This window comes from Parasteatoda tepidariorum, chromosome 12 (assembly GCF_982258835.1).
Source record: "Parasteatoda tepidariorum strain Cologne lab strain chromosome 12, Ptep-v5.0, whole genome shotgun sequence".
Lineage (NCBI taxonomy): Eukaryota > Metazoa > Arthropoda > Arachnida > Araneae > Theridiidae > Parasteatoda > Parasteatoda tepidariorum.
In genome coordinates, this window is record NC_141766.1 from 15,945,379 (window position 1) to 16,233,736 (window position 288,358).

At 29.2% G+C, this 288,358-nt stretch overlaps 2 protein-coding genes across 8 annotated transcripts; one reads left to right on the forward strand and one right to left on the reverse strand.

Moving 5' to 3' along the window:
- Positions 1-3,622: 3,622 nt before the first annotated feature.
- On the forward strand, positions 3,623-133,639 carry LOC107438137 (uncharacterized). The gene is made up of 21 exons (XM_087155939.1): positions 3,623-3,879; positions 22,222-22,332; positions 28,574-28,759; positions 63,546-63,661; positions 73,104-73,263; positions 75,511-75,544; positions 76,438-76,588; positions 80,374-81,132; positions 87,796-87,993; positions 104,651-104,712; positions 110,459-110,561; positions 112,623-112,708; positions 112,901-113,001; positions 114,184-114,254; positions 114,331-114,438; positions 116,593-116,663; positions 118,400-118,520; positions 119,849-120,013; positions 126,495-126,588; positions 126,663-127,116; positions 129,177-133,639. The coding sequence occupies exons 3-21, from the start codon at positions 28,693-28,695 to the stop codon at positions 132,340-132,342; spliced, it is 6,087 nt and encodes a 2,028-aa protein (XP_087012065.1). The 5' UTR covers positions 3,623-3,879; positions 22,222-22,332; positions 28,574-28,692; the 3' UTR covers positions 132,343-133,639.
- Positions 133,640-137,173: 3,534 nt separating this feature from the next.
- Positions 137,174-251,577, reverse strand: LOC107438138 (uncharacterized). Of its 7 annotated transcripts, none has more exons than XM_071188228.2 (20): positions 251,449-251,577; positions 222,194-222,237; positions 166,926-167,369; positions 165,551-165,631; positions 163,992-164,152; positions 162,759-162,939; positions 161,194-161,586; positions 160,996-161,119; positions 158,204-158,365; positions 156,894-158,095; positions 155,993-156,430; positions 153,892-154,050; positions 150,796-150,904; positions 149,575-149,739; positions 146,929-147,017; positions 144,480-144,543; positions 144,265-144,380; positions 142,379-142,766; positions 142,092-142,256; positions 137,174-137,483 (listed from the first exon to the last, which is right to left on the reverse strand). In XM_071188228.2, the coding sequence occupies exons 3-19, from the start codon at positions 167,292-167,294 to the stop codon at positions 142,093-142,095; spliced, it is 4,365 nt and encodes a 1,454-aa protein (XP_071044329.1). In that variant the 5' UTR covers positions 167,295-167,369; positions 222,194-222,237; positions 251,449-251,577; the 3' UTR covers positions 137,174-137,483; position 142,092. The 7 variants fall into 7 exon arrangements, with proteins under 7 accessions (XP_071044329.1, XP_015905824.1, XP_015905827.1 ...); XM_016050338.5 differs by lacking the exon at positions 251,449-251,577 and adding an exon at positions 248,010-248,313 and having other exon boundaries at positions 165,533-165,631; XM_016050341.5 differs by lacking the exon at positions 251,449-251,577 and adding an exon at positions 248,010-248,304.
- Positions 251,578-288,358: the final 36,781 nt, after the last annotated feature.

A 288,358-nucleotide genomic window follows, 5' to 3' on the forward strand; every position in this document is an offset into this window, starting at 1 on the left:
GGGAATGGCTCCCCTGCTTTGGTAGTCCGATGACTTGCTCGCAAAATCGAGCACTTTACGGTAGAACAGTTTAACGAGTGCCGATATCGCGCACCCTCGATCCCTATACAGGCTGATCAAACTGCTCATCCACCTGCTTACTGATCGTAGCCAGAGATGCTTGACTTCGGTGTTCTACTGGGAATCGTGTGTTTACGATCAGTTCACTGCAACACCCATGAAAGCTGCAGTACGGCGAAGGAAGAAGATAATTACTTCACATGTGAATTTTCCTAAATTGTCATTTAAAATAAAATTGTGCTACTTTTTTACTGAAATTTTAGCATTTCCTATAGTGATTACTTATGCACCGGGTCTTATCTCACTAGTAGGGTAAGACAAAGCATCGAGTGTTTGACTTTTTTCAGATAAAAAATCATTTTTTCATTTTTAAAAAAATAAGTCATCTATGACTTTTTAAGAATGATATATTGTACACCATTGAACAATGTATATCTTGATTAAATCTAACAATTTTTGGGTCGAACAGTTAAGCTCCAACAGGTCTTCTAATCTTAACTATTTGGTCTTACCCTACTTTTCTCTAGTTAACTGTTCATATTTATGTGAAATAGTATATTATAGTTATGTGATTTGATTATCAAACAATGTTTGTATTTTAGGTATGATGCATTTACCTCTAAAACTATCAAACTTGATATGTTTTATTTTGTTAACTAGTGATAGCCAATTTATGTTCAAATTCTTACATATTTATGCAAAGCTTTATCATTAAGTGGCAACTACTGTTATAGTATTTATAGGACATTGCGACTATTGATACGTTTCATAATAACTGTGTAAACTTTAATGCATGAAATATTTCTTGTTTTTAAAATTTTGTTTGTTAAATGAAGTTTTATTTTGTTATGCTCCCTGATTTAGTTTGTTTCTTCGTTTATATGTGAATATATCGTTTATTGCCAAAATTAATCTGAATAATCAAGCGAAGACGAACAAGACGAAGTTGAAATTCACGTATAAGGTTTGGTCGAACAGTTTAACTCCAACAGGTCTTTTAATCTTAGCTATCCGGTCTTACCCATACTTTTCCCTAGTTAACTGTTCATATTTATGTGAAATATGATGCTTTGTTTATCAAACAATGTTTGCATTTTAGGCATGATACATTTAGCTACGGATCGATCAAGACAAATTCAAGCCCAAGGCCCACCAAATTTTCGGGCCCCTTACAAAACATTTTGAAATTAAATTTCGGAATAGCAGTCCGAACAGCAAAGAATCTATTGAACTGCATGATTCAAGAGAAACATTTTAAGAAATTTTTAAAAGCAGATAATTGAATATTATATTTCTAAGATAAAGTTTACGCATCAATATATCAAAGCAAAATATAAAACATCAAAACTATGATTGTTCAAATAAAAATAGTTTGGTGATCACTAGAGCCCGGATTTTGATGACCTAAAAAATCTCAACTAATGCCCTTAAAAAGTGCAAAAAATGCCCTTAAAAAGGGCAAAAAATGTCCTTAAAAATGCAAAAATTGCGCAAAAAATGCCTTAAATAAAGTAAAAATATTGAATTAAAAAAATGTTTTGCTCTTTAAAATTATTATGAGTCATTTAAAAGATATAAAGCAATGCAATACTTGTTCTACGCACATTAAAGTTTGAAAAATATGTTTTATATCCTAAAATAACAAAAAAAAGGAAAATATATTGACACCAAAATATTTTTATTTTGTATAGAAACTTTAATGGATATAACAACTTCCATCTCATAATATTACTAAATATCAGAATTACATTGGATTATTAAATGTTTTTTGATAATTTGAAATGTAAATGTGCATCTCTTGTCTGAAAGTAAATTTTCATTCCTGCAAAAGCTTCTTTCAACGTCTACTGATGTTATAGACGGTCTTGAAAAAGACTGTCTTACTTACTGACAATTCTTCTTCAATTTGAAAAGATGTTGCTTCACCTGTTAATATCCTAGAGATTTTCTTTATTGTTTGGAAGCCAGTGCAATAATGAAAATTGATAAAAAATAATAAAAATTGCAAAAAATTAACAGAAAACTTTAAAAAATGCATTAAAATGCAAAATACGCCCCAAAATTTCAAGAAAAATGCCCTATAAATCTAAAAAAATGCTCTAAAAGACAAAAAATGTCCAAAAATGCAAAAAATGCAAAAAAATGCAAATGTCATCAAAATCCGGGCCTTAGTGATCACAAACAATTGCTATCAGTGTTTTTTGCTAAAAGTCTCTGATTAGCTGAATTATTTTTTTAATGTAAGCTGTAATTTAATTTTTATTTAGTACTTAAACCAGCACAAATCTAGACCACCTTTAAATGGATTTAACGATAAGTTCAGCATATATGCTAAGATATTAAGGTTATTAATTATAATTTTTATTTAAAAAATACATTTCAAAACATAAAAAACAGCCAAAAGAGCCAAAACTATATCTACTCATAGTAAATTGAAAACACATTTAAATAATTTATTTAGATATAATTCATTTTGAAAAATTAAAATTCATATTCAATGAAAAAGTTATACTCCAAATATTAATACCCTTGAAAGTATTCAATATAATGGACTTCTAAATTTTTTTTTTAAAATTTAAAAAACAAACATTTTTTTAAATTTTTTTTTAGCAAATAATTTTATGAGAATTTCAAAATTCTGTTCTGTAGTAATATCTGATTCAACTTATTAATTATCATTATCATTGTCAGCTTACATTAGTTAATAGGCTTTTCCTACTTTAAAATTTGACCTTAAATATGACTAAATATACATAAAAGCAGAATTTAAAAAAAAGAAACAATGTTTAAATGAAAATAGTTAAAGACCTTTGGTGACCACAAACAAGAATTATCATGTACTTTTGCTGTGTCATTAAGCTGTAATTATTCAATAGTTAAAAGAACACAAAGTTTACTCACATAACTTTCAAATTTGATTAGTGTAATGTTTACGTGAGTTTGGTTGTATTACGATAACCACGAAAATTGAAATAAAAAAATGAATTTTTCTGAGAAAAAACTGTTTCTTTCAGTATTTAAAAGAAATAATAATATTGAGAACTTCTTACTAATTTTTGAGGCCCCTCAGAAATTGTGGGCCCTAGGCCCATGCCTATTGGGCCTAGGTGTTAATCAGGCACTGCATTTAGCTCTAAAACTATCAAGCTTGATGTGTTTTATTTTGTTAACTAGTGATACTCAATTTATGCTCAACTTCTTACATATTTATGTTAAACTTTTAGCATTAACTGGCAACTATTGTTATAGTATTTATAGAACTATTGATACATTGCGACTATTGATACTTTGTATAATAACTGTGTCTAATTAGAAACGTTTCTTGTTTTTAAAATTTCGTTCGTTAAATTTAGTTTTATTTTGTTATGCTGCCAGATTTAGTTTCTTCGTTTTAATGTGAATATATCGTTTATTGCCAAAATTAATCTGAATAATCAAGAAGTTGAAATTCGCGTATATAAGGTCGAAGGAGTGTCATTGGGGGAAAAAGCAATGAAAAAGGGAAATTGAAGAGCGAAAGGGGGAAAAAACACTTTCTTCGAAATCGTGTAGAGAAACAGGCGACATACTCATTTCAACCGCAATAACGTGTAGGACGCGAAACACTTTCCTTTGTTTTTTTTTTTCTTCCTTTTTTTTGTTTTCGAAAATTGTCGAACTGGTTCGAGTAAAAATCGTAGGAGCCGTCTTTGGTTAAGTTTTTGTTTATATTTTTAATCTTTGTGTAAAAGAATATCTGGAATTAAATTATCTTCGAAGTTTGTGTAGGGTTGTTGTGTTTGGTTTCTGTGCTTAGTTTGAATTACCATTCGTAATGCGGTAAGTTTTATTTATATAATCATTTAACTATTAATTTATTTTAATCTAAAAAAATTGGTATTGTTTGCAGTAAAAAAATATAAATGTAGAAAAATTATTATTTTTAATTTCAAAAAAAAAAAAAAGAAAGAAAGAAAAAGCATAATAAATTACACACAATTGAAAATATTTAGAAAAATTAATATCTGTCTACAATATACCTGAAAAATCAAAAAATAGTGAGGAATTTTTCTTTTTGTCACAGAACAGGAATTTATATGTTTTGTGGATCGCTAATAAATATAATATTGTTTCCATATCTTATAAATTGCTTATCTTAAAGGATCAAATTTTAGATTTTAATTGTGTAATGTATTGTAGCCATATGATTTTATTTTAACCATTTTTCCATTGTTTAATAAGAGTTGTCAAAATTATGAACAAATTTATGAATATCTTTTTTTTAAAACTATCTTTATTTTAAATCTATCTTTCATTTTTAAATTGTCTTCATTTTCAGAATTTTTTTTAAAAAATGTATCTTTCACATTAAAATTATCTTCATTTAAATTTATTTTTCTTTTAACTCTATCCTTGTTTTTGAAATAAAGGTTATTAGCAATGTTGTCATAAAAGGTCTTCAGAAAATATAACCAGTACAGAAAAAAATTTTTACGATCTTTTTTTAAAATTGTGTTTCGTTTCATTCTAAGTAAAAGATAATGGTCTTCGTTGTTTGAATTTTTTTTCAAAAATAGTTAACTACAAGGAGTTTTTCGTTTCAATTTTAAGCGCCATCTTACGGATACATGCTTTATTAACCTATAAAAAGAAGAGTAGATTATTTTATTTTACCAAAGAGAGTGTCTAAATTCCTTCAAACGAGAAAAAATCATTGCATTTTCTGTAATTAAATCAAGTGAAACTTTGAAATGCAGAACAATTGTGTTGAAATTCATAACAATTGTGTTAATGCAATGTTTTGTCAAAATTTAACTCTTCTGAAAAACTTTTCTGAGGTATCAGTAAAAAATAGCTGAATAAATAAATTAAATATATAAAGGAAAAATATAATAAAATAAAACAAACGATACTTAAATATTTTTACTTCTATAATTAATATATAATACGATTTGATTTTTATTTCCAGAATTTCAAATATCAAATATTATTACTTATATTATTTTCATATTATCTAATAATAATATAAAGTCCTAATGCGTCACAATTTTTATCTTTAAAATTTATGTAGTTTCAATAATTTCAGCTACAATTAAAATAGTTTTGATTAATTCAAACATATCTTCCAAATTTTCCGCATTTTACGGATATTTAAAGTGATAAACTTTCTACATTCATATTTGATTCTAATTTTCACAAATTTAATATCAGCTGATTTTAATCGCCATTACATTATTGTGTTGCATTTACATGCACTGATTATATTATTGTGTTGCATTTACATGCACTGATTATATTATTGTGTTGCATTTACATGCACTGATTATATTATTGTGTTGCATTTACATGCACTGATTATATTATTGTGTTGTAAGTGTTGCTTAGATGTGAATTGAATGCCTGCTTACAACGTTACTTCAATTGTCATTTCATTACCAAAAACCTTATTTGAAAAGCGTAAAATTGGCAGGTATTCTATTGTTAAAAGAGATATTTATTATATCTACTAAAGATATTTCTATCTGTACAAAACATGTGGAAGTGGTAAGAATTTTGCAATTGTTTTAATTGAAGTCTAAATTTAAACAGTTATCACTAACCTTGAAAAATCTTTACTACCACTTTTTAGATTTTGCATGTCATGACAGCACTTTTGCTGCCGATCCCACTGATGAAATTCCTCCTAGTAGAAAAAACAGATTAAGTAATAACAAGATCCAACTATTTTCGTAGAAAATATGTTTTCTCCCAAAAATAACATATTGTTTAATGTTTATTATAGCTTACTGTGAAAAACTATATAAAATTGTTGCTAATGAAAGAAAATTATTTTTTTATCGATTACTACTTTTTAATGACAGATATAGCATAAACACCAGTTCTCGGCTGGTAGAGAACGTCTTAATATATATGTTTACGCATTCATCATCAAAGATGCCAACTTGCTCCGCTTTGTAAAATAGTATTTTCTAGTGGTAGTGAATTTTAAGTTACTTTCAGTTTAGTATTTTTCATTTTAAATAATTTTTTCACCACTAAATATCAAAAATTATGAATATGATATGAAATGTTACTTTAAAGCAACAATCAACTGGTTGCTGTATTAAAAAGTAGGCGTAACTATCTTACTTTAACTAATCTTACTAAATAATTTGCTACCACTTTATTAAAACTATTCCAGAAAGCGGAGCAGTTGGCATCTCTGCATCATGAACAACACCAGAAGCATTAAATGGACTGCAACGATATTTTACAATATCCAGGTTTATGGCACAAGGGATAGAGCGTTCGCCTTCCAATGAGGAGAGCAGGGTTCGAATCCCAGCGATGACTGGTCGATACGAATTTCGCATCCGAGTTGCACCGACAATGACGCAAAAAATCCTCAGTGGTAGATGGATCATGGGTTAGAATTCTCTTGTCGTGGGGCTAACCGTAGGAGGTTTTCGTGGTTTTCCTCTCCATGTAACGCAAATGCGGGCTAGTTCCATCAAAAAGTCCTCCATGAAGGCAAATTTCTCCTATTACTTGATCCAGGAGTTCCCTTGTCTTCTGGATTGGATTCAAAATTACAAGGCTATGGAGTTGATCATTAGTAATCCTAAACCTCTCTCACCCCCCCCCCCCCAAATTGGGTTGGCTGTTAAATGACAGTAATAAAATTATAAAATAAAAATATTCGGGTTTACAATATTTCAGAGAAAACTTGGTAGTAAGAGTAGGAATGCATTCTCATTAGTTCGTATTCACCATCGCACTTAATGTATATATAATTATAAAATCGAGTAAAACGAGTTTACAATTTAAAAGTGAAAGCTTATAAAGATTTATAAATAAGTTTTGTATTACAATATTGTCAATATTGTGTATAAACTGAGCAAACCCTTGCAATATTCTTACATTGTTTACTATGTTTGTATTATTTTATTTAATGGACATATGTGAAATACAAGTATGAGATACAATATTTGAAATCTAAGTTGTGTACTAAAGCTATAAATTTTATTGCGTTCTTATGAAGAGCCTAATTTAAAATAATAACCAGGAAAACAAACGAAATCGGAATTAACGAGAGTTTTTTAAAACGCTAAATTTATTTTTATTAATTTTTTTTAATTGATTGATTCAATTAATAACTAGTTTCTCACTAATGTAAACATGTGGAAGCAAGTGGAAGCTATTTTTCTTAACATTTTTATAATGGGGGCATCTTCAGTATTGAAATTTCTGCGTAAATGTGTGAAATGCAACAGGAATTTATTTTATAATTATTTTAACCCTTCAACAGAACATTTATTTCTAGTAAAGGTATATTAAAATATTTTTGGAGTTGAAATGGATATGAGAAAAAAACCATTAGCTTATTAGATAAATTTAATTTAAATTTTAACGCCATTCTTTTTCATGATAAGTATGTTTACCACGGCCTATTACGAGTTATGAAAAGGTAGGGAGCTTACTGCCTTTTATTATTTTTTTATTTATAATATAGTTTTATTAACACTGCAAACCGCAAAGGCATATAACTTTTTATAAGCTTTCGAAAAAATGCATATGGTCACTGATTTTAATTTACTCCGTTCGTTCCTTGTAATGAAACTGGGCGTCTGAGACCTTACGGTTTTAATTTACTTGACTTGATATGTATTGCAGCAGAGTACCTGTCCGCGAAGCGGGCATCTCACTCCTTCTTCTGATGATGTGAAATAACAATTGAGACTATTTGGCTTTGGCAAAGAAAAGGATTCGAGTGTTGGCTGTGAGGCCTTTGTTAAATTACAGTCAAATTTGAGTACTTTAATTTACTTCATCCGAGCTAAGGTTATTAGTAAATGGAAACCCAAATTAAAAGTGGTAAAATAGCTTTATCACGGACTTTTGAAATTAGCGGTAATTATATTTATTACGGATTCAGAAAAGGTTGAGCTGCATAATTTGAATTAAAAAATGTCGTGAATGCTATCTTCTCTCATTTTTCACTCAAGATTTTTTTTATCAAGGAATTCGTTAATGTGATTTTAGTTTTTATGGGTATCTTTCTTACATTTATTTTGAGATTTTTATAATAAATTTCCATCTACCCCCCCCCCCCCCGGAAGTTTAAACATCTCATAATACACTCCAAATGCAAGTACGATTGAATAATAAAAGAAATAATAAATAAATAAAAATTAATTAAGTTTCTACTACTTTTTACATTTCCCTGCTAATGTGCGAATTTTAAATGTAGAAGGGCAGTAAGGCCTCATACGCCCAGTTCCACTACAAATAACGTACAAACGAATTTTAAATGTAGATATTAATAATACGAAATATGATATCTGATACTCTAATTTTTATTCAAAGGAGTAATCGAATTTTAAATTGCTTTCTTATCTAAGTGGTAGATTTAGAATTATATTTTTTATTTTTAATATGATAAATTCGTAATGTGTGCATGTATCATAAATTCGTTTTATGTGTGGTGTGCACTAAGTGAAAGCGAGCGTTTCATTTACCCTAGAAATAATTAAACATATATATAAATAATTGATTATTGCACTTAATACAATAGTACTTTTTTATACTAAAAAATCATAGTTGCCAATTTTTGCGCTCCTCCAGAAAGATATTTTTTATGGTATTAATTCCGACAATACGGCAGAAATTGATTCATTTTTGCAATTTATAAACATAAATACATCAGATTATTTATATGTTTTATTAATTTAAGTATTTTGAAGTACTTTTGTAGCAAAAGTGACAGTCAGTGGCTAGAAAAAGATTTGTTACACAGCTTTCTTAATTCTTTTTTATTTTTATTTATTTATTTATATATTCAATAATTTTTTTGCCTTTAATCTGAAACACTCAAATAAAGCCACTCTGTTTACGAATAAACCGGAATGTTTCAGTAAAAAGTACAATTGTTCCACCTTTTTAACAGATCTCGGTTGTGATACGTAATCCACTAAAATTTAAAAACATTAGCACTACAGTGAGAAAAAACTTTTATTGAATCTGTTATTAGATTACTAAAACACATAATTTATGAGGAGAAGGAAAAATATTAAATTGAAAAGGATTACTTTCTATCTACTTTCTATCGACAAAATTCTTAAAAATACGTGCGTTTCTTAATTTCACTGGTATGAATGATTAAAGAAAGTACTAATTCTTTCACATTTATTGGTTAACTCGTATGAGCCGTAGTGGCTCAGGGGATAAAGCGTTCGCCTTTCAATGAGGTGAACTGGGTTTAAATCTCAGCGATGGCTGGTCGATACGAATTCCGCACCTGGCTCGCACCGACCATAGTGATGACATAAAATATCCTCAGTGGTTGACGGATCATGGGTTAGAGACCCCTTTCCGCCAGTCTAACTGTGGTAGGTTTTCGTGGTTTTTCTCTCCATATAGCGCAAATGAGAGTTAGTTCCATTAAAAAGTCCTCCGCGAAGGCAAACTTTCTCTCAATACTTGAACCCTTGTCTTCTGGATTGAATTCAAAATTACAAGGCTATGGAGTTGAACATTAGTAGTCGTAAATCCAACAAACGTCCAATGTTCAACGACGGTTATAAAATTAAAAAAATACCTCAATTTAGCCATGTAATCTTAAAATAGGGTGTCATTTCAATATAATTCGATAATTTATTTTTGAAATTACTTTTCAAGAATTTTTTACTCATCAAATGACATAAAATTCTATATATAGGTTTTAAAAATAATCTGAAAATTCTTAATCTATAAAATTTTTTAGGAAAATTATTTAATTCACTTAAGTATCCTATTATTACATATTTGTCTTTGTGTCGTGGGCTTATAACTTTTAGTAAGATAATTCTTGTAGTTTAACTAATCATTCAAAGCTATGAAGAGAAACGTGACACATTAAAATAACTATAATTAAATTAATAAAATAATATAAATTGAACTGTTATAGTGGTTAAACTATAAAAGCCTGCTTTTCAAAATTTAGTCTACCTTCTTCCTATTTTTGGGGTGATAAAGCGTGTTTGATGGAGAGAAAAGTATGTTTCTTCAGAAAAAGTGCGTTTTTTGGTTACAGCTAAATTTTATAAATATCTTAAGATATTTTTTGAGATATTATCAGAGCACTTAACAGAATGAAAATTTGACTAAACGTTGAAAGTTATAAGGGCGATACATTAATGAACCTGCAAAAAACGTTATTTTTGAATTTGCACGTTCTGTTTTTATCGTTGACAGGGATTTTCATCTATGTTGTTTAACGTTTACTTCTAAGTTTATGTACCCTGTGTAAGGATAGTCAACTATGTAATATAACTATTATCGATCTTTGGCAAGTATTATATCTGCCGAAGATTTCTAAGCACAAGTTGGATCAAATAACTGTAGTCAAAGTGATTGTTTATCTTCACGACGTTCAAGTGTTTTTCTTTTGAGTTCCATTTATGTTATCAAAACTATATTCTGTAACTTAAATGCGTGTATTTAAGTTTGGTTGTTTGGAGTCTTTACGAGTGTGTTTACTAATAGTGCTGCAGAGCTTCTCAACATATTGTTCTAGATAGAACGCATTGTGCATTTATGATTATATTTATAGTTAAATTATTTCACCACGACCTTTTAGTGCCTGATATTCAATTTTTACAGTTGAATTAGTATAACTTTATGCGCAAAGTATGAAATTAAAAACGCTAGTGATAAGGAAAATGATGACCTCCGTTGCGAGCCCAAATAATAATTTGGTTTCCCTGTTGAGGGGGATATTGTTAGAACAGTTTTAACAGCAAAATGAAATAAATGAAAATAATTTGAAGCAGCTAGAAGACATGAAGAATTGAAAATAAAGAATTGAAAAAAGAGAACAAATATCTTTTAAAAATTAACAAACAAAGTCAAGAACCTGTTACTAACATGATTACTGTAACCTATTCCTGTTCTTCGAACCTAATACAGGATTCGAACCTAATACAGGAAAAAGTGTGAGGAAAAAAAACCGAACAGGAAAAGAAAACAATAATCACCAACTGACTCAGAAAAACACCAACTGCCTTAGTTTAGCCAAACAAAAAAGTTGTTGACCAAAATATGGACTGTCAAAGCACTCTAGTCTAGCACAAAAGAACCAGATCTATTAGTTCTGAAGAGGATAGTTCCATTGTGAAAAAAGTGAATACTACCAACAAAGATCAGTCGATAGATGGCAAAGTGGAACAACCGAGCTGCTAGAAAACTGACCCTGAAGGCGGAGCTTCAGAGTACCAGACCTGAGAGAAACCTCTCAAAAACAAAGACAGCAATGACAAATTTCTATTATGACTAAAATATTGAAGGATATGGGTTTCAATCAAAAATAAATTAAAAAGAAGGCTTGGTCCTAAGGAAGGCCAATTAAAAAGCGTGCCAATTATGAACGACAAGCCTAATCACAATAACAAATCAGATCTGGATCTTGAAAATGAGATGGAATATCAGGATGAATCCCAACAACGCCAACGGCAATTCAAACGCCAATTTTTGAGAAACCATGAATAATTCCTATTATAATAAAAGGCAATAAATTTAATTGTAAGAATATTAAAGAACATTTACTTACAAATTAAATTACAGGATTTGATATGAATTATCAGAGAGACCAAATCAACTTTGCTGTGTCAGCAATCGAAACTAGACGAATTATTGTTGATTTGTTAACCAAACAAGACATCAAGTATCACACTATTCTTCTCCTAGAGAAAAAATCTATAAAAGTTGTAATTAAAAGGATTTCTCCTAAATATGATTACAAGAAATGGCTGATGAACTTGTAGAAGTCCTATTCAGACCAATCTCCGCAAAACAAATGTCTAGGTTCGCTGAAAGTTGAAGGATCAGATTGCCAGTGTACATTGTCACATTGCTGAGGAAGGAGCCAAAATAGGGAGATCTTCAACAACTTATGGGTTTTATTGCTTCTGGTCAAAATTATCAAGGCAGAGGTAGTATAGCACAATGTCACCTATATCAATAATTTAACCATCCCAGGTAGCAAAACGATATTATTTAACATTAGAAAGCCGTTTTGAACCATTAGAAAGCCGTGTTGAACGATTAGAAAGCCGTGCTTATTTAACATACTGCCGTGCTAGAAAATGCTAGACACCTCCTGAATCTAATATTAGAGCTAATACTGCACAAGATTAAATAGTATTCGATCTAATATTCGAACTTTTAAAATTATCATCTATTTCATTACGTTTAGTTCAGTGCCGCTTTTTTTGTGAAAGGGCACCCCATATTATTAATAAATAAACATTTATTTATCAAAGAAAACAATTAATTAAAATATTCCTTAAAATATCATTTTTCACCAAGGCAATTTTATGCTAGAAAATGCACGAAAACATTATTCGAAGTAAATTCGGTTTGCGAAAAATATCGCTCATATGATTTCTTTGTTTTCTTAGATATATCTGATAAATCTCCTTTTAAACAGAGTTCGTAAGGTTTTTAGGATACTGAAATGGTGGCACAAAAACTTAAGAGATAAAATATTGAATTTCATAAACTCAAAATATCTGGTCTCAAAATTTTAATTTTAAACTAAACTTCATAGTTACAATATTGATGCTGCGGTTCACTTCCTTTGTTAAGGACCTCATGAATCCTGTTGAAACATTAAAATGCATATGTTTGCTTTTGCAAACATAAACTTCTTATCAAAATAATGATGAAGACCCAAATGTAAAACATTGCAATTGATGATAAAAAAATTCATTCGCTTCAAAAAATATGAAAAGGTGAATAAAAGTAGATATATTTCGGGCGTTCAAAAATAGGGACATATTCTCAAGATTGGCCTGGCGTGAATGACTTGTCACGTTAGTTATTGGAATCTCAAAATATATCTACTTTTATTATCATCTATTATGTTTTAAATCAATGAAGTCTTTATCTTTTCGATTCAGTTTCATGGTATTATTCATTTAGTAACACAGTATATTAAAATACTTCATGCGATATTAAAATAAGTTTTATGTAAGATAAAGGCATAAGTTCTTAGATTGAAAAAATAATAATTAGGCACTTCTTTCTAAAAAATCAATTCAGTATATTGTTTTTTACTTTTAGTCTTAATAGCACTTTTTAAGGACATAAAAAATTCCGTTTACAATTGAAATTTCTAAAGTTGAATGTGAAAATTAAATGTACCCTAGCACCAGAAATTAAAATGAAATAGTTACAAGGACAGATATTTCAAACAAGTTAACATTTCCGTCCTACTCGAAGTTGTTTGAAAATTTATTTTTTATTCGTCGATTCCAAAGTTTATTCTAGACATATCTTAGGTTATACTTTAGGTGTACTTCGGTCGAGTTTATTTTTACACCCTTATTTGCTCAAAATTATTCAAGCTATATGATTTAAAAAAATTATAGTTTAATAGTAAACGGGGCTTCCATCGCGTATCCTTAACCTTGATACCAGTATCATTAAATTAATGGAATAAGCTTAGATAAATAATAATAGTTAAATTTTTTCTCGCTTTAGCTTTCAACTAATAATATGTTTCGTCCAAACAGATTTCAATTTTGAAAATAGCGAAATTATTGAGTAGGTTCCTTGGAGCAATATCATTCTTTTCCACTTATGACGAAATGTAGAAAAAATTGGTATTCACAGTTTCTGTAAAAAGTATAACCTTCCCGCTGCGTATTTTTTTAAAAATCAAAATAAGTTCTAAAATTGCGTGTTTTTTATTACACTTTTCAAATCAGTTGATGATTCTAAAATTGACACGGCTTCGGAATCTTTTTACCAATTTCAATTTTTAGTATTCGCTGTTTAACAAATAAGACATTTTCCTAATAACAAATTATGCATAATGATATCTTGGGAATTGTGTTAAAGTTGAAAAATAATTTTAGCAACAGTAAATATTTTCATCATCCTTTCTTAAAAAAACTGCTTGTTTAAAGTTAACGCTGTAATATTGTATGCAAGTTTAAAGGCCAAAATAAAATTGCGGTTCGAATTTGTTCATTTAAAAAGCAAAGCTAGCAGTTTTGGTTTTTGAAGTTGCACTTATTTGCATTTACTTTTCCCAAATCAAACAAATAAGAAACAATAAAGTAAATAAATAAATAATTTGTTTGCTCAGAAAAGGGTGCACTTATTTACTATGATCAGTCCGTTTTGCACTGAGCAATTTTAACATAGAAAATGTTCCTAAATGCTTATCAGCTAACTGGCTATTGTACTGAGACTTTAAAAAGAAATTCTGAGACTTTAAGTGAAGAAAAAAACTTAGCAATGACTTAAAATTTTAACTAACAATAAAAATTAAACAAAATAGTTTAGTATATAATTGGGAAAAAATCTACGTGGTAGTATAAAGAAAGAGTAAAAAATATAATGAAATAATTAGTTGAATAGTTCTGTGAATCACACTTGCCAAGAAAATTAAAAATTTAATTTCAGAATTAAGATGTTAGGACGGCATATTAGATACTGAGTAATTTTAAGACGTTTAAAAATTTTGGCTACGTATTCGACAGTTCCTTATGTTCTGTATCTTTATAATAATTGAAGGGACTTATAAAGCATCAACACTAGTTTAGATAATATATGAAGTCACAAGAAACAAAGAAAAGAGACAATAATTTATCATTATTTTTCGAAAAAATAGTATGCTTAGTAAATAGTCAGCTGTTTTCCATCAAACAATTTTAATCAGCAGAATGTTTTAAATTTCTTAACAAAACTTAATTCTTTGCTAACAGGCGATAATTTTAAGTTTTCTTTTAATAAGAACTTCACAATAATTTTAAAAAGGATTTTTACTTTAAAGAAAAACCTGAATTAAAGTACTATAAAAATTGATCAGTATATTAATGAAAAAATAATATACGTGGTAGCGTAAAGAATAAGATTTTTTAAAATGCTGAAATTTAATTAAATAGTTGGTAAAATTGCTCTGCGAAACAAGCGTGGACATGTAATTAAGATATTTATTTTAAGATTAAAGCGACATATAAGATGTTGAGAAATTTTAAGATGCTTAAAAATTTTGACTACGTATTCCTATTAATAATTGTAAAATATATATTGAAGAAATTGATAAATATATATTATTCCAATTCTATGCATATTATTGAAATTGTATCAATTATTGAAAAAACAAACTAAAAAATTTAAATATAATCACAATCTGATGTATAATCACATTCTATCAGAAGCATGCTTTTATAAAACTCGACATTCGTTGAATAAAATGTTTTTTATTCAATGAAACGTTTTATTCAAATTTCTTTACCAAATAACGAATAAATTTTCAGACGTTTAAAAAAAACATTTTATTTTATAATTAAAAAAAAAGATTATCAATCGGTTTTTTGCGAAAAAAATAAGAATGAAATTTTACGCTACGCGTGCTTAAGTCATGTTCCTCGTAAATTAACCACAGTTAAATATTAATCAGCCTATTTAAATCTTTCTTCATTGTCAAATTATTTTTTTAAAAATATTTAATTTTAATTTTTTTAGGCTTCTACTAAATAAAAACAGTTGAAACTTTAGATTTTTAAGATATTTAAATTAGTGTCATAAAAAATTTATGGCTCATAATTCAAACTTTTTTCTCCTCAAATAAATTAAATAATAAGAAACACTAAATAATTAATAAAAATTATTTATTGCATGAAATTATCTTGGAGTAAATGGGTTTTATGAGTGGATGTCATTTTTTTAATTGCCTAATTAGTTTTTTAAAAAATGACTAAAAACGCAAAAAGTGAAATTAACATTAACGGGTCCGAACTTTTGATCGCTCTCCTGACCAACCTATTAGGGCCATCTTTCCCAGATTGCTACTCGATGTATTTCGAAGGTTAAGAATCCAAATATGTAAAAAAAAAAATCTATGTTTATTCAGAGAGAGTACGTTTTTGTGTACGATTTCTTAACTTAATTAATAGTTAGCACTAAATAATTAGCATATTTGAGGTTACCCCCAGGAGCCATTAAGATTGACAACATGAAAATCTGATCATTAGAACGAAAGCTATTTAGGGTGGTATTTTTTCCCCACTATGCATCCGGAACACCAACATACCCAAAGACCACAAAATACCCACTCTTTCAGAATATATTTACAATTTAAACGGTTCCGACACAGCAATTAAATGTACCCAACGAATTTCAATTAAAACTTCCAATATCAAAATTTGACCAAAGATACACAACTTGATCGATTACTACCCACTATTGTTGTGATGCTTCATACCATAACTACCAAAATTGCTAACATCAATTTCACCTTCAGCAACAAAAACACGCAATCGAAGTTAAAGTCATCGGGCGTTACCTCACGTCTATGTCCCACCTGTTCACTGATCATCTCAATTGCTCATCATCTCACCTCTCCATCAGCTTCACAAACTACATTATAGAGTAAAACTGTTCCATTCTTTTCTATTTATTTATTCTTCACCGAGCTTCATACTCAGCAACCTCATTGTAAGATTGCATTCACATGATTGCAACAAAAATCTCAGGATGGAGCTGGGGACTTCAAATCTGAAATTTGTTTTGTTCCAAAAACTACAGATTTTTTTGCAAAATTACATTTTTAGTTTAGTTTTTTTTTTTTACCTGAATGTAGAAGTCTAGGAAAACGTATATATGTATATAAATCCACTTGTCCCTTGAAAATGAAACTTAGACAAATATATGACCTTAAAGTATCGCATCATAAACTGCATTATTGCATTCTTTCTACGCAGCAGAGAAGTGGGAGGCCTTAGTATTCACTAGAGTGAATTATAAAAAAATAAAACCTGTTAAGGAATATATTGCATAATAAGTTCTAAGGAGAAACCGATTGAAATAAGTGTTTCGAAGATATATTCTAAAATCTCAAGCCACAAAAATTGTTTCCCAGTTTAATTCTCAGACAGCACTTCCGCTCAGCATTTGATTTTTGGGAAATAGTTTTTTTTTCAGTGGTAATTGACTGAAGCAGTTAAATTTTTTTTAAAAAAAGCTTAAATTTTACAATCAGAACTGATGAACGAACATGATCAATCTGACCTTTTTGTATATTTGCTTAAATATTTGTGTGTATTGGTGGGACTACTACTTTGAATTAGTTAAACATTTAATATTACATTTACTACCACTACATTTGCTACCACTAATGAAAATATTTTCTAAAACTATTCCGTAGAAGTTGGAGGCTATACAAACGGCCTTCAATGAATATATATATATATATATATATATATATATATATATATATATATATATATATATATATATATATATATATATATATATATATATATATATATATATATATATATATATATATACATAACGTCGTTGCTGAATGGAAGGATTAAAATAGGCCTTAAGTCGGGAAGGAGGGTACAAATTTTTTTTATTAATTATTAGACAAGAGCAGTCATGAGAGTGAGTAAGAGTGAACACGAAAAGTTGTGCTCCTTGGTTATATGTTAGGGAAAATCTTGCAAAGTAAAATCCGTAAATGTCTTAATTTAGGGAAAGAGGGAAATCTTAGTAGTTGTTATTGGTTTATGAAATAGATCGAACGTTTCCCACACAATAGATTCAAGAACAGGATGTGGCTTTTAAAAGTGTGAGAAAGTATTTCGATTAGAATATTAGAATAATTAATTAGGATAACATAAAAAGATTAATTGAAGCTTTTTATGTTACATATATATATATATATATATATATATATATATATATATATATATATATATATATATATATATATATATATATATATATATATATTTATTAAATTAAGAAAAACAATACGTTTTATTTATTGCGCATAGGCTGCAAGTAAATAGAACTCATAAAATAAGTTCAAAATGTAGAGAACGCATGGGAAAAATTACAGAACATTGAAAATAGGGAATAAAAAAGAAAAATAATAATAAAAATAACAAAAACCTGAAGAAAAATTCCGAAAAAAGGGACAGAAAATTTAAAAAAATCTCAAAAAATTCGAAAAATAATTTTCCAGATTTTTTAAAATTTTTTGCCCTTTTTTTGGGAATTTTTTTCCGGTTTCTGTTACTTTTACTTTCACTATTATTTTTCTTTCCCCCCCTTTTTTCATTGTTCTGTAATTTTTCCCTTGTTTTCTCTACATTTTGAATATATATATATATATATATATATATTGTTATTTTATTTTCTAAATGCTGTTGAAGTCATGTGCACAGCGTTGCACTTCAGCACTCCATTTCTAACAATGTTTGAATGTTGCTATTGCCATGCACTGCTAAAAACAAAGTACAAAGCTACCAAAACTTTTCCTAGTGGTAGCAACATTTATGTTTGAATGCTCTTGAATTTAAATTAGAAAAATTATTGTTTTACTGACCATGGCAAATCAATTATTCAAAATTATGCATAAAATATATTAGTAAGGATTTTAATTGTTGGTGGATTAGATTTTATAAGCTCTTATTTGAAGCTACGCATAACCTTGAGTTTTGTCTCAACTTCCTAAATTTATTGTGTGGATGTTATTGATAATTTTTTTTACTTTTGCCACCACTTTTTAATATTTATTGCACCGAACCCTGGTGAAATTACTCCGTAAATTTAAGAAAATTCTTTCTGCCTTGAAAGGGCTGCCAACGCTTTTTTAGGAGAATTTCTTCTAGCTAAGTTTATGTTTAAATGTATGATTCTTTGTTTTATAAATTTGATTTAAAGTTATTTTTCACACCACTACATGTAAATGATTCAAAAGTTTTCATGGAACGTAATTTCTTCCTAGATCTCTCGCAGTGCGGCTTTTAAAATGTTAGTAAAATTACCAAATATTCTGAAAAGCTTTAGTTTTCTCTAAAATATTTTTCAAAAATCGTAGTAGTTTGCTGTCATGCTTTAACTATTGCTTAAATGCCACTATGTAAACTTTTCTTTCTACAGCCGCACAATTTGGTAGCTATGAATATGTAACCTTCAGTATGAATTCGAAACAAATCTGACGTTTCAAGGGCTGGTTCACTCCTTTGAAGTAGCTCTCGCCGCGCCAATCCTCCGATTTTCTCTAGTGACGACACTTTGGCGCAAAGCTCGCACTTTTACTTCAAGAACAGAGCTTTCGGCCTTACTAGCTCTAACTGATATTGGAGCATTTCTTTTTGCGACATATTCTAAGACATTTGTTATTTTCTATAATGACTTTCCTCAGTTTTTGCAGCGAATTTACAAGAATTTAAAACTATTATCGAAATGCCAGTTTGCGCGATTGCAACTTGAAAAAATTTTGATAGAAAAACAAAAGGAAAAAATATAATTTTCCGCGTGTTCCCTAAAGTAAATGAACAACTATGTAAAGAATGGATTCCGAAATGACACAGTTAATATAAAACAGCAATACGTTTATTCGGTCATTAAGAACTTTTATAAAAATTCATTATCTAAATAGAAACCGCCTCGTTACTTCAAAAAGAAAGGCAGGTGAAAAAAATGGATAAAGTCAAAGAAAATTGAAATGTAAGTAAGAAGTATAAATAAAATATATAGTATATAGTTGGAATTCTCCTAATTTCATAACATATTTTTTAATGTAGTTATTCTTAATATTTATGATTTTTTTTTTCAAAATTATACTCTCTCAAATTTAAATATCTATAAATTATACTATCGTAAATTTAAATATCTATAAACAATTGTAAAATTTCTAGTGTCATTATGAACCTGAATTATTATTTTGTTTCAGTAATTATCGTTTAAGGTTGATGTTTCCTAATGATAAGGTATGAACAAATTGCTATTAACGGCATATTTTAAAATCGGGGATTCTAAATTTAACTCAACTTATTGTTATAAAAGAATATGTAGATAAAAAAATGTCGATATATACTTTCATTTTTCTTAATAATTAAAGTTGAAACTGAACTTTTTAAAATAAAGTATTTATAGTGTCATTTTCGCCAACTAGTAAAATATTTTTATTAGTTTAAAATGGTATTTTCTTAATATACTGGCCAAGAAAGTTTTTTTAAACTATGTTTATGAATGGAAATAATGTGTTAATTACGCAAAGTTTGAAAGCTAATAACCAGAAAAAGTCTAACTTATTTTTACAAAGAGAAAGATGCAAAGTTATCATAATATCTTTGCGTGCGATCTTCCGAGATCTGTGGACACAGTGACGTCATGAGGAGGGAAATCGTAACTTCAGTTATAAGAGCGGAGTGAACTAGCCCTTCTATTCTCTTTAGCCCTGACAAAAGGCAGCCATTTTTTTAACCCATTGGGCTATAATGTTCCCATTTTGAAAGCACGTCATTCATTCAAGAAGAAAAAAAAATATCTATTTCATTTCAAACATCTATTTTGTAATATTAAAATGTGTGTGACCGCCATGACATATTATCAGCATAAATATCAATTTAAAAAAATTCATTCAAATCCAATTTTTTTAAACTATAGATGACAACTTGACTTTCTTTAACGGTAAACGAAAATAAAGATTTAAAGGTAGTTTTCTTAGCTTTTAAGATAGTTCTCTTGTCACTTCAAAATCTTGCATCTATGCATGTATGCATTATTTATTTTTCAAAGAAAGTATAAAAATTTTTTTCTCTTTCAAATCAAGTGAAAACCTAAAAAAAAAAAAAAAAAAAAAAACTCCAATGTTCATTTATTACTACTATTAAATTATTTCAAGTCCTTGCGGGAGTTCTGTATGCATTTTGTAGCAATTCTGAACGTTTTATTATCGCAATTATTTTTAATAAAAAATATTTTCAACTAAACATTTCTTTCAATGTTTATTAATACTCTATATGAAGGTTAGTAAAATATATTATTATATATAATTTACATTGTTACTTGTTATAATACATTTACTAATAACAGCATGTTATTATTAGTAACTTAATATCTGTGAAAAAATTGCTGAGATAGGTTAAATTATTATTGTAGGTTAATCGATATAAAAAAGCAACTTTTTAAATCTTTTCTTATCTAAATTTTGGAAAAAACATGGTTTTCCTGCCAATTTAATTTCACAGGATATTCGATGAATTTTATATTTCACCGAGAAAGTACGATTCAGAATGAAACAAATAATAATTATAGATATGTAGATTGATTATAGAAGCAATGCTTAGAAACGAATATTAGCTGTTGAAGTTCATGGTTAATTATAGTTTTGTTTATAAATATAATTAAAATAATAAAGATTTATTGTAGCAAATGGTTCTCATATGGTAGAAAATTGCTTAAGGAAATAATTATCGTATTGAAGGTCATGAATGATTAGTTTCAGGTCTAAGCGATTTAATCAACACATTCGTTCACTTATTGAGGCAAAATAATAAAACTGAACATTTTTAATAGTTTTTTAAATTTATTATCTATATAATTTTGATTGATATTGCTATAAAGTATTGCTAAATTTACGTGAAATGCCAAATTACTTCAAACTTGTTCTTCAAACTTTTTCCAAAATTCCAAACAATACCTTGGAGAAAAATGTTCATTTCCTTTATCGGAGAATTTTCAAAAAAACGCATTTCAAGCTTTGTCTTATTTTTTTGAACTATATCATTCACTACTTATTCTAAGATGCCAACTTGCTTCAGACATCAGATAAATGTTTTCGATAGGTAGTTTTTTGATATATGATTCTTGGTAAACTTTAGTTCTTTAATATACGATTCTTGGTAAGCTTCAGTTTTTTAATATATGATTTTTGGTAAACTTTAGATTTTAAATATATGATTCTTGGTAAACTTTAGTCTTTAAGTCTATGATTCATGGTAAACTTTATTCTTTTAATAAATGATTTTTGGTAAATTTTAGTCTTTTAAAATATGATTCTTGGTAAACTTTAGTCTTTTAATATATGATTATTGGTAAACTTTAATCCTTTAATGCATGATTCTAGGAAGAACTGTAGCTTGTAAAGATAAACCGATTGCGGATTTAAAATCAGCGATGCAAAGATATCTAAGAACCGTTCAAGAATCTTTTGCAACAGAAAAAAAAATTGCTCCACAGTATTTAATTTTTAAAAATCATCTGTCCGAAAATAAGCAAAAAACCAGTCTTTATTTTGAAAATAAAATTTTTTATCTCGTGCCTGAGATATTTATCATTAACAATTTTTGTGATTGGAATTTTGAGTATAAATATCTATGAAAATACAGTGTTATTTTATTTTTCTAGATTTTTGATCATGTGCCACTTTTATTGCGGCACTTGCATTCAGAAACCGCTGCGTGGAGAAACAGGAATATAATTTTCTGCTTATCGAAACGAGAAAGAAACCATTTATAGGTAGGTAACTCAAATTTTTGTTGCTTTCACATTTAAGAAGTGTTTAGTTTATAGGCTTTAAAAGTTTAGAAGTTTTATGTTTTAGTAGTTTATAGGCATAGTATGTTTAAGCTCGTAAGCTAACGGCTTATAATTTATCTGCTTCACATCTGTTTTATAAATTTGTAGGCTTATAATTTTAGTTTATAAGTAAAATTATTGATGATGTAGGTTTCAAGATAAAAGTTTAAAACATTATTTATATCAATATTAAATTTATAAATTATTTAGGTTTAGTTAAGCTTATAAGTTAATTCGTTTAAGTTTAGTTAGTAATTTAATTTGATTAAATTAAGTTTATAATATAATTTGTTTCAGTTAAGTTTATTAGTTCTGTTTTATTTAAGATATTAGGGATTTTACAAATTCCTTATCAGGCTTCAAAATACAATTGTCGCACGTTTGTACTTTCTGTCACAGCAAATTGAAAATTTTAGACTAGCAGGCAACTGCAACCGTAGATTTTAAGAAAAGAGACACACGTGTACTTAAAAATATTGGATGCACTGAGCCGGTTAAACAAGTTTTAATGAGAATGAATATAGTTTTAAGTGTATAAACTTCCAATTATTAGTCCTATTATTAGAATTACACTTTATGAATAATTATGATACATTTTCTGAGGCAATTCAAAATCAAATACTGACATAACAGATTTAACATAACCACAGCTCTTGCGAAAGAAATTATTATTATTACTCATTATAAATAGTATTATTATTAGGCACGCAAGTAGCTATATCGTATGTTTGCCCTTTCTGTCGCGGCAAATTAAAAAATTTAAACGAGCAGGCAATTGCAACCATAGATTCTAAGAAAATAGGTATACGTGAACTTAAAAATATTTGACACACTGCACCGGTTAACCAAGCTTTAATGTGAATAAATAAAATTCTAAGAGTATAAACCTCCTATTAGAATTACAGTTTGTGAATAATTATGAAATATTTTCTGAGGCAATTCAAAATCAAGTATTGATATAACAGATTTAATATAACCACAACTCTTGCGGAAAAAGTTATTATTAATCACTATTATTATTATAAATAGTGTTATTACTAGGCACGCACGTAACTTTTGACAAATTACATGTCATTATCAATGAAAAAAATATGTGCAACGGATTTTCATGCTTTGAATAAATAATTTCACTGACAAAGAATTATCTCAATTTACCACTAAGGGCAGTTTGACTTAAGTAACTAGAATAATAGTTCGGAGGAGATATCAACTTTTGTGGTATTTTATTTATTCGTTTGAGATCTCTTTCGTTCAGACGGCGTCTGTTTAGTAAAAGGAGAACAAAAATAAATAAAATTTTTCATTAATTGAAAAAAATTTTTTTTATTGATTTTCATGAATTGACAAAAGTTGATTCTCATTAATTTTTAATGCTCTTTATTATTTTCATTCAAAAGATAGATTTTTTTCCCTATTTATTTCAGTTTTAAGAAACCAAATATTAAATACTGTAAAGGTCTACATTAATGGGATATGCTTGTCAGATCTTTTTTACATTTATTAAGGTGTTTGTGTGTGAAATATACTATTTATCTTTTAAAAAGCTAAATATTAAATACTATAAAGGTCTACATTAATGGGGTATGTTTGTCAGATCTTTATTTCCTTGATCGAGGAGTGTGTGTGTGTGTGTGAAATTTACTATTTAAGTTTACATTCGGATCTAAAATGGACGCTTTTTTAAAGCCAAAGTGGTAGGCAACGGTTTTTTTCCGTTGGCCATTAATGAATTAAAAGTAAAAGATCGAAAATTTTTTATAGATTGAATTAGGAAAAGAAAACCTTCTGTTTAAACTGGTAGAATACAGAGTCAAAGACAGCTGGCACTAATTTTTTTTAAAATTCAAAGAGTTAAATCAGTTTGAAATTGAATAATTTTGAACTACCAGAGCCTGCTAACTAAATTTTTTTTCACTGCCACTCTCTCTCTTTTGAGAAAAATGTCAAAACTGACAACTTTTCAATGTTTTTCCGTGCTTGCTTGGTACATCTGTACCAGTAGGTTTAATTTTAGTAAAGCAGTGCAGTTTTAATGCATCAATAAAAATTGTAAGAAGTTACATTTTTTCCACAAACATTTGCATGATGATTTCACATCAGAGTTCCTATATAGCTCAGAAAATGTACAATAGATCTCGAAGTAAAAAACATACCAGAGGTATCTAAAAAAAGGAAATTTCTACCATTATTACATTTTCCTAGCCAAAAAAGCACCCTCTTTACATTACATTATCGGGACTCTTACTTCATCTGCCTTCAACTCCGAGACCTTAAAGTTGTATTAAATTCATGTTTTAATCATAGAATAATTTCATAGCATCAGCATACAATAATTTGAATTAATTTGAGAACGTTGCTTTTCCGTTAAAAACATTTGTATTGTATTTTAGTGTTTATTTAACAATAAACAGAATTTATTTTATTTACATTATGTATTTATTTAATTTTTATTTGATGAACTTACTGAATACCTTGATTGGTATTTTTTTGCCCTGAAACATGATCGCTCAAATAACAAATAGAGTTGTTTTATTTACGATTAAAAAAAATTGATACAAAAACTTATGAATGGAAAATTAAAAAAAAAAAAAAAAAACTGAAATAGAAAATTAAAATAGAACGTTTTTAATATGATCTTTGACACAAACAAGAGAAAAAAAAGGACACAAAAAAGTTACTTTCTAAAAAAGAAATTCTCATTATTTTTGGCAATTTATAAAAACAGTCATTTTCTGACAATACCAAGAGTCAAGAAATGTATAAATAACGCTTAACAATCTACATATCGAGATGTCACGCCATTTTAACCATATTCATCAAATTTAGATCCCTGTTAGACTAATCAAATCAGATTAATATATTGCAGTAAAGATGTAACTTAGGAAATTTAGATATTCTTTAAGTAAGAGTGACAAAGATAATTCAGCAATTAAGTGGAAAAATCTGCGACGACTGCAAGAAAATAACTGAATACTATAAATCACTTTTCAAGGCATCCAGTATTTCAACTATTTACAATTTTGTCCCAGCCCAACCTTGACGAAGAAGATTTTTTATTGTTTTACACCATTTTGCATTTTACGATCAATTTTGGTCACAACTTCCTTTTAATAAATTAAATTTCAAAACTGTGTGGTGACAAACATTACCGCTGCTTTCTCATCCTTGGAATCCTTGCTTTTTCTTCCGTCCTTGTATTCAGATTTTTTTTCTAATTCAATTTTTGATTAGAATTTTATATTGGGAATATTTTTATGTATAGAGCTTTTGAGGCCTCTACTTTTTATTTTACTGTTACTTGAAATGGCAAATTTAGTAAAAGGGATGTTTAAATAAACATTTTAATCGAATAGAATTTTTTTTTCTGGCCACCATTCTCTTTTACAAAAAATCTTAATCTACAATTTTAGATCTTAATGTAGACCGCTGCCTCACACGTTTTTCGTCAATGCCTGACAATTTTTAAACCTTTCGAGGTTGATTTTTCCCAGTGGTAGTTAAATTGAATTTAAATTACAATTTTAAACCGAAACATACGTTGTATTTTGAAAAAAACGTAAGCGGACTCTCATGGCATACCTGCCAACTTTCACTCTTTCCGAGAATGGATTTTCAGAGTGGTTGTAATACAATTAGCGAAAAACAATCTGACTCAAAAATATATTTATGTTTTGATCCCGTTGAAATTCGCTTGCGCAAGGATTATTATGCTTTTATATATTTATTGTAATTATTTATATGTAGTGGTGGTCAAACTCATTTATAATTATCATTATTATTCAAAAAGTTAATAGGAATAACATGAGTATTGCTACCACTTTAAATATGAAAATAAAATCTTCCGGAAAATCCGGAAGAGTTGGCAGGTATGCCATGGTACTATTAATTTATATATGCTATTTTTTTAAGAAATAATGGTGCTCAAAAAGATAATAAATTAAGTTTATATGCAAGGAATGTATAGAAAGCATACATTTTTCTACCACTTTAAATACAGATTTTTTTTTACGTCAAATGCATAAAAGTTGGCATGTATGCTTTAGAAAAAGACTTTTGTTTTAATATAAATGAAATGTATGTATACCCTCCAACTGCTACGGAATTTCCGTAGTTTCAGAAATCTTCTTTTCAGACGGTAGCAAAATTAATGTCTTAATATTTAAAAAAAAATAATTTTAGCGTAACTTGTCCACTATTACTAATAAAAGTGCAGGCCATATGGCTAGATTCTTAATTTCTTTTACAAGTTTTATGAGAGATCCATTTGCTTTAAAAATTTCTACTTTGGTTCGCTACCACTAGAAAGAATTATTTTCAAAATCCTCATAAGTTGGAGGGTATGTGTATGTAGAACCGTACGATTGAAAAACTGTTTGCTTAAAAATAGTTAAGATTGAATTCCTTGTAATATTCCTTCAGTCTCAATAAAGAGATCAACAAAATCGATGGTGTAGTTTAATCCACATACGTTAATTGACCAGAGGGGAAAGATTTCATTGAAGCAGAAAAATTTTAAAAATATATTAGTTTGTACAAATGACAGTAAAATACAAATTTTGCGTTAATCTTTCGGACATATATAAATGAATTTCAATAATATCGAAAATTCATGACTCCAATTTGAAATTAAAAAAAAAAGTTTAAATTGTTTTTTTTCTCTTTTGCATCTTTTATCTTTATTTAGAGCACGTGGTTATAAAAAAATTATAGTTTTATAGTTTGCGGCAAATTTTTCGTTACATCCAAGAATCCTAAAAACCGACAATTTAAATTATTTAATTTTTTCACAACTGGTTTTGCACATTTTTAAGCATAAGAGTACGTGACTGCAAAATATTATTAGTTTTAGGTTAACTGAATTACGTGGCATAAAAAGCTAAGGTTTCACTTTTTAACATAAAATAATTGTATGACAGCACCTAAAACATTTTCATATCAAAATATTCTTCTAAACCTTCTCTAAAAAAATTGCACATTTTCACATTATTTCATCTTTTGGGTTTTGATTTATGAGAGTGAGAAGCACTTGCACCGACTTTTTTTATGAATATAGGGGGAAAATTTAAATAAAAGCTCTTTTGAGCAAAAAATATATTCTTTATGGAGTTAATCAGAAGCCTGATGCACTAATTCAATTCCCCCCCCCACCCCCCAAAAAAATTGTGGTTAGAAGATTTTTCATTTGGAATAATAGATGTTTGGAATAATCGAATACTCAGTTATTATTTGCATTACGTGATAAATAACTAAAGAAATAGATTGATTAGCAAGACAGCAAATAATAAATAAAAGCTCCACTTTTTTGCATTAAAATGATTGAAAACATAAAGTCCGTTATGACAAAAGCTGAATAAAAGAGTTAATTGGACGTAATATTATTCCAAGGGCTGTAAACACAGCTTCTTAAATAAATTATTTCTGCGATTAAGAACATTGTTTTAAAGACTTATTATCTAAGTTAACTTTCATAAAAATAATAGCTGAGTTATTTGGTGATGTTCTTCGGACAAATATTTATTTTAAAATAGTTAATTATTTTAGTTGGATGTTATTGGAACAATATAATATCTTTTACTATTTTGATTCAGTTCATAAAATATATGTTAACAGAAGGAACTTTTCCGTTATTTGGAGTTTATAACTTGAAAACAATAATAGGAATTGTATACTAGCGAAATTTTCAAATAAATCTTATTCATTGAAATAAAGTGCCACCACGTTTCAGATTAGAACAATGCAATTCAATTTAAATATTTGTTGTTCATATGTTTGACAACTAAATTGAATAAGTACAGATGGTGAGTGCAACCTCGAAAATTAAAAAAATAGTGGTAGCGAAAAATTGAAAAAACAAATTATTTTTACTTTCGTTCGTTCGTGCGTTCGTTCGTTGTAATGGAACTGGGCATCTGAGGCCTTACGGCCCTTTTCCCATTCATCCTGAAATTAGACTAAGAAAAATACATAACAAAAATAAAGTTTGGATTGCAAAATGGAGTTCATTATTTTTACTTACTTCTTTCTATCAAAGTATATTTGTAAACTAAAGAAATTATACACTGATTATTATCTTTAAAACTTAACCTTTTTTTTTTAAAATTTAATTCTGTTTAATTTTTGATTGCAGATGAAGGCATTTGGTCAAAGTAACTTTTGTTTACAAACAATTTTCTTTTTCTAGGAACCCTTCTGCCCGCAGTTGTATCGATATAAAATTGCGGTTTGAAATTCCGTTTCGACTTCCTCTTAACCCTGGTAAGAAACCCAATTGAGAAATGCGCAGTTAGTAACGATATCGACATGGATTCTCGAATTAGTTTGGATTACATAGTAGAGAACCCCGATTACACCAAGAAATTGGCTACTGGTGAGTAATAAATTCTATCATTATTTCTAGTTATTAATTAGTAACCTGCTGTTTTATGGGCGAAAATGTTCTTTTTCATACAAAAGCCGCCGCATTTGCATTTGATCAACATAATTAGTTTGTGAGATGGCCGAGAAAATTATTCAATAAACCTATGCTTTAAAGGCATGATAAGAATGTCCTTTAAACAAATCACCACTTTGTGCCAAGGCATTCTGTTGAGTAACCAACTAACTAATTTTTTGATTGCAAAAACCAAGTGACTAGTTTCTGGTTTAATCTGGTTTAAATTTTGAAGTTATATAGATATTTTTTTTTGTATGTGATTGTTTTAAATATCTTATCACTTTCCATATTGTTCATAACTGCGTCTTACTTAACTTATTGCATTCTGTTTAAACTAAAATACAGTAAGACAACCGATTTCTTTGTTTCGAAAGATTAAGAAAATAATTTATTAGTTAGAAATTTTATAGAAAATTGGTGTTGAGGATCATGTTTCTTGCTACTTTTTGTTGCATTTTGTCTCTGCCATTGAAAAAAAAAATTCCACCACTACGTATACATAATTAGGGTTCCCACGACCTGGATAAATAAGTGGTAGTTAAGATTTTTCAATAGTTTAGAAAAGTGCTTAAATTTAGCTTTCTTTTGAGAAGTACGAATTTATCCACAAGGTATTTTTTCTCTTTCATATACATTTAGTATAAATTTAAAATTTTTTATCTTAAAACATCTAGATTTATCTCACTTTTGCTATCACTTTAAAGAAATTTCTAGAATGTGGGAGTCCTGCATAATTGAATGAAATATACAAATTGTCTATGTTTTAAAACCTGATAAAATTTAATCAGAAGTTCCTCTTGTTTTAAAAACTTCTGCTCTAGTTTATTACCCGGAGAGAAGATATTTCGCAAGAACCTCAAATGTTTGATAGCGAGTTAGGCAGTAATTATTTTAAGTGTTAGCAAAGTATTTAATTTTTAACAAATTCTTGGTATTTTAATTGCTGTTTTATTACATCTTCGTAAATTTTTTCCAAAGACGTACAAGTTCGTAGCTATATTGAAGTATCAATACAATTATTGTGCAAAACTTAAGATACAAAACTATATTAAAATCAACTATAAAATATAACATAACCATAGCTGCCAACTTGTACGGCTGTTGAGAAAATTTTTTCTTGGTATCAGCATTAAATCTTCAGTTTAAAGGTTAAAAAAAACCGACTGGCCTGTGTAGGGGTTAGGGAACTTCCCTTGCATCAGAAAGGTTCTGGGTTCGAATCCTAGGCAAGACATGGATATTCTTTCCTTCTCTGTACTATCTGTCCTTACTGTGGGAGCAACGTTGGCCCACCTAATATGGTGCCCTGAAAGAGAGGCCAACAAATCTGCCCTGTAAATGCCTGAGTTGACGAAATGTTAACACAGGTGGGCATTGGAAAAAAAAAGTTTCAAAAAAATAATTTCAACCTATCACGATAAATTATTCATTAAAAAATATGTAGATGCTTGTGACCTTACTTGGTTCCTAAAAGTTTAATTAGTTTTATTTGTAGAAAATATTTCCAACTTTAATTGTTGTTTTACTACCTTTTTGTTAAATCTTTTTCAGCGACCGTACAAGTTGGCACGTATGCGCAACGCAGGTTATATTATCAATAATAAGAAAGTTAAACAAGTATTGTTTATGACATACGCTATGCTTGCAACCTCTGTTTTTATTTATAAACTATATTTAAGAGTAAGAACACTTATATTTAGTACATGAGATAAAAAAATTCACTATAAAGACACCAAACATGATGAAAATCTTTTAAATGTTGTTTTTATTTCAACAACTAAATTCAACTCATTAGAAAATATTTGTTATTTTTTTACTTATTATTTTTTATAAAGTTTATACGAAGCGTTTTTTTTAGTTTATAACTTACTTTATCGCATTTGTCTTTGCCTTATTTGGAAATATTTTTCAAAAGGCGTATGTTTATAATGACATGACGACTCATCTTTTAGATACACAAAGATACACAATTGTATTTTTAATTTTATAAATTTGATTCATGCAAATTATTTTGGAATCTCTAAAATTACGGTGGAACTTTCATTACTCTTAGAGGTATTAGACTTCTTAGGCTATCGGACTATATTCTAGCATTTTCAAACTATGCGTTTGCGTACAAACGCTCAAAAATGGGCAAAAGTATAACTGCGCATAGTTGCATTCAAAAGGTATTTCCTTTTAACCGTTAAGAGACTAAATTAGAACTTTCAATTACTGGATTTCTTCTACATAGCAACAATTCGAGAGTAAATTATGATGTTACTTCACAGTTGTAGAGATATTTTAAAGTTGTAGAGAGTTAAATTTCTGTTACTTTTGACAGCATTTTAAGACGCTCACCAGAATTTTTGTTTGAATTATTTACATGTTATAGTGGGAAAAGTAACTAACTTAACTGAACTAGGTAATCGTACACTAAAACAAAGCCCACGATAATAATTTAATTGGTTGTAAATAATATGTTCATGATCATCCTAATAATAGAATTTTGACAATAGAATTTGAACTCAATGATCATTCATTAGTTTTGATTATGATATTTCTGGTGGACTAAAAAAAAATCTGCCTACCGTGGACTGATCATAAGCTTCCAGTAGATCACCGAAGTCAGGCATCACTGGTTGCGATCAGTGAAAGTGTGGGTGACCACTTGGATCATTCTGTAAAGGGACCACGGTACTGGCTGAACTATTCTACTATAAGCTCCCAAAAGCAGGGAGCCATCCCATTCTACAGAGGATTAAAATTATGATAGCATGTCTTCGGATTATCCTCAGGGATGTCTCCCAGACCGTCGCCAACAGCCCACTGTGCAGCTCTAGTGCGACGTAAATAAAGTACTACTACTACATACAAAGATGAACTTTTTTCATCTCTGATGCTGCATATGCACGTGGAATTTTAAAATATCATGGGGATTATGAACATGCTGAATAGTATTCGCATATATGCCACCACTTTTTATTTTTTTAATACTGTAGGAACCCTGTTTACGAAATCATTAGATTAACCATCTAATGTGGAAACTGAAGTAAGTGCATTTTTTTATTATGGTTTCAATAATTCGGTGCATGTTATGGACAAAGGTAAGTATCGTGCAAGAAATAAATAGTTAAATATCGGTATTTCAAAATCGTTGAGCTATAATAATGATGGTATCTTGAATCATACTACTATGTCAGCAAAAATCTATTTAAATGTACCACAATATCGTGTTTAAACTTGGCACAATGTTATACTACATTATGGTTCTGTATTTTATTTTATTTTCATCGAAAGAATTTCTGTTTCTAAAAGATTCGTAAAATATTTTAGATCATCTTTGAAACCACACTTCTGATAGATTTTATTTTAGATTTGAAGAAAATATTTGTTTCTCAACCTTTATATGATTTTACATCATTTATGTTTCGCTGAATATGGGAAGAATTAGATGGTTTTAAAAAGTTAAGACTAAGTTCCAGCCTAGTAGCGAATTAAATTGTAAAAATTATAGAATAAGGATAATTACGCCTGCTATTTTAAGTGTCACTACGAGAATAACTGCGTTAAAGTTGCCTTTCATATGATACTTGGAAGTTTTGATATGTAGTGGTAAAAAAATTACTTAAAATGGAGAATACTGAATTAAAAATAGCTTAAATTTTGTTACTACTAGAAAATACTTTCTACAAAGCGGAGCAAGTTTGCTTACCTGTAAAGCGATTGATATAGCTATCCAGGAAAAGGTTTTGATTGCTAGATAAATAGTTCTATAATTTAAAAAAAAAAACAGTTTGTAGTTCAACAGTTGCAGATCAAATCGAAAGTGTTTTCATTTTTCACAAGAATGATGATTACAAAGCCATCTTTGCAGCAATTTAAGAATTACTATATTTCACCAAATCAATAGCGTGGAAAATAGGTTTTCCTCGAGAGTTATTACACAATGAAGGTGAGCTGAGATGGAAGACAAAAACATTCCTGTCGACAACAAAAGAACGGATTATAATACATATAATGTTTAAGACGACCTTGAAGAGATATTGATTGGGGAGGAATTTAAAGAAAAAACTATTCCTCTTCAACCCGATTTTCAAATTTTGTTTATTCAACATCCAAAATTGTAAATTTTGTTCTAAAATTTTTAGGGAATGTAAAAAAATGCTTGTGGCGGTAGTGTAAATTTTTATTTTTACGATTTCAATCGACTGCTGGCTCCTGGAAATACTAAAATCTTAAAATTCGCTTTTCTCAGAATCAGCTTTCATCGACACGAACCGTTTTCCATCTTCAGTTATATTTCCTTTGTGTACATTTTCTAAGCTCTTCAAATAGCCATTTTTAATGTATTTTCTTTTCAACATTATGTTTTTGTTACAGACATGTTAACAAAATTAAAAAATCTATTTAGAACAATAACTAAACCTCTTCATTTAAAGCTTTCTCGTCGATATAGCCATCAAACACAAAGATAACTATCGTCTTAGAATCTTTATTGCCTTTAAAATTACTAACGTGATCGAAGTAATAAATTCAAGAAACTCCACTTGCTGTAGTTTGCAAGACATTCTAATCGACTTGTGGTTGATAAATAGGGACTGGTTCCGCGTCAGGGTGTAAATTTGTATTGATGTCACATTGATCAGATTAGATCGCAGCTTTTGGTGCTGAATAATTCTTTTTAAAACAAATGATTGTTCTTTATCTGCGATTTAATATGTATCTTTTAGTCAAGAATAGACAGTTTTATCCGTTCTTCATTCGCTTTCATGAAATGAACCGTTGGAATACCACAATGAAGGAGACCATTACATTTATAATTTATTTATTTATTTATGGAGTAGCATCGCCCATGTCATACAACCACAAACCTGTATATAGGGCAGGTTATATTCACACCATTACATAGAAGAAAGGACATAGAACAATAAGAGAGAGTAAAAGTTACATCCATGCCGACTATGGGATTCGAACCAGCACCACTGGCCCCGTAGTTCAGTACAGTAACCACTTGACCAGTGATCAGTATTACATTTATAATAGAACATGAAATATTACTGATGAAATAAATAAATATAAAGGAATAAAATTGCCACATATTTGTTTTGTATTTTTCTGAAATAATTAAATATTTGCCGATTAGACAGTTTTAACGAATGCTAATATGTAACGTTATTAGAAAAAAACATTAAAACCGATTATTACTTTCTTTGAGAGATTATTGCTCTATTTTGTAAACAATTCTTCAAATCACAAAGGCGTCAAAGTTGTGTTGCTTAGAAACGACGCTAGGTAAGAAAGTGCCCAGTTTTTGCTAACTAAAAAGACATCTTCCTCAAATCATAAAAGGATCAAAGTCGCGTGTGTTGCTTAGAAACATCTCTATAATAGAAAGATCTCAGTTTGTGATTAGTAAAAAGTTCAAAGTCGAATTTTTTTTTAATTCATAAAGGGATCAAAGTTTTTATTTTTTTTATTTGAATTGATTGAATTGCTAGATTAGAAAGCGAAGATAATGTTTGCGATCAGTTAAAAAAAATTTTTTAAAAATACGTCTTTTTTAAAATCAGAATTGTGTCGCTTAGAAACAACGCTAAATTAGAAAGTGATTAGTTATAAGTTAAAAAAATGTCTTATGCTGCTTGGAAACGATGCTAGATCAGAAAGTGCTAGATTTATAAAGGGATCAAAGTCGTATTATTTAGAAACAACGCTAGACGATAAATTGCTGCCCACTTTGTGAAAGAATATCAAAACAAATTGATATACATTTCGTTTTGTGTACGATGCTAGATTAGAAAGTGCTAGATTTATAAAGGAATTAAAGTTGTATTGCTTAGAAACACCACCAGACGATAAATTTCCTAATTTGTGAGAGAATAATAAGAAAAATAAATTGATATACATTTCGTTTTTGTGGACGATGTTAGATTAGAAAGTGCTAGATTTATAAAGGGATTAAAGTCGTATCGTTTAGAAGCAACGTTAAACTGTAAATTTCCCACTTTGTGAAAGAATGTTAAAACAAATTGATTTACATTTCGTTCTTGTGTATGATGATAGATTAGAAAGTGTTAGATTTATTAAGGGTGCTAGATTTATAAAGCCATATTGTTTAGAAGCAACGCTGGACGATAAACTTCCCAATTTGTGAAAGAATATTAAAACAAATTGATATACATTTCGTTTTGTGTACGATGCTAGATTAGAAAGTGCTATATTTATAAAGGGATTTAAGTCGTATTACTTAGAAACACCGCCAGACGATAAATTTCCCAATTTGTGAGAGAATAAAAAAAAATTGACGCACATTTCGTTTTTGTGTACGATGCTAAATTAGAAAGTGCTAGATTTATAAAGGGATTAAAGTCGTATCGTTTAGAAGAAACGTTAAACGATAAATTTCCCAATTTGTAAAGGAATATTGAAACAAATTGATTTACATTTCGTTCTTGTGTACGATGCTAGATTAGAAAGTGCCAGATTTATAAAGGGATTAAAACCGTATTGTTTAGAAACAACGCTAGACGATAAAGTTCCCAATTTGTGAAAGAATATTAAAACAAATTGATATACATTTTGATTTTCTGTATGATTTAAGAGCAGACATAAAAATATGTAAGCTTTTGCTGCTTTTAAATGTACAGTTCTTTATCTATTTAGATTTGTGTAGGTGTAAATTGGTAGGCGGTTCATCCACTTATTTTTTTCATATTTTTGATCATGTAAATCATTAGTTTTCTGCAAACGCTCAGTGTAGGCACTATTACGGAATAAAACTTGCCTCATGACGTAAGGTATGACGAAAAGGTTTTAATGTGCCATAAAGCTATCCAGTAAATAAACGTAATTTCCCTGAGTTATTCGATTTTCAGCAGTAGGTGGTAAGAACATTTTTTGAGATTTAACCGAACTTACATTTTGCTGCAAGAAGAAGAGCGTTTATGTAAAAAAAAAGTGCTCGAAGAATTGTGCTTAAATTAAGTAAATATTTTATTTAATTAGCTACTGATCGGGTACAAAAATATTAACGCTGTCCGATTTCAGAATCAAATCCATAATTTGGTATCATTAAAATAAGTTGGTATATATACACTTCTTGATTATTAAGATCAGGCTTGCCAACTTTTTACGCTTTTTGGGGAAATTTCCTACATCACAGGGATGCCACGGGTGATTATAAATTCAAAAAGGATGAAACTAACCCACATGTGCGTTACGTGGTGAAGAAAATCACGAAAAACTCCCAAGGTTAGCCTGGCAGCAAGGGGACTCTAACCCATGATCCGCCTACCATGTGGATATTTTGCGGTGGTCGGTGAACGCCGGATGCGGAATTCGTATCGACCAGCCATCGCTGGGATTCGAACCTGGTTTACCTCATTGAAAGACGAATGCTCTATTTTCTTAGCTATCACGGTTCGTTTTCGAATTAATGAAACGATCAAGAATGTTAACTTTTTACAAACATGCAATCACTATGATAATTTTAAGGGATTTTGCATGAACAGGGTAGTTCTATAGTTAAATTTAATCAAGAGAATTAATCAAGGCACTTCTTGAAGTGATCGAAAAGAAATATCCACTTGGCTCAACCTAAAATTCATTAATTTTGATGAATAACAATTATCACTTATATCATCTCTTTTTGATGGTTCTTGGAGAGCTGCTGTATTTGTTGAGCAACTAAAGTACTGCTATTTTCATGAAAGAATTTTTAAATATAGATTACTTTTTTGGTTGGGAATTAATGGAAGCGCTGTCCTTTTTTAGCTACAAACCTACTGTTGCGTTAACCGTTAAAACGTCAATTCATGGAACGTTTTTTCGCTTTAATAATATTAAATATTGCGCTAAAATCAAGTAATTTTTATGCATTTATGTAGAATAAAATTAATTTTATCAGCTACACTTTGCTTCTCTCATTATTACAAATGGGAGTTGCCCAAAGGGTCACATTTCTTAAAATAGATTTTTAATTCTCCGGATTATTCTGTAACTTTTTAAGAAGCCTTTAAGAAACTTTTTACTATAAAAAAGTGCATTTAGATTTTCCTTCCAGTAGGAGTTTCTTATATCAAGGTCAAAGCTATTGTATTTTAAAATCACACAATTTTCAAAACATTTGATAATGGGAGAGAAAATAATACTATAATTATTAAAGTTGGAAGCGAGAAATCGAAATTGACGTAAAAAAAGTTTGATTGATTGAGACAAAATCTAATCAACACAGCTGAATATTTGTGGTGTAAGAACCACACATAAAGGTCCTAACATAATTTTTATCTAGAAAAGAAAGAATGACCTTCTAAAGTAAAATATTTTCTTCGTATACAACTGTTTTACTATCTTAGCTGTAAAGACAGCACATTAAGTCAATGCAAATATTTGGGATCGGCTTCTTGCAGTTGGTATAATTTTCTCATCAGCAGTGATAATTAGATGATAATGCTTAAAATGATAAATTACGAAAATTTTGCCTGTGTTGATTTTTGGGTTGTGTATTTTAAATAAAAATAATTAATGTATTTTTATGGTTCAAAATTTGAATTAGAGACAACGGTCGCTTTTAAAGAAAGATTTGGTAAATTATTGTTGTTGAGAATAAGGAAACATGTAAAATATTACTCACTCTCTTTTACGTGTTTCCGTATTCTCAACAAATTAGTGGTACTTTTTTCCTAACACAAATTGATAAAACTAGATAGTGATAATATCAGCATTTTAATCTAACAACGATATTTTAAAACTGAAGGGGTGATTACTAAATTTATTTAAATACCCACTAATAATAATTTTTTTTTATGAAGGTATTTCGCAACACTGCCGTGAATTGAAAAAAAAAAAAACGTAAGTGCTTCAAGAAAGATTTTGAGAAAAATGACTTAATAGCTATTTTTCTTGCTATTTCAATATTATCGATTCAAATTTGTAATACACCTACCTTGATATTACATTAATAATATTGTGAAAATTTTTTTATCTGTTTACTCATAAATAGTTTTAAATAAATTAGGAGTTAAGTTGATTTCCTTCAATCGATTATACTTCGGCGCAGATTATTACAAATTAAAAATCAACGTAACTCACACATATTTCACCTCTTTATGAGTTGCGACTGCACTGAAGGTTGTTGCAACGACGGGATAATACATATATTTTTGTGTGTGTGCTTTTCATTTACTTATTTTCGCGATTTTTTTTAATAAGTTTGTGTTAAAAAGTTCTCCACGAAGACAAAATTTCTCCAGGAGTTCCCTTGTCTTCTGGATTGGGTTTAAAATTACTAGGCTACGGGGATGAACATTAGTAGTCGTAAACCCAAAAAAATTGTGTCGGCTGTTCAACGATGGTTGTAAAATAAAATGAAATGCGTTTTTTTTTTTTGTATTTATTTGCATTATTTTTTTTTATTTGCTTTGCTTTTTTATATATATTTCTAAGATTTTTATCCTCAAGTTATTAAAAATAAATAAATAAAAAGATAAATTGGAATTATGGTTAAGAAAATTTCATTTAATTATATCTATAATATTGCGCATATTTACATAAAGTTATTTGATCAGTAATCAATTAAATCTTTGGATGTTTCTGAAGATTTTAAATTGTTCCGAAATAATAACTGCGGTTGAGGAATCATATTTCCAAGATTTTGTATAGAATGTCTTTCCCCCCCCCCCCCATCTTTTTAAGGAGTGTCTCGAGCAGGAAGTTTTACCAGAGATTTCTTCTTTGCCACAGACGATTTTAAGAACTCAACATCTGTCCATTTGTCATCTTTGAAAGAGTTCTTCGAAACTTTCAAACGATCTTTGGAACATTATCTTCACCATGCTATTCAACTTGAATGATAAAATGCGGTTAAAGTGAATAATCTATCAGATTTTATTACATTTACTGATTATTATTTATAATTACATATGAAATTTGGTTAGCGTAATAATTTTCAACGCATTTAGTTAGAGTTTCGAATACTAATGGTAATTTTCCTTGCAACTAGCTAGACAATGTCAGTTTTTTTGTCACTTTCGATGCGGATATTCGCCCCTTGTGAACGCAGATCATAAGTTATATGAATAATTGTGCTAGATGGTTTTAATTCTTTACGATTATTTTTAGTTTTTTTTTCTTTTTAAAGCTAAAACCTAAAAACACTCTTTTTAAACCTAAAAAAAGCATCAGTGTAGGACATATCGTGTCAAAGTATATCGGGTAGTGGCCCTTTACTTTAGAAAGAAAATAAAAACATCTGTGCAGGGATATAACGGGCAGTATCACTTAACATTACAAAGCATCAGTGTAAGGCATACCTGCCAACTCTTCCGGATTTTCAGGAAGATTTTATTTTCATATTTAAAGTGGTAGTAATTATATACTATTTTTTCTTTTATAATCTTAATTTTCACATGATATTGATCACCACTATTCTTACAAAAATTAAGCACATATACTAATATGCGTTACTGTCATGGTTGTCAACTTAAGTTTTCTCAAATACAACGTATTTGTTTGCTTAAAATTGAAGTTTTAATTCCATTTTAATACCACTGGGAAAAATAATAATGGAAGGGATTAAAAGTTGGCAGGTATGGTGTAAGGCATACCTGCCAACTCTTCCGGATTTTCCGGAAGATTTTATTTTCATATTTAAAGCGGTAGTAAATATATACTATTTTTTCTTCTATAAATTTAATTTTTAAATGATTTTGATCACCACTATTCTTACAAAAATTAAGCACATATATAAATATGCGTTACTATCATGTTTGTCAACCTAAGTTTTCTCAAATACAACGTATTTATTTGCTTAAAATTGAAGTTTTAATTCCATTTTAATACCACTGGGAAAAATTATAATGGAAAAGATTAAAAGTTGGCAGGTATGGTGTAAGGTAAACCAGGCAATGGCAACTTTGTCTAATTCGATTGCCAATAACAGCCGTTTTCTATACGCTTATATTTTCATTTATATTTTTTAGCGGTATTTAAATTTAAGAGCTCAAGACTTAAAAAATTATCCATCATCAATAGAAATGATGATAAGATTGAATTTTTAAAGCTATTATTTTAAATTTAAAATTAAGTAAAATTCCGCATTTTGCGTAGTTCTTTTAACTCTACAAGATTAATTATTACAGCACATCAAAAAATTAGGTTTGAGTTGAAGTTTCAACAGATTATGCTTAATTAATTACACTTACCAAGCTTCAAAGGCAATTATTATTATTAATAATAACCACTTAGTGTGATTCATGTGCATAGTTGCAAGACATTTACTAAAAATCTTGTTTATTATTAACAATAGCTGGTAATTATTAATAAACATATTAGTGACATTTATATAAAAAATCGTACGTTTTTCGCCGGAACACATAGTCGAAAACGATGCTCTGTAATCCTGATGAGGTTTTTGCAAAATTCTCTAATACTATGAAATTATTTAATTCGCGATATATCATCACGAATGAAATAATTCGCGATAAAATCATCGCAAGCTCATTTTTCTGCAAGCTCATTTTTCTGTTCAATTATAATTTGAGCCATTGAGATTAAAACATTTTTTTTTCAACATTTAAACCATTATTGAGCCATAATTTTTTTTTAATCATTTGAAATATAATTATTTCCGTTATTTTTTTTTAAGTAATAAAAAATAGTATCCTTTCTTGAGCCTCGAACTATTTGGGCCGATAAAAATCCGTGCAAATACAATTCATTTGGGATAACAGGTTGAAATCGAGATTGAATCATTATTTTCCCGAGGATTAAGTGGTATGGAGACTTAAATATTAATATGCACTTATACATATGTTTAATTAATATCGTGGTATTTTAAATCACTTCAAACTAAATTTATAAAACTAAGAATCAAGAAGAAAGCAATAATTTTGTTACTATTTTAAATATAAATTAAATTCGTTGCTATTCTTGAGGGTTTCTACGAGCCTAAAAAAATTAATGAGTGGTAGCCAAGAGAAAAATGTGTAAATTTCGCACTCGTTTGAGAATTGAAAAATTATTCCACAAGCAATATTTGCACTCATATATATTTCTTTTAACCCTTTACTGAGCACCACTAATTCAACACAAGCTTTTGAACTACAATAAGCTAAAGTATAGTTTGTCTACTGTATGAACTGCCCCCTCCACAAAGTCTGAGGCTGTCTGCTGCTGTGGAAACAAGAAAGGCGCTTTTCAGGGAGGGTAGCTTTTTTCACTCTAGGGCTAGCTGAAAAGAGAAGTTTCCTTTCCTTTCGCCAACCGGAGCCAAAACCTGTCCTAAACAAAGACCCCACACCTCTACTTGAAATAGTTATACCACGTTACCATAGTCACCACCACGGCTCCAAACGAATGCCTAGAGGAGTTCTTTCTTTAGACAAACTGTACGTCTAAGGTGATCCTGCCTGACTAGAATCGATTTTTGCTGCTCTGGAACGTTAAAATTATCTTGGTAGCTTAAACATCTACACCACTTTTGCTACAAATAAAAAAAAAATTTTTTTTGTCCATGGGTTTTTTCAATAATCTACCACTTAGGAAGCATTGGGATCCAAATATAAATATTTATATATTATGGTAGATTAAGCGATGGAAAATAAATCCTAAGAATGAAAGTACTATAACTTTTGTAAAAAATAAACATCTTTTTAAAAGGCTCAGATGGAGTTATTTAAAAGAGATGCTTTGCATCTCCCTGAACGAACAAACAGCTTCCGAACATTTTTACAGTGGTTGTAACTTTACTTATAGTTTTGAAAAATTATTTTTTAATTTTTATGCAAGTAGAATTCTTGAGCTGTACTTGTTTTAACAGAAGCCAGGTAGCCTTCTTAAATTAAAAGAAATCCCTTATTTGTGATAGTTCTTCATATTTATTCCTTACCATCTAATTGTTTCCTTCATTATAAAGTAGATTAATGAAGGAAAAATACACTTTCGAAATTAACAATGTATTGAAATGCATCCATCATTTTTTTCTTCACAATTTCACACATGCAAGGTTTTGAAACACGAAATACATCACCTTCTTAATGAATCATTTATGCCCATATTGAAGAATAGTGTTCACAACCTTTCAAGGACTAACTTCTAAGTTCAAAAAACTGAATAACCTTTGTCTGTTTTAATTCCATAAATTCTTAGATAATGCATAAAGGAGTAGAGAAATCGCGGTCAGTTGCTCTTGACAAGATAGATACTGAATATTTTCTAAGATCTTCAATTCTCACCTTGGCACCTTAGAAAGGATGACCCTTGGTTTGAGTGAGCCAAAAAAGGTATCAAGAAATGACAAGGGCAACTCTTTAATTTGCGCACCCTTGACCACATTTTTTTTCTATAGAGAACCAAAAATGAGGAAATTTCTCACATTGAATGACATAATAAAATAACCTAGATGAAGCTTAATATAAAAGCATTTGGAGATGTTGTTTATATTTCTTTTAATTTTTGATATTTACTATTTTTTCAACCCATTTCTGCCGCTTGGCAGGAAAGTTAGTCATTTTTTTTTCTTAAACCATAGTAAAATAATAATAGCAAAGCATACAGGAGTGCCTCGAACTTATATTTTTGGAGGGTGGAAATTCCCATTTTTCAGAATAAAATATCGATTATTAAGTCACTAATAAGTTTTTATCAATAATAATAACCAAATTATTAATATGTAATTTTCAGTTTTAATGAAAAAAAGTATTTTATTGCTAATATTTTAACTATGTTATTATTCCCACCAATTACTCATTTAATGACTTTATACTTAATTATTTTAATCAATGAGCCGCGATTATTCAATAGGTAAGGTATTGAACTGTCATAAAGAACTGGGGTTCGATTCCCAGAGGCAGCTTGAAGTTCAACCAGCTTCAGATCGATTGGTACCAGTTTGTATAGGAAGTAAAGGCTGCCTGTGCGCAATGGTGATCATATTGCCACCATCAGCTACTTCCACATCCTCCCTGAAAACACACTAAGAGCAAGAATGTCTATTATGATAAATAAATAATGACCTATTTGTTTAAATAAATCGATTTAAGATGAGGATATTATTTCTCACTATCATATGAATTAGATAATTTAGTAATCTCCTCGGATAGAAATGAAATAGGTAGAAAGAGAATCATGCTTCAAAATGAAAATATATTTTCCTAAGTTAAAAGTTTAAAAAAAAAAGAAAGATAGGGAAAAAAATTAATTTCAAATCAAAAGTTTGCTGAACTTATTTAAAATATATTTATTTGCTGTATTTAAAAAATGAGCAATAATAAGGTAGATACGGATATATTAGACACGACTTTATGCTTAATTTTTCCAGTGAAAAGACATAATTAATAATATCAATAAATAAAGCCATCCTATAAACAGATGAAATAAAAATTATTGTTTTTAAAATTACAATTAATAATTCGGAGTTAAGAATTAATTTTTGCCTCATAATATCAAAAGGGCTTTCATAAGAGCCTCTCATCAATTTAATGGACTCGTATATAATTTCTACCGGAGCTAAGTTCTTAATGTTTTCTTTTTTAATCACTAGATGTGTGTGGGTTATAATCACTTGATAGATTTTATAAATCACTCCGCTGCTTGCTCGCTTACGCTCACTAGCCCCCGAAAAACTATTTTCGAGTGAACTTCTCATTCTTTTCTTCTTACTTTTATTTGATACCCCAATTTTTGTGTCTTGATATTTCTTTAAACGTTATTATTATTCTCATGTATTTATTGCTCTCCAATACTCGGAACTTTACAATTTAATTACTGCATAAAAATTAGAAATTTAAAGAAAGTAAGGTACGTTGTCCAGAAACACATAATTTAATTTGTGTTTTTTAAATAAATAAGGGAAAATAAATTTTCTTAAATATGTCGAATGGTCAAGCAAAATTTACCAAATAGTGAAAGTTTAGGAGGTCACAGCAACCTCCAGTGATCTGCTATCCCGGCACCCCCAAACACATATAAGACTTTACCCTACCGCATCATAAAATGAAATGTATTATCCCATTCTTTCTACCACGCCCTATATACCTGAGAAGTGGGGACACTTAGTAGTCATTCGAGTAAATTTAAGAAAAATCCTGGTTCGGACTACAGGTATATTATTAAATTGCATAAAAATTGTAACTTGTCGAGAGAAACCGATTTCAGATTTGAAATCAGTAATGAGAAAGCATCGAAGATATGTCAAAAAATCTCATACAGCAGAGAACAGAAAAAAAAGAGCCCCAATGTTATCTGTAATCAAGGTTTGCACAGTCCTTAAAAAATTAAACAGTGGTGGTAAAATTAAGAAACTAAGGTATAATTTTTGTATCCACTTTATTTTGTATACATAAAGTGTATAGCTTTTTATTGATCAATACTCCCAGTATTTACAAAATAAATATATCTAGTCTCAGAATTTGAGTGTCCCCCTCAATTTATGATTCAATTTTTCGAAATTTTGACGACCCCTCCCCTTATTTTGAGGGTCAGGAATCCAAATATGCAAAAATATATATATTTATTCGGAGAAAATACGTTTTTGTGTCTGACTGCGTAACTGAATTAATAGTTAGCACTTATTAATTAGCATATTTGAATTCACCCCAGGAACCATTAAGATTGACATTTATTGCAAAAAATTGGCAAGATTAACTAATATTCACTAAATTATTGTTTTTCTACCAATTTATAAAGTATTTTGTAAAACGCATGAAATACGTCTAGTTACGTCCCCTGGAAACATTTAAAGTCGGCCTTTAAAGAATTTTTAGGGTAGTAAAAACCAACGAAGATTTTAAAAATTGGCAAGATTAGCTAATATTTACTAAATTATTGTTTTTCTACCAATTTATAAAATATTTTGTAGAAAGCATGAAATACGTCTAGTTATCCTTCTCCTTTGGAAACATTTAAAGTCACCCTTTAAAGAATTTTTTGGGTATTAAAAACCAATGAGGATGTTAAAAATTAACTTTTTACAGCAAAAATTTTATGATCGTGGAATCATACTACTGCTAGAAAGTACCAGAATGAGCAGTATAAAATTAAATAAAATATTTATTCATTTTAAGAAAATCATCCTTAATTTTTCATAATAAAAAGTACTTTTCGAACAGCCCAATATTTTAATAAAATATATGTATAATTAAGTTGTGTTGTGCAAGTTTAATAAAGGTTGTGTTTTAAGTTGTGTAAGTTTAATTAAAGTTGTGTTTTAAGTTCTGTAAGTTTAAGTTAAGTTAAAAGAAAAAAATTATTTCTTTCAAAAGGTGGAAAAATGTGCACAATATCCCCTAATCAAAACTATTTTTTAAATGACTTTCGTGAATTTTGGCAAATTACGGAATAATATATTTCAAGAAATCCTTTGAAAAGGGGAAACAAAGTGCGTAATAATGTACAAGTTGCATCTCAGAAACAAGGTGCATAAAATTAAATAAATAAATTTGTTAAACTTGATGTGACATTAAATATTTGAATTAAAATGTTATAAAACTTTTATATCTCATGAATACTCGAACAAATGCATCAAATTATAAACAAAAGCAAAAACTTTTTAAACAAGTTTAATTTTCATAAAATTTTGAAACACTAGTGCTACAACTCTTTTCTTTTTGTAAAAAAGAACCGTTTTTTTAAAAGGATAAAATGTATAAATTTCAGCATTTATACATTTGTAATTCATTACCTTTGCTATCTCAAACTAATAATATTTTCTGAAACTACGGAAATTCTGTAGTAGTGTAAAGGTATGGATCAGTTGGACTTCGATTTAACGAACTTCCATTTTGCGAATTTCTATGTTTTGCGATTTTTTTCAAAGAACCAAGAATATTTTGGAAATTTCTTCGTAAAATGACTTCCAAATAGCTAGGTGAATTTTCCATTTAACGAACTTATCTTTGAGATTCACTTTCCCTATTTCCCAAAATATTTCAGAACATTTCAAACTTGTTTAAGCATTTTATGGGGGAAACGATTTTGAATTGATTATCGAAGCCAATTAACTTTTAGAGAAAGCAGTAAAATCCCTTTTTGCTTGCATTTTAAATGAAAAACTTTTGAATTAACAAAGTTTTTAAATTAACGACAAAATTAACGGATTTTATCAGCAGCAATTAAACTTAAGATTGCTTATGGCAATGTATGTTTAAAATTACTTTTATAATAAATGCAGCAATAATTTGTTACATAAATTTGGCTTTTTTAGTTAAAAATGTATGTAGCATGATAGTGTAACACTGGACATGTTTTGCTCTATTCTTGCTTTCCATGCAGATTTCTTTTATGGTTAAGATTTATAAAATAAATAGTAGATACTAGTCTAAAAGATAAGGGTGTATCAATTGCTATTTTAATTATATCTAGTGTTTATGACCTGTTTCGTGTTGTTTAAGTATTTCAAACGTTTATTTTCGATTTAACGAATTTTCCCTATAACGAACTTATTAACGGATTTAACGACTTCGTTAAATAGAGATCCGACTGTACTTTAAAACGTTCAAACGCGGAAGAATAAAGTTTTAAACCCCTGGGAAAGTTTTCTACAAAAAACGTTAAAGTTGGCAGCTGCGGGCCATAAGAACCCCGAATAAATTTACAACAATAATAAAAATTAAAATGCAAACGACCTAAAAGTAATAATTAATATCATTCAATAAAAAAGCTTCTGGAATTTTCATGATTTATTTTGACTCTAAGCCCGTTTCGATCGAAAAAAATTGGTAATCTAGTTTATATGCGAAAATATCTCTTTCACACTGCGTGATAAATTGCTTGCACCCGAGAGATGTTTTCACCTTTGTATACCTGACCATATATGGGGTGGAGTATTTTTAATAGAACCTGGGCCAAGGCCGAACTCCTATTAACATGATACATACAGGTAAGGAGTCTGTGTAAGACGGACAACAGCTTACGACCTTGAAAATAACACTAAAAAAACTTCTTAAAACTAACATATCTTTGCTTTTAATAAGATGGCATGATTAAATAGTAGTTCTACGCACTTCTTAAAAGTAGATTGAATAAAGTAAAAATATAAGAACTGTCAAGATAAAATAGTTTTAAAGATCGGCTTTGAAGAAATAGAATCTCGTTGTTGAAGCTGTTAAAAACTTGATGGAGTAGTTTTCAAGGCGTGCAAAAGTTTCGAAGCATCCTGAATGTTTTGAGATCATTTTTTAAGATACATCATTAATATTGATATGATTGAGTACATTATCTATTTAACTGGAAATTGATGTGCTGAAAGTTTTATGTAAAAAAATTGTCATACATTTGATTTATTGTTTGTATTATGTTTTTAATTAACTGACAAATAGATATAGGCTTATTTTTTTATTCTTAGAAAGTTATGTTTAAAGGATAATATTCAAGATATAGTTTTATATAAATTATGCTTTTTCGTTAATGTTTTTAATTAACTGATAAATAGATATTGACTTATTTTTTTATTCTTAGAAAGTTATGTTTTGAGGGAAATATGGTTTTATATAAATTATGCTTTTTCGAAGAGGTCAAAGGTTTGAGTCATATAGTTAGAGTGCCAGCGAAAATTATTTTTTTTATTAAAGTGGTAGAACTCAATTTATTTTTAATTATTATTTTTAATTATTTTTATTAATTTATTTTTATTTATTTTCTTAATTAGTCAATCGTTACTACCACTAGGATTCATGGTTCAAATTATTATTATTTAAACCGAAAAAAAATTATGTATTCACTTTCGAACTGAAAAAAATGTACTACAAAAATTTGCACATTTTAATGTCTTTTAATACAATTTTGGATTTCATTAGTCGCCCGTGGTAATTCTGCTATCAGCTCCTAATGAGTGAAAACTTACACTCATATAGGGTTTCCATGATCGGTAAAAATCAAAAAGTGGTTGCTAAGTTTTTTCAAATCTTCTGAAAAATGTTTATATCTACCTTCCACTTCAGTATAAAAAAATTTCGAAAATTGTTATACCATACATTTCTTTAAAAGTGATTTTTTTAAGATCGATACGTATAATTTAAAACATTTATACTTTTCTTAATTCTGCCTATACTTTAATAGAATTTTTTAGATCGTGACAAACCTGTAATATATGAATATACTTCATCCTAATGAAGCCAACCCAATGTTAAATTTTTCAATGAAAATGTTTCTATTGGTATAATATTTTTTTGATACAGTGGCGTACACAAATTTAGGCGTGCCTTATCTTAAAACCTACAACAAAGAAGTTAAAATTTTAAAAAGAAAGAAAAATAGTATTGCAAAGAGAGATTCAGTTATTAATAATTATTAATTTTAATTTAAGATAACGAAAATCGTAGCTGCAATGAAAAGGCCGAATTTAGAAAACGTACTAAATTGAAACATTGTATGCTCTTATTGACTTATTACGTTGAAATGAAATTTATCTTAATAATAATATGAGAAAATAACTTACTATCTTACAATAAATATACTAAAAAAAATATCTTATAAATAAAAAATTATTTTTATTCTATTCTTATTTTTATTTTTTCTAGAGCATGCTCTCTCAAACCCCTGCATCGCGAGCGTATTTGCGCTACCGGTCTGTTATCGAAATGTTAAAGTAGTTGCATAAACGTTGAAATTCTTGCTGATTTTATTTTAAATGATCAACTACTATAAAATATTTTAAAGATTATTAAGAGCATTGAATGGACTCAGAAACTGCTTTGATCGTTATAAATAAAATTATTAAAAAAAATATTACCAATTATAAAAAATTCTCGCATGCATGAAACTATTTTTCGGTAAACAAATTTTACAAATGGAATATAAATATATTTATAGAAATGAGTAGACAAAATCATTACTCCTAATTCTGCGCAGTTTTTTAAATAGCATTCATTAGGTTAACTAAAAAGCTTGTCAACAATTGTTTTGACATTTAACCATGAAGTTTCATTATTAACTCTTCCGTTGCAATTACCATTTCGTCTGGAAGATCAAGAAACTCATGAAACTTTGTTTCTTATAAGAAAGATTTTGAGCCAGAAGGAAACTGTTGTCAGAAGCATCATATTATTTCAAATCAAAATCAGGCAAAAAAATAAAAAAGAAATGAAGAAAGATATGTGTGTTTCTCAGAAACAATTATTGAAAACAAATGGCAGGGGTTTTATGCCAAATAATACCGGAAGAACTCTCGCTAATTTGCAAGTTTCATAACGTGGTGCAATATTAATTGATAAGTTAAGAGTTAAAGATACCTTATTTCTTCGCCTCTTAAAGAGATTTTTCGCCAAACATTTTTAAACGCTTACTGTCGTTTACTTGATTGTTTCAAGTTTGTTTTAATGTATAAATCAATAGTTATTAAAATTGTTAGAAATTTTAAAACTTATTAAGGAGAAAAAAAACCTGCCTGTTCAGCGTTGATACTTTAATAATGCAAATCATGCAATTTTGGATAAAGGAATTTAATGTAATGTCACTGTTTTGATATTAGTACTTTTTGCATCGTTAAAAGTCTTGCGTTAATCATCTTTAAAAAAATATTTTATTGAATTAATTACACTGCACCCACAAGACGAAAAAGGTTCGTTCGGTGGCTCAGGGCATAGAGCGTTAGCCTTCCAATGAGGTGAACCGGGTTCGAATCCCCGCAGTGTCTGGTCGATACGAATCCCGCACCCAACTAGCACCGATCTCAGTACTGATGTAAAAATATCCTTATGGGTAAACAGATCATGGGTTAGAGTCCCCTTTCCGTCAAGCTAACCATGGGAGATTTTCGTGGTTTTCCTCTCCTTGTAACGCAAATGTGTTTAAATTTTATTAGAAAGCCCTCCACAAAGGCAAAATTTCTCCTAATACTTGATCCAGGAGTTCCCTTGTCTTCTGGATTGGGTTCAAAAAATATTATTAACATATTATAAAAGGCATATTATAAATGGTGATTCAGAAAGGCTAAATTTAAGAAAAAATTTATCGTGGCCGTTAAGCAGGATTAATTTAAAACGCATGACATGAATTGTTTAAACTTTTGATAGGACTCCACTTTAGTATATTTTTTTCTGATTGCAAGCAATTCTGGTATTTTTAATTATAAAAAACAGCATAATAGTTATTAATAAAATCTGTTAGATAATCGGAATTATATTTGTACTAAAATATAAAATCCGAAAATGCCATTCAAAACAAGCGGCGTGGAATGCTTACTATAGATGTTGTGCTCCTCCATGATAATACTCGTCCACATACGGCACGACGCACAGCAGCTGTTTTGACGGAATTTTGACTGGGAGTTGTTTGATCATCCACCTTACTGCCCTGATCTTGCTCCCTGTGATTTTCCCGCTTTCTTGCACCTCAAGAAATTCCTGTTCTCCTGTGAGTGTTTTGAAAACGACGAAGAGCTGAAGACGCTTTTTCCATTCACAGGCGGCAGAGTTCTACGACAGAGGATACAAAAGTTGATCCCACAATACGACAACTGTCTCAATTCTGGTGGTGCCTAAGTTGAAAAATAGCTGAAACATTGCTGTACTTGTTGCCAATAAATAAGTTCCTGAAAGTGTGAGTTCTTTTTTTCTTCAAAAATTCGGGAAACTTACTTTCTGGATGCGCCTCGTAGGAAGGATCATAAACACCAAATTCCTCATAGTTTGATCGTTTTCAAATGAATTAATTGCACAAGCGCGATAGCATTTTTATGACGTATGCAATTTTAAAAAAATTAGCTTTGGTTACTAATTTTTGATAAAACTAAAATGTACTTTAAATTTATTTAGGCTCTTATATCAAAGTCTATTTGTTCCCATTAGTGAGACTAGGGACATCTGAAATTTTTTTTTCACCGATCTAATACTATAAAAGATTTCAACAAATTTTATACGTTTTTTTTTATAAAAAAAAACTAAGTTCATAAACAGTTTATTTGTTATTTAATAGGTTTATTATCTTTCTATTTATCTGCTGTATTTAAATAAAAAAAATAAGTAAAAGAAGACAACAGCAAGAGCCAGATGGTATTACGTAGTGATATGGCTGAAGAATTTCGATAAAAACAACATTGCGAGCTGGCCATCTTAATTTCCCAGACAAAATTGTACAAATCAACGCCTTAAACTAATAAATCCCGGGTCTTGACAGTGTCTTACCCACTTCGCCACCGTGGTACTATAGTAGCTATATTAAAAATATTTTTATTACATTCTTACAATAACACAAAGATATGCAGAGTAATACCAAGCACGTCAATAACCGGCTAAGTATGTAAATACCAAATTCAATATTAAATATATTTTAATAAGCTGACCGGCCTGTGTAGGAGTCAGGGACGTGGCCTTAAATCAGAAAGGTTCTGGTTCGAATCCCGGGAAAGTCATGGTCGTTCTTTCCTTTTCTTTGTTATCTGTCTTTACTGTGGGAGCAACGTTGGTCCCCCTAATATGGCGCCCCTGAAAAAGTGGCTAACAAATCTGCCTTTCAGATGCCTGTATGAGGAAAGGTCATTCTTCAGGTGAGCATTGGAGAAAATATATATGCATATATTCCAATAAAGCCAAATATATTCCAATAAAAAAATATACAACCAAAATCTAAGAATAATTTTATAATATGAAGTTACGAGTTATAAACTTTTTAATGTAGATTGAAGAGGGCCATTAGCTAGGACAGCCAATTTTTTGGACTTTGGGGAAAATTTTTTCGAGTGGTAGCTAAGTTTATGTTTTTATACATTATTCTTTTAAGGCTGCCAACTACTACGTTTCTTGGAAAATATTTTATAAAGTGGCTGACAATTAAAGCTACAGATTTTAAAATTTTCGGTGATTTTGCCGACATTTTAAAAGTCTCATCACCACAGAGCTGGAACAGAGTGGTGTTTCTTTCAAATTTTAAAATCATTTACATCAAATTTTTGCTAAAAATTTTTCATTTACAACAATTTTTAAATAATTACATCAAATTTACAATACAAAGAATAATATACGATGAAACATAGGCTTAGCTATCACGAGAATAAATTTCCCCCGAAATATAGAAAATCGGCAGCCCTGTCTTTTGCTTTGTAAAAGTGATTTAAACAGAGTGCTCACGAACTGGAAAAAATAAATTAGTGATAACTAAGATTTTTCCATGCTGCTAAAAAATGCTTATATTTATGCGAATTACATAATTATTTATGAGTTATTTTTTACACCGTTATATAATTCCATTAAATTAAATGTTTAATTATGACAAGATATAAATAAATATGTATATATCATTTTTGCTAGCACTTGAAGAAGTTTTCCAGACCGTGTTTGAAGTTATTTTTCACACCACTATACGTAAATGATTCAAAAGTTCATGTGAAACGTTACTTTGTACCTCTGGTGGTTAAAGTCATGATAAAATGAGCAGAAAATTTGAAAGCTTTAGTTTTTATTTTATATCCGTCATTGATCAGCAGACCCAATTTTTTGTTTACGACTACTAATGTTCAACCTCGTAGCTTTGTAATTTTGAACCCAAGGTAGAAGACAAGGGAACACCTGGATAAAGTATTGAGAGAAATTTGCCTTCGAGGAGGACTTTTTGATAGAGTTAACTCCATTTGCGTTATATGGAGAGAGGAAAACCACGAACGGTTAGCTTGACGGCAAGGCTACTCTAACTCATGATCCGTCTACCACTGATGATATTTTGCGCCAGCGTAGTGGGCGGTGAAAGTAGGATGCGGAATTCGTGTCTACCAGCGATCGCTGGGATTCGAACCTGGTTCACCTCATTCGAACATGAACGCTCTATCCCCTGAGCCATCACGGCTCCTATAAAATACTTTATTTTATATCCGTCGATGAACAGCTAACCCAATTTTCGGGTTTACGACTACTAATGTTCAATGCCGTAGCCGTGTAATTTTCAACCAATCCAGAAGACAATGCAACTTCTGAATCAGTACCTCCAGAGGTATTGATTTGTTATGGGAACATGGAGCACTTTGCGACTCGATAGATTTAACGTGCATCAGTCACCATTTACTACACGAGGAGTCTTCGGTCGGCGGGGATCGAACTCACGAACTCCTGGACAGGGGCCCAGTGCCCTACCAACCAGGCTATACCGGCCTATAAAATTTTTTTTTTGCTGCTTTGTATGTAATGCGTGTAAAGGAATGACTAAACCGTAATATTACGTCAAAAATAAGTAGCGTGTTAAAGAAATGCTTTTGCTTCCACCATTAAATTTTTAGAAGCATGAAAGTGGTGTATAGTTCAGAGAATGACAGTTATAAGATAAATTTATTCCTAAACAAATAAGATATCAATATTTGTTGCAAACTTTTGTAACTTCATGCATAACTATCATGCAGTTAATCTATAAGAAAACCAGACTAATTATTATTAAGTTATTAAAAAGACAATCATTAAGTTGATAAAAAGTTAGAAGAGCTCTCTTTTAACAATTTCTTTTTCAAAATCATTATCCAATCAACCTATTATGAGTATATTGAGTTTGTGGGCTTACCGTGTTATTGAAATGTATTAGACAACATAAAATATTTTCTGACAAATGACACATTAATTCTTCTAATATTATAACTAGTTTAAATATTATTAAAGATTAATTAATTGTTACAATAAAATTTGATAAATAAATTTTTTAAAGGTAAATTTTATTTTAAGCATAAGAAAAGCCTTTCGAGTTTCACATAATTCAACAAAAACTTATCAGAAAAAATATTTTGTCCCGCAGTGGACTGATCGTTAAGACACGGTTCTCAGCAGATCACCGAAGTCAAGCATCACTGGCTACGGTCAGTGTGCGGGTGGGTGACCACTTGGATCAGTCTGCGTAGGGACCGAGGGTATTGGTCCTCGTTAAACTGTGCTACCGTAAAGTGCTCGACTTCGCGCGCAGGTCGTCGGGCTACCGAAGCAGGGGTGCCATCCCCTCCGCAGAGGATCAAAATTGCGATGGCATGTCTTCGGATCATCCTCCGGGATGTTTCCCAGACCGTCGCCAATAGCCCATTGTGCAGCTCTAGTGCGACGTAAATTAACAACAACAACAACAACAACAGAAAATATTTTATTACTTTAATTTTCAGTATAAATTGATTTACCAGTATATCGAAAAGAAGTATGTTTGAATAAAATTGACCACCGGTAACTTTAAATTAAATTTATACTAGAAAGCGTGTTTCTTATTTGTTAGCTCAGTTAATTCAATTTTCAACCAGTTTGGATCAAGTTCTTTTACCGTCAGGCTAACCGTAGAAGGTTTTCGAGGTTTTTCTTCCGTGTTACGTAAAAAAACATTTTTTTATGAAAGTAAATTTTCCTCTTATGTATGGCTTGATCTAGACGTTACTATATCTTTTGAGGGTTCAAAATTACTGGGATAAGAAAATGGAAAATTAATGGCAGTGAAATGGCTATATGAATCTTCTTTGCTCAATATTGGTCACTCACTCCGTTTGGGGCACGCGAAAAAATCGACTCGCCGTCGCAATAGGCTCCACGGGAGGGGTGGCACAGATCGGGAATCGTATAGATAAGTATAGAAACTACTGGATTCGAAAGAACAAATTGCTATATTTGTTACAAATAATAAAAACATTTATTTATTTAAACTGCTCTTTCGTCCTTCATTTTTCAAATATTAATTACTCTGTGTAATCTTCTAAATTTATTACCTCTCGCATTTCGTTGTTTGAATATGAATTAAATTGCGCTTTTTTCCTACTTTTTTCTCAATGCTAACTAATTTGTCATATCTCATTTTGGCATCGAAAGTTCATTTTCTTTAAATTAAATTATGCTCTCTAACTTATAATGAGTTGGTAAAAATTTTACAAATTCCTCTGATCATTGAAAAAAATTATAACATTATGCAATATTTTTTTTCTCCATTATTTTCATACTGCATTTGAAGAGAGGTATAAGAAAAACTCATGATCACAATTTGTAAAAGTAAAAAACTGGTGAAGATGTTTAAACTAAATCTTACCTTCCGAAAAATATCTGTAACTTATCCCTTTGACTACGAATTTTAAAAAATGATTTTTTTTGCCCCGTTTATTATTAAAAAGGACAAAATAGGTCACAAATAAGGCAAATTTAGTATTTTGGATTTTTCTGACAAGCGGTTATCAATTTAGAGGCTGGGACATATATGTCCCGGTCGTACTTAATGGTGGGATACATATGTCCCACCTGTAGGGATCGACTTACTACAAGCACATCTATCATTCCGGAAAAATTAATTAAATGGACTTTTTTTTTACATGGTATGATACAGGGTGAAGCAATCTTTGCATAACCTGACATTACGCATTGGACAACTCATATTTGTTCTTATTTCTATGTTCATTTGAGAAAATATGAATAAAATATGAATGAACATAACAATCCCAATGAAGAATACGAGTTGGATATATCTGTCCCAATGAAGAATACTAGTGAAATAGATCTGTCCCAGCGCAAAATCACAATGCTATTTCATGCAAGAAACTCTTCAGTGCCATCTAGGGGATATTTGACACATGGAGCACGTATACTTGGTTCGACTCTACGACTGGGACATATTACAATGAGTTTCTAAGTGCTTTTCTCCCCATTAGTAATTTTTAAACATTTGTTGGGACAAATGAGTCCCGTTAGAAGTCAAAGGGTTAAATACGAGTGTTAAAATTAACCAACAGATATGTTACATTAAAACAAACGTCTAATGACTTCTAATAACTTCTTAAAATATTTGTCATCACTTCTTAAATTTCTCCAATGTGTGGCTAACCTGTCATATTTTCCGACTGATGTAATCCTCGTGGAAAATGTTTCTTAACGATAGTAACATTTATGTTCTAATGTAGAAATCTTCGTTTTTAACCCATTAACACTTTGCCGCACACTTTTAATTTGACAATTGTGCTCGAAAACGTTTTTTCCCATTGTTTATGACTGCCATATAAAATTGAACGTCAGTTAAATGCTTGAAAATTGGCTCATTTTGTCACAATTTTTTGATGGCTGTAATTCTCATTTGCTCAGCACGACATTATTTTCTTTTTAGAATATTTTTTAATCTGAAATGCTATATCTTTGTTTCCGATGCATCACTGAATAATTAAAAAAATAAATGTATTAATACACTTTTTACTAATGATGTTCCTTTTTTTTCTTAATTAAAATGCGCAGGACAATGGCAGGGATACCAACTGCAGCTTTATATATCCAAAGTTGTTTGTGATCTCAACGCTGTCAGGTAGATGTTATTATTGAACAAAACTCAGCTTAATCTAACATTCAAATAGCAAATCTCGTAAATATAATGACCTTAAAAGTTATACGTAAAGACGTATGCTATTTAAATTTAATTTATAAAATGATATTAAAAAATTGAATAACTCTTTATATAGTTAAGCCTGTAATCAAGTCGTAGGAAAAAAGATTCTGTACTTTTTGCTCTTTGAGGCATACTCTCAATTTTTTTATTTAGTTTAGAAATGGTTTGAAAAAAAGCAATTCTCCCCTTTATTTCATTTTTAAAATTAAAAATATGAAAACTAATTTGCAGATGATGTAATAACCTGCAAAGTGCTGGAGGATAAATAATGACTGTTACACCTGCCAACTCATCCGGATTTTCCGGAAGGTGTTATTTTCATATTTAAAGTGGTAGCAATACTCAGGTTATTCCAATTAACTTTTTGAATTATAATGATAATTATAAATGAGTTTGACCACCACTACATATAAATAATTACAATAAATATATGAAAACATAATAATCCTTACGTAAGCGAATTTCAACGGGATCAAAATATGAATATATTTTTGAATCAGCTTGTTTTTCGTTTATTGTTTTACAACCACTCTGAAAATCCATTCTCGGAAAAAATGAAAGTTGGCAGGTATGCTGTTAGTAAAAAGAAGCTATGAGAGCAACTTCATACCTTTATTTTCCTTCGTTGTTCTATATAGTATATGTTCTACAGAGTATATACTACAGGTTCTATATAGTATCTATGCACTATATACTCAAGAAGTAGGAAACAGAAAGATTCTGTACTTTTTGTTATTTTCAGTACTCTCTCAATTCAGCTCTTTATTTAGTTTAGAAATGCTTTAAATAAAAGCAATTTTCCCCTTTATTTGATTTTTAAAAATAAAAATATGAAAAATAATCAGCAGATGCTGTAATAAACTGCAGCGTGCTCGAGGGTAACTAATGACTGTTAGTAAAAAGAGGTCAGGTGGTCAGAGGTGGTCAGGGAGCTGACCTCATATCAGAAAGATCCTGGGTTCGACAAGGCATGGATGTTCATTCATTCTCTGTACTATCTGTCCTAACTACAGTTGACCCCCTAATATGGTTCTCCGGAAAGAGTGCAAACAAATCTACACTACTGACACCTGAACGACGAGTATCAATCAGGTGGGCATTGGAACAAAAAATATCGAGTATTATTCCATATTTTGAAAAGTTATCGAATGAGCAGTAAGCTCATCCATCGCGTTAAAACTCGCACCATACTTGCCAATTTCGTCCGCTTTTGGCAGGACATTTTGGCATCTCAAATATATTTTGCCATCATTAGGAAAAATGTTTAGAAAAGAAAGTTGGCAGCTATCGGTTAAGGATTAAATGGAAAGGATGTTTGATTGACTTGCTTTGTTAAATTTTTTCTTATCTAATTTTTTTCTTTTCTACTATCCCAAATCCTGAGCTCCTGATTGCCGCGACACCTACCCCACAAAAATCGTATTTGGAACCCAAAAATTAAAAAAAAGATTTAACCCGTATTTTTTAAATATAAAAATCTGAATATTTTCGAAAAAGAAAAAAAAAATATTTGTAATGGTAATAATCCAACCAAATTTGCCTTCCTTACTACCTCGGAATCTCATTAGTTGTATACTAAATTCCGCCTTTTAATAAGTTGCCTTTAATTTATCACACTTTAGTAATTTTTTTTATTATTTGCTTATTACATTAACAATACTTAGTTATAATATTACTTATTACATTAATTAACGTTAAATTAATAATTTTCTTAACGCAATTTAATATAAAATTAATGCTTTTACGATACTTTTCATTCTATAACGTCCCCTAGATCTTAAAGGTATGTCCTAACGCTTAGAAATTTTCTTCAATCCTTAAAAAAGTAAAAGGCTTTTTTTAAAGCGTCAAAATATATTTGTCTAAATGATCAGCAACAAGATAAAAAAAAATCAATTTTGTTCTTATATTTCAGGAACATTCTCATCTCAATTACTCCTGACTCAATAAATAAAGCTATCAAAGATGTTGTGAAGCAAATCTTAATTAGAATAAGAGAAATGCGAACGCATAAAATTTGTTTATTTTAACATCTGGCAACGCAATAACTGATTACTTAAAGTTGAGTAATATGTGATGGGACTTAAATAGTATTTTTTCATCCTACGAATTAAAGTGGTTTCACTAGGTGAATAATTTTTTTATCTGATATATTCAAAAGAATCGGACAAGAAAAAAAAACGCAGGTAAAAAAAAAATAACTCAACGATAGCGTGTTCATTTCTATGAAAATGTTAAATGCACTTTATCTTCTTAATTAATTCGTCAACGTTTCATTTTCTTTCGATTCCTACCTTTATCAACAAAAACATTTGAGTAATATTTTATGTATAACCACATTTCATGAGCTCCGTGGGAGGCATTTTTGGCGCCAAACTGGCGACTCCTCCAGAACGTGTTATGAATGTCATATGAACGTTTTTTCTACTGGCAAATAGAAACTCATAAGAAACTCATTTTATTATAAAATAAGTGATATGAATGCGTTTAGAATGAATAACGTTTGTTGTGACAATTTTTCTTCTTTACTTTTTAACCTTGTGTAATAAATGGACATTTCATTAGAAAATTTACGAGACCATTAAATTATTACTTTGTTAAAATAGCAACAGAAACCAATAAATGTTTGAAGGACTAGGGAAATGCAGTGATAAGGTATATATTTTAAAGGTAACGTAAAACTGTTCCTCAGAATTGTTTTCAGATAATTGCTTTACAAGTTTCTGAATATTGAATTTTCAATAATATACAATACACAGACACATCACATCATATTGCCTGATATGCAATTCGGGTTTCCCCACTTCTAAAAAAAAAAAAAAAAAAAAAAAAAAAAAAAAAAAACTCCTCCTTTGAACAAATTAAAAATATGCCTCTTATCATTATATTGCTCCAAATCTTTAGCATATTGAACAAACCCTTAACATATAACTTCAAACATAAAAGTTAAAATTTTCATATTAAAAATTAATCTTTAAATTCACGACTAAACATTTAATAGAATGACGCGAAATATTTCCTTTTGAGGAAAAAATGCAGTTTTTGAATTTAGAGAATATTTTTCAGAATTTAATATATATATATATATATATATATATATATATATATATATATATATATATATATATATATATATATATATATATATATATATATATATATATATATATATATATATATATATATATATATATATATGTATATATATATATATATATATATATATATATATATCAGAAAGCACTCTCTTTTGCGGATATAATCGTGTGGGCTGATGAAAAAATTATATCTTTTATTTTCCGGATTTGTTAAAGAAATTTTATCCCTTTTTTTCTCCCCAGTTGTTTGTTATTTTTTTTAATTATTATTTTTCTTCCCCCCCCCCTTTTTTTTTTCTTCATATGTCTGTAATTTTCCTTTGCTTTATCTTCATTTTATCTCCATTTTAATAACGATAATAATATTAAAAAAATTAAAAATTTAATCGAAATATGTGTTTTTAATAATCTTCTTCTCGCCGGTCACCGGTGACCCCCATGGCATGCAACGTATTAAACAATCAATTAAAAATGATTAATATATATATATATATATATATATATATATATATATATATATATATATATATATATATATATATAACAAGTGTTCCATTAGCTACGAAAATGACTTAAATGAAGATATTTTTTGTAACAACTTAATATTGTCTCGAATTTCGAAAGTGCCGCAAGAACTTCCCCTTTTAAATTATTTACTTTAGCTACCGTCGTCACATTCCCTAAAATGCATCCCACCCCCTAAAACTCATGTCGATTGGAAGAAACTTAAAACTAGTTTTCCCTGTCATAAAGATTATCGAAATTCTTCCTCTGCTTTATCAGAAAGCGGTATCTAGATTTTATGTAAGGAAAAAAAAACCCACTTTGGTTACACCTATCAGAGCTGTCAAAATGTTGTTCATATTTGAAAAACGAGCTATGTCAAAACATTTCAGCATTCGTTTTTTTAAAATCAATGTTCTTAATGTCTTAACCGATCACTTATTAAGGTGATAACAGAAGATAAATAGGACTTTTTTAAAAATAAAAATTGCTGCTAAATTAACGAATAAGTAATCTAAAAATCTAGAAATTTAGTTTAGTTCTTGTAACATTACTTTTGGATTCTCTAAAAAAATGAATACTCTTAACTTCGTTCAATTATTATGTTGAAAATGCAAGGTAATTAATATTTTTAGTTGACAAGTTAATGGACAAGGTGCCCACTACGAAGGGTAAACAGCGAAACTAAGCAGCTCGAAGTGCAAAAACGACGTACAGTGCCAGAGAGCACCATCCTGACTAGCTGCAGCGAATTGTTCATATCCACAGCGGGAACACTTGAAGCCACCGGTTCCACAGTCCAAAAGATGAAACACGCAACCACTGGACCGCTCGCGATTGCCTAGGCACCATTTCGCATAGGCCCGACCAGAACGCTGCACATTGAACTATCCTATATTAACACTAGATTGTCTAAGGAAGTCATTTTGACAGCTTTTAATTTCAATTAGAAAAAAAAATGATGTATATGATGACACAATTTCTTAAAATTTTTTCAACATATAATTTTTTATTGTTAATATTTACTAATAACTTGTTATATAACTGTAAATAATATAAAAAAACATTAAAAATTAATTTTAAACAAATTTCTTTACACATTATTTATACTTTTACAATCCAGTCATTTTGACTGCTTTTGGACAATATAGGTATATAGTAAGTTTCAGCCGTTCTAGTGTAAAAACCATTACAATACGAACCAGATAAACATATTCAATTCAATCAATACAGAAAATTAAAATGCTATCAAGCGTTAAAACACAATAAAGAAAATAAACTCTCAAAAGTTAACAAGAATCCCAGTTAAAAATCCGGCTAACAAAACATAGTTTTTTAGCATTAGGTTTAGTTAAAACATTATATGTTTTAAAAACATTAAAAGAGGTAAGTGCCTTAAAAGTATTACAAGGAATTATAGTTAAAGCATCCCATTATCAACATAATCTTGAGCCGTAAGGAATTTGACAATTTTAATTAGTCCCAGTTGGAGTAGAGATTATTCTCTTATTCTCAATTTAAATTCTAAGGTAACATTCTTTGGGTAGTATATCCTTTTGATTTCATTATAAATCTGACTACAGTACATGTACAGTAGTTTCCGGCTCCTTGCAGCTCGGACCGAGTTCGATTTTGGTGAATAGTCTATTCTGGTGAAAGTTTATAATTCAGTGAGAGGCGATAATATGGTTCAAATAGAAGTTAGTACTATTTCCAGATTCGAAAGACATCCAGGAAGAAATACTTCATATGTTCACCATTGATTGCAGTCCTCCAAATCTTGACAGCTCTATTTATCTTAATATTGAATTTGTATTACTTTTAGCTTGGATCCATGTTCTTCTAGATTTTTAACATTGCTGTTGCCTCCATCAGCTTTTTCTTATGCCTACATAGCTTTTTGTCCAATGCAATCATGTGTCAGATCTCTTAATATGACTAATGATCTCGTCCTGGAATTTTGGGTTCTCTAGGGTGGTCACAGTACTTCTAGATCAAGGATTTCCAACTTAAATGAGGCCGGGGACCGCAATTAAAAACACAAATCAAATGGCGGGCCGCAACTTTATCAAAATTTTATATAGGACTCTTTTATGTTTGAAGGAACATTAAATATTACTGTCAGATTTTTATCAAGTTGTACAAAGCAAAAGTATTGAATTACAAATTAAAATAAGAAGTAGATTTTTAAAAATATTTAATTGCATATTAAAAAATTCGATCTACAATAACTTTAATGTGCACCCATGTATTAAACAATTGATGTGCAACTGATATCTGATTGTTAAGATATAAAACTTTAAGAAGGTTAGTATTAAAACTTACATAGTAGCACACAAAATGTTCAATGACAAAATTGAGGTTTGTCAGCTGCAACCACCAAAGAATAGATATTTACATTTTAAATTTACAAATGTGTGTGCAGATATTTTTGTCCAAAATGAGTGGTTTCAAAGAGTTAAATCGGAGAATTTCTTCGAGAAAATTTCTGATACACACATACTAAATTATATTCTCAAAATACAAAAAAAATGAAATAAAAAAGAGCAACATAGACGATTATTTTTGTATTTGAATAAATATTTTCTTGGATGCAAAACCTGAGAAATAACTTTTTTTGCACCGTTGGTATGATAAATTTCACAGAAACAAAGAAATAAGGTTTTTATTAACGGGAAAAATATTTTAAACCCATATAGATTTTTCACGAAAATTGCCCCCCAAAAAAATGACAACTAATATATTTTAGTTCGCGGGCCACAAAAAGAAGGCTTCGGGCCGGATGCGGCCCCCGGGCCGCCAGTTGGAAACCACTGTTCTAGATTCCCTGAAGATAATGATTGTCATTGATCCATTTTATGGCTATTTCGATAGCACTGCTTGGAAGATGGTGGAGTTATCGTCTGTTGAATTCATGATTTCGAAGCTAGGAAGGCGCTAATTTCTCTATCACCCTCAGCAATTCAGATTTGAGTTTTTCTTCCTTTTCATATCTAATTTTTATCTGATCTTTTCCACTAATGGATGTTCCACCTTTTTTTCTCAATGAGTCAACACCGAAAGACACAGCTTGCTCTGGAGAACTTTTTCTCATTAAAATGATGTAGCAAGTTTTCAAACTCACTCAGCTGTTTATATGTGCATTCTGCAAGGGCTGTACTGGATTCTTGAAGAAAAAGCGTGTTTTTTAAAAAATAATAATACTTCTAAATTAGCAATTACTTCAGTTAGCTTTGTAGGGACGATGTATGAATATTTATTTTAATCATATATAGGGGAAAATAGAACTATCTTTTGCGAATAATCCATCACCAGTGCATATTTACTAACTTGTACGACTGTGGAAAAAAATATTTCAAACAAGTAATATATAATAATACTTGAAGAAAAACTTTCTGAGACATATGGTATTTTATTGACACTTATAATCTCGTATGACTTATGGTTTTATGGTATCATTTGGCACTTATGACATTAATTAAGTTCATAGTTGCCTAATTAATATTTAATCTTATATACACAAGTTTAAAGTATTGATTTGTCATGTTAAATAAAAAAAAATTAATATTTCATTTATAAAAGTAAGATTAAGATTTACACGATAAAAGATAAATGTTACTACCATTTAAAGAAATTCCCTAATGTTGGACAACTGAGCTTGCGCAACCTCTTTTTTTTTCTTGAAATTTATTATGTCATTATTATATATCCTCAATCAATATTCCTAGCTAAATGTTAATCACTTCCTTTACAAAGAATTCTAATGTAGGTGTAATGCTCAAAATTTTATTTGTACATTTTTTGATTATACCATTATTTATTCAAATTCTTTATATTTTTAGTATTGGATACAAGTAATGTAAGCGTTAAGAAACAAGTTTTTGAATTGCTTTCTGCACTTTGCGTTTACAATGTAGATGGCTATCAGAGAGCTCTGGAAGCCTTGGAACATTATAAAGTGAGTCTATCTTATAAATATTTTTTTTAATCAAGTGCTTTTTAGAAATATAGTAATATTTTTACACCTATTTATTTGCTATTAGTATAGCTCGTATTCTTTTATTATTGTTATACAATGATATATACACTGAGTGGCCAAATTATTATGACCACCTTAGAGTTTTATGCAAATGAGTTATTACGTCACAGCGCTGCTGCTAGAGGGCAAGATAACTATAACACGGGAATGCTGGACAAGTGAGTCATCAGTTATACTGTGTTGCTTGCTGAGATATGGGAAAGAAAAGTGATTTAACTGAATTTCAACGTCGAATAATTGTGGGTGCGAGATGTGTCGGAACGAGTATCAGCAAAACGGCTGCACTTGTAAAGTGTTCTAGAGCAGCAGTTGTTAATGTGTACAAAGAATGGACAATCAAGCAAAAAACCGGGTCTCAACGTCAGACTTGTGGTCGTCACAGGGTACTGAATTCTCGATCAGAGAGAAGGCTGGCCAGGGTTGTGCAGCGCAACAGGAGAGCAACAGTGCGACAAATTGCAAGTGATCTTAATCAAGAAGCAACTGTGAACGTCTCTGAACGGACTGTTCGACGCACATTGCGCCGTATAGGGTATGGAAGCAGACGACCTGTTCGTAAGCCTCTACTGTCTGCTTTAAATAAGCGCAGACGTCTCCAATTAGCAAAGGAGCACAAACATTGGACAGTAGATGACTGGAAGAGGGTCATGTGGTCCGCTGAATCACGATTTCAAATGCATCGCTCAGATGGCAGGATGAGAATATGGAGAAAACAGCACGAAAGCATGGACCCCAACTGCATTGCTACCTCACTTCAAGCTGGTGGTGGCAACGTTATGGTATGGGGAATGTTCTCTTGGTATTGTATGGATCCTTTAATTCCTGTACCACAACGCCTTAATGCCCAAGGGTATTTATGTATCATCGCAGATCAAGTACATCCGTTCATGTCATTGGTGTACTCTGGCGGGGATGGATTCTTCTAGCAGGACAACTCTCCTTGTCATAAAGCTGGCATTGTCCTCAGGTGGTTCGAAGAGCATGACGAGGAATTTAACTTGCTTCGTTGACCAGCACAATACCCAGATCTCAATCCAATTGAGAATTTAAGGGATGAAATTGAACGGGCGCTAAGACAGATAGATCCAGTACCATCAAATTTGCAGGAAACAAATTTGCAAATTGCATGAAAAGAAGGGAAAAAATTGTCTTCAGGCTAGATCAAACTAAAGTTTGAATATTTTGCAGACTTCGCTGCTGCATTATAAGTGGGCTTGATTACGATTGATATATACATTAAACTGTTTGGAAATTACCAAATTACCAAATGCAGGATAACTACAACCTGAAAAAATTTAACCCTTTCATTGCGGCAATCTGTTCCGTTGAAGGGACGTCACTGAACTGTGCATTGCTCCCCGAATTGTGCACATTGCATATCGGTTAGTAGATGTTCAGATTTTCTTATTGAAGTGTCACATAAAAATAATATATTTGGAGATCTTATAAGCACAATAAAAAATATGCAATCGACTTGCATAGCATATTAAGAGCATTCAAAATATGCTCTTAGTAGTATTAATAGTAGTCAAAGAGAATCACTCTGATGCTGGCTAAATACAGTGCTCGCACATACAAGTCATCACGTGGATACGAGCTAAATATAGCACTCGTTACCATAGGGTTAAGAGTAGTAACGAATTTTTCTCAGGACTGCTTAAAATTTCATAAACTTAATTTCCGATTATTTTTATTAAATCAATTTTGAAGTTTTCACATCATGATAAGCGAAATAAAAATATTTTTCAAAATTTATCTTCCTATTTAAGACAATTACCTGGCCGTTCTTGGCGAGTGCCTTCTCAGGTCTATGGAGGAAAAAAATATGTATAATGTATAATCACTTAAACATGTCATACTAGTCGAAATATTTTGCTTTTATCAGATAATGAGGGAAAATATTGAAAACATTTTTTTAATAGGACGCCTTGAAACATATTTTTTCCAAAAATAATAATTTGGTATTACTTGATCTGTTTTATTGACACAAGCTGTAGAAAAGAATTTTGGCAATAAACGTGTTAAAGCGTGTTGTGCACACAAGTCTTTCATATACGGTTGAAATATATAAATCTGAACATAAATACATATAGCAAATAGTAACGAATGAATAAGGGAAATACATTTGTAGCTATTACATACTTAAAATAAAATTTAACTTTACTGATTCACCTTTTTTTGCCCCCAAATTCATTCATAAACAGTGGAGCATTTGAATTGAAAGTTGGTGTGAGTATTTACACTATTTACTAGTGTGTGGAGGTGAGGATTAATAGGTTAGGATTGTAGGTTAATCTGACCATCAGAAAGCAAGATGCTTGATTCGCATTGCTGATCTAAATCTCTCGATTCACATTACTGATTTGAATAGTTTGATTCGAATCACTGGTCCAAATCACTTATATGAATCATTTGATTTGAATGGTTATTCGAGTTACTTGATTCGAATCACTGATTCGGACCATTGATATAAGTTGTGATTTGAATCATTCAATCGAATCACTTGATTTGAATAATTGATTCACGACACTTGATGCGAATAGTAATTTTAATCACTTAATTCGAATAGTGATTTGAATCGTTGATCCGAATCCCTTAAATCGAATAGAGGGATTCAATTTAATCTTCCTAACAAATAATTTGGATTAGCGTTCGAATCAAGTACTTTGGGTCACTTACGTGAATCAAGTGATTCGGATCACTGTTTTAAATTATGTCATTTCGGTCAATGATCCAAATCAAATGATTCAGATCATTGTTTCGAATGAAGTGCTTTGGATAAAATATTTGAATCACATGATATACTTCGGTGGATTAAAATTATAAGATTCGGATCAGTGATTCAGTATGTAAGGTTTGGATCAGTGATTTGAATCAGTAATTTGAAACAAGTGATTCCAACCAGTGATTTGAATAATATTGCTCAAATTACTTTTCGAATCAAGTAATACGTCGACCTGATTCAAATCTGATTATTCAGATCTCTGATTTAAGATCCGTGTATCTTAAATCGGAGTATTTAAGTTTTAAGATCCGTGATTCTAAACTTGAGATTCGAATCAGTGTATCGACTTAAATGAAACGAAACAATTGATTCGAATCAAGTTATTAGAATAAGTTAATTCGAATTAAGTTATTCTAGTCAAGAGATTCGAATTAGTTACTTGAATCATGTGATTTGAATCAATTGATTCGAATTAAGCTGTTAGAATAAGGTAATTCGAATTAACTTATTCTATTCAAGGGATTCAAATTAAGTTGCTTGAATCATGTGAGGAATCAAGTTATTACTGTTCAAATCCAGTGATTAGAATCACGAAATTGGAATTAGTGATATGATTCAAGTAATTCAAATCTCAGTCGTATCAAAATATCAATGGTTTAAATCAAAAATGGTTTAAATCTGTGATTTGAGTCAAGAGATTCGGATATCTAATTCGAATTAAATGATTCAAATATCTATATGAATCAAGTTATTCAATTCAAGTGATTCGGATAAGCATTTAGATCAGTTTCGGGAATCAAAGGATTCGGCTGAGGGATTTAGCTCACCACTTTCATCGGTGATTCATATCAGTTGTTCCGATTAGCTGTTCGCAAGTGATTCAGGGTTCTCATTCGAAGTAAGTGATTCGGATTAGTGATTTAGTCATGTGATTTGAATCATGTTTCGGACCAGTAATTTGAACGAGTGATTAAAATAATGTGATTTGGATCAATGATTTAAATAAAGTGATTCGAATCAGTACAAATTACTGCAATTTTTTTTATCAAAATTTTTGTTTTAATGCTTTTTATATGTTCGTAACCTATTTTTTGGAAGGGGTTATTCTTTTACATTTTACGAAATATTTATCTGTTTCGATGGGCCTTATTAAACAACCCTAAACGATTATTTTCTGGGGTAGGCTTTTTAAAGAGAAGCATTGCTCTACTCTGTAGTTTTTACCCAATTCAGAAGACAAGAGAACTTGTATATCCACCATTAAGATAAACTAGTCTTTGTGGAGTACTTTCTAAAGGAAATAACCCACACTTGCTTTACACGGAGAGAGAAACCACGAAAGCTAGTCACAAACTGTCCGTGTACAAGAGATTTCTAACTTAGGTCATGATGCGCCCATGATTGATGATATTTCACGTCAGCTTAGAAGTCGGTGTGAGTCAGGAGTAAAATTCGCGTCGAGATCCATGGCCGGGATTCGAATCTGGATCACCTTATAGGGAGGCAAGCGCTTTGACCCGAGCCAACGCGACTTTCTAATCTATTATTGACGACAGGGATTTTTACTCAATAATGGTTACAGGTAAGTAACACACTAAGGCAATAGGTTTTTTCTTATGACACACCGGCAGAAAATAGTACCAAAATGAAGGCTTAGGTTTCAAAGGACATATATGTTTCATATTTTTAGAAATTTATTTAAAAAATTTTTTCACCATTCATACAAATTAAGACTTAAATATGTTAGGATTTAATAAGCGAACTCGGATTGCGAAGCTATTTGACAGGATCAGCGGAAGCATTTTCGGGGGTCGACGAGCGCAGCAAGAAGGGTTTAATCTTAATTTTTGTATTTATCAAGCTAATCTTAATTTTTTTGCCGTGTCAAAAGTAGAATAATTTTGAATCAACTTTTCATTTTAAACGCAAATGCGAGGAATAATTATAATAAGTATGCGTTTTTATGAAAGTCGATTTTTATGAAGTAATCAGTTAATGATTCGAATCACCTCAGTGAATTGATTCTATTGATTCGCTTTCCCCAACTTTAGCGCTGTGCATCAAGTACAATAATTGCGCATCAAAATTCAGTAAAAATAGGCGATGCTAGTCGATCTGGTGATATAGTATGTCAAAAAAGGAAAAAAAAATAATGGATATACTATCTGGGGGACGTGGAATTTATGGATATATTTTTTTGTTTTTTATTACTTCAATATGAAATAACTATAGCCCAAGAATGTTACAGTTGGGTTTTAGATCCAAATATAAATTTTGAAGTTATAAATATTTGATGCTGCTGGTTTCTTAGATAAATACTAATGATCAAATAATTTTCATAAAACTTTTAAAATTTTTTATCTAATTTATTTCGATTAAAAGGAGCTTTGTAGAAAATAAATCAATTATCCTTGCCATGCTCGTCTTCGACCTATGAATGCTAAGGCAAAAAATGTGGTAAATAAACGAAAAAAGCGTCTTCAAGAGATTTTACTTTCTGTTACGACGATATAAAAAGAAAGTTTCATATCAAAATAAAAATAGTATATATTGGAAATATATTAAGATACTATAGTGTTAATGCAAAATAACAAATTTTTTGCTTACCTAATCTTTGCCACTGGTACTTATCTTTTTGAATTGATCTGAATAGTACAAAAAGTGGTAAAAAAAAACTTGTGCACCCTAATTAATTGGTTAATTTACAGTGTTAGTTACCACTTTATTTTTAAAAAATTTGAACTCATATTACTTCAGAGTGCAAATATATATATATACATGTACATACAGAGATGCCAACTGCTCCGGACACGTCAAAATATTTTTAAAAAAAAACGGTAAGTAACTACAAACAGAATTTTGGAAATATTTGACTATCTTTACTTGCATTTTAAAAGGTATAGCATGGCATTACTTCTATAAAGCGGGGAATTATATAAGCCTACGAATTATTTAGAAATAGTGGTGGATAAAAATCTACTAAATTGAATTTATTAAACCAAGAATCACAATTGATAAACTATCACTTTAAAATACATATTTGCTGTCCGGAGCAAGTTGGCATCTCTGTATATGTAGATAGAAATTTATCTTGTTAACACGTTGAATGCCACGCTAATTTTACATGGCTTCGTCAGGCCAAACGGTAAATAACTACAAATTAAATTTGCAAGCATTAGAGATTATCTGTTCGCTCGTTCGTTGTTGTAGAACTGGACACCGGAGGCCTAAATGGCCCTTTGCATGATATATCTGAAATAAGTGCAGAGATGCCAACTGCTCCGGACACGCCAAAATAATTAAAAGAACGGTAAATAACTTCAAAGTAAATTTTTGAAATATTTGACTATTTTTGTTTTTTTCCTAAGAGGTATAGCCTGACATTAGTACTCATACTCATACTCATATGTGTTGGTTATCTTAGCATCAGCCCCGCTAGGGGCTCCAACTAATTCATCTGAGTGGAAATAAATAATAAATCGCCGAAGCGCAACTGAGAGGTGAAAGTTAGGGTTCAGTATCTTTTACTGAGAGAAAATTAAAATGAAGTAGTGAGATTGAACAAACAAGTTTGAGAGAGAGAGAAGAGGTTTTGTGGCAGACTGCCTCGCCTCCCTTCGAGGTATTACCCCGAGCTTCACAGGTGCACAGTAGCCACATAGCCCCAGGGAAAAGGGGAAATACATAATAAATGCGCAAAATTATTTACAAGTATTTACAGCTATTTACAAAATTTACGGGACAAAACTCCGTCGGATAGGAAAAAGACGGTTGCCGGGCTATATTTTATGTTGTCTTTGATGAGCTCAAAATCAAAATTTTTGAAGTAATTGCACGTATGACAAGAGAGTGCATCTCTGAAGAAACTTGCACATAGTTCAGCTATGTGCTCATCTATTTTGTTGATTTTTAACTCTCGTCTTAGATCTTTCATTCTCATGGATCTGGGGGCTCCTGTGATATATCTGAGGAATTTATTTTGAGTGATCTCCAGTTTCTTTTTTTGACTAACAGTGGTTGTGCTCCATGCAGGGGCTGCGTAGCTGATGATCGGTCGAATACATTGGAGGTATAGGGTTCGTTTTGTTTTGAGAGATAGTTTTGAATTATAGTTTAATATTGGTTTCAGAGATCTATAGGCTCCTTGCGCTTTGCTAATAATATATTCAATATGGGTATTCCAGTTTAAAGAACTAGTAAGAGTGACGCCTAGGTAGGTGGCCTTTCGAACTAGTGGTATTTCATCATTGAAAAGAGTAATATTTGGATAAATGACTTTCTTTTTACTTGATTTCCTAATAATTAGTAGTGAAGATTTAGTGGTGTTGATGGCTACCTTCCATTTTGTGCACCAGGCTTCGATATGAGGTATGATATTACTAAGATTAGTAACAGACTTCTTGGGATTTATTGATCTGCTCATAAGTGCTGTATCATCTGCGTAGAAGGCTGAGGTGATGTTTCTCATATTATTAAAATTTGGAAAGTCTGCTGAATAAATTAGGTAGAGCACAGGGCCGAGAATTGAAGACATTAGTACTTCAAAGTGATGAATTATATAAACCTGCGAATTATTTAGAAATAGTGGTGGATAAAAATCTACTAAATTGAATTTATTAAACCAAGAATCACAATTGATAAACTACCACTTTAAAATATATATTTGTTGTCCGGAGCAAGTTGGCATCTCTGTGTATATAAACTGCTGTTTGTAGAAAATGCAACACCATGAAAGAATCATCAGAATCAAATGAAATTTAATGCAGAAACGACTTGTACTGATACAAATAAATGATGAAATTTTCAAAACAAAAGAAACAAATTAAGCGTCCGAAATCAGTATTTGGTGCAGCCACCACGCGCTGCAATAAGTGCTGCTATACGACGTGGCATGGAGTCAAACAGATGTTGAATATCTGCTTGAGGAAGAGAATTCCATATCGCTTGTATGCGCAACCAAAGTTCGTCTTTGGAAACTGCAGGACGCGGATCACGAGTGAGACGCCGACCAACCATATCCCACACGTGCTCAATAGGCGACATATCCGGCGAATAAGCAGGCCAAGGAAGAAGTTGCATGCGTTGTGCTGAACAGAAGTCTCTAACAGTCCGCGCAACATGTGGGCGTGCATTATCCTGCTGAAAGATAGCTCCAGGGATGCCTTGAAGGAAAGGAACGACTTCGGGCTGTAGCACTTCACGGACGTATCTGTTGCTATTGAGATTACCCTCAATTCGTATCAAATTGGATCGTCCATGATACGAAATCGCACCCCAGACCATAACTCCGGGTGTTCGACCACTATGTCGTACAATAATACACTCAGGAAGGCAGCGTTGACCGGCATAACGTCTAACACGAACACGGCCATCATGGATCCACAAATTGAAGCGTGATTCATCTGAAAAGACAACTTGGTGCCAATCAGCTCGCCAGTCTCTGTGCTCAAGAGCCCACTGCCGACGCAGCCGTCGATGATCCGCCGTGAGGGGAATCCTGTATAATGGCACCCTTGCACGCAATCCACGGCGCAGCAGACGACGACGAATTGACGAAGCCGACAATTGTACACCTGTAGCAGTAGACCAATGTGCTGCCAGCTGCCTGGAGGAAGCTGTGCGATCATTCACCGCCATGCGGAGCAGGTGTCGATCATCGCGCTCTGACGTCACCTTCTGTCGTCCAGTGCCTGTTTTTCGAGTTGTTTGGTGCTCGTCGGTCCACTGCTTCCAAACTCGCATCACTGTGGAACTGTTCCGCTGCATACGAGCTGCTATTGCGCGATAGGAAAATCCTCCTTCTCGAAGGCCGATTATCCTCCCTCGTTCAAACTCCGTAAGTTGCTTGAATTTCTTATTCTTCCGTCGTGGAGGCATACTCAAGTCTCACTAAACGTTTGCCACTAACAAATAATCATAGACTATTTTCAACGTCCCGCTACAGCACTTTATTTATACGCTTTCAGCATCAATTCAGAGGGCGCTGCGCGCGCCACGCACGCGCGATGGCTCTGAAACTTTATTAATTTGCATAATATCCTATAATTGACATTTGCTGCGAATTTCATTTGATTCTGATGATTCCTTCATGGTGTTGCATTTTCTACAAACAGCAGTTTAAATAAACTTATTTTTGCGTGTTCTGTATTGCTTTAATTTCTTCAAACCATTTTAGTAACTATAATAATATAAAAAAATTAAAAAACTTTACTCGAATTATGTGTTTCTAATAATCTTGGCATCGCCGGTCACCGGTGACCCCCATGTCATTCAACGTGTTAATAAAAGTATGGTGGACTCTCTGTTTATCTGACATAATTTTAAAGAAATAAATGTTCAAGTTACCAGTCTTTTTCGTTTTGAAGAAGAAAACCCGTCTCAATAGAGAACTTTGTGCTTAATTGGTTTTAAAAAAGCGCTGAGCACAAATGGGCTATAGTTTCGCAACTTCCACATTTTCAATGGTTTTAAGCACTGTGAAAATATTAAAAATAAACATTATCCTTTTGTTATCAATTGAATATTATTAATTAATTATTTTTTGTTTGTTTTTAAGATCATAAGATGTCATCATAAGTAATCAATGAAATCAAATTTTACGGTTTCATTTTTAAAAGTAACATATTTTTATTTCAGACAAACAAGGGAGAAAGATATCGCTTCAAGGTCATTGTTGATGAATTACGCCATTCAAATAATGTAGACTATTCGTCAGCTATTGTAGCTTTCGTGAATTGTACCATTATATCTTCCAAATCTTTGAAAGAAAGGAATCGTCTTAGAAATGAATACATTGGTAAATAATATATTTTGGCATTTCCCTTTTCTCCAAACTTGATTTCTTTCTTCTAAAATCATTATTAATTTAACGTTTATCATTAAATCCCATACCTGTATTTGATTATTATTTATGAAGAACTTTAAGGAGAAGTTAATGTTTAAAATTATTATTTATTATGCTTATTGTAATTTCATCTATCTGTAAAGTTATCAGCCTTCTTTTTTTGGTTTCAAATTTCTAAAAATAAACCAAATGTTAAAATTAAATCGATGTTTTTTTTCCCTTTAGAATCACTTTATGTAAAGAAATATCATTAACGCGAATTCAGATCCAAATCAAAATTTTACAGGGCTGCCAACTTTCTACGCTTTTTGTAAAAAATTATTCTAGTTATTTAAAGTTATTAAAGTTAAAGTTATTAAAGTTAAAGTTTCAAGTGATTTAAAGTTTTTTTCTATACCACTAAATGTATTTGATTCAAAAGGTTCTAGCTCTCTCATTGTGAGGCTATTAAAATGATGGCAAAATAACAACATGTCTGAAAGTTTTACAGTATTAACACTTTACCGACCGGTAGCGGTTCGAACATACTATGCCCTTTCACCGCCCGTTCAGCTGCAGATCGTCCGTAGTATTTTATTTAATTTAGTATTTTTCAGTTTAAGTCATTTTTTCACCACTAAATATCAAAAATTATAAGTATCATGTGAAATGCAACGTTGCAGCAATATTCTGCTGGATACTATATTAATAAGTGGGCGTAACTATCCTTCTCTTACGAACTCTACTATATAATTTGCTACCACTTTATTAAAACTTTTCCAGAAAGCGGAGCAGTTGGCATCCCTGCATGCTGAATTGGTGGAAAACGTAGTCACCACAGATCGGTCAAAAGTCGATTAATCGACGACCGGTCGGTAAGCGCTGGGGAGCAAACGCTGAATAATCTACGGCCGGTCGGTATACGATGAGAACAAAACGTCGATTAATCGACGGCCGGTCGGTATGCGCTGAGAACAAAACGTCGATTAATCGACGGCCGGTCGGTAAAGTGTTAAGAAATTAATAAGTGCATACCTGCCAACTTTTAATCTCTTCCATTATCATTTTTCCCAGTGGTATTAAAATGGAATTAAAACTTCAATTTTAAGCAAACAAATACGTTGTATATCAGCAAACTTAAGTTGACAACCATGATAGTAACGCATATTAATATATGTGCTTAATTTTTGTAAGAATAGTGGTGATCAAAATCATTTAAAAATTAAGTTTATAAAAGAAAAAATAGTATATATTTACTACCACTTTAAATATGAAAACAAAATCTTCCGGAAAATCCGGAAGAGTTGGCTGGTATGATAAGTGGTAGCAAGATTTTTCAAGACAATGGAAAAATGCTAACATTTAACTTTCCTTTAAGAATTACATAATTATCCCATATATATTTAGTTTAAATTAAAAATTTATTGGTAGCTTAAAATTTATTTAAACTACCAGACTGCTGCAACGCTGCTCTATTTTTTAACTATCCATGAAATATTTTGCAAAAAGTGTAGTATTTGGGGTCCCTACTTAAAAATAAATGATAATTGAAAATAATAATATTTGTGGTTAAAATATTACATTTACAACAATATACAAAATATTACAATTTATTACATTTATTAAATTTATTACATATTATGCATGTATTACATTATTATTAGTACATCGAGAGTTCTCGTTTTTTGAGAGAAATAAGAATTTATACGAGGTTCTTTATTAAAACTATTTCTTTTTCCATTTGTTTTTGGAGAGAATAACACCTTCGTTATTACCTCTAGTATGATTATCTCAAAAGAGGACTTTTTTATGATAGTGGTAATGACTACAATAACCAGGCGAAAAAAAATTTAATTGAAGCTTTAGTTATGGTGGCAAGTTTGCGCTAGCTTCAATAAAATGTTGTCTATCATTTCTTTAAATTTTAATCAACAACAACTGAATTATATATGTTTTCAATATTATGGCAAAAGTTTGCTGCATGTATTCAGAAAATGTGCTAAGGAAAATAAATCTTTAACGTAAGCAAAATGATTCATTTTGTTTTACTTTAATGTAAAAAAAGTTATAATTAAAAACAGGTGCGTAATTTAATATCTTCAACAACTTTAAAGCAACAATTCTATGGTAGTAATTGATAACAAAAAGATTATATTGTAAACGATTTATCTACTTTTATACTTTAACGGTTTATATACTTTTTTTTTTCTTTTCTTGCAGGTTTAAAAATACTTGACGTTGTTTCCAAACTGAGGTATGTAAGGTTCTCATTTTTTCTTTCTCTTTAAATTGCTTATTTTTAAAGCTTTTATGTGAACACAATAACGAAAACCTAATGGGATTATAATTCAATTATGATTCAATCAAGTAAAAATGGTTAGTGTTTATATTTTTAGAAATGAATAATTTTTTAGGGAGCTATCTCTTAGGTTTATTTCATATGATATAAAAATTGGCGGAATTTTCATAATTGATTCCAATAAACGGATAATTAGTTATTATAATTAATTATGACAATCGGCAATTCTGATAATCGGAACAGACAGCGATGCAATGTGCTAAAAAAGTTGTGACAAAAAAAGGGAAACACTGATGCAGATAACAACTTTTGAATTTTTTTTTTCCAATTGCTTATGACTTGGGGTGATAGCCTGGTTGGTAGGGCACTAGGTGCATGTCCAAGAGGTCGTTTGTTCGGTCCGGCCGAAGACTCCCAGTGTAGTAAATGGTAACTGATGCACGTTAAATCTGTCGAGTCGCAAAGTCCTCCATGTTCCCATAACAAATCATACCTCTGGAGGTACTGATACGGGAGTTTCCTTGTCTTCTGGATTGGTTCAGCTGTTCATTGACGGATATAAAATATAAAATTGTTTATGATTGCCATGTGAAATTGAGTCGTATGTTTGGAAGTGATAATTATCACAGTTATTGCAAGGCAAAGCAGTCACTGTTTCTCTTTTAAAAATCATGCTTGGTACTCAAAATAAAGGCTTTGCTTCGAGTTTAAGACACTCAATCTATGACTTTATTTTTTATTTTCTTAGAGAAAAAATCTTAAACGAAGAATAGCTAATAATTTTCTACCACTTCTTGTTATTGAATCAAGTTAATATATAACTAATTTAACGACATTTTTATTTTTAGATCAACGTTTTCCGATGCCGTCGACAGTGAATTATTTGTGCAGTTAGATATATTTGACGAGCAAAGATATGCTGATGATTGCCAATCATCTGGACCAAATGGAGTCGATTTAAATAGTCACCAAGACATATTTTATGCTATTCTGAAACAGGTAAGAAATTTAATTCGAAGAAAACTTCTTTTTATAAAATAACACTCGCGTAATATTATCATAGCCTCTAATGACTACAGAATTTCAGAAAATAATTTTCTAAGTAGTTGCAAAAATAATGTATCATTAATTAAAAATTAATAAAATAATAAATTAATTATTAGATAGATAATAATTAGATTAAGAATTAGATAGACTAACTATTTATAAATTAATAATTAGAAATGAAATAAATTAGAATTAGAATTTTTTAAAGCAGTTTTTATTAAGGCAAAATTTTCAAAGCTATAGAAATTTATCACTATAAAACTAAATTTGTGTAGATAAGACAAATTGAAGTAAATTGCTAAAATTAAAAGTTTGAGAGGAAAAGTAGTAAAAAGATTTACAATATCAAAGGTGCGTGTAGAAGTTATGTTATTACAAAGTTTAGTTACAACCTCATCACTATTTTGGACTATCGGATAGTTTCCGAATTTAAGAGTATTAAACTGTTCTTTCAATTGCAATTCCATTTATTAATTATTATAATAATTAGTAATAAAATAATAATTATTATTATTATTAGTTTTGCATTAAATTGATTTTATTTAATCTTTTAATTATTGTATTCCGGTCCGCTAAACTGACGCCAGTAAACGGTTCATCACGCCGCAAAGTGAGCACATTGCATTGTTAAGATTTATCATTCTACTTCCTTCCTAAATATAAGGCACAAAAAAAATTGCATTAAAAACTTGATACTTGTTTTATAGATGCCACAGAAGACTAAAAATGTGAAAAGGGGTTGAAATTCAATTCACTTTTCTTCATCTATTATCACTAGTTATTCAATCGTATCTACCACTGTTTATCTACCAACATTTCAAATAATTCATATTAAAAAAAAACTTTTTTTTGCTTTCACTTTCAAAAGTGAACTGAAAAAAATATGCTATAGAAAGTTGCAAATTTTAATTTCCTTAAATAAAATTCTAAATTTTATTAATCGGCGTTTTTCGCATTTTTAATCTGGCTACCCTGTTTCAAAACTTACTTAACTCAGCTGTCAAAATTTACCTTTAGTGGTATTAATCATATATAGGCCTAGTCATGGTGGCTCAGAGGATGGAATGCTCACCTCATAATGAGGTGACCCGGGCTCGAATCCCGGCGATGGCAGGTTGATTCGAATTCCGCATTCAGCTCGCACATACCACAGTGCTGACGTAATATATCCTCAGTGGTAGACGGATCATGGGCTAGAACCCCCTTGCCTTCAGGCAAACCGTGGGTGGTTTTCCTGGTTTTCCTCTCCATGTTGGGCAAATGCGGGTTAGTTCCATTAAAAAGTCCTTTACGATGGCAAATTTCTCCCACTACTAGATCCGGGAGTTCACTTGTCTTCTGGATTGGGTTCAAAATTACAAGGCTACGGAGTTGAACATTTGTAGCCCTAAACTGAAAGTTCAGTCAGCTGTTCAACGATGGTTATGAAATAAAATATAGGACTATAGGTAAATAGGGCAGATTCGGGTAGTGACCAAACAGTTTCATCTTGACGCCTGCTAATATACACAGGGCATCGCATTTTCTCATCTCCTCTCTACCACTGGAAATAAAATCATGCACAAGGAAATCAAAAAAATAGTAATTAGGCTATTATCATAGCCAGGGATGCCAACTTGCTCCGCTTTGTGAAATAGTATTTTCTAGTGGTAACGAAATTTAAGTTACTTTCAGTTCAGTATTTTTCATTTTAAGTAATTTATTCACCACTACATATCAAAAATTATAAGTATCATATAAAACGCAACGCTAAAGCTTCAATTTCGTGGTTACTCTATTAAAAAGTAGGCGTAACTATCCTTCTTTAACGAATTTTACTATATAATTTGATACCACTTTATTAAAAATATTCCAGAAAGCGGAGCAGTTGGTCTCCCTGCATAGCTGGTCACTTTCAATGCCAGTGAAAGACGTGTTCAGGGTGATACTAAAAACGGAGCTCTTAACTCTATTTTAAAAAAAAGAAAAAAAAAGATTTTTTTTTTCATTAAGAAATAACATTGAATGGTCTCGATGATGTAGTCATAACGCTGTAGAAAATATTTTTTTATATTTAAAATTACAATATCAGAGAATTATAAAGTCTATATCAACCTTAAATGGTGCATAGAGAAGCATGTGAAGAAGATAAATAACAATTACCGCATTCGAGGTTAAAAAGGAAAACAGTTTAATTAATAAGAATATCGCCTTAATTATTCTAAAAATAATATTTATTATAGGTAATGCATTTAATGAGTATAATCTTTTATGGCAAACAAATATATAAGCATAAACATTAAAATTTATTTACTCGTGCTTTAAAAGTCGCGAACAGTTTTATTGACTCTTCAAAACCAATTGTTTCTGCTGTTTCATTGTTGTATTTTGCATTTAATATTTTAAAAAAATAAGAAAACTGTCGTTGGCAGCAGTGAAATAATTTATAGGTTTATAAACATTTTTATGCATTTCACTTACTGATTCAAATATTCACAAAATTGCCTTTCAAGGAATCGCTCATAAAGAAATCCACTGATATTTATTACTTACACGTATTACTACACCTATGCACTGATCCGTTGATTGGTATCCTTTCATTCCTCATTCTTACTTTATTCACTAGGTGTCACTAAAATCGTTCATAATGACAATTTTCATGATTTCTAATAAATTGTTTATGAAATACACTACCTTAAAAATAAAATAAAATATAAAAATCTTGAAAATAATATTTTAAAATAAATTAAAAATGAACTCTTATAAAATACATTAATAAAAGAACGAACAGTCGTCATAGTAGTATTAAGATATTATAGATAACAAATGATTTTTGGGAATGATTAGATATTCTCTACTAATCTTAGTATAAAAAACTACACATAAAATTAAATTAATAAATAAAAACCTAAATGCGACGGTAACTACAATAATAATTAACGATTTATAATGAACAATCAACAATAAATAATGAATAATTATAAAATTATTTAAATAAGTTAGTAATAATTCAGTAAAACATGCATTTATTTTTTTACTTTTATATGTACCGCAGTTCGATTGGTTTAATTAATCTGATTTCTAAAATTAGAGTGCATAGATGAAATTTTTCAATATTATAACTGAAAAAGAGCGGATCAAATTTATTTTTTTTTGGTTGAAATATCCATAATTATTTATTAAAATCAAATATTTACCATACAATATTATACAGTTTGTCACAGGTTATAACTTTTGATTCTTTTCAAATGGTTTTAGGAATTTTTGAGCAATCTTAATTACAATAATTATATTTACAGAAAGCATGATACAAAACTCAAATTTAAAATATTTATCACTTGACATACTAAAAAAGCTCTATTTCATCATATTAAATAACACCATCTTCAACTGCGTGGTTGCATGGATTTAGTAGATTTCTATTTTACTTCTGAATTTTTTTCTAATAGTAAGTTTAAAAATTAAATGCAGGAATTTAACTTCCCTTCTGACTTAAAAACAAAACGAATTGGGAAATAGAAAAATTTAAGAGCAGATGCAGGATTTACATTTATTGTTGTACAGGGACTTTAATATTAAAATATTTTGAGGAACTTTTCCAACAATTGATTTTTTTGATGAAGAAAACTGCACTCGAAATAGGCTGAATAGAGGAAAGGAAAGTACATTTGACACCTCATAATGCTTTCATCGAGTTAATGGTATATGTTGAATTCAAATCGAGTGTCTTTTAAATTATTATTCCCTTTTTTTTACAGGTAACAGACACACCTCAGGAAATACCATTTCTAAACATTCTCCAGCATCTTCTTCGAATAGATTCTTCCTTACCTATCTCAGACTTAATTTGGGATACAGCAGAAAAATTAGTTCATCGTGCAACACTTTGTGAAACAAAAGAAGATTCGGAAAAACTGCTAAGAACTCCAAGTTATCACCACAGTCTGAACAAGCTTTTGAGAGGACTTCAAGAAACTGGTGGGCGGTGTCAGTGTTCATGTCATAACAACAATGATGGGCAGTGTACTGCAACTGAGAATAGAACACGTAAACGAACACCATTGAACTTAAATTTTGGAAACCCTGATAGTTCCAAGACACCAGGCATTCTTAGTCCAACGAACTCATCAGTTCTCTTCAGTCCTGAGCTACTAGCTACCTTATCTAGAGCAATATCACCTCCTCCAAGAGTCCCTGGTGCTCCTCTATTTCAATCATCTGCTGGAAATTCATCAGTTTCTCAAACATCAGCATCTGTGCCTGGTCCACCACCCCCACCACCGCCACCTCCTCCTCCCTCAATTGGTTTGAGTGGTGCACCACCTCCACCACCCCTACCTCCTCCAATGGGTGGACTACCACCACCACCTCCTCCTCTACCAGGAGGTTCGACTGTCCAGCCTAAATTGGCGTCAATGACTGTCCAACAACCTTCTCTTAAGCTTCCACAACAATCTACTCCAAAGCCAAAAAATAAAATGAAATCTTTAAACTGGACAAAAATTCCAAGCAACAAAGTAAGTAAAATGCTCTATAAAAATTATAAAACAGAGAGGCGGATTTTAAACAAATAGAAAATAACGATAAATAAAATAACATTTACAGAGCTGCCAACTTCCAACGCTTTTTGTAAAAATTTATTCTAATGGTGGCTAAGTTAATGTTTTAATTTTTTTATTTAAACTTATTTTCCCCACCACTACATATAAATGATTTTAAAGTTTATATGCAACGCCACTATGCGGAGATGCCAACTGCTCCGAACACGCCAAAATAATTAATAAAACGGTAAATAACTACAAAGTGAATTTTGCAAATATTTGACTATTTTTGCTTGTTTTTCATATTGTATAGCATGACATAACTCCTATAAAGTGGTGAATTATATAACCCAATGAATTGTTTAGACATAGTGGTGGATAAAAATCTACTGAATTGAATTTATTAAACCAAGAATCACAATTGATAAACTACCACTTAAAAATATATATTTGCTGTCCGGAGCAAGTTGGCATCTCTGCACTATGTGCCAGCGCTTTTGTGGTGAGGCTTAAACATTTTTAGCAAAATTATCAAGAATTCTGAAAGCTTTAAATTAAAGTGTCTACCACTCTATGAAATATTTAGCAAAAAGTTTCTTAGTTGCATTTATTAAGTTTGACAAATTGTATAATAGTATTATTTGCATACCTATCAACGTTTTCTCGTTCCTACGAATTGTTTGAAACAGTGGTGGATAAAAATCTTCCAAATTGAATCTATTAAACCAAGAATCACAGTTAATAAACTATCACTTGAAAATATTTATTCGCTATCCGGAGCAAGTTTGCATTGCTTTGTATATATATAAAACTATTTTTGTGTCTTCTATATCACATTAATTACTTCAAAGCAATTTAGTAATGATAATAATATAAAAAAATTAAAAATTTATTCGAATTATGTGTTTCCAATAATCTTGGCTTTACCATTCGCCAGTGACCCCCGTGGCGCTACGAACAAACTCAGTGCCGGTTACCCCCATGGCATTCAACTTGTTAATACTATTTATGGATAGTAAGTGTGCTAAAGTTTTTTATTTCTAATATAATAAAATATTAAATCATTACCTTTTCTACCACTACGAAAAATATTTTGATATGAAGAAAATTGAGCTTTAAAATGATAACAATTAATGTGCACTTACTTCTTTCTTTCTTTCTTTAAATAAACTGGGCACCTGTCCCATTCATCATTAAATTACATACAATAAGGTAAAATGCATTGATTTGGCAAACATTGTGGTAGCCATAAAAAAAAATCAAGCCGAAAAAATCAAGCTTGTGAAATAATAAAACAATGAAATTTTCAATATGACAAATTGGCGTTTTTACATAACATTAGAAATATTGATTCTAGACTTCAATTAAAAATAAAGATAAAACATGATTTGATATGTACAATAACTGATTTTTGAAAAATGAAAGACATAATTGATAAATATAGACAAATCATACCTTGATACATGAAAAAATAACATATTTAGAGACAAATAATGTGCACGGCAACTTCTCCACTTAAATGTAAGATTTTTATTGAATATTTAAGGTGGTAGTACATTTTATACTTCACCATTTAATTTTTGATTATATAAAACTGACTTAACACGTTTACGCTGGGGTGACCCACCGGTGGGTCACGCTAGATTGTCTCATCTTGGCAGCGCACCGGAGTAAAAACTGGTAACAATAAATTTCATTTTTTAGTTTTTTTCTGGGAATAATAAAAATCCATAACTACCAATTGTTTTTAACGTATGCAATTTTTATATTGAATTGCTTCTTCGCAGTGATAAATTTCCTTACAGGGAATTGTTATTGTTGAGAATAGATTAACTCCTCCTGAATATTATCTAATATTGAAATAGTTCTTCTACCAGTATTTTCTCTTTTCCCGTACCAATATTTTCACTTTTCCCGGCGTGAACGTGTTAAAATAATTTCGATTATAACTATAAATACGCAAATAGATATAACCTGACAATCACGCAGCAATGTTTTTATTTGCTTTCAAAATTAACAAAATTAAAATCTTTAATTTTTATTTCGATATAACTTTAAATACAGTGGGGAATTAGGACATCCAGGCTTGCATTTATGGCTATTGCTATACCGACTGCTAATTCTAGCCAACCGATGTAGGTTAGCTCTTGATTTATTCTAGTTTCAAGCTCTCAAAATATTAAAAATAAATAAATATAAATATATGAAGTGAATAAAAAAATACCCATCTAGCAGTCTCGATGATCAGTAACAGTTACTCCAATATATTATGTAACAGTTACCCCAAATTTATAAAGCATTAATAAAATGAGCATTAACTAAAAGTTCACTTTATAAACTTTAAAAATGGTTTTAAAGATAAGTCTTGATAATTGTTGTACTCCTTTTTCATAAAATTGAGAAAAATCATCGGGAAAATTCTTCAAAATAACAACATTTTCGCATAGATGCTAACTTTTACGCATTTAGGGTAAAAATTTTATTTTATACTTATAGTAAAATTAATGCTTTACATTCATTTCTTGGTTTTATAATCTAATTTAAAATAATTTTGACCATAAGTTCATATAAATAAATTAAACATATGTATGAAAGAATCTTCCGATGCAGAGTTACCACGTGCGCTTAAAATTATAATAAAATGTAGAAGCTTAAAATTTATTTAATCTATTCAATCGCTAAATTGTAAGTACCTCCTTGTAAGTACTTGCTAGATTATCTATATATAAAGCGATAATATTCCCTGCGTTGACATGTATAAATTACATATTTTTTGAAAATACCATAAATTATGACTCCGCAGGATTTAATGAAATTTTTACCTTTGAAAATTTGAGAGAGGACATAAACCTCAGGGTAATGGTAGCTTATTTTTGTAACGTCGCAACTTCATCTAAAGTACAAAATTTTCAGCTTTCTTTTCACTCCAATTTGAATCAAAGCTACCAGAAAGGGCAATCTTAAAGATAAAGTTTCAAGATGGATGTGAAAAGGGCCATTACAGGCCTCTGGCAACCAGATAAATTTCGATGATGATGATGCGTTAACATGGACTTCGAAACTTAAAGAAATATGCTAGAAAAAAGTTACTAAATTCAATCTCTTTCAATCTAGATTTTTGCTTTTTATTTATCAGTCATCACTTCTTACAGATTTAGGCCAACCTGGCATCCTTGATACGATGATGCGGTTAAGCTCCTAAAAACTAAAAATGCATTTCTGCATATGACTGAAATTGCTACCTGCATAATTCAATCTACTCTTTCAATTCTATTACCACTTGAGAAAATCATTCTCGAAAAGATTAAAAGTTGGTAGGTTATTTCGAGGAAATGCGCATTACCACTAGCTCGAAACAGACCTTGAAACTGAAGGTCTAATTGTGAAATCATAGAAGAGAAAAATTAAAATAATAATTATAATAGTTAGAAAGCAAATTTCTAAAAAAGTAAAATCATTTAACACATCAAAATGTTATATAAAAATATTTCGTTCGTTGTAGTGGAACTGGGCGTCTGAGGCCTTGCGGCCCTAATAAAAATATTTCTTTCTGTTTTATTTAAACAAAACTGGGTGCCTAGGCCGCGCAGCGGCCCCTACCCCATTCATCATGAAAATTATATACAGTGAATAAAACATTTTGAATTATGTAACAATGTGGTAACATTATAATAAAGTAACCATGATTAGAAGTATGTACAAACTTGATCGGAGATTTACATTAATTGCCATTGAAAAATGAATACAGCCATGATTAGATGGATATACATGAAATACGAGCTTAATCTGTGAAATTTACATTAATTGCAGTAAAAATTTGGAATTGAGCATTAAAAATTGATGATAGCATATATACAGAAAATCGGGATTCAAAATCATGAAGATTCTACATAAATTTTGCAAAGCCTTAGTGGCGCCATCTAGCATGCTTTAATGATTTGTGGTAGCCATAAAAAAATGAAGCCGTTTACTTGTGAAATAATAAAACAATGAAAAAATTCAATTTGACAAATTGGCGTTTTTACACAGCACTAGAAATATTGACGGTAGACTTAAATTAAAAATAAAGATAAAATATGATTTGATATGTACAATAATTGATTTTTGAAAAATAAAAGACATAATTGATGAATATAGATAAATCATACCTTGATATATGATAAAATAACATATTTGGAGAAAATGCAGTAAATATATTTTATCAGAGAAATATTGCTCTTTAAATACAATAGAATTTGCAAAGGAATTTAACGTGCATAAGTTAATAAATATGTATGCATAAATTGGCTATATTATCAGAAAATAATGTAATTTAATTTAACGTAAGTAAAAGTCTGCAGTGAAAAGTTCAGTGAATTTAGCTTTAGAGTCTTGAAAATAAAAATGGAACTCACTGCGATTGAGATGTTTCTCCGATGATCCCCCGCAGAAGGCGGAGCACTTCTTCATTTTTGAGCAATTCCTGTAATTCTTTGATTAATGACACTAATCGGTGAGCAAGTTTAGGCGTCAAATTTGATGTTGCTCGAGGGCTCCTTCTGCTGGGGCGGGTCTCGCACCCAGTATAGTTGGCTGTGTGGCTTTTGTAACAATTACAGCATTTTGGAGGTGTTGTTTTGTCTTTGTTGCATTCATGTGACCTGCGGTTTCCAGCACATTTTACACACCTTGCAGGTGCATTGCAGTGGCTTTGCGTATGTCCATAATTTTGGCAGTTGTAACATTGTATAGGTCCTAGACCTCCTCGAAATCGTTCGATTTTGATCGGGATCTGCTGTATGTTGTTGACTTCGAATACTCTATGGTGATTCGTCGTTGATGTTAGGATTATGAGAAAAAGTGGAAGGAGCCGATAGGCCTCTCCCATTCTCTTCTTAAACTGCACTATTTTAAAGGTTTCAATATTGTTTTTCTGTAATTCTGTATTGATGGCATCTGTATCAAAGTCCACTGGCAGGCCCCGGACCAAAACCTTAATAAATCTGGCTTGCAGTGTTATTTCAGGTTTGCTGGGCGGATCCCGTACTTTGTCGGTATCATCCTTGGGTTTTGTTGTCGGAAAGATAGTGACGTCATCGGTTGAGTTATGGTGGCTAGAAGAAAGACAGCTGTTTGTAGACATGAGTGCAAAATTATCGTTAATTGCTTTGACTGCATTTGGTTTTTCTTCTTTTTTCTTTTCCTTGCTGGTGGTTCTGTATTATTGTTAATATTGATGTCCGTGTCAGTTTCTGTATTTGGTGTTGTATTCAGGTTTTCATCTTTATTTTCCATGGTTATGTCGCCAGTGCTTGGATTAGTTTCAGTCATTATTGATTCGACTTGAATGGATTTTTTATTCATCTCCTTGTTTTCATCTGCTTGAATTTTCCTCTTCCATCTGACGTGATAGAGCTGCATTTGTCAGTTTTAGGAAGTAATTGTATTCGTAGTCTCCAGGGTAACTTGATCTTATTTGAATTAGCAGTTTGCTAAGTAATTTATCTAAACGAATCAGCTCCTCTGTATCAAACTGAGTGTAAAACTCTACGAGATCGTCAATATGTTCGTGTTCAACTGGTGGAAAGTATTTTTTTGATATCCCACAGATAGCAATGATTTCTTCTAATGACGTGGATTCTCTGCAATGCGACGGTGAATTACGACCAGAGAGTGAGACCTTTCCACCACGAGCTGTTTTATGATACGGCATGACTTGAAAAAACAAAATGGCGGGCTCAAAATCCAGACATCAAAAATGGCTAGTTGGCAGTATTATCTCTCCAGAATCTGACGAGATCGAAATAAGTATCACTCACCTCGTAAAGTTCAGGATAATCAGCATCAATTCGACATAACCGGCATCACAAGGGAGAAGAGGACATCAGTAGAGCAACCATCAATAATAAAAATATTTCTTCTTTTCTTTATTTCGCAAAAACTGGGCACCTGGACCGCGCATCGGCCCCTATCCCATACATCATGAAATATTATATACATTGATTTAAAGACATTTTGATTTTAGCAACAGTATGGTAGCTATTTCTAAAAGTCAAGCGTTTTGCTTGATAAATTAAAACATTTTGTACTACAATCAATTTAAAGATGGTTATTATATACAGGCATGATTTGAAAATATACATAGGTACTTATTTACAGACATAATTGGAGATAGATACATTAATCATTATTTGCAACCTTGATCAATGAAAAAGAAACATTGTATTCAAACATAATTAGTGAAATGTGCAATAGCTTGATTTGAAAATGCAGTGTAACTTTTTTATGCTAGCTTTTTAAAAAAAGTCAAGCTCTTTGCTTGATAAATCAAAAACATTTTGTATTACAAAGAAATATGATAATTATATACAGGCATGATTTGAAAAATATACGTTGGTATTTATTTACAAACATTTTTGGAGATAGATACGTTAATCATTATTTGCAAAAGAAACATGAATTCAACCAAATTTGAGAAATGTGTAATATAAAAATATTTAGTATCCTTTTTATTTTATCTTTCTTAATTCTAGTTTTACAATTTCAAGGACAGAAAATTATTAGTAATATTGTTCAGATGAAAGATAAATATTCTCAACCTCTGTAAAAAAAATGCTCAGTAAATTTATATTACTTATCCAAAGTATATTTCTTATCTAGGTTGTTGGAAGAAATAATTTGTGGTCATTGATTGCAAAAGCTCATGATGGCAGTCCAAATAACTTGGATTTTAGTACAATTGAAGATCTCTTTTGTCAGCAAAATACTTTGAATGGACAAGCTTCTCCAAGACTTGGTCAGCGAGGTGACAGAAATGGAAGAGACAGTTTAGACAGGAAAAAAAGAGAGTCTTCAGAGGTAAGATAGTGGAAACTAATTGGATCAGGGGGGGGGGTATCATTGTGATTGTCGCAACGAAGCTTGTTCTTTAAACAAGAAAACAGTTCGAAGATAAACTCACAAAATTCGCCGAGGGATTTCCTTCAAGCATTGTTTTTAGCATTTAAATTATCAAAAACAATTATCGTTAAAAGTTCCTCAGTTTAAGTGAAACTACTTGAGTTATACCAACGCCTCCTATAATTGAAAGCCTCCACACGGTTTTTTATAGGTAGTCCGATCAGACCACTATGAAAGTAAGCCAATTAAAAAAAAGAGCCATTTAATAGAAAATCTATTATAAATTAGAAAGTGGTAGCAAATATAAGTCTAAAAAATTTTAATTTATGAATATGATTGGTTTGTCTTATTTACTTGTCAACCACTACAGATTCTATTCTCAAATATATCAATATAATAATGAAATAATAATGATAAATTTCTCTGATTTATCATTATTATATCATTACTATATTCAGAGAAATTTATCATTATTATTTCTCAATATAATAATGATAAATTTATTTGATAGGATTAAAATAGAATTTGCGTTCATGTCCACAACTGGTTCGCTTTTTAAATACTCTGCGCAGTCTACTTATAAAATCCCGTGTGGAGGTTTTCTGATGTAGTAGGTGATGGTTGTACACATAATATTGATAGAAATTCATCATGTAGGCGATATGAGGAAAGTTGTCTTGAGAATTAGCAGCTAAAAGTATGCAAACGCTTATTTTTTGCACACGTACGTCAATCCGAACAGCACTTAATCTGTTTTATTTCTCTCTGATGCTATATCTAATTCTCACCTACCGCTTAATGATAATTATTTCTATCTACTCGTGTATTTATATTATTTTTATTTATAACTATACATACCCCATTTCTATCTGCTACTTCTACCTTTTACCTATCCCATTTCTATCTGCTACATACTACAGCTACACCAGCCTTATTTCTTTCTACCATTTTATTTTGTTTCTATTTAACAATTTATATGCATTATTTCTATCTGTATCCATATAGAGTTGCCTTTTTTGGGAATCTGTATTAATAATTTAGTAAAAATTTATTTAATACAAACCGCAGTGGAGTTGCTGTGATTAATTTTGAATGTTTAGCATACATGAATAATTTTAAGTATTGGTGTGCTGGCTTTAGGCAAAATGCCAACTTGGTATCAAGTAGCACCCACGGATTACTTGCGACTAGATAAATAGGGATTTTCTCTTTTTGTTTTGGAATACCAAGACACAGGTATGCCAGTTTGACTCTTTACTTTTTAGGGGCCTCCTTGCCAAAATAATCAGCCCTTTAGGTTCACCACACATTACCACAGAAAAAATATCCTATCTCATACCAAAAATAATGGCACAACTGATTTTTGGTTCATCATTGAAGCCAAGGATAAATTTTTCGCTATTCTCTAGAACTTTCCGATTCTCCAAATCTTAACATTATGCGGTCCGCATATATTTAGTGATAAGTTTACCATGTAACCGGTCCCGTGTAACTTTCTCCGCTTTGTAAAATAGTATTTACTAGTGGTAGCGAAATTTAAGATACTTTTAGTTTAGTATTTTTCATTATAAGTAACTTTTTCACCACTAAATATCAAAAATTATAAGTATGATATAAAATGCAACGGTAAAGCATCAAACTACTGGTTACTATATTAAAAAGTAGGCGTAACTATCATTCTTTAACGAATTTTACTATATAATTTGCTACCACTTTATTAAAACTATTCCAGAAAGTGGAGCAGTTGGCATCCCTGTACTCTATCGTCCCTTGACAAAATGTCACATGAATATCAGGTTGCAAAGCGCGACATCTATGTGTTGTCACCGGCCACTAACGTTTGGCTTGGACATGACACCAACGTGTTGTCACCGGCAGCTAACGTTTGGTTTTCACGGGACAACACGTTGTTGTCACCGGACATGAAAGTGTTAAAGCACCCTTAATTTCTTCTGTACCGAATGAAAGAATAAAAAGCACATGCTTTCAAAATAACGGTCTTTGCTAATCCATTGTCAGGACCCGGAAGCAACAAATCACAGTTTAGCAATCACAAATATCTTAGATGTCCCAGTATCAGTAAAATGCCTCGTAGAATACATTGCATCCAAATTTATTTTATTTCATAACCATCGTTGAACAGTCGACCCAATTTTTGGGTTTACGACTACTAATGTTCAATTACGTACCCTTGTAATTTTGAACCCAATTCAGAAAACAAGGGAACTCCTGGATCTAGTATTGGGAAAAATTTGCTTTCGTTGAGGACTTTTTGATGGAACTGACCCTCATTGCGGAAGACCGCGAGAACCAACCACGGTTAGCCTGACGGAAAAGGGATTCTAACCAATGATCCGTCTACCACCGAATATACTTCACGTCTGTACAGTGGTCGGTGCAGGCCGGATGCGGAATTCGTACTGACAAGCCATCAATTTAAAAAATGTCCTTTAATTTATTCTTAGAAATTTTCCAATCGAAACTCCGGTGTGTAAATGGAATATAATGAAAAATTAAAGAAGTGCTACACTTTACTTTTTTGATAATTGCGGTTGTGTGAGATTTCCTATATTTATATGGAACTCACAATCATACGTTGTTTATAAAACTTAAAAATAAGACTGAGCAAAATTAAAAAAAATAAAGTGAATTTTAATAAGTGCTTATTGAACACAACACTTACTATTCCTAAATAAATGTAGTTTATGTTTTGAAGAGAAAAGCAATTAACAGACATTTGTGGCTCTTTAACTTCAATATTCACACCAATTTTTGAAATTTTTAAGAACCACAGGGAGGCTTCTTTTACCGTAAAAGATTTTCTGAAATGGTAGAGAATTAACAACGGTTAATTTTTCAATATTCTTTTAGAAATTTCACAGGTTTGTTGAATAATTTTCTGGACCAACTGATTTAGGACGCTGATCACTTAACTTAAAATGTCTATCACAAAATAAATGGAGTTGAGTTGAGTATGAAGAGAATGCGCGCCTGCTTTTATCTTCTGCAAATAAAGGGAGTTTATTGAGTTATAGAAATTACATACATTCGCAAGCTTGTGAAATCAATTTAGACTTATAAGCCTTTGTCAAATAGAAGGACGGATTACGCAATACAGAGAAGGACAGTATGAAGATACATCCGGGTAACGGCGGGATTCGAACCTGCTACCTCCACGCTGTGCACAGCATTTTGTGGGAGATACCGCTCGGCCAGGGAGGCCCCCTAATAAATGGACTAAAGTTGTGGTTTATATGAGCTTTTAAATTACTTATATGTAGTGGTTTGAGCCGTGATGGCTCAGGGGGTAGAGCGTTTACCTTCGGGTTTGAATCCCAGCGATGGCTGGTCGATAGGAATTCCGCATCCGGCTTGCACCTACCACAATGCTGTGGTAAAATACCCTCAGTGGTAGACGGATCATGGGTTAGAGTCCCCTTGCCGTTTGGCTAACTGTGGGCAGTTTTCGTGGTTTTCCTCTCTATCTAACGCAAATGCGAGTTAGTTCTATCCAAAAAGTCCTTCACAAAGGCAATTTTCACCCAATACTTGATCCAGAAGTTCCATTGTCTTCTGGATTGGGTTCAAAATTGCAAGGTTACGGAGTTGAACATTCGTAGTCTTCAATTCAGAAATTGGGTCGGCTGTTCAACGACTGTTATAAAATAAAATGAAAATAAAGTGGTGGTTTACATGAACTTTTAAATTATTTATATTTAGCTGTTTGATGAATTACTCTAAGTCTGAACACATTAAATTTTGATACGGCTGGAAAAAATAAGCCTACAAACAAGTCGGCATCCCATGATATTGAACCTTATTTTATTCCAAATTAGAAATGGTTTTCTTTCCTGGTATGTTTTTTTGATTGAAGAGAGCCAAAAACAATCAATCATTAAGATTATTAAAAACGAAATGCACAGAAAATTTGCATTTCCATTGATACAAGATTGAAAATTTGCATTTCCATGTTAATACAGGTTAGGAATAAATTGCAGGATGGCCCAAGTCTGGAAAAATACCCTACTGAACTACAATGATTATGAGATAATCGTAAATTTTATAGGTTTTAATTTCACCTCAATTTTAGGAATTCGATTGGTAACACAAACTTAACAAATATTATTGGTCGAGAATTAGTAGTTAAGACGGTGAATGCCATTGGGGTCACCGGTGACCGGCACTGAGTTTGTTCGTAGCACCACAAGGGTCGCCGTTGACCGGTGAAGCCGAGACTATTAGAAACACATAATTCGAGTAACTTTTGAATGCTTTTAATTTTGTATATTATTATCGTTACTAAAATGGTTTGAAGGAATTAATGCAATACATACTGAGAAAATCATTTTGGCCAGATGGGTAAGTCGTGTAAAATTAGCGTGGCATTCAACGTGTTAAAACACCTTGTTTCTTAACTCTTTTCAACCAGTTTTTAAATTTTTCTGTAAAGTCACTACCTTGAATAACCACACTGAGAAAATGATTATTATTGGAATGATTTTTTACCATTTATTCCCACTCAGATGAATTAGTTAGAGCCCCTGGCGGGGCTGATGCTAAGATAACCACCACATGTGAGATGAGATGAGATTGTGACACTACAGAATTCAATAAAATTTTTACTTTTGAAAGCTTAAAAGAAGACATAAACCTCAGGCTGATGGCAGCTTATTTTTGTAGTGACGTAATTTTATCTAAAATACAAAATATTTAATTTCCTTTTACTCCAATTGCATTCCAATTACCAGAAAGAACCACCCTTAAAGATCACAATTCAAGACGAATGGGAAAAAGGCCGCTAATGGCCCCAGGCGCCCAGATAAATTTTGATGATGATGATATGCAACGCCACTTTGTTCCTGTTCTTTCGTTGTAGGCTTTTAAAATTTTCAAAATTACCAAAAATTCTGAAAACTGTTTTTAAATGTATAGGGGAGAGTGGAGTCAATTGTAACAGGGTACGATTGTAACAGAGCAAAAATTTCGAGTGTCGGGTTCTAGATTTGGTTCCTAGGTGGTGCATGAGGTTTATTTAACAAATCTACATGTACACCCCTGATGGCAACCATTTTTATGTATTTTTGAAAGAGTTACATCACAAAAGATATTTTCACGTCACGCAAGTACTTTTTTTGGTATTAGAATATTTTATTGTAACAAAGTAATTTTGTTTAAACAAATAAAAATTAGTAACCGAATATGTAAGTGGACACCTGAATTAACATTTCAATAAAAAAAAAGATTAGTTCTGCTAATTAACTAGCATTGTTTTTAACAAATGAAGCTGAAATGGCGTCTTGGGGACAATTGTAACAATAAGTAAAGGGACGATTGTAACAGCTGAAAATAAATAATCTTATGTTTACAAACCATTACTTAACTCTTTAAGAACCACCAATAGTTTCCAATAGCATTTATATTATGTTGCATGTGCATTATTTTATTTGTCACCTTTCACAGCATAAATTAAAATTTTTAACCCTTTAAAGTTAAAAGTTTAACCCTTTAGGTCTCTGCTCATTATTATTTTTACTCCTAAAATATCACTACTATTTTGATCAATAAAAAAATATATCACAACTATGATAATATGTATTATTAACTATGTTTTAGTTGAATTTATGAACTGTTACAATTGACCCCGTAAGTGGGGACAATTGTAACAAGTGCACGACTGTCAAAAATTGTTAATTATTAATATAATAATATTTAAAATCAGGTATTTAATTTTTTTTCTAGTAGAGGATAGTCTACTTTACTCGTCTGTCAATTAATACTAATAATATATTGGATTTTTTGTTAGTTAAAAATAGTTAAGTAAAAAATGTTACAATTGATACCACTCTCCCTTACCACTCCATAAAATATTTTGAAAAAAGAGCAGTAGTTGGCAGGCCTGTATGTATCTATTACGTTTGAATTCTTAGCCGCGATTAAATTCCTTCTAAATCAAATCGACGCAACTTAGAATCATACAATGAAACATAAATTTTACTATTTCCAAAAATGTTTACCTATAAGTATTTGCTAAGAAGTACTCCTCCCACAAAGAGGCAGTTTAAAGCTTTAGTGATCATATTTGGACACGAGCAATTATGATTGCACTCAATTGCTGATGTGAGTCATTGATTATTAATAAATTGCGGAGGATCAAAATTAATGTCAACCTCGTACTAAGAGTAGATAATTTGGTTTCAATGACGTATTTTTACTGTGATTCAAAATAAATATAAACAAATATATTGTTGTGGGTAGTTTTTTTTTCTGGTTATCAAATTATAGCTGTTATTGCCTATTTAATACAAGCATCTTAAGAAATGAGCCGCTCAGAAGCCAATGCGGTTAAGTCCATTTTTTGATATTTTCTGATTTTTGGAAATTTTGATAAAATAAATAATAATCTTCTTAGTTATTAAAGGATTTACTCGTTGGTTACTTTTTTCTAGGTTAGACAGCCCTTTTTTTAATAGCTTCTGAATATATTGTATAATAATTTCAGTAGCCATTGTGAATAAGTCCACCTTTTATCAATATTTTTTTACATAAACTTTGAAATAAAAATTATATTCTTCTTCTTCTTTCGATATTTATTGGTAACACTGAAAAAAAAAATTTGATAGTAACTCAGGGTTGCCAGACGTAGTATTTTCAATACTACGGCAGTGTTTTTTCACCATAGAATTTTTTTAAAATGTGGTATTTTTTATTTTTATTTTTTTTATTTTCATTTCCTAAAACAAAGAAAAGTGCCACTCTAGTTTTGAAGTAAAAAACAATTTTTGAAATAATCCAACAATTTATTTTCTATTACTCACTGTATCTAGTGATGATTGTGAAAAATAAAAGTTCGTTTATTCTAGTAGACATAAATTTCTTATCTTTTTCAGCTGCCAAAAGGTATAAGTCCTAAAATTTTTAAGATGCTGTCATTATTTCAATAAATACTTACGTTTTTAATTACACATCCTGTACATATCTTGTTTTTTTGCAGAGTTTACACCTCGAAAAAAGACTTTATACACTTTTCTAATTAAATTAATAAAACAAGAATTTTAAAATCTAATGTATCAAAAAACATTAGTTTTCTCAATTGTTGTGTTTTGGACTTAACCACATTGGCTTCTGAGCGACTCAAATATTTTTAAATTCGTTTTTATGAATATAATGTAATAAAATCTTTCTTTCGCTTAAAATTTAAGATATCATGAAATAAATTTCTGAAAATTGGCAAAAATAAAATAAATTTATGAAAATTGACTAAAAATAAATTTCTGAAAATTGGCTAAAATTATATTATATTCCCGATGTTTTTTCAAATTTTTAAGATTCTGCATGTTATTAAATTTTTTTGTCACATTATTTTAGATAGTTCGAACAAAGATGTACCCGAATCGTTATTGTCCGATTTTCAAATTATTAAGCTTTTCCAGCGGAGAGTCTGGCATTACTTATTCAAGAAATATTGCAAAATGTGTGAAGCTTCTAAACGTCATAGTTTTTTTCAGTAACCATTATTTTTTATACGACTCGAGTATATCTCATAATCTACGATCACATTTGCTAAAATTTCCATTTAAAAGTTACATTCAAAGGTTACTGAACAGAAAAAGGTTAATATAGAATGTCAGACTGAGAAAAATAAGTGATTTTGATCCTTATTTTTGTTTTTAATCAAGGTTCTATAGCAGCAAAAGCTTCTTGCGACATTAGTGTTGTGCATGGAGAGTGTGCTGTAGCTGAAAGAACTGCTCGTAATTGACAACGCGAATCGTTTATTGTCCGATTTTCAAATTATTAAGCTTTTCCAGCGGAGAGTCTGGCATTACTTATTCAAGAAATAGTGCAAAATGTGTGAAACTTCTAAACGTCATAGTTTTTTCAGTAACCATTATTTTTTATACGACTCGAGTATATCTCATAATCTACGATCACATTTGCTAAAATTTCCATTTAAAAGTTACATTCAAAGGTTACTGAACAGAAAAAGGTTAATATAGAATGTCAGACTGAGAAAAATAAGTGATTTTGATCCTTATTTTTGTTTTTAATCAAGGTTCTATGGCAGCAAAAGCTTCTTGCGACATTAGTGTTGTGCATGGAGAGTGTGCTGTAGCTGAAAGAACTGCTCGTAATTGACAACGCGAATCGTTTATTGTCCGATTTTCAAATTATTAAGCTTTTCCAGCGGAGAGTCTGGCATTACTTATTCAAGAAATAGTGCAAAATGTGTGAAACTTCTAAACGTCATAGTTTTTTCAGTAACCATTATTTTTTATACGACTCGAGTATATCTCATAATCTACGATCACATTTGCTAAAATTTCCATTTAAAAGTTACATTCAAAGGTTACTGAACAGAAAAAGGTTAATATGGAATGTCAGACTGAGAAAAATAAGTGATTTTGATCCTTCTTTTTGCTTTTAATCAAGGTTCTAAAGCAGCAAAAGCTTCTCGCGACATTAGTGTTGTGCATGGAGAGTGTGCTGTAGCTGAAAGAACTGCTCGTAATTGACAACGCGAATAGGGCAGAGCCACTTAACTGTTACATGTTGAATGTTTGTTGTCATCATAACAGACCTCATAAGTAAGGTGATCTAACGAAAAAGATTCAATCGGTTTTATAGCGCAACGAGCTTTGATTTGTATATTTATATGGAAAGGAAAACCTCTTCGCAAACTTCAAAACCGGTTTTTGTTTGTGTTCAGAGTCAAGAAGAGGCTATTATAAGTAAATATTTACGTTTTGGCTTTAAGCTCGGTTAGCAATTAACTTAGCGGCATCACAAAATGAAAATTTTGCTAGTTGTCCATAACTGCTGTGACCGTGATTTGACCTCAAATTCGCATTTTGTTCTAGCCACCCAGTTGAGTTCGATAAGAAGTGATTAAAACAACTTTTGCACGAAGATTTATTTCAAACGACATAAAAAAAAAAAATAGACAGAGAGAAGGGAATAATCTCTCACTTTAAACTTTAAAAAAATTTGATAATTCGGCAGGAACTTAGTTGCCGAACTGATATAAACATGAATAATATAAACTGAAATTATGCCAATGAAATACTTTAAAACTAGAGTGGTGGTTAACATTAAAAACATCATATTAGTCTATAAAGGAACGCCATACCACTCCTTGATTAAAAGTACTAGTATACTACAAAATGTTCCAGTTTAGCTACAATGATTGATTAAAAATGTGTTTAAATATTTATTAAGTACATATTTATTTAAAATATTTTGAACTCCAAAACTAAAAAACAATTGACCTAAACTTTAGTTTTTATATTTAGAATGGAGTATCTTTATATCTAACGTATTAGTTTGCAACTTCTATAAAGTAGTGAATTAATTGTTTTATGAATATATGGATACTGATATTACAGGGTTCTCGTGGCCCTTAAAAAAGGGTAACCAAAAGCAGATATAATTCTATCTTTTTGGGATCAAGCTATCTTCCAGAAAAAGAAAAAAAAACCCTCTCCTATAAAATCTGTAAGCAAAAACCTGATATCTCGAAAATGTAACTCTTATTAATGCAAATTTACTATCTCAATTAAAAATGACTGTTTAAACGCTGTAATACGAGACAGCTTATTAAAATTCAAGCAACTTACTACCTGATATTACTTTTATTTACCCCTCTACCTTTTAATGATCAAGCTATCTTGCTAAGGAAATAAAAATTCAGTTCTACAAGAACTGTAACAAAAACGTAATATCTCGAAAATATAGCTCTTATTAACGCAAATTTATTACCACAACTAAAAATGACTGTTTAAACGCTGTAATACGAGACAGCTTATTAAAATTCAAGCAACTTACTACCTGATATTACTTTTATTTACCCCTCTACCTTTTAATGATCAAGCTATCTTGCTAAGGAAATAAAAATTCAGTTCTACAAGAACTGTAACAAAAACGTAATATTTCGAAAATATAGCTCTTATTAACGCAAATTTATTACCACAACTAAAAATGACTGTTTAAACGCTGTAATACGAGACAGCTTATTAAAATTCAAGCAACTTACTACCTGATATTACTTTTATTTACCCCTCTACCTTTTAATGATCAAGCTATCTTGCTAAGGAAATAAAAATTCAGTTCTACAAGAACTGTAACAAAAACGTAATATTTCGAAAATATAGCTCTTATTAACGCAAATTTATTACCACAACTAAAAATGACTGTTTAAACGCTGTAATACGAGACAGCTTATTAAAATTCAAGCAACTTACTACCTGATATTACTTTTATTTACCCCTCTACCTTTTAATGATCAAGCTATCTTGCTAAGGAAATAAAAATTCAGTTCTACAAGAACTGTAACAAAAACGTAATATTTCGAAAATATAGCTCTTATTAACGCAAATTTATTACCACAACTAAAAATGACTGTTTAAACGCTGTAATACGAGACAGCTTATTGAAATTTAAGCAACTTACTACCTGATATTGATTTCATTTACCATCAAATAAATTTCGCTCGTTTTATTTAGAAAATTTCTTTTACCTCGTTTCTCTAAAAAAAATTCCACTTATCTTGATTTAGCCAAAAAATTTCGCTTACCACGTTTCTTTTAATAAATTTCTCTTACTTTATTTAATCTAACGTGGTTTAGGAAATCTATTTCTGACATGGTATATATAATATGCTTACTCGGTTAGTTCTTAACTCATATAAGTTAATCAATAAACTTACTCATTAGTAATATCAACTAAACTTTTACTCATTAGTAATATCAACAAAACTTTTACTCATTAGTAATATCAACTAAACGAACACACACAAGTCTAATTTCATTACTCTTTTTTTAATATTGAGCCTTGCTGTCTGGATTATTATTCCTAATTATTAATATGAGATGTTTTATTTGTTTACGTCAATCACGAGCATCTAATTAGTAAAGAAATTGAAATAAAATAGAAAATAAGCACAATTCTCATGTCTGCACCGTCTTTCTTCCAAAAGTATATTTCAGACACTTTATCAGTATGTCTCCAACGAACTAAAAGGAAAATTACTTTCTTAACCCATAACAGTTTTTAAGATAAAGAACTTCTTTCATGATCACTAGCATATCTTAAAGGCCCATAAAACAAAAAGCCGATGACCTCTTAATTAGGAAAGCACTATTTCTACCAAAATATTCAATTAAATTAAGTTGATACGCAACAGCATTTTCCGACATCAACTAAAATATCTCGCCCATTAACAGCTACGATGTATCTTGACTTTAAAATCGTGATACAGACACCTGTTAGCTAAGACACCTACGATTTTTATGAAATGTCCTCTAAGCAACAGTTCGTAAGGGCAATAGACAATCTTCGAGGCAAATAAAGAGCTGATATTACAACGCTACTGTTAACACACCTACGTGTCTATTTCTTAGTGCGTCATTTGCTCTAGGGGAAAAACTAAATTATGGAAAAAATTTCAGAGTGGGTGAGTTGTTTTACGCTTTACTGATATATGATGTAATTAATTATTTGCATGACACCTTAAATGAAAGTATACTTTTAAATATCAAGATTACCCTTTTCAATCAGGAATGCATAGATTTTGAAAATGTTTCGTATCTGGCGGTAGTGTTTTAAATGATAATGAGAATATTCTATGGTTAATGAAAACATGAAAATGATATCACCCACTTAAGTTAAATTGTCGAAACTCTTATTGTTCGTTCAAACTCCATCTTAAAAAAGGAATGCACGATGACACATTTAATTGTAACAGATTAAAAGTTATTGATTACTCGGTTAAAAATAAATTAACTCCTTACCAGTGGAATGAATACATTTGAGAAAAACGTGCCAAAAATGGATAACAAAAAAATTTCACTTTAATGTTGTTCATTATTATCATGAAAATGTTAGAAATAGATAACTGTATAAAAAACAAAATTTTAAACGAAATTACTACAATTCAATGTTTTCACATGTATGAAAAATGTTAATGGATCACAGTAATTTTTGCTCAAATTATAGTAAAATAAATCAAATGACATAAATTTCAAGATAAATATAATAATCTAATACAACAAATATTATTATTTGTATCAACTGTCATGAATTCCATGACTCTCAGATTCCTTTGAATTTCCGACAAATGGAGCAAAATTGCCGAACTTTTCACAGGAAAATTTAAAAACAAGTATCACCATCTACTGGGAAAATAGTAAACTACATATTATGCATTGGAGAAACTAAATTCGGGCTTCATGGAATTGAAGCACCAATTTTTGCACTCAATTATAAAATTCATTAGTCACTAACAAGGGGTTAAAAAATAAATCAAATCTGACTACATTGAGTATGTGGAGTAGTAGTCCGCAGGATAATTTTTTAAGTCTCAAAACTTAAACAAGCGATATATGAAAGAAAGAAGTTCAAAAAGAATGAAATTAAATTGTTAAAGTTGTATACGTAAATACTAGGGCATGTAAAATTCTTAGTCATAATTTTAATAAGCATTTATTTGGCAGTGATAATTTATATATAATTTGATAAGCGGCAGCATTTGATGTTTCTGTTACACCTGTTATTTCTGTTACACCTGTCTACAACACCTATCATTGCTGAAAAGCATGTTTTGTATGACATTTACAAGATAACATAAAATGAGAATTTATTCTTAATTTCTGTCACAGTTTTGAATTATCAGCAGATTTTTCTGGATACAAGAGAGGAACAACATTTTTTTTAGAATTTAAGAAATATGTTCAAAAAAAATTTTTAAGCTAAGAAATAATAGGCATCAGAATATACAGAAAATCAATTTTTAGATAGTCTATTCTTGTTATTGTTATAGTGCACATTTAAACCAGGTGTTCTTTAAAATATCAACCCTCAACATTTTTTACTTTTAATGTTAGTTGTGTGACTTAAAGTTCAAACGTCGAAAATTAAATTTCCAATTTTTTTTTTTTTTAACATCGTGTCGAAAAATGTCCACTATAACTAACAATTTGCTATTTGTTCATTTTTTAAATATATGGGGAACTGCATTGTTTAACCCAATGGTGATCAGTATAATTTAACCAATTTGTCCATACTTCATCAAAAAAAACAAGAATTTTATTTTGAAAAAAAAAAAAAAAAAAAAAAAAAAAAAACAAGATAGTCTTGTCTGTTTTAATACTTTAACAGGTCTGCTAACTTTCGATGCTTTATGGGAAAATTTTTTCTAGTGCTAACAAGTTTTATGTTTCAATGTATGATTCTTTGTCTGGTAAAATTGATTTCAAATTATTTTTCACACCACTATGATTCAAACTTTTCATTAATATTTTCTTCATCTCAGGTAAGAAGCAGTTAGTACAGTGCGCTAAGAGAAAAAAAAGGACCACCCTGAATAATTTTTGATCTGAGAATCCTGATAGGATCTTCACGTTCTAGGACTCAATCTTGACCTCAAATATGCTAATTAATTAGAGCAGGCAATATTTTAATTTAACGAAATCAGACACAAAAACGTACTTTTTCTGATTAAACATACATTTTTTCAAAGGATTCCGATTTCTGATCCCCAGAAGGTAACGCAATCTGGGAAGCATGGTCCCCACAGTTTTGTTAGCAGAGATATCTAAAGTTTGGACCACTTAATGTTAATTAGTGAATTGAAAAATTTTTGCGCTCAATTATAAAATTTGCAAAAAGTAAATTTTATTAAATATTTATTATTTTTTATTATTTTATTAATAGTCGATTTTTCAAATACATTACAATTACAGTTTATTACACAAGTGATTAGTACAATTTTCTTCGCATGATTTTAAGGTATATACTGTTACATGGCAAAATACAAAATTTGAGTGAAATTGGTTGAAAAGTTCCTGAGGAAGTCGTATGCTTAAAATTCGATTTTTCAAGATCTATTCAACCCCGTTTGCTCAATTTTTGTATTTTGCCATGCAAAATTACAATCTTTAAAGAGACGTAAAAAATTTTTACCTTACAATTCAAAGTTTTTTCTACTATTATAAAATAAAATTATAAATATTTACTAAATTTTTTTTTTGCTAGGAATTAACTTGGATAAATGAATTTTATAATTGAGTGCAAAATTTTTTCAATTCACTTAGAAAGTTTTCGAAGAGTTATAGAGATAAAACGAAATATGCAAAAAGTAAAATTAACATTAAGGGATCCAAACTTTAGATAGCTCTCCTAACAAAACTATGGGGACCATATTTCCCAGATTACGGTACCCCCTGGGGATCAGAAATCTGAATCCGTTGAAAAATAGGTATATTTATTCAGAGAAAGTACGCTTTTGTATCTGATTTCGTAATTTAAAATATAGTCTGCACTAATTAATTAGTATATTTTAGGTACCCCCTCAAACTATTAAGATTGAATCCTAGAACGTGAAGATGCAATCATTAAATCAAAAGTTATTTAAGGGTGATCCGGTTTTTTTTTTTTTTTTTTTTTTTTTGCTCACTGTACATTTCACATGTATTTTTGCCGAAACAAGCTAGAATAAAATGATTTCGTTCTTTTTCTCGGTAGAAATAGACTTCCATCCATGAATTTATATTAACAGAAATACACTACCACTATTCTCGCAAACGTACAAGTGGACCGAACAGATTTTAATGCTTAAAATAAAAAGTTGTATAGCATTTATGCTTAGACTATTTGTATATCATTTTAATTTTCAGATCAAATTACAGAATACTCTTATCAACGCGAATATTTCGTTTCATCACAAAAAGTCCAGTCACGAAATCATCACAAAAGTTTCGAGTCATAAAAATACATAGCGTTTACAAAAAGACTTAAATTGTTTAATTGATTTAATTGTTTTAACCCCTTAACAGTGACATACATTTCAGAAAAATGGACCAAAAATGGAAAAAAATTTTGACTGTTTAATTTTGTTCCTTATATTATTATAAAAGTTAGAAAATGGTTTTTTAGTACAAAAAAATTTTTTTTAATGCAATAACTACTGTATTTATAATTTTTATATACACATAAAAAAAATAATGGATTACACGCACATCTTATTCAATTGGAGCAAATTAAGCAACATTTTGAAGCTAAATAAGATATTACTAGTATAATATGATATAAAAACACAGCAATATGATTTTTAATACATACATTTTACAAATCTCTTACAGTATGGTATATCCCGAAAAACCCATCCACATTTCTCTTCCTCGACTGAAATCGTAATCAATGAAAAACTATGACTACTAAAGCCATCTATTAGGGAAATAGTGAATTAAGTATCCTAAAGTAGAAACAAACTCATCTCGGGCTTCACAAAATAGAAACGTCAATTTTTCTCCTGTCCGAGGTCAGTTTGGGCATCACAAATACTGTACGTAGTAGCTTGCCCGAACTAGATTGCGACACTGACAAGGGGTTAAAGGGTTAAGTTTATAATTCCCATCCATTTAAAATTGAAGTGGGAGTTAAACCAATACCTCTTATAGAAGATAGGTCTCAGCACGGGTTACCATAAACAAGAAATTTTATCCTTTAGTAGTGCAAACGTAATGACATCTTCATATTTTCCTCCACTGCGTAGCTAACTAGCCCGAACGTAATGACATCTTTCTTATTTTTTCTTCACTGCGCAGTTTATATTCGTTACGTTGGACTACTAAATTGATCCGTGCTGAGGCCTTCTCAGGTGAGTAGGGTGAAAAAGTAGGAGTGAACTAGGAAATTATTTCTAATATAATCGCCAAAAACGTTTAGGAATTTCAGATCAAAACATAATTACTTAAAAGCCGGCCAGGTGGCCGAGTGGTTAGCGCGCCTGACTGCGAAGCCATTGGCTGCGGGTTCGAATCCCGCTCTGGGCATGGATGTTTCTCTCTCTCTCTCTCTGCTGTCCTCTGTTGTGTGTGTGTGTGATGTGTGAATGTAGCCCACCCTATAAACGGGTTTGTGGCAGTGTGGGGTGGGCAATGTTGCTCGCCTCCGTGACTTTGGTTCACAGGTGCCCACTGGGTAACGCTAAATGAGCAAAAATTCTGGCATCTTCATTGGCAAAGATTCAAAATTCAGTGCCTGCCATTAGAAAAAAAATATTACTTAAAATTCGTGTCTCTGTATACCAATACTGTTCTCTAATAAATTTCAATAATTTTTATCTTCGTAAAAAATCAGAATTTTGGCTGTTACATTTTTATAATAATGCATAACTGCCAATTTGTGCGACCGTTGATAAATAATTTTCTTAGAGGTTGTAATTTCAGTTTTTTGGCATCTTGAAGTTTAAAGTTTCAAAAAAATTTTTTTTACTGTCACGATGAACCAATAATTTAAAAAAATACGTAGATAAGATCTTTTTGTTTTCTAATTATGCTTAAAAATGTCTTAATAGTTTTGTTTTTAGAAAATTCTAGCAAACTTAATTGTTAACTACCGCTTTCTAAAATCTTTTCCAACCACTGTAAAAGTTAGCAGTAATGTTTTAAAGCACATAAATATGCATTTTATTGCGGTTTAAAAATTGTTTTGTTTAACAAATTGCTTTTTTGACGTATTATATTTAAACTCTTTTAAATATTTTGGTACAATTAATTAAAATGTTTAACCTCATTTTTATATGTTTCCGGTAAAACCCACATTTTCTGTTTATTTTCAGATTAATCTTTTAGATGGAAAGAGAAGTTTGAATGTCAATATTTTTCTAAAACAATTTCGTAGGTAAGAAACTATTAGAATTTATTTCTCTAAATATATTTTCCTCCCTTAATTCAGAAGGATTTAATCCACCACTATATATAAAGGAATTCAACATAGATATAAATGCTTAATAATCATATGATAGTGGGTTTAACCTCTGACAAAAAAATGAAAATATTTTTGCTTACAATTGATTTTTCAATTCTCCTTTCAATTACACTTGGGAAAATCGTTCTTAACTAAAGAAACTTGGTAAGATAGGTTAAAAGTACCGCTTTTATGATTTCAAAAAGTTTACCTTATAAGCATTTGTAAAACAGAACCTAATCAACTATATAAGCTTTAGTATAATATCAATTTAATCTAATTTTTCGATAGAAAATTTGGGATTTGTAGGAAATTTTTATGGTTTAAGGTAGTAAAATGGCTGCTTAGTTTGTAAAGAAAAATCCATTACTTTTTTATGATGGAAGCCATATTAACATCAATGATTTTTCGAAAATATAAAGGTAAAAGCATCTTATATCTTACCTTTAATTCAAGAGAAGTAAATTATTCGTCACTACCACTACTTATAAACAGTTAAAATGTGACATGTTCTTCAAAAATTAGCAGCTCTATGTAAAGCCCTTCCTTCATAAACGAATTTAATTAAAAAATGTTGTAAAAACAGGTGTAGAAATCTCCTGATCATTTTATCTTGAACCATACTATAAAGAGGCTTAAAATAATATTTTTCCCTGATTTTTTTTATTTAATAACTTTAACGATTGTATTAAATAATAACAGATTAGTTTACCCTTTCCATTTCATTTATTATAAGCTAAACTGGAAATTATAAGCCATATTTACTGCAATAAAATAGAAATTCTTAAAATTTTATCTTCTAATGCTTCAAGTCAGCTGTCAAATCTCTTAACACGTTGAATGCCTCACTAATTTTACGTGGCTTGCCCGTCTGGCCACACGGTAAATAACAACAAACTAAAGTTGCAAATATTACACAGAATTTGGTAGTTTTTAAATGGTTTAGCATGATAAATCTGCTTCCTTTTGCTTTATTTAAATAAACTGGGCACCTATCCCATTCATCGTTAAATTACATACAGTAAGGTAAAATACATTGATTTGGCAAACATTGTGGTAGCCATGTGGTTGACGTTTTTACGTAACATTAGAAATATTGATTGTAGACCTAAATAAAAAATAAAGATAAAATTTGATTTGATATGTACAATAATTGATGATAATATTTCCAGGTTGCTTTGCTTTATTTAAATAAACTGGGCACCTGGGTCGCGAAGCGGCCCCTACGATGTATCTGAAAAAAGTGGTGAATTATATAAGCCTACGAATTGTTTAGAAATAGTGGTGGATAAAAATCTACTAAATTGAATTTATTGAACCAAGAATCACAATTTATAAACTACCACTTGAAAATATTTATTCACTGTTAGGAGCAAGTTGGCATCTCTGTGTGTATAAATAAAACTATTTTTGTGTGTTCTATATTGCATTAATTTCTTCAAACCATTTTAATAACTATAATAATATTAAAAAAATTAAAAATTTAATCGAAATATGTGTTTCTAATAATCTTCTCTTCGCCGGTCACCGGTGACCCCCATGGCATTCAACGTGTTAAACAATCAATCTAAAATGATTAATATATATATATATATATATATATATATATATATATATATATATATAATATAAATGGAATATTATATATTATACTATTTTATTTAAATTGGAAATTCTAAGCCATATTTAACTCTTTTTTTTAACTGCAATTTTAACTTTTATTGCTTCAAGTCAGCTGCCAAGTCTTTTAAACAATCAATTAAAATGATAAATGCAATACGATAACACAGGCAGTTCTATAATATGGGAAGCACGATTCTTGAATATATATAAAAAAAAGTTTTCTTCTACAAATCTTTTTTCTCCTTTTTTTGTGGATTTGACTGTCGGTTCTTTCACAAGTTCCACGTACTTTTTTTTTTTTTTACCGAAAAGGACGACCGGAAAAAGTGAACAGAACTTTTATTCTCTAAGTTGTGGGGGATATTAAAGAGATCTTAGATTAAGGAATACTACACGCTTATAAGTAACTTTCCATTCAAAGAAAAAACTGTTAAAGCAGTCGTAAAATTCTCGTTAAGGAAGAAAAAACAAATATACAATAGGACATTCGGAATAGGAATGGAAACGGGACAGTTAGAAAAGTATTAGTTGAAAGGATGATGAATTAGGTGGCTTTAGAGATAAGACGGGCTCGGTCTGAAAGTCTGGCCCATGTCGAGCCCGAGATCGTCAACCTATAATAAAGTTTTCATATGCACTACAACCCACTTATAAGAAGCTCGCATTTAACGAGAAAACGAAATGTTTTGTTTGGTTCAATATCATAAATCTATTAGAACGTTATCTTTCTTCGAACAATTTTTTCACTTTTTCTCGGATTTGACGAGGGAAATTATTTTGAAAGCGCGGAATAGTATCAGAAATAATGAAAAATTATATATAAAAAAAATAATACAATACACTATCAGTTGCTTAAAATCAAAAGTGATTTGGAACATAAATTTTTGTGTTTCGGTGTCGCTTCAGAAAAGTTGAATCAATAAGAAGCCTTTAAAAAAAGCCAGCAAAACAAGACACCCTGGACAGTACATTGCCGCGTTTGCAAGAAATGAAATTTTTGAGGAAGAATGAATATCGCCAAAAAAGTACCTCAAAGTTTGCAAAAGCATTTCCGGTTTTAAAGTCATTACAGAAACACCAACTTGCTCCTCTTAGTAAAAAAATATTTTCTAGTGGTAACGAAATTTAAGTTATTTTTATTTTAATATTTCTCATTGAAAGTAATTTTTTCACCACTACATATCGAAAATTCAAAGTTTCACATGAAATGCAACTTCATTGCATATTTTTAACATCAAAGACAACATAAAATATAGCCCGGCAACCGCCTTTTTCCTATCCGACGGAGTTTTGTCCCGTAAATTTTGTAAATAGCTGTAAATACTTGTAAATAATTTTGCGCATTTATTATGTATTTCTCCTTTTCCCTGGGGCTATGTGGCTACTGTGCACCTGAGAAGCTCGGGGGTAATACCTCGAAGGGAGGCGAGGCAGTCTGTCACAAAACCTCTTCTCTCTCTCAAACTTGTTTGTTCAATCTCACTACTTCATTTTAATTTTCTCTCAGTCAAAGATACTGAACCCCAACTTTCACCTTTCAGTTGCGCTTCGGCGATTTATTATTTATTTCCACTCAGATGAATTAGTTAGAGCCCCTAGCGGGGCTGATGCTAAGATAACCAACACATATGAGTATGAGTGAGTGCATATTTTTAAAAAGTAGAAGTATTTATCTTTAATCTCCAAGTTTTACTAATCTGTTCAATTTATTAAAACTTTTTCAGAAAGCGGAGCATGTGGCATCTCTGGTCATATGTAAAAAATGCTTCCTTACCATCTCTTGAAAGCGTTATTTTTATTCATCTGTTTAAAATGACAAAAAGAAAAAATTTATCTGTACAAGAAAAAGTCAAAATTATAAAGCGAATAAAATGTTGCAATATGTATTAAGCAGGGCGTCTAACTTCAACGAGGAATCTCGAGGAATATTTTAATTACTATTTCTTTTTGACAACTAATTCCTATTCAACAACTTCTGATTCATATGAGAAATGGTATTTCAATTTTATAGAAATAAAGGTCACAAAAATTCGTGATCAATGTTTTGAATAAAAGCTCAAAAAATAAAAAATGATGAGTGTGTTGAGTTCTTAAAACGTAACGTCAATCTAAAATGTTTCCCACTTCCTTGTTTAATAAATGGGATATGAATTACCTCCAAGATATTCATCAAATATCTATATGGAAATTTGATGTTTACAAGTGAAGTGATATATATATATATATATATATATATATATATATATATATATATATATATATATATATATATATATATATATATATATATATATATAGGGGAGTGTCGGGTACCCCCGCCCATTGTCCATACATTTCGAATATTTTTTCAAGTCAATGGGCCATCGGACATTAATTGTTATATTAAAAAAAGATTATTTTCAAAGTTTCAAGTATTTATGATAAAATATTTGTGATATACTCAAGTATTTGATATACTCAAGTAATACTCAAGTATTTGTGATAAAAATGATAAATGAGGTTTATCTATTGTCAATACATTGGTCATTTTCATTTACACCTGAAGAAACAGTCAAAAAACATAATTTTTGTAACTGGGCACCCGACACATTTTGAAAATAGCTGAAAAACATGTTTTTTTTTAAATTTCTATTTTTTTAAGTTAAACTATTCTTTTTTTGGTTTATTCTTTTTGCATTATTTAATTAGATGATAAAACAATAGAAACATACAAAAATTCTGATTATTACTCTTATTACTCAATATTATACAGAAATATAAGCAATACTCTCTAAGTGGGCGGGGCTACCCGACACTCCCATATATATTATCAGACGTGCCAACTTTTCCCAGTGGTATTAAAATGGAATTAAAACTTCAATTTTAAGCAAACAAATACCTTGTATTTGAAAAAAAATTAAGTTGACAACCATGATAGTAACGCATATTAATATATAAGCTTAATTTTTGTAAGAATAGTGGTGATCAAAATCATTTAAAAATTAAATTTATAAAAGAAAAAAAATAGTATATATTTACTACCACTTTAAATATGAAAAATAAAATTTCCCGCAAAATGCGGGAGAGTTGGCAGGTATGATATTATATATACATACCTGCCAACTTTTAATCCTTTTGAGGATGATTTTCCCCAGTAGTAGTAAAATGCTTATATGTGTAATAATGTAGTAAAATTATATATATATATATATATATATATAGCATAATAAAATCTATAAAGCGAGTAGTGAATTCAAATGAACTTACATGGACGGGAAACTTTCAAGAATTAATAATTATTAGTTCCGTTTCTTCTTTACACTTTATTTTCAGTTTTTTACGTGACATTTATTACTTAAAGTGTTCTATTTTGATTCAAATTTTTTTAGTGCTCTTCTCACTATTATATTGATGTATTTTGCTTTGGCTATATTGATTCATTATTAGAAAGAATTGCTTTTTGCGGAAATATTAGTATGAGTTGATGAAGAAATATCCTTTTTCCCCGAATTTTTATTTAAATATTTTTAAATATTTTTTTACATTATTTTATTTTAATAATTTCTTTTCTTTTCATTATTCTGTAATGTTTCCATGTTTTCTCTATATTTGTAATGAATAACATAAAAGCTACGCTAATTCTGATTGATGTTTTACGTAAATCTGTTTCTGCTAAACATTCCATTTTTTATCCCCTATGTTCTTTTGAGAGTTTTATGAAATTTTGTTTCAAGGGTTATTTTAACCGGTAAATCGAATACAATAAAAAAGTTTCCTCAGAAATAGTGTATTTTTGTGTTAAAATAAGCCTATTCCGCCACAGTTACAGTTATACATATTTAAGAGATTTCTTTGAAACATAGCATTTTACAGAATGAAAATCCGTTCAAAAGTTATAAGGATTTTTATTTTTGCTAACAAATTTACTTAGCTATCGTAGTAATTTGATGGATTTTAGAAATTAAGAATTATCTAGAAATTAAATACATTTGAGTTGAAAGCTGATTTTTTTGTAATATGTAGTTTTTGTTTTTTCCTAAAAACTAAATTAATACTAAGTTTTAAATTAAAATTTTAGCTCCAACGAAGAAATAATTGCCTTACTACGACAAGGAGCTCATGATGAAATTGGGGCAGAAAAATTACGAGGTTTGTTAAAAGTGTTGCCAGAATCAGATGAAGTGAGTTGCTCATTGAGCTTTCAAGTTTTATTATTTATTTATTTATTAAGTTTGAGGCACTTTTGTTTTCTTTATATGTGTTATTTTAGCAGACTTTATATCTCAAAATATCACATTGAAATTGTATTGTATGCTGTTTTGAAAAAAACAAACATCTAAGGAAAATCTAAGTGATGCGGGACATCTTTTTGAAATTTTTCAAAAAATCAAAATATTGTTCTAAATTTGTTTTTTAAAATTTCAGATATTTTCATTTTTTTTAATAATATTGTACTGTTACAAAAATTTACAAAATTTGTACACAAATTTTTTACGAGTTGTTTAGACAAAATTTTAACATCTTAAAAAAATGTTGCTAACGTTCTGTATGGCTGAAAATATTAAACTTTATTAATATTTATTTTTATTTAAATCGTATACATTTTCATTTTTCTCGGTATTTTTTGTTATTAGATTTTTTTAAAAAAATTCTTTTTTAATCATGCATATTTTTATTTTTTAATCGTTTTTAAAAAGCGTGATCCTCAAAGATTAAAAAAATCAATTTTCTGATAGCAAATTTAAGCATAATATCTAAAATATACATATTTCAAATACAATGAAGCCAGATTATTTTTTTAAGTAATATTATAAATCAAGTTCCCAAAAATTCAAGAATTTCTGAGTCTAAGGACCCTTAACCCTTTGAAGCACAGTGGTACGACAGCGAAACCGCACTTTTTAAAAAATTATTCCTAGCGGCACAAAGGTCAATCTCCGAAACCAATAATATTAAAGTATTATTTTAACTTTACTAAACATCACCAGATAGCAGCACTACACTTAGATTATATCTTCCTTTGAAAAAAATAAAAAGTTTTCAAGGCCCTTTTTCATTACTACAAGTTTTTTTTTTTTTACTCAATAAAATACAAAAAAAGTTTGAAGTATATCACTCAGATTTGTTGTTTATGAGCTTCTTTTGACACACAAATTTTTCCCAATAAAGATTCCTCAGAAAAGTATTTAATTATTACCTTTATATTTTTTGGTTTCAGAGTGAAGCCACTGTGCCCCTAGAACATTATATCCACCAACACGAGTCTTTTTCCCCCTTCCTTCACTCAGATAGTGAAGTGGGTAAAAATTTATTAGGGTTTTTTCTTCATGGGGCTTATAAATGGGGAGCAATGTGTCTCTTATCTATTTCTATTGAAAATAAAGTCTATTACTGAATTAAATACACAAGATAATACAGAAGAATAAGATTACATTATTACATATCACAGTAAATGCTGAGTAACATATTTACTTTTTATTACATTTTATTATACATTTCATTTTATATTTTATTTTTATTATTATACATTTTATTTTTATTATTATATATTTCTGTACTATTTATTTTATCCTGATATTGTATAATATATATTATATTTTACTTAGAATATTTTTTGTGTTTGAAATTCATGCGTTTTATTTTTCACTAATATATATTTTATTATATACTATTTTTGTATTATATTATATTTGTTAAAGCCTTTTTTGGTCTTTAAAATTATATAAATAGTTTTAGTACTTTAAGTTTATTGTTTGATTTCTGAAAAGTGAAAATTTATTGTAAAAAAAGTTAAAAAAGATAATATTTTTTTTTCACATGAAAATGTTCTATGTGGACACTGGTTAACCACCGAAACCACCACCCCCTGTGTGGTGCAATGAATCAGAATTTTTTTTTAATGTCATTTTCCCATTCTTAGATCCTAAGCATCATAATTAGTTTCTCAATTTTAAAAAAATATGAAAATTTATGTTCGTGTGCCTCAAAGGGTTAAATATTAAAATATTATTACTAAAATTCGGAAACAAACTCTGTCTGCCGAAAACAAAACATGGAAACAAACTTAAATTTGCTCAATAGAAACAGTTTGATGAGTTTCGAAAATTTTTTAAATTTAAGTCCGGCGTCGTTAAGAAATTATAAATTCTGGTTGTTAACAATTAATAAGAATTAATTGTAGCACAAATTTTTAAAGTTTACAAAACATCGATATTGATAAATTTGTAATTTTGTTATTTTAGATGGAAATGCTTAGAGGATATAATGGTGATCGTCAAAGATTAGGAAATGCTGAAAATTTTCTCCTTCAGTTAATTGAATTACCGAAGTAAGAACTTTATTAATTATTATTGATGTTATGTTAAATGTGTAATGTTATGATGTAGTTAATTGAATTACCGAAGTAAGAACTTGATTAATTATTATTGATGTCATGTAAGATGTGTAATGCTATGATGTCATATTTAATTTTATAATATAATCTTGAAGTTTATTCTTAGCATAAATGTTTATATTTCAGCTATAAAATTCGATGTGAAGGCATGTTACTCAAAGAGGAATTTGCATCGAATATGGCATATTTAGAGCCTGCAATTGAAACAATAGAATCTGCAGTTCATGGTTTGTAAAACATTAATATAGATAAATTTTTAAAGATATTAAATATATACAAGTTGTCTTTAATTTGAGTGACAATTTATAAAAAAAAAACATTATAATAGGAAAACAGTTAAGGTAAAATATGCAATTATTGCAGCAAATTTATCTGACAAGGCATACATTTTTCACCCAGTTGTTCCTGGTTTTAGTTTTAAAAAAATTTCGATAGGTGGAGGTTTTTTTTATTTTTTACTTTATTGCTTATTTTATAACAGTCGTTGGACAGACGACCCAATTTTGGGTTTACGAAATTTTCAACTTCGTCACCTTCTAATTTTGATTTCAATCCAGAAGACAAAGGAACTCCTGGATCAAGTATTGGGACAAATTTCATACCTGCCAACTTTTAATCCCTTCCATTATCATTTTTCCCAGTGGTATTGAAATGGAATTAAAACTTCAATTTTAAGCAAACAAATACGTTATATAAGAGCAAACTTAAGTTGACAACTGTGATAGTAACGAATATTAATATATGTGCTTAATTTTTGTAAGAATAGTGGTGATCAAAATCATTTAAAAATTAAGTTTATAAAAGAAAAAATAGTATATATTTACTACCACTTTAAATATGAAAACAAAATCTTCCGGAAAATCCGGAAGAGTTGGCAGGTATGAAATTTACCTTCTTGGAGGACTTTCTAATTGAGCAAACCCGTATTTGCGCTACATACAAAGGAAAACCCCGAAACCACATGGGTTAGAGTCCCCTTGCCATCAGGTTAAAAGCAAGGGGACTCGAACCCATGATCCGTCTACCACTGAGGATATTTTACGTCAGCACTGTGGTCGGTGCGAGCCGGGTGCGGAATTCGTATCGATCAGCCACTCCTGGGACCAGAACCCGGTTCATCTTGGTGGAAGACGAACGCTTTATCCCCTGAGCCACCATGGCTCATACTTAAGGATTTATATACTTTCTTCTGTTCTATTTGCTTCACAATCTTATGAAAAAAGTTTGATCTAAAAATAAGATCAATAGAAAATATTTATGCCCTGTCTCATGAATGTGCTGCAAAAATTATCTTTTTAACCGTTTCCCTGTCATAAATTTTTAAACACTGTTATTCAAACTTGTATAAAATACTAATATAAAAAGTAACCTAAATGATGTATTCATATTAATTATTTTTTTATTTACAGAATTAAAACATTGTAAAGAGCTGCATGAAGTACTGTACATGCTTTTGGTTGCCGGGAACTTCTTAAATTCTGTAAGACTCAGTTAAAAATAATACTTCCTTTTCTAAACAAGAAAGAAATAGTCACATTTAATATTTAATTATTTAGGGTGGATATGCTGGAGATGCTGCTGGATTTAAAATGATGTCACTACTTAAAATGGCTGAAACTAGAGCTAATAAACCTGGGATGAATTTAATACATTACGTTGCTCAGGTATTCATTTTTATGATAATTTTTAATATGAACTATTTCTATCTATAATGCTTTCACAGCATTTCATACATTAATAATAATATATCAAAATATCGCTCCATTTTCAAACATGTCCGTGGGAATCCTGCGAAAAAAGGCGTGTTTATTATTTTTAAATGACAACATGGGCAAAGATTTTGATGTGTATCTAGCTATAAAAGTACTTTGATTTAATATTATAAGATTACTGATTTAATATATAAATTTATGAAATTTGTTAATGTAAAATTACTTGAATACTTTGATGGTAAGTCAATACGCAAGTATTTAGTTTTAATTTTAAGTTATGACCATCTGTTAAAATTAAATAACTCTGTCAAGACTAGCTGTTTTTACTGAAAATAAGATTTATAAACTAGTTATAGGAGCACTTACATTTTCGTACAACTCACGAATTGTGTCAGAAGTCGATATTAATGTATTTTAAACGTTATAACGCACTTGTTTATAATATTTTATTAATAATAAAAATAATTGTTTTTGTTCAATGTTTTATTAATAATATAAATAATTGTTTTGTTTACAATATTTTATTAATAATAAAAATAATTGTTTTGTCATCAATATTTTATTTATAACATAAATAATTGTTCTGTGAACAATATTTATTAATAATAAAAATAATTGTTATGTTTACAATATTTTATTAATAATATAAATACTTCTTTTGTTTACAATATTTTATTAATAATATAAATAATTGCTTTATATACAATATTTAATTAATTCTGTTAAAGCGCATGTGCTTATTTAAAGATGTCAAAAACAAAGAGGGTATAAGCAAACCACTTTTTTCAGCATTTCTTGTAGTACTCTTTATTCTAGAATGTTAATGAATTTCTACATTTAATAGTCTCACAGATATTTTCTTTTTTAAGAAGTCTAGTAGACCAAAGTTTAGGTGCATATTCTTTGAAATATTGCGACAAATATATTACATGATTGAGACAAATCTCCTTTTCTTTACAACTATTTAACTTTTCGATGGAAACAAATGTTACCTTGTTACGTTTCATTACTGAAAAAAAAATAAGAATTTAGAAATAGAAAAACAATGGAATTCTAGTAAACTCCTTTATTTGATGCCAAATATGCGAATAACGATGTTGGGTAGGAGAATTATTTATTTATGAAAAATTATCTTGAGCTGTCAAAAAACATATCACGTATCAATTTTGACACTTTTTGAAAAAAATTTACAATGGCACACTAGTTTAATTTCGACAACATTTAGAATTTCCTATCTTAATTTTTATGTTTTATCTATGCATTCTTCATTGATTGATTTTGTTTGATTTTTTTCTTCCCTTCTGTTTGATCTATGCTTAATTCCTTTATTTTTTTTATGTTGCGATAGTCAAAATGATCTCAAATCCAATTAAGTGAACAAAGAATTATTTATCATTAACTTTGCTATCAATGAAAAAGTTTCCACCGAAAGTGCTTAGACAACGATGTGTGCCTACTATAAAATATAAATAATTTTAAAGGATACATTTTTATCTGAAGTCAACAAACTCGTTTTTTTTAAACTACAGCTGCAGTGCACGCAAGAAAATAGCCATTTGTTGTTGTTGTTGTCGTTGTCGTAGGCTATTAAGGCAAAGGGTGCCACTGTTCTAGTTTTCCAGTCGCGCAATCTATGGCCAAGAATTTGTTCCGCCTCGCCCATACGTCACACACGTTTATAGGGCGAACCCATTCGTATATACATTCATTCATCCACACATCACAATTTTGACATGAACCAGAGAACTATCAACCTCCAATTCAGTACCCTCAGAGGTATAATTTGTTATGAGAATATGGAGGACATTGTGACACGACAAATATAACTTGCACCAGTCACCCTTTACTGCACGGGGAGTCTTCGGCAGACTGGAATCGAACACCCTTTTTCACGAACGTGAGCCCAGCGTCAGCCAACCAGGCTATCCTGGCCACAAAATAGCCTTTTGATTTGTATATTAATTATAACTCTTACTTCTAAGCAATATTAGCAAACTTATGCGATATATATGTAAATTTATGAATAAATGTTTAGGTTGATATATATTGTTTTTATTTTGCGAAAACTTTCGTTGTTTTCTACAATGCTTCTTTTATGACTTTTAGGAAGCTGAAAATAAGTTTCCTGTTTTGCTTAAATTTCCCGAAAACCTACCTAGCTTAGAAGAGGCTTCGAAGTAAGTATTCTTTTGTTTTCTTGATTTCATTTTGAAAAATCTGTCATTTTCATAATTATTTTTTCTTATCAGGGACGTGCTTAGGATTTTAGCGGACCTGGGCGAAACATTGAGGCATTTTATCATGGTTAATAAAAATCAAATTTTGCTTAAAGCATATACATTATACTCTTGATATCTAAAACTTCTATATCTCGAAGAACAGCAGTGATGGCTTAGGGGATAGTTTGTTCGCTTTTCAATCAAGTGAAACGGGTTCGAATCTTAGCAATGGCTGGTCGATGTGAATTTCGCATCCGGCTTGCACCGCTCACAGTGCTGACGTAAAATATCCTCAGTGGTAGATGGAGAATAGTCGTAAACCCAAAAAATTGGGTCGGCTGTTCAACGACGGTTATAAAATGAATGTAAACGAAGTTGTACAAAAAATGTTCTTTAAAATATAATTTAAATAATCTCTTATTTGGTTTTAATTATTATACGTAGTATGTTATAAAGCATATACTCTCCATCAACTAAAATAGAAGTTTAAGAAAATATTTCTTTTTAGTGGATACAAAGGTAATATATAAATAAATTCAAATAATAGAATTTCGCATTGAATTTTTAAAGTGAAAGATTAAAAAAAAAAGAACAAAAAATAAATCAATAGCTTTTTTATTAATACCACATTTTAAATGACTGTATTAACCCTGGATAGGGGTTGCGAGTTAGGGCTAAAAAGAAACAACACTTTTAGCAATTGATCATTTGTGCTTGAAATTTGATAAATTTTTACTGAGATGAAATATATTTTTTACCTGTAATATAATATATTTTTTATACCTGTATATAATATATAGAGGTAGAGATATATATTATATTAGAGATATATATTTATACCTGTAATATAATATATATATTTTTTAACTGTAATATAATATATATATTTTTTAACTGTAATATATGAAATATATTTTTTCCCTTTAATGAATATATATTTTTTACTAAGTCTTTTCAATTTGCTATCCTGCTTAATCTTCCACAAACAAAGCTATTCTAAAAAATTTTAACTAAAAAAAAATCATTTTCTTTAAATTACAACCAGTTTAAGTTTCTTTTTTTCAAGAGAGACATCTATAACCCCTCACTATTATTAAAAAATTCTTAAAAAAGCGTTAAAATGAAAATTATACGTAACATTGATTTGTCTAAAGTTTTGTACTAAAATTAAATGAAATATAACATTAAAAAAATATATTGTAAAATTGCAACCAAAAAAGTTATAAGTTTCCTGTAGTTACAGTCTAACAAAAATCCCGTTTTTATAATTTCCCGCTTCCCGATCACTGGTCTAGTGGTTACTGTACTGGACCACGGGGTTAGTGGTAGTGGGTTCGTATCCCACCGTAGACATGGATGTAACTTTCTCTCTCTCTCTCTGTGTTCTATGTCCTTTCTTCGGTGTGAATGTGTGAATGTGTAACCCACGCTATAAACGGGTTTGTGGTTGTATGACGTGGGTGACGCTACTCCACCGCCCTGGCTTAGCCACAAGTAACCACTGGGCGAGTAGCAATTCTGGTATTTCTGAGGCCAATGGGAATAGAAGTGTCCACCATTAAAAAAAAAAATTTAAAAATGTAATAATAATAATAATAATAATAATAATAATTTCCCATTTTAGCCTATTCAACTGAATTTCTGTGTCTTTGTTGCTTTTCTGGTTTTGTTTATATCTTTGAATTTGTTTTCAGGCTTTCAATTGATAATTTGAAAACGGAAATTACAAATTTGTCTAACAGAGTTTCGAAAATATCTCAACAAGTGTCAATAGCTGGTGAAGATGTTAGACAACAAATGGAAGATTTTATTCAAGTAAAAACATTGCTTTATTAATTAGACAAAAAAAAATTTGTTTGTTTGTTTTTGTCTCATGTTACTTATACTCATTAAGTTCCAAACTTAGTTAAAATATTCATCAATTGATGTTGATACTGATTTGAAAAACTATTAAACGAGACAACTATACAAAACCAGCAACAACAGCTGAGGACAAAATTAAGAGATGTCCATGGAAATAATTTAGTTAAAATGATTTGATATGGAGTACGCAACTAATCAAACATTTATATCTATCCCCGTAGAATGTGGGATAAATTTGAAATATCGAATGAAAAGGTATTACTTCTGCTACGTTGTGTACACGATTTTAAATTAAAAGTAATTCATTCGATGTTGATTTATAAGAAATTTATGAGTAGATAAAGTTTTAGCTATAAGAAACCAGTCTTACGAAAATTTGGATTAGCTAAATATTAAACTATAATATTAACTCATGAAAACCTTAGTTGAGAAAACGATAAAAAAAATAAGTATTTTTTTATACTTTGTTGACAATTTATGAATAAATCAATTGGATTTTTTTATAAGACATCGTTTAAAAGAAAATTAAGACAACTTAACTGTTAGGCGAAAATTATTAACTCTAAGTATAACATTATCTTTAATAAAGCTGAAAAAGATATAGTTTTTAGTGTCTTACATTTGATTTATCATGTCTATAATGCGTCTTTAAAAAGCAGATAAGTTATTTTCCAATTTGATTGTTTTTTCTTTCTTAATAACTTAAAAGCACTAACTAGATTAAACACCACGATGTTAATAAAATAAATTATACAAGTCTTATAGTGAAATTTTATATAGCTTCAATTACTTTAAAACATATGTGAACTGACACATTTGATCTAGTTATGTTACTTTTAATATCAAATGAGTGAAATAATAAGGATTTCAAAATTCATTGTTAATAGTGCAAAACTTGGATTAATTTTTTTTTAAGATTAATTAATAAATGAGTTAGAAATTATAATTGGTATTATAAGAACTTGACGATTTTAGCTTGCAAAATTTGAAGATCCATGTATTTGTAACCAGTTAAAAATATTTAAGAAAATCAATTGAATGTGATATTATTATGCACTAATTAGTTTAATAATTATGTTGATATTATTAGTTTAATAATTATGCTAATATTATTATGTACTTAATTAGTTGTATAAAATGTTGATCAACTTTTGCTGTAAAATACATTTTTTTTACAGTGTAATAACAATTAAATGTGTTAGAAGATATATAATTGTAATTTAATTTCCTTTTCTTTGCTCATATTAAATTTAAAAAATAAACTTATTTTTCATCCATAGTTCGCAAAACGGGAGACTGGTGCCGTTCAGAAAGAAATTGATGGTTTAGAAAAAGTGAAAGAAGAAATAGCTGATTTCTTATGCGAGGATTTGCAATCTTTCAAACTTGAGGAATGCTTTAAAATATTCCATAGCTTTTGCCACAAATTTAAAGCTGCTATTGAAGTAAGTATTCTAATAAATATCTTCAATTGATACAAAAGTGTCAAAATAATGGGAACATTTAGACGAAAAAGAGAGCTGCTCACCAAAAGGTCCTCCACGAGGGCGAATTTCCCCCAATACTTGATCCAGGAGTTCCCTTGTCTTCTGGATAAGGTTCAAAATTACAAGGATGCGGAATAGAACATTGGCAGTCGTAAGTCCAAAATTGGGTTGGCGGTACAATGAAGGTTATAATCTCTCTCTCTCTCTCTCTCTCTCTCTCTCTATATATATATATATATATATATATATATATATATATATATATATATATATATATATATATATATATATATATATATATATATATAACGTCGTTGCCGAGTGGAAGGATTAAAACAGGTCATAGGTCGGGAAGGAGGGTACAAAATTTATTTATTAATTATTAGACAAGAGCAGTCATGAGAATGAGTAAAAGTGCACACAAAAAGTTGCGCTCCTTGGTTATATGTTAGGGAAAATCTTGCAAAGTAAAATCCGTAAAATGTCTTAATTTAGGGAAAGAGGGAAATCTTAGTAGTTGCTATTGGTTTATGAGATAGATCGAACGTTTCCCACACAAGAGCAAAGGGAAAAATGTCCTGATCTTAATTAAATGCATAGTTGAGCCAAAAATAGATTTAAGAACAGGATGTGGCTTTTAAAAGTGTGAGAAAGTATTTCAAATAGAATAATTAATTAGGAATAAAGTAGGAGTTGTTTTATAGCAAAGAAACTGACATAAAAAGATTAATTGAAGCTTTTTATGTTACATCCCCCCTCGCCAAAAATGCTTAGTTACAAACCAAAAATTTTGAAATTATCTATTTGCAAAATCTTCCCTATGGTAGAAGTACAAATAATATAACCAAATTTGTAATGGTAACAATATATAAAAGTAATATAAATTATAAAACATTTACATATGTTCTCATTGTAAAAATTTAACACAATCAAAAATCTGTAGTAGCATCATCAGCAAATTTAAAATTTTCATTTTCAACAGTTTTTTTGACTTAACAGTTTTTTCAGTTTCAAAAGTCTTTTGTTTAAAAATCACAACACAGCTTTTTCACTATAAGAAGTATTCTTCATAAAAAAACTATTTAAGTTAACTCTTCAATCATGACAAAAATTTTTAAACATTTGTTAGAAATGTGTAATTTAAAATGTAAAACACAAAATGCAAAATACAGTTTTACAGGAAAAATTTCAATCTGAAATTAGATTTGAGTATTGTTTACCTTGTTTGAAAACAAAATAAAATAAAAAATCTCACAGTGGTTGTTATTCTGAAGACCAAGACTTCAGTATTGTCTTTATTTCACTTTATTTATTATTTACCTTACATATTTATCACTTTAATATCAAAATATCGACAAAAATTTTTAATTTTAATTTACTTAATTTTTTTTTTATGTCCAAAATTTGCCTTTCTGTAACAATTTTGCTTTTCCTCTCTTATTTTTCTTTCTACTTTTCTTTTCTCTTTTATTTTTCTTTTCTTTCTATTTCCTCTATATTTATTTATACTTTTTCTTTATTGGTATTTTTATTGCAATTATTAACCCGGATTTCAGGAAATATGTGTACAGACAAATTGCTTTTATAATCAGAAAAGGTGATCAGTCTTCTCAGATTTTACATTACAACCCGTTTAACACAATTTATCACTAAATGAAATCCAAAACAAGCTTTCAAATTTAATATGGTATTAAGGTAAATCAGCTTTTAAAATTTGACTGACCTAGCTATTTTCCTTATTTTTAATCTGAAGTGCAAGTTTGGTTTATTTGCAAATTACCTTTTATTTCTTTTTTTCATTTATATCTTTCTTCTTTCTTTTTTTTTTTTTTGGACATAATTTTTTTTTTCTTTTTTTCAGAAATTTTAGCTCGGATATTTTTTTAAAGTAATTTTTGTGCAGAGATCTTAATTGATAATTTAATTTGTCACAATTGTTAGGGAATTCAAATATTTTTATTTCTATTTCTAACGTGTTTTTGAAGTGAATTTGGTTACTAAATTTTTCAATTTGTGTTTGATCATTTTCCTATCTGTATGCTGGAATTAAAGTTCAGAAATAAAGAAACGATTTGTTTATGGAAATTACTGAGCTAGAACAGAGCTTTGAACCAATTACCAACGTTGGACTAAAGCATTAATGTCTGGTTGTACTTCAATTTAAATTCTAACAACAAGTATTTTATTCATTTTTCCAAACTATTTGTAATAGTTTTAACATTTCTTGATCTAATTTTTGCCACACCGTAATAGCATTCATATATCTAAATTATATTTCAATAATTACTGCAGTTGCATTATGAAGAGAAAAAAAAATTTAAATGGCATTTTCATTTAAACCCTAATCACTGTAAAACAAAAATATAATTTCTACTATTCAAAAAATCATAGAAGCTGTAACACATAAAACAATATGAAAATAATTTCTTGAAACACTTTTCAATCAAATAAATCAATTAACTGAAAATAAAAATTTAAAGAAATAAAAATTTCAACAGTAAATACTATCAATATATAAAAAGTAGTTTCACTTTGAAACATCAAATATGGGAAAAAATTAAAATCATAATCATTTAAGAAATTGATTTATGAGAAATGTAAAAAACTTTAACTCAAAGGATACCTGAAAAAGTTCGAATTAGTCCGAGATATTTTGCAAACCACAACAGAGATGGGAATGCGTTGAAATTCCGTAAACACAATTCCAAAACCAAAGACGTGAGCTGCTAGGGAAAAAATTTGTTTCTTCGTTAAGATGAATAGTAAATTAACATTGAATGGAGAAATTGAAGCTTATTTTTCTTTGAGTTCTGAGTAGGTGGGAGAGGAATGTCAAACATCTAAGGAGATCAACGTAAACCATTCCGGGGTGTGAAAACAAATTCATCGACGATAATATCCAGCTCAGCACTTAAGAGTGGTAAAATCAACGCTTTCTCAAAGGGATAGGGTTTCAATAAAACATTTTACTTATCAGGAGTTCGATGCAATTTTTCTTTTCAGTCCAAGGAAGAAAATTGAAGCTCAGCTTTCTAGTAGTCTCAGGAACGTAGACAAAATATGCAGCATATACATGGAAAACCGATGATCGTTTTGTTTCACTGTGCGTAGGTATCATTTATAATAAACAAAACGTTTGAAGAGTTTATTTTTTTTGATGAAGATACAGGATGAATTAATTATTGCCAAAAGTTGAAGAAGAATTTGACTGCTTATTTACCAGCTGTTCATTTGAACAAATGATTTGAAGTTATTCCATATTTTTGATGTACCCTCTTCCGAAGATGATTTATTTAATTTCACATGAGATACTAAATATCTTTAATGTACCGTACGAACTGTACCCCTTCCCGACCGTTCAATCCTGTCGACTTATAACGTCGTTGCCGAGTGGAAGGATTAAAACAGGTCATAGGTCGGGAAGGAGGGTACAAAATTTATTTATTAATTATTAGACAAGAGCAGTCATGAGAATGAGTAAAAGTGCACACGAAAAGTTGCGCTCCTTGGTTATATGTTAGGGAAAATCTTGCAAAGTAAAATCCGTAAAATGTCTTAATTTAGGGAAAGAGGGAAATCTTAGTAGTTGCTATTGGTTTATGAGATAGATCGAACGTTTCCCACACAAGAGCAAAGGGAAAAATGTCCTGATCTTAATTAAATGCATAGTTGAGCCAAAAATAGATTTAAGAACAGGATGTGGCTTTTAAAAGTGTGAGAAAGTATTTCAAATAGAATAATTAATTAGGAATAAAGTAGGAGTTGTTTTATAGCAAAGAAACTGACATAAAAAGATTAATTGAAGCTTTTTATGTTACATATATATATATATATGAGCCGCTCAGAAGCCAATGCGGTTAAGTCCATTTTTTATATTTTCTGATTTTTGGAAATTTTGATGAAATAAGTAATAATCTTCTTAGTTATTAAAGGATTTACTCGTTGGTTACTTTTTTCTAGGTTAGACAGCAATTTTTTTAATAGCTTCTGAATATATTATATAATAATTTCAGAAGCCATTGTGAATAAGTCCACCTTTTATCAATATTTTTTTACATAAACTTTGAAATAAAAATTAAATTCTTCTTCTTCTTTCGATATTTGTTGGTAACACTGAAAAACAAGAAATTCATAGTAACCAGGGTTGCCAGACGTAGTATTTTTAATACTACGGTAGTATTTTTTCACCAAAAAAAGGGGTATGGTATTTTTCGTAGTATTTTTTCAAAATGTGGTATTTTTTATTTTTTTTAAATTTTTTTTTCATTTCCTAAAACAAAGAAAAGTGCCACTTTAGTTTTGAAGTAAAAAACAATTTTTGAAATAATCCAACAGTTTATTTTCTATTAGTCACTGTATCTAGTGATGATTGAGAAAAATCGAAGTTCGTTTATACTAGAAGACATAAATTTCCTATCTTTTTCAACTGCCAAAAGGTATAAGTCCTAAAATTTTTAAGATGCTGTCATTATTTCAATAAATACTTACGTTTTTATTTACACATCCTGTACATATCTTGTTTTTTTGCAGAGTTTACACCTCGAAAAAAGAGTTTATACACTTTTCTAATTAAATTAATAAACCAGGAATTTTAAAAACTAATGTATCAAAAAACATTAATTTACTCAATTGTTGTGTTTTGGACTTAACCGCATTAGCTTCTGAGCGACTCATATGTAGGTTTCAATACCATAGTGTAACAACTGCGAACATTGCGTCATCCACCATCTTGTAATATTAAAGGAAGTTGCATAATCCTCTTGACATTGAGAGGCGCCAGCCAGACCAGAAGGGGAAGTCCCGAAGGGAAACTCCCGAATTTATAATTAACTCTTACTTTATACCATAGAACAATCTAATTCTTAGTCACATGCATTCCGGAGACCACTGCGAGAAGGCAGCTCTCACCAAACATGTCACTGTTATATCGTTCCATCCTTATAAAATATACGATAGAGGGGCCGTGGTGACGTGCTCAGGGGATATAGCGCTCGCTTCCCAATGAGGTGAGCCTTGTTCGAATCCTAACGATGAGGGCTGGTTGAAAAGAGTTTCGCACCCGGCTCGCACCAACCACAGGGCTGACATTAAATATTTTCAGTGGTAGACGGTTCATGGGTCAGAGTCACCTGAATCCCTTTGCTGTCAGGATAACCTTGGGTGGTTTTCGTGGTTTCCTCTCTATGTAGCACAAATGAGGGTTAGTTCAACCCTCCATGAAGGCAATTTTCTCCCAATATTTAATCCAGGAATTCCCTTTTCTTCTGAATTGGGTTCAAAATTACAAGGCTGCAGAGTTGAACATTGGTAGTCTTAAACTCAAAATTGGATTAGCTGTTCAAGGATGGTTAAGAATTATAAAAGTTATAAAATACAAGATAAACCACACTAACAAGAAATTTTATAAATGTCTTAGCTATTAATTTCAGCCATAGGGTCTTTAAGATTGATGAAATTTAGTTCGCCTATAGGGTGAAAATTAGTCAAAATCTTAGCAATGTGGGGACTAATTTTCTAAAAATAGGGTAAAATAATCAACAGCTAAAGCTACCACTGTCGACCCTGAACTTCCTTCTAATATTATTGATTCCATTTGTAGAAAATTTAAACACGCAATCCAGCCAAACTTCTATTCGATATTATACAATTTGATTGTTTTCAATTTGGAATTGAAGGTTTCCTGGATTGCGTGATTAAACTTTCCATAAATGGAATAACTAATACTAGAAGGAAATCCGCGGTAAATAGTGATTGTTCTAAAGTTCGAGTTTTAAAAATCTGATTGTTTTACCATACTAATCGAGAATCGGTACCCAAATTACTAAGATTTTGACTGAAGTTTAAAGTCGTTTTCTCTCCTGTGAATAAACAAAATTTCGCCAACCTTAAAGAGCCTATTGCTGAAATTAATAGCTGGAGCGTTTATCAAATTGGTGTGTGGTCTATTGTATATTAGTTCATATATATTACCATTAATTTCAATATTGGGAAACAAAATTTTTTGTTTTCTGTTGCATGAGATGTTTGAACGGATCTTAGATATTTTCGCGTCGCAAATTTCAAATCTGCAATTGTTTTCTCTCTACAAGCTACAGTTTCTATGCTATTTAATAATATATTCCTAACCAATATATTATTCACTCAAGAGAATACTAAGCATTCCCACTTCTCTGCTACGTAGGAAATAGGTAGAAGGTGATAATGCGTTTCAGTAAATGGTGTGATTAGTTAAGGTCATGTTTTTTTTTGCCTTAAGTATAACTTTCAAAGGAGTTAACAAGTGTATATGTACAAGTGTATATGTATGTCTATACTTTCTTTATAAAAATGTAATATAAATTATTATTATTTCATGTTTGTATAAATATGCATAGATTTATTTCTTCCTTTATTTATATAAAAACGCAATACAAATAAGTAATGATCTCTTTTCCTAAAGGAAAATGCAAAACGGCGACAACAAGAAAAAAGAGCTGAAGCTAGGAGACAACAACGAGAAGAGCAATTAGCTCTGAAGAAGAAAAATTCTGGAGGTAAAACTATTTTCCGAATATTTTTTAAAATCCAAATTATATTTTTATATCACTAATTACAATATTTCTCGTAGAAAACCGTCCACCATCTTTCTCTGGAAGTGAGAGTGATAATATCATCGATATGCTTCTTGGTGATATCAAAAGTGGATTTCATCGTTATGTAGATACTGGAAGTTTAAAATCAAATCGTGGAAAAGCAAAACGATCGTCACCTGATGGATCAACTGAACTTTGCCGTATGAACAGCTTGACATCCAGTGTTCCTTCTGAAGAAGATCCAACAGCATCACCAAGAATCATAAGACGAAGAATTGGATCTTCAAATGCCAATGGTTATATAGGAGATACTGATGGTATTGATACTCAATCTCCTGACATAACACCAAATAGCACTTTACGACGAAGGCGAAATCGCCTATCCTCTGAAGATAGAGAGGACAGTCTTATTGATTTCTTGAAGCAGGAAGGAAAAGTTCCAGATGGAGGATCCCTTGACAGGGCCTTGATTAGAAGGTCTGCAAGAAGGTAAATATAAATTATCTTTAATATATCTTCTGCAAGAAGGTACATGTAAATTATGTATTTAGCTCGTTCTGAAACGAATACGACAAACGCTGTAGCAGGACAAAACACAATTCAATAACAAACCACGATTTGAATTAGAGAACCCGGAAGCTTTAGATAAACTATTCTGTGGAGTATTGATGCACCACACACATATAGTTACATACTATTCTGCTGAAAATAGAACATGTTAATTCTTGACTGCGTTCTTCCTCGTTTCGAACAAAACTTAGTTTGAGTTTTATTGGCCACAATCAAATTAGTCGTGATTGCTGGCCATCACGCGTTGATACTTTTGACGTCAGTCTTCACTAAGCTGCTGAACTTGATCAAACTGCGATACTCCGTACCCTTTCTGCTCTTGCACACTGAGAACGTATCGTATGTCAAACTACCGTGTACTCTTACTTTCTACGGAAACTATTTTGACCAATACTGCATCTATCTTTGGTCCCATCCTTGTATTTAGCGCATAAGTATGCATGTGTACCAATTAATGCCGTACTCAAGGGGAATTGAATCAGGGAAAATTGTCCCAGGGTCCACAACTGCTTAGTGTCAAGTCAAAATCAAAAACCTTAATAAAAAATGTTGTTTATTCTGATTATTTGCTTTAAAAAGTGTAGAAAATTCCCATATAAATTCGAGAAAATATAAAAATGAAATAGCTCTTCAAAAATACTGCAAAATACGAAAATAAGACTTTTGGAATTTTGAGGAAGGAGCCTGTAAAATCTGCCCCCAAACTTGGTCACAATAAATAGATAAATCGCATAGATGAAACAGATGCGAATTAATTCGTAAGATGGTAAGGAAACTAATGTGTTCACAGAAGGTTGCAGGTTCGAGCCCCGAAGTTTCGGAAGAATATTAGCGATTAGATTGTCAAACTTCAACTAATTGCTTGTATATTTTTAATTTTATATCCCTTTAATGTATAATTAATTGCAACAAAGAACAGCTTAAAAATCTTGATCAAAACAAACATCACAAATTGCAAAACGACATCATAAATAGAGAATGAAAGATAAGCATTGAACTCTTTACATCCCAAAATCTTGCAAGCAAATAGCAAGCCGATCAGTTCAAACCTGAAGATTGTGTAAATTAGCTGCAGATTTATTCAAGTCATCAAATCGGCCGACTAGAAAAATGTAACTTTGAGTAAAACGCATTTTAAGTTTTCTTGACAAAAAAATGAGTATATAGATATTTTTCCTACTCACAAAACTTTTAAAGATACCTAACCCGTAGGATAACATAGAAAATAATAAGTGAAAAAAAATTTACTGTAATATCTCGTTTGTGTTAATTTGGGAAGAAAACGAGCATTTCAGCGTATAATTGCAAAAGAAAATATCCTTAGAATGTTATTAAAAATTCATTGAAAATCCCTCGCATAATATTAATGCAAATGTATTTTTTAAACCCCTTTTAACATTTATGAAAGTTCATTATTGATTACATGACCGCAAATTTGAGTTACAGCTTTAGATCAAAAAAACATCTATTATGAAGTGGAAAAAATCGTTATTGAGTCTTAAATTTATGTCGCATGTATATTTACAAGAAAAGGTGTATATTGTATTGTTTATACTGTTTTGTTTACTAAATAAGTTGTAATAAATGGCTAAAATATGAACCGTTACCCTAAAATAGAAGCCTTACGCAAAGTTTCTTATTTCATTATATTTTCTCTTCATTAAGTTTTACTAATATTTAAATAAATTCTTCTCAATTTAATTTTTTCTTAAGGATAGCTTTCAGTAAAATTTATAATAAATACCTTATATTAAATACCTTACCGTAGAATGTGTTTCAGTATTGTAGAAATATGCAAAATTTTGCAGAATCTTTTAGATCTCCAATCTGTAGTCACGTAATCATAAATAATGTACACGAATTTCCATGAATATTAGAATAGCATTTCTGCAAAAGTTTGCAAGAATACTGAAAAATGTTATCATTATGTTAATAATTTATAATACTATTTATAATTATACATTGAAATCATTTTTCAGAAGGAGACCGGAAATGATTGCTGCAGAATTGAATGATAGAGAACGCCCAGCATCGCCAGGCCCTTCACCATTACTTGAAAGAAAACCTATTAATTTAGATCCCGAGGCCAATAAACCAAAACAATGGCGGTTAAAAATTGAAGAATGGTTACAAGAAAATGAAAAAGAGCGAGAAAGAGAAAAGAAATTGAAGGACAAAATCGCTTTAGAACGTTGGAAACGTCAAGAAATGGAACAGAGAGAATTAGATTTATCATCTACTTCAGCTGATGCAAATGATGATCTTAAGAACAATCTTAAAAATACACCCATTTTAAGCGAAATAAAAACCGATTCTGAATTATATTCCAACAAATCAAGTTCCAAAAATAAGAAGAATTCAGAATTGAACGAACCGATGCCATTGAAAGATAAATCAAAGTGGCGAAAAAGTACTTTAAATGTTGCTAATAGCAGTGAATCAATTGATGATGAACGAAGGCGAAACAGAAGCAGAAAACAAAAATCCGATCCTGAATGTGAAGATACCATTAGTTTTTATTTACGTAGCCCGGAAGTTGATCATTACAATCCAGCAAATAAAAAGGAACCATTAAATGATGTAAACTCAAATAAATTTTTTATACCAAATACTGTAGATGAAATTACTATGAATAAAACGATTGTAGAAACACCTTCTCCTATACCTAACCCATACCAGACCTCAAAACTAGAAGCAGAACAAGCAACAGTAATGAAAGAACCAAATGTTGAAAATGTCAGCACTAATAAAAATAAAACATTTGGAAATATTACATCACCTGCTGCTCCAGAAACAACAGTTGGTCGAAGTCGATTTTATCAAAGTATGCGTGAGCCATCGTTTAATAAAATGGATAAAATCGAAAATAAAACTTCAATCGATGATCATGCACTCATAACACCACCCCAGTTAACGCCATCAGAAAAACATGCTATTGATAAACCAGAATTAGATGAAAATCAGAACATTAGTTCTGGTGTAGATGATGAAGGAAACTTTGATCGATTTTCCTTCATGAGAAAAACGACCCGAAGGACGCGACCCAGGCAAAAAAATGCAGATGGTGTTGTGACTATTGCAATCGAAACAGAAGGCGTTAAAAAAGATGATAATGTTGGAGATGATATTAAACAAAAAACGAATAGTAGTACAAACTCAAAGGATACTTTTTCTGATTCCAAACTGAAAGACACCTTGCCCAAGGAATCTAAAATATGCCATGATGAACAAATTTCGAATAATGATAAAAATAAAGCTATCGGAAATTTGTATATAAAAAATGTATCCGAACAAGTAAAAAATCATGACAATGCTGAAGATCAAAAAAGAAAAGAAAAGTCCTCCACATCATTGAAAGCCAGACTTTCTAAAAGATTACTTTCTCTCACTGAAAATCTTAAAGTGACAAAACCCTCAGAACCTTCTGATTCAAATTCTCCATCCACCAAGTCAGCAACCGACGGCAAATTTAATTTTTTGCAAGATTCTCCCTGTCCAAAGATAGATAAAGTTTTGCAAGAAAGGAGAGCAAGCTTAAAAGAAGAAAAACCAAACCCTCCTATATTAGAACATAGAGAAAAGATATTATCACGGCCAAGACAAGATTTAACTCAAGTGACTTGTAGAAAAATTCATGATGAATACAAACCTTTAATGGCTGAACCAAAATTATTGAAAGAAAATTTTGTTCCTGATGTGAACAACATTAAAATTGCCCATGCTACCCCAGTTACTCATAATGCCAAAATTATCGAGTCATATCCAACACAGAGTAAAGGAAAAGAAGAATCAGAAAAAGATGAAGGCTTCGAAGAAACCCAATCACAACTTTCTGAAGCTGCGTCTCAAGGGGCAGGCTCAAATTATGATACAGATTTAGCTGATTCACCTCGAAGTGTGAGACAAACAAAAGGAAATCATATAGAAACCATCAATAATGAGTCCTCAAGACCTGATCCTCCGGCAGTTTTAAACATCATTCAGAAAACTGTTGTTAAAGACATGGAAAATAAAAGAGAAAACTTGGCGATTCCTATTAAAGAATCAATTGAAAAAAGAAATTCTATTTCAGGCCCATCTAATTTAAATATAAAATCAGGCCAAAGTCCCCAAAATGAAAAAGGGGCAAAAATTGTAAATAAAACTTTACAAAGAGGAGCGTCCTTACGGAAATCAAACACAAAAATATTAACTAACTCGGCGGCCGATAAGCCCACCTCAAAGCAAAACAACTCGAATTCTCAATCAATACCGAGAAGGCCATCGATTTCCAAACTTCAAAATGATAAAAGCTCTTATCGCAATTCAATTGAAAGTAAACGCACTCCAATAAGAGGTACAAATTACAAAAACTCAAAAACTGATAAAAGTGAAGAAAATCCAAAAATTACTAAAAAAGTAGCGGAGTACACAAAAGCTATAAAATCGATGACTAATAACTTAAGGGGGTCAAAAAGATATGAAAATTATGACGTGACTCAATCAATGCCTCCCACACCTTCAGATGAGAATAAAACATTTATGTCTGGACTTACCAAGTCTGACAATTCTAAGAGAACAAGATCAACTTCCTCTATGTGCAGCCCTCGATCACAAAGCAGACAATCAAGCGAAAAATCTTTAGTTTCAAATTTTAATCCACCTAGTAGAAAAGGGAGCGATAAATCTCTTTCAAGAAGGTCTAGTGATCGAAGTCTAAATTTGTCTCGAAAATCTAGTGAAGCATCAGTTGTTACAGTTAGAAGTTTTAATAGAAGGAATCCTGTAAAAAGTAAAATTAACACGAATAAAACAGCAGCTACCGTAAGGAACAAGCTATATCCAACTGCAACTACTACAAATTCCCAAAGCAAAGCAAATCCACCAAAAACTTCTACTCCAACAAAACAAACTTTGGGAGTGAATAAACCTCTTATGAGATCAGTTTCAAATGCTAAATCAGTTACAGCTGCAAAACCAAATCCAGTAGTACGTAGAACTTCAAGTGATAAATCTTGCGGTTTCATGAAAGCTACATCAGCTTCTTCGGCTAAAACAACTGTTTCAAAACCTTCGCAAGATCAAAAGAATGCCAAACCTCAATTAAAGTCATCTTTTTCTATAAAAAATGAAATGCCACAAAACAAAGCTAAACCAAGAATTTAGACTTTTTTAAGTAAGTCATGAAATTGACATTTCCTTTCTCAAGACATTCCAATGAACAAATCTGTTGGGAGATAAATTTGGAATGCTAAATCAGTTGCAAAACCAAATCCAGTAAAACTTTATTAGACCTTGTGGTTTCATTAAAGCCACACCAGCTTTTATAGCTAAAACAATTGTTTCAAAACCTTTACAAGATCAAAAGAATTCCAAATCTCAACTGAAGTCTCTTTAAAACAAAAATTGAAATAGCTCACAGCAGAGCTAAACCAAGAATAGTTAAGCTTTCAGATAAACATTAAAATTATTTTTTCCTTTTTCAAGCTATTCCAATTTCATTTTTGAATAAAACTATTGATTTCTTACATATTCTAAGATTTGACTTTGAGAAAGATTTTCTATACTTAAAAGGAGATCTCAATTACGCCATCAATTAGCTGAATGCCTCAATGTTTTAATTTTCGAAATTTTGTTTATTTAGTTTGTTTAAGGGTTAAAGGAAAGGATAGTTAAAATGCTAATGACTGTTAAGATAAGAATAATTTAACAAAGAATATAAGTACGCAAGTAACGCGGGTTTTTTTTTTAATATTCACATTTTGGAAAAAGACAAAATTACATGTTTATCTGAATTAGGTGATAAACAAAAATAAATACTTAAATATTCTTGCCTTTGTCATCTACATGGGTCGTAGTGTACTGACAACTGTATTGTCTGTCCACCATAAGAAGACAACTAAACGCCATACGTATCTAATAGTTAAAATGGAGATTACGTAAAAATGGACTGGAAACTTTACACTGGTTAAACTTTTCAGCACAATGACACCCTACCATCGAAGGGAACTCACCTCGAAGGTCAATCGTCTTCGTACAGTGGAAGGAAGACACAATTGTATTATATTATTACCTCTTAGTAAGAATAAGACCTTCCTGAGAAACGCATCATTTTAATAATTTAAAAGACTTATAAATACACCTAAACTGTGCTGTGAATAATAATTTTAAATAAAACTAAATTACCTCCAGTCTAAATGTAAAAATTATCACCACTTTATATTTTTTATCAGCATACCACAATTATCCATTGATTACTAGTGTATGACAGTTAGAACGAAAGTTCAAGAAAAAACACTTAATACAAGTGACTTAGTGTGTGCATAAGTGTTCTTCAGGACTTAAAATCATATCTCCCTCCATCTTTATATATTAATCAAGTTTATCTGTTCATTTTTAAACTGTGCTGTTCAAGTGTCAAAAACTGTACTTTAAGTAAAATAAATTATTTTCTTAACTATAATTACAGAGTATGCAGTGACTTCAGTTGTTTCTATGCAACATATCTTTCACAAATTCTCTATTCTTTTAAACTAACATGGTAAAACTTGACTTTAGTACTTTTTGCACTAATTATCTAATAACCAATTCACTTTAAGATTTCATACAAAGTTGGACTACTAAAGGCAATTAATTACAAATAATCAATTATTTGCATTCATAACAAGGAAACATAATTAGTGACTAGAAATTTAATCCAGACTATAAGTAATCATGCCAATTCTCTGCAAATATTTATGCAAATCCAACAATTTATGTTTATCTAAAGATAAGCAAATTTTCTCTGGAAAAATGATGGCAAATTCCGCTTTACAAATTGTCAGTAAGAAAAAGAGACAAAAGAAAACAGAAAATAGGATTAAAGTAGTTTTTTACTACATTTTTAACACACAAGAAAGGATTGATGTTACATTTATGCCCAAATCATACACTAATCAAAACAGCTATATTATCCACAGTTAATAATGAAAATTTATTTTGAAATTTGTACTCTTATCTGGTTACTTGCACAAAAACCCTCAATTCAATTGCAAAAACTTTTTCTCACCATTAAAAATTATGTAATTTTAAATACTAACACCCAATTCCAAAAAAAGGAAATATGTTAATGATTTCAAGAAATGAAAATTTTATAATGCAACCTTCTTATTATATTATAAAAAATCATCAAAATTATTTTTCAAAAATTCTTTAATGATTTCAAACAAATTTTTACTATTTTTTTATAGCATAAAATGACATCATTTAAGAGTAAGAATTTTGTATATCTAATAATTAAAATTTTTGCAATGCTTTTTGAAATTAATAAAAATACTAAACACTAAAACTTATTATAAATTAAACAAAGTAACAAAATTAAATGATGATGTATGTTTAACGCAAAAGAAACAAGGCAATAGTGAGAAGGGCATCTTGTAAAGTCAGTATGAACCAAAAGAAGGCCTATTTTGTGAGATTCAGGTAGTTGGCAATATTATTAAAATGCATAAAAAAATTCAAAATTTTTTCTTAACAGAATTTGTTGCAATTTTTTTATGAAACAAGTTATTTCAATTTTCTTTTGCAAAAAGCTGCTCCATTTGAGAAAAATCAATTTTTATGTGTGTGAATGAAACCAAAAACTAACCTTTCTTTAAAACTTTCATTTCAACTAAAAAAAATATTAGCAATGTATTTAATCTATTGTCTTTTTATACCACAATGAGAAACTTCAACAGTTTTAATGAAAGAAATTTATTATCCAAATTTCGTTTATCAAAACATTACATAACTCAATAGAGTAGATACTCCTCACATAAAATGTATAATAAAATGTTTCATTTAAAATTTTGATCAACATCTATACAGTTAAAAATTGTTTATGTAAATAAAATGGAATTACTGATATTAAAAGATTCAGTACTTAAACTTCAGTTAATTTTGGACCATGTGTTAAAATTGGTCAAAATAGAAAAGTCATTTAAAATTTTAATGAGCACATAATACAGCAAGAGATAAAACAATAACAAATCATGTTTTAATTTAAAAAAACGAAATGCATAGCTGAAATGAATACGAAAATGTTTTGATTATATCCTTATAAAACATTTAACAAAAATCATGCAACAAAAAAGTAAAAAAAAAAAGTTTTAAAAAAGCAACAACTACAATGTTAAACATTTGCTGATGGTTAAATTTGAAAACAAGTAATATGCCAAACATATTTATTTAATTCAAAGTATATTTGTCAATATATGTAAAGGCATAAATTAAAATAAACGTAAATAATAATTAAAATTAATGTTTGCTTATACAAGGAAAAACTTAATCTACAACAAATATAAGGGACATTAACAATTTTAAGGTAATAATAAAAATCATCAATGTTAGGGATCAGATAACTATATTTAGTACAGATATTAGAACATTGACAATAATGATAAGATCTGTGCTAAGATAATAATTAAATAAAACTTTAAATAAGAGCTGTGATGGAGATAAAAACTTAGACAAACAGAACCAAGATCATAATTACAAATAAATATTTTAGGGGAAGTATAGAAATCAAGCACCTTTTGATTTTGCTTTTCATTTGTCTGAATAGTTGTTATAAAGAAAAATTTATGAAAACTTAACAGGAAAGGATGCCCAGTAAAGTAGTAAGTATTCTATCATAAACGTTAATAGCTTATATATTTGTTATTAAATAAAAAATTTAAAGAGAGATAAGTTTTTACTACTAATATGCCAAATATTTTTTTTTGATAAAGTAAAATTGCTTGTACAAAGTCAAATAAATTAAACATCTTCTATGACAGTTACTACTTTTAAAAATTGATACAAAGTTAACCATAAAACAAGTGTTTAAAAAAAGCTACAAAGCACAGGTAAATTTTATAAACTTTTGGAATAACAATTTTCAAAATTGATTGAAGTAAAAATTTGATAAAAATTTCTCAGAGGTATATTTTTAAAAAATTTCTAAAATAAATACTAAACAATCATTATTAATTCAAAATCTCTTGTTTTCTCTAGCTCATTCATTATCATTTCCCAAATTTAAAAATAAATATATCTTTTGTAGAACAAATAATTATAAATTATCATGGAACACTGGATTTCAGCAATCAAACATCGTAGGTTATAGCTGCTCAAAGTTTAAGGAAAGTGCATTTATATTTAATAAGCTAAAGATATAGATAAATTATTAAATCTTTCTTCCACAACCACAAAATTAAAAACAAACATGCAGTATATATTACAGAAATCACTTTGATAACAAGAAATTATTTTTTAAAATCACAATTAGGAATCTAGAAAATATTTTATTACATTTCATCTATAAATGCACAAAAAATTGTATCAAATTCTAACACCTAATTTTTTTTGCATAAATCTTGTTCTTTTTGCAGAAAGAATAAGACTAGTAAAATTTGTGCTAGAAAAACTGTCATAAAGCCATATGTAGTTGTAAGTTAATGTTAAAATTTATTCAGTTAAAACAGTTTAAAATTATTTTATTCTATTATTTCATTATGAATAGACAAAGTAACAAAACAGTTTATATTAAAGAAGAGATGTTGTTCAAAGAAGTTAACAATAAAAAAAATTAAATTTAAAAAATATATATGTATTTGAAAATAATTTCATTAATGCATTTCAAAGTAAAGGCTAATTATGAATTCCACAACCCATTCTGTTTAAATAATTTAAACTTTAATTTCATATCATTTAAACCCAATTATTAAATAAGAATATTTTAATACAATTTATATTTAATTTTATTAGATATATTTATATTATATTTAAAACTAGCAAAAAAATTAATTTAACTTATAATATGTAATTAGAAAAAAATTAAAATTTTTTAGTTGGCAATAATAATTTATAATTTTTTAACTTTTACTTTGATATATTTGCTGTATTCACTTGTTTTCATTAAAAGCAAGAATACAACAGCAGCACACAAACACATAAAATGCCATTTACAGTGCTCTTACATTTTTGAATATGTAAATAGTGATATTACAGGAACATAGTCAATGAAAGCTACAAAAAGAACAGCGTTGTACATATTTTTTATAATGTTATAATTCACTAATAATTTAATAAGTTCAATAAAATATGCCATTGATTAATCTTCAAGATTTCTTCACATGCTGAGTTCAATGTGTTTCAAGCATTTGCTTAATTTATCAGTCAGTCCAGAAATCTTTCTAGAGAATAATCAACTTTCATCCAATTATATATCTTTAAGTCATATCTGTACAATGAGAAGTTCATGCACTCATGCATGATTTAGGAAATACGTAATGTTTAGATTTGTCCTGAAAGTCAGAAAAAGTAAAATGTGAATATATAAACATTATAAAGATAACTTTAACATATTTTATGTAAAATTTCATTCCAAAAAATAAATAAGTGTGATAATTAACTAAATGGGTATAAAAAATATGGTATTTTGAAGGCTACTTAAAAAGGCACTTCCAGAGTCGTTTTTAACCTCTTTGAGACGGGTCGGGCGAGTCATATATACATTCTCAGGGTGTCGATATTTAGGGTAAAAAAGATGAAACTGGTAGCCAAACTATTTTTATAACAGTTTATTTGTAGGCGAGGCAATAATATTTTATTTTATTTAATTCACCACTACTTAATTTTAATTAAAAATTATATAGTTACACTTTTAACGCACAAGGATTGGATGTGTTAGATTTAAAGTGAAAGTAAAAATAAGTCTGTCAAATTAGCTATGCCCAAACTTAAGATACCGTTTTTTATTTTTAACTATCCTGATTCTGCACGACTACATTTATCACTCGCCTGTCCCGAAAAAGGTTAAGGATCGGCCCAGCGTGCCCAAGCCTAAAGCTCCAAGTTCCAACGGGGTCTCTTAGAAGTCAAAAGTCTCAGTTAAATTTTTTTTATCCTAATTAATTTGTTAAAAAAAGGTTAGCAAGTGAGAGAGTTTGAGATGAAATATTAAAAGAAAAATTTAGTTCAGTCATACATCTCCTCAATCATGCCATGTTGCAAATGATGGAATAATATGTTCTTGTAAAACAAGAACAGAAAAGGTGATAAGAACAGAAAGAAACTTGTTTTTGAGACAGCAATGCCAACATAAATGTGATCTGCATTCTCATAATTTACAACCGCTGAAAAAAATCAAGAACTATTGTTTTGCCTTAATAATAGATGGTGTAAAAAAGGAAAATATCAAGTGTTGGACAACAATCTAGGTCCTACATCACAACAGCAGATAATGGAAGTGTATCCTAGAAATCATATTCATATTAGAAGTTTTCAAAACCTGAGCAACCTATTAACCCTAAATAATTAGCTGAAAATATGTTCACAAATTCCACAAACAACAATAGTATTGCTGTTCCAGTGATCCTGATACTTCCACATACCCCTAGTTTTATTCCAATTGTACTAAGTTATTCATCGTTTCTAACGCTGTTCCTACAGCTCAAATACATTTTTCCAATGGCAGCACTATTCAAGCTCGAACAGGCCAAACAATTAAACCTCCACATTGGTTTAAACGCTATGAATGAACATTAATATATTCCTTAATGATTTGCATTTATTTAATTCCTCAAATATATTTTGCATTGATGCATTCCATCCACATGTTCCTATATATGCGCTTTATACTTTTATTATTAAAAAAAGCGAGATAGTATGTATTAGACCATTAATTTAATCTTAACCAAAGCATCTAAATTTTAGCAATTAACTGTTATCGAAACTTATCCTAACTGTAACCATATTCTAACTAGATGTTCTATTGCTTATGTTTTTAAAAATGTCGTTTTTTAATCATCCTGCTAACAACTAATAAGTCATCTTTAGTAACCGTTGATTTATTTTGTACATTATTTAATTATAACAACTAAATATAGAATATATTGGAAGTAAAAGTGAATGACCTGTGGTTATCACTAAGTAACTTCAATGGTTAAACAACTTCCTTAACAGTTAAGGATTAAAGTAAAGAAGATTTATTCAAAACTAAAAAATGCATGGAAATAGGTAGTCATGAAGTGTAAACATTGAAATCAAAACACTCCATTCTCTTCATCAAACATTATAACTTTAGATATGCAGGGGTTGGACAAAATATTTGAAACACTTCTATGCTAACTCATTTGTCCATATTTCTAAGAAATTCTTAGAAAAGCATTTTATATCTTAGAATTGTTTAGGTCATTTTATTTCTCATGCATATCATTGAATTTTAAAGCTATTAGAGGCTTGAAGGACTGGAAATAAATTAAGACAGAAAAAAGCGTATTTTTGAACACCTTTAGCCAAAAATTATAGCAATAAGCTTGTATCAATTACTTTGGTTATTATATGAGATAATTGCACAAAATTTCATAGACCACATAGAGATATGGATATTTTTTTTAATCAAAAAATAATTTTGTTGCCTCAAGTTGTCTTTTTATAACTGTAAAAATATTCAATAAAATTAAACAAAAATTTTAGAGTAATTTTCAATAAAAAAATTATTTTAAAATTTGAAAATAATTTGTGAAAAATTGCACAAGATATGAGCATTTAAAATAATCCTTTCACAATGCGCAAGTGCGGGAAACATTAATTTCCCCCCACATGATTTTGTTCTCAATCGCATTTGGTAACATAAGAAAAAAAATCTGATTTAAAAATCATGAAAATTTAAAAAGGTTACAAGCAGTTTTCTAAGTAGTGTTTGCAAATTTGAAGAGAAAGCTGCAAATGGTTAGGAGTTTTCTACATATTAGTATATTTTGTACTGTTAAATAGGATTCATTAAAAATGACATTTGCTTTATAAAGTACTACTCCCTATAAAAATCTGTTTTATTTCACAAGATTTCTTGCAAGCTTCAAATTTTTTTGTCTGAACCATCATTGTAGGATAATTAATTATAAGATTTTGCAATATGATGCAAAATAACATTTGTTGAAAACTCCTTATAATTTAGAGCTTTCTTTTTAAAAAAAAGTACAAAAGCTACTTAGAAAATTGATAGAAACTTTTTACATTTTCAAGGTTGTCGAATGGAATTTTTTCATGGGCTGTGATGAAAATAAAGTTTTAATGTTTTTTACATTTGCACAATATGAAAGGATTACTTTAAATGCTTTTTTTTTGCATGATTTTAAATTAATTGTATTCAAATTTTAAAATTATATTTTTGTTATTTCTTATAAATTACTCTAAAGTTTTTTTTAATTTTAATAAATGTTTTTGCAGATGTAAAGCAAAAAAAATTAATTTTTTATGAAAATGTTTATATCTTCATGAATATTGAAGCTAAGTTTAAGAAGTTTTGCGCAGTTATTACAGATTATAACCAAAACAATTGATACAAGTCACAATTTTATTGTGATATTTTTTGGGATGGGGTGTTCAAAAACATTCGTTTCGTTCGTAATTTATTGCAGGTCCAAGAAAACTCTAAAAGCTTTAAACTTCATTGATATGTGTGACAAATCACATGATCTTAACATTTCCAAAGTTATAAAAAAATACTTTAAATATTTGTCGGGAAATATGAAAAAATGAGCTCCGATAGAAGTGTTTTCATAATTTTGTCCAACCCCTGTGTATTAATATCTTTATATTAGCAAGCTCTTGGATTATGTGCATGTTTCAGCTAAAACTGGCAAATATGAGGTTTAATGCAATTTTGTCTGCTCAATTATAAAATTGAATATAATTGTATGTGACTTGAAGATACCAAATAAATAATTGAATATTTTTAGTAGTAAGTATAAAAATACATTAAACCAAATTTTTCCTTTTGTAAGCAATTGCAAGAATGGCTTAGTTACATTACCAGATGCAGGTGAGATGAAATAAGTTTTGATCTGAAAAATGAAAAATGCAGCTATCCATAAATTCTCTGTATAATAAATGCAAAGATTTTAACTTTGAACTATAACACTCGTGCTCAATTTCTTCTTAGAATAAAAACAATTTCAAATGTACTTATGTACACCAACATAGAGTATTATCTTAACTAATATGTCATATACATAATACATAAAGTAAATATTAAAATGTTATGGAGTGCCTAAAATAAAATTGAAAGAATTTTGATAATTGTAGCAGAGAACGCCTCAAGAAACTTGATTTGTATAATGTCTTAAGAGTGGGGGTGTGGATCATTCGCCAACTGCATCAATGATGTTTGAAATTTTTCTTTTTAATAATTATAAAAATGTTATGTTTGTAAAAAAAGTAATTTTCATCGTTAAAATTTGGAAACCTTGCTTTCCATTTTATTATAATAGAGAAAACAGAAAAGAGGGCAGAAATCACATTTGTTGGGAAATAACATAGAAAATAATGTAAATCAAAATAAAATAAAATTTAATAATTTAAACAAGGATATTAAGTGCTTAATTCCTCATTTCTGAGAAATATGCATTCTACAAATTTTGTAAACATAAAGTATGAAATTAAAGAGTAAAAAATTTGAAGAAAGAAAAAAAAATTATTTCAATAATAAAAGCAAAACTCTAAGGTCTTAAGTATTTCATTTTTCAAGGTACACCACAAGACAAAAATAAAGAGCTTCCAAAAATTTTTTCGCCATGGGCTTCACAGAGTCTTGCGAAAGTTCTGATCAAATAAAAGAAGTAATCAGACAAGGAAAACTTATATTGGGTCTATAACTGATTAGTTTAATCCAGGAAAGCAGAATAATATCTAAAAGATACATTTGTGCATGATTTTGAATTCTTTGAACTGTATATTCATGACCAATTAACATCAGATAAATGTTTTTAAATTAACAAAGTTTTAATTTTTACTGAATGTGTAAAGATTATTAGACTGTAAATTGGTACATTTATATAGTTTTCTGAATTAAAAAAAATATTTTAAGAACATGAGCAACAAATCAATGGTTAAGAAATAAATTGACAAACCTTAATCAACTGTAAAACAATTAGGACAATAAAGCTGATTATTTTTGACTTGAACATCAGTGCCACACATTCCATTTCCTAACAGCATTTGGCACATGCAACAGCGGAAGCATTCAATGTGGAAGTATAACCTCAAGGCTTCAATTCCCATTGCTGAGCCTTCAGCTGGTTAGAAAAAATGTATGAAAAATATTGTATATTAGAAAATCACAATACTAGACAGAAAAAAAGTTTTAATGCTAAGGTAAATAAGTTATCAACTTTGCATTGTGACTTAGAATACTTACAGAGGCCTTCTTTACAACATGAGCACTTGTGTACCTCTGATTCTAGAACATCAGAACTACATTCTATGTCTTCATAATCATTAAGACTTTGTGTGCGTAATACACTTTGTTTCAAACATGAATCAGAATTGTATGAAATTCTACTATTAGAAGAATTCCATTGAGCAGATCGTGGTCTTTGCTTTTGAAATTCACTTTCTCTATCATCCCATGTACGTAATGTGACATCTGGATGAGTATTCGATTGGGATGTCATGGAATATCTTCTGTTTGGAACATCTACTTGACTTGTGTGCTTACGACCAGCATCTTGTGCAATCCAATAATTTTGATCGTAACTAGTTTGTCGGAAAAGAGGTTCAGTCACTCTTTTACTAATAGATGCAACCTGAAAAAACAAACTGACATTTATTTTCAGTTAAGAACACCAAAGGAAAGAAGCATAAAGGATAAAAAGAAAATAATTAGAATTATAATTTCTCATTATAATTAATTCTATACACATTAAAAATCTAGTTTTAAAAAGTTAGAGATTTAAAGCCATTGTATAATAATGAGAAAATTATTAGGACAATTTTTGATTGTTGATATAGTAATAAATACTGTATTTCCCTCTTTAAAATCTATCATTTGCTACTAAATTCAGATTAAAGAATAGGTGAGAGAAAAGAAGGGAAATTGAACAATTCAGTAATTGAAAGAAATGTTTGAATAAGAAAATATGATTTGTATGATTAGTTATATCTTAGTGTCAAACTAAATTGATGTCTGAGTAGAGACTCTAGATTCTCAAGTAGCGCATGGATATTGTTATATCCTTGATTAATGCTGATCAACATTGTGACTACCAAAGAATATTGACGGCATTTTTAACATTATTGTATGACGTCCATCAGTTACAAGTTTTAAATTTTGTTACCAATTATTTTACAAAAAGTCATTTTATTGCTGAAATCTATGAGAAGAATATTGCGTTTAATTGTAAACAGAAATGAGTTATAGTTATTGAAAAACCTAGTAGGGGGGAAACTTTTTGCTGCATAATGATTTAAAAAACAAAAACTGCTTCAAATAAAAAAAAAACATTTTTTTTTCTCAAAGACTATATTAACAACCTTGGTGCTGTGTGTCACTTATCTTAGTGTGGCTGCCAAACAGATTCAAAAAGGCTACCATTTTTTTATGACTCAGGTAACAAGTGACTACTATTCTTAACATGCTAGTCCAGATCTCTTTGATATAGGCTATAGGACTAAAGTCAGATATGAGCAGTACTATATTAAAAATTGTTATGTTAACATTTAACAACACTAAACATCAGTTCACACTAGAATGTGAAGTGACAAGGATTACAAAATCATCAAATCTGTTTTACATGACTGTCATGCCAGATTTTTCATTCAAAATATTCATATTAGTTTTTATACTCCTTTCTGTTATTTTAGAATATGCTCTTACAATCATTGATATATTAAGTATTACTTCCATAAATGTTGGTTCTTAACATTTTAATATTCACTAATTTTCAAAAACATTAGAATTACAAGAGAAAGTTTGAAAAAAAACTTAAAATCTATTACTTAATTGCTTTCACATTTTTGGAAGAATCAAGATAAGTAAAAAGTACAAAAAAGTAGAGAAGAACAAAAAAGTAGAGAAGAACAAAAAATATTTAAATCATGTACTGTTTAAAGATTAATTTGTTAAAGAGAAATGCAGAATAGCAACAATAAGAAACCATCGAAAATATATTAAAAAAAAGGTATGAATAACCAAATTTTGAATAGTTTAGTTGTCTAACATACTGTATCATGCAACGTGTTAATGATCTTTTGCATTTAGAGATAGTTGAAAACCGCAAAGAGTAAAAAAAAAAACTGTCATACCCTCTCTGTAATCCATTTGTTACTATCCATTATTTTTGCTTTCGGAGCAGCACCGAGATTTTGAATATTTTGTTTTGCTTTATGTTGGGGACTTTCTTTAACTTTTGAACTTTCCTCTGAAATACATAAAAGAGAAAACATCAAAACACTCATTTTGAACAATTATGTTACTATTTTACTATATTACTAACAATTTCCCCTTAATAAGAACTTACCAGGAATGGGACAAGAAACAGATGTAGAGAACGAGTCATAATCAGATTCAAATACATTTTCCTCCTATAAATAATTAAAAAATAATGATAAAAATATCCAAGATCTATTAAGATATCAAGATAAAAACTATGTTACTTTCTATTTACAAATATTTAATATTGAATACAAGGAAAGTAATATTTTCTTAAATATTAATGCCAAAGAAATATTAATTTTTGAAATTCATCTCTGCTGAGACTTGTTTAAAATGTTGTAGTGAATAACATCGATAAAATATGAAGAAAAAAAGTTGAAACTCTTAGATAAGTTCAAGCTCTCTAAAAAAAAAAAAGAGATTTTTTCTATTCCACGACTGTAAAAGGGTATAACTTATAATAAAATATAAGTACAAATCAATCTATAGCCCTTTAACAGTACCTCGTTAGTAGTTGCCACCAACTCTTTCTAAAATACTACTTTGTTTCTTACTCACATTTTATTGTATCCTAGTTAACCCATTGGTGCAGAGGGGACACCAGTGTCCCTTTTATATATTTTTTCAAACACTCTAACAACAAATAAAAATATATTTAAGCATTTTTTAACTATAGAAAGCAATTTAACAGTTACTAAGAAAAATCAGTTAGATTTTTGGAATTAAATTTGTTCTAAAACACAAATTCCAAAAAAGTTATATTAAATTTTTTTTTATTCATATTCAAAAAAGTATTAATAATGGACTTTGTAAATTAAAAAATTATCAATGATGAATTTGCTTATCTTAGATCTAAATAACAGCAAATTTGAAAAATTATTGTTTGGAAGTAAAGCATGTTTGGAAATTTTTACCCTTAATGCAAAAATGAACACTAGTGTCCAATGTAGCATTTCATAACCTAGGGGTTTGAGTCAATTTTACCTTCATTTTATACCATTATCCGGTACTTAATGCTGGGTATTTCTACCTTATTTTAAAAAAGGGATAATTTTGATACATATTAATACACCAATGGAATTGTACATTTAAATGCTCCACGGTTTTTGGAAAATCTCGATAGTTTTAATATAGCATTATAATGGCTTGCGATTTTTGAATCACACATTTTAATAATCAATTGTGACATGCTTTATATGTGACAATTTTATAGTAAATATAAGTAATTTTCTGATTTTTTTAAGCTCTTACTACACTTTTCTACATGAATTAGAAAATCCCCAACTTTTTAATCTTGACATCTTTAATATGACATTATTAAGACTTGCACAAATTTCAAATCACACATTTTAATCATCACTTTAGATGTGCTTTATTTTTTACAGATTTCATTGCCAATACAGGCTACTTTTTAATCCTTTTTCCTTACAGTTATTGCTACTTATTTCCAGTTTTTTTTTTAAATCTGAATATTTTTCATACAATTTTATTATAACACGAGAACAATCAAATGAAAAATTTAAACATGGGTTTCTAAACTGTTTACTGTTTTCAACTTTGTGTCTGACTTTTTTTAGCTCAAAAAAGTGCTAAAAAAACATTTAAAATTTGACATTCATAAAATCTCTCATAATTAAATAAATATAAATATTCTGAAGTCAAAAATTTACGAAACTGAACTTACTTCAAATCATTAAATCATTTTACACTCTATAAAATTTCTTATAATAAAATATTTAATTTGCATTTATATATCTCAATAAATGCTAATTTTTTGTTTTTATTCATACATATTACAGTTAATTTATTTTAAAATAAACTGTGTCATGTGATGTGATGAAGAAAAAAAAGATTACTCTTCCCCATCTTTATGGGGCAGGGCCATTTTTTTAAAGTATCAGTTTGGTATTCTTTAGTTTTGAATGAATTTTATTATTTAGAAGAATTTAATTTATGCAAATATATTACTAGGATGACAGATTAAAAAATTGTGTCTAAAGCACTGAAATTTATATTTAAATTATCATAACTGCTGTCAACATGTCTAAATAATTAAACATGTGGCCCTTCATGTGTCAAGCTGCGGTATAAGTGCCCCTTTATTCAAAAAGGTTGTGCACCTCTATAACTAAAGAAAAATTATTAAAATGCTAAATACAATATTTCTAAATACAATATGCTAAATACAATATTTAAAACTCCTATAAATAAAGAAAAATTATTAAAATGCTAAATGCAATATTTTTCACTTATTTTGACCTAAGTTAACAACAAAAAATAATGAGAAAAGTATGAAATTTTTTTTTAATGAAAACTCTGCATGAAAGGGTTAAGATGCATAAATGATAAGGTTTAGTATATACATAGGCAGTTTATTACCAATTTTTTTAGTTATTAAAAAGCATTTTTATTTTTACCTTTCATGTAGCATTTTTTTTTCATTTTCACACTTAGTATATTTAAAAAAATGTTACTGACTTATAATAAGTATCATTTAAAATACTATTTTATTGAAGTGAATATGAAGAACTTACTAGATTTTCTTGCCAGTTTTCACTACTTGGATCAAAATCAGGCTTAGAGTTCTCTTCATCATCTAACAAATAACTTGAGGAATATTCAGCTGCAATAAAGTTCCCTGATTAAATCTTGGTTTGTGCAAAATTGTTCTACACAAAACAATCATGAACGCATTCCATTTTTTTAATAACTTTAAATTTCCAAAACTTTAACAAATCTGTCAAATGATAATCAGTTAAAATAATTTTTAAAAAATAAACAAATAATCTTATTCTGCGAAAACTTAAAGCATAACTTGATTGCAAACACATTTTCACTTTTACCATTATAATTCATAATATCCCAGTTACAAATAAATTAAATGATTAAAGAACTAAAAATAATTAAAATAAACATTAAATAAAGAATAAATAAAGCAGTTCACGCATTCCTCTTTTATTCACGTGCTCATTTTACTCGAACATTTCTAAATTTCAAAATTTTATATTTTTGGGAATAAAAATAATAAAGTTGACCTTCAGCTGAAATTGGGGATAAAATTAACCTTCAAGATAGCATTTCACCCCACTGATTCGCTTAAGAGAATGCCTTGCATATTTTTCTCTCACTTTTTTCCTCTTCATACCTGCAGTAGAAGAAATGGGGAAGAGTGCTTCCCTTGATCCTTGTAAGAGACTATTCAGGACTGGTTGCAAGAAGGGAATTCCTCAAAGGCTTCTTTGATGAAAGGGGAGAGCGACTGTTGCGCTATTATTACATTCTTGCAAACCATTTTTCCCCTGCATTGTTAATTATTTAAATTTTTATTGATCATAAATTATAAAAATAGACTGTTGCAAATTAGTCTGCCCAACAAAAGGTTAAGAATCACAATTTCATCTGGTGAGTGAAATGGCTTATTAACATAGAAAATGCACAAACATGCAAATGATAAAATCTTAAAAAATCAATTCAGCAAAATGTAATTTTCAAGCTCAAATAGTAAAAAAAAATCATTGGATAGGTTACTCCATTAGATAGGCTGCCATACCAATATTTAAAGTTTTAAATCATAAACCCCTCAGTGTATCTCCCTAAAATTACTGTAGTGTTCAAATCAAAACTAAGTATTATAAATAAAGAAATAAAAAAATAATTAAAAATAAAGAAATAAAAAAATGGAAAAGGAAACATCACAAGACATCACTTATATTCACATGAACAAGGCAAATTCCTCACTTGCTAAGCAACTATAGGGATCCAAATAAACCAGACAAAGGTGAAATATTCTCAAAGTGAAATGTGGGTGATAATTCCTCAACTAGTTTATTATAAATATATAAGCCCATTTTAAAAATTTCAGTGCCAAGCTTTAAAATATTATGATCAATAAGGATGAAACATTATGTACAAAATGCAATGTGGCTAACTAAAAGCTTATCCAAATCTAACAGCTTAACTTTGTTTAAGCATAAAAATATATTAGTTTAAAAAGCTAACTTTTTATTTAGATAGTGACAGTAACATTAATTTTTGAAAAAATACTTTATTTTTTGCCTGTACATGATAAAAGCTTGGATATTTACTGTTATACTGTTGCTAATTAGACAAAAGTGGTTATTTCAATGCAAGAATATTAAGATAAAATTTATTCTTGTAACTCTACATTTATGTTTTGGTTTGGGTTCATGTAACCAGTGTTTATTTATAAAAGGTAAAGTTCTGGAAGGTTTTGTCATCCATAGAAAGTGATTTAAACACATATTTCTATCTTTAACTAGTAATACCTTAAGAAAATGTAAACTTATCAGCTACAAAATGTATCAAATTCTGAAATGAACAAAGCATAAATATTTTAATTTTAGCCCAAATTACAAAGATATTTGTTTGAAAATGAAAAACATAGAAAGTTAACAAAAATACTCACAATATAATCAATATAATTCACACAGTTACTAGTCTGCTATTAACTCTTTCAAGTATGGTGCGATAAACACTGTCCCACTTAATTTTGGAAATTATATAAACTACTAAAATTGTAATAGTTTTAAACAATACAGTACTTAAGAAACTACTTTAAACATTAGAAAATTCAAACAAACTTAAAGCAGATTGCTTTATTTCGGGCATACAAAACTGACAACAACCCTCATGGCTTTTTGACTAAAATTTTGGTTCAAGTTAGTGTGCCTAACAAAGGGTTAAATAATCACAACTTCCTCTAGTAAGTGAAATAGCTTATTTAAATCGAAATGCACAAACATACTTTAAGAATGTGAACAAAAAATTAGTTTACTATTATTTCAGAAACAGAAAGATGGGTGAGCTAAGGCAAAAAATTATTTAAAAAAATGTAGTTTGTGAGCTCAAGAAAATAAATAGCATTAATTAAATATAACATACTCATTTATTTAAAATCACAAAGCATTTTACTTACCCTTTAAAGTTTCAAAGGGTAAAGAAACTGCTGAGGTTTAAACAAAAACCCTCTTTTGGTCTGCCCACTTTTTGCATGTGAAACATTTTATTACATGTGAAAACATTTGTAGAAATTTAGCAATTTACAACACCACCAGATGGTTAAGTAATTCAACAAATAATGCAATAAATTGAATTGAAATATGAATTCATTTACAGAATATAAATAAATTTTAATATAAATAAGTTAAATAAATATTTACATGGCACTAAATCTTGAGAATCTCCAAAAGTTGACTGAGTTGACAAAGATGAATCCGTCTCAGCTATAGTCTCAGCTATAAGCAATCTTTTCTCTAACCATTGGTTTTGTTCACGTTCTAACTTTAAAATTTCTTCTAATCCTGGTGGTGGGGGTATAATGTTGTCTGAAATATTTTATTATTCTTTATGATAAAAACTTAACTTGCATAAAAGTTAAAGAAATCAGTAAATACTAAAAATGAAAGCTAAAAGCTCAGTAAATTTACAGCATATAGGCAATTTCAATAAAAAAAAAAACATAATTTATTAAATATACAAATAAGTAAAAGATAAAATGGTAATAGCACTAATACATAACATAATTGATAATAACACCTAGTTTATAATTCCTAAATCATAATTTGTGATAAACTCTTTGAACTCAAATCAGGATGTGTTATATATTTATATACCACAGTTTTAACATGTGCTGTTACTTACAAGGAAATTTATCTTCATTTAAGTTTAAATTATTGCAATAGCTATTGAATAATTACTGTGTTGTTTGTAATAAAATATTTATGCTCTGTTTGCAAGTGTTGTTGATTATAATTCTATAAAATGATAAGCCTATAAATCCAAATAATAAAAGCATATTATTCTATCTATTCTTTACTGAAAGTAAATTTAGTTTGGGAGTAAAGTACATAAATCAAATTTTTTTTCATGATAATTTTATTAACTATAAAGAAACATCACTGTAATTCTTAATTTTATATTTATTTAAATATATTATTTAGTTAAAATAGTTTTTAGCATTACATTTTTGAATTTTTACATTCTCCTTTTTTAAGTGAACATATTTTTCTGTCCCAGATGCGTTCATTTTATCAATATTTTTCTGAATTAAAATTCAACTCAAAAGTAAAATATACCATGCCTAAATAGTTATTTTAGCTTGATTATTAATAAACTGGTGAAATACATGGATTACTACATATATGAATAATTTAAAAGTTACTATAATTCAGAATTTGGTTTTCTCGAACATAAATGAGAGTCATCTGGTACTGGGAGGTCAGTAAAATTGGTCGGGTCTGGTTACCCAGTATCAGGTAGTGAAATTTTTTTGCTAGATTGGGGTAATAAATATCTGGCCAGATGGGCAGAGTACTAGGTAATTGTTAGATAACTGATACAATTATTGGATAACTGATACATCTCTCATAATTTTTACTTACCAACATCAATACCACTTTCAGTTGAGTCAAGCCCTAAAAAGTCAGATCGTCGACGCCACAATTCTTTCTTTATTCGCTTTGTTGAGCTTGAGCGAGTTAATGATAATGGCTAACAGGAAAAATGAGAAAAATTTACAAATAAAAACAATTTAAAATTATTTCAAATACTTAATAAAACTTTAACTAAAATGATAATTATTCCACTATTCAAGAAAATATGGAATCAAACAACTTTTGTGAAGAGACAATTTTGGGGAAAACTGGTAGAAAGATCTTTTGTAATCCTTAGAAAATGTTCAAATTAATTAAAAAAGTATATATAACTCAATTAATCAAATTGCATTTGATATATAGAAAAGATAAAATGATTATTTATGATTCAATGGTGGTCATTAATAAAAGATTTTACTAGTAAGTCAGTTATGCAATAGAAATTAAAGCACTAAATTTTTTTTATAATTCACGTATGAGCTTTTCAATTAAAATATAAAGTGAAATTACTGCAGTCAATACACAAAGAACAAATCAGGAAAAAAAATCTCAAAAATTTAGAGTAATTCTAAAATAAAATGTACTTACAATTTTGTTTGCACTACTGAGAAAAAATATTATTCAAAGGAAATCTTTAACCCTTTACATGTCAATGTTCCAAAAAGGGAACACAGATTTTCAGTTTAAATTTAATGAGCAATTAAAATCTGAATAACTTTCATGCACTTAAAATTTACATTATAAAGTATACTTTCCATTTAATTTGGTTTTGTTTCTATAATTATTTGGTTTTTTTATGAATTTGAGATTTTTTATATAATTTGTAAAGTTTAATTCTGCTTCTAATATAGTTTACCAAAAATGCAATTTTTACAATATGACAACAATACTTTCAAGCTTTTAAAGGGATAATATAACTCTCTGTTAGACATATTTGAAATTTTACTATAAAAACTAATGTTCTATTTTTGGAATATTGGTGTTTCAAGCATTCTATTTTTAAATTCCAAGAGATGCATTGGGTTAAGTTCTGTGCATTTCATTCAATTGGTATTATGAGACTTATTCAGGATATGTAAATAATGTTTGAATGGAAAAAGGCTTGATGACCATGTTTAGGTTCAACTTCTCTTGACAGGAATTTGCAGGCGTCTGATAGCAAACAGAATAGCAAAGACGTAATACTTAGCAAGTAGCAAGATTTAACCTCCCTAATACTCAGTGGTTTTCTATTTTGTAGAAGATCTTTCTGATAAGGCTTTTAAGGGCTGTAATACTTGTCTGAGTTATTTGACAATGATAAAAATAAAATTTATCATCTGAGGGCTTTTTAATGTGTTCTCAGAAATGGTATTGTATAAATTCCTGCTATTGATAATTTTTCTTTCCAGAATCCTGTAATTTATTTTACTTTGGAGATAAATTTGTTATTACAGAATGAATTTAAGAAAAGTGTGTCCTTTTTTTTTTTTGCTTCATTTACAAATTTTTCTTTCTCTTATCCCCATGTCTGAGTGATGCATAATGATACAACAAACAAGGGCCTTGTTAGACAAATTTTCTGATTCAGATTTGGAAGATCTAGATATTGTCAGCCAGATGAGCCAAGCATTTTAATTTATATAAAAAACATAGAAGAAAACGATCTAGACCTGTTATGCTACTCTAACTCTGTAAAATATTGTTTTTAAAAGTAATATTGGAGAAGATATCAAATCCTAGAACAAAGCACAAATTAAAAACAAAAAACTTAATGCCCAATTATAAAATCGAATATGAAAGGGAAATTCGATGAATCAACTGAATTAGAAAAGCTGGAAGTAATTTTGTAAAAATGTCATGAATGCATGAATTATGCTCTTTTTGATATATTTACTATTCCTGGAGAATTTCCAGAATATATTGAGTAACCAATTTATGCTCTATAAAAGTTTAAATAGTTAATATATTTTCTGAACTGATATTTTATATTTTCATGGTCTTCTAAATGAATACCATTTTGTTTCAAACAAAGATAAGCACTGGAACGTAGCTGAAGCAAAAGTAACTACCATCAATAAAGCTCCTGCCAAAAACCAATGTTCTAGAAATGGAACATGTTAAAATTCACACTTAAAAATATTTTCTCCCATTTTTTTTTATTTTACTGTACTTGTATGCTTTTTATTAGACAATTTATAAAAATTCAAATTATTTAGTTAACCCTTTCAAATTGGAAAAAGGAAATTGAAATGCCGGATTAGGTGACTAAAATTTGCTTTGTGCAATTAATGTAATATGCTAAATATTAGTATATCAAGCTCTCATGAAAAATTCAAGACCACAAAGGGAAAGTTAAACACTCGTCTGGAGAAAATGGAAGCAATTGAAAATCTTTCTAATCCAGAAGAATTAGCCTCTAATTTTAAAGCTAAACCTTTTATTGTGCTGTATTTAAACATAAATGATTAAAAATTATCATGACAGAGTAATGAATACCACAGAATTTGTAGCTTGAATTTTAATTTGATTGATAAATTAATGCACAAATAACAATGAATTTTTGGAACCAATAATAATTAGGGACTACAAACCATCAAGTAAAAACTACTATCAAAATTATTTTTATTTATTTTCCTATCTTTATTTATCCATCCTGAATCATGACTTTCTACATCTAATGCTTCAACTGACTCATCATTGACTTTTTGTAAAAAACAATGCCCAACATAAAAAACCTAATTTCAATTTTCAAATAATGGTCAATTTTTAAAAAAGGTTATAATTTGTATCTGAGACAAATAGCACAAAAAATCTTTATCTGGGAATTTTTTCCCGCTAACCAATAATTTATAACGATTGCATATTTATTCATATTGAATATTTCTAAAAGATACTATAGCAATTATAAAGCTAGCAGCATTTAGCATTGTTTTCCTTACATTCTTCAGACCAAAAAGAAATAAGCTAAAGCGGTATGAGTCACTTATTTTGAAGTTCATGTGAAATTCAGAATAAAGTTACCTTACCAATTGCTGAAACTAACAGAACTGCTGCCATATTAAAATAAAATCTTATGACAAAATTTACAGTGATAACTTTCGTCTAACAAGTTTGGTTAGTTACCTCCTCAGTGACTATTTCTGGTTCAACTGGAGGAGGTGGAGGAGGCTCTCTTGGAGGTTCACGATTTTTTGGTGTTAAATCATCTAATAAATCTGCTTCAGAATAATAAATCCAATCTTGATTTATTTCACTTGCTAATTCCAAACCATCATTAATATCCTGAAACAGTTTTGAATATGTTAGAAAGGAAAAAAAGAAAAAATAATTTTTTGATAATCAGACTTTATTTTCTTATGGTTTTATCTGCTACCTTGTCTTTGGACCTTACTTTTAAACCTAATTATAGTCTTAAGTATTTAAGGATAACAACTAAGAATAATTCATAGCATATGGGAAGTGATTTTAGAAGAATAAAGCTTTTAGTACATATTCTATAGAACAGTCTATGAGAAAAAGAACAAGATTTTTTAGTATCCAAAACCGAATTAACTTTGTTGTATTATAAAAATCCAGTTAACATGGTTTACCCACTTACGGATCTGTCCGTAAAAAGTTGTATTTTAACCTGCATTTTTTTCCACATAGCAAAACTGGTTATTTCATGTACTTAGATAGAGAAATGTTAAAGGGAGAAACAGTCTCCCAATTCTGCCCTTTTGCTAAACCGCCAGTGGGTTAAGTAAAATTTTTAAATAGCACTATTTTTGTCTACAAGCACTAAGTCTGTGTATGGACATCAACTTGCACACACCAGCCATAGAGAAATTTTTTTGAAATAAACAATTAGTTTAGTGCTAATGCTGCTGGTCAAGAAAGATACTGGGAACTAGACTTTTAAAAACCATTTACTATCAAAAACTAAATCATATCAAAATCAAAGTTCAAACTTTTAGGTGTGACAAAATACATTTGAAGCTGTATATTTAATCATATCTACAACAGTTTGGTTAGAACTCAACATGAAATACACTGAGCTTTTTTCAGAAATTTAAAAAAAAATTTTTCAAATGAAATCAATTTTTTACTTACATCTCAATTTGATAAAAAGAATTTTTATACATAATCACATTAACATAAAGTAATAAAATTTGAATACAGATAAGCAATATAAAATCAGATTAATTGAAAAGCTTCTTTTCACAATGTCAATTGAATAGCATAGATTCAAATGCCTGTTAAAGGGAAATTTTTGAAATAGTATTCCCATAATATAGGCCAAAAAGCACATTATAGCAAGCTTCTCATTTATTTATATTATGTATTTACCACATCAGCATTTCCAGAGTTATTTTTAGCTACGCAGAAAAGAAATTTAAAATAATGGTAAGAAAATTAGGAGAATGGTAATATGAAATGTCATATGATTTAGTTTAAATTAGAGAGAAATTATAATATCTTATAAATGCATTAATAAAATCTACTTAAACTTTTATGATACAGTACACGTATATAATTTCAAGAATTCCGTTATTGGAATCCTATTGTTGTAAGGAGTTCTAGCATGAAAATTATGTGTTTTAATGCATTTTTTGGAAAATTCTTTTGCAATAAATATTGCCTAATGTTGATGAAATCTACCAAATTCATAATTTTCTAATGTAATGTAAGTAAAAATTACCCAGATCCTTATTGAATATGTTTTTTCTTCCCCATATTTTTTTTCAATCATTAACTTTGTATTTATTTCAATCAAATGCTGATCATAATACACATGCTTCACAAAAATTAGAAAAATTGCACTTTTTTAATATTGAAACAAAAATATACTATGGCCATGCAATAATTTTGAAAATAAAGTTTGATATAGAAATAATACATTTACCCTAATTACATTTAGGAGACTAGTTTAACTATTTTATAACATTGTTGTGCAATGTAGTAACAAAACAATACAAGGTAAATTTAAAACATTAATAGAGGAAATTAATTGGTCAAACATTTAGACATTGTACAGTGAATATTATTAAAAAATTGGAAGTTAATACATTTTACCTCTAACTAATTTTTTCGTTTAACACTTTCTTAACCAAAAGCATTATAGAATACTTGGTAAACTTGTAAGTAAACTTGATGGATTGATATAAACAACAGAATATGTAATGCAAGTAATTCCAACTTGCTTTAATAAATGAAAAATAAAATAATTTGTTCGCAGACATACCTCAAAATTATCATCTTGATGTTCTAACTGTTGCATTAATCTTTGTTCAATCTCATCAATAACATCAAGAGAAGTAATTTGATCTAAGCTTTCATCCAACTCTCTACGATATTCTTCCTCATCAATGAAAGCATCATCTGACAAAGCAAAATCAAGATTAGCACTAAAATCAGGTTCATCAATGTTATTTCTTTGGAGTTCTGTACATGAGCTAAGATGTACTGCATTGACATTATCAGTTGCAGTACAATTTAAATCAGCAGTTTCTTTCTCTGACTCATCTCTAATAGTTTCTTCTTCTTCATAATTGTTCAAATGATTAGTTGTTTCCTCACCATTTGACTCATCATTTGGCAGTGGAGATAGGTTTGATGGAAGAGTTTCAATAACAGTTTCAGTATCAGGAGTATCTGATGATGTAGTTGTACTTGCTGACACCTATAATGTTTTATACAAAATTAAATACTTCAAAAACACATTTATCTAAAACTAATGCAAGCAATTTCAATTATCAAAATAAATTAGGTCATTAATTTTTTCTTCTATATAGTCAATTAAAATGACAAAAGTAATTATACATTTTTTATAGTTTAAGAGCAACCTGTTGTAAAGAAGATTTTTACAAAATTTTAAATTAGCAATTTAAAAACTATATAAGGTTAAGTAAGCAGTACAAATTTTTGCTAGCATGCGTTTTCTTTTTAAAAATTGTTGTCAATCTAATAATAAATTAAAAAGTAAGAAGTATCATGTTATATCAAGTACAAATATATAAAAATTGAATTTATTAAAAAAAAAAGAATGCAAATTTCCTTTATCTTCATTTACTCAAAAACTAAATATGTTACATACTTACAAAAAATCTCTATTAGGTACATAAATAAATTTATGTTCTACTTACCCCATCATCATCATCAGTTTTCTCTAATGATAAGCACAATGGTGAAGGATTATCTTCAGCAACTACATTATCTGCATTGGTATTGACAGGTGGGTTTTCAAAATCAGGTGGTGCAAGTTCATTAATATTTTCTTCTTTAGATTCCAAATTTAAAGATTCAAGTACAGTACTGCATATATTTATACTTTCTATATCTTTACATGCTGGATTACAGGCACTTACATAAATATCATCAAGTTTATTTGTTTCAGAGTCTACATCATTATTACTACTTGGTATATCCTGAGCAAACGGTGTGGGAGTAAATTCCATACAATCACTTGTATTACTATTATTTACATTTTGAAAAGACACTTCAATGGCAGTGGTGTAAATTGGAGATAAATCTCTTTCAACTAGAGTTTCATTTACTAAAACTACTTTATCCTTAAATGTTTCAACATCTGAACTTATTCTTTTACTTATGTCTTCCAAATCAGCACACGAGTCCTGTATATTTTCAACTGCATTTTTTTCTTCTATATTAAGACTCAATTGATGCACAATTTTATGTGGTTGACTTGTGATATTTAATACTGTGATATTGTTATTGACAGATGATAGTTCTGAAAAACAAGAATTGTTAACAGAAGTTGGTGAATGAAATGCTTTTGCTTTCTTTTGTTCAAAGTTCTCAGTTTCCTCAACTTGCAATGTATCAGGAAATGAAATCGGGTTAACATAATTGAATTGTTCATTATTTACAGGTTCTAAAGGAAGATGAGTAGTATCATTGGCACCAAAGTTGTCTATTTGAGACAAACTATCACATTCAGAATCATCTATAGTTTGAGATTTAGTTAACTGTTTTGGTCTAAGTTTAGGTTTGACAGGGACAGGTGGAGGAGGATCTTTTTTGGCAACTCCATTTTTCTGAAGAGATTGAGAAGAAAAATCAGCAGAAAATCTTTTTTCAATACTATCTCTCTTTAAATTTGAAGTTTCTTCTAACAAACAAGAAGCCCTACGTTGAATAACCTTTTCTGACTTTCCATTTTCAAAGGCTGATCGTCGTCTCAAAACTAATGATTCTTTGACATCTGTCTTTACTGATGTATGGGAAGTGTCAGAGTTCGAATTGACACCAGAGCTAAACTTTGCAAGTTTTTCAGCAAATGAGGATTTATTTGCAGGCTTATTCTGTACTTTCCCTTTTGTGAAATCTAGAAGACAAATTAAATTTAAATAAGCTTGATGGATAAATTGAATTGTTCAGTGATCAATTCCCACTGAAAGAATCAAATATAACAAAGAATCTTAAAATAATTTACCCTTTGAAGTAACTCTAGAAATTTCCAAATCAAGAACTCCTGTATGCACAGCTTGCTTGATTGTGAATAAAAGAGAAGCATGACTATATGCGCAAGCAAGTTCCCCATTCAAAGAAACTATTTCGTCTCCATCTTTCAATCCAATTAAGTAAGCTGGGCCATCTAGATAATTAATGATAATGGTTTTAAATTTAAGTATGAAAATCTGTAAATAAAATTTAAAACATTGCATATCATAAGTCTTACAAAAAATAATTATTGCAACAGTTGGGAAGCACTGTAAAACAGTATTAAATCTATACAACAAGAGAATTTTCTTTATATGAACTTTAAATAAAATGACTGATTCTATTTTTCTCGAAAATTTTGCTAATTAGAACTACTTCTCAAAATAGGACATCATTACTTAATCAATGAAATAAATAAAAATTAGCAACAGATATGGAATAATAAGCGTTTTATTGCCAGATTTGCATATTTTTTATAATTTCCTGCCTGTAAGCTTGTGCAATCCCACTGAGAAAATGCTTAGCTTTCTGGCAATTCTTTATTCATTAAACCATGTAAATAATATGATAGAAAGCTATTGCATAGGTTAATAATTAGTGTTAATATTTTCTTCATAAAAATAAAGTAAAATAGGAAGTTTAAATACATAGATGGCTATTATTTATTTTGCTGTGCTTTATTGAAAAGAAACAAAATTGACTGTATTTAAATATGACAGTAAATAATAACAATGTATATTAGGATTATAAAAACATTCTTGAAAAATGATCTTTTAATATTTATTTTGAAATAATTGTGTAATGTTTAAGAAAGCAAATTTAAAAATATTTTTAGTTACCGTAAACCGGGGCGAGTCTACCCATCCAGAGGCGAGTCTACCCATTTTAGTTTTATTTAATTTTCACTCTTTTAAATCGCAAATAAAAATTTTTTTACCGACGGAGGACTTAGTTCAGACTCTAATGAAGATGGCGCTGCAGTAGTTTCATCCGTTTTTATTTATTTGGTGTCTTTTTAACCGACCTGTTCAAACGTCTTTTGAGAGATTTGTATTGAAAATCAGCAAACTTTTAGTTGGTGCTCCGTAAGTATAATATTATTATTACTATTTTCACTTTGGTTAATTGATAGACTTATCTAAGACTAAGATTACATTAATTTTATATGAAAAAAAAACAAAAAGAATGTAAGTTTTGCTGTTGTAAACAAAAAGCCAGAATTCACGGGGCAAGTCTATCCATTCGTATTTAATTTTAATAAAGCATAATAATATAATTTAGAACTTTGTTTATATTAAAATTAAGTCATTTTAAATGAGTTTGAGTATATTATTTTAATTCTGCATTGATAAATTTATCAATAATAAGAAAATTTATAGGTTAAATATAAACGTAAATATAAAATACGTTTATTTTACCTATTTTTTCAATTTTTATATTACAAAATTAACTTTTTTTATTTAATGCAAGTTAAATAAATTATTATTTATTATTACAGATGGTTCGAAATTACATTCGCAAAACAAATGGATTTAAATGTTACAAAAAAATGCCACCTGAGATGGAAAAAGCTATCCAAAGGATAAAAGCCAAACAAATAACAATTCAAGATGCCGCAGCCGAATTGAAAATAACGAGAAAAACTCTTTCAAAATATTGTCATCGGGAACCAGAAGAGTTATTTTATAATGTTAATGATTATAAAAACAAAACTGTGATCAAAATGTGATATTCAATCAAATACTCAATTTGTGTTATTTTATGAATAAAAAAATGGAATATATAATAAAGTTATGAATTTTACTTCATAAATATCCTATATAGTAACTAAAATAACAATTTAATAGTAAAATTTGATTATTTACAATGTTCACATTAATTTTAGTAGAATGGGTAGACTCGCCCCATACGAGAGATTTGTCAGCAGTTCTATAAAAATATACAGTAACAGCGTAACTGTTAATATTTTCTAAAATCGATTTCACAGCTTTAAAGAGGGATAAATAGCGATTCCGAAACACCTATTAAAAGCCTTTTTTCTTTAATATTTACAAAAGTTTGACCACTTGAAAGTTGACAAACTGAAAAAATGGGTAGACTCGCCCTGGTTCACGGTACTTTATTTAACAATTTGAATAATTTTTTTGTATTATAACAATTGTTCTAGCAATATTTAATGCTAATCATTGTTGTTTTGGCCTCTTAATATTGTGTCAAAACCAAAGGTTCTCTACAAATTAAAAAATAAAAATTTTAAACTTTTCCCACGCAAACACAGTATAAAATAACTAACTTAATTACTTATACCTTGCACAGTTTTAAACAAATTTTAAAGCAGTATTTTTGTATTTAATTTTAAATTGGTTGTTTAATTTTATTGAATAGGTTTACATTTATAGCAAAAAAGACAAAAAAAAATCAGTCTTTTATAAAAATGTCCATTACATAAATATTAAAGCTAGATTTACGGAATTATGCCCAATTATTGCATATAATAACTAAAATAATTATTACCAGTTAAAAAATTTGTTGCTAGATTTTTTGGCATAAGATGTTCAAATGCACTATTTTTGGTTTTTAATTTATTGTCGGTTTCTCAAACCTCTAAAAGCTTAAAACTTTATTGATAAGTATGAGAAATCACATGATTTGAACAATTCTAAAGTTATAAAATAATTATTTAAGAATTTCTTGAGAAATATGAAAAAATGTATTCGTATAGAAGTGTTTCCATTATTTTGTCTACATATTTTCAAGGCATAAATAAAATTGAAATAAACGTACCCTGTAAAACACTGTCTATACAAGGTGTACAGCTTAGATCTTTGCCTCCTTTAATGCTGAACCCAAAACCTTTATTGTCCCCAGGTTTAATACACAACTTGAATGAACGAGTTTGATTGCACACCTAAATAAGTTAAATGAAATTTAAAATAAAGTATGAAAAGAAAATATTTCAATAAACTAAATGTTAAATTTTACCTTAGTCTGAAGATCAAATGTAGATTTTGCATCACAACATTCCATAGCAGATTGAGAGTTTGAACTGCTTTTGTCATTTTCCATTGTTTCCAGAATATCATTCTCTGGGACATATTCCTCAACATTATGATCATCTGCATTTTCATGATCTGATTCAATCTTATGAGTATCGACAAAACAAATATCTTCTTCAGAAGATATAGTTTCACTATCACAAACATGACCTTCAGCATCAGATTGTTCAGTGGAAGAGTTATTGTCGTAGCCTTTATCACTAATATCAGCTAAAGAACTTTCAGTTGGTGACTGTGGCTTGTTGCAATGATTAAAAACATTTCTCTTGAGCCATGAAAGAGGTTTTTTAGGTACAACTGGAGGCTCCTTTTCCAAAACCTGATAAAATAATAAGGTATAAGGTTAACTATTTTTAAACAAAAAAAAAAGAATATCAGTAAAGATTTTGACATGCTTATGCTTAAAACGGTTCATTGAAGATACTCTTTTGGTAGCACAACAAATTTAATATAACAAAATAAAATACAAAATGGGAGAATCATAAACACAATATTTCTACATGAGCACAACCTACCAATTTTTGGAACAGAATTTAGAATTATATCCTATTTCTCCACATGTTAATAAGACTTATAACAGTACAAATAGGAAACTGTTTATATTTTACTTACATGAAGTTTTTCTCTAGAAAAATGAATATAGTACTTAATATTCCATATAAAATAAGCGCTAACTCCAATTTTATCATAAAAATAAACAGTGTTTTCAACATACCTTAATATTAGTCCCATTACTTTGAGTGCCTCACTTCAGCTTCCATAAAACTTTTATATTTTACGTTAAAAAATAATTTTATGTAATAAAAAAGAACTCATTTAATAATTTTAAAAAAAAATTACAAAAAAAAAAAACACTTTTGTAATAAACTCAAGTATTGTTTTGTTTGCATGCTTCCCTCTTTTAGAATTTAGCCCACAAAAAGTTTCTAGAATTCCCTTTATCAGTCATTTACAACTTCTCTTCAATTAACTCACAGAATCAATTGTTAGACAATTAATTCAAAGAAAATTGAAGTTTCTAAATCATTTATGCATTATAATTATTGCAAAGACTATATAATAAAAATCTTTATTTTAATTCATTATTCAAATGTTATAAAAAGAAACAACTAATATCAATTGTTGGTAGGTAAGAGAAATCAGAATAACCAACTGAACACTAAGAAAAAGTAGTAGCCAGTCTTACAACAAAATTTAATAAATAATCTTCAATATCACAGAGAGTTCCTCAGAAGCCACTCTACTTCTATGACTCTAAGGATGATTCCAGCAGTCTGCCTCAGAAATCTGCCTGATACGGTATTTCAGGTGCTTTTGGATGGAACAAGTTAAGATATTTTTTGGTAGCATTGATCTTGTTTTTAAAATTGAATTTTAATTTTCATTATAATCATACCTTATTTATATACAGAAATCTGGAATAATAAGCTCATTTTAATTTAAAAATAACTTAAAATATAGATACTTCAACATAATTTTTGATAAGCATACTTTATCTGATCTATGTGAATCACTGTCAATGCTCTCAGCTTCAGATGTCATTCCTTCACTTGTATCTGATCGCAGGATAGAGCACTGACTATCTATTACATCATCAGGCTCTGGAGTTCCACCTAAACCACTATCGTCACCTTGACCAATATACAAATCAAGACTGTAACTTCGAGCAGATCTACAAATTTTGAAAAGAAATATAAGAATATATAAATGATCAAAAACTGGATTTTTAAGAAAAAAAAATTTTTCAATTGAAAAATATTTATAAGAATTTTTTTTTATTTTTGTTACTATATTGTTTTTTTTAATAAATATGAAATATTATTTTAGTACTATTGATCAGATGCAAAAGGGACCTATATCTAAAAGCCTATATCAAGTAACATAACTACACACCCTGTTTTCAACTTTTACTTATAAATATTTTCTAGAAGTATTTATATATCTACAACTCCAAGGTTTAAATGATAACATAAATCTTAAGCTTTCAATCAAAAAACCATAAAAAAAAGCAATCTATGTGCACCGTCACATAAATATTGAGGACTTTCCCTATCAAATATCATATACAAACACAGTGTAGAGCCTTATATTATTATAGTCCTCACATTTTTGAAATCAGCTCAAAAGGTGTCCAAAATATCCAAGTGGGAATTATATTTGATCTTCAAGAGCCGATGGGATAAGACTGCCCAACTTATTTTTCACGATAATATTAACTGTTAAATTTGTATCAGTTTTTGTTTTAATCAATGGTCAAATTGTGAACAATTAATAGATAAAGCAGATTGTTTCATTTTAAACATACTATATTTCTAACTATATTGATGACTATATTTCTAACAGCTGTTCTTGGTAAAAATCTTTTATCAGATTCTTCCTAACACGCCATAAAAAAAGTTAAATGCTCCTGGAAATTCTGAAGAAAACATTTAGATTTTGTTTATGTGTGATGGAAAAGCTTGCTAACCTAAGCCACTGAAATTAAGAGCAGATTTTTAATGTTGTGTTAGGTAGAGGGTCGTGATGTTGTGACTTCACAGTGCAATGCAAACCATATAAAACAAACTTATCCATTTCTGATAATTTCAAATTGCTACTTTAATCAATAATTATTTGTACTATAATTTAATTACTGTTTTTTTACCGTTCTTTTTCTCCTTTACATAAGAAAATAAAACCAAAAAGCAAATTTTTTTTTGAAACATAAAATATTTTTTAATTTACCTTCCTTCAACCATTTCAGAAAATTTTTTGATTCTTCTCTGCTGCATAAGGTTCTGTTCTTGTTTGAGCTGTTCATCTGCTTCAATTTGTCGCATTTCTTCAGCTCTCTGTATAACCCTTTCAGTAACCTTTCGCCTTCGAGATTTCCAGTTATCCAGATTCTAAAATTCAGAAAAGAAATTATATTCTGGTACATATTATTTGGGTACAATAGTTTGAAAAAAGTAAAATTTTTTTTAGCCATATGATAATAATGAATAAAACTAGATAAGGCAAATAAAGCACAAGTAAATATAAAATAATAGCACAAATGAATTAGTACAAAATTATTTATTTATGCTTTATTTATGTTGTCTAGGTTTATTCATACTTTGTAATAAGTATAACCCATCGCCATTTAGATAATGAGTATTTCCACATGGAATAAAACTTATAATGCAGAAACTGTATTAAAAGTATGTGATACTGAAGAAGACCAGAATTTTCAAATAATTGGTTGCGAAAAATTTAAAGAAAAATTCAGAAAAAAGTTTAGAAAGCAATATTTGCCTATTTAAAGCAGTTTAATAATTTATAAATTCCATTTAAAATTTTTTTCACAGTAATAACTTATAAGTTTAGGTTTACTGTTAGAGTGATAACTGCAGCTCATGTAAAATTTACAAAATAAAAATTCATATTTAAAACTAGTAACCGACTTTTAATCTAATAACTTCAGTTGCTATAAGAGCCAATTATTTATAAGCACAAGCCAGAAATGTAAGTTGATATGATGAAATAATTGTAGTACAGATAATGTAGTAGGGTAATCACTCATTCAAAACAGTAAATTTAATAAATTCATCTCAATTTATTCAGATTAACCATTCTACAAAAAAAAAAAAAAACATTCCTGCATGGCTTATGGAAGTTAAAGCTTCAAAAATTTTTGACCAACAGCATGATGATTGGAAAAATACCACCAGCACTGCACAAAAGTAACCTTCACTTATTGTATACAAGTTGGTACTCATTGATCTGAAGTTGAATAGGATTTAAGTTGCCATTGAGGTTCAAACCCCAGTTCCTAACAATAATAGCTCAGTGCCTTTAACCATTAAGTCATCATAGCTCAAACATTCTCATATTAATCTGAATTATACTAGAACTTTTACTTAATCTTTTATTCATAACAACTTATTATTTTGAAGAACTAGAAAATATTAGATGGATTTTATGATCATGGCTCTTTATATAATATAAAAAAACAACCAATGAGAAATAAAATTGTTATAGAAGATATAAAAATTGATATTTTTTATAAATACAACATATCCCGACATTAGAATTGTGTACATTTAAAGCAATTTTCTAACCCACAAACTTTACCATCATACTCTGCCATTATTGAGTGATTTAACCTTTTCTTTACGGTTGGTGCAACATGTGGACCACATATGATGGTAGAATATGGTACACCGTAAGCAAAGGGTTAAGCCAATAAAAATGCAATTGTTATTTCTCATTTTTCAATCAAAAAGTTATAATAATATTTTAAAAACCTTTTGTAATATACTAACTGATTGCCATTCCTCTTCTCCTTCTTTTAGAGCCTCTCTACAAATCTTTACTTCTTTAGTTAGCTTTATTTGCAGTTCAGCCTGAAAAAAAGATAAGAAATATTACTTAAACTTATTTATGTGCATATTAACTGTCAATGTAAGCAACTAACAAAGTTATGGTTGAGAACACAATTAAGAATTATGTGTAAATTTAATACATAACTATAAAACCAAATAAAGCATGAGAATTCAAAATAGATTAAAAATTTAATTTTTGACAGATAAACAAACTTGTAATAAAATTTGCATTACAGTTAAGTAAACCAACATAATAATGTTAATTTAATGCATAGTTATAAAAAATATTCATCAAATGAAAAAACAAAAATTTTAACATTAAAGCATTAAAGGAACTCTTAAAAAACATATCTGGTTTGAGTTATTTTTAACTAATCATACTATAGAATTTTTTTCACCCAGGGTAAAGAAAGGCTAATGCCACATGACATTTTGCGGTTTTACTAAATGTACACAACAAGCAACAACAAGTGACTAAATAAAAAGGCTTCTAACATACCGTTGGTATTGTACCAAAATAAGATAATCCAGTTTAAGACACCTGTTTTGAAATAAATTAATGTTTTAAATTAATGTTTTGTCTTATTTTAAGAGTTCTGTAATTTCAACCCTAATAACAGATTAAACATACAGTAAGTTATAGAGTTTAGTTATAGCAATGCGAAGCTGTAGTTTGATAATCTAGTTATAAAAATAATTAACATAACTTGAAATCTAAAACAATAAGAGTTTAAGTACTTTACCCATAATATTACCCAGAAAATGTTAACTGACACTTAAAGAACAGATAACTTTTTTTTCTTCTAACATTTATATATACAGCATATTTGAGAAGGAAAATAAAGATAAATAGCTGGATGTCCAACAAATTTAATTACACTGAAAGCAAAAGAATTAAACGTTATTCTAGTAGTATTTGAAACAATGTTAATTCAAGGAGTTTTAGGTTACTAGGGACTCCATAATTTTTTTAAAAACATTTAGTTTTAATTATCTTTTGTGAGGTTTCAGAATGATTGTCAAATTAACAAATAAAATGGAAATTGCATTATTATGATAGGCAATATAATTACAATAGCTTACTTCTTAAGTTAGAAAAAACTTTTTAAAATATGAAGAAGAAAAAATTAGTAGCAAAAAAATGCACTTTTTTCATGATAAGGCACAGTCCTCTCAGCTGGTAGATTAGAGCTATACTTGTGAGCTGCAGTATTCTATATCATGTGCTTTATGAACCAGATGTTCTATAGCAGTGATAAAATAAAGATATAAATAAATGTTGCTTAGTCAAATAAAATCTATTTAAAATACAAACCTTTTTATATAATGGAGACTGAACCTTTACAAATTGTAGGGGATTAGAGGGTGGTTTAGGTGCTTTTGTGGCAAGCCTAGTGGGAATGTATTCACCCATTTTTGGTTCATTACAGAGATTATTTGAAATACCATAACCTCCGCCAGAACTACTACTGCCGCTGCTTTCAAGACTGTCCATAGAGGAGGAGCGAGCATGTTTGTTATCTCCATAACTTTCACTTGTAGGTGTTACAGATTGCCAAGACTGCAGGGTCACAGTTGCTCTACGAGGGACTACAGGAGGAGGCTGCTTATTTGAAGCTAGATGTTCACTTTTCTTTGTTTCTTCATCTTGATCAGACTGAAACAGTGCAGTACTGCCAGGCATTTTTAACCCAGGAAATAAAATCTAGAACCCTTCAAACCCTTCTTATCATCCATTGAAAACCACTTGTTAAGTCATCTAAAGAAAACAAAAATTAGATTTTAAATTATGAATTTATTCATTATAAATAAAGTATATATGGAGAGTGTTTTCAAATACAAAAATAAATATTAACAAATGCTAAAGCATGATCCTGTTTATTTTGGATTAATGCTAAAGCTTAATCCTGTTTATTTTGGATTACAAAGCTACTATCCACACAGTCACAAATTCCCCCAAACATCTTTGACTAATCATTTATACAAAAAAGCTGAATATTCTGAAATCTAACAGATCTTCAAGATAACTAAATATCCATGTAATATTTATCAGAAATCCAGGGGTCACAATTATGTGATGTTCAACAGATATTTGGATATTGTGACATCTGCTGTATATCCCAGAGACATCTGACTGATTTATGTGACTTACTATTGATATATCCAGCAAATAATATTGATATCTAAGGGACTTCTTTCAGATATTGATTTCTATAATCTGGAAATCGCAGAGATGTTCTTATTTCACATTGAAGAGTTAGCCTAATCCTTCAAAAACATGATTATACTAAATTTAATGACCTACTTTAAAGAGAAAGTTTAAGCTTCACATCCCATTAATTTTATGAACAAAATTACTACGAATATTATAAAATGTAGATAACTAAACTCATAATGTTAGATTATTTAATTTGGCAGAACAAATTTATGAAATTTAAATTTTTTGATAGCAATTTTTATATAAAAACTTAAACTTTCACAAATAATTAATAATTTATAAACAAAAAATATTGGAGAGATATGGAAGTGTAAAATAAAAAGTTTTATGATAAAATTTCTTCCTATTGAAATGAAGTTTTATCATAATAAGTTGTTATAGCTTATTATGATATCCTTCATGTAAAGATAATATTATTGCAAATTAAAAACATTCAACATATGAAGGCAAATGACTACTATACCTCAGAAAGATAAAGGATAAAAGAACAATGTCCTCAAAACATGCATTGGTTGCAAGCTTTTTATAAATTGAAAGATTTATAAAAAAAAGTTATTAGTACATAAAAGTTAAAAATATATTAAATATAAAAAAAAACATGAAACATTTTGTTTAACCCTTTCGAGCCGACTGTCACATATATGTGACAGCAAGAAACGCGCTCACTTCCCGGCCGACACACCCGCGTGTCAGAGAGTTTTCTCGTTCACCCCCGACCGTCACTTATTTGTGCCAGCGTTTCGGAACGTTTTAAAAAATGAAATTTCTTCCAAAAGATGGCATTGTATGTCCATATGGTTTCAGATACATGTAGATTTGACCTTCTACTCAAGATGAAAGTACATTCACGTGGTTTTTAGGGGAAGGAGCGGAGGGGGGGAATGTTTTATGAGGGCTCTTTAAATTAGCACGTGATATTTATTTACAGTAAGTAAGGGAGTTTTTTTTATCTCTCGCTACTTCTGATTTTCGGATTAGTTTTTAGTGGATAATTAGATCTTGTAGGCTTGAATTTTTTTTCTTTTTACCGTTAGAATGTCGAAGCGTCGAAAATTTTTAACTGAGCTGTAAATAGAGGAAATTATGCAAAATATTTAAACTTATTAATATTTATATTACATTTAAACAAGAAATAACTTAAGTAAATAAAGTATCCATAGAAATATATATAAAGCATATGTCACTTAAATACTCTACAGAACAATATTAAACAACGCGCTGATATATCGGTAATTTCATGGAATTAGGCTTAACATCAAAAAGCCCTCCGGCCCTGGGGAGACACACGCTAGAGAGACTGCCGGCCTCAGCGGTAAGCGCGCTTTCGCGCTTTGCGTCGCGAAAGGGTTAAATAAAATTAGTTGTTTGTGGAAGGTGTGTAGTTAAAACAGTGTGCAAAGCTAATTTTTTAGCAAGAAAAAAAAATAAAATATCTAACTAGCTACAAGCAATTCAAATTTTTTTTTCTTGTTTTACCTGAAAAATTTTTAGCTTTGGATATTATGACTCTGGAAACCTTTTTGTATATTTTTTCTTTAAAGTTTCTTTGAAAAAGAATGCAGTTTCTTAGTAAATTATCAAAGAAATTTTTGTTTGTAGATGAATAAATATCCTACTAAAAAGTAGAAAAGCTGGAAATATGTATTATTGAAAATTCAATATTTTCTAAAAAATCTGAGCAATTAAGAAACAAAATATTTGCAAGAATAGTTCAAATATTTGTTATTGAAACCATAAGAATTTTTCTATTACTTATTTGAAAATTGCAACAATTAGTAGCACAATAAAAATTAATTCTGTCTCAAATTCAACAGAAAAACATACTGTTTATTTTATATTTAATGTAAGGAAAATGACCACTGAAATTATGAATAACAATTTTACATAATGTTATTGTTTATTTCATGCTATTTCAATAGTATTCCCTTTTAACAAAAGCTTTTTTAGGCTTTTGGAGACATTTTATTTGGTTAAAAAAGAGATAAAATGAAAGCGCATTTTTTAAAATTAAATAATTTACTTATAATTATTACAATAAATTTAGTCGAAACCTCCAGTTATTAAATTTTTCAACATCGATAAATTTGTTTGAAACATAATTGAGAGATGGCGACACTAGTACAATAAATTGTTAGAAAAAGCTCCTAAGTCTGTTCAGTGGAAAGATAAAAAGATCCTTTTACAACGGAAACAAAATACGATCTGCTGTTTTCCCTCGATTTATTCAGAAAATATATTGCTTCCTGATTCAACAGTAACGTTATGAATGTTTCTTGTCACGTGACCAGCATGATAGTTTGACTTAGAAGTTAAGTTCGATAAAACTATTTCTGACCAATCATAAAGCAAATATTCTCCGTTTAATGGCAGTGGAGGAGAGAAAAAAAGGGGATCGAAAGATAAAAACTTGATTTCAATATAACAAACACTCCGTGACAATTTTATGTTAATATTAAGCTGATTGAACAATGGTATACTAGTTTTAATTACGAAATGCACATATTTCGAATTACTTAATTGCATTTATAAAGTAATTTCGGGATTAAAATTCAAAACTATGATTCGATCTTTATCAGTAGTCGCTTTTAATTCATATTTGTTATCTGTTACTTATTACTCATAAAAATAAATTGCCAATATTTAATTAACTATCATTTTCTACAAGGCAATTGCAATTACATTATCTCATTACAGTTCTTTATACGAACCAGTGGCGTACATAGACTTAAGTGTGCGCCCTCTCCTGCAAGATTTTATAAATGCTTAAACCAAATTTTTAACCCTATCTTTAACCCAAATTCTTAGACTTAACCCAAATTTAAAATTATTAGTCAAGAACACTATGAAGAGACATTCGGGTATTTATAATAATTCATTTTATAAAAAATTATATATTTTAATTTAAATAATTTTTATTCAAATTATTTTAATATTAATACGGAATTGATAATCGCAATGGAAAGGCGGAATTAAGAAAAAGTACTTAATTGGAACATTGTATACTATATTGAAATGAAATTTGTCTTAATAATGCGAGAAAATGACTCACTTAAGGGTTAATTTTATTGGTAAAGTGAATTAAAACATATCTTATGAAAGAAAAAAATATTTTTAATGTGATAATTTTAAAATAAACATCTGTGTTTCAGACACAATTTTTAGTTCATTAGTCAACTTAACAATATAGTTGCATAAAATTAAATTTTTTTAAATAGAAAAATTTATTCAAAACTTAAGGAAACCCAACTGATACTTTTCAAAATATAAATATTTTCTTTTTATAAAATAAATAAATAAAAAAGATTTATCGAAAAAAATAGAAAGATGAGGAAAAAGTGATGTTTTTTTTATCACATCACGTAACACAAAAGTGTATTTTAAAACAAATTAACTGAAATGTTAAATTGAAATGAAATTAAAGAAAATAAAAAATGGATAAATATTTCATTGAGCAATATAAATGCGAATTAAATATTTTAATTAAAGAAATTGTATGGGGTCTAAAATGATTTAAAATAAAACAAAACACATTATGGCTCAAAATAAGATGCAACATTCAGTTCTGTATAACTTTAGGACATATGTATTTTTCATCTTTATTTTCATTCATTCTCGGCTACGGATGTTTTTCTAGTTTTGTTCCTCATCTTATAAGCGCCTATTTTTGAGCTTTTCAAACATGTGGATTGTTATATCCAATTAGTATAGATTTGAAGCGAATGGAGTTTTTAACACGTTGAATGCCATGCTAATTTTACATGTCTTGCCCGTCTGGCCAAACTGTAAATAACTACAAACTAAATTTGCAAATATGACAGATTTTGCTAGTTTTTAAAAGGTTTAAAATGACACATCTGGAAAAAGTGGTAAATTATATAGATCTACGAATTGTTTAGAAATAGTGGTGGATAAAAATTTAGTAAATTGAATTTATTAAACCAAGAATCACAATTAATAAACTACCACTTGAAAATATTTATTCGCTGTCCGGAGCAAGTTGGCATCTCTGTGTATATAAATAAAACTATTTTTGTGTGTTCCATATTTTATTAATTTCCTCAAACCATTTTAGTAACGATAATAATATAAAAGAATTAAAAGCATTAAAATTTTACTCGAATTATGTGTTTCTAATAATCTTGACTTCGCCGGTAACCGGTAACCCCCGTGGCGCTACGAACAAACTCAGTGCAGGTCACCGGTGACTCTCATGGCATTCAACGTGTTAATCTAGTAACCTCTTATTTATAGTTGATTTATGTACACAACGCGTAATTTTTTAACCCTTAACTCGACACTTCTCAAAAAAGAAAAAATAATAATAATTTTCATATGCAGGATTGGTCGAGGAATCGGGAGAAATACAGAAAAATAATGTTAAAAATTTTTGAGGGGGAAAAACATTTTTGTCATTTTGCACAATGTTATAAATTCATTGATATCCAAGGTAAACAATAGACTCTTTGCAATAACAAACACAAAATCATCAAAAAACCTATAAAAACTGAAATCTAAGAAATGAAATGACATAAGCTTCAAATTGCAATAATACCTAAATTTTACCGCAATGGCAGGAAGAACCTAGCTAATGAAGCTACACGCGGAGCATGTCCTTCAGCATAGCACAGATAAGTCTATTCTTTTATAAAAAAAACCTTTACAAATGCGTAATGCAGATTTCAATCTTAAATTTTAAAGGACATCAAAGAAAATTCAATTCTAACTTATGCAAAAGCGCGCAGTGAAGGGTTGAGAGAGAGACAAAAAATCAAGAGCTTTTGTTTGTAGAACTTAAAATAATACAATGAATTTTCGATGAAATGGTGAAAAAGTTACGTTTTTACTTAAATTATAAAGCGAAATAAGTTTCCTTTTTTTTAATCCTTCAAGTGTTGCTGAAACTTAAAGTTCTTTGTTCATGATTATTTTCCCACGTTTTTTACATCATCAAATTGCTTGAAATTTGTAAAACATTTTACAATTCATATGAAAAATAATAAAACGGAAATGTATGAAATTTAATTTTAGAAGTTTTCTAAAGCACTAATCGCCATACCAAAAAACCAAAAAAATGATGTAGACTATTTAAAGCATGCAGAGATGCCAACTGCTCCGGACACGCCAAATTAATTTAAAAAACAGTAAATAACCGCTAACTGAAATTTGCAAATATTTGACTAATTTTGCTTACTTTTTGAAAGGTTTAGCATGACTGAACTTTAACAATGTGGCGAATTATATAAGCCTTCGAATTATTTAGAAATAGTGGTGGATAAAAACCTAATAAATTGAATTTATTAAACACAAGAATCACAATTAATAAACTACCACTCGAAAGTATTTATTCGCTGCCCATAGCAAGTTGGCATCGCTGAGTATGGTCATTTTTATTTAAAATAAATTAAAAAGGAAAATAATATTGGAACATAATATTTTCAACTATATCAAAAATTTAAAAAAAATTTTTTTGAAATTCTTATGATTTATAGAAGATAAGGGTGTATTTTCGTATACTCTTTGTAAAGTACAGCAATAATAATAATAAAAAAAAAAAAACGAAGTTTTTAAAAATATCTTTTTAACTCAGGCATTGATCATGTCGTTTTTACAAAACGAGTGATAACTTAATTATTTCATTAACATCATTAGTTTCGTTGGCTTCAAACGTTCATGTCCACCATAATCTCTAATTAATATCTTTACACTGATCTAAAATCTCTAGATAGCGATTCTTTAAAACTAAATGTGGTAACTAATAATAACCACCTTGTTTATGACTAAAAAACCATTTATTTTAAAAAGGCAGAATTTTTGTTATTACAAAATGTTGCATTTACGCACTATCCTCAGGAAATTAAGAATTTTTTAAAACTGAACTTAAAAAAATTCGACATTTAATAGTTCATTAAAAATAACAACACTTCATGTAATTATAGATTTACACTTGAATGGGACCAATAAAAGACATCAGCTACGATAATGTTTTTTTTAATTTTTATAACCCTTATTTTTTTTATTTTTAAATTCAGTCAAGTGTTCTATTCCATCCCCTGTTGAATCACGAAATGTGGTTTTGTCTGAAAGTTGGATCCAAACAAAAGAAAGTGTTCAGCAAAAGTATTCAGGCCACTGCAGGCAACAGGGCAGTATATCAGAGAGTGAACGTTTAACCTAGTCTATCGTTCATTTTTTATTCACAAAAGAGGATAATCTTTTGTAGAAAGTGAAAAGAATTGTTTGAGAAATAATGTATGTTACTGGTGATGCCGCCCCGCAGGAAGTTCTGAGGTGAGAAAGAGACAATGAGAGCTTTTATTTTGATATTTTGTCACAAAGGGAAAGACAGCAATTATGTTTATACAATCTTTTAAATGGACAGTGGCATTAATATTTAAATGTCAATCTGTAACAAGGCTAGGTTAAAAAAAAGCAATGGTAAAGTGATAACCTAAATAAGGTAACAAACGTTGTCACATTTACTAGAATCTATTAAGTACCTATATCGCCTGGAGTAAATAAATCCGTTACTACATTTTTACCTTAATGTTTCTATGTAACAATGTTAACTCTTACAACGGTGAAGATGCTTTTTTTTTTCACCGGATAACTATCGGATGAACAACTAATGTTGGATGGAAATTAATTGATGAAATAAAAATTTTCACTACTAACGTTGATTCTAAAAAAAATTTTTTTTTATGAATTCTTCTAAATTATCTTTTGATTTAAAAGGGATTTTTAAATAACATGACAACTATATCGCAACCTATTATAGTACCTATATCGCAAGAAGTAAATAAATCAGCTACTGCATTTTTACCTTAATGTTTCTATGTAACAATATTAACTCTTACAACGGTGAAGATGCTTTTTTTTTCACCGGATAACTATCGGATGAACAACTAATGTTGGATGGAAATTAATTGATGAAATAAAAATTTTCACTACTAACGTTGATTCTAAAATTTTTTTTTTATGAATTCTTCTAAATTATCTTTTGATTTAAAAGGGATTTTTAAATAACATGACAACTATATCGCAACCTATTATAGTACCTATATCGCAAGAAGTAAATAAATCAGCTACTGCATTTTTACCTTAAAGTTACTATGTAACAATTTTTCTCTAACAACAGATAAACGACGAGGAAAAATGCTTTTTCACCGGATGAACAACTAATGTTGGATGGAAATTAATTGATGAAATAAACATTTTCACAACTAACGCTGATTCTAAATAAAAAAAAAAATTTGTATGGATTCTTCTAAATTATTTTTTGATTTAAAAGGGAATTTTAACTAACATGACTTTTCTGTTAACGTAACCACTGTTTTCATGATGGTTTATACGCTGATATACGAATCTTTTTTGTTGAGAAACTGTAGCGTGATATAAACAAGATTGTTTTTTGTTCGTTGTGAAAAGAAGAGTATGCATGAAACTAAAAATTAGATAGAAACCTTGGAATGGAAATTGAAAAAGTACGTTTCGTCCCAAACAGTATTTAAAAAGCCACATATTTTACAACCACGTATTTTACACTTTTTAAAATCTTTTTTCAAAAAAAAAAAAAAATGTGAATAATTTAAATTATAGGCGATACATTTCCTTTTGCGAAAAATTACATGGCTGATAATCAATATTTCATTATTAATGAACCTTTTATAACGGATATAAAGATAAATTAAAAGAAAATATTTTTTTCAATTTTAAATTTAAAAATTGTATTTATTACGCATGGTAAATAAATGTTTCGATTAAAATAGTGCAATAAATATTTTAATTCACTGAATGTTCTAATATAATAATAAATCGAAATTAGCTGAGTTTTATGGTAACCAATTTCAAGCAATTCGATGTAAAATAGTCGCAATGTAATGCAGATAATTCTCTACCAAAAAATTCCATGAAATTTTTCAACATGTAGAAAATATTTTAGACTAATACTTTTCAACATTGGTTGTTCTTCGAAGGTTCTGTCAACATAAGAAATAACTCTTTTTAGCAAATAATGTGTTATTTTAGTAATTGTGACGATTTTTTAATAGTTATTTATGATTGTTATATCAGATTTTGTCCATATTAGTCAGCACCCTTTAGCTTATTATGAAAAAGGTGCAAAATATCAAGATTAAAAAAATTCACAGTTTTGCAAAGCGTTGGCGATCTAGTTTTAAAAAGTTACAGCATCGCTGTATTATTTGGCAAAAATTGAGAATTATTTATTGATTTTAATGTCTTTCACGTCTAACTTGGAAAAAGCTCGCCAAATTCGTGAATTTTAATATACTTTTTTTCTTAAAAAATATATTTCAGCCATTTGAATGTTGTTCGCATATAGTTTAAAATTAAAACTTCTTTTCCACAGTGTGAGATTTTTTTATTATTTTCCTTTGCTGAAGAGTTTCGAAAGTGGATAAAAACCATTAAACCGAATTTGTAAATTAGAAATCAACGAATCTGTAAATTAGAAATCAATCAGCGATAACAGAACCTAGAGAAGCAATTATATTGAAAGACTCGAAGGAATTCATTTTGGAGAATCAACAAGATGATGAATAATGTAAAATACAAGACAGAGAAGTTAATGGGAAGTACTAGTTAGAAGAGATCTTCAGGCTATTTGATTGCAGGTTTAGAACATTAATGATATCTCGGGGCTTAATGATCCATTTGCACGAAAGCTTTACTTCAAATTGGAGTTATTTGTTAAAGTTTTATATAAGCTTTTATTAATGGAACATGCCAAAAAATTTTCCTTTCAAAGCATTTTTATGGTGGAAAATTATGTAAATCTAGAATAGTAATTTGCTGATTTTAAAAAAATGTTTTTAAATTAATTTTTAATTTTATAAGTAAATTTTAGCTCATTTTTGTTGCAATTTTTCGAAGAGTAAATATTGAAAATAAATTTTTTAAAACAAAGTAGCTGGAAATAACGTGGTTCTATGGATTTTCTTAGGATTTTTTGACCGTCGTCTTAGGATAGCTCTTAAACCATACTGTGCTCCACGTCAGATTTCGCGAATAGTGCTTTGGCAACTTCTATTGCTAATGCTATTATCGCTAAAGCAGAATTTCAAAAAAAAAAACTCATAAAACAAATTGAACAAGTAGCTTATCAGGCAAAAATGACAATGAGATAAAAAATCTCTTTTTTTGATTTTTCTATTGCACTGTAGATTTCAGAACAATCATAATCGCTTAACTTTAATTAAAATTGTCGGTGGCATTATCTCTTCTCTCTTGACATTTTATCTCTCTGAAGCAGGGTTTGAAAATTATATTGCCCACGACATTAAAAATTCTGTTTGAGCATGTGGGTCTGTGCAGCATCAGGATGTGGGTCAGCTCGACATTACATTATTATATAAATATTTGTATAAACATTATCATATCATATCATATCATACTATACTATATATCTGTGTATGTGTGTGTAACATAAAAAGCTTTAACAAATCTTTAACCAAATTATAGATTATTTTATTGCAATGAACGTACAGTTATAGAGTGCAGTACCAAGATCCAAGCAGAATTAGGCAATTTAATATAAAGTAAATTCTAAATAAATTTTAATTATTTTCTTCTCAACTAAAATATTTTCAGGGAAAAAGACTGAAAATATTTATTGAATACCCTTTTGTACTCACAGCCACAAAAAGTAGTCTATAAATAAAATACACATTTCTGAAGAAAGTGGTTGTTAATACGAAGTGAATATTTATTTCTGTTATCTGCTTCAAATAAGCACTGCGCTTTGACTTCAAATATTTATATTATCAATACATTATGGTACTATTCCGTTTCAGCAAAATAATTCTAGTAGTTAAACACTCTTGCTATAACGTTTTTGCTTTTTGGGCAAGGGAACAAACATTTTAAAACTATGATAACTTAGCTAATTATGATTAACAAGCTGCACAAATTAGCTAAGGTTTATCTTATAAACCTGTACTGACTTAAGCCGCATTACGCAAACAGCTAAGGAATATTGAATACGTTAGTAAAAATAGAAGCAGCAAAATTGAAAGAACTTAGTGCAAGAATCCAGAAAGAACTAACTTTTAAATGCATTTTTTACTGTGGACATTGGACAAAATAGCTGTTTCGAAATGCTAGAACCAGGCACAAATGTAACAAACAACAAACAGTATTCTCCTATATACTAAATAGTCTGAGAAAAACTATCTAAAACTATGTCTTTTTTCTAATTTCATTTGGTTTAAACTATCAAATTAAGAACCCAGACTTAGTGTTCAAACTCTCTATTTTAACCGAATAAACGAAACGTAATAAAAGTAATCCACATTAAATTTATCTCTGATAATCATCACAAAAACAAAATGTCCTTTAAACAAAGAATTGGAAGAAATAACTTACCTGAATTTCTTCTATGAATCACATAATCTTTCGAGGGTGAGAATTAATGTAATTGACATGACCCCCAAAGGAGAACAAAACAGAATGTTTCGACGATTTCCAAACCAGAAGCACTCAACGTAAATTGAAAACAAACGCTTATCTAACTTTTCCCATTAGCAAAAAGTCAAAAAAAAAAAAAAAAAAAAAAAAAAAAAAAAAAAAAACCTTACCAATGACTCGAAAATAAGGTGAAAATAATAAATAACAATTTTATGCCGCTAGAAAAATTAGAGTACTTAACCATCAATAAAATAAACAATTATAATGAGTTATCTTGCCAAAAAGCAGGCATTTCAATTTTAACTAGTCACGTTTCCGTTAAAACAAAACTACCTTGACATAATTTTATGTTAGTTAATAAATAATGGTTGTACCAATGGTAGATAAATATACTCTATAAAGTATTCCACAACAAACGATAACAGCATACTAGTGAGAGTGAAAGTTTTTTTTTAAGAGAAAGAAAACAATTTAAAAAAAAAAAAACAAGTAGCCTATTTTTTAGTGTTCAGGCTGCTTTCAATAAAAATGTCAACTTGACAGCGAGATTACAGGTGCTTTCTAAGAGATATTTCTTAAATTATGCAAATAACGAACATAGTATTTTGAAATCGTGAATAGGTTGAAGATGCTTACTCAGCTGGGAAAGTGCACCGACTTTTATTGAGAACAGTTATTACCATAATTTTATTTACTGAAAAACGCTGGTCTCTAAAATATTTTCTGCAACTGAAAGGATTCCGGAAGAATGTTGTTAGACTAAATAGGTTAAAAGACAGTTTCATATAAAAAAAAAAGATGAATAAAAATCTCCCCTGCGTAAACACTCAGTCTGATATATACTTGGAATTCATGATTTTGAATATCAATTTTTAGCTGCAGCTTTCGAGAAAAATTACTTTCTTACTTGGTAACTCAGAGGAAGGTTTTTTTATTTCTTCCTATACCTTTAATTAGAATTTTGATGTACAATAGAACAAAAAACTTTCCATTATCCATGTGATTGGTTGGAAATACAATCAATCACGGATCCCAATTTGTTAAAAAATTACCAAATTTAAATTTCTAAATGAAAGAATTTTGCCTCTGTTGCATAACTTAAGAAATAAGTGACAGATGGTTTTTCTAAATCATATTTAAGTAAATTGCAAATTAGTTTTCGAGTTTAATCATTAATGAAAAGAAATAAAGATCATGCATTTTCTTCATTGCTTATTAACAAACTTCCTACAAGCGAAATCTATAAATACCTATTTTTCAATTAAACTATTCATGTCATAACAATTTTGGGGTTTTAATTTACTTTAAAAGAGACGCTTAAGTTACTCGTCAGTTGTCAAATGCACTTGAAACACCTTTTTACATTCCGAAAATACCACTGAGATTTGTTAAATTTAAAGACTAGGTAAAAAAGAAGTTGAAGTTGTTAAGATTAAAATGAGCTCTTTCCCTGAATTTTTCAAAATAAGGAATTTTCTTTCACTAAGCCTTTCAAATTCTAAGTTCTTTATAATTAGGATTTACCGCGTTTCATGGCTAGTGGCGTAGTTTTGGGGAACAAAACTAGACAGATAATTAAATTATACTTTACTTGCTTAACGAAATACTTACTGTACGGTAAGTAGGATGCAGACGTAAAAAAGCTTTCATTATTCATTTCTTATAATTTAAACATATATATATATATATATATATATATATATATATATATATATATATATATATATATATATATATATATATATATATATATATATATATATATATATATAATTATTTTTTTTATTTTTTATTTATTTCAGGTTATTTAAATAAGTTCAAACAAATGATTTAACCCCTTCCTTCTCGATCCCGTGATATTGACGGGCTGGAGTGTTCAGTAGTAATGCGCCAATAAGAATAAAACTAATTCCTTTCTTTTACCCGGAAAACATTTTATTTCTCATTTTACTCTCCTTATAGCAGTGCGAGGATATTTTTAAGGTAATTGTAAATAGTTAGTTTATTTTAAACTAGATACTAGCACTAATCAAATATGTGTATTTGGCAAAATAGACACTTTTATGACAGTTTTCTTGAAAATTAACCAATCGTTAAGGGGTTTAAAGTTCATGTGAAACACCACTTTTCTAGCTCTTCCGTGGCGAGGCTTTTAAAATGTATGCAAAATTATCAAACATTCTAAAAGCTTTGGTTTTTAAACGTCTACCACTTTATAAAATATATTTCAAAAAGCGTAGTAGTCAGCAATGCACTTAAATATAATAACATAGAATTTAAAAAGACAAATGTCTTAAACTAGTTTGCTCCGCTGTAATTCAAAACTAACACTAATCTATTTCATGACATTTCATCAGGACAGGAATCTAAAAAAATGTCAACAACTTGATTTCCTTACATGACATGTGTTCTTTTCTAATCAAAATACCGTTTTGTTTAAGAAGCCAATTTATTACTTTTGATTGACAGCAGTACAAGAATAGGCTTAATACCGAGACAACACAAATGACAACTATCTGAAACATCTTGAAGTCTTAAATTCTTAAGTAGAAACAATAACAGAGAGGACAATCTGAATGGAAAGAATTTGAAATAGATCAGTCAGTCGATTGTTTTCTGAAGTTGACTATGAGTCATTTGAAACACAATGTTAAATTTATTGTACAGGTAGAAGGCCATATATAACTTACAAAATGTATTTTTTACGTACATAACATGCACAAACGTAACATTTTTTACAAAGTGCATTTACAAATTATAACGGTTAAATTTTTACATATTAATACAACAAAAAGGGAAATTATATCGTCAAGACTTTTTCATTTTCATTTTTTAGAAACGAGTTATTATAACGTATACATTTTTGCGTAAAAGAAAAATGGGACACCTTTACTGACTTGAAAAAAAATTATATACACTTTTTTTATAAAATATGCTTGAATTATTCACATTTCTATAATATATGAAATATTGCAATAAGTGTTTCTGAATGTAAAACTTAATGGTATGAAAGTGACAATACTGCGTTGGTGACGTTGGCAATGAAATCAAATAATATTTTACACAAAAAAAAATAATAATAAAAACACTTTATATTATTATATTTCTTCTGGTTAAGTGATATATTTGCCATGCAATTGCATTTGAAGAGCTCTGTGGAAGAAAGTTTTGAGTGTGCTTTTAGTGAATTTAGAAAGATAAGATAAAGAAAATAAAGCAATGGCAAGAAGCTGTTGACAAACTTATTTTCGTACTTAAAGTTGTCTTATTTAAAGACTTGGCAGAAAGAAATTAGGTTCTATACATTTGCAGACTAAAAGATTTTTTAAACCAAATATTATATCAGTTGGTATGTTAGTATCCTAAATTCTTTACTTGGTGTGAGTGTGCAAAGCTCAGAACTGTGATACACGTCTCTACAATGCAATTATTTAAAAATATTTCTTTATAATTTTAAATTAAATAATATTAATATTGTAACGCTTTAATATAATATTATTAATAAATAATACTAATATTAAAAGGTTAAATTAAGAATAAAACGTTTTAAATGTAATTCGAAAGAAAAATTGGCACCATTTTTATTTCATAATATTTGATGACAAATATCTCAATATCCTCCCGAGACTTGATATTGCACATCAATTGGTACAATTTTATCATTTAGAATATTTTAAAGAGTTCTTTTTTTATCCTAAAAAAGCGAATTTCAATGTAAAAATATAACTGGATTTACCCTCCTTGGTGAAAAAAAAAAAAAAAAAAAAAAAAAAAGAAATTCGATAAAAAGTTACCGTTTGGGTAGTTTTATGGTATCTTATTATTTTATCCCATGATCAACTTGTGAAGAAACACATTACAAATATCCTACAACATTACAAAAAATTGCTAAAATTTATTCTTGTTCATGTAATAATTAAAAATAAATGAAGTTTGATTGATTTTTGTTTAAAAAAAATATTGAGCTGCATTTATAAGTTAACTTTCTTTTGAGCTACAATTTTCTGAGTACTTTTTGTCATTATTTTAAAGCTTGTATTTCAAAAGGATACACGAAATTAAGTAGAAAAAAATCTTTGAATCCAGTCAAGATTTCATGCCAGAAAATAGTTTAAAAAAATCGAACATAATTTTCAATTGGTACTCTGTGTACCTTTATTGTCAGATACGAGTAAAGCCAGTGCTTAGTATATCCGTAGTGTTTACCAAATATTCTTAGATGCTAAAGACTTATTTTGAGTAATTTACATACTTTTCACAAAAACATCTGCTAAAATATAAGAATCGCAAGTCCTCAAATCTGAGGTATATCTTTCATCATTTATCTGTATCTAGGTATATTTTATTGAGACATGCTTTTTACTTGGGGGGCGAAAATATATTCTGTGAAAAGTAAAAAACTAAACACGAGTCATGGCAATGTGTTATTCTTTTGACTAAATATTAGAAGCTAAGATTACAAATCATCGAAAAAAGAGGCCAAAATACACTCTTCGTATTTTTGTTTACGCCATCAATCTCCAAAACTGACACTTATCAGACCTAATTATGCGCAATCCCACGAACTTTTTCCGTTATTATGGAACTCTGTGATAAAAACACGTTATTGTTTAATTGATATACTATGTTGCTGAAAATGCAAATATCTACTATGATAAGACTGAAACAAATGTAGATGATCCAGCTCACCCGTAAAAGTTTAATGTTCCTCTCCTCCGCAAGAAGGCGTTGTTGATTGTTTTGCAGAAAATTAGTTAAATATGCTCCCGCTATATGTAACAGATACATGTACGTCCAACTACTATTGTGTTTATTATGTCTTTCGTTCAAGCTGCTCTCTCAGAAGGGCTTAGTGGAAGAACTGGCTAAGTGAAGTTTTAGTGAATTTGAGTAAACGAGCGCTAAAGTTTATACGTTCCCTGTTTTTGTTACTTCGCTCATTCTTATGTTTTTAATATATTTGGGAAGGTAAAACTCAGAAAAGTTTGGGGGATATATTTATTTCATTCTAACTCTTTTATAAAGGAAGATTTTAATTATTTTTCTGCGTAACATCTGCTTGTTTTCATGGAGGACTTCTAATGTTTTTCAGCGAATATAATTTTGTTCGAAAAAAACAAAAAATAAATATACATATATTCAGGCTCATATTCACGGAATAAAATTTAAGAAACTTAAATTAGGAACAAACTGTATCAAGTTTTATCAAGCCTTGTTAGACCGAAAATCGATCAAAAACGATTCAGAGACAGCATAAGCTCAAACATTTATCGCTTTAATTGGCGAGGTTTCTGTAAATTATTAAAAAAAATATTCTTCTGAATATTTATTGTGGTCAAAATGTTAAGTCATTTTGTTACATTTAAAGTTATGTCTGACTTTAATTAAAGTATCTGTTTTAGTTTTAATGCAAAAAATATATAGGTATAGCTGCTGAAGCGCATTTTTTTCTCATTAAAAATTAGAAGTTTCATGTAAAAATGACACTCTTTAATATCAATTTTTTTTGTTTACCGAATTTCTACATTTCAAATGAGCTTTTTGATTCATGTTCGTTAAAGCAGATAAATGCATTGTATTGTTACTCCTAGAAATTGCCCAGAGGTAGTTTCAAAGCCTGTATTTCAATAGCACTATATTACAGCTCAGTTTTTCTTATTATATTTTCATACTAATAAAATTAAAAATAAATTAAACATTATTTAATAAATTAAATAATTTTAGAAAAAATATAGGTTTAGATTTAAGTGTTTGCCGATTATTAGAATTTTTTTTAAAAATTTTATTTTAATGAAACTTTTTAGCTGTTTTGAAGACATTTACTTTGAAGGAGAGTTTTTTGGGGAGAATTTTTAGTTAAATCATCAAAACGAAAGGTATGGTTTTTTGTCAAAACACAAAACTGACCACATACAAAAAAAATCAAAATTTCAAAATTCTATGTTTTTATTTGTTTAAATCAAAATACTTTCGTTACTAGATAGTAAAGCAAAAAAAGAAAAAGAGAAAAAGTTATGCAAAAAACTTTGTTATGCAAACTACTTTTCTTTGAAAAGTTAAAATTATTGGATCAGTAAAATCATAACTGTGACTATAACAGGTAAGGGGAGAAACACAGTACATGTTTGCATAATACCCTTCACAACATTATCAATGTTTCGCGACGAAGTGATTATAAAAAGCAGCTGTTACTACGCCGTTCTGACCTATTACTGATTCAGTTAGCAGCTGTTTTCCTAATGGAACTTAAAAAGAGATATATATTGCAAAGAGGCCAATGAAGTATTAATGAATTTTATTTGAACCATGTTTTAGTTTATGTTACATGAATCTTGTTACAGTTTATGTCCTAACGCGAGCAATTTTTAAATCTGATTGTGCATTATTAACACTATCTAAATTTAATTTAAAAAGAAGCCTGGATTTGTAGTCCAAAAGAGTCTTATACATAAAATTCTGAAAATAAGTAAGCTTTGGGAGTCAATTTCTGATTCTTGAGAACCTAAGAACAGAATTTTTTTTAGCGTCAATTCCATTCAACGTGAAAAAATAAACCTCATTTGTTTAGATAGCAATGTCAGCTGAGTAATTTGTATTTTTTTTAAATAAAACTTGTATACCTTCTAAACTATTCCTCACATAGTCTCAAGATTGGTTTAATTGAATTTTGTGTAAAAAAAGTACATCAGAAACAATGCCTTAAGCAATAAGTAAAACCACGAAAACCATGCTTTCCTAGTTACCCTATTTGGATCACATTTTTGTGGCTACTCCTAATAATTTGACTCAAAAATATGAATCAATCTTAAGAAAAAAAAAAAAAAAAAAAAAAAAAACGATTCCCGAGAGAAAGTATAGTGAAAGCCCGTAATAACAAGCCTTTTTTTATTATTTATAACGGACAATTATTTTGATTTAAAATACTTAGATTGTAGACTGAATTACATTTCTCTGTACTTCTTAAAAGAGAGAAATTTCTAGAACAGAAATGTTTCAAAAAAAATCTCTAATTCGTAATAAGTTTTTTGTAACAATAAAATAAAGGGCAATACCTTTTGACATCATTGATAAAAGTGAATGTTAATTTCAATAGTAAGTAGTAATTTAGGGAAATAAAGAGCATAATAGATATATTGTCAACAAATTGTGCATTCTTTTGAAATGCTCGGTAGGAACTTTAAATATAGCCTAAGAAACTTTCTTTTGTTGGGAAAAAGATGACTTACCAGGTGATCGTAAACGCGTTGCATTATCAAAATAAACGATATTTGTTTCATGCTTTTCTGTATTAATACCGGAAATAACTAAAAATATCTTCCATTTAAATCTTTTTCGTATAATATTACTCAATTAAACAGCCGGGAAATGTAGGTCTCTAATAACAATTCTGTCGTAATTGCGAAAGGCTAGTAATTTTTAACAATCTAGAATATTTTCAAAAACAAGGGCGATGGGTAGACTATATTTCTATTTTTTGAACAAATATGTCACGACTTTCAGCAAAATTTGTGAAAATTTTTCAGCACTGAAAACGGTTAAAATTAATTGTCAATTTCTGCTTATTTATGTATCCAAACAATGCACCATTTGCTAAACTTACGAAAAATGTTGGAGAGCTTAAAAGCTTTTCATTTTCACAAAATAGTGGCCTCTTTTTCTTATTGACATTTTGTGCCATGAATAGAGATAGAGCACTAAACTTTAAAGTTACGGTGCATAAAACTTTAATCATGGATAACTCTTAGAAACTTACGACACTTATAAAAACAGTATATAATTTACTAAAAAGCGTTATATCAATCTTAAGAATTTACTGAATATAAATTTGATCTAACACAAGTATATGTTTTTATTAAATTGAAGTCCAAATCCCAAATACTGAAAAAAAAAAAACATGTATAGGAAGCTTTTTTTATGGAGTTTTGGGGTGAAAGAAAGGTGAGTCATTTACAGGTGATGAAAAAGATATGGTTTCCCCATTTTACGACTTTCTTGAGCAATCAAAATATATCTTGATGAATTTTTTAAGTACTTGACGAAAGGCCGAGTGAACTTTTTGAGTGAATTAATTCTTTTACGAACAAAATCATTTTTACTACATTGCATTACAAATAGACGTCGAAATGCAATATTTTAGTAATGACTTACGGAAGAAAGTTAATGCTGATTTTTCTATAGTATGTAAATTTTAAGGTTGAATTTACTATGAAAAATCGAAAATAATTTTATTTATGATACTGTAATTAAATTTTAGAATATTTGCTTCTCTTAAAAAATTATAACCAGCTATTAAAAATAAAATAAAATGAACAACTTAAATATTATAACTATCTAATCCACATCTTAACGTCATACCACAGCCCTTATGGCTCAGATGAAATCAATCATTATTTTTTTTTCCATGTTCATAAAGTTTAAATAATAACATTTAAAACCTACAAGAATTCAAACACTTAAATTATAAAGTTGCATTAGGCATTTAGTGTGTTACAAATAATCGTAACAAATAATTATAAGGAGTTATTTTACTAAATTATGATTAATAACTAAACCATTATACAGAATATAGACCAAAACGGTGATAACTTTTCCCACTTTTGAATCTTATTACATAAGAAAAGAAACCTTATTCCCTCTTATGTGACCTAACCCTATGACCCAACATGGCGTAAAAAAAATATGGAAGTGGGAGTTTTGACGCTTGAGGGTCACGTTACCGGAATAATATATATTTTATAAACCTCTAAGATTAATATCGAATCTAACTAAAAATAAATACATGAAAATTTAATTACTGTTTTAGGAATGCTATCGTTACAAGAAAGAAGTTTTTTGCATTTATAGTTTTTAAATACATTTTCTTTCCTATCTTGATATTTTATTATGGTACTTAAAAATACGCACATTTACTTGTATAGTTTCCCAAGTTTTATTACATCCACATAAAATAGTTTGTTTGGTTAATTAGAGTAAAATAAACATAAAATTAAAACAAAAATTATATTTTACTTTTAATATACTAAAAGACCAGTTATTGTATATTGCATTGTGGATACTAAATAATTGAAACTAACGACCCCTTAAAACTGACATAATTTATTGACTAACACAAAATATAAACATACACAAATACTAACACGACAAACACAATACCTATTTGTACGACATTTTAAATTGAAATATAGATGGCAGCACACAATTCTTTAAACAAAAACATATTGTATTGTAAAGTGTTGGTATGTTTAGTGTTAAAAGTTTAATGCAACCGATTTTTAAAAATAACAGAGACCAACTATTAATTGACTTTTCGTTTTGTCTGATTTAAGAAATTAAATTTAAAAAAAATTAAATTTAAAACAAAACATTACATTTAATTTAAAACAAACATTAAATTTGAAAAAAAAAATTATATTTTACTTTTAACATACTAAAAGACAAGTTATTGTATATTGTATTGTATTGCATTGTAAAGTGTTGGCATGTTCATTGTTAAAAAGTAAAATGCAACAGACTTTCTTTTGTTGATTTTTAAACATAACAAAGTCGATTTTTATTAATCGATTTTTTCTTTTGTCCGATTTAAAAAAAAAATACAATCAGGCACACAGATAAGGGAGCTAATTAGCTAGTAATCCGCTTTGAAATTAGAAAACGCGGGCAGTGTTTTAAATAAAATAGTAAATTTCCAATACATTAGCAAACTCTACAAGTGTGTTGCATCTGATAATACTCTTAAGCATATAAAATAATTTACTAAACAAATAACAACACATTAAAGTTGGACGTAAAAAAATTATGTAGTATATCCCAATCTATTTTCCAGTCTATAGTTAACTGCATATGATTTCTATCTATACCTAATTACATTTTTAAAATAATTTAGCCACATTACAAAGCATTGAATCTTTTGTTTACTAAAACATATCAATTTTCAAAATATATTTTTAAATGGAAAGCTTGTTAAATTTAAGTTTATCTTTATTATGAAACAGAATAATACTTTAAAATAATTAATAAAAAATTAGCTTTCAAATTCGTTGATTCAAAAATTAACGTTGCTCAGAATCATTATCTCAGAAGTCAACATTATTTTGGATGAATTTTAATAGCAAATTCTGTGAGAAAAAATTATTGACTCGCTACTGAATGCAAATAAACCCTTTTTTACTTTTTCTAAAATCTACGAAAATAGGACTGTCTTGTTTTCAGAGACATATGCTATACTTCAAAAAGAGGAAACACGTGTATCTAATTGTTCAAGGCCGCTATTTAAGCAGATACAATAGCCAGCTATTTAAATCAAATTAACTTTTCTTCATCCGTTTTGAATAAGAGATAAGATAAGTAACAAGTACATATGTTCGAGATTTATGGCAAAAAATAGATTAAGTTGGTTTTGCAATTAAAATTTTTAGATCATACAGGCTTATAAAATATTTATAAGGTAGAAAAAGAGAAACATGCATGGTAAATGTACATTTCGAAAAATAATAATCCATTACAAAAAAAAGAAAGAAAAAGGAATTTTGAATTATTTTCATCACAAAGAAATTATAAACAAAAATAATCTCAAATCTAAATCAATTGAGTTAGAAATAAAAATTAGTCATTTTATGATTTATTATAAATTATATTTGTTATATAGTTGTAAATTATTATACTGTTTAGCAATGAATGAAATCAGCCAATTCTAACAAGTCATTGTCTTTCCCCTTCATAAAACAAAATGTGCACTATTTCAAATTTTCCCCAGAGAAATATATACTAATCATGATCGCGAAAGCAAAGTTTGTATAACTCTAAGACGAATGTTATCGTAGATTGAGTAGGGGAGAGTGGGGTCAATTGTAACATTTTTTACTTAACTATTTTTAACTAGCAAGAAATCTAATATATTATTAGTATTAATTGACAGACGAGTAAAGTAGACTATCCTCTACCAGAAAAAAAAATTAAATACCTTATTTTAAATGTTATTATATTAGTTATTAACAATTTTTGACAGTCGTGCACTTGTTACAATTGTCTCCACAATTGTAACAGTTCATAAATTTAACTAAAACATAGTTAATTATACATATTATCATAGTTGTGATATATTTTTTTATTGATCAAAATAGTAGTGATATTTTAGGAGTAAAAATAATAATGAGCAGAGACCTAAAGGGTTAAACTTTTAACTTTAAGGGGTTAAAAATTTTAATTTATGTTGTGAAAGGTGACAAATAAAATAATGCACATGCAACATAATATAAATGATGTAGGAAACTATTGGTGGTTCTTAAAGAGTTAAGTAATGGTTTGTAAACATAAGATTATTTATTTTCAGCTGTTACAATCGCCCCTTTACTTATTGTTACAATCGTCCTCAAGACGCCCTTTCATCTTAATTTGTTAAAAACATTGCTAGTTAATTAACAAAACTAATTCTTTTTTACTGAAATGTTAATTAAGGTGTCCACTTACATATTCGGTTAATAATTTTTATTTGTTTAAACAAAATTACTTCGTTACAATATAATAATCTAATACCAAAAAAAGTACTTACGTAGCGTGAAAATATCTTTTGTGATGTAACTCTTTCAAAAGTACATAAAAATGGCTGCCAGCAGGGGTGTACATGTAGATTTATTAAATACACCTTGTGCGCCACCTAGGAACCAAATCTAGAACCCGACACTCGAAATTTTTGCTCTGTTACAATCGTACCCTGTTACAATTGACCCCACTTTCCCCTACTCTTGAACCAAATTTGAGATCACGTGACTGATTTTTTTACGATTAATGATAACGATGTTTAAAAAAAATACTCATTTCTGGAACAAATATTTTAGAGATTTGCGAAATGGTTTTCGTTCAATGTTTTATAGGTGGAAAAAAAAATCTTGTAATGCATGATTTAATTGTTTCTAAAATATTATTAAGAGATTTTTTTATTTACTACTAAAACCAAACTCTGCATCTTAAACCCAAAAACATTCTTTTAGAAAAAACAAAACCACACATTACAATGTAACAAAAAAATATTATAAGAATCAGTTTATGACTGAGATATTTACACTATAAATTCGTATTTTTTCTTTGATTTAACAGTAGTCAAGAAAAAGAAAATCCAAAAAGGAACAGCGGGAAAGTAATTCAATATCATGTACAAAATGTAAAAACTCCTCAATGAAATTTTAAAATATATATCTCAAAACAAACCAAAATAGAACACAGTTAAAAGAAAATCCCCAACTGGGAAAACTGTTTATTTAACATCAAAGAACGCTCAAAACCTTGCACTCTATGTCCATGAAATGCTGTTTAACCACATAACGGTTTTATACGAAATTATTCAAATCTGAATATCAACTTTAAAAAATCTCCAATTGCGAAACACTTTCAAGCAGCAATTTTAAAATAAGATGTCGAACAAAAAATATAACACAACAATTCCCAGCAAGGACACCAAGTAAACATTTCAGGTTAATTATTTCGTGACACAATAGATGTAAAGCATGCACACGCTCTCGGCAACCAGTCTTCGCCGAAAGAATGATATTTTAATTAGATTTTTGGTTGTTCCAAAGTTAAGAAAGAATAGTCGGAAAGGTGTTAGCATTAATAATGCGTAAGATCTATTTAAATGGCATCTTAAGTAGGTTATGGTGCAGGAATAATGATGGTTGGGAACAATACAACTTGCTTATGTTATGCAACATCTTCACAGTGATATTATCTTTGATTTCTAAAAACAAAAGTGAATAAATACAAGGTTGTGATTCAAAACTGACGAGATCAGAATATAAAATTCAAATCATGTAATTAAGCGGAACTGGCTGTCTTTAATGTTGAAATGATATCAGGAGCAACTTTTGGCTCTAATTCATAATTGTGGGAACAAAAAATGATTAAAAAAAATGAAAAATAACTTCTTAAATTATAGAGAAACAACTGAATTTTTTTTGTACAAGATATTTTTATGAATTCAAATTACCTTTATTAAAATAGATAACGGTTTATATCAGAGGCCTTCAAACTATGGTTCGCAATAGCAGGTTTTGCATTTTGATCATGTTTTAAAATTTGCGAATGGAATAAACATTGCAAAATAATCAGAAAAATATAAAAACTGACTTGCATAATTGAATTTTATTTTAATTTAAAACCGGTGTTGAAAATTAGTCACATTTTTGGTTTCCGACAACCAATGTTTAACTCCGTAGCCTTGTAATTTTTAATCCAACCCAGAAGACAAGGTAACTCTTGGATCAAGTATTGAAACAAATTAGTTTTTTGGGGAACTTTTTGAGGGAACTAACACGCAGTACGCACTCAGAACCGTCAGTTGTTTCGCTTTTCCTTTTTTTCAGTTGAAAACATTTTAGTGCACCAATGGAGCATAATTCAATTTTGCGTGAATTTCAGGATATTCTTCATTATAAGTAGATTCGGTCACTTCGATGATTTAGCTTTTGAAATTCTAATACAGCATAAATCAGGGCACGGAATTTCCTCTCGTTAGCACGCCATTGGCGACCAAATATTTAAAGATGGAGAGTAATTTTTATCTTAATTGTTGTGTTTCAAATCAAACTGCAATTCATATTTTTCCCCGAGTGGTGGGGAAAATATTCGAACGCAATTCCGGTAAACCTTCGAGAACGCAAGATTTGAAATTCGCTGGAATGATATACTCAGAATTTAAATAAATGAACCCTCCTAACAAAATTTGGCCCTGACAAGTTGTATTTTTTTTGCCGAAAGGCAGTGGTATGATATTGGATACATTGAAACCTAATAATAGAAATTTTATTTAATTTTTTTTTTTTTTGATAAATATGTTTTCAATAATTATGTTTCAATTTTTCTACATCCGTTCATAGTTTTGGTTACCAAAAAGATATAACATTTGTTTACATTTTATAAATTGTTCATATTTTTAGTGAAAAAAGTGGAGATTTTTTTCCAGAACTGAAATTTTTAGTTCAGAATGAGTTTTAATTTACTTCCATTATGTAGGAATCCTTTTTAGGGTCGATTCTAAAAACTCATAAGATTGTTTTTCTTTTGACTTTCTAAGAATAAATTTTTTAGAAAGAATTAAGAATATCACGTATCAAAGTCCTTTTCATTTCAAGACAGACTCGAAAGAAGGGTAACAAAAAACCACATTTTGTTTAATTTATCAATCTTTGTTTATGACAAATATTTTAGTTACAATATTTATCTTGACATTTTGCAATTTATTTTAGATTATTATACAATTTTTCAAGTTTATTTTCAGACATTTATTATTAATATACAAAATAATAATAAAAAAACTGGGTTTTTATTAATTATCTAGGTCCAAGTGGGTCTGGTGTCTATGTTTTGCCTCTTAAATAGTATCTAATATTCAGTTTCTCAAAAGTTTTGAATTGGAAATCCCTTTTTAACTCTGAAAATGCTTTAACAAACCTATGCATACATAAGCAGCAGTTATATGGATATCATTACGTGTTAAAAATGCAGTAAATAGATAAATTTTTCGGGGCCTCGACTGTGGACTACAACACACAGCTAAAGAAATTGTACTTTCATAAAATCTCTACTTCTAACACTATATGAATGCACTTTATCAGAAAATCTGAAAAACAAACGAGGCAAAGTTGTATATCAATTGAAGATAAATAAGTAATTGCTGTTACAATAATAATTTCAGTTCAGTTCAGCTTCCTTCTCATAAAATTTTATTTCCCAGAATGTTTTGTATAGCGTTTAGAAGCAGAAATCTCTGCTTCTAACACTATATGAATGCAATTTATAAGAAAATCTAAAAAACAACTTATGCAAAGTTGTATATCAATTAAAGATAAATAAATAATTGCTGTAGCAATAATACTTTCAATTCAGTTTACTTCTCTGAAAATTTTATTTCTCAGAATGTTTGTTTATTCACAGATGTCAGTTTTGTGAATAATCAAGAAGACTTTTTGTTTGCATAACGTACATGCATCAACAAGTCTTATAATCACACTTGGGAGTCCGCTTTAAATGGATTCGCTATGGGGAATGGAGAAAAAAAGTAGCTCCGTGGGTTACCCAAAAAGAATTCCGTTTATAAAAAGTTCTAAAAGCATCGTTGTTACTTAAAGGAAAAAAAGTGACAACGCATGGTTGCAAGATCATTGATGCATTTAAACGTTAACAAATCCTCGTGGTAAGAAAGGAAGAAGTAATAGATGTTTTCATTGGGGAGAGAGGCTAATGAATCTATTTGGATAAGGAATGAAGGAACTCTTGTACCAAAAAAGCTATAAAAAGTTCTTAAAAAAATCAAAATTGTTTTTTTCAATAGTAAGAGCAAAGCCATTTTATTTTTAGATAAATACCTATTTTTTATATGCAAAATTTATTTAAAATAATTAAATACAATACCATAACAAGAAAATAAATCAGTCACTTTTGAGGCATTAGGTGATTAAAGCTGCTGAAGTCAAATAAATAAATCAGGCGTTTTGTAACAAATTGTCTAAAACACCCGATAATAAAATGTTGAATGTAAATCTATATTCAAAAATAATTTAATTTATAAAATTTAGAATTTATGAAATAATGTTTAGAGCAATATAGTCAAAAGTTTCACTTTTTCAAAGGTGACATTTTTACATTAAACTGTTCCTTAATATTGTTTCATAACTACTAACTTTTACGCATTTTACGCAAAATTTATGTTTTCTATTTATTTCTTAAAATTATAAATTTAATGTAAATATTTTTCACCACAACTACATATAAATTAAACATATGAATTCTATGATGGCATGTTTGAACTCGAAATACAATACAAAATATATTTCTGCTGATAATCGTAATTCAATTTTCATTTTACTACCACTGGAAGAAGAAATTCTCGGAAAGATTAGAAGTCTGCGGAAGATCTGAAGAAGATACGAAATTCAAACAGCACAGAAAAATATTTTATTGCCTGCATTGAAACAGTTTCATTCAAAAAGCTCTCCCGAACAATTGAAAATGTGGTTTGATTCTACTGTTCTTAACTAAAAAAAAAAAATATAAAAAAATATAAAATTAAAAAAAAAAAAAAAAAAAAAACTTAAAAAACTAAATTTAAGAATTTTTGGAAAAAATTCAAGGTACTTAATAACATAATATATAATATGATACAGCCTAAATTTATCAAAGCATTTGGTTGTGTAGCCAGCATAATTTAACGTTGGTGCACTACTTCACAAATTTTTTTATTTAAATCATAAAAATACATTGATAGTATGCAAAATGAAAAAATTTGCACCATGAATAACTTTTGACTTAATGATTTGGTTTTTACGTATTATTCAATTTTAAGTGTTAAGGAAGATAACTTGAAATAATGCTAACCATTTAAGATTACCAAACACTAAATGTACTTTTTTTCTGAATAAATAAACCAAAGGTATTCAAATGGTTAAATTAAACAAATCATTTATTTTCATTCCTTTTTATAAATAATGAACTTACTTAAAATTCATTAATATCGAGGCAACAAAATTAGACAAAGCTCTGTAATTTTCGGCAAAAACAAATCAGATGGCATAGACAAAAACTTTCCGATACAACTTCATAAAAAAACATCAGGAAAAAAAGGTAAATTTACGGCACAAGCAAACTGAAAGCCAGTAAAATGGTAATTTTCTGCGATAAAGTTCCGCAAAATGCTGGTCGCATTCTTATCTCTAATGAAATTCTAATAACTCTTAATGGTTTTAGGGCAAGAACAGCAGCAGCAAAGATTTCAGAAAAACAAAACAAGAAAACACGATTTAAAAAAAAAGAGCTATTATTACCCAGCATACGACCCGAAAAGCCACCCTCGGGTTAAACAAGGTATGATCTTGTAACCTTTCGAAGGGATGGTCCAAATTGTAGATCTCAAGTTCTGGAAACGTGTGTGGGTCAGTCACCTTAGCTGCTGCATAGGTAAAGATAAAGAGTAAAGGGTAAATGTTGGGTGGTTAAATAATAAGACAGTTTGTCTTTTTTACATGTTGGAAATATAACAGTTCATTTGGTAGGGGGGAAATGAAATTGTAATGACGTGATGTCACGATTACTATTGTTCAACCTTTTCGATCACTTCCTAGTGCATTATATCTAATTAAAACGGAGTCGGATGAATATTCTTCATTATAAGTTAACATTTAGTCTTTTAAAACTGTTTTAAATTACTAACCTTAAAATGTTCGTGTCTTTACCTTGAACTTTATCATCAAAAAAAAAAAAAAAAAAGGAAAAGAGTATAAGAGGTAGAGAGGTATGGTACTTGCAACAATTAACAGGTTAATAAATAAAATTACTTCCTTTTGTCAGTCAATATACATTTTTTTAAAGAATTTTTTTATTAAAATATATGTTGCCATTTATTTCTCTTTATTGCGAAGGTGAAAAACAAGCGAAATTACATTTAAAAACAGCTGAATTTCCTAGGTTTAGAAACTTGTAAATGACATTTCTGTTGATTGTTTAAATAATACGAACAACTTCCTGATATGAATGTGCAGAGAGCAAAATAAAAAAATGTTAGCAGCTCGTAAAAACTTTTGATCTAATTATCGGATTTTCACGTATTTGGACTCAGTCTTAACGGTTGGCGAGTCAATCCTTAAAACTACTAATTAGTGTAGACGATATTTCAAATCAAGAAATCAGATACAAAAACGTATTTTATTTAAACTAACATTCCTTTTCTCGACTGATACGGATTTATAATACTCAAAATCTGGGGGTAATCACAATCAAATAAATATGGCCTTGCCACTTGCGTTGGCAAGAAATTTTCCCAGATATGCTTATAGGCTTACTGAAACATTCAACTGTAACTAAACGCTCGGGGTTAAGTATTCAATATCTTATAGAAATCAAAACTATTCTATTTATATGATACGAGGCACAGTAGTTTTATTTCTGGGACAGTTACCTGCCGACCAGTGAGAAAAACGGCTTTAAGTAAATCTAAGTAAGCTGATTAAACGGTGCTATCTTCTTAGTTTTACAAGGAAAAAACACAGAGAAAAAAAGAAAACAATCATACGAGGGACTTCGAAAGTGTGGGATCCATGTTTTTTTAAAGAAAAAAAAACGCGTTCGTTAAAAGAATAGTTTTATTGCATACTAATAAAGAAATCAGAATAAAATATGAAAAATGAAAGTTAAAACCTCCTTAAAAGGAATCAATCCTTAAGAATTCGAGAACTAAATTCTTCAGCAATAGCGAAAAAAAAATAATTAAAAACTTTTAACTTTATGGTAAGTACATCCGGTCGTAAGCCCAATAAAAATATTTTTTTTCAACAATTTAAATATTAGACTAAAAGTACATAAAACTTACAAGATTTCCAAAAATATAAAAGAAAATAGTAAATCATTTCCGCTTTAATGATATATAGAGCATATTAAAGTGAAGGTCGCATATAAAGTATATCTCTGATTCCTGAAAATCCTCGAGATTATTTATCTTTTAATTGAAGAGCTTAGTGGAAGAACCGACTAAGAGACATTTAAAAAAAAAATCGAGATTTTTCGGGGAAAGTTCTTATTTTAGTTTTATTGAAATATGTAACATTAATTTATATTGCTAAATCTACTCATTCCGAAGATACTCAGAGAAAGAATCGGCTAAGTGACAATATTTGAGTATTCATCGGGTGGAAGAACCGGCTAAGTGACAATATTTGAGTATTCATCGGGTGGAAGAACCGGCTAAGTGACTTGACGACAAATAGTCAATTGAGAACGCTAGAAAATTTCTTGCTTGGCATCGAACGCTAAAGCGCGGGGCGAAAAAAAAAATTACCATAATCAACAATTTTCTCCGGTACTTATACCTTTCGATAAGCTGTATAAAACCTATTTCCTCAGTACCCATAGTAGATATCATAATGCGTATATTAGTATATATAGTACATATTAAAACAGCACCAATTAACTAATATAATTAATACCTATTACGAAAAAGTTTACTATTTATCGATTATTACTTTCAAATTGTAAATAAGAAGGTGCTCATCAACAATCTTTAAGATGCTCGCTTAAAATATTAAGTGTTAAATTCGAAATGATAAGCGTGCTTATATGCTTGACAAATCTAATGGCAACTTTTTCATAAAAATCGGTATGGCTCTGTGGAGACAGATTAAATCTACATATACACGAAACACAGAGATAGATAGTTCTTTATTTTGTTTCCTGTTAGCAGAGATTGCGTGCTGATGCACATTATACTTTTTGTAAAAGCAAATCAGAGCTCTATTGGCATCGGGCTAATCACGAGTGGTTTTCGTGGTTCTTATCTCTATGGTTCTTACCTCTTTAAGTTTCACTTAAAAAAATTCTTCATGATGGTGAATATGACTTCGCTCTTTAAACAGGTGTTCTCTTGTTTTCGAAATTTAACGCTAAGAAGTTAAAAATAAAAAAAGCTGCATATTCACTGAGTAAATTAGTGTTTAACGGCAGAAATTCGTGAAGTGATTACCTAAATTATGAAACATGAGAATTGCGTAGCTAATCATCAACGCGTAGTATACCATGATAGAATAAAAAACAACTTTATTTTTTTAGTAGAAAAATTGTAAATAATTTGTATTGGGGGGACTGGAAAGAAATGTCTTTTCGGTACATTTGATATTTGTTACCAAGATTTTATTTTTATTAAATAATGTATTCATCCTCATTAGCAACAACCTTTCAATGCCGGATCAAAAATAATCAAAATGGATCGAAAAAAATTAATTGGTTTTTAAGACTAACGAAAATTTAATGCGCCGAAACGACATTACTTTCCGCTCCCCCTTATATTCCAATAACTATACCTAGATAATTTTTGTATTAAAACTAATTAAAATACTTTTATTTAATTTCAGAAATACCATTATATGTAAAAAAATGACCCAACATTTTGCAAAAGTTGAGCTCACGCTGTCTCTGAATCGTTTTTTTTAAATCGGTTTTCGGACTAACAAGGCTAGATAAAATTTGATACCAGTTTGTTTCAAATTAAGGTAGCTAAAATATCATTCTATAAGCCAAAATATATGGGTATTTATTTGATTTTTTCAAACAAAATTGCATTTGATGAAAAACAAAATCATCTGTGAAAACATAGAAATGATACGCACCAAATTCATTAAAATCTTCCTTTATAAAAGAGTTAGAATCCAATAAATAGATCCCAAACATTTTGAGAGTTATGCCTTCACAAACATACTAAAAATTTTGAGAGTTATGCCTTCACAAACATACTAAAAATTTTGAGAGTTATGCCTTCACAAACATACTAAAAATTTTGAGAGTTATGCCTTCACAAACATACTAAAAATATAATGATTGAACGAAAAAAAACAAAAAGGAGGAACTTAAGCTCTCATTTACTCAAAGTCACTGAAGTGTCACTTAGTCGGTTCTTCCACTAAGCTCTTCAGTTATACTAGCTCAAAATGTGGTTCAAGGGGATGAATTTAATTTAAATAAATTTCACACCGACACGCGCAATGGATGTACTCTAAACTTCAATCTAAGCTTTATTTCGCTCCATTTCAGTTAATGTTTAGATGTATTTCATTTTCAAATAATAAAAAAAATAAAAAGAAAGAAAGAAAAGTAAAATATATCAAAAATGAATTAAAGAAAAAAACACTTTTTTTTAGAGCGAAACTCTTTTATTATGCATTTCTGTTGTACAACTTAATTGTATTTAAAATATGTAAACACACTGCATATTTTTTAATAGGATAGTCATAATAAAGATATTCTTAATTCTATGATAAAAATACGACGCCAAGGGCCTAGGAGATTTTCAGAAACAATATTTAGGAAGTACTGAAGAAATGTATGCAGTAATTAAATAAAATTTAAAAAATTATAACTTACCCTAAAAATACGGATCGTAAATATTGATTTATCCAAGGATACTACAATCACAACATTGATTGGAGATGGGAGCACTATAACCAGAAGCACCATTTTAAAACTGTGCAGGAGAACGTTATAACTTAGAAAGCGCTTTTGAAGAAACCACACTATAAAATGTTATTTCTGTGTATTAATGTTATCCAATGAAAATTCGAGAAATTCGTTACGTATCTATCTTGAAAAAATATCAATCAAATATCACCTTTGGCAAAAGTGCGGCTAATCATTATACTGAACCGTCTTAAAATTATACTATAAAAGCCGCCTTTAGATAAAAAAACCGTTTGTTTGGCGGACCGTCCTGTCCTGAACCGTGTGCCATTGAACTTCACATTCAATTTAATTCAATCCCGCCTTTAAAAAAGCCACGTTTTTTGTTAATTAAAATCTGAAAGAAAATACATTTTGAATTTGCAAGTTAAAAAAAACAAAAGATATCGTGTTTCTAAAGATCATTTACCTCTGAAATGTAAATTTCTTTTAGGTGTTTGATTTTTAAGCAAATATTTAACAAAAAAAATCTTAAAATCATTATTTTATTGTTTATAAGAATGCACGTTTTTTCTAAAATGATCCAAATTAAATAAATGTGCAAATATGTTATATAAAAAAAAATAGTAACGAATAAATTTTTGTAGCTTTTTACTTTCGAAATATAATTTTTGATTCAACAAATTTTTGAAGAAAGGAAAAAGCATAATATTAGTTTATTTAATAGAATCTAATACGTCTTATATTATCATAAATGAAGCGAAAGAAAAAATTTTAGAGAAGGAAATTGATTAAATTGTGCAGCTGAAATTCATATATCTCGGAAATCAGTATCTTCATAAAATAACATTAATTGCACTTAATTTCCTGTTTTTTTGGGTAAAGCATGATCTTCCTCGCAATAAGCCGTATGATGAAGTTAAGCTCGCAAAACTGTAACTAAATCATTTTATGTAAACAAAGTTATTATTTTAATCTAAGAAAAAATACAAAATGGAACCAACTCCATAAATATCGAAAACAGGAAAACCCGTGTAATTAACCTATCGTTAACGAAGCACATATGATTTTTCTTTGAACGTGTAATATTAAACCTTTCTGTAAATTTTAATTGATTTAAAAGTTAAATTCAGGAAAATAAAATTACATTACCACTACAGTGTAGAAGATTATTTAGCTGCAGTGCTAAAATTTGTTTCATTTTTCAAATTACCATGGTAATTTATAAACTGCTGAGGTAATCTGTACTCGAAAAAGTAAAAAGAGCTTTGATGGAACAACAGTTTCTGAATGGTTTAATTAAATTATTTTTCGATATCTAAAAAATGAAGTTTCTGCAATCAAATCAGAATCAATAATTTTAAAATTATTCTTTGAATTTTATTCAGAGTATTTAATCTTATTTTTTCTTTATGTTAATTTATTCTTAACATTATTCTTCGTAAATTTATTCTTTATAATCGGTAAATACAAAGAAATACCTTGGTTATATTGATAGGAGTTCATAATGGAAAATATACGTTAATGTAATTTCTAAAAAACACCATTTTGTTCTTATAGGTTTTATTACCTAAAATTAATATTCTTAGTTTTATTCAGTTATTAACCATGATATTTCAGTTTGGAGAAGTGAATATAAATCCAATTTCTGAACGGTAATTTATTTACAGAATAAATGTTTAAATATTTTAAATTACACAAGAAACATTATTACAGCAACTAATTTAAAAAAAAAACAATTAGAAATCCTTAAATTTACTACCAATCCTCTAAAATCCTAATTATAAATCCTCTAATAATCCTTTGGAAATTAAAATAAAATATTTAAACGAACTTTTTGAACCTCCAACTATAAATCTACCGAAAACATTTTCTTTATTAAGCACCGAAATTATACAAAAATTTACTGTTAGAATTACAGTCAATATACAACTATCATCATTTTAAGCAAATTTTGTTGAGGTTTTCATTAAAAATTAACAGAATAAATATCTAAAGATTTTAAATTACACTAGAAACACACCTAATTATAAACCCCAATTAAAACTAATTATCTATTATGCCATTTTCTGAATCATTTTATATTTTTTTTCATAATAAATCACTTTGTAAATTAAAATAAAATATTTCTTTCTGAACTTCCGACTATACGCAAAGGAATTTACGGAAAACATTTTTTTATTACGCTCCGAAATTATACAATAATTTAGAACTGCAGTCACTAAACAACTATCACCATTTTGATGATGGTGTGATGTTGTTAATGTCATTTTTTCGAGTAATTAATTACAGGAACCTTAGGTCAATCCGTTCCGTGACACAGAGCTTTTAAAGCCGGTTCCAAGCTGTTCTGATGATGCCGTTCGAAAACAGACAGAAAAGTTTAATCAGTTTCATTTTAAGAGAAGATTTGAGACATTATTTACATCTCTTTTTGTTATAATTAAACGATTTTGCGCAAATTCAAATGTTTTGAAAACAAACTTTTCATTCTAGTACAAAATATTTTCTAACGCTGCATAATTATATAAAATTTTCATTTAGAAATTGAGAATTTGATCGGTGTATTTTAAGTATAAAGGTCAAACCACTTTTAGTAAGAATACTCTTTACGCTTGTAAAAATCGCGAATTGTATTTTATTATTCCTTAAGATTTATAACTCTAATCACTGTAGTTTGATTTTCTGATCGAAATATACAAATATTGATAAAAGAATTATCAGTAAATAAAGAATAATGACGTCACGAGAAAATTATTCATTGAATCAATCAAACAATCAACCGTTTAACGAATAACAACTGCTAACGTGCAAACGATAAACTTCTCAAAAGTTGAAAAAATTTGGAGCAGGCTCCAAACGCTACGTTTAGCGGAACAATTCCATTCATATGGTATATAAATCGATGTTTGGGCACTAAAAATTGAGATTTGTGAGACTTGGTACATGCCTATATGGAAGTGCTAAACCCCTTTATTTATGATGAATCCTTGATCCTTGTACATAAACAAGTTTTAAAAAGCATATTTCAGTATGTTTTCAACAAACTACTGCCAACAGACTGTTACAAACTGCTGTTACAGAATATTAGCACATTAAACGGAGATCATTTTGGAACTTTATGCTCCGGCACAATATTATAAGGTCGTACCATCTAAACTGTACAATAGTACATCGAGTTTTGACTATCGTAACGTATATTTAATGCATAAATATGGAAGAAAATGTATTCAGCAACTTTCAGTAATTAGAATCGAAGATTAATTCTATAAATTAAACGCTAATTCTCGAAAATTGTTTGATAAACTAATCGAACATTTTAGAACACAATTCCGAGTAAATGTTTTTAACACAGTTAGTATGGTGTAGTATGAGGTATCAAAAATTAACCAGCTGATCTAAAAAAAGAATATAAGATATACGTCATTGTTTAGATATTTTAATAAAGTGGAAATTTAACTGTTATTAGATTAAGAAAACTAATTTGTTATTATGAAAATATAACCCTAACTAAATTGTCACATTATTATTGTCAACTGGAAACTTCCTATTTCAACCATTCATTATAATGATATCGACAACTTATTTTTATATTTAAGCCACCAATAATAATTAAGATTACTTTTGCTTCTACATGAATGAATATCTGAATACTTAAGTGCGAAAAACTAGTTTCAATGACGTCAAATTATATTCAATGTCAGTTAATAGATTAATATAATCAAGGTCAATATAAGAATAGTTTTTAAACCCTTCAATTATTACCGATTTAAATTTCAAATACAATCGAACATACACGTGGACATTAAAAAAATATGGAAGTCTAATACTGTCAATTTTTGTTAATTTTACTTGCAGATGATGCATCTAAATTTAGCCAAATCCTGTCAAAATGCAACTGAATTCAGTGTATTTCGATTCAGTATTATAAAAACTATTTCAAAGTTCTTAGAATTACTAGGAAGATGTTTATTAAAACTATACTACTTAGCGCTCGTTATTTCTACGGTAGCAAGAGAATTTAACGCAAAGAATGTTAGAAGATTGACATAAAATAATTACAGTTTATTATTTAGAATAAATTAAAATTTTATTTGATACTATTGTATTTTTTTAATTGCGAGAAAAATTTGGAGGTTACTTTTAAAACACTGAATGAGCAATGTATGGTACAGCATTGTTGTGTTTACGTGACTGAAACCGGTTTACACTTGTTTACGTCCGTGTATCAATGGTTAACATTGTACTGCAATAAATTAAAAATAAAAACAAATAGGAAGTATATAAAAAATCCCCTGAATAAAAACCCATTACATGTGTGTTTAAATATAAAAATATTGCATATCAACTCGTGTAAAATAGGTAAGTACTATTAAGAAACTGCAGGAGGCTAGTAATTTGGTCTAATTATTATAATATATTAATATAATACACGATATAACAAATATTCCATATTTATATAAGATATCGACTAATTTATCCAATACACAATACGATCGAAATTAATCGAATTGTCGATTTTTAAAAATACAACTTTTTTTTATTTCTACCCACTACTTATTTATCTATTCTTGCTATATTCTATTGGTTTTTTAGCATATTTTTGCGTTGTTCTATACTTAACATATACTATCCACTCATGTCAAAATTTAAAACAATGTTTCTTGTCAGGCAACAATAGCCCAAAATTTCGTTTAGATTTCAAGGAATAAGAAAAAACCAAAACTATGTTTGTAAACAAATAAAACTTCAGACACAATATCCAATCAATTTTCGTTTTATCTGAAATAAAACAAAATAACTGAGGATATTACCACAGCATAACCGTGGCCTTCAGGCAAGGTCGAACCAAGGCCTTCTAACTACCCACGCAAAACAATTTCGGCAAAATTTAGGGCAACAAATCTAATGGAATAAGAGAACAATTTGAGGAAGTTATCAGCAACACATTAATAATTGCTATTATCACTTTTTGGTCTGAATAATTTTACTTCTCGTACAATAAAAATGAAGATTATCAATGATACAAACGACTGATTAACGGGCTATGGCCGTTACGATAAAAATTGATTAATTTTAATTTTTAATTAAAACTGATTTTTTTAATGGAGTTTAATAAAATTTTGTGAATGAACAAGGTAAAAATATAAAATATTCAGTCATGGCGAATTAATTTCAAAGGGTGTCAAGTCAATTCGTCGTGAGTGTAATTCGTCGCGAAAACAATTCGCCGTGGAAACAATTCGTTGCGGTTACAATTCGTTTCTGCGACGATTCACCGTGAGCACAATTCGTCGCAGCGAAAATTCGTCGTGAGTAAAATTCGTCGCGATGGCAGTTGGTCAGGGTCACATTTCTTCGTAAGCACAATTCCTCGTGGGCACAATTCGTCACATGCACAACTCGTTGGCAGAATTCATCACGAGCACAATTCATCGCAGGCATAACTCGTCGTAACAACAATTCGATGCGAACACAATTTCTTGCAATTTCGATGAAATACATCTATTTACGAAGACAAAACTTGAAATCACCTAAAAGGGAAGGGTTTTGAGATTTGTTTGATATTTACAAGGGGGGAGGAGGTGTGGGAGCAATAGTTAACATTTCTCTTGGTTAATCAAAATACTTATATTAGTCGTAATATCTCAAGAAATATAAAATTTTACTCATCACTGTCGTTTTTGAAAATATTCCAGATTGTTCTTATTTTTTTAGGCTTAAGAATTCTCTAAAACATATTTTTTGTAATTATTTTTGTTTCTTATTTTTCCTTCATTTAATTTCAGTTTTTGCAGCGATATTTTTTTAAATTCAAAAGATGAAAAAAAAGTTACTACATTTATTTGCCACATATGAAAATTAAAGATCATTATAATAAATCACAAAGATTAGATTACATCCCTTTTCTTTTTGATCTAAAGATCGAAGTTTTATGCACTACGCTGCTATCTTATTTAAATTGAGCTAATTAAAAGCTGTAGGTAGCAAATAAATTATGAAATAACACATTCCCTTACAAAAAATACAGTAAAAGATCGCTATAACTAGTACGGCATATTACGATAAATCAGTTATTACGACAAACTTGCAATTCACCATTTACCAATTTCAATTATTTCACCATTTACTAGTCAATTTACTAATGATTTGATTACTGTATTGTTGATTGGAATCGATTATTTTTAAAATCAGATTAAAGAAACGATTACTAACTGTGAAACTAACAAAATTTTACCGTTAAAAAGTGTGAAACATTGAATCTTACTGGTGGTAAGGCTATATGAACGTGAACCACGTGGACGATCCCTAAAATTTAACTACTGAATTTTGTGATTTTAACTAGCATTATTAAATAAAATAGAATATGTTGGAAAATCCAGGAAAAAAAAAACTGTTTCATTTAGTACTCACCGATAAAACTGATCAAATTTATGCAATAAAAAAAGGCAATCCTCCAGCCCATAGCAAGGTGGTGGCGGTAGTTTATTGGAACAGAACATAAGTATGGGTTAAAAATACCTCAGCAATGATAACACAATTTATATTGGTAACAAAACTCAAAAATTTCAAAATAGGAAAACACTTTTCTGCTCCGGAAATTACAAAACTATGTTTTTAAGTTATATCTCCATAGAAACACACAGACACACAAAAACAGTCTAGATAAAAGCATCGTGTCCTTGATATCGTATTGTTTTTAAAACATTTTTTTTTATTTAAATAAATATTTTCATAAAACATCATAAAATTTTTTAAACGCATGGTAGAATGATGAAAAGGATGAAAGTAACCTTGACATTTAAATATTTCTCTCAAAAATGCAGTAAACTAGAATTCCTCCGGCGATTTTTTTGACATCTTTTTATTCTTTTATGATATATATCACATAAAAGCAATGATATATGAGTGGTCATATAGATTTACAGTTCGGTCAATAACTCTTTCAGTCTCAAATAAAAATGGTTAAATGGAAAAATTCAGATGGCTTGAGATATTTATTTATTTTTAAATTGATTTTTTTTTCATACGTATACAAATGCAAACTAATCCACAGTTTCGGGCTCTCGCGGTGTCACGATGGCACCAAAAAACACTATTTTTTATTTTATTATCGCTATAATATGGGGAAAAAAACGAAAATGTTTTGAGTGGAAAAAAAATCCGTTCGACAAACAAAATTTTGAAGCAATTAAAAAATTCCTTTTTTTTTACCAAAAATTTTATTTAGTTCATTGTGTTTACCATATAGTTCCAGGAAATAAGAATAAGTTTAATCCGATATATTTTAAAGTTGCAAGCACATTCGAGAAATTATGATTACAACGAAATGAATTTGAATACAATGAGAAATGCAAAATGTTTGGCAATCAATTTTCCAATATTTTTGTTCTTAACAACTGTGGGATTTTATGTATATATGGAATTTTATGTATTCAATTTAGAATATATGCAACGAATTAAGCTCGATAATACTCAGAGAACCACGTTTTAATAAAATAAAGCTATACAGAGATGGAAAAAATTGATAGTTTCTGATACTACTGAATTTTTTTCTTATCTAATCCAAGTTTTTGTTTTCATGGAGAAAAAGACAGGGTAGCTCAAAAATAGTTCTGTTACTCCATTCAATCCAGATTTTAATCACTTCAATCCTTTTGGTACTTTTTTTCTACATAATTTATGAGAGGTTCGAACCATAATATAATTTGCGGCAATCTTAGTATGGTTGAACTGTAATAACACGATACAGTCAGAAATCGGTCACCTGTCTAATTTTTCAGAACTTTTTTTATATTTTCAACAGATATTCATCAGAACTTTATTTTATAATGTCTTTAGTGACTAAGAACATTATAAATGGTCACATGCCTTTTTAAATAGTATACGGTAATGACAGTCAAAATTCTTTTAAACTCAGATTGTTAAATCTTTTCCATCATTAGGAAAACTCTTTTCTAATTGAAACGGAAATCCCATAATGATCAAAGGCTATACATATGTTATAGCGTGGCTTAGTTAAAAAATAGCGTCGCGTCACCCTGAATTGTATGTGATAAAGAATGAAAAAAAAAAAGACTCTTGATAAGAACTGGATTAAACCACTTTGCTTATAGGATATACGGATGAGAACAGTGAAAAAAAAATGCAATTTTTTGAAGTTATTTCACTTCAGTTCCAACAGCATTAAAAAAAAACAATGGATTTTACTAATGTTCTCAAATTTCACGGACTGTGAAGTTTTTGTTTCTTAGCTTTTAAAAGAAGATTTTCACCTAAAAAAATTTCTTATTATTGTGCTAGTGTTACATCATTTGAAGTATGTGAAAGTGATTCAGCCTGAATAAGGACTCCCACATCGCTATTTTCCCGGCTAACAACAAAAGCTATTGTTCTCAATTTCAGCTAGAAGAAAGAAAGAGAGTTAGACCTCAGCCTTTGTTTCAAATGATACCAAATTGACGCTAAACCATTTGTTCCAGATTGAATTTATGCTTTTTTTTTCAGAAAAATCATTTGTCACAAACAAAAAAACCGAATGAATTTCCAAGAATGTAAGCTATAATTCAGTTTAAAATTTCCGAAGCGTAACGTTTTTACTCCCTTTTAAATAACTGTTGAAAAAAGGTTATGGAAGCTTTCACACACTTTTAGAGTTTTATAAAAATAATTTCACAACAAAAATTTAAAGAAAAAAATATGACGAAGAAAAAAAAAGAAAAAAGAAATGCTAGTTTGGATAGATTTTTGTGAACATCTCAAAAACGTATTTGCTTAGAAAGATCTATTTTTTTCCTATTAAAAAAAAGGAAAAATAATGGTATAGGGCCACTCGGCTACGTTTGATATTTTCAAGTAGTTTCTACGGCATAGTAATTTCCATTAATATTAAAGAAGTTCGGAGAACGAATCTCTCAACTACCGAAGCAATTTTATAATAATGATATTTTTAGTGCTGGTAAGAGCCACAATTTGAATCTACTTGAAATACTTCAATCATTAATTTTAATAACAATGCGATAGTAAATAAATAAAAGTAAAATAAGCAAAAATAAGTGAAGCATAATGCAAGAGCAGCTGATGTAAATATTTAGTGAAGTAGTTTCTAAATTTTACCATACAGATGATCTAAACACTTAGACCAAAAATAGCTCTTGGTGAATAATATTAAGTCGAAAGTACTTAAGGCAATATTTTTTCTTCAGAATTTAAACAAATTTAACGCGCAACATTTCACATTTTTAAGGGCATAGAAATATTGACAAGGCACAATATCTTACAAGACTCTAAAGTTCTTCCCAAAATTGAATAAACATAAATCGAAATTACATTAAAAAAAATTACTCACCTGCGTTTAAGCAAAAATTATTCACTGAAATATTTGAACTGTGAACACTCGAGTTCAATTAACGACATTATCAAAAATTCCTTTCTCAAAACTAAATATTTGCTAGACTTCATATTATGATGATCTTTCATTTTACATCGAGAATTATTAACACAGTACAATGTTACAACAGTTCAAAGTTTTATAATGAGGGAAAAACAAAAGACTAGAAACCAACAGAGCAAGGAAAACACTTAAATATACTCATCTTATTCAAGAACCATGACAGCAGCTGTTATTGTAAAAATGATTTGAAATACAGTAAACTGCCCAACCGACCAGTTGTTCTTAATTTAACAGAAATGATTACATGTCAAAATAGTTCGGATGAAAGACCTTAAAATACATAAATAGTTAAAGTAGAAATATGTGGTCGTTTAAAATATCAATAGCGGTACATTTATAAAAAAGTTCAGATGTGTGAGCCAAGTAGTTATATTATTTTAAAGGATAAAAACATTTAAAACGAGCATTGCTATTTGGGTGAATGCTTTTATAAAGAACCGATCCCTACAGGCGAATTCTTCGTGCAGGTAATAAGAAATTATACTGAAAATTGGCATTAGAATGACTTCTAATCCATAGAATTCCATATAGAATTCCACACAAAATAATTCTAAAGCCACACTCATTTTTTTTTTTGTTGGTTGCTGTTATAATTATCTTCATAAATTTTTAGGGTTCATAATTTTCAGGGTTACGATTTTTCAGGTATTAGAAATGGGATTAATTTTCAAAATATCAGGTACTAGATGAGTATTTTTGAGTATTTCCTTTAAAAATTAATTAATAGCTAAAGCTATTTGATTTTGATAACAATATACTAAGAATTTCTGTTTCATAAACTAGTTTGATATGAGACTCTTCAAAGAGCTACTAAAGCTAATAAAGCTTAAAAATGTTTGGAATTTTAATTTAAAAAATATTTTTTATGCTGCCCAAAGAATTTATATTAGTAGAAATATACGCGGTAAATTATTTTTTGTGTTCTTATATTATTAAATTTACTGGAAGTCAGTCTAGAATTCAAAAAAATTTGCTTAACGATTCATTATAAATATTTCATCATTTAGAGTTGTAAAAACTAACTCTAAAAGAATTGAAGTTTTAGTTATTAAGTTTTGTAACTGCCATTCGCAAGTTGACGCACAGATCATTAAAATATTGAGAGATATTACGTGAAATAAAAGCTGCCCAAAAATAATCTCTCGATAATCTAATTCAAAAGAGAGAACAAAAGAAATGAGAAAAAAAAACAAAAAAACAATTGTATCTTTGAAAAAATATTTTTATTATTGAACAAGTAAGAGACAAGTATAGAATTTCCAAGCTATTTATAAAGTACCATATTAATTCTATGCAAAGTCTGACATTTTTCTAAAAAGTTAACTATGGAAAATAATGCAGCTTGGTTAAAAAAAAGACCCATTTTCATTTATAGTTAACTATTTTTTTAATAGATAATGCTTTTTAGACCCATATGAACAAGAAAGCAGGGAAGGTAGCAAATGAGATGGGCTGATTCGGGAGTTTGATTTTCTTGCAATTAGTGAAAAGAATTGGAGATCAAAGATAAATAGGAAGTCGTTGTGGAGAAATCTTCAGAGGAAGGCATGGGCCCACATTGGGCTGTCTGGCCAACGATGATGGAAATGAATGTAGCTTGATTAAAAAACTACTTAATTTTGATTAAACGAATGATTAAGATTGCTACAGTAAAAAATAAAGCGAGACTATGAAAATTCCATAAGAATTAAAAGAATGAAATTTTTAATTTATAATGCAATATATTTATTAAAAAAGATAATCGAAATATAAAAAAAAGTAATATTATGCTAAAAGACATCAAATTATGCTTCAGGTTCATCCTTATATTACTGCTCTCTTCAAGAAGTTACCAAAAATTAACCACAACCTATTCATATTTCTTTTCTTCAAAGACGATAAAGCAAAATCTACATTTTTCTTTCTCTCTCTTTCTCCCCAACAACAAAATGACTCTTGATTTGAATTTGAATTTTATAAAATAATTTGTAATTTGATTTGAATATTCTTAGGGGAATTAGAAATTGATCCTAAAATATTAAAATTCACCTTTGACTAAATTTTTTTAATTTTGGTTAATTTACTGGTTAATAACTTGAAGTTCTTCGCGCGCACCCAGTATTTTGTGCAAGAAAACTAAAAAACAAAGAAACTTTTGATGTAAACTCTTTTATCATTGCATTTTATATCACTTTTAAAAACTATCAAAACGTGGAGATAGTATTCACAGACTGATATAATTTTTTTTACCTTTCTAAAGAGCCTAAAAAACACTAATTTTACGAACATAAAACATTTTTCTTCTGGTTTAAATTTTCAATAAATGAGTTAATTGTAAAAACATAGGCATCAATTCAAATAATTCCTAGCAGCAAAATTATTTGGTGGACCAATATCACGATTCAATAAGGATAAAAAGGGTCGATACTTTCTAATATTGGCTCTATATAGAATAGTTAGATGAACCTAATATTTTATTTCCATTATGCAGCCAATATCGGCTCTTTAATTGTACATTTCATCAGATAATTTAAAGCTACTTTTTAGCCAATATCGGCCCTGTATAGAATTGCTATTGCCCAATATTAAAAAATCTAGACATCCCAATTCAGGATGCATGTTCTTATACGAAAAATAAAACTTAGTCTTGAATAAATAAAGTCATTAGTGGAAGAAAAGTATAACATTTTAGATTTAAAAACTAATTATCTGTACGTATAAAACAAATTTTTTGTGCCTAAGTTATTAAATAAGACTGTTTTTAATGAGAAAATGTGAGTAATGTAAATATTTTCTGTAACTTAATTCACTAAAATGCCACTTCTTCCACTATGTTCTTCATTTATCGTTTTAAGAAAATTGAATCCAAGTAAAAACACTTTTAAAATTAATAATCTCATAAAAGGACGGACACGCATTGTTTTGAAAAAATAAATTTAATTATAAGCATATTTAGTTACAAAATTTACAAACAATAGTTAAGATCAATAAAATATCAAGCAGATGTAAGCTTCTTCTTTGTCCTATTCCACTTGACCAGTCCCATGAACCAACAGAAAGATTCAATCTAGGTAATTAGAAAAATGTTTGAATTATTTGTATTCATTACAATTAAGAATTCATCGCAATTAACTTAAAACTATTTTTATGCTTTTTTCTTAACCTAATTTTAAGAAATTGAAATAATGAAACATATTTTACAATGACAGCGGAGCGGTATGACTAGCTTTAACTAACTAAACAAATTTAAAAACCTTTTACCGATGGTTTAACGGACACTTAAAGAAGAAAAAAACATGAAAATTTAAACATTAAAAAATCTTCCACTTGTTAAGTAAAGAACTGAGTGCATGAAAGTGACATTTTAGTGAAATAAATTAACGTTTAAATGTTGGCAATAGGAAATCAAGACATTGTCTTCGATTTCTTGTGTGCTCTAGCCTCCAATTGGCACAAATCATCATTAAAACTGTCCAAGCGAGTGAAAAAGCAGCTTCAGCAAAAAAAATTTTTTCAAATTTCATATTCCATTTTGTTAAATAATGTGGCATTATTTACCGGCATTAATTAAATAATGTGCATTATTTAATGTGGCATTATACACCCGAAGAATTTTAAGACACTTAAGTATGAAATCTTAGGGCACACAGACGAACAAGTCATGAATATGAACATTGACTAGAAATGTCCATACCTTTAGTTAAGACCTTTAGTCAAGTCCATACCATTATCAAGAGTGAAAAATTTTATTTAGTTAATCATCTTTAACGCGAAAAAAAAATTTATGGACACACCGATACATTCAAAGAAGTGATAATGATAAAAGTTGTAAATAATAGCAATAATGCATTAAATTTAGAAATAAAATATTTTGTTTTTATAACCATCGTTGAACAGCGGACCCAATTTTGGGTTCACAACTAATGTTCAACTCCGTAGCCTTGTAATTTTGTACCCAATCCAAAAGACAAGGGAACTCCTGGATCAAGTACTCAAAAGAAATTTGCCTTCGTGGAGAGCTTTTTTATGGAACTAACCCGCATTTGCGTTACATGAAGAAGAAAAACACGAAAATCTCCCACAATTAGCCTGACGGCAAGAGGACATTAACCCATGATTCGTCTACCACTGAGAATATTTTTACGTCAACACTGTGGTCGGTGCGAGCTGGGTGCGGAATTCGTATCGACCAGCCAACGCTGGGATTTTAATCCGGTTCACCTCATAGGAATGCGAACGCTCTATCCCCCGAGCCACCGCGACTCTATTTTGTTTTGAGTAGATTGTTTTTAGAGCTAGAAAAACGGGTTATTATCGTCGGCCTATGAACTATTTCCTCAGAAATAATCTGGAGATCTACGGCCGTGTACGAACTACCACACTTTAGATAGAGATCTCCGCTCCACACACCTCAACCATATGTGTTACTTTTCAACTACCGGTCGATATTATATGAGAATGGATTCTGAACTAATAAGATGCGATTGGAAAAAGATCAGATACATACCCTTGCGAATTGAGCCTCGTTCTAAGCCTCAACCTACCATAAGGAATTAACTTATCAATAATGAGTAATTAACTGATTTTTTGGCTTGGAATAATAAATGTTAAATTGTATTGATAAAAAATTAGTTAAGACGTAAACTAAGCAGAGATGTTCTTTTAAACAAAGTAATTTACAACAAGATTTATATTACCTTTTCGTAATTTTTAACGGTTTCTTGTTTGGATTTTAACTATAAATTTAGGGGCAAGAAATTAGCCAAAGTTTTCCAAAAAATTTTTTAATGCATCGTATAGCTGTTTCATTATTTAATTAGTGTTAGTGAACCCTAAATTTCATAATAACATAAGTTGATAAATCAAACACGTAATATCGCCAGCGAAAAAAAGTTATTTTGAGATCTAATAATGAATTACAAAAGCATAAAAATTACTTTTAGTAATCAAGTAGCAATAGAAAAATAAACTTACCTATTGTTTTGATTTTTCTTGGCAGCTGGTTTTTCGCCGACGATGAAAGATATCTTTGCACTTACCTCCTTATAATTATTTGAAAAGTCAGACAAAATACTTTTTTCCTAAAATTAATTTCCGGCCGAAAGTTAAATTACAAAGCGGGGAAAATGACGAATGCAACTTCTTTATTATCTCGTATGCAATTTTTCGTTCGAGAGCTTTTCTTTATAAATTTTTTTTTTATTAAGATGCGAAACTAAAAAACTGATCGTTCAGAGAATTCAATTAAACACGTGGTAGTAGTTTTAAATAATATATAGAAAGAACCTTTTGAAACAACTAACATTTTTAATTAAATCTTTTAGAAGATAGGGTGAAACTTTCATCTTATTTTTTATGTAACATATTTGATGATTCATAGTTGACTGAACTTGTCATTAATAAAAGTAATTTCATTTAAGACAATCAAGTACGAATTTAATAATGCATTTAATGAAAAAAAAATTATCCGTCAACTTAAAAAAGAATATATGTTGTATAACTCACATAAAATATTTAGCTTTATTTTGAATACAATTATGCTAGATATTGTTTTAAGCGAGATAGCATAAGTAAAATTTTATGATTAGTTTCATCATGGGATTACAGGCGAAATTAAAGGCACTCGTTATTTTAACGTGTTGGGGAATTAATGGAAAATAAGGTTGTCATGTTACTCTTCTTCCCAGTAATTACTTTTCACCTCTCGGGATAAGTGGAAAAGAAACATTTACTACCATCATACTTCATAAAAATAGTCATTATATGAGCAGAACAATTTTGTGTAGAAAGAAAACACTCTACACAAAACTAATTTGCACAAAAAAATATGAAATTAAAGTAAGTATAAAGATGTTTGTACAGAAACATAATTGAAGGATTTAACTATGCGACGATGATAAGCAACAAAGAAAAACTGCTCAAAAAAAGTGGTGCACCCTTACAAAAAAAAAATAGTGTTTTTGAGGTTGACAGGCATAAAAAATACACTTGAAGAGGCAGAAATGAGATTATGTTTGGTACCAAAAATAACCTCATCAATAAACCTCATAAATTTAATTTTATAGAAGCTCAGCCGTATAGTTGCTCATAGTAGCTTCATATAGCTCAGTCGTACTTTTTTGTTGAAATCGGGTGAAATTATTCCTACCTTAAATGTATTCACTTGCTTAAAGTGTAGAAAAAATAACAGGCACATATCAAAACCTGGTTGTTCTCAGGTAAATTTCTATCAACCTCAAAACAACCTGGAGTGTGAATAAAACAACTTTATATATTTGATTACAATCTCAAGTAAACCTCAAAAACATTTGAAATTTTTGTAAGAGAGCGAATTTCTGAAGCGGAGCGTAAGTGAAGACGTTACTATTTCAGCTAACACTATTTAAAAAAAAAATCAAATCAAAGTTAGGTTTGGCATTGCTCTTTTTTTTTTAAAAAAAAAGAGCAATGCCAAACTAAAGTTTCTATCAACCTCAAAACAACCTGGAGTGTGAATAAAACAACTTTATATATTTGATTACAATCTCAAGTAAACCTCAAAAACATTTGAAATTTTTGTAAGAGAGCGAATTTCTGAAGCGGAGCGTAAGTGAAGATGTTACTATTTCAGCTAACACTATTTAAAAAAAAAAATCAAATCTAAGTTAGGTTTGGCATTGCTCTTTTTTTTAAAAAAAAAAAAAAAAAAAAAAAAAGAGCAATGCCAAACTAAAGTCCCATCTTTCTCAATATAAATATTTTGCACCAATATTTAATTGGAAATAGATTACAAACCATTCAAGTTTGCCACCACTTTCTCACGTTACATAAAATATTGAAAAATGGGACAAGTGACTCGCCATAAACAATTCATTTGTATTTTCTAAATCATATCATTTAATAAATTGTTCAAAACAATGAACGACTTCATAAATGTATCGAATAATATTAAAACTCCTGCACATACAATTGTACATCAACTTGTGCAATAAAGGATTTTTTCAAATGGTAGTGAAATGAAATTTAAACTACAATTATAGACAGAAATATTTTTTAGAGATTTTAACAGTCTTTTAAACACAACATCTTATGATTACTATGCATTTATATGTAAGTTTAAGTTATTTAAAAGTAGTGATGATCAAAATTCTACTAAAATTTATAAATCCTAGAATGAAATATTAAATCATAAATTTTTCTAACTCTTTAAATATAAAAATCTTCCAGAAAACCCAGGAAAATTAGCATCAGTGCAATTTTAAAATAACATCGCCAAAAGTTGGACAAATCGCACCAAATATCAGACATCGGAAAAAAATATTAATTAAAAATATTCTTTTAAACTGTCGGCGGAAAATGTTATATTGTAACAAAGTCTTTTTGCATCTTTCTTTTTATTTATTTATTTTTAATTTAGGTTGTTTCTATTTCATTATTTAATTAGAACTTTTCATGCGAAAAATGTTGCGATTGCAATAAAAAATGATGCTAAAACACGCTTTATGTTAAAACCAAAGTAAGGAGCAAATTTAATCCAACCTCAATATGTTAAATTAATTAATTTCCAATCCAGTTGGACAATAGAATCGATTCAATCGTTGCGGGTGGCCAGATCAAACTTATCTCTATGGGCAAATAAGTATACATCTACCCGATGTAATTATAGCAGGTCAAAGAGGAATAAAGTAACAAAGGTAAACAAAACCATTTAATAAGGAACACGCACATATAAAGAGACAAAAATACAGAGAATAATCCGAAATTCCCTCTCTGATTTCAGTAAGCCAACCGGCATGCTTTACGTCAATACTGATCAATCCAACATGTGTGCATATTTAGTTCTGTGTGAAAGTGAAACTACTCTCAACAGTAATCAAGTTTAAAAATTGCGATAATATGATTCAACTAAGCAACATATTAAAGTTTCAGCGACATTAAAGTTTTGCTCCAAAATTTCTAACACTCCATGATACTGCCCTATTTAGTTGAACCATATTTAGCGACATTTGAAAACGGTTCTAAGTGATCATTTTAAAGAATTTAGAAACAGCTGCTTATAAAACACCTTTTTCCAATTAAAAGTCTTATTTACAGACCTGGCTGGCCATATCATGTATTTAAATACGAAACCTGAAGTGTTATCAGAAGATACAAAGCATTCTCTCTAGTAAGCAAAACCCTTTAATTGACATAATTTTTTACAAGATATAAGTATCTAAAAACACATGACTTTTTTTTATACTACATTTGTATAAGATTAGTATACTTCTACTCGTATATTAGATGATACTTCCTTGAAAGTTTTTGACATTGAAAATTTTTTTTAAAATAACTTCGTATAAATGAGAAGGTAATTCTAGAAAAGAATCTTATTTTTGATTTATTTTGTGATTTATGTAATTCTTTGAAAAAAATTGTTTAAAAATACAAGGCTCTATTTACAAACAAATATAAGTCACTCACTCGACCGTAGACAGAGATAAAACCAGATAAAAATTATGCAAAACATAATGACATCTACTTTAAAACAGTTAATGAAACCTTCAAAGCCATTATACTTACTGTTTGTCAACAAGTAAAATAAGTAGATAAAAAGAAATCTTCTAAATTTACAACTTAAATAGGTTTTTGTAAGAGAATTAATACATTGACTTAAGTGCAATGTCTTATTACAAATTCATCGTGATTGCCATACCCACGAACCAATTTTCCAATTCTGAAATTTCTAATTGAGTTAATTTTTTTCCAGAGAAATAATGCTCAACAGCTTTTCTAAACAAACAAATAAGACTTATTTTTAAAGCGCCTACGGCGAGCAACAATGGTTCAATTACTCTGATTTTCAGAACTCCAAAATTAAGTCAAAATAAACCTCATTGTATTTCAATGCAACTCGTTTCTGTGAAAAGAAACTATGTCACCCGAAATATGACATCAAAATCATCACCAAGGAAATCCATAAACCACCGCAGTATTTAAGATAAAAACCTTTATATGTGTCATTCTTTAATGACCATACAATGAGATGTGAAGAGACAATCTCTAAAAATAAAAAGAGAAAGGTTGATGATAATTATCATGGGACATAAAAGAACAACGTTGTGGGATAAAAGCAAGGCGTTTAGATACGTGCGCCGCCTAATAAGATAAGGAGTTTGCACAATGCTTACCATTCTTATAACTGTTCTTTCGGTTCATTGCACCACCTTTACAAAGGTAATTCAAGGTGATTTCCCCAGTAAAGGAAAAAGATAAACATCAAAAAAAGTATGATCTCTTATTAGTTTTACGGATTTCACAAAAAACAAAATAAGAGTATTACAATCTACAATATTTAATTAGTTGAGTGGCTTCTAAACGACAAACTAGATTTAAGTTTATACATTGACAAAGAGAATTAAAGATTATTGCCTTGCTTTTAATTCTTATCCGAAAGCTTCCAAATTGTGATATCTATAAATCCGTAATATTCATTTCAACTATTTGTGTCATAGCGCTCGTATTATTGGAGTTTTAATATAAAGTTAAGAGATAGGCTCTTTAATGTTACCATCTATTGTCTGCTGCCAAATGCACTAGGTACCTACTCTGAGAATATTTAAGATTGGCACTAAGTACTTTCATTTATTGAGATCTGCAAAATTTAAAAATTTAGCAAATATATTCAGGTTTCATAGTTAAATAAGATATTTATCCGCGAAATCTCATTAATTTAAAAAAAAAAATTAACTTATAACTTTCATTTGCGGGGAAAAAAAAAATAAACATTCGAGAAATTTTAGCACATTTTTATTTTTCTAAATTATTTTTCAAATTAACGTAATAATAATCTTTTCAAGCTTGGAAAGTTTCAGAGAAAGATTTTAAGTGAGAGAATTTAGTGAAAAGTTTCTAAAAACGGACATTTTAACTTAATATTTTTAACATATAGTGATTATAAATATAGTGTGTATTAAAAGAAAAATAAGCATCGAAAAGTGTTTTGTAACACTTTTGAATTGCTTAGTTTATGTACACAGTAAAGTATAAATAATGTAACGGTTACATATTTTATGAACCCTAGAAACACGAGCAATCTAGTTTTCATCTTTTTTTAACTTCATAAAACGTGACAATTATACTAAATACTAATCTATAGGTTGTGGTTTAACATAGATACTAAGCCTCAACAAAGTTGTACATTTTTTTAGAATTAAACTTTTTATCACTTTTACTTCGGTACAAACTTCAATAAATAAACACATCAATCGCACGTAGTTCACAAAGAAACATAAAGGTAGTACTATAGTATGAAGATAAAAAAAATGTCTGCATAAGTCTATACTAGAATAAGCTTTCGTTTTACACGTTGAATGCCATGGGGGTCACTGATGACCGTCACTGAGTTTGTTCGTAGTGCCACGGAGGTCACCCGTGACCGGTGAAGCCAAGATTATTAGAAACACATAATTCGAGTAAATTTTTAATGCTTTTAATTTTTTTAATATTATCGTTACTAAAATGGTTTGAAGAAATCGATGCAAAAGATACTGAAAAAATCATTTTGGCCAGACGGGCAAGCCATGTAAAATTAACTTGGCATTCAACGTGTTAAGTAACAACACTCAATGCATCGGCAAAATAATCATTTTTTAACCAAAGAAATGCTTACCTGCAATAAAAAAATTGCAAAAAGAAAAGCAGAAAAAATCACACACATTATATTACCAAGTGAACCATCACACCAATATATCAAAACAAAAAAAGCAAATTGCAAATAAAACAAGTGTTCTTCAGCACAAAAGTATCAGACTGATCTTTATGGATCAGCTGGTGAGCGCTTAAGCGTGAACTAAACGGAAGAACATGTTCTACAAAAGATGAACCCTCTGCCATTAAACTTTTAGAAAATCCTATCGACAGGGTTAAACAGATAAAAAGAGAAAAAACGATTATTAGAAGACAAAAGATTTCAATCCAGGTGTCTCGGATAAATTATGAAAATTAATTATATATTTGGTTTTCATGTTGTACCTGAATTTAATAGACATTAAAACATAACATTGTCCTAACAATAGAACAGTGCAAATAGCGAGGTATGAGAATTAGTTGAAGAAAAAGAACTGAAATTGAATATTGAAACAAAGAGATTTTTTAACCTTTAATTACTGAATAAGATGGATATTCAATTGAGCAATTTTATTTTATATTAATATGAAATGTAATAATAGAATTATAAAAAGAAATTATAAAAATAGAAAAACATTGAATTATCTTGCGTATATGCAAAAGAGGAAACAGTTTAAAGTTCATTTTTTCATAATAGCAATTAAAAAAAAGTTGTTCCTCAAAAAAATGTTTAATTTTCTTTTTAGAATTTCATGGGATAATAAAATGCGTATAGACCTTAAAAATCTTTCTTAATTCAAAGGGATCATAAATTCTTCTTGAAATGGTTGTTTTGCAAAGGCTCACGCGAATTGACGCTAGCATAGTTCATGATTTTAAACCAGTAATTCATGACCAGCGCTCAGTTAATATGAAGAAAGTTCAGTATTTGTGTTTATTATTTTAAAAGTTATCCATTATCTGGGCTCATAAACATTGATAGTTTACATCTATGTGGAAATATCGAGCCAAATTTGCGATTTTTTTTTAAATGGAATATTGTTTTTAATATTTAAGTTATTTAATCGCAGTTCTCAGATAATTCTTGACGGCAAGATGTAGTGCAAAAATAAAGCTTTGCCTCAAGTCTTAAACTCTGGCTTTTTTTATTATTATTATTTTCCTTGGAGAAAGAGCTTCGCGTTTGCTACTAAAATTGAGAATTTTTCAATAATTTCGACACTTTTTGTCTAGGATAAAAGATTTCGTCAATTTTTAAAGAAAGTTTAATAAATTTATTTAAGTTTTTTGTTCGTTTTAAAGCCCAGGTAATGCCCTAAGGCAAGATAGTAGATATAGTTTAAAACTATAGTTTTGCTTCAAGTGTAAAGCCCTTAAGGGTGTGACTTGTTTCATTTTCTTTGTCAAAAGAATTAAACACTAATGGTACAAGTTTTGAAAAAATTGCAGAACTCTTGTTTTAATAAAGTTAACATGGAAGTAGGCCTCAAAATTGAAAATATAACACTAGTTGAGTAAGCTCTTATTGTTTCAATAAGGCAAATATATTTTTCTTCTGAAAATATATTGTTTCGCTTTGGATCGCTAGTATTTAGGCATATGATCGAATTTTCGTACGCATAAAAACATTCACTTGCTATGTATGGTAAGTGAGAAATCTTATTGTCAAAGTTAAGGCAGAAACTTTCCAATTAATTCAAAATATACAGATTAAAGCCATAATGTAACAAGCTATATTTTTAAATAACAGTATATAGCTATTTTCTCCCTAAGCAATCTTTTTTTATTAATATTTTCAGTTAAGCATAGCCTCCAAGAAACAATAAAAAATATTTGCTAGCCTTTTATTCAACTAGGCAATAAAAAATTCATATTAAATTTGCCAGAGGATAAATTGCACTTTTTGAACAAAAATAATGAATTCTTTTTCAGTGATGTGAAGTTTTCGAAGCTAAAAAGGGTGCCATTTAACGTTTCGTAAAAAGTTTATACAATTATAAAAACTTATTAACCAGTTATTTACCACGGATTAAATCAAAATCAGTATTACGCTGATATTAATCATTCGCCTCAGAATTAAAAACACGTCTATTTTTTCACTTCAATTGTCTCAAAATCACGTAATAAAGGTTTACTAAACAATAAACAATATTTAACATTCGCAATCTTGGAAGATGTTTTACGGTAACATCTAGAAATCTCAATAGTCGGTAGCCTATTAGATTAATGTTTAGTTATCAAGAACAGGTTACAGATGCAGGACTAAATGAATCTTGAACAATAATTCATCAGTCAGATGAACAACATTTTTCCGAAAGCAACGACTATACCCAAATAATAGGGTACAGTCGTAACTTATAATTACGGCTGAAAGTGAACATTTGCTTACATCTCAATGCCCTCAATAATTCGGAAAATATCGCCTGTGAAACGTGCTCACGTTTAGGTTCAAATGTTTTGCTTATATGGTATTCTTACAAAAACTTTTATTTATACAACCTGAGAAATAAGCTGTTACGACAGCTTTTCGATGACTCATTCGTTAGGTATTGTTAAGAACTCACAGCATTTATAAGAAAGCATATAATTCGCATCTTTTCCTAGAATAATATGCTATTAATATAACTTATGAGTTTGTAATAGTTATTCATAACTGTTTTATCCGTCTCTAATGTGTTCTTCTCTGTACTGATAATGAGAAAAATGGAGCAAAATATTAATATGTGAAAATTCCTTGTTCAAAAATGAAAAAAGCGATCTTACATTTTATATTCGAAATGTTACTTTCCATCTAAATAGTTGTCACTTTTTAACAACCTAATAAACCTACATACCAGATAATTAACTTATATTTATAAGTATACATAATGTCACTCATATCCAAACTGAAATAATAAAATAAAAATATCACATTACCTGGGTCATTTGTAATTATCAAAATCTTGAAAGCTATTGGGAATATTTAAAAATAAAAAATGTTTTTAAATATACATACCAGTAGTTTCAAAAGTCTTCGGTAGAGATAGTTTCCAGATTTTCCTGTGAAGAGAATAATTCGACATAAGAAAAATTGCAAGCCGGATTTTGCTTATTATAGTACAAGTACTAGATTCATAATTAAGAAAGCTATTCATAAAGTTTTTTTAAAACTGCAATTTAGCAATACAAAATTTCGAAATTAATTATTCAAAATTTCTGAATTGAATTTAAAATTTCTGAATAATTTAAAATTTCTGAAAATTTAATAAGAAACTAAACGTGTTTAGAAAGATATTCTTTGAATGCAGAATCAAGGCAAAATAATGTATTAAAAGAAAGAATTCTTGTTTCTGAAGAAAAACAAATGTGTTTTGAACACGATGTTTTGTTCATATAACAGACAATGTTTCCAAATATTTCAGCATTTATAACTGTAAACAGACAATTTAAAACAATACAAAATACTACAAAATATTTTGGGATTGATGACTGTAACATAGACGCAATACAAAAATTCTCTCTTAAGATTAGCAATGAAAAACAAGCTAGTGAAAAATACGGTTTCATCTAATTATATGCGTGGCTTACTCACATGGCTGAAAAATTATATTTGTTACAACAGGGTTTGTACATATATTGTATTATATGTGTATTAATAATTGGTATCAATTTTGTAATAAAGAAACTAAACATTTTTTAATATTAGCTTCCATTATCGAAATAAAATTTTAAATCTGCCGATTTCGGATCTATATATATTTAGAGAAAATAAATATTCTGGTAGATACAAATAATAATATAAAAAAAATTATTATTATTATCACTTTTTAATTTTTCCAGGTGTGTATAAGCCCCTGTATCAGAAACATTAAATTATATTTTCTTTGGAAAAATTATAGAGACGGGTCACTCAGTAGCAATCAGAAGCAACAAGTTTTTTTTTTCAAGAAATTAAATGAAGACGTTACAGGTGAAAATTTAAAGTCTAAATTTTACTTATTTTACCTTTAGATAACTAATTAAATCAGGGTAACTAATAATTCAACTTTTAGACTATGAATTAAAAATATACAATTTATACTCTCTTAATTTATGGCAAACAAAGCAGCGCGGCATAATGGAAATACTACAATTAAATATTTATTGAAATATATGTGTCTTAAGCTAATTAGAAAATTCGGCTCTTTTGAATCTGCTGTCAACTTTGGTTACCTTTCTTGACTTTTAAAAACGCTCAACAAGGCTTAATAGCAACAAAATAGCGTATCATATAAGCGTTTTGATTACACTGGTTATCATAAATTAAGGAAAAATCACAAAAATAGCGATAACTCTTTCAAAAGTAAGCCAAACCGTGCAAAATTTGCATATGTTGTCCACTAAGAGTAGCTGAGTAAAATTGCAATATGCAAATTAGTGGCGCTGCACTCGGCTTACGTCATCTGCCTGGAGCATAAAAGTCCAAGTTTGAGAGAAAGCACACAAATTTTACTGTGATTGCGACATTGAAAATCTGAGATAGCCAATTCGTAATAATGACCTCTAGGCATCATTTGCCTGAAGAACTACGATGGAGAGCCATCGGGAGACTAGAGGCAGGGCAGAGTCAATCAGAAGTGGCCAGATGGCTAAATGTGAGTCCATCTGTGGTTCATAGACTTTGGAGGCAATTTCAAACCACAGATTCGGCATCTAGGAGGTTCAGTCAAGGACGGCCAACTGTTACGACCAGTGCCGATGACCGATATTTGACATTAAGTGCACGCAGGAATAGAACCGCTACTCCGACACATCTTAGATCCTCTCTTGCTGCAGCCACCGGAAGGTTGGTGTCAACGTCAACTGTGCGCAGAAGGCTCCACGAAGGTGGTCTGTATGCGAGACGACCAGCCATTTGCGTGCCGCTCACATCACGCCATAGGAGAGACCGTTTGCAGTGGGCCCGACAACATGTCCACTGGACGTCAGATCAATGGAGGCCTGTTCTCTTTACGGATGAGTCCAGGTTTAGTCTAGAAAGTGACAGTAGACGTTATTTGATATGGAGAGAACCTGGGACCCGTTATCATCCATCAAACATCCGTGAAAGAGATGCATACGGAAGAGGCAGTGTCTGTGTTTGGGGAGGCATATCCTTAGGAGGGCGCACATACCTCCATGTCTTTCCAAGGGGAACCGTGAATGCTCAGGTTTATCGAGACAACATCCTTGATGCTTATGTGCGCCCATATGCCGGGGCAATTGGTGATTGCTTCCTGTTACAGGACGATAATGCAAGACCACACAGAGCTCGCATTGTTGATGATTATCTTCAACAGGAAACAATTACTCGCATGGAGTGGCCAGCTCGATCCCCGGACTTGAATCCTATCGAGCACGTTTGGGATGCTCTAGGGAGGCGTGTATCTGCCATCAATCCGCCCCCTCAGACCCTTGCCACGCTTGCAACTGCTTTACAAGAGCAATGGCTCTCACTTCCTATTGAACTGATAGACCGCATAATTGAAAGCATCACACATCGCTGTTTGTGCTGTATTGCTTCTAGAGGCAATCATATTCCATATTAAAGGTACTTTTTCTATTGCAAACCGATACTTCCAATTTGTTTATTTTATACATGTGCTAATTTCTATACTACTATTAATGTCTGATAATTTCTTTTTATGTTGTTTAATACCTTACTATGTGTTGTATATTGTGGGTAAGTTTCATAAAATTCCATGTGTAATTTCTTGAGTTATCGCGATTTTTGTGAATTTTCCTTAATTTATGATAACCAGTGTATTTAGAAGCAGTGGTGAGTTAAAACCCTATAAATCAAATTTACTAAACCAAGAATCGTACATTAAAAAACTACCACTCGAAAATATTTATCCGCTGTCCGGAGCAAGTTAGCATCTCCGTGATTATTCCTCAAAATTACATATGTAAAAAAATATTTAAAAAAAAAAATCTAAAAAGCTATAATCTACTTTGTGCAGCTGAAAATAATCAAAATTTCACTAATGTCACAGCCGGATGATTTTTATGAGAAAATATCCATCACTGAAAACATACACATTGTTAATGAGTGACCATTTGGTACTTAGGTATACTATGTCTCGCTTGCCCCCCCATGTCATATCGTAATTTCCATACGCATCATTTCAAAACCCAGTTTTTAAGTTCAACTTTTGTTTGAACTTACAAGCATCATTTTAAAATTTAATTCTTGCATTTCAAAAAATTCTTTTGAAACCGTTAGTTACAAACCGTTGTCCCAACTATCTGGATGAACAACACCCTCAATAGGACTAAATCTTTCAAGACAATGCAATCCAGATCACCAACTAGTTAAGTTAAGCCGATCATTTCAAAGGGATCTTTAGATGAGATGTTTAAATGAAAACAAATAACAAGGAAAACTAATTCTGATAATCCACGTCATAATGCACAGGTAACATCAGAGAATAACCGTTGTGGAGCTTATAACACCAAAGAATGGTCATTGGAAAGCTCTATCTCCTAAAGAGTTGGTGAACCATAGCAGTAAATGAAAAGGTGCGGTATGAATGACCGGTCAGTAAGGTCTCGGTAACAGCATTACCCAAAAGCTAGTTCGCAATGAAAAAAATAGCACAATACAATATTTGTAATCAAGGTTATAAAGTAAAAAAGTGTTCCATGCTTTCAAAGCATAGAAAAAGGAATTGCAAAAACACATTATGCGAAGGCAATTCCTATTGTTCAGAAGAACATTAACGTTATCACTTGAAAAGAAACCCCCAAAAAATGCCTTTTTCGTAAACTACATAAGTATAATGAAGTACAAGAAAAACGCAATTAAAGAATGTCGTTCTAGAGTGTTAAAATGAAATTATTAATCGAAACTGTTTACAACTTCCTAATTTTTAGTGTGCTGTATATAACATGATATATAAAAGTTTTCCTAGTATTAAAAGCACAACATGAAACAATTACGAATCAGTATTTTATTTTTCAGCAAGACATTGAAAATTTGAAATCAATTATCAGAGAACGCGTGTCACTTTTATAAGAAGAAAATTTGTCTTGAACAAAAACATTTACCTGCAATAATTCTAATCTCATTCGAAGAATTGCTCAAAGACTTATAGTTAGTTGTGATGTATGTACAGATGAATTGATAGTCTCGGCTTCATTTAAGTTACTTTAAAAATAAAATTTGATTTTGAGAAATCTGAAATATGGCAGTTTGAAATTTTTCCTTTTTGCAGCGCGAAACTTATTTTTAAGAATGAAATTGAATCAGAGAAAAAAATTTTTTTAATTAAAAATTAAACCAATTTTGATCTGATTAATCAACCGCATTCAATGAGAAATTTTGTCACAAACCATTAGTAACATATTTGTATCGAATTCGTTATTTAAAAAATGTAATTAACTTTAATTGTAGAAAAAATTGTGATTTTTGATCTGTCTGGTCTCAAAGGCGAAGGGACAATGTCCTCTGCCTTATCTTATAGTTTGACTATACTTTTCTTCAGGGAAATATACAATAATTAAAAAAAACGCAAGACAGTATAAAGTTGTGTTTATATTGTTTTTAAGAATTATAAAAGTAAACAGTTGTGTAAGATGGCGTGATAAAAAAATTCATTGAAAAGGTAAAAGGCTGTTATTGTTTAGAATAAGCATAAAACTTTAAAAAGAAAAAAAAATCCACAAGAGTGACGACTACCGTTTTTTTTCTTTTTTTGCACGAAACACAAATATCATACGTTTCGTCAAAGAAGGTTATCTTTCTCATACTTTAAAAGTGTGTTTGATATTTTTATAATGAATTGAAAATAAAGTTTACTATGCAAGAAATTGTATCAAAACCATACCTAAACTACTATTTCTACATAAAAAATATATTGTTAAACAATAGCTATTTTCTAAGTTGATTTAAAAAATTTGATGGAGTAGTATTTTTGTTTCGATATTAAGGTGTTCGTAGTTAATAATTGTTGAATTCGTCAAACACAAGTTTTAAAAAATAACCAATTTTTTGTTACAAAATATTTAAAAGGAAACCACATTTTAAAAAAATGCATTACCTTTCACTTAAAAGTAATTAAGATGGCTTCCAAAAACATTCCAACTTTAAGATCCGTAACAGTTTTTCGAGGCTGGAATAATTTTGAGTGCGGATTAATATTGAGGAAGGGGAAACACAAGAAAACTACAATTCCAATTCCGTAACCCTTTGAATCTGTTCAGAATTTTATGCATGGGTTGTTATACTTTTGTTCTATTGAGCTTCACTACCTTCATATTGGATTTGGAAACAGGGCATGCATGACGGAGTTTTCACATTCGTTGTACAAGAGAAACTTCTTTTTACTTAAACAAATTTTGAGCGTAGCATAGCGCATTTTCTCGGACACGGGAAACGCTTTTTTTTTTTTGGACAGATGGGAAAGAATCTATAAGTATGCATGGAAGATCTTGTCTCATCGGAAAGTTAATATTATGGAGTATTTAATTGTTTCATTAATCTTTTGCTTACGGCACTTAGCATGATTATGCCATTTTGGTCGACATATTGCACCAGCCGTAAGCAAAAGTTTAATAATTTGTTTAGTTATAAGGATTAACCTATTTAGCTTCTAGATGGTTCGATGAATCTTTTGCCAGAACCGCTGCGGACCTCCACCAGAATTTCCTCTGGCGTCATCTTGCCCCGGGCATAAGTCACCATCTCTTGGGTATCCTCAGACTCCGCTCAACCGATGAATTGGACAAGACGGGTCATTGATGCGCCCCTGCTAGGATGTAGCATTCCTTAGCCAAAATATTAAAGACAAGAGAAACTGTTTTTGCTTCCTTTGTTAATTTTAAATCTGCATATAATGACGTTCGAATATTGAAAATGATTAAAAATTGGCAAATGTCGGAGTTGGAGGACATATGCTGCAATAGATCAAGCTTTTCTTGGGCAGAATTTTTTACGGTATGGATTTTTTAAGGTAATTAAAACTAATGGAAACTGGTCTGTCCAAAGGAGAAGCATTCAGTTACATTTTTTTAATATTTATAAAAATTACTTTCCTTTTTTACTTGAATCCCGTGACAGTCTCAAAACAGCCTTGTATGCAGATGATCTGAGTATGTGGGCAGCAGCTGCTAAGAGGAAACATGTGAGCCTAAAAGATATTCTTAATAGAGCTTTTTACCGCTTAAATTTGTGGTGCGATGACAATGGAATAGTTGCAAATACAGAGAATTTGCAATTCTTTACTATAAACAGAAAAACTTTTAATGGTGATTTAGTTTACAAAGGTTATGAAGTACCACGAATTAATTTTACTACATATCTAGGATGTGTTCTTGGCTCTTGTCCTACCTGGAATTATTATGCAAAGCATGTAGGTTCTAATACGCAAAAACGATTTTCTCTTATAAAAAGACTGGCTGGAAGTAAATGAGGTCTACCGTGCTTACCAACTATAGAATGTTTATACAACCCTTTATTTTATATTTAATGAAATTCTAATCACAGCCATCTAATAATACCATCGTAGACAAATTGGAGACCATCCTAAAGCAGGCTCTTCATTTGATCACAGGAGCAGTACAAACCATACTTGTTCAAGCAATACGTCAGTTAACTAATGTTGATTCGAGTTCCAAAAGTATTCAAGAGAATGCCCTTATTATCCATAATAAGTTAATACAATATTCTGGAAATGCTTTTCGGAGAGATTACAGTAGTATAAACTGTGGAAATTTTAAAACATAAAAGGTTTTCTCCTGGAGGCTCGGGACTTAATGGAAAAGGTAGAATTCCAGCATGAGGGTCTATCGTTTTACCCTCCACAAATCTTCTGGAATTGTTGGAGTTGGTGGCCTATTTATGCGTTAACTCGCCTGTTATTAAAATCGATATGGCTCATTCCAAATTATGATAATCGCTTTATCAACTGTTGAGACTGAAATTTGGATACCCGTGTGGTAGTCCTTTAATGTGTGGTTCTTTATTTGTAAATTCGATTTATAGGATTTTTATTGGCCACTACTTCTAAATAATTGAAAGACTTACGTAATACGCAGATTTGTGTAGAACTTTTTAAAAAGCAGGAAAAATTAATCAAAAATCTGCAAAATTTAGTTTTTAATTCTCTACTGTTTTTTAAAAATATTTTGTCGGATCCGGAACAGTTGGCCTTTCTGCAAATATGATGCAATTTTCGTCATTTTTGCTCGATTCTCTATTGTTCTTTAGTACAAGTTGACGGTTGGATTCTATTAGTAAAATATTCTTTTAATCTTTCTTTGTTCTAAACAATAAAAAAGAATACACTGTCAAAATTAAATTTTGAAGAGAAATAAATGATCCCTAAAGATTATAAGTTGCTCAAAAGTAAAATAAATTTTGAATGTTCTGGTTTCAGTTTCTAAGAAACTTACATCTTTTGGGGATCATTTATTTTTCTTCAAATTTTAATATGAAATGAAGCTGGTTATTTAATTGCGCAACCATTTTCCTTCAAAAATTAAACTAGTTTTCAAAATATAATATGCAAGCACACTTTTTCAATTATGCAATTATAATTTTTAATTTATTTTACACACATACTAAAAAAAAAGATCAGATAAAAGTATTCAAAGCACAAAAGTAATTATGCCCATATGTGTCTATAGGGAAGACATTTAGAAGCTTATGTTAGCATTTTTATTCAATTCAAGATTTTAAACTTTTAAGGAAAGTGAAACTATCAAATATAAACTTAAAATTTTCAGAAATGAAAAAATATAAGAGGGCACCTACCTGCAAACATGATTTAATACTACTAATGCCAAAACAATTCTAGATCCAAATTACTTAAGTTTTGAGAATTCAAACTAGTACTCGGATAGTGAATAAAAATTGATTCGTGAAAGTTCACTGACTTAACAAGCGAAGATTTTCTTCGAAAATGATCCATTACAAATTAGGTCTTCGCAATTGCGATGAAAATTAAGCAAGTCTGAGTAAATGGTGATCATTCATAGTATTTTCACTCAAAGTCATTAAGAAAATCCTCAACTATTCAAGTCACTTTTCGATGGACGAATAAGCAAATCGTTTTTCCTCACTACGACACCAGAAATATTTCCTACGACGATTCTTGAAATTGAAGTTGAGGAGCATTGCCTTTGGCAGATCAACCGAATCTGGTTATGTATCGCTATGTTTTGAAAGTAACTATTTGATGCATAAAGATATTCAATGCATTGTGTGCAACTGTTTGATAGGGTTATCGTAAATACACTCACAATGTCACGAATTATTTTTATCGGGTTTTATTTCTCGTAATAGGAAATGGCTGTGCGATGGATTGCTTCACAAGTTCTGATAATCCACAATAACAATATGCCAAATCAGAAATTCTTCGGTATTCAAAATGTGTTTTGAAGAAGTGTTTAGATTTTTTTAGGTAAGAGTTCATGAACTCAGATTCTGTCTCGAATTCGTACACGGATACAATCAATAAATCTTCGTGATAAATTAGTAGTGGTGATCACTCAACACTTCGAAATAGAACATACATTTCTAAATTTATATACTGATATCCTAAAATATTAATCACCCTTAGGAAACAAAATAATTCGAACAATACGAGAAATTTTTTTATTTTAAAACCATTTACTAATATGTGGTAGTTAAACATGTTACGAAATCTGTTTTCTCATTTGAAGTGTATCCCTCGAATTAGATTTCAAACAATTAGTCTAGAAGAATTTTATTTTTTATAAAACTTAGACAATAAGTTAACTTCTACGCATCGTATAAGACTAGTTCTCGTACAGGCTTCCTGATCCGTATTTGAATTAGATAAAAGAAAACCTCAAATGAAAAGTAAAATTAGAACTAATTAGTGGTATTAAATTACGAATCTCACTTTATAGTAATAGTTAATTAGTACAAATGACTAAAATTAATCGATATGTTTTGTCATTGTACATTAATAACAACTTAGAATCGTTGAACCAATCTCATGGCTTCCGTCGTTTCAAGTCAACTATAATAATTAGAAAATTTAACCAGTTATCTGCAAATACTAATATCAAAATGCATTCATTATTTATAAATTTTAAGTCCTCAGAAATATTTTTTGTAAATAAAATACAGTCATAAGTTGAAAAAATAGCAAAAAATGAAAAATACTTTAGATTAAAAGAGCATAACATATCAAAATTTTCTAATCTGCACTTAAATTTGAAAAAAAAAAAAATGAAGGACAGAAATGATAAAAACGGGCAAACTCATTTATAAAGTTGAAGAGAGGTGGGGAAATCCCAGAGCTTTCAAAGCCTCAGGCTTTTCCATATGATAGAGAGCTATTATTCATAGAACATTATAGATATACTTTCAAGTTGAGATATGACCGTAACCGTGATTTTGACGGTCCTGGTCTTTTGTCCCAATCACATTTGCAACTCAATTCCTGGGGCTACATATGAAAAATCGATATGAAAATGTGCTATGGCAAATATTCTTACAATTGATACAAATGCAAATATTGCTGAAAAGAAAAATACTGAGTTTTCAAGTAACAAATATATAGTCTTCATTTCAGTCATTTATCTCCTTAATAATATTTCCATTTTAAATTTTTATTTAATAAGACAAAGAGTTGTGCTACATTTAAATTCAGGGATTGGAAAAATACCAAAAATAAGTTTTTTCGTTAAAACCAGGTTCTTTTTTTTGGTTTATTCAAAAAAAAGAGGTTAAATAAATAATTAAAAGCCCCAAATTCAAAGCAATTAAACTATTAAACATTTTATAGGTATCTTTAATTATTGATTATAGTATTTTGAATAAAGAATTTAAAAGTACATACCTTTGTTACGCAAATATAACAAAAAAGTATTATTTAAGATTTTAAATAAACTTATTTATTACTTTACGTATGTATACTTTTTTATTATTTTACGTAAATAATATATACTTTACGTTTTTATTATTTTTAGCATGCAAATAAGCATTTAATATCTAAGCGGGGGAAAAAATAAGTTTCACCCTTGATCAGGGCCGGATTAACCTATAGGCACACTAGGCACGTGCCTAGGGCCTACGAAATTCAGGGGCCTACGAAAAACTTGGGAGAAAAAAATTTGTTGACAAAAATAATTTAGCTTTAAAAACAACAAGTGTATTTTGCACAAAATTATGAAGATACAAATAAAAATATAATACTTTTCGGTAATAAATTATTTTGCAGAATCTTATGATCCAATATATTACTTTTTTGCGATTTTTGGATTCAACGAAATCTTGTATTATGCTGTCGAATTCCAAACTACGCAAAATGTCGTATTCAATAGACATAAGTGCGAGCGATGCCAAATGATCTTGATTCATTGTTGAACGCAAATAATTTTTTATAAATTTTAATCTGGAGAAAGATCTTTCTCCTTCTGCATTTGATCCAAGAATCGACAAATATATTCTTAATGCAATGTGAACGTTAGGAAAAGTATTCACAAGTTTATCTTTAATTTGAGCCTTCAACATTTCTTGTGCAGATTTATGTTCATATAAATTTGAAAATAGTAAAAATTCATCTACAAAGTTTTTCTCTAAATCGGATGAGTAAATTTTCACCAAATTTTGCGCTTTTAGTTTAATCTCAGATTCTTACAAATTTTTGTGTAATTTCCTTGTAATTCGGGTTCGATAAAACATCGATTAATGACACTTTTTGGTCGATCCAGAAAACTGGGAAATTCAGACATCCGCGATAGCGATGGTCCCGAGCATCCCAGATAATTGGTTCTCTACTGTATAAATATTTCTTGTAATTAATCTCACTATCAATTTCACTGTTTTCTTTGCTGGTTTGTTGTTGTATTGTTGACGTGAAGTGTTTACATAGTTATCGATCGAACTAATCATAATGGTATTATCGATATCAACTGCAATATCGGCAGTATGTAGGTATTGCAGATAGAGTTCAATAAACAAATTCGTAAATTAAAATCCATATTAATAAAAATGTAAAGAAAAATATGCAAGAAAATTTTAGCATATATTTTGAAGAGAGGGGAGGAGTGGGGGAAGGAGGGGAGGGCCCAAAAACGACTATGCCTAGGGCCTACGAAAGGTATAATCCGGCTCTGTGCCTAGGGCCTACGAAAGGTATAATCCGGCTCTGCCCTTGATAGCCAGTGTTTCATATTTCAGCATTATTTACATTTAGCAGTATACATTTTGTATCAATTAATTAGTCGGATCAAAATTTCTTTTTTTTAATTAATTAAAATAAATTTTAATTTATAGGAGCAAGTGACAAAGACATTTTTCTAAATTTTAAAATTGAGAGAATTGTGAAAAGGAAACAAACACATAGCTGAATAAATATAAACACATAAATTAGCAAAGGTTTAGTTTTAACAGTTAGAAAAACAAAGAACATTACTTTTTGTCATTTTTTTTTACCTAAATAGAACTTGAAATATAACAATATTCTTATTGACGTACAGCACCATTAAATAAATAAGAAAAAATACTTAAAAATATTTTAAATGAATTTTGAATATTCTTTCTTAAACAGTCTTTTTTTTTAAAAAAAATATGTGAACTCTCACTTATGCACCGGTGTAAGGGGCCAAGAGAAAAAGGCGCATAAGTGAAAGAGGCGCATAAATGAAAATCTTCAAAATTCTAAAACGCAACGTAAATTGCGGTGACAATATGAATAAATATGTTTCTAAAGATTTAATGTTAATATTTATACTGTTTTGGTATTTACTATAATTATACAAAGAAAAAATTTAACATACCTTAAGACAATTTATCTTCTTAAAAAATAATCTTAATACATGTTTGTATTTGTTTTTGCCGACGTTATTCAAAAACAGTTTTTTCCAGTTCGTATAAATGGGATAAGGGGGAGTTTCAGAAGCAAAATTAAATTGTAAATAGTCAGGAATAGTGTCTAAAGCTTTCAATACTGCTGTGTGATTTGGAGGAACTTCATCATCTCGTCAGTATCATCCACCACGTTCTCATCATTCACAAGTTTTAATTAGATATAAATGAACAGTTCTTCACAAAAAATTTGAGTTTTATGGGAGGGTTGAAACATCACATGATAAATTTCTAAGAAAAGTACTTGACGTCATAATATGCTGCACAATAAGTTGTTCAATTATTTCCCTCACTAAGCAGATCACCTCCTTTTATGTACTCATAATGTCCATCTGACTGCAAATAAGTGATCGCGGTCTCTTTCATCTTTCGTATTCCAGGTGCCTTTTTTTTCTCGAAAACAGCATGGGAGTAAAACTAACCTCTGGACAAGAGGAATGGTCATTTTCTAAAAGATGAATGAGCTTTCATTGTTGTTGGTGTAACAGATAAGACACCCTATTCAAAATTTTACAAAGAATGCCTTTCCAGAAACAGCAAAAATGAAAAGGTCACAGGGGGAAGCAAATTCAATAGGATCTAACAACATATATTTCTTTTTATCTGTAACAAGGATTGCTCATTTGCTTCATTTTTAATTTAAAACATTTTTTTTTTTAAAGAAAAAGTATTTAAAGGATTAAAAAATCAAAATACTAGCCTAAAATTTCGGCGCATAAGTGAAAAATTTATTTTTAGAGCGACGCATAAACGAAGGATGTTTATCATTATTTTCCTATCTAATGTACTGGGACCTATAAAAATCGTCGTATAAATGAAAAAGGTGCATAAAAGAGGTGGTGCATAAGTGAGAGATCACTGTAATATAAAAATTACAATTTAAAAATATTGTAGCATCCCCACAATACAAATTTGTTTACCCTAGTAACAAAAAAGTCAAATTGAAAAATATAAAATTTAGGTATATTTCAAACTGAAACCACTTCCTTCCAATTTATTGTAGCTAACGCTATGTATCGTTAAAAAGTAAAAATTGAGATACTCCTTCAATAATTACATGAATGAACTAATTTTGAAAACATTGAATTAGTGAGGGTCCATTTTATTTTAAAGGTTCGTTTTATTTATTTATTTTTTAAATGGACTGTTTAAAAGAAACTGATTTTAACCGTGGGTGAAACTACATTGGTTTAAACCAACAACGCTGCTTAAATCAATTTTTAAAATATATGCCCTAATAAAATTCATTGTTTCTACGTTATTTTAAATTGGTTAGTAGGAATATTACAAATCTAAATTTAATTTCTCGTATATTTATTTTAAAAAAATTTCAGGTAATTTATAGAGACATGGATTATGATTGCTAATGCACATTTTAAAATTTCAGGTAATTTATAGAGACATGGATTATGATTGCTAATGCACATTTTAAAATTTCAGGTTATTTATAGAGACATGGATTATGATTGCTAATGCACATTTTAGGACTTAGCAGTCAAAGAAAACGTAAATTGTAACAGGTTACTACTAACAAAATTGTAGATTCATTTAAACCTTACGATCGAAAACAAAAAAATGCAAAAAATAATTAAACCTGTTATATACACTTGAGGCATGCGAAATAGAAGTTCAAAAATTTCATTTTTTGATGTTGTAAAGATCAGAAAACAAAATAGACACAGAATATAGGTTTGAGATGATGAGACTTTTTTTTTCCACCAGAAAAAAAAACTCCCAAAAACTATATATTAATTTCTAACTATTAAAAAAAAAAACATCGAATACAAATTACAACTCTTAAAAACTGTGAATATAAGACAAAAAGAAAAATATTCACAAACAGAATAATCAAAACATTCATTTTGCATTTAGAAAAACAGCAAACTACTTTTTTTTTTATCAATCTGTCATATTTCGTAGAAATCTTTTTTAGTTAATTACGTTGGATAATTTCAAGCAATAACGTATAATCTGTGCTGCACTTTCATTTACTTCACTATCTAATTTGACATAATAATTCCGCTTGACAGAATGTAGAAAAAAATCGAAACATTAGCAGCACCGTGACGAGCGATGTCAAAACCAGATTATCTTCTCACCAAGTTTGTTTCACTGAGTCCCCCCCCCCTTTCTTTTAATAGCTATTTAACTTCTTAAACCGAACATTCAGTTAATTTGTTCCCACAGAACGTTACTTTTCTCAAAAAAATAAATATATTCATAAAAATAGATATAAACTAGATGATTTATTACTTCTAATAATTCCCACGTTCCATCAGAACTCGCAGTTAAAATACCAAAAGTTTAATTTTGTAGAAATCAAAGATTTTTTTTTTTTTTTTAATCTTTAAATTTAACGTACTGTTATTGTATCAAATGATATTAAGGGAAATAATGATTTAATAGGAGATTTTCAGTAGCGAGTCTTTCAGTTGAAGAGTTTTTCAGCAAGTGCGATGCATTTTAAAATAAATATTAAAATTTAAAAGTATTTTTTTCTTAGTATTTTTAGTCTCCAAAAGAAAAAGGTCAAAGTATATAAACAAAAGCGATTTTTCTACCGTTTAAATCAACCTGTATTCAAGCAGGGTAAATTACAAAACTCGCAATGTGTAATTTTTTTTTTAAAACGGAAAATAATTTAGTTAATTTAGCCTTAAAATGGAATAGGGTCAAAAATGTAAAACAAAAGCAGAAACGATATACTACATACTTGAGAACAAGTTATTATATATTGCGCAACTAAAAGAGTTGCCAAGATTGTGTCGCTAAAAGACTTAGTCCAAAACCTACAAGATATTAAAAGCCTTACTTTCTCTGTTGATATCTTTTGTTATTAAACAGATAACAACAAATTCTTGATTCTGTCAAACAAAACGTGTTCTACAATAGCAACAAGAGGGTGTGTACAGTAAACCCTTGAGGGAAAAAAAATCAAGGCGTAGGCGATTTTTTATTTTATTTATTCGAAACGTTGGGGTGGGGCTATCCGTTTTTTCGCTTATCTTAGAAGTAGTGAATTTTTTAAAGCAATATTCATAATTTGTTTGAGCATTGATTCATTATTGCATTTGTCAGAAATCGCAAAATCTGATAAGTAATTTTAGTAATTTCTCACCAATAGTTGAATTTAATTTCTGTTTTCCCGTGCCCTTTCTACCTATGTTATTAAAATGCTAGCTCAGATTAAAATTTAAATAGAAAAAATGAAGTCAGAATCATTTTTGAAAAGGGAACTACACATGCAAAAAATAAAATAACTAATAAATTAGAACGTGAAAATACATGACAAACATTTTAACGATAAAATACTTATTGATCTTCGCAAAGAACAATATTTTTCAGACTTTTGAAAATTATTAATACTTTTAAAACTAAGAAAAATAAATATATATAAATAATTAAAAAACATAACTGTATGGGGTAGGCGAAAATTTTTTATAACTAACATTTTGATTTTATTCATTGTGCGTCCACGCTGAAAAAGAAATTTCATTGTAAAAACAAAACGACCATTTGCCTGATTTTGTAATTTTATCTGTACTTTTTTTTCACGTTGTTTTTAACTTCATTCATATGCTGCTAAGTTTTAACCCTTCGCTTGGAAACAAGATAACATAAATGCATATTAAAAGAAGTTTAAAAGCAACCTACATTCCACGTTTAAAAAAATTTATAAAACCTACGCGATATGAATTATGAAATAAAAGTATCTATATATTAAACATAAAGTGAATGAGAATGAACTTGAAGGCAAATTGAATAAACAGCTTTGGAAAAACGGTTGCTACACTTTTACATTTTAGTCACGGAAATGAAAGAAAATTCCAATTCGTTGCATAAAAGTTTACGTTTTATTTAGGGAAAAAATTATAGCCGCCGTTCTACGAAAAAAAAAAAAACTTCAAATTCTCCCTTTACTTTATTTTTGGAAATAGTAAAACTGAATTAGCTAGTTAGAATAACTTACCCTAAAAGTCAAGAGATAATTGAAGATTTATACTCAGTTACTAAAATCCGTTATTTTTCGGTTTCTTTTTCATATTATTAAAAAAAAAAATACCAAATCAAACAATAATGCATTGTTACATGCATGCGAAGTAACAAATTATATGTGAGATAACTTGTTTAGAAATCATTTTTCAACACGCAAAGAAACGAAAAAGGTTTTTCATGATATTATATTTTTTAAGGGGCCGTTCAAAAAGTACGTACACAAAAATGGAGAAATTTTAAACCCCTCCCCCCCCTTCGTACATTACCGTACATAAGGTCTTACTCCCCCCCCTTAGAGTACGTACATTTTATTAGTCTACCCCCCTTTTTCATAAAAATTAAAATAATTATGTTTTAAATAAAATTAAATATTTACTTAAGAAGTGTGTAGGATAAAGTCAAATTTAAATTTGGTGTATGTTTATAAAGTACGTACTTTGTATAATACCTCCCCCCCTCCCCATCGTACAAAACCGTACATAATAGCAAATCCCCTCCCCCCCCTTCGGGATGTACGTACTTTTTGAACGGCCCCTAACTCCGACCTGACCTGATGACGCACGGAGATACGTTTTGTTCAAAACTCTAAAAAAAAGATATGTATAAATATATATACAATGTTACAAAAGTGTCTATCAAATGAAAAAAAAAATGATTTTGTTTATAGTTATGAGACACCCGAAAGGAAAAGTGCGAAATCTGTCATTTTAATTGTCTTTTACTACTTAAATTAAAATTTTTAAGAGTAAATCATGAATTTCATAAGAGAAATATGAAAATAAATTTTGCTGAAGGAAACAAATTTTTGTTATTATTTTTGAACTGAGTGTGTCGATTTTAAATATAATCACGAAATTCAAAAGTTCCCGAGTTTAAAAGAATTCCATTCAACAGAATTTTGATGTCATTTTAAAAATTAAAAATAGCTTGTTTATCTTTAAAATCTAAAGTTAAGCAATATTGAGTCAGTTTTGCTAAAATTTACTTACAAATTGTTACGAAGAAAACACTTCAAAATTTTAAAATATGCGATTGCTTGAACAATGCTTTTTAATGCTTTAAAACTAATCATTCGTCGTTAAAAACAGTTTTAATATTTTCAATTTGATTGCTTAAAATTCATCCTAAAAAATTTTAATCCTTCGGTAAATAAAAAATATTTTATGTTGAAATGGTTTTATTACCATATGAAATGTTTTTTTTTTCAGCTTTGCTAAATTAAACCAATGATACTTTCTTTTATATTGAGCATATTGCGGAATGAAGATAATTAAAAAATAAATATCTGTACACAAATTTTTTAAATAAAATAAGAAATCTATATTTTTATAAAATATGATGACAGGAAACAGACATGGGAAAAAGTAAACAATAAAAAGGTTTAAAAACTAGTTCAAATTCGAATTTATTGAGAAATATAAGTTTTTTTTAAAAAAAAATTATCATTAAGCCGGTTTAGAGAAAACAAAATCCTCTAATACAATTATATCATAACAAAACAAGGAAAACATTTAAAAAATACTTATTGACCTTTGTAAATAAAATTATTTTTCAAACTTTTGAAAGGCATTAATACTTTTTTAAACTAAAAAATAAAAATATAATAATTATTACTAAAAAAATGCACGGCATAGGGGGAACTAAATCTTTCCAAGATTAAGTTATATTTAAATAAATGTTCTATAAGAAATGGCATTTAATGATAAACTGCAGTGAATATGTAGCGCTGCTATCTCAACTAATTATTGTTTCAATTGAATGAAAAATGGAGTTACCGTTCTTACATTATCTCTTAATTTGTAATGGGAGAAAGAGTCAGCTGACAGGATAATTCTTAATGATACTTTTATCCGAGAACAAAAAAATAACGATTTTTATTTCGATCTAAAAAGAGCGGTTAGAAGAAAAATAGTATCGATTTGCACTAAATTTAGCTACAAGAGGGTAAAGAGGAAACATAAGGAGAAAAATGCTTTCTCTAGAAAAAAAAATTCTTTTAAAAATTGCTTTCAAATGTTTGAATATAGGAAAATTCATCATTAATATTTATTTCACGTACCTGAGTGATTGCCCAATTTTGGTTTTCTTAATTTGTAGTGTCAGATTTGAACTATCTATATTATAATGCCTGTCCAGGCTCAGTCTTTTTTTTTTATTGGTACCAAATTGTGCTCATTATACTAAATTGTTACTCGCACCGATTTCGAAAAATCTTAGTAAATGCGATCAATTTTTAAAAATCTACTCCGAAATAATAAATGTCGTAAAGTAAGGCCATTTTGTTCAATTGAGTCCGAAAGGAGTCCAAACTATAAACTTAAGAATTTAAATCTCTTTTTTATTTAAGGGGCAATAGAAGAAAACTAGGCATTAATATTTTCTATAACAAATATTTAATTTGAACCAGGAGGATTATCCGATTTGGGTCTTTTTGTCAATTGAGGTCTCTTATATTTGTACCGTAATGATTTAGAACGATATTAGTTATTGTGATTAATTTGAAAAACGCTTAAAAAATAATACGAGTCTTTCCCGTGGTTAGATAAAACTCATAAAATGTGCACTGTATTCAAACAAAAAACTCATAGCATGAATAACTTTTAGCTTAATGATATGATTTTTACGTAATGATATGCAATTTTTAGGGTTAAGAGCCGACGTAAAATAATGTTAATCGCTTTAAGTAATCAGACACAAAAATGACTATTTTTTTAATGGACATATCAACACACCCTCTTGGATTAATCTTAGATGGACTCATAACAAAAATTTTGTAACGAAATTTTTTTTAAAAGAAAATAAGTTTAAAATATGTCAATTTTAATTTTTGAGCAAATTAATTCTCTGAAATTTCTATTTGCAAAGTGGTTAAAATTTACCTAAACATGTTCGTCCACTGAAACAAAATCTTAATGTTAATGTCCATACATTCTAATGCTGATTTTTTGCCCAAATTAACTCAAATGTCGCATTATATGTTCCTTCAAAAAGCTCAAAATTTGTAATTAAAATTTTCTACAATTTCGAGTTGACATTTTCTCCAAACTTCAAAAATATACTCTCAAAATATTTTGAAAAGAAAAAAAATGATCCAACTCATTTGACGCTATATTTGTGAGTATATTATTTTTGATAAAAAAAAACAAACTTTTTTTTTGCAATTAAATGTCAAATAAAGAAATTCCAGAAGTCATTCCCAAAGATAAAAATACGTCATTTCGCCATTGGCAAGTACGTGTCCTTCAATTAAACCACAAGCATGTTTACATTAGAAACAGCTGATTTTTAGAAACCATTATTACAGAAATAAATGAAATTCAAGTCAACTTGTTATTAACGAACAACTTTTTCTACCGTAATTTTGAAATAACAAGGCATGGAATGTTTGTTTGGTATGTCGACAGCTTTTAATTTTGTATATTTTTATAAACATATCTTAATGATTAACAAATACTTATCTGAAGTATGGTGATAACACTTTGTCAACAAATACTTTTGCATTCCATCAGAGAATAAAATCTTGATTAGATTCACTTTTACGTACACGAAGGTAAATATTGTTAAAGGCTGGCATTTACGTCTATTGCAAATAGAAACCTCCATATAAGCAAAACCAAGTAGATACATTTATTTCTGCGCTAAGTGATAGTAAACTAGGAATTTTTTTTTCTTCTTTTTTAACGGGAATTTTTAACGTTTAGTTTTTATAAACAAAGTTCATAATAACTTGAAAAACTTCTCGAATTATTATTTAACAGAAATTCAAACAACTGGTATTAAATTTATTTATTAAAGATAAACTGTATAACTAGATAAAGTTTTTTTTTTTTTAAATTTTTGTATTTTATACAATATTTCCTTCTGAAGAATTAAGATAAACAGTAGTCAAAATAAAATGATTCTATGTAAAAATCGGGAATACTAGATACAGCTGCAAATATGAGGCACATATTTTTCAGATATACTAGCTCTTTTGTTTAAAGAAGAAGAAAAAAGAAGCTGAGATAAATGTTGTATTTATAGAACTTCCGCGCTGTTCAATTAGTATAAATGGAGGATCTTTGTGAATTAAAACCTTTTTGACTGTCAATTTTACACAAAAATTATGCCAGTTCTCCGGCTATTATTTTGAAATTGCATATGAAGTTCAGTAAAACCTTCTAAATATTGATTTCATGCCCAAACAATGACGAGTTAACTAGACATTGCAATTCCAATGAGTAGTAACTCGTCATCGACCAACTATGTTTGGGCATAAAAAGACGAGTAACTCGTCATCGATTAAAAACGTTTGGGCATGAAAAGACGAGTAACTCGTCACCGGTTAGCAATGTGTTAGAACTTTTAAACTTTCAACTGCAAAGATAAAAAATCGAAATAGAGTTTCCTTAATCAGCGACATAAAATTAACACCAACTAAGAAAAAAAAGCACACGTTAAAGCAAAAACGCATGTCACCATTAATGGAAAACAATTTTCTGCGTAAACCAAAGTAGTTCAATTTTTAGTTGAATTTAATTTTTTCTTCTTTTTTAAATAAAAACTTGATTGTAATTATTAGAGTTCTTAACTTCAAAATAGTTCTTATTAAAATTCGATTTTTGAAAATAGAAATGATATCTGTTATTTAAGTTATATTTGAAAGAATAAAATATTTTCAAAATATTTTTTTACATGTAAGAATAAGGTTCAAATGATTTCGAATATTATATGAAAATGCGCATTTTTTAGCACTTAATATTAATTTCAATTACTGCTAGTAGTCATTAAAACTATTAATATAGTAACACTTCGTTAACAACTGTTAAAATGGGAAATTCAAATAAAATACTTCGTTATTGATTAATTTCAGAGGATTTATAACCCATTATTGGTTAGATTAGGATTATTTATAGCCAAATTTTCGCCACGAATCAAAAAAAAAAAAATTTATTTAGCCGCTGTAGTAAGTGTGAAAACTACTGTATCGAAATTAAAAAGTAATTTCTTATTTTAAATTGGAGACTATAAACTTATCAACAATAAATTCAATAAGCTATCATTTTCGCTTAACATTGAAATAATTGCTATTTTTAGATTTCAAGTAAGCTACTTCATTATTCTCTTATTTCATAAAATCAAACTTTCACTGCGAGGAGAAAAAAATATCTACTTTAGCCGCTTAAAGATAAATTTAAAAAAGTAAATCACTTAACATTGAAACAACACCACTTTCATTTAACATTAAAACGAGCGCTATTTTTAGAAGATATCTCTTAAAATCCCAGGCACAGCTCCCCTCATAAGCGGGACTTACTGAGCATGCGCAAATCGATACAACCCCTCATGTTCGGCCTAGAGAAGGTCGTTTGCAAGCAGCCATGACTTGAGGGAATAAATTTATAAATATTAGAAATATCATACAGCCGCAGAGTTCAATTCTAAACTCATTATTTAAAAAAACTAAATCGTAAAATAACTGTAGCTAATAACAGAATCTTTAAGATATAATTAAACGATCTGAAAATGGAAAGAGATTTAGAATATTTTACACATAATTACTCATCGTAGTTGTAAATGAAGATAATGTATCATAAATATGATAAATATTACTTACTAAACAAATCATTTTTACAAAATAGCTATTTTTAAGCGTAAAGCGCATAGACTGGGCTGAAAATGTGATTTACTATCAATGAAAGCTGTACAAATTGTGTAATTTTTATAAAGACATTCAAAATAAATTTCGAAAAATTAAATTAATATGAAAATGTATCAAACTTTTGCTCGTGTTTCAAATACTATAAAAACCTCTTTCGTAAAACCAATAATTCTTGATAACTCATAATTATTATTTTTGTTTTTGTATAACTCAATGTTGAAATGAGTATATGTCGTAGGCTAATTGTACAAACCAGCTTTGTAAGCAGCCGTCGTCATAAGTGTACAGTATTTTATAATCAGCGTGACATTCTCAAGGTTTATTGAAAAATATACCATTCTTTGTTCAATTAACCCGATTTATTTCAGGCAGTTTAATATTCCCAAAGAAAATAAAACTGATTGCAAATAATTTTATAAAAGGATTATTGCAATAACCCTAATCAAATTCTGTTTGAGAGATTCTTCGTACATTTCCTAATTAGCATAAATGCATATAGGCTGATTGTAATAAGCCTAAAAATATCAGGCAAATTGGAAAATAATTTAACCAAACAGCCTAAAACATTTCAAAATGTCGACGACTTTTGTAAAGAGATTTTTCAATAAGCTTACGATTTATTACACTTTGTGATAATTTATAGTCAGAATCTGTCAAGATTTGTCCGTTATTCTCGTAAGTTTAAATGAGGACGATTCTGCCATTCCTTAAGTGAAGATACGTTTTTGAATTGAGAAATATTTATGAAATGAAAATTTAAATGAATGGAAAATGAAAATTTAAAGAATTATTTAACCTACTTGGGACATTGCAATGAAATTAGATACTTCGTCTAATTGGAGATTTTGGCATTTAACTGTTCCTTAATATATATTATTTATAGGTAGGTACTTTAAAAGTTTCCAAAATCTCTACTCGATAATAGCACAACCACAGAAAGATCTTATTGCCCATTTGAGAATTGTGAAATTGAATTTAGCTCAAATTGTTTCTTAAATAATTTGAAAATGTGGTTTATTAAATTGCCTTAAGTCTCATTTATTTAACATCTTACATCCAACCTCTGTTAATTACGATAGAATTATAAAATATATCAAATTACATTATCATATTCCGATTATTTTGGTAATAATTATAAAAACAATGCACAAAAGTATTCATGCCACTTATAACAATTATGGGATTCAAATTACTTAGGAATCGGCAGGGCTGAAAAAACTTTCGGAATTCTGAAAAAGGATTTTTGAATATAAAAATATATTGAAGTAGGAACTAAAATAATACTTTTACAATACCTGAAACATTTATACATATTTGAGATTTAAAAAAATACATACTTTTAGAAATTTAATACTTCTTAAATATTTCAATTTTAAGAAATAGAACTCACATACAAATTTTTTCTTATCATTGACTTCTGTAGAAAAACTTCAGAATTCTAATGTGTAAGCATTGGGAAATTTTTGAGCACATATTTTCTATGTAAAATATGAGGTAAACAGTTTTCAAGTTTTACCAAAGTTGACATTTATTACAGTAGAATTATATGATTATTATATAGGTATTATATTATTACAAAAAAGTGTCTTGAAAGAGTACAAGAAAAATCACATGATTCTGGAAATACGTCATTCATAGAATCAATTTAAAAAATCGCAATTCAAAAATGTAAGTAAAAAATTAGAAAACGATCCCAAAAACCCGCCTTTTATAGAATCGCTTAAAAATCGTTTTCACACTGAATTCTAATTATCGTATGAAAACTTAAACCACGTGAAGATGTTTTTGGACTTTACTTTAAATTCGATTTTTAAGTAACCTCAAGATAAGATAAGACCTTAGATAGTAAGATAGTAACTTTAAATTCTATTTTCAAGATGCCGACGGACATAGAATTTTGAAAATCACTCAGGTTGCATCACTCAGGCTGCTTTCTACAAAATCAGATCTAGTGCAAAGAAATTTTATGGATAGTTCTTAAAATTTAAAAGTACAATGTTCCCGAATTATGAAAATAGCGCAAAATTTAATTTTTGAAATTAATCTTTTGCTAAAAGCTAGCGAATCATTTAATGGTGGTATGAGTGTCAAATTAATATGTAGAACACTACACCTCCAATAAATGTTATGGAACACAGAGCCGCTTCCTCACATGAAAAATTGCGAATTACAAAAGCGTGATTCTTAACAAGTACGATTAAAAATTAAAATAAACCAGAATGTATAACAAGTTAATATAAGAAAATTTTAGAAATATAAAACAGGAAAAGCGTTCCGAATGATAAAATTATCCATCGCAAATTTTGTTTTCAAACACATCAAAAATTTAAATGTGGCTTACCATAAGTTAGAAAATTACGTTATGTCACTAAAATTAAGTAAACATCAGACAAGTGAATCGATTAATAAGAAAATAAAACGATGTTTAAAAAAAAAACAATTTATCAAAAGTTCTAAGATTAAAATTTATATAAATTCAAATTCTTTCTAAATTTGAGAACATTCTACTCAATAATTTATTGTAAAATATTATACTCTAACTTCTTAGAGAATACACTAGAAAATGCTTGCATTAAGTATTTAATTTCGGTTAATCGGTAATATTTCATCTAAACTATTTGATACCTTGTCCCGCAAAAATTTCCAAATCGACCCAATGAAATAAATAAAAACGTATATTATATTTGGTATCATGGTATTAATACATACATTTTGTTTCAGTTGATATTAACATTCACAAACTGAGCCGTCTTTAGTTTTTCTAAACGCAAATGGACTAAGAATCATCTTGAATTGCCTTTTTATAGAGTTAAGTATTATAGAACAAGTAATTAATAAGTCTATTAAATATCTCCAAAATTGTCCCACTTACTTATTCTCAGGCCCAATCCGCATCAATATACCAAATAAGAGAACATTAACTCAGTTAATCATGAGCGTTGCAGGTGTTCAATTTTTTAGGGGGACAAAATTAAAACACAGTCATAAAAGTTCCCCAAATTTCCCTTATACCAAATTTTTTTTCTTCGAAATCTGCTAAACATCTGCGAAAAGATTAATATCTTTTTTGATTACACCTTTCATGAGTTTAAGAATCGATAATAATTAATGAAAATTGCATTTGTGAAGTGCCTAAATGATGAGATTTGTCTGAAATATGTCTTTAACCCTTTCGGCCCCACCGGGACATACATGTCCCACAGATATTTCCGAAAAACCTTATAAGCTAAATAAGCTTAAATTTTATATGAACGCATGTCTCACTGGTTTTCAGTGGCAATATTAATATTTTTGTTTAATAGTTTAGTTTAACTGGCAGAATTTTGTTATTTTTACTTTATTTGATTTCTTTAAAGTCGTAATTTATCTTTTTATTGGATTAAAACTGGTCTCTAGAGGGTTAAGAAATTTTGAATTATTGAGGAGGACATAAACCCCTCCCCACCACCAACTACACCCATGCTTAATCTTTCCAAGTCCCACAGGCTCAAAAATTGTCCCACTTACTTTTGACAATATAACCCACAGTAAAATTTTGATTGTTTTCATCTCTTAATCCAGTGTTTCCCAAAGTGTGGTACGCGTACCCCCAGGGGTACGGGAGCAGTTTAGTGGGGGTACGCGTTCTTATGCGAAATATCTTGCAACAAACGAAAAGTTCAAAATTTTTTATTTCAAAACAAAGCTAGCCATTTAAATTTACGATTACGTATTTTTCTATTGGCTATTTTTTGCAGAGTTAACAGTTAATAATTAGTGGTGTCAACAGCCAGTTGTGATTTTTAACTTTTGTGTAAATTTTTTATAGTAAAAAATACATTCATTTTTTTATTAGTGATACACAGCTTTACGAAAAATTTAGAAAGGGTACACAAAAGTCATAAGTTTGGGAAACATTGTCTCAATCAATCTTTTTTCTTAAATTTTAAAAGTATATTAAATTGTCCCCGTTGTTGATGATTTTAAATAAAAGTTCGTCCTGAATTTAATATTAAAGCGCAAGCACTTGCGTTTATATTTATTGACATTTGGCAGAGCAGCTTTTTGTTACAATTTAAACTATATTTCGATATATATATATTATTTCCATAACCATTTATACATTATCGGTAAAAAAAAAAAAATTATACATTATCGGTACATTTAATACAAAATATACCAAGTAAATTAAACAGCCTTCATTATTAGTTTCAAAAGAAAAATGCTATCACATACGAATGTATCAAGAACTTGCAACACTTTAGCCTAGTTAAAAAAAAAAAAGTTCAACATAAACAAAACAAGATCCCGCTATAGTAAAAGGTCAAAGCAAATAGATTTTTTTTCCCTTACCTGACCTCGTCTTTAACTCTTCCGGTATAAAATAGCCCTAAAACAATGATGATCTACTCGTCTAATCGGTATTCAATTGTGAATTAGTCACAATCCTCAAGAAGTTAGAAGATATAAGTCACACACCATTTAATAGTAAGGAAGTGCAATGTCTATTTTTATTTGCAAACAACAAGCTGTTACTGATTCTCAAAAAATAAAGAACACCGGCACTCTTACGTTTTCATCAGTCGATCTCTTTAAACCATATGGAAGACCGCTGTTACAGAGTTCTGCAGTGTTTTGACTAAGGGTTGCCAAAAGAGTAAATTTATGACGTGAATCGCTTTTGTCGCCAAACGATTCTTTCGCCAGGCTCTTTTCGGTTCTAAAATTCGAACGGCAAATTGTTTAATTGGGCTTCGTGGATTTATGTTTCTTTATTATTAAAAAAAAGAATTTCATCAAAAAATTTAAACATTTCTTTGTACAATTGTATCACAAAGAAAAACTTTTCAATTAAAGAAACTAAATTTAAACACTTTTTTGAATCATTTTTACAATTTGTCTGGACAATATTGTCTTGAGTAAGTTCCATTAAAAAATTACTCAGAATTCCATTCAGTTTTGCAAATCGTTTGATTTTAATGATAAATCATGTTTGTCTAATATATTTAAACAGTTAGCAAAATGTTTCTGTAAAGAATTGGTGGAAAAGTATATATCAAATCACATAAATGAGAATCTGTTGATCTTTTACGAAAGAATTAAACGAAAAATTCTTTTAAAATGGAGTTTTTTAAAATGGAGTTATCAGTCGAAAAAAATTTTATTGGCTTCTGTTTCCTTTATTTTGTTTTTTAATTATTTGATTTCAAAATTCATGTATGGTTAATATGTATGGTCAGATAACAAATTTTTGTTAGATCAATTTACAAATTCAGTTGTTCTTCTATTTCGAAAATTGCTCTAACTGGAAAAAATATTAAAATTTATATTAAGTAGTTCATATGTTTATTAAATTTACAAAATAAATAGGGGCGGGATGCCCGCCGTTTGATAAATTTCTTAAATTTAATTTTTTGTGATTGTCATCTAAAACCAAACGTTACGAAACTGATCTTATTGAAAAACATAATTAATTCAAATTGTTATAATTTAAATAATTTTTCACATTTTTTTTTCAAAACCGATATCAATATCAATTCAACGCTCATTAAATAAAAGCGTAATGAATTCATTTATAGGAAAAACATGTGAGAGGTTTAATTCTTTTTTACAAACAATACTTTTCTATATTTTTTTAACACAATAAAATTTGCAAGTTGGCATTATTTGATGTCTTATAATGTTCGTAATCTATTTACATTATTATTAACTTAAATTGCAAACCAGCTTTTTTTTCACGATTTTTAAAACTATAAAAACTGGATCAAACCTTCCAACTTGACCCACTATTAAAGACGTTTGATCAGCAAAAATTAAGATAGTTATTAAAACCTATACAGTTTGTCAAAAATCTTGATTTGGAATACCAAAATTTATGTACTTCCCTTAAAAGTTGTTTTGCAAAAATATTTCAATAATGCATAGAAATAGAAAGTTACTGACTTTTAGTATATTCATCTAAGGGTACAAGGAATTAAACTTTTATTTTAACCCGTTACCTGCTTTTGACGTAATATTACGGTATTTTACGCACCTCGTCTTTGACGCATTATTTTGTGGCCCAGTCTCCATCAACTAACTAATATTGTCTGCATATTACCAAAGAAAGATAGAAAAGCAAATAGCATTAAAACAGATATGGGCCCAAAGAATTTTTTTTTGCAATAATTTTGTCTGAATGTAAAATAAGGTACCTGACGAAAATTAACAAATCTGAGCTAAAATTGCTATATGACTCTAGTTTGATTCATTTAACCATACTGTTTGAACTCAATCCTCAAACTCATTATTTTGTTTTATTCTTGGCTTTCTTAGAGTAGTAATGTTTTCATTATTTTTTTTCTCTTGTTGTCAATTTTGCTCCTTATCTTTCTAAAACCTTGTTTCAGAACTAACTTGCCTGAAGAGTCCTGGTGGCTCAGGGGATAGAGCGTTCCAGCTATACTTGATCCAGGAGCTCCCTTGTCTTCCGGATTGGGTTCCAAATTACAAGGATACGGAGTTAAACATTAGTAATCATAAACCCGAAGTTGGGTAAGCCATTCTATGACTCTTATAAAATAAAATAAAACTTCCCTAATCAGCCGTTTTACGAAAATATATCAAAAATATATCAAAACCATGTAAAAAAAATGGCTTTTAATGCATTTATCTAAGAATAGAAGGAACTTTTTTTCTATATTTTAATGCAAAGGAGGAAAGTACTCTAAATTATGTCCCAAGTGATATTTCCTTACTGGCAAATCGCTGATAGACAGAAACAAATTCTGCTACAATCTGATTATCATCAGCATTTGAAAAAGTCGGGTATCTCCTACTACGTTTGGCAACAACAGAAACGAAAATGGCCCTTTTGTATGCTACTAAATCAGAAAAATTATATTTAGTATTACATTTACTTATTTGATTTAAGTTCAACGGGAACTTCAACTGAAAATAACAGTTTTAATACAAAAACAAATTTGTGCTCATCAAAAAAAAATTAGTTTGCTCTCAAAGTATACTTATTGTAAATAATAAGAATCATTAGAAAACAGTATTTTTTTTTCATAATTCGTATTTCATTTATAAGCATATATTTTAAGCTTAAATTTCGTGGTCTTAAAATAAGCAAAAATAATTTTCAATGATAATTATTTTTCTTTCAGTTTTTTGAAATTCTTTATTAGCGTTCGTAGTAAAAGGTTCACATTATTTTGATTATATCGCATTACCAAAAAATGTGACATTACTACAGTAATAGAACAGAATAGTGATAGTAACAGAATAGTAATAGAACTTGTTAATAACTTAATGTATGGAATTAATAATGGTAATAGAACTTAATATAATTAAAATGTCTATGTAAATATAATTAAAATGTCTATGTAAATATAATTAAAATGTCTTTTATAATACCTGCTCACCTCTAGATTATAATCCTTGTTATTAAACTTTATATTATAATAGCATTATTTATGAAAAAAATAGTTGTTAAGCCACTTTTCTCGAAATCAAACATGAAGAGCATACATTGTTTTTTTCAATTGCAAGGCAGTATATTGTTTTGAAGTATTGTTATTTGCATGTTTTTGTTGAAAAATTTAAAAAAATTGTTTAATTGGAATTTATCTAATTGAAATTAGAGAAATTAAAAGCCGAAAAACAAATAATTTATCCAAGAACATTTAAAATGCGAATTTCAGTAATCCGAGTCAAAAATAAATATTTCATCAACTATGTATTAAAACTAATTTAACCTGCATAGCTAAATTAAAAGTGAAATATTTTCTAATAAAAAGAATTATGCTACCTCTATTGTTGATGTCAAAAAATGATCAGCGAAAGTTATTTTCATCCAGCCTTTTATTCTTTACATTTTTCTTCTGCTTTCTAAGCTTTTCAAAATACGATAAAAACAATCAGATAAACAATCTCCCTCTTTTGAGACTTGAAAAAGAGCCATATAATGGAAGAACAATTTTTACGACGAGGTAAAGAGAGGCCTTTTTCATCTGATAGAAGATAAAATGATTGAAAGCAGATATTATTCTGGCGCCTTCTGTTTTGTGAAACTATAAATTTTCTAGTTGAATAATTTTTTAAATTTCGGAGTTGAGGTCATTAAATTAAAAAAAAACTTTACCAAAATTATATCAACTCATTAAACATTTCTAATTGTTTCCCGTCCTCTAAAAGCAGTTTCTAAGTTGCTTAAATTATTAATGCATATTTTTTTCAATTTTAGAAATATAATTAACTCGACGGCAAGAACCCATCATAGGTTAGAGTCTCTTAGTTGTCGGACTAACCGTAGAAGTTTTTGCGGTTTTCCTTCCCATGAAACGAAAATGCGGGTTAGCTCCATCAAAAAGTCCTTCATGAAGGCTAAGTTAGTCTAAATGCTTGATACGGGAGTTCCCTAGCATTCTGGATCGGGTTCCAAATTACAAGGCTACGGAGTTTAACATCGATGGCCGCTAACTAAAAAAAAAAAAAAGAAAGAAAAAAAAAGAATCTGATTTTTAACGCCGGTTAAAGAGTAAAATACATGCCTTCCAAAAAATATTAAATATAAGTCAATTATTAACTACTATTATATTGCAATTAATATTGATCAAGAAAACAATCGAATACGTTCATTTCGTTAAAATTGCCACCAATGATATGTTCAAACACATTATCGTGGTAATTATTAATAATGATATGTATCAAATAAGATAATAATCAGTAATAATATTGCCGTAAATTTCAAGTTTAAGAAATATATAAAATTTCTGTCTTAATTTTAAATTACTCATTAATTTTTTAAAAATTATGATTACGAAAAAATAATTTTCTTAATAGGTAATGAGAATATTGTCCGATGAAAATCTTTTAAACTCGAAAAGTATCTCGATGTATTGTAAATATTGAGATTTTCTTACAATAAAGCAAATATTAATATTTGAATGTCACCTTGAATTAGTCTTAAGTAGTTACATTTGTTAAACTGAAAAAAAAAATATTACGATGAAACGTAAAATAATGACATATCAATATTGGTAAAATACCAATACTTTCTGTATCTCGACTTTGAAATTCCAATATTGTTCTGTACTAATTGTAAGTATTTAAATTGTAAAATAGGACACTTAAAAAATATCACTATGTATGGTATAATATTATGCATTGTAAAATATCATACATTGTAAAGTATTGAAATTTTCTGGCGATATATTATGATATTAAAGACATTAAAATTCCAAAATTCCCCAGTACTAGTCTAAGCTAGTTAAATTTTTTAATTTTTAAAAATATATATATATTGCGATTTATCATAAAATTTCAAAATTTTTGGAGGTTATATGCCGATATCAAAATCCCACACTAGTCTAAAATAGTGAAATAACCACTTTTCCAAGGTTTTTCCACTTTTCCAAGATTTTTAAAGTCCTGCAAACAAATTAATTCTATTTTTATGCCAGAGAAATGTGAAAAATGCAGGGGTTTGCAAGTAGATTTCCTAGCACTTCTTGAAAATTATAAACCAGTTTTTTTTTCACACCATTTTATTTACTGACTGTCGGTAAAAATTTAGATTCAAGAGAATGCTGGGTTTGGGTGATAACAGGGGTAAACGCGCATTTTATTCTAGAAGAAGAATTGTGAGAAAGTTGAGCAAGTGTACCTGACCTTCAATCATTTCCTCTTTTCGGTTGAAGTAAATTAAAGGTGTTTTACATTTGCTATAAAACGCAATTTTTTTAGTTAAAAATACCAAAGTTGTAGCTTAGCTTCTCGGGTGGTCTCAAAAAAAAGATTTTTTTTATTTTTTAATGACTTTTTGCGCTTGTCGGTTTCAATCAAGTGTAATCAATGCAAATATGGTGAAAATAATAATTAAGAGGATGATATTTCGTCAGTAGCTGATTTGTTCTTTCAATATTATCATTCTCACTATTATTATTTATTTATAAGAAAAAGAAACTTCGTGAATGTTTTATTTATTTTATTTTTTATTCATGTTTCATTATTTCATACTTTCTTTTTTTTAAAAAAAATTGCAAAATTTTTATAGGCATTTACAAAAATTTCGTATTTTATTTTAAGTTCGTTAAATACTTAAATACCGTTGGTTATAATTACTTTCAATTGAAAAGTTAATGATGTTGTCAAATAATGAAAATAATGAACAAAAATCACCGTGTTGTTCCCCCATGAAATAATAATTCCTCGGATTAACATTTTTTTGGGAAAAAGAAAAACCAAGCTATTTCTGATGTAATCTGAATGAAAATTTTCATTTTTATGATGAAATATAAATGAAATGATTGTAACCTCACCCAAATTTTCCCTAAACAAATGAATATTTATCAGTATTTTTGCCTTTCGAACTCTATATTGTTCTAGATACAACAATATTTTTTCAAATTAAATATATTTCATGAAAAAAAATTTTAAGAGTGCAATAAAAAAAAATCTAAAATTTCCTGCCACGAAATTATAACTGCACATTAAATAATTTTATTTATTGCAATTTTGAAAAACGGTAGAAGATTTAAATTATGACTCAAATGGTTATAAAAAATATAGAAAGGCAAATCTATACATAAGTAATAAAATTAATTTTCTATCTGTGAATGTCTCACTATTTTTAAATAGATTATGGTTTATTTTGAAAATATACTAGACGATCTGAATTGTTTGTAAAATTTTTTATAGAGGAAATGCTGGATTGTATGTTTTTATGGTCATCTTTATAGTTTTATGGGCACTTAATAATTTTTTGGGTTGGGAATTTTGATCAATGATAGATTAATATCAGTAATTTTTTTAACAGAATTAATTAAAAAAATATCTGAGAACTTTTTAGAAATTTTGGAAATTTTTTAAATTATCCAAGAAAAAATACTCTTTTATGTGATATTGAGTTCTTCTTAATTTCTTAAGGCGTACAACCCATTATACTTTCCGACATGAAATTTCTTTTAAATATTTTGTGACTTCTATCGTAATTCAAGCTCATATGAGCTATCAACATTACATTTCTTTTCGTTGCAGTTTGGTGTTAAAAAAACATCTACGCAAAGTAAGTTAAGTGTAAAATTCGCGAAATAAAAACATGTTATATTCAACTAAATATATTAAATTTATTATTTTTTGGTACGGTAGCATCGATAAAACTAAATATATGATATTTGATCTAAAGCACAATCTTATTCAGAATTTGACAGTAATATACCACGAAATAGCTTGTAAACTAAATTTAGTATTGATTTAAACCTAAAATAGAAATTTCGCGCTAACCATGAGTCAAATAATTTAAAATTTTTAATTTATAGCTTTTATCTTTTATAATATAAAGTTAGCAAAATATTTTAACAATAATGTATTACTCGTAATTTCATTCACAAATAAATTATGGTCTAACCATTTGGAAAGGAGACTAATAGACAAATATAAAAATAATTTATTTATTTCAAAAGAAATTTCTACAAGTTTAATTAGGTATTTATAATACAATTACATTTCAAATATTTATACATTCATCTGATTTTTTTCCCAGCAAAATCTGTCTATGTTTATTTATGAACCCAAACAAGTGCAAAAAAAGCGAAAATATTAATCCACGTAGACCTAGCAAAATATACCAAATTATATATAAAATATTTTATGCAAGAACTTCAGTTACATAACTCAATTCTTCAATAGTATTCCGATCTCTTTGCAAACAAAAATTCATTCAAACAGAATATTGAGAACCTCTTTTAAATTGATTTTTCACTCTGTATGTATCACAGAATGAATATAGTGACTGTAAATATTTACTTACGTTAAATGATACTCTGTTTACTAATAGTATGTTATATGTATTGTTTTTGTTGTGTCTTATGTGTTCGTCATTTTACTTTTTGTGTCATTTATTATTAATTTATTTTATAATTAATGCTACATTATTTATATACTACTATATTATTATTATATACAACTATATTACTATTATTATTACTATATACTACTATATTATTTATATACTGATAGATATGCAATATTACTATTTTATTTTGTGATACATATGGATGTATGTATCACAAAATCAATATAGTGACCGCAAATGTTTACTTATATTAAACGATACTCTGTTTGCCATGCATTGTTTATTTGTGTTTTCTGTGTTTGTCATTTTACTTTTTGTGTCATTTATTATTAATTTATTTTATAATTAATGCTACATTATTTATATACTACTATATTATTATTATATACAACTATATTACTATTATTATTACTATATACTACTATATTATTTCTATGCTGATAGATATGCAATACTACTATTTTATTTTGTGATACATATGGATGTATGTATCACAAAATCAATATAGTGACCGCAAATGTTTACTTATATTAAACGATACTCTGTTTGCCATGCATTGTTTATTTATGTTTTCTGTGTTTGTCTTTTTGCTTTTTTGTGTCAATTATTATTAATTTATTTTATAATTAATGATATATTATTTATATACTACTGCATTTTTACGATTATTATATGCTACTATATTATTATTTATATTATTATTGTTATTATTATTATTATTTTATACTACTATATTATTTATATAGTACTATATATGCAATACTTCTATTTTATTTTGTGATACATATGGATGGATGTATGACAGCATGAATATAGCAACTGTAAATGTTTACTTACATTAAACGATACCCTGTTTGCCACTGGTATGTTATATGCATAATTTTTTTGTGTTTTCAGTGTTTGTCTCTTTACTTTTTGTGCCATTTATTATTCACAACTTTAATGGTAACCGTTACGGACCATGTGATCCCAAATAACTGAATTATTTCCGCTATGTTAGTTCCTTCTCCTGTAAATAATAAATTTAAAAAAATAAATTATCTCTGTAAAAATTTGGCTTATTTCAGCGGTCACCATAGAATATACTGGTGATCAGGTTGCAAAAGTTTAGGTCTCATTTAGTTCTTGATAATAGAAGTCAACTTAGACTGATGGTCAAATTACAAGGATGGTCATCAAGAGGTTCTTTGTACCTTTTTTTTTTTTGTCTTGCCAGAACACTTGTAAGACTTGAACGCTTGTTGTTAACATGCTATACTAATTGATAAAAAAAAATCCCTTCTTAAATGGATTTCTTTTTAAAAAATTTTAATTTATGTAACCCTTTAACTGACTGCTTTTTTTAAACTAAATTATTTTTTTTTTAAAAATTAATGAAAAGTAAAAGAATAAAAAAAAAACAAGTAAAATAATGTTTCAAAATTGATTTTACAGATATTCTAACAAGAAAATCTCTTTGATAATTTCTTCAGATTCTCAGATATTTTTTTTTTAATAACAAAGCAAACTTGATTTTGCAACCAGTTGGATTTATGTTTTTAAAAGAAGGATATTACAATTTGCACCACTCAGAAAATAAGTCGATAAAAAGTTAAATAAATGCAACATAAAGTATAAAGCGAAACACAATAGCTTTAAGATTATTACTGATTTTCCTTTCATCGCAAATACTACCAATATGAATATAATCATAAATCCTAACAAGTTGATATTCATGTTCTACTTGAAAGAAACAGGAAGCTCTTCATTGCAGAATCATGAATTGATACATAAAACTCATCATTATTTTCTGTGCAAATCATAAAAATGTATGTCATCTTAAAGAAAGATAAATTTATGTGTTTAAGATCTGATAGTTATCAGTAAAAGCATCAACTGTGAAACAATGAGTTAAACTCAGTTATATATCTTGGATATTATAACTTTCACTTGTTCCGGCAATTTGAGGAATAGGAAACGAAATATTTATGCTATTTTTACAATCAAGAAACACTTTATTCATAAAATTATTATTTTAAACATATATTGTTCATACATACGTTATGACTCAACTAACAGAGTTATGTGTTTTGTAATGTTTACCTATTATACTACACATCTTTATGGGTTTCATGTTCATAAAGTATTTTTTTTTTTTACGGAAATGACTTTTTAAACAACGTTTCTAGAATGAAACGTTCAAAAAATTGATTATCGTTGCTTATATAGCTTTCAGACTGTAAACTATTGAAAAAAAGTGATATAACTTCTCCCATAGAATAGCATTAAGACGTAGATTGAAGCTGGCAATGATGCCAACGGCCTAACGTTGATTATGAAAATCTTACATATTTACATTTAGGATTTTTACCTAAATAAATCTAACAAAGATAATAAAAAGGAAGAAATCTGGAGAAATATATTATTCTGAGAACACGTGGGGTAATCAGTCCTATAAACAGCCTACGGGGACTACTAGTCTAACTCCAAAGTTGTAGCGTCCCCTCTTCAGAGGTTACGGATATCCCCAAAATTACAACCCTGGCACCGGGGAATTCCAAAGGGGGTTATATCTATGGGTGAAAGTCCAGAATTCGCGAACAACATTGTGATGGTTGTATATAGTCCCTATACAAATTATTGGACGGATTGGATGTAAAATCTTAATTATCAGTAGATACTATACAGCTTTATTGTTTTTACGCGACTCTTTGCACTTGCTAACGTTCGCGTATCAGTTGGTTAAATTAAACGATTGGATAAACCAGAAAATATATTATATAAATATAGAACATTTATTAAATCAGATATTATATTAGTATATTATAATAATTATATCAAATTATTAGACGCACTGTAGTTTTTTAATAATTACATATTTTGCACGAGTTTATATGCAATACTTTTATATCTAAACATACATGTAATGGGTTTTTATTAGGGAGATTATTTATATACTTCCTACTTGTATTTATTTTTGCATTTCAATCCTAACCAATTTATGCACGAACGTAAACAAATGTAAACCGGTTTCAACCGCATGAAAGCAATATAGCATTTTTTATAGAATCTTATAGTGCGTTCAATAATTTGTACATTGTAATAATTTCACATACAACTTCGTAAGATTTTCATAATCATCACATAGTAGACATTAAGTGAAAATATTTTAAACCACAATTTTACCAAAATTGCACATCTTTGTGCAGTTTATTTTTAGACTTTAAAAGAGTAGTATTATCCAATAGGTACAAGTTTGCAAGGTTATTTCAGTTTAGGTTTTTTTAATTCTTTGTGTAAATACCGATTTGTACTCTAATGATCTTTCTTATATTCATTTAGTTCCTTTTATTTTTGCTCTAATCATTTAACTGCACGATTAATCAAGTTACGTCTGCTACCTAAGGTGAAATAGGGTACCTATTGTGCATTATCTAAATCGCTCTTTATTTTCTTCCTTTAAAGTAAAAAGTTCAATATTCGTTGTTATAGCTTGAACTTCAACTAAAAAAATATTCAATTTACCTAGGTCAAAATTCTTAAACAATGAATAAAGCTAATTTATTCCAACTAAACGTAGATTAAGGAAACCATCCAAAATGACCATTGTTAAGGAATAGCGAAATCAACAAAAATTGGAAAAATTGTGCTTGGAAGTATATATAATCTGATTTATATTTAGTTTTGTAATTAAGTATTTTTTTGTGATGAATTAAGCATTCTATTCTACAGGCTAAATGAAATATGTTAACTTATCAAAATATTGTTTAAATATTACTTAAAATTGTTGCTTTTTACATTATTGATGATATAATAAATTTCACAATTCAATTGAGGATTTTGTGGCTTTTGTATATGTAAAAACGTTGAAATGTGAAACGTGGTCTTTGTATAAAAATAAATTATTTATATGACTAGGAGGTCATATTTCTTAGCAATTATCTTTGTTAAATTAAATAAAAACATTAAGGATAACTTTTGCTTACTACGATTAGAAATTTTTTTCCGTAGTTGCGAGAGAATTTCCGTTAAAATTGGAGGGGAAGTCATTTATTCCATATATTATATTATTTCATAACCGGCATTGAACAGTCGACCTATTTTACGACTGTCAATGTTTAAAATCCGTAGCGTTGTAATTTTGAACCCGATCCAGAAGACAAGGGAACTCCTGAATCAAGCATTGGGTCAAACTAGACTTAGTGAAAGCTTTTTTGATGGAGCTAACTTGCAATAACATCAAATGCTGAGGAAAACCACGAAAACCTCCCACGGTTAGTCCGACGGGAAAAGTTTCCTAACCCATCATTCGTCTATCTCTCAGGTTATTTTTTACGTCTGATCTGCTCAGGTTTCGTATGGACTAAACCATCGCTCGGATTCGAGCCTGCGTATCCTCATTGGAAGAGTTCTATCACCTGAGCTACTATAATACCATTTAAATTTATTTTTTTTTGGGGGGAGGGGGTTCTACGAGTGGCTTACATCAGTTCCTTATTATACTATCTTAACTTTTTTTCGAAATTAGTTAATGTATTGGATCGTTTTTTTAGAAAAGACACAAAAAAAAGAATAAAAATACGTATTTTCAAAACGTACAAAAACTAGCAAACTAATACAAAAAAGAAATTCAGCGATACTGCAGAGATTGATTTGAGTTCATACATGGAATCATTGCTTTTAAAAAGTAATGAGTTAAAGTTCTTTAATTAAAAGTAAAAAGGTTTGTTTTAAAAATGTAACGAAAAAAAAGTACAAGTAAAAATGCAAGTACAAAAGATTAAAAGTAGCGATTTTTAAGTACATTTTGTGGAAATCGGAAATTTAAAGTAACCTTAAATTTTATTAAAAAATGTAAGAAAAACGTAGAAATTTTTCAATTTAAAATGCATTGAATTTTTATTGAAATGTAAAAGATTCTAAAATGCACGATAATGTCACAAAATTCTTTGAAATAGTGAACGTTGATTATATCCAGAAACCAAACTAAAAGTCGAAATTCAATGTTCACATATAATAAGAAGTTTCAATTTATGTCAACTACCGAATCGTAAAAAATTTTGACTTTCGGAAACTTTAGTAATAAATTAATTTGCTGAACAAATTCGATAAACATTATATAACTTTTGCTGAAGGAAATAAGAAAATAAATAAAAAATTGTATTCATATACAGGAAAACCCACGATCTCCATTAAAGAAAATTATATTTCCTTTTTATAAACATTATAAAATTAATTTTAAAATTTTAAATAATGAAAATATTTCAATTTGTGATATAGATTTGCCATATCAAATCCACTAATCAAAACCTGATAAAAAAAAGTTTTGTTCCTAAATGATTAATCTAAATGTTTACATGGTGTAATTTTTATATGGAAAATTTTTTTTTTTAAATACAATATCAAATAGTAACAAAACTGCAGAATTTTTTTTATAACATATTTCCTTTATATAATTATTTTTTTAATATAGCATATTTTTTTTATAATTCCTGTAAATTAAGCATAATTTTTTTTTAAAGCTTATAAGCGAAAAACTTTACATTTTGTGCAAAGGAAATATTTGGTTTAGTAACATCAAGTAAATTCTTGAAATTAATTTTAAAAAAATATCAAAAATTGCTTGTCAAACTTAAATAAATGGATTAAAGCATTTTTCAGATCGAAAGTAACTGGATTTTGAAATGTTACAAACCTTTTTTTAAGAAAAATATTAAGCATGCAAGTTGCTTTACTCCCATTCTTGGTCTCAGCCAAACTAAACTCCATAATCTGAATAAAATATGTATATATTCGAATAGAGAGCCATCGCTGGGATTCGAACCCGGTTAACCTCATTGGAAGGCGAACGCTCTATCCCCTGAGCCATCGCCACTCTGAGTGATAGATAATCGATAATGCTTCTTTCAATACTACTGGAATAATCTATGACTCAATGACTTAGTGTTTAAAAGAGCCGTCTTCTCCTCTTCATGAAATTGCAATTCTTAATGAATTTTGGAAAAAAAGTAGTTGTAAATACATTAATGCAAAACAATTCAAAATAGCTGTAATACAAAACGCTGTTAAATCAAACGTAGCTGTAATACATTAAATTTATAAATTAAGAAAAGTATTTTCAAATATTTTGAAAAAAAATTATTTTGAAGAAAATTTTTAAAAAATTTCAGCAAAAAGTAATGATTTTTTTCTTTTATCGTAATTGTACTTTTTACAAAAAAAAAAAACAAACAAAAAAAACGAGTAAAAGTACTGAATTTAAAAAGTAATAAAGTACAAGTAAAAAAATTTTTTTTTTTAATTTGTACTTTTGTTACAAGTAACTAAAGTAAAAGCATTGCCATGTTTGTTTGAGTCAGATTGAATAAAACTTCTAAAGATATATTGAAAAAGTACATGAGAATGCTTTGAAAAGATCTTCTAATACAACATATTTTAAGACTTCTGTACAATTCTCACAAATTTTCGAAACTATTTTTTCTCGACTCACCTGTGTACACAACCAGAAACACATTAAACAGAATAACACATTTCGTGACCAACCTACATAACTGTAAATGCTTGTAAATGTTGATGCAGGTGTTAAGTTTTTTCCTTTCTAATATGAAGAAGTAGCAACGTAATAAGTAATTAATAAGTAATTAAAAGAAGTAATTATAAGCATACGCATCCAAATACTAAATAATTGCCGAAATGCAACTAAGTGATAAGTAATGACACAACTTACTGATAATGATTAATAAATTTGAAGACACAATATAATAATAATTAGTAAATATCCAAGTCGCAACTTAGGGACAATATAATAATTAGTAATTACCGAGATTTAACTTTATCATTAGTAATTATTGGGATACAATTTAATGAAACTGCGAAGTCGCAACTTAATGATAATGATTAGATATAACCGTGACTATACTTAATGATGATGATAAAATTAAATATATCTTAAAAACTATTGAAAATTTTTTAGAAAATAATAAAAATATCTGTCACTGAGCTTTTTGTTTTGAGACTTATGCATCACACTTTTTTTAGCATTAAAACTTAACCCTCTTTAGCCTCAATAACACTGTTGCAATGTGTGGCATAAATGGTTGCCGTTTCAATATTTTGGTATTTATAAATTGTGCATTATAATTATTCATGCAAATCTGCTGAAATTTCATAACTTTTATTTATTTACGATACTTTATAAACATTTTAGCTAACTATGATTTTTTGTTCAGGGTTTGTATTTATAGCACTATCTAAAGCAGCAGCTTAGTACATTTTTGTGGAACATTAAGAAGATTACTGATACACCAAAGTATATTGAAACAAGTAGTGTCCGTCAACCATAAGAAGATGATTAAAGATCAAATCAGAATTTGAATCTATTGGGTAAAATTAGGAGTTACATGGAAACATGGTTAAGGGCATTTATGGTAGGCAGGGAAAAAAGCTTTGTGCCATTGATACTTCGTCAACACTTTGACCTCCCTGCGTCAAAATGAACTCTCCTAAGTTCAATCGTCTTCTTACAGTCGATGGACTATACTAAAATAAATCTATATATTACATATTCAACAATATTTTCGAATTTTTCTTTGCAAGTTTCAGCTAGACTAGCAGTTGAAAAATTTATCAAGCTACCGTACCTCAAATGTAAATCCTAGTGTGAGCAACCAATCAAAAGCAGCTTTTTCATTAAGTTTATTGCTCCTAAACTTCTATTTCTAGTTAATATGAAATCTATTTAATGTGATCAACCAAAAATTTCCTTGTGAATAACTCGTGATCGAAGATTTGGTGATAAATGTAAATATATCTTTCTAACCATATGGTAATTATAATAAGTTTTGATGTAATTCGATCATTTTATTGTTCTAAAAAATCTGTCAATAGTTCAATTTCGTACTTTCTCAATTCAACGTTCAGTCATTTTCTTGAACAGTGTAAATTGGCAGCATTCTTAGAAGTTAAATTGTCTGTTTTCAAAGAGTCTTTTCTGTGTTAAATTCCAACTTATTATTAAGTGGATATCAATTTTTCAGATTTATCAACAAAAAGTCAGTTTGACAAATTTCAAAGGCTTTAAGAATCGTAATCAACAGCGTATTTAAGTATTATAAATGCTTTCAAATTTCCTTTTACGTATTAATGCTTATAGAAAAGCGTTTATTTGTTGCTTAAAAAATGATTTAAACATTGAAAATAATAATAAATTACTGCCTTTTTTTTACCATGAAGAAAGGTTTACTTTAAACTTATGTGATAGAATATTCCTAGCATAATTTATGCAATAAAACATGGTTTTACAAATGTTTTAAATCCTTATCATAACTTGTTTATCATAAGTCCTTATCATAACTCTGAGATGAAAATTAACAGCTTTAAAACTAGCTTCAAATTAACTTTTTTTAAACATTATTTTGTTTATTTTTTTGTCGTATTTAGTTAATGGGTAGACTTTAAGGTCTGGAAAAACTGATTATTATTATCTGAGGTATTTTCCAAAAAAATGAAGAGTCATATCTAATCTACAGTAACTGTAGTTATCAGTTTAGAAGTACATTCTCAGAAAATAGTTTCCCTAGGAAAGTTTTTGAGATATATTTCGCCAAGAGGGGAAAAATAAAGCTGAAAAATCGTCGTCCATCTTTTACGGTTCCTCTTTTCGTTATTTAAGTGCTCGGAACATGTACGTATAAAATAAAACTTTTAAATGCCATCATTTTAAAAAAAGATATTTAGAAGCATGATTAATGCAAACGCTTTCGGTAAACAGAAATTTGATGATTAAACCGATTTTTGGAACATGTTCATTAAAAGAAATGTCTTAATTATTTTCTTTTCAGCGCATTTATCTTGAAAAACAAGCCTGTCGACTCAACCTTAATATTTTATTTAATTTTATAACCGTCGTTGAACAGCCGACCCAATTTTGAGTTTACGGCCACCAATGTTCAACGCCGTAGCCTTGTAATTTTGAATGCAATCCAGAAGACAAGGGAACTCCAGGATTAAGTATTGGGAGAAATTTTGCCTTCTTGGAGACCTTTTTGGTGGAACTAACCCACATTTGCGTTACATGGAAAGGAAAACCACGAAAACCTCCCACGGTTAGTCTGACGGCAAGAGGACTCTAACTCATGATCCGTCCTCCACTATATGATATTTTACGTCAGCACTGTGGTCGGTGCGAGCCGGGTGTGGAATTCGTATCGACTGGCCATCGCTGGGATTCGAACCCGGCTTACCTCATTGGTAGGCGAACGCTCTATTCTCTGAGCCACCATGGCTCCAACCTTAATATAGTTAATTAGAAACTTTGTATTTGGATCTAAAATCATGCGACTATCATTTTTTTTAATTAAATGAATATGAAAAAAAAAATGATTTTTAAAATTAAAATCATTTTTTTTGAAATTTAAAATTAAATTTTTAAAATCATTTTTTTAATTTTTTTTTTAATTTTAAAAGCTAAAAATTAAATTTAAACAATCAAAATATGGTTTAGGTCCTACTTATATAAATACATTTTTAGCATCACTACGACGAGGCATATTCATCACCCCTTGATAGGTAATCTTTTACATAATTACAATGTTTCTGTAGTTGCATGCTAAAATATTTAAAACGACAGTAAATTTATAATTTCTCGATTGCAAAATAGTAGACAATTCTAAGTTTTCTAACATTATCATTTAAACTGGGGTTCTTCTAATTTCTACGATGTTAGAAACTTGGATCAGCGTTGAATCACAATACAGCGTAAGGTTGTTGCGATTTTAATACGGTGCTATTAGGGAGTACGGTACTGGTCAATACGATACTGATCAATGCAGTATCTTTGAGGAGATGGAACCAAACAGAGCTTATCCTTTTTTGAAAATTTTAATTATTTTGAAAATTGGTCAATTTAAAAAAGATAAGAGAAAGTCGCACAATTATTTTATCTAAAAAATTGTGATATTTATGTCAAAATACACGTTGAAAATGTAAAAACCTGAAATCAGATAATTGACATTTGGGGTAGAAGAAAGTATCTACATAGTTGCAGCATTTGGCTACCTTTTTTTATTATTATTTTTTTATTAGAATTAGAAGGCGGTTAGTCTAAGGTAAGTTAGTAACAGCTATGAGTCAATTAAAAACTAAATTTCAGAAAAAAAATTCGAGAAATCACATTAATATGAAATTCATTATAATACTTTTTTGAGATTTTACTTCTGTTCAATCTATTCAATATTTCAAACATATAATTAAAATAGTTTTTAAATATTTTTATTGCTTCTGGTAGTTTATTCCATAAGAGAATAAATGTATAGAGAATTTGATGTATATTAGGTCAGTAGATATTAAAAGCTAGCTTTAATATTTCGTATTCGCATTAACTTAAATCAGTGTTAACACCACGTGAACCTTGTACATGGTCAAAAAGAAATTCGAATTTCATAAATGTTAGAAGTTGAAAAATAACAAAAACTTTACAATTCGCATGACATTATAAACAAAATAAAAGAAGCTCGTCCCTAAACGAGCCCTTTTTCTGTAAGACCCCATAGTCCGTGAAATTTTCCATTAATGCACCCTCTATAGGATTTCCCCATCATTATTTCCTCCCCTTACATGTGTGTCAGCATCATTTTGTGATGCCCAGGAGCAGTGAGGGGTAACTCCCTTTATACTGAAACGTGCTAAAAATATTGGAAAAAAGAGATGTTGGAAAAAGGAGCTCAATATGGAGTTACTTTAAAAATTGGTTGCCAAATTATTTTGCGAAGGTAGTACAGATTCATCTGTTTTTTGAAAAATATGTTTTTCATTCAAAACGTAAGGGAGGTATGTGTTTGTAATTTAGTACTAATATTTTTATAAATGCAATGGTTTTAAAATTTTTTAAATGTATTATAACACTTGAAAAGCTCATTGGGTTTACATCGGAAATGACGTTTTAAACAAAATGAGATCTCGGGGGAAAATTTTATGTTTTTCGTTTAAAACAATAAGACAATTTATGCTCACAATTTATCACTAATATTTTGATCAATACAATGTTTTGTTAAGATATTATAACACTTGAAGAGCCCAGTGTGCGTGTACATTGGTAAAAATGAAAAGTATTGGTCAAAAATAAATATTAAGCTTTTTTTTAAAAAAATATTAAGCTTTTTTTTTAAACTTTATTTTTTTATTTTTGTAGTTTATCAATATGTAATTTTACAGTTGTAACAATTTTATTCACAATATATAGTTTTGCAAAAAAAAAAAAAAAAAAAGTGTCGAAAGTAATTTTTTTTCTATCATTAAACAAAAAGTCATACTCTTGTCAAAATTCTTATTAAGTGTCTTGCTCAATTTTTAGTATATTTAGCTTCATTTTTAAATTCAGGTCTAAAACAGCTAGGGATAATATTTTATTACAAATTTAAAAAAAAAAAACTTCAAAAATTTGTGGAAAATTTATTATTAAGTTAAAAATTCTAAATTATTTCTTTTAAAAGAATTCGTGTCCTCGAAAGGCAAGTAAAGGTTCAACACAAATATTTTAGAACATGTAAAAAAATATATATTATACATGTAATATATATATATATATATATAGTCTAGAATATATTTTTGGAACTTTCAATCATGGAAACTATATTATGTTAGAATTAAAAAAACAAAAATTGCATAATGCTATATATTCATATAAGGTTTCTATATTACAACTATAATATAGTGGTAATAAATCCTCAAGGGAAATTTTTTTTAAAGAAATAATGTAATTAATTCCTATAATAACTGTTTCCTATGAGTCTGCTTAACGTTTAGATAAAGCTTCTAATTTAATTCTGAATCGTCGGAATTTTTTTTCAACCCTTAGCACTCAGATGTCGCCCCTGAGGCGACACCTAAAGTATTTTAATATCTTAATAGTTGGAAACCGCACTTTTTTATGAATTTTAAAAATAATTTTAAAAAAAACTATATTATGTATTTTAAATGCTTATATTTGCTGAAACAGCAATATGTACGGCCCACATAACGCCTTTTATATATTAACCGAGCTAAATATAATAGTTGCTTTCTGCAAGAGATTTTAAAAAGCGGTAGAAAATAAAAAAAGTCAATAAAAAGTGGAGTACTTGCTAGACACTACCAATTTAACTCTTCAGCCATGGTAACGTGGTAAAGATAACTTTACCACTGCAATTTTTAGGAACCACTGGATCCCCTGTATCATTAATGTATCACGTACCGATAGTCGTTTCTTTAAGATGCAAAAAATGACTATGCGTACGTTATTGATACAGTGGAACCAATGGCCCATAAAAATTGCAGTGGTAAAGTTATCTTGAGAGAAGTGGAAATTCATATGATTCGGCATACACTAAAATGCCATACCCTCCAACTGCTACGGAATTTCCGTAGTTTCAGAAATCTTCTTTTCAGACGGTAGCAAAATTAATGTCTTAATATTCAAAAAAAATTAATTTTAGCGTAACTTGTCCACTATTACTTATAAAAGTGCAGGCCATATGGCTAGATTCTTAAGTTCTGATAAAAGTTTTATGAGAGATCCATTTGCTTTAAAAATTTCTACTTTGGTTCGCTACCACTAGAAAGAATTATTTTCAAAATCCTCATAAGTTGGAGGGTATGAAATGCCATAAAAATTTCCCACTTATATCATAACTCTTTATACGCGTTTGAATCATCGAATTATAGTGGTGTTCAGAAAAGTTTCCCGTTAAAAACATGAGATGCATTTTATGATAAGAATTTACGTACCACTATAATTATTTTAAGGGATAATAGGACGCCCTGATGATACACCAGTGCCCTCAAAACATTAAAAACTAGGTAGTGAAATTTCCATATGAATAATTGAAAATTCACAACTCTATTTTTCCAAAATAATATTCTGAGAAAAGAAATCTCTCGCAGAGGCTCTCTTACAGCAAAAATTAAATAAATAAATAAAAATAAATAAATAAATAAAATAATAAGTAAGGCAACGAGCTGAGTTTTGAAAAGGTGATTTTGTTTTTAATTTTCTGAGAAGCTGGTCTCGTTATACAGTAATAATTTAGATTCGTAATCATAGAATAGGGATTATTTGAAAATTCCAAGTGGTAGCTAAAATAAGAAAATATCTACTTTATACAAATAATGTGTTACCACTCATTTAATAATAGTACTTTTCGCATCATAACAGGGCTTGTGCGCAACTGGAAAAAAATTAAAAACTGGTATAAATTTTGTTCTAAAGAAACGGGCAATTGCTTAATATTTCAACTTAGAATAAACTGTTCTGAATCAAAGGATCTAGTTGTAGGTATGCCACTGGAGACTAAAAATGTAAGAGATGGTGATTAAAAAAAAATCAAAAATCTATAAAAAAAAAAAAGAAATTAAAATTAGTAACTTTTTCTAGCATATATCTTTTTAGTTTACTATCGAAGGCAATAGCAACGAATTTTCCGCCTTAAATATGAATAATTTATAATGTGTGTCAAGGTAGTAGTTACAATTGAATAAATAAATTTGAAGAAATTTAAAATTAATAAAAATTGAATTGAGTTACATTTACTCATTTACAATACTCACATGTGGCTTACATTTACATTTCTTACATTTACATTTACATTTACCATACATTTCTAGTCACCTGTGGCATCCCTGTAGTTTTATTTACCTAGTGTTAAAAACATTATAAAACAAAATTTTTCATCTTAATATTGCTACCACTTTTTACATTTTCCAGGTCCACATTTACCATGCATTAAATGGTTGCGTTAATAGCGTACCCTGTAATTACAACGGAATTTCTATTGTTGCGGAATTTTTTTCTCTCGAATGTGTCGCTGTATTCATACAAAAGTGATGTAGTTATAATTTAATAAATTGGAATAAGAATTACCACTACAGCATCTAAATAATTTAAACAAATATATAAAGGTCAGATAGACAATTGGTCTTAATCTTATATTCTGATAAAAGTTTCCTGAATATTTTTAAAGTTCCTGCTTTAATTCAATTCAGCTAGAAAAAACCGTTTTCTGAATGTCTCAAATGGTATAATTGTAAAATATCTTGAATCTAAAACATTAACCGATACTGGCTGTAATATTTCCAGCAAAGCTTTAAAAAAAGAAAGAATATTAAATTTCTGTGTGTGATAATGACTTCAAATGTCTATAGAGAAAGAGTATAAATTTCTAATGGGTAAATTTATGTTTCCAAAATGTTATTAAGTTATCCAGAAAAGTACATTTTTGAAACAAAGATAAAAATGAAAAATAATTATGAAAAAAGTTTTAGAGTTGCTGAATGAAATACTTGAAATTCTTGGAGTGACAGTGGTTATTTGATATAATTGAACGAGCTCTTATTGGTTAATAAGAGCTTTTAAAGATTTCAATTATAATGTATATTTTTAATTTTAAGTGCTAAAATTTTAAATTAAAATAGTTGGCAAACAATTCTTAATGGACAAAGAATATAAAAAAGATTTAGTTTTTAGAGGTAACGTGGTTTAAATACTAATAACGTTATAAAAAATCCATATATTTGTTTTATAAATGAGGGATGTTATGGTAATAACAGTCTATTTAATACATGATGTTATGGTAAATATTTTGACGTTCAACTGATCCTTAATATTTTTTTCAAAGATGTACTTAAAAAATTTTCAGAACCTCCATTAGTTAACAGTAAAATAAATAAAAACATCTTATTGTGTATATGGAATTTTCCACATTAAAAACTTTCTAAAACTATCTGAAAGTGCGGCTTATCATTTCATTGTTCGAATCCCTATCAACTAAAACCATAACACCTGTGCCTATAAATTCTTTTTAAAATCTTCGTAGTTCTTTTTTAGGTTAGTGAAACATGTGACATTTTTATTTACTTTTTTTATAGTATCCCTCCTTTCCGGTTAGCAGAGAAGGGAACGGCTGGTTTTGAATTTACCTTCTGTTAAACAACACATGCACCATTCAAACTTACGACGTACATCCGCCGGAAGTTGTAGAAAATCCGGCACATTTGTGTTCCAGATGGTTTCAGGTACATAAAGGGCGCAAGAAATACTGACAGGGGTTGACGTAACGCATATTTTTAGTCATATTTAGTTCTGGTTTCTATATTTTAGAAAATCGCCTGTTACGAAACATGTTGTTAATTGCTTTTATAGACGCCAATTCTTCGATTGTCTTTCTTCTTAATAATAAAAATAATAATAAAGTAATCATCGTGTTATTTCTATAATAAATTTTTAGAAATAGTTTAGTTGTTTATTTTTTACGATATCTTTAATTGTATCGTAACTTGATTTAAAATTTAATGCAGCTTATTTAATTTAATATTTATTTTATTTCTACTGTTTATCTAATTGCCTTTTATTCCCTTAAAGTAGAGATTTAAGATAAAATGTATTTCTGGTGGTATCCTGGTTTTGAACCACCTGTTTGGGGTGACGATAGTTGTGTACCTAGTCAACTGTGAGAAAAATCCCAATGAAGAGTTAAACCTTTAACCAGCGGGATTTAATGTGGTTGGATCATTGAGCTAAAGATATTTTAGATTTGATTGGAACTTAACTCTTAACCTTAGGTTTTAAACTTTAAAGGGGTGAATGACAGTAAAAAAAAGATTACTGGAGTGGAATTGAATGAAAGGAGTTAAAAAATTGGAGGAGAATGGATTGGAAATAAATAGAGATAAGTGTATTGAACAAAAACAAAAATAATTAAATAAACAAATAAAATAAAAATAAATAAAATAGCAATAAAAAATAAACAAAATAACAATAAAAAATAAATAAACTAAAAATAAGTAAGACAAAATAAAAATAAATATTAAAAAAAATAAATGAATAAATAAATAAAAAAAAAATAAATAAAAAAAATAGGCAATACAAAATAAAATAAATAAAATAAAAATAACAAAATAAATAAAATAAAAATAAAAAATAAATAAAATAAAAACAAAATAAAAATAAATAAAATAAAAACAAAATAAAAATAAACAAAATAAAAACAAAATAAAAATAAATAAAATAAAAACAAAATAAAAATAAACAAAATAAGCATAAATAAAATAAAAACAAAATAAAAATAAATAAAATAAAAACAAAATAAAAATAAATAAAATAAAAACAAAATAAAAATAAATAAAATAAAAACAAAATAAAAATAAATAAAATAAACAAAATGATTCTAACACGATCTTATGGTAATTAAGCTTTTTCAATTTTTGCGTATGTAACCTATTTAAAAATTCATTTGGAGTAAAAAAAAAAAAAAAAATACTAATTTTGTATACAGTCACTTTTTTTATTGATATTTTTTGAATATTTAAAATCAAAGGTATATTTTCTGTGTACCTTTGTTTTAACTCATATTTCTGAATATATGCGAGGGCTTTTTCAGGAAGTGAGCTATTAAAGAGCATAAAACATAAGATTAATAACTTTTTTAAAATTGGTTGTATTAATAAAATTTAGAGTATTGATTATCGTTAAACATAATTTGATAACACATATAACAATGCATTGGTGAAGTAATTAATTCTTATATTAATAAAGACTAGGGAAAAATATTTAGAACTTATTTTAAAAGGTACTATAATAAAAAATTAATGTTTGTATGTGTTTTTTTAAACTTGCCTTCAGAAGGATTATTAATTATGATCTTAAAATAGCTTAGAGGAAAAATAATATATATTTCTAATAACATTTAGCAGCAAACAGAGTATATATAGCATGTTTCCTGATTACATTAACTTTAACAGGGACAGAAGTAACAAAGAAACCGGGGACACGTTTAAATTTAGATGTTAGTTATTATAATTATGATATACGAAATTATCATAGTTATGGTATAAGAAATTATTATAATTATTTAACAATAAATTATCATAGCATAAGAAACTTAATACTTTCAAAAAGTGTAATTGAAATGTTTTATAGTTTTGTTCAGAAAAGAAAAATGTTCGTAAGAAAATTAATTTGATTAATATCACATTTACAGAATCCCTTCTGCCTGAAACTTTTATTCACGATTGTTTTATAACCAGAAAAATTGCTTTTAATGAATGAAAATTTACCTTTGAAATAAATTAAAAAAAACCCATTTATCAAATAAAATATTTAAATGTATAAAATAAAAATATGAAACTTACTCATAAGAATATTGAATATATATAATAGATATTTATTAAGAAAATTGAATATTAATTTTCCAATTTGAATAAAGGTTAGCTTTTTCAGTTTGATTTCAAACATTTATTAGCCAATACTATTATATTCTTTATAAAATAACCTGAATTAAATACAAAGAAGAAATAGTTTTACTAGTTTTTGAACCTCTGTTTCGAAACGAATGAGTGACAGTTAAAAACAAGCTAATTCATACTTTAAAGCCATTCTTTTGAAGTTAAAGACCATTGTCAACGCTGAAAATTTTGTCAGAAGAAAATAACAGTTATTTCAAGGTTTTAAACCTTTCTCGTGAATAAATAGTGAAGAATTAATTCGGAAAATTTAATACTTCTGTTTTGAAAATGGTTTCACAACGTATAAATAGTTTTGAAATTTGTTTTGTCCCTTTCGGGTGAATTTTTAATGTGTGCAAAATAATACTGCTCAATTGTTAGGAATGAAAATAATCTTGTTTGGTAACTCAAAAATAAACAATTCGTTATCAGAATCAGTAGATTTCAATGATATTTACTTTCAAAGCTACCATCCAACTTGTTTTTAACCACTTTTTGTGGCTATGTGGGTGAATTAATTATTTAATTCACCCAGTATAGTCCTGAATAATTTTTGTGGTCGCATTAATTAATTAATATTGATTTAATTCTAGAACTGGGAGTGTATTTTAATAAATCCGAATGAGAGCCTTCTCTATAATTGTGCCAGTAAAGAAATGAAAATTGTAGTTAGTCCGGAAAAATTACATGTTTAATAGATACCCCCCAGTCCCCCTAGATGTACTGCTTTATCGTAAGACATTGTTAATACAGTGATACGGATAAAACAAAATACAGTAGGGAACCGATTATCCGGAACGATCGGGACCATCGCTATTCCGGATAACTGCTTTTTCCGGTTTTCTGAATCGCTACAAAAAGCCGTTTTTTTATTGTTAGAAGAAAAAAAAAATATTTGGAAATTGGCTAAAAAAAAAAAAAATATTTGGAAATAATCTTGAAAAAACGAAGTAATAGTCTAATGATTATTTCCAAAATGATGGTAAGGTAAACATCTTTCAAAAAAGAAAGAAAAATCCTAAAATCTTATGAGGAAAAAAAAATTAAAAAAAAAAAATGGCGGGAAAATGTATCGAATTTCGTTCCGGTTTTTTGGTTTTCCGGTTTACTGATTTCCGGATAACGGGTTCTGTACTGTACTACTGACTTATTTAGTAAACTAAAATAAACAGATTTATCAATTGAACAAAAATACTACAAAATTATTTATCAGAACAAGATTTATTCATAAGAAATGCAACAGATTCATTTTTAAAAGAAAAATTAATTCGATATATTTAGGGGGGGGGGAAATATAGAAGATCATTTAGTGTAGAAAAATGGAACAATTTATTTAGTAGAACATAATTCAAAAGTTATTCGTTAAAACAAAATGCAGTTGATAAAGCAAAATGTTAACAGATATACTTTGTAAAACAAAATGTAGCAGTTGTAAAGTTCATTTTGATAAAAGTCGCTGATTTAGTGAACTTACTAATTTTGCGTGAAGCGTGGCCTTGCTTAAGGACATTTAAACTACTACTCAGCTTAAACAACAGCAACAAAAAAAAAGGAAAGGAAAAAAAAAATGGGCGAAACAGAGAGATCAAATGTCATGTCACGCCGCTGATGCCAACAGGCGCAATTCAAGGCACGAAACTTACCATGTATCAACTTGTTATTGTGGTTGGTATTGTTATTTTTGATAGAACACAGTAAAAGTGCACGAATTTGTGGCGAAACGAGAGCAAGGAACTTAACCACGCCAAGAACAATGATATCATAAGTATCCAAGAGTGTTAGCGCGTTTAGTGTGATATATACTTAAAGCCCATCACGAATTTACCAAATACTTTTGCCTTCTTCCGTGATCAAAAAAAAAGTTATTTAATTCGTTCAAAAACAAAATAAAGTTACCTCTAAGGAGTTATAAAAAAGAAATACCACGGGCGAGTAGAAATGTAAGAAATGGTAGAAACTTTATTTTTATTTATTTAATCTATTTAATTTAACTACTACCATTTCTTATGTTGCAAATTATTCATATTGAAAGCGTTTATATAATTCTTTGCTTTTACTAGGACGGTCTGGTCTCTACTTTAACAGAGGTACACTTTTTTGTTAATGAAGTTTTTCATGATGCTAACGTTATTCATTATGAATAGTTGTTAATTCGTCCCATTTTTTGTAAATATTTTTCCTTCGTGTAATTTTCGTTTCCCTACTTGTAAATATGTCTTGAACTTTTTTATACATTCAATTATTTATTACTTATTATCGTGATAAAGTGCCATTATTTTTTCTCTACCTTAACATGTGCCATTATTTGTCGCATTTTATGTAATCTGTCTATTGTTTTTGCTTATGTTCTCATTACAGGATGAATGGGAAAAGGGCCATTATTGGCCTCAGGAGCCCAGCGAAACCAAACAGACCAGATCATTCTTTGCTTTCACTTTCTCTAGCAGTGATGATGCCACAGGCGATTAAAATTGTAAGAAGTGGTAGAAACTCAATTTTTTAGTTATTTAATCTGTTTAATAATTCAATCGTAACTACCAGCACGATTTATATTAAAAATTATTCATATTTAAAGCTAAATTATTCGTCTCATTCAGTTTCAATAGTAAACTGAAAAAAAATTTGCCTGAGAAAGTTGCTAGTTTTAAAATCTTTTAATACAATTTTACTTTTAATTAGTCACCACTTTTTTTATTTTCCGTCGCCGGTGGCCAGGGGTGAAAGCGAGACGGAAAAGAGGAAAGGCTGGTAGTAAAACCATTTCAATTATAGCTAGTTTTGGGGAGGAGTTTACTTATTCTTTTTTTAAATTTTTCAACAATATCTACTTTATCTTGGAAAAGAAGCAGTTTCATATACATGCCCGAATTATAAAAGAAATCTTGATAGTTACAGATATTTCATTTTTTTCGAAAAAAATGCTGGAATGAAATGTTTTACATACCAGGTTTTTCTCTTTTCCGTCTTGCTATATAAGGGCTTTCACCCATGCCGGTGGCATCACTGCATATAGTTTGAAGAAAGTGGTTAAAAACTACATTACCTTTTTGTAGGTTAGCTCTCTTCACTATCATTTGAGCTTAAGATCATGTTTTAAAGGGTAAGAACAGCTAACTTAGTTACTTTTCATGTTATTTTATTTTATAACAGTCGAAGCCGTCCAAATTAAGGGTTTACTGCTACTAATGTTCAACTCTGTAGCCTCGTAATTTTGAACCCAATCCAAAAGACAAGGGAACTCCTGGATCGGGAGAAATTTTGCCTTCGTATAGGACTTTTTAAATGGAACTAACCCGCATTTGCGTTACATAAAGAGGAAAACCACGGAAACCTTCAACGGTTAGCCTGACAGCAAGGGGACTCTCACCCATGATTCTTCTACCACTGAGGATATTTTACGTCAGCACAGTGGTCGGTGCAAGTCAGATGCGGAATTCGTTTCGACCATCCATCGCTGGAATTGCTTTGTGGTGTTTCGATGAGGTGGCGGAATGTCATTGAAGTAAAAGAGTATTCATGTGGATATATGATCATTAAATTCTGACTGTGTAGTTATATGCAGTAGGGTGATAAGTCGTTATTTTGAAAGTGGTATGATCCATTTGTTGACTAAAATCTCTTATTTCTTTTTGCAATTTTAATTATCATCATTTCGTTTTAAAGTTATATCAAATTATAGTGATAAAAAATAACAGCCAAATACATTAACCTTTGCCCTCATTTCATTCAAATGCTAACTTATAGGAAAGCAATTTGTTATTCTTGTTTCAAAAATAACGGGAAAATTACGATGGACCGCGACGTAGTTTATTCAATTATTTCCTTCTTGAATTATTTCATTCTCGGTTAAAATAATTCTATCAAATATAACTATTTAAGTTGTAATTATATCACGGTAGAACTGTTCTCTTAAACAAATATTTATAATGAAATAATTTTTATTTTGAAAACAAGAAAGTGTTACTTCGTTAAAAGCTAAGAGAATTCACTTGATATATAGAAGAGTGAATGAAAACCTTTAAGTATCTCAAATGAAAGAAAGCTTTCAAAATAAAATGACTTTGTTATTTGAGACGTTGAGATAAAAAAAAAATTGGCGTCAATTTAGCGAAGATGAACAACTCTTTTCGCTTCTTCCAATTGAGGCTGATGACTAGTTGTTAGTTAAATGTAAATGGATGGTAAATGAAGACCTTGCGAAGAAAAGTAAATTGAAGAAAAATGCCTTTGAAGTTATGTGTTTGTTATAAAGACTCGAAGTTAGTTATTTCACAAGATCTCAATAATTCTCACATTTTATAAATATAAATATGTGAGTTCTAACTCGGTTTAAGCAATTATTATTAATATGAATAATTACGTAGAATTGAATAATTAAGTATTTTATTGCGGACGGAAAATTTTAAAAAGAAATGGATATTTTTTAAAAAAAAAGAAAGTAAACACTCATTTTCGTCGTAAGTTCCACATTATGCATGGCTGCCGATATTTGAAAAGTTAGTGACATTTTCACTGGTATTTATTAATCAGAACAAATAGTAGTATTATATATAGGTTTAATGTGTTGTTTATTCGCTGAACCTCGATGGCTCTATGGATAGAGCGTCCGTCTTCCAACGGGTTCGAATCTTCTCATCCGGCTTGCAACGACCACAGTGATGACGTGAAATATCCTCAGTGGTAGACGGATCATGGGTTAGAATCCATTTGCCATGAGGCTAACCGTGGGAGGTTTCCGTGGTCTTCCTCTCCATGTAACGCAAATGCGGGTTAATTCCATCAAAAAGTCCTCCACAATGGAAAATTTCTCCCAATGCTTGATCCAGGAGTTCCCTTGTCTTCTGTATCTGGTTCAAAATTACAAGGTTACGGAGTTAAACCTTAGTAGTCGTAAACCCAAAAAATTGGGTCGGCTGTTCAACAACGGTTATAAAGATGCATACCCTCCAACTGCTACGGAATTTCCGTAGTTTCAGAAATCTTCTTTTCAGACGGTAGCAATATTAATGTCTTAATATTTAAAAAAAATTAATTTTAGCGTAACTTGTCCACTATTACTTATAAAAGTGCAGGCCATATGGCTAGATTCTTAAGTTCTGATAAAAGTTTTATGAGAGATCCATTTGCTTTAAAAATTTCTACTTTGGTTCGCTACCACTAGAAAGAATTATTTTCAAAATCCTCATAAGTTGGAGGGTATGAAGATGTATTGTTTTTGCCTTAATACAATTAATCCACGTTAGTTTTCAGCCTTCTTGCATGATTTTTATTTAAAATTAGGTAGTGGTAAATAAAATAAGGCAAAGAATTGTTAACTAAAAATATTATTTTAATAAATCTATAATAAAATAAGTCGTTTAACACGTCCTATCCTGATTACAGCCAGTCTGAAAATGTCTTATCATCCACACAGCTCTTCATTTGTGTTTTTTGTGAAAGATTTTTCGCTAGTAATTTTCTTAGAAGTAAATTAAATAAGGAACGTCTAAGAATTCAACAGACTTTGTAGCTTATCATTTTAAGAAACAAGTATTAAAGAATGTATGGCTCGCTGCGTCAAACAAACTATTAATTTACTAAGCTCTTTGTCATAACAGATGATGACTAAAATACAATGCTTTATTGACAGTATTTTCCTAAGTAACAGACCGTAAGTTCCAAGGTGCCAAATTTTGAGGAAGATTGATCTTTACAGAAGTCAAACGTATGCTTATTATTTAGTTCTTGGTTAAGTGGTAGGCAAACTCAGCATCGATATGCTGATCTAAAATTTCAAAAACTTAACTTCCAACATTTACGCATTTTGCGTAAAATTTCATTTTTGTATTTAAATTGGAAGTAAAATTTCTGTTTTTTATCTTTTGGATTTATAAACTTAATTTAAAATGTTTTTCACATGATTTAAATATAATAATAATACAATCGGGTATTTAAGCTTTTACAAAATATATTTTTGCCTGTAAATGTGAATCATACTCGAAAATTAAGGTTGGAATAATGAATGCGTGATTTGAAATTATTAAAGCAAACATCTTCCTTAACATGTTGAATGCCATGGGGGTCATCGGTGGCCGGCACTGAGTTTGTTAATAGCTCCATGGTAGAACGTGGTGGTAAAACGTGGTGGTAAGTATACTTACCACGGCCTTCAAAAGGTTTAAGTTTGTTGTTTGGTCAAGGTCATTTATATCGAAACATGTACTTTTGTTATGAAATTTTAGCAAAGTGATTATAAAATAATATTTAATCCAGGAAAACTTTTCTAAAAATTAAATTACTTCTCCAAAGACTTAAAAGCAAAACTGCCCTTTTCAGTATAGCAAATTTCGGTTGAAAATTCAGGCTGTACATCACATAGCAACTTGCGGCCGTTAGTAGTGCATTTTAAGTGATAAGATATACTTAAACTCTATGTTATTTAAGAATAGTTGTAATTAAAAAAAGTTAATATTTAGAAGCAAATAATTTTACATTTCAAATTTCAAGTGATTTGTAATATGCATACCTGCCAACTTTTAATCCCTTCCATTATGACTTTTCCCAGTGGTATTGAAATGAATTTAAAATTTCAATTTTAAGCAAAAAAAATGCGTTGTATATGAAAAAGCTTAAGCTGACGACCATGGTAGTAACACATATTAATAAATATGCTTAATTTTTTTAAGAATAGTGGTGATCAAAATCATTTAAAAATTAAGTTTATAAAAGTAAAGAAAATATATATTTACTACCACTTTAAATATAAAAATAAAATTTTACGCCAAATGCGTAAAAGTTGGCAGGTATGAATATGTTAGGAATAAGTTTTGCCAGATAAACACATTTTGTAAGAAAAGGTTAATAGCATAACAGTGTATAGTAGTAGGTTGATAATAATAACTATATGATAAATATATATGATAATTATTATATTGACTATATGATAAATATTTTTTTTCTTCATATCCGATTGTTGTTGATTTCGATGATAGCTGATGCTCATTTGATTTGAAGTGTTGTTGAATTTTTAACTCTAATATGAAATAAAAATTGTCAACCTTTTAAATACCCGAGAAAAAAAAATCTCCGGCTGAAGAAGCCTTCTGATTATTTAAAAAATAATCAGCATTCCTTACATAAAAAACGTCGTACAGCTTGCGTGAACAGCTTTACTCCTTTTCTATATTTGAAATTATCTTTATAATAGGTAAGCTTATAAATTACACCCCTTTAGGTATCAAGTATCAGTTTTCGTGTCTAAGTAGTGCAGAGTAATGTCAATTTAATAGTAAAATTGCGAATATATTCGTGCAAGTCTCTCAATTACATATTGAAATGCGACGTACTTATTTATTACTAACATGACCCTGAACTTCATGTAAAAGTCAATTTTCAAATGTAACCGTTTACTAGTTTACTTAGAAATACTTACCGATCAGCTGATAGTGTCTAGAGGGTGAGGTTTGACGAGGTTAGATCGTGATTCCCTGCCGGATCATAACTATTTTTTTGCATTTTTTTTTTCTCCAATTTCTTACAATACAGTTATTGAACTTATTCGTGATTATGAAAGCAAAGGGGATTTATATCACCTCTTTAATATTAATTTGTAAATTTATAATTGAACTTAGGATTCTTTTATTTTAATTCATCATTATCATTAAAGGCCTGACTACCCTGGGTGGGCCCTGCCCTTTTCCATGAGCCTTTTTGATCTAGATCTGGTTTAGGTGGTACCTTTGTATTGACTGAGCCAATCCGCCCCGTTGTCTTAATACTACCGGTAAATATTCAATTGATTAATCATTCATTTTAATTATCTATACTAAAACTGTAGAAAAATCTGGCTCTGTAAAAATATCACAGAACAAAAAATTCAAAAATGCAGTATAATAAGATAATAAAAAATAAAAAAATAAAATAAAATAAAATAACAAAAAATATTTTAAAAAATACGGCGCAATAAAATGAATAATACAGAGTGAATACTACAATCAAGAAAAAAAAATTATAAAAGTGGAAGCTTACTTGTGGCTATGATAAATTAAACTGAACTATTTCCTGCTTTCACTTTAATTCTAACAAATTAACGCCAAAGTGCAATTATATAATTTTTATTTTTAAATAAGTGGTGAGTGAAATAAGTATAAGTATTATTAACTCACCCACAAATAAATAAAAACGAAAATAATGTTGCTGTCAGTTTTATTCCTCTCATTTTCGCAATCCTATAATTTACTTAAAAATAAAATAGCTAGTGTTTGCATAAGGAAAAAAAAGTTTTCCCTTTACTAATATAATAAATTGAAAAATTCAAGGAGAAAAAAAATCAGACTTAAAATTTAGACTGTGGTTTTTTTCTTTTTTTTTTTTGGTATAACAAACTTTTTGGTATTTTTTTTGGTATAATAAATTGGTATAACAAACTACCTGTTTGGCAACCCGAGTAGAGGACGTGCCGCGTTCTCCCTTCAGGTAAAGTTAAAAAAAAAAAGTCAAGGAAGATACACTGGTTATCATAAATTAAGGAAAAATCACAAAAATAGCGATAACTCTTTCAAAAGTAAGCCAAACCGTGCAAAATTTGCATATGTTGTCCACTAAGAGTAGCTGAGTAAAATTGCAATATGCAAATTAGTGGCGCTGCACTCGGCTTACGTCATCTGCCTGGAGCATAAAAGTCCAAGTTTGAGAGAAAGCACACAAATTTTACTGTGATTGCGACATTGAAAATCTGAGATAGCCAATTCGTAATAATGACCTCTAGGCATCATTTGCCTGAAGAACTACGATGGAGAGCCATCGGGAGACTAGAGGCAGGGCAGAGTCAATCAGAAGTGGCCAGATGGCTAAATGTGAGTCCATCTGTGGTTCATAGACTTTGGAGGCAATTTCAAACCACAGATTCGGCATCTAGGAGGTTCAGTCAAGGACGGCCAACTGTTACGACCAGTGCCGATGACCGATATTTGACATTAAGTGCACGCAGGAATAGAACCGCTACTCCGACACATCTTAGATCCTCTCTTGCTGCAGCCACCGGAAGGTTGGTGTCAACGTCAACTGTGCGCAGAAGGCTCCACGAAGGTGGTCTGTATGCGAGACGACCAGCCATTTGCGTGCCGCTCACATCACGCCATAGGAGAGACCGTTTGCAGTGGGCCCGACAACATGTCCACTGGACGTCAGATCAATGGAGGCCTGTTCTCTTTACGGATGAGTCCAGGTTTAGTCTAGAAAGTGACAGTAGACGTTATTTGATATGGAGAGAACCTGGGACCCGTTATCATCCATCAAACATCCGTGAAAGAGATGCATACGGAAGAGGCAGTGTCTGTGTTTGGGGAGGCATATCCTTAGGAGGGCGCACATACCTCCATGTCTTTCCAAGGGGAACCGTGAATGCTCAGGTTTATCGAGACAACATCCTTGATGCTTATGTGCGCCCATATGCCGGGGCAATTGGTGATTGCTTCCTGTTACAGGACGATAATGCAAGACCACACAGAGCTCGCATTGTTGATGATTATCTTCAACAGGAAACAATTACTCGCATGGAGTGGCCAGCTCGATCCCCGGACTTGAATCCTATCGAGCACGTTTGGGATGCTCTAGGGAGGCGTGTATCTGCCATCAATCCGCCCCCTCAGACCCTTGCCACGCTTGCAACTGCTTTACAAGAGCAATGGCTCTCACTTCCTATTGAACTGATAGACCGCATAATTGAAAGCATCACACATCGCTGTTTGTGCTGTATTGCTTCTAGAGGCAATCATATTCCATATTAAAGGTACTTTTTCTATTGCAAACCGATACTTCCAATTTGTTTATTTTATACATGTGCTAATTTCTATACTACTATTAATGTCTGATAATTTCTTTTTATGTTGTTTAATACCTTACTATGTGTTGTATATTGTGGGTAAGTTTCATAAAATTCCATGTGTAATTTCTTGAGTTATCGCGATTTTTGTGAATTTTCCTTAATTTATGATAACCAGTGTATATTCCGGCTGGCAAGTGTGGTCAGTTGTTTAGTTGATTATTTTCATTTCGATCCATGTTAATTGTTAAATTGTTTTCAAAATAAATTATCCTAAAAACACTTCAACCCGAATGAACATTCTACAATATCCATTGAGTGTTAACTAAGTGAAAGAATTGTGAAAAAATGTTAGCGACCATATAGCAATTTTTAAGTCATTTTCAGATTTCTGTATGTTTTAGCTTTTCATGAAAACAAATTTATAAACAAAAAACAACATGCAAAACAAAATCGCCTGTCGTGTGAAATAAGTTTCAATGATCTCAAAAAGCAATAAGAATATCAGTTTTAAATATTTATTTTAAATAATTTTATACTGAAAGGTGGTTCTTTGATTTAAAAAAATATTTGATACGAATAGTGTTTCTCTCTTTTATTTACTTTTATTTTTTCTACCAAACAGAGCTTCCTCGATAAAAATTATCTTTCAAAGCATGTAATATATTACCCAATCTGAAATGAAGAGCTTTGTGGAAAATTCAGGTAAGTGACATTTTCAGGGGTATTTTTTGTACGTTTTATGTAAAAAATTCTTTTCATTTTAACTTTAATGTAACAAATCCACATGAATTTTGAGTCTGCTTGCGTAATTTTTACTTAAAATTAGATAGAGGTAAGTAAAATAAAGAATTATAATTTATTTTTTGAATAGCCTTTTACTGAATTTATTATAAAATTGTTCAGATACTCCTTTTTTCGTTTTGAACCTGATTATAGCTTTTCTGAAAATTTCACTTACCTGGTTCTTCAAACAAACTCTTCAAATACAACGGTACTTAAGATTTTCGATTGAATTGATTTTTCAATTAGTTTTACAAAAATATTTCAATGCTACTCGGTAAATAGTATTTTCTTTGAAGAAGTTTAGAATTATACAATTTTATGTTTTTAAATGTTTAATAAATATCTTTTATTTTTGTGTAATTTGCGTTAAAAGAGTTTTTCAGCTTTATCCGAATCAGTTCGACGCTAAACATATTATAACTGGGCTAAGACCGTTTAAGAAATTTTCCATCGAAAATGCGCTTATCATTTTATTGTTTTTGCACAATTGACTTCATGACTTTTTTCTAATAATTACATACAGTTAGCATTCTAATATTATTTTTTTGTATATTGTTTGTTTCGAATAATATTTGTCGTATACCTATTTCTACCACAAACGGCCATTTGACCGGGAGAACAATTTATTGCTTTATAAGGTTATTGTATCATAAATTACGATGTAATGCGTGTTCAACGTATTGCATTCGATTAGTTGCACATTTCTGCAAAGACTGCTGCGTAGTCAGTTCAATCAGAATAACTGTGAATTCAAATTTTAAGAAAGTACATAAAATTTCAGATTGTCATTTTTGTGTAAGAAAAATTGCCAAAAACTAAATGTTTTGGTAAGTAGCTTATATTTTATTTTGATAGCTTTGCTTCATTTTTAACTTAACTGTTTACCCAGAAAAATGTCGAAACAATCAAGACAGCACAAGTTCTTAGAAGAAATAATATTAATCATAAGAATAATTATAAGAATTATCGAAATAATAATAATTAGAAGAAACATGTTCGCGGAAAATGTGCAATGGAACCACCCTGTATATGTAAAAAATGCATTGAACAATGAATTAAAATTTTTTATTCTTTGTGTTTGTAATACATAAAAATTGGCAATATACAATTTTGTTTAATTATAATAAAGTTTTTTTAGTTTATTTCCTTCCAAACATCCGTATTTCATACATTCAATCAAGAAACATAAAGTTCCGTCATTTGACCGGCCATGGTAGAAATAGGTATTTATTAAGTGTTGGTATGTTTAGTGTTAAATTATAAAAGTAAATTTAAAAAAAATCTTAACACAGTCAAATGTATCGCATTAAATAACTTACCGAAAATTATTACCTGTTTGAATTTATTACGTTACCGATTTGAGGAGAGACCTATAAAATCCATTAAATTTCCAAGCGCTATTTCTCTTAATCAAATTAAGCAACGCCTTCATTTTTGACATTTTTTTGAACGGTACAGTGCAGTAGAATGATTGATACTCCATCATTAAGAGATTGTTAAGAACAAGAAAAAAATCATCTTGAAAACGAAAATCAAGATTTAACCTAAAATCAGATTGACGAGGTTTATCTTAATGTGGATTAGATAATTGTTTTTTTTTTCGTTAATATATCTTATAAAAGCGATTAACTGAATTTTCTTTTCCACCAATGCATGATGTTCATGGTAAAAAAAATTAAAAAAAAAATATGATTGCTATTGATAATGCTAAGATCTATTGAACCCAATTTTTGAGTGATCAATCTAATTTACCGCGAGTTCAAAGATAAGATAATAACTATTCCAATACTCCTCGTGTCGATAATTTAGATAATCCGTTTATAATGCGTTTTTAACCTTAAGTCATTTAGAGGAGACCTGTATTTAATTTATTTATTCCACACAAAAAAAAGAAACACTATATTTTTCGAAATTATTTCTTCTTAATATAATTTTGCTGTTAGGACATTTTACATACCTGCCAACTTTTAATCCCTTCCATTATCATTTTTCCCAGTGGTATTAAAATGGAATTAAAACTTCAACTTTAAGCAAACAAATACGTTGTATTTGAGAAAAGTTAAGTTGACAACCATGTTTGTAACGCATATTAATATATCTGCTTAATTTTTCTAAGAATAGTGGTGATTAAAATCATTAAAAAATTAAGTTTATAAAAGAAAAAAAATAGTATATATTTACTACCACTTTAAATATGAAAATAAAGTTGGCAGGTATGCATTTTATATAATTCTAGTTCTGAGGATATATCCGTGAACTGCAAGAATAAAAATTAAGTTTTTAGTAAATGTTTATGAGGAACGAAATGATTTTGTTTCTTTTGTAAAACTCTTCTTTGTGTCTTTTGTAAAAGTCTTCAATTTTTGTTCGTAGTCTTCAATTTCGTAATAGTCTTCAATTTTAGTAACCTTTTTTAATTCAAAAAATACTGCTGCAAAAACTGAAATTAAATGAAAGAAAAACTGGTAGAGTAATATAATTTGCTTTAGAGAACTTAAAAGCTTAAAAAACTTAATATTGACAATCTAGACTATTTTTAAAAACAGGGGCGATAAGTAGAATATTATATTTCCTGCAACAAATATGCCACGACTAATACAAATATTTTGCTTAGCCAAGATAAATGATATTTAACACGCTCACGCCGGGGTGACCCACCGGTGGGTCACGCTAGATTCTCTCATCTTGGCGGCGCACCGCAGTAAAAACTGGTAACAAATAAATTTCATTTTTTAGTTTTTTTCCGGGAATAATAAAAATCCATAACTACCAATTGTTTTTAACGGATGCAATTTTTATATTGAATTGCTTCTTCGACGTGATAAATTTCCTTACAGTGAATTGTTATTGTTGAGAATAGATTAACTCCTCCCGAATATTATCTAATATTGAAATAGTTCTTCTACCAGTATTTTCTCTTTTCCCGTTCCAGTATTTTCACTTTTACCGGCATGAACGTGTTAAAGAATGTTTTACAATTCACGAAATTATTATACTGGACGCTAAGGACTAGCTATAATAATAATTTTTGATTTAGTGTCTTACAGAAGCATTCTATTTCATTTTACAACCGTCGTTGAACAGCTGACCCAATTTTGAGACTACGATTATAATGTTCAACTCCATAGCCTTGTAATTTTGAACCCAATCCAGAAGACAAAGAAACTCCTAGATCAAGTACTAGGAGCAATTTGCCTACGCGGAGGACTTATTTAATAGAACTAACCAGCATTTGCGTTACATTTAGAGGAAAACTATAATAGTTTCCTACGATTAGCCTAAACCTCCCACTGATAGCCACGGTGAGGAAAAACTCCCACGGACTCTAACCCATGATACCACAGACGATATTTTACATCAGCACTATGATTGGTGCGTGCCGGGTGCGCTATTTGTATAAGCCAGCTGAGATTCGAACCCAGCTCAACGCATTGGGAGGCGAGCGCTCTATCCCCTGTGCCATCACGACTCTTACGCTCATGCTCCTCCTCCCCTTTTACCTAACAATAAACAAATCACAAAACCATCATCTGAGCCATGATGGCTCAGGGGATAAAACATTCGCCCTCCAATGAGGCGAACTAGGTTCGAATCTCAGCAATGGCTGGTCGATACGAATTCCTCTTCCGGTTTGTACCGACCACAGTGCTGGCGTAAAATATTCTCAGTGGTAGACGGATCATGGGTTAGACTCGCCTTGCCGTCGGGCAAACCATGGGGGGCTTTCGTGGTTTTCCTCTCCATATAATAGGATTCAAATCTGGAAAACGTGCTGGGCATACGAGGCGTTGAATGTCCTCTATCTGTACCCACTGCGTTGTCGTTCAAAAAACATTATCACCGGACAGCACCACGGAACAAGCTTACATGCGGCAGCAGAACTAATCGGGCTAACAGTGGAAGGTTTTCGCGGTCTTCTTCTGAATGTAACACAAATGCAGGTTAGTTCCACCAAAAAGTCTTTCACGAATGCAAATTTCTCCCAATACTTGATCCAGGAGTTCTCTTGTCTTCTGGATTGGGTTCAAAACTACAAGGCTGTGGAGTTAAACATTAGTAGTCGTAAGCCAACAATATTGGGCAACGACGGTAATAAAATAAAATATAAAACCTACTCCTCTTAGGTGCTTTCGTAATTTTTGAAGTACCAAAAATTCGATGTTTAGTTAGCTTTTGTAGTCAAAGCAATAGTTTTCTTCTTCTGCATAATTGTTACAGAACACCTAACTGTAAATATATCAAATTATGTTTGAAAAAGAAATTTGACCTCGTCGAACGAGTTAAAAAAAAACTCTTTTTCGTGAACAACATTGTTGGCATATTTTTAAGATGAAAAGTGGTCTTAAATATCTGCTCTTCAAAATGAAATTGAGAAAAAAGTTTTTCATTACTTATTCACAGCGCATGTAGTCTAACTCGTTTTGCACTGAGATATGTAACGCTGAAATCAGGTCAAGGCATAATATTCTTTTATTCTACGAGAAAAGCATTTGTGCCCTATTACTTAATAGCGATCACAACTTTATAAGGACAAACAAGTATATCTATCCACTATTATTCATGTTTACATTTAAAGTGATATGATTTCTGTTTAGTATTTGCAGGTATAAATTTATTTTAATCATTTAAATAAATTCAACAAATACGTTAGTGTGTTTTACAAAACATAAATGTCTCTTCATTTTACTACCACTGAGGAAAGATTAGAATAGTTAGTTTTATCATAGGTGCTAGCCTTGAGCTTCTCGCCCGTAATGCCTCAGACGCCCAGTTCCACTACAACGAACGAACGAGCTTCTCTCAATATTTCATACATGTACATACCCTCCAACTTATGAGGATTTTAAAAATAATTCTTTCTAGTGGTAGCGAACCAAAGTAGAAATTTTTAAAGCAAATGGATCTCTCATAAAACTTTTGTCAGAACTTAAGAATCTAGCCATATGGCCTGCACTTTTATAAGTAATAGTGGACAAGTTACGCTAAAATTATTTTTCTTTAAATATTAAGACATTAATTTTGCTACCGTCTGAAAAGAAGATT

Excerpts from the sequence above, each read along its gene's own strand:
- LOC107438137 (XM_087155939.1), top strand. The coding sequence starts at position 28,693 with ATGGATTCTCGAATTAGTTTGGATTACATAGTAGAGAACCCCGATTAC. Across the intron at positions 76,589-80,373 it reads TTTATGCTATTCTGAAACAG|GTAACAGACACACCTCAGGA; the intron begins GTAAGAAATTTA and ends TTTTTTTTACAG. Across the intron at positions 81,133-87,795 it reads CAAAAATTCCAAGCAACAAA|GTTGTTGGAAGAAATAATTT; the intron begins GTAAGTAAAATG and ends TTTCTTATCTAG.
- LOC107438138 (XM_016050338.5), bottom strand. The coding sequence starts at position 167,294 with ATGCCTGGCAGTACTGCACTGTTTCAGTCTGATCAAGATGAAGAAACA. Across the intron at positions 156,431-156,893 it reads AAACTGATGATGATGATGGG|GTGTCAGCAAGTACAACTAC; the intron begins GTAAGTAGAACA and ends AAAACATTATAG. Across the intron at positions 144,544-146,928 it reads AAAACTGGCAAGAAAATCTA|GAGGAAAATGTATTTGAATC; the intron begins GTAAGTTCTTCA and ends AATTATTTATAG.